The 288,358-nt window shown below is 42.1% G+C and overlaps 5 protein-coding genes, 1 non-coding gene and 3 pseudogenes across 7 annotated transcripts; 5 read left to right on the plus strand and 4 right to left on the minus strand.

The window, feature by feature from the left end:
- The first annotated feature begins 5,899 nt into the window (after positions 1-5,899).
- Positions 5,900-86,476, plus strand: TRPC3 (transient receptor potential cation channel subfamily C member 3). Its single transcript, XM_075544829.1, has 13 exons — positions 5,900-6,126; positions 24,037-24,808; positions 31,206-31,394; positions 51,001-51,165; positions 54,091-54,307; positions 56,186-56,419; positions 58,746-59,010; positions 63,730-63,925; positions 66,374-66,583; positions 67,802-67,849; positions 69,583-69,666; positions 81,347-81,422; positions 85,316-86,476. Exons 1-13 carry the CDS (start codon positions 5,912-5,914, stop codon positions 85,456-85,458), a joined length of 2,814 nt encoding a protein of 937 aa, XP_075400944.1. The 5' UTR covers positions 5,900-5,911; the 3' UTR covers positions 85,459-86,476.
- An 18,215-nt stretch (positions 86,477-104,691) lies between these two features.
- Positions 104,692-181,251, plus strand: BBS7 (Bardet-Biedl syndrome 7). Its single transcript, XM_075543856.1, has 19 exons — positions 104,692-104,887; positions 107,748-107,813; positions 126,024-126,086; positions 127,525-127,700; positions 129,526-129,712; positions 131,926-131,998; positions 132,350-132,466; positions 134,910-135,040; positions 143,566-143,650; positions 144,564-144,666; positions 149,182-149,374; positions 150,899-150,973; positions 156,133-156,198; positions 160,405-160,544; positions 166,495-166,659; positions 170,961-171,070; positions 171,159-171,262; positions 171,392-171,515; positions 178,038-181,251. The coding sequence occupies exons 1-19, from the start codon at positions 104,852-104,854 to the stop codon at positions 178,169-178,171; spliced, it is 2,148 nt and encodes a 715-aa protein (XP_075399971.1). The 5' UTR covers positions 104,692-104,851; the 3' UTR covers positions 178,172-181,251.
- LOC142443480 (diphthamide biosynthesis protein 3-like) lies at positions 122,067-122,307 on the minus strand (annotated as a pseudogene).
- A 541-nt stretch (positions 181,252-181,792) lies between the features above and the next one.
- On the plus strand, positions 181,793-187,699 carry CCNA2 (cyclin A2). The gene is made up of 8 exons (XM_075543859.1): positions 181,793-182,272; positions 182,783-183,026; positions 183,892-184,004; positions 184,169-184,392; positions 185,029-185,236; positions 185,808-185,921; positions 186,385-186,518; positions 186,747-187,699. Exons 1-8 carry the CDS (start codon positions 182,075-182,077, stop codon positions 186,793-186,795), a joined length of 1,284 nt encoding a protein of 427 aa, XP_075399974.1. The 5' UTR covers positions 181,793-182,074; the 3' UTR covers positions 186,796-187,699.
- On the minus strand, positions 187,416-208,988 carry EXOSC9 (exosome component 9). 2 transcript variants are annotated; one of them, XM_075543858.1, is made up of 12 exons: positions 208,834-208,988; positions 207,649-207,743; positions 206,210-206,329; positions 205,991-206,093; positions 204,330-204,467; positions 201,800-201,882; positions 194,788-194,920; positions 194,014-194,102; positions 191,551-191,697; positions 189,293-189,477; positions 187,900-187,973; positions 187,416-187,551 (listed from the first exon to the last, which is right to left on the minus strand). In XM_075543858.1, exons 1-12 carry the CDS (start codon positions 208,897-208,899, stop codon positions 187,510-187,512), a joined length of 1,275 nt encoding a protein of 424 aa, XP_075399973.1. In that variant the 5' UTR covers positions 208,900-208,988; the 3' UTR covers positions 187,416-187,509. The 2 variants fall into 2 exon arrangements, with proteins under 2 accessions (XP_075399973.1, XP_075399972.1); XM_075543857.1 differs by having other exon boundaries at positions 187,895-187,973.
- A 1,798-nt stretch (positions 208,989-210,786) lies between these two features.
- LOC142443481 (anaphase-promoting complex subunit 13 pseudogene) lies at positions 210,787-211,038 on the minus strand (annotated as a pseudogene).
- Positions 211,039-236,592: 25,554 nt separating this feature from the next.
- LOC142442311 (non-histone chromosomal protein HMG-17 pseudogene) lies at positions 236,593-238,335 on the minus strand (annotated as a pseudogene).
- Positions 238,336-259,592: 21,257 nt separating this feature from the next.
- Positions 259,593-259,756, plus strand: LOC142444200 (U1 spliceosomal RNA). Its single transcript, XR_012783854.1, has one exon. It is a non-coding gene; the product is annotated as a U1 spliceosomal RNA (small nuclear RNA).
- A 17,922-nt stretch (positions 259,757-277,678) lies between these two features.
- Positions 277,679-277,870, plus strand: SMIM43 (small integral membrane protein 43). Its single transcript, XM_075544830.1, has one exon. The coding sequence runs from the start codon at positions 277,679-277,681 to the stop codon at positions 277,868-277,870; it is 192 nt and encodes a 63-aa protein (XP_075400945.1).
- Positions 277,871-288,358: the final 10,488 nt, after the last annotated feature.

Below are 288,358 nucleotides of genomic sequence, written 5' to 3' on the forward strand. Positions count from 1 at the left end.
AGATTGCGTTCATACATCTCAGGTTTTACTTGGACTTGGCATTGTGCCAACTCATCGATCTCTTTAGCTCATGAATCTAGTGTCTGCAACTGCAGCTAATAGAAAAACAAATCTACCACCATTGAGTCAATACCAGCCCATAGAGGCCCTGGAGAGAGTTTCTGAAGGCGTGTGTGTTTGAAAGGCCAACCTGGAGTTAGCAGAGCACACTTACCAGCAGGGCTACCAGAGTTCCCATTTATTGAACACTTGTTGTTTCCAACTTCATGACTATACAGTCTGACAATACCAAATAAGACACTGTGTGTCCCCAAAAGGGATTACTATCTGAGGTAGTGAATTTATTGTGCCAATCTGGCCAAGAAATACATGTGGGATTCATTGAAGCAAGGAGAGATAAATGGCCTGGCGAGCCTCGCCTTTCTTGTCTCTTGCTCTTTGATCATCGGACCAGTGTGCGGCTGCCTTGCTGGTTCTTTGCCTCCATTTGCAAGCTGCACTACCTGTGGGACACCTAACCCATGGACTGTGTCACTGTAATTTGAGGTTCTTTCAAGACCTGCTTCGCCACACCATTGGAATTTGAATCTCTTGAGCTGCGACTGTCAGACCCTGTTATCTGGTTGACTGTTGGTGACCTGCCTTGCTGTTTGCTGCCTGTGCCCAGATAGCCTTAATTGCTCTGCAGAGGACTACCTGGTGGCCCTCAAGACATGAAGAACTGCCAGTGTCTCACAACTGTCTCATGGGAGTGAGTTTCACTGAGCCATTTGAGCTGCTTAATACTTTAATTAACTGTTTATTTCTTATGTTATATATCTATCTGTATAATTATATATAACATTATTAGCATTCTAGTTTTGTTTCTCTAGAGAACCCTGTCTAGCACACTATCCAATGACAGAGGTCCATGAGTAAGTTGGCAGTGAATGCTATGTTAGAAGGGCAGACCAGTTAGCACCTTCATTTTGGAGGAAGGCTTCATTCTGTTGCTAGTTCTGTCATTCACAGATGAGCCCTTGTGGTACTTTAGGTTGGATATTGAGCTGCTAACCACCAGGTCAGCAGTTCAAACCCAACAGTAGCTCCACTCTGCTCTGGTAAAGATCGAGTCCCTAAAGCCATATAAAGGATTGCTATGGGAGTCAGAATGGAGTGCGTGATAGTTCACAATAATGAATCCCTGCGTGATACCAAAAATACCCAAGTGCACTGCACTGTCATGGAGCCAATTCTGACTCAGAACCTGCTACAGCACAAAGTAGAACTGCTTCCCAAACCTGTAAATGCCTTCATGTTTCTCTAAAGATGTGGCTGGCAGATTCGAACCGCTGACTTTTCAATTCTCAGACCAGTGCTTAACTCACATAGCCCACGCTAATGGCTCCCTCGGTGATACAAATGATGAATGAGCATGGCTGCTAACAGGTTGGTGATTCAGATCCACGAGAGAAGCCTCAGAAGCAAGGCCCAAAGATCTAGTTGCAAACGACCAGCCATTTAAAGTCCAAGGGAACACAGGAGTCAGAATTCACTCTGAGGCAACAAGAAGATTCAGGCAGTGCCTGCTCTGTGGCCCTGGTATGGTGATATCATTTGAGCAGGAAACTAGGACTCCGAGAGGGTAAGTAGCTTGTCCAATTCCACAGAGCTGATGGGCTGAAATTTTATTCCAGCCTTTCTGGGCCAGATTCATATTCTTAGACATCTCCCTAGACTATCACTGAAAGGCATTTACGCAATGAGGCATTTGTGAACTGTCCGAGAAATCTAGCCATCACTTCTAATTTATTTCTAGGGTAAGTAAATTTTGAATTCCAAACTTCTGAGTCACAAAGAGAATTTAAATGTGCATGTTTTAATTCAGGAAAGCTGCACGTATTGGTGATATACCATTTAAGGACACTGTGAATTGTGTGTAAAAGGCACTAGAATATTAATCGCCCTATCCTACGTACTTGGGGCCTCGTGTTTGGGATTTAACTGTTTGGATATGTAGCATTCCACATGCTACTAGCAAAATAAATGACCAAAGGTTACTTTTAAAAGCAACTCCAAATCCATTCCATTTATAAGAGAATTATTCTTTAGAAATGGAGTCTGGTGGTACAGTGGTTACACATTTGGCTGCCAACGGACAGGTTGGCAGTTTGAACCCACCCCACTACTTTGTGGGAGCAAGACCTGGCAATCTGTTTCCATAAACATTAAAGCCACCCCCACCCCGCTGCACCCCCACCCAAAAATAAACACCCCACCCCAAAGCTATGGGGCAGTTTCTCTCTGTCACGTGGGATCACTGTGCCAGCACCTAACTACATTCTTTGGGAGAGAGAGAGAGAGAGAAAAAAAAAAAAGTTCATTGCTTAGAACGTTATCATTGTACCCTTATTGTTACTTACATGAAAAAATGGCCAAGGCTTAACCTTTATCCTGTGGGGCAAGAATTACTGCTCAAATAGACGCTAAACAGTATTTTTTCCTTAGGCCTGTTCTAGGCCCCTGTGGCAGGGGTGGCAGGCAGTGGAAACGCAAGAGAAGGAAAGGAAAAGGAGGAGGAGGCTGAAGGGGGAGTACAGAAGGGGACAGGGAAGAGGGAGTTGTGGAAGGAGGAGGTGGTGGAAGAGAAGACATGAAAACAGGAATCCCACAGGAGTGTTTGAACCATAATTTAAAGAAGACAAAGAATCTCAGAGATTCGGGAGAAAATGTAAAGACCATCTCCTGATACCAAGTTTGAAAATCACGTTTATTTTCTCTGGATTTATGAAAATCAGGTTTCATTCATGCCTCGCTTGAACATAGCCTACTTTGAGCAGTTGATTTTCCTTACTATTCACTAAGGAGCAACAGACTTGGGCTGTGTGTTAGATAAGCAGCCAATCATTCGTGAACTAAGCTGACAACACACGTATCTACTCACACAGCGACGGACCTGCGTTTAGAAAAGAAGCAAGCAGAAAGAATAAAGCTGTCGTGCCAAGAGGCTACCAATCTGTCTGCCCTCGCCTAAAAACTGACTTGGTTTTAGATTTTCTCTTTTCTGGATTGTTTCTGTCTTCTTCTTCTTCTTCTTCTTTAATCCCAGGGACCCAATTCTCATGAATAAAAATGTGAGCAAGTCCCTCAGACAAGGAGGCCTTGGTTTCTAAGAGCAAATCTAGTGACTCTGGTGTTCTTATAGCGCGTCTATCCAAGCCCCACGCGACTAGCTCCTGGACTTATTCATAAAGTCATAAGTCACACGGAGGCTTCCTAAGGAGCCCTCACGGTGATGTCTACTAAGAGTTGCTCAGCTAACCACAGGGGTCTGGTAAGACTTTACAGTCTTGGAAACGCTATTCCGAGTTGCTATGAATTGGAAGAGGCTCGGCTGTAGCAAGTTGGGTTTTTGTTTTGCTGGCTTGTTTGATTTTTTTGTGGGCATTGAATTCATTCAACAAGCATTTATGGAGCCTGTCCTGCCCCTGTGGGACAGGGCTAAGTGGGAGGTACGAAAAGATGCGGCCTTCATTAATAAGATCCCAAATCCACCTGAGGGTGTTCATAGACCCTTCAGTCTCTCCTCCCATAGCACCGCAAACACCAAACTCGATGCCATCGAGTCAATGCCGTCACTATGAGTGGGTTTCTGTGACTAACTGTTTACGAGTAGAAAGGCCAGTTTTCTTTCCGGCAGAAATGATGGCGGTTTTGAACTGCCTACCACACAGATCTCAGTTCAAAGCGCAACCACAACAGCATATTCTCTAAACGAAACCCAGCTACGTCAAAAGTTAATGTCAGTATCATGTGACTAGTGGCAAGGTCTCAACAGCACAGAGTGCCACGGGTGTGAGCCAAGGGCCGCAGGGACGTTGCTGTCCGATTGGAGGGCACAGCTACCCTAAGTCTTTAGGGGAAAGTAATTTTAGGGCAAGGGACATTTTAGTGACAGGAATAAAGGTGGGGAAATAGGAAACCCAAAAGAAACTTTCTGCCATCAAAAGTGAATTCTGACTCAGAGCCACTCTATACTGAATTTCTGAGTGTCCCCTCTTCACAGAAGCGGATGGCCTCTTCTTTCTCCCATGGAGCAGGTGTTGGGCTTGAACTGCCAACTTCGTGGTGTGAACTGTCCAACGCCTACCTGAAAGCACCATGGGGCTCCTAGGAGACAGGAAAGTGTCTAGGCTGTCAAATGATCCAGGAGATGTTCTGAGGGGCTGGAATCAGAATGCCTGTGTGGAGAAGGAGAAACTGAAGAATTGGGGTCAAATCGCAAAGTGCTGGAGATGCCATAATTGGAGTTTAACTTGAAAGCAGTGCAAAGCCACCCGAGAGTCTTACACAGAAGGAAGCCATGGCTTGCTTTGGCCTGATCTTCCGTAGCATGGAGCATGAAGTGGCACAGGGGAAACCCACCTCAGGTAGACAGGCTCAGGAGGAGGATGGGCGCCTGAACTGAGGCAGGCAGCCTTTAGGACCCTAGAGATAGTGCAGAGGTGAAATCAGCTGGGTCTGGTGACCTCACAATTAACATTTTAACACTTCTGTGTGTGCAAATTCCCATTGTCAAGCGCTAAACAATATTGCACCCCGCTCCCTGTCCCCGTAATATCACTACTTTTAAAATAAGCTACAAAACATTTTGTTTATGTTATAAGAATTACATTCCAAACAGCTCCATTTTCTTATTTGTGTTTTGCTTAAATTTAGAAAGAATTGACCCTCCAAAGAAAGCCAAAACAAAACAAACCCACAAAAGCCTCTAACACAATTGGCTACAGTTAAAATGATTCTTTTTTAACTTTATCTCCTCATAGCATGTCTGGTATTTTTATAATTCTTTCAAGTTGAGCTTGCTGGAAAGCTGCCTGTGTGAAGCTACAGAATATAGTGGGGAATGTACTTGCCTGTGTCTAATCTGACTGAGTTCAGCTACCTATCTCCCTAGGCCTCTGTTCCTATTTCTAAAACCAGGGACAGACTCCGTGGTTTCCTAAAACTCCTTTTGATGACAAGTCTGGGCCTCTCCTCTCAGAACAGTGGCTGCCCTCATTTAAAAAAAAACAAAACACTAATTTTATACTTTTAAAAGCAGACTTTCATTTCTCGAAAAGAATGAATGTGAGTATATATCTCTTTTTCCATGCTTTTGAGATTCGTGAAATGAACCTAAGCATCATGCAGGTTACAAAACGATACTGTTCTGGGGTACAAAGGCTCTCGTAAACCCTCGTAGGTTCAACTCAAGCTTCCACTCAGTTCACTCCAACAAGTAATGCTCGGTCGAAGAATCTGGGGAGAGTTGCCTGGGGTAAATATGTGGATTTCCTTTCTTTCATGGGAAATTTGTGTCTGTAAATGGAAACAAGCGCTGGAAGAGAAAGAGGAGATTGGGGAGGGCAAGTTTCTCGGATATTTTTATTCCCTACCTGCTGTTCTGTTTGATAGCTTCTCCTAATCTGATACAGAATTGATACCCCCCCATCCCCCGCCGCCGTTCCCTCCCCCCCCCCCACCCCCGCCCTCCCATCTCTTGGAGTAACGCCGCCGTCCTAACAAGTGATGCTGTCGGAGGCGGGAGACGGGCTCGCAGGAGGCACTGCCGCCGCCGCGGGGCCTGGGAGCCCTTTCCAGCCCCAGCGCGCGCCTCGGCCCCCGGCTGCTCGCCCGCCGCGCCAGCCCCGCCGCTCGCCCACTTCGCTGGGGAGCGGCCCGGGCCCCGGCGGCGGCGGCGGCAGCTCAGCTCGGGCTCCCTCCTGCAGCTGCTCGGTCGCGAGCCGCGTCGCCCTCGGCCGGTCCCCGCCCGCCGGGCTGTGCCCGAGGCTGCGGGAGCGGTGGGCGCGGGGCGCCTCTCCCCGTCTGCGCGGCGGCGGCGGGAGCGGCCGGCGGTCCCCAGCCCGGCTCTCTGACCGCTGCCGCCGCGATGTCCACCAAGGTCAGGAAGTGCAAGGAGCTGGCGAGGGTGACCTTCCCGGTGCCCGAGGAGGACGACGAGGAGGGCGAGGAGCGGGGCGCCGAGCAGCAGCGCCGCCGGCGGGGCTGGAGGGGCGTCAACGGGGGACTGGAGCCGCGCCCCGCCACCTCCCAGCGGGCGCCACCTGCCCACTGCCCGCCGCCCCTCTCCCCGGGACCCGACATGTGAGTACCCGCCAGATGCGCGACGTGCCCGGGGCAGGGCCCCCCACACCCTTGCCCGCCGGGCCGGGCGGGTCAACTCCAAGGGGGCGCGCCCCGGCAGCCGTGCCCCGTGAGAGGTTCTGGACGGGCGGGGTCTCGGCTCAAAGCACCCTGAAGTCTTCCAGACACCCACCCCACCCTCCCAGCAGTCACCCCTTCCCATACAGCGGGAGACACTAACGACCGCTGCGCGAGCGGGGTGCCCTCGGGAAACCCACCCCAGGGTCTCCAGGTCCACCTCCAGAGCCCCAGACGGAAAGGGGTGCAGAGACGTCGGCGTGCACCCGAGCCCTGAACTCCTCCCCTGCGTCCCTGCCAGGAGCCGTCCTGGGAACGAGTGGCCCACGGACTCCCCTACCCAACGGGGCGTTGGCAGGGGAGTGGGAGACGCACGGGCTCGGAGTACGCTGCGGGGTTGGAGATAGAGGTTTGCTCGGACGTCCGCTCTCCTTGGGACCCCTCTCCGTGCGCGCTCTTGAAAAGGGTCTGGACTGGAGGAGGGGGAGCCGCCTTTGTGATAACTTTGCCTGAGTTCCCCAGCGGCTCAGGGTGGGCAGCTGTGTCTTTTGTAAAGCGGGTTACAGGTCTGCTGTCTCGCGCGTGTTGGGAAAGGTCAAGAGCAACTTTTCTTGATGTCCAGATCTTGGAGACAGCCCTTCATCAGCTGCGAGAGGCCGAGAGGGTGAGAACGAGGATGATTCGTTAGTTAATCAAGGTGGCATTTTCTCTTGTCCCTCTCCCTGGGCGTGCCGCGGGGCTTGCTGTCTTTTTTAGGAAGAACGCACAGCCCTAGGTAGAGAACTTGGTAGAGACGGTGCTGGAGCGCCGGGAAGCAGCTTCTCAAGCGCCCTCTGCTGCTCACAGCCCAAGGGCGAGGCGGCAGGAGCGACCCTGGATGGTGGCGTGCTAGTTGCTCTGGTAGCTCAGTGTGGTTCCAGGCCGGGCCGGTTGTTCTTAGAGAAATGGAAACAGAAATCAGTGACAGGGAGTGGGTCGCCTAGAGAGGATTTCTGATCGAAAATGAGCGGCAGGATGCGGTTCAGTTATTGCTGAAGATTAGCCTGGAGTGGAAACTGCGCAGGAAATGGAAAGAAAGGATTAAGTGTTGCCAGCTCGCTTCCCCGCCCGCCTCCCGGAGGGTTTAAGACTGTCCATTTTTCCCTTGCCAGATTGTTTTTTTTTTTAAACCCAGCTCAGCTTCTTGATTAAATATATATCTTTTACTTTAAATTCAGACTAAACGATGTGCACTAAACCTACCATTGCCCGCCAGTGGAATTCTGACGAACAGTGACCCTTTAGGGCAGAGTAAAATTGCCTCACAGAGATCCCAAGGGTGGAAGTTTTTGTTGTTGTTGTTTTGTTTTAAACATTTTATTAGGGACTCATACAACTCTTATCACAATCCATACGTATACATACATCAATTGTATAAAGCACATCCGCACATTCCCCGCCCCAATCATTCTCAAAGCATTTGCTCTCCACTTAAGCCCTTTGCATCAGGTCCTCTTTTTTTTTTTCCCCTCCCTCCCCGCTCCCCTCTCCCTCATGTGCCCTTTGTCCAAGGGTGGAAGTTTTTATGTGAGCAGATTGTCACAGCCCTTTTCCTGTGTAATGGCTGTAATGTGGTGAATGGCTTACCTGTTGGTTAGGAGGCCAGTGCGTGGCCACTGGGCCAGCAAGGCTTCTTAAATGGTACACTAGCTCGATACTCTTATCTGAGAAAGTAGGGCGGAACAGAGATTACTTTGCTTCTGAAGTTTGAGGTCAAATAATTAAACAAAGCACTAGGGCAAGTTTTACTGTAGGTTTGCTGTCTAATTGTCAATAGAACACCCTTCCTGTCTACTTGATTATGGTGTACAAATTTAGGGAAGTGGTGAGGAAGACCCTATCACTTGAAGGGAGTGTGGCCTTAATAAACTTCTTCTGGAGGGAGGGCAGCCGGCTCTTTGGGTATGAGGCCTGTCCTTGGAAATGTCAAAGACTGGCTAGATATTTGCAGCAGAAATTAACTCATTATCCTGCCTCTGGATCCCATATTACCAAACCAGTTGCCTGGGAGCCCATAGCGAGCCTGTAGGGCAGAGAATAGCCATCCCTATTCAGAAGCTCCAACCACGGGGACCTTTCAGCCAGCAAGTGAACGCTTAGCCACTGCAGCCAGAGCTCGAGAGTGGGTAATGGCCACTGTCAGCTCAGAGAGTGTAGCCACAGCCCTAGACAAGAATCGGAGATGGATGCTGAGTCTATCACAGCCCCAGGGTTATATTCAGTAGGTAGAATTCAATATTTGGATTTAAAATTTAGCCGGGATGCTGAAGATAGAAGAACTCCACTGCTATCAGAAGAAGTTCCACAGGGCAATCCTGTTTGCTCCTTTGACTGCTCCGAATGCTAGTATTTCTTTTGCACATTTTAAGAAAACTGACTTAGAAATAATTGTGTCATCTGCTTTATCACTAACAACAATTTTTTTAAAAATCCTTGAATAGAACTTACCATTCAACCATTTATTCAAACCGGCATCCTTTTTTGCATTCCTAAGGTCCAGTAATATGTCATCAGGAACCCTATGTCACTCTTGAAAAATATTAAGTTATTAAGCATATCTGATGAACTTTGGGAAGGCATTTCAGAACTGTTTTTGTGAGTTTCAATCTAAAGACTTTTCTTGAGCACGTGCATGTGCAAAACGCAAGCTACATATGGAAAGCTTCAAAGATTAGCATGGCAGTTTTCCTGGATTGAAAAAGTGTACCATTTTGTGAATAGAAATTGGGGCTGAGACTGGGCATGGGTAATTATCCTATAAATAGGAGTAAAAATAAGTGCCATACATGACATGCAAAGATAGAAATATGGAGTTGTCGTTGTTAGTTGCTGTCGAGTTAGTGTAGACACATAGTGATGCTGTACGCAATATGACAAAACACTGGCAATCCTGCCCTGTTCTCACAATCACTGTTATGTTTGAGCCCATTGTTGCAGCCACTGTGTTAATCCCTCTCCTTGACACTCTTCCTCTTTTTCCCTGACCACCTACTTTACTTTACCAAGCACGGTGTGCTTTTCCAGAGACTTGTCCTCCTGACAACACGTCCGAAGTTCATGAGTTGAAGGATTTTTGCCCTGATTCTAAGGAGCATTCTGGCTGTTCTTCCAAGACAGTTTTGTTTGTTCTTCTTGCAACCCACAGTATTTCTAGTATTTTTCTCCACACCATAATTCAAATGGCTTGATTCTCCTTCAGTCTTGCTTTTCACTGCCCAACTCTTGCATGCATACCATAGATTGGGTCAAGCACACCTTGGCCTTAAAAGTAACATCCTAGCTGATCAACACTTCAAAGAGGACTGTGCAGCAGATTGCCCAGTGCAGTACATCGTGTGATCTCTTGAGTGTGGCTTCCAGGAGCATTGACTGTGGATCCAAGCAAAATGAAATCCTTGACAACTTCAGTTGTTTCTTGTTTGTCATGAGGTTGTCTGTTGGTCCAATTGTGAGGATTTAGGGTTTCTTTACACTGAGTAAAATCCATACTGAAGGCCGCAGTCCTTGATCTTCCACAAGTGATTTAAGTCCTCTGTGCTTTCAACCAGCAAAGATACTTTGTTATATGCAAATCAAAGATTGTTAATAAGTCTTCCTCTCATTTTGATGTCATGTGCAAAAAGAGAGAGGACAATATTGGATGGTGGAGAAATCAGTAAAATATCTATAGACTTTGAAGGATAGTTAAGTCAAACAATAGAGACAAGGTGGATAATTAATTCAAGCCCCTTCGCACCCTTTCTTCAAAAGCCTACGATGTTTGAAGAATAGTGATTGTGTTTGGTTGGAATAAAGAATTTGTGTAGGCATTCGGTGAGATTGTCTGGCTGTGTGTACTTGGAGCATTAATATGGAAGGTCTTGAATGCAATTGGCTATTATAAAGAAGTAATGATTTGACCAAAGCCACTCTGATAGATGGATAAATTGAAGTAACAATTGATAGAATCACATTAGCTGATTATTGTAGTTGTCCTGACTGAGATGAGGACCTGTAATTGTGAAATGCCAATGGGAGAGAAAGGGGAGAGGGACCAGAAGACAAAATGCACAGATAGAATCTCTCAGAAACCATGGAACAGTTCTAGTCCGTCCCCTGGTGTTGCTATGAGTTGAAATCAACTGGACCCTAGTGGGCACTCAAGAGGAGTTTAAAGAGAAAGCAGAATCCGGATGCCCTGGTGAGTTTCACGAGGAAAACTAATATTGGTCATCCCATTATTGAAAAGAGAGAGAACATAGGAGGATCCGATTTTCCTAAGAATTCTAATAGAAAAGCCAAGCAGGAGGAGGGTATCAAGCAGGATTAGAGCTTGGGAGAATGGTTACAGGAATCTTACTCACTGCCATCGAGCTGGTCCTGACTCATAGCAACCCACGAGGAGAGACTAGAACTGCCTCTGTGGGTTTCTGAGACTATAACTCTTTACAGGAGTAGAAAGCCTGGCCTTTCTCCCTCAGAGTGGCTGGTGGTTTAGAACTGCTGGCCTCAGTAGCCCAATGCATAACCACTACACCACCAGGGTTCCATTTCTTACGGATGCTTTCTTATGTACACGTTCACTTAATTCCCACTATGAATCTGGCAACCCATGCTTCAGCTTCTCTGTCTCTTCTTTCTCCAGGCATTCCACAACCTATGTCTCCTGGAGGGTATGGGACGTAGGGGTGTGTGAAGGTAGACATTTGACCATGCCAGTTAGGGGAAAGGGCTTAGGAAGAGGGTATCTACCTATTCCTTATCCTATTTCGGACTCCTGCCTCCTCTCTACTTTCTGGAGCTTTTTGGATTCCAACTTCTGGGCCTTTCCTGGCACTGAGCAGGGTAGCTAAGCCTGTTTCCAGCTCTCTAATTAGACCTTCCTTCACTCTACTAACTAATGTAATTTTCTCTCAACTCATGTCTTTTCCATCTTTATATATTGTGACCTGTGGTTAGGAATATCTCGCATATTCTATAGATGAAACTTGTGTTGTAGTTTTTGTTGTGTTATCTTTATTGATTAAGAAGGTAATTTTAGAGAGAGGAGTGAGAAAGGCCTAGTACTCCATTATCTTGAAAATAAAAATCTCTACCATTGCATTTTAAGCATCCATTTAAGCTTAATGAAGATAATATTACTTAACAGAGCCAAGTTTGCAGAAGAAAGAATATGATAATCATGACTGATTTTATGCAGAAACAGTAAATAATAACCTACATATTATGGTGCGAGGGCTTAGTAACACACTACCTAAATCTAACTACTGTGGAAGACGTTTAAGAATAATGGAATACTTTAATTGGAAAAGATTTCATCTAGTCCATTCTCAACACAGATTAAGAACCAGACTGAAAATTGACTTCTAATTCACAGCAGTCAAATTGAAATGATGACTTAATTGAATATCATCAATGAATTAATACTAATTAGGAGTTTCCTGTGTTTCTCCTCCTGAGTGTAAACACTTCAACATTTTTTTCTTTAAGAAAGAGAGAAATGCTTTTCCTGGCTGTGATGGATGTCTTTCTGTCTCTGTCTTTTTAAATCTATGTTAACCATTGACCGCAATACCTTATAAATCCTTTGTTTATGATAGGCAATCAAGTGCTACAGGAAATAGAATGAGAAGGAGAAACTGTTTTTCACCCAGCTTGTGTGTCATTGGTAGGAAGGAGTCTTTTGAACTCTCTGGCCAGGGGCTGAGATTTCTCCCTTCCTGAAGCTCGCTCGCTCGAGTGGACCGTGAATAACCCCTCTCTGGTCTGCCATGGAAGCAAGGGTCGTTTCTCTCTCTCTCAACAGTCTTCCTTCTCCTCCCTCCTCTTACTTTGCTCCTACTATATCACTGGGCTGGTCTGGAGGGGGATCCGGTTAATGCTCTGTATCAGCCCTTACCCACCGTACAGGAGCTGCAGTTAGGGATGACTGGAGGCCGACTTCAAACTTGTGCCTAAGGACCTCAGCAGTGACTTTATGAAAATAATTAGAATTTTTACAACCTTTTGTCTTTAATTTAGCACTTAGGCCAGGGGTATTTGGCTGCAATCATCTCATCAAAGGACTTCCCTATTTTAAAAAAAGCCCTATTTTCTTTGCACAATTCAAATAATAAGTGACACTGTAGATTTGGTCCTAGACCTTTTTTTAAGATGGAGATTTAAATATTCATGAATGTGTGACCAGTTAAGGAAAGAGCTTGACAGTGTGAATATTCTATATCCATTTTGCAATTCTAAATACATTTTGTCAAATCGACTGCTGCATCTGGCTTCTCCATTGAAAAGTAGGTCGAAGGGTGACTCTAGATATAGATGCTAATGATCGAACACTAGATCCCTTTGCTTCTCATAACATTCGAGGTTAAAAGCATATGTGTGATTAATATATTTAAAGAGTCAAGTATGAACTTTGCTTAGATCAGTAGGACTTTGTATTTCATGACTTTATTTTACTTGATCTTTACTTGTATTGAAATATAGATGGAATGTGTACTGGACTTTTAATTTCATATTTACCATTTATCCTTAAATAATAAAAATGCGTTTTCGTGGTCATTGTGAAAATACGTCGATTTTAAAAGATAATTTTAATTCTTATAAGCTGCTAATGCTAAGATTTATCCCTTGTGTGCCCCCAGAAATGTTGCTTTTATACTCACACTATGATTATTCTGAACCAATATGACTCTGTAAAATCAAAATCAAGAGATAGAATTCACCAAATACTTTCATGATATAACTAAGAATTAAATGTAATGAACAGAAATCTAGTTTGAAAAATAAAGAAAGCTTGCTTATAGTACCTCAGTTTCTAGTTATTTATGTCAACATAGCCATGACATTCTTTTGATGGAAGAATTATTCCAATTTTTCTGGAAGATTTCCTCCTCATCACTTCCATCCATGAGCATCTGATGACCAAACCCAGTGCCACCAGGTTGATTTGGACCCACAGTGACCCTACAGAACAGAGTAAAACTGCGCTTTGGGTTCCGACACTTTAAAGCTTCCCAGGAGAAGACAGCATGAATGTTCCCTGTGGAGCAGCTCGTGGGTTGGCACTGGCATCCTTAATTAGCAGCCCAGTGCTTAGCCCACAGTGCCAACAGGCAGGCCTCCTCTATGAGACCCAGGACACCCCTTAATCTGGAGGGGGGAATGTCAGCTCCCCAGGGCTCCAGGTTTAGGATTGAAGCCTGTGTTGTTCATCTGTGCATACTCCCTCCAGCAGATGCTCATCGGTCTTGTGCTCACAGCCAGGCACGTAGAGATTAAATGCACAGTCTCTGCTCCTACATCGCCAGTGAAGAGGCAGCCATGCAAACAGACAACTAGAAAGCAATGTGATTGGTTTAATGATATTGTACACAAATACAGTTCTCAAAAGCATAAACGCATATGTTCTAGCAGGCATTTTCCTGCGTGCTTTCATTGACATACACCTTTAAGAGTGAAATATTACCAAACAGACATGCAGGCAGTGGGGAGGGGTCCACACCTCTGCTCCCAGGGGACTTTGAAAGGGAACAAAACACTATAGAGCATCCTCTTGCTTTTCTGGCTTTAGCTGCTGAAGAATCTGGCAAAGGGCCGCTGTGCTTTCTTAAGAGGGCTGCCAGAGAAGGTGATGGATATAGGGACTAGCGCTTCCCTCCTTAAATGTACAACAGCTTTTTGTCTCTCACACAGTCACTGGGGAACATATCCAAATGAGCCTATATGTAATTGATTTACACAAATTTCACTTCGAGAATTCTGAGTGTGCACAGGCCAACAGAAACTCTCAGGGAATTAATTAATAGCCGGGGAGACCCAAATAGCTCTGTAGAATTGCAAGTACTGAAATCTGTATATTTTACTTTTGTGGGATAGAACTCGTTAGAAATAAAAGTTGTGCTTTCCACTTTCTTACACGGAATGTTTTATCCTGCTGGTCTGTTACCTGACAAATGTGTTAGTGAGCTGTGAATGACGAAGCTGGATGTAGGCTCAGCAGGAGGTAGTGTGCGCTCGGGGACTGCTGACAGCCCTGGATTCTCTGTCCTGGGTGCTCCACCAGGCAGGTGAGCTGATCGGTTTGTCTTTCTCTAGCCTTCCACAGTCATGCACATACAGGCCAACTGAGGGTCAGTGCTCCCCACTTCATTCGTTCTCTTCCACAAACACACAGAGTAAGACAAGTTCAAAGTATGTGTTTTTGATGACAGAATTGAAGCTGTTGTCAGATTCCCTCTCCTGCCGCCAGCACATGCGCAGACTCATCCCATGGAGCTGCCGGCTTCTCCGGAGGCAGCCATGGCGATTGACAGGTACCTGCTGACCAGGGAGACCGTGGAGCTATTCTGTTTTTTGACTTTTCAGTTCTAGCTGTCTTGTCCTTTTTCAGTGCGTGCTGTTTCCCCTCCTTATTGCCACGTCCAATTATCACCCGCCCCGGTCCTGTCACTACCCGGGCAGTTGTTCTCAACACTGTCCCCAGCGCCTCCCCTGTGCTTTCTCGTGTCTCATCCTCGGGGGCTCCCTCTGCCCTCCGTGGCCGTCACGCACGCTAGATGACTGCATGGTGGCCAGTGGGCGCTTTCTCTTTCTTCGTGCGGTGGCTGGATCAGTGCGAGCATTTTGAGTGTAATTGTCTTTGCGTTGGTTCCTACTGAGGGTCTAATTTTTGTTCGCTTGCTTGCGACATGGACTGAGGAGTTAGGCGAGTGAAGCCTTCACTTCAACTCAATGAAAGACTTGAGGGGACTTCTTGAATAGTGTCCGTTTGTTCTTTAAAGTTAAAGAGCGTGTGACCCAATCTAAAGGGACATTTTAAAAGCTATTCTTTGTAGAACCAAAGTGTACCAACACCGAAACGAGGCATGTGCTTTAACATTTTCATTTTGAGATCAGGGTTTTGGTCAACTAGGACAATGGTTCCCTGTGCCTTGAGCCAAAATGTAGGCACTTTTTCATCAGTCGGTGGGGTTTCTCTCAATCTCCACAAGGGAATCCCTTTATGGTCGGTGTGTGCTTTCCACCACCCATTCAGCATCCTCTGGGACGATGGTGCGGAGCTCGGTGGCACTGTGGAGAGGAGCTGGGCAAGGTTGGTGGTGCAAATCCGCCCACTCCTCTGTGAGAGAAAGAGATGTCTGCTCCCATCAAGCTGTACAGTCTTGGAAATGCTTCACAGGATCACTGTGAATTGCAGGAGGCTTGATGGCAGTGGGTTTTGGTTTAGAGAAATGCTGGAAGGCTGATGTCCGTCTGTTCATTCTAGTTTGGCAATATGGAGTAGTTCTTTTAAGAAATAGGCGGGTGAGTCAAAAAATATTGCTATAAAGCCATTGGGAAATTTTATTAAACAAAGATATAAAGCCGTGAAGCTGTTGTTTCTCAACGTATCCTCCACCTAAGTCTATACACTTCTGAAGGCTGGTTCCACCTCTCTAGCCTTTCCCGGAAGAATTCTGTGTGCATCAGTTTACACTACATTGAAAAGACACTTTTGACATCCTCAAGGGATGCAAAATGTGTTCCTTTTAAATGGTCTTTGAGTTTGGGGAAGTAAAAACAAGTCTGCAGGGGCAAGATCAGGGATTTCCCAACAGAATTCTCAAAGGACAGCCCTTGCTAGTCTAGAAAAATGAGGGAGGGCAGTGAGGGGAAATGGAAAGCAAGCCGTGAATGCAGGAGTGGACAGGAAGCATTAGACCGATGTATATACAGCTCTTTAAAAGTGAGTGATTTAACTATGGAAAAGTATGATAAGTGAATATTATATCAAGACAACTGCTGAAGCAGAAGCAGAAGCAGAAGAAAGTGAATTTTCATGATGGGGAAAAAATTCCTCCATGCAACCTTCCTGACGTTTTTCTTGTCACTGCAATTTTCTGAGAACTTCTTCATCATAAGCCTAATAATTACCCGGTGCTTTTGAGAAAATCTATCAAGACATTCCCTTTGGAGTCCCAGAAACCAGTGGCCATAATCTGTCTCTCTGCCTAGAATTGAACAGACCCACTGGATCCCCCAGGAGGCCCCTGTTTGGACTACACCTTCTCTCAGCAGCCCCCTGGCGGCTCCAGCCCTCCTCTGCTCTGAGGGGAAAGGTGAAGCTGTCTGCTTGCCTAAAGATGCATCCTCTCTGAAACCCGAGATGGCATCCCTGTAGTTCCAAATGGACTTGATGGCAGGGAGTAACCAGACGGAAATCAGTGTATTACCGAGAGAGCTTGTCTGCAGCCATCCACTGATTGTGGAGACAGGTTAAATTTATTTTTGTCTGAAACAAACCATTCTGGTTTTGTTTCTCTAGAGAACCCTGTCTAACTCATTTGGTACCAGGACTGGGGTTTGAACCCATACAGATATATGTCCATTGGATTGGAAGCTGGAGTGGCACCACTCACTATTACTCCTAGTGATCCACTTGCAGCATTTTTGCTTCCTGTCCCAGCAAGCCTGTGTTCCTCAGACCTGGAGGTCCTGGTCCCGAAGAAAGGAACTCTCCCACCTGGAAACACAGCACGGATTCCACTGAACTGGCAGCTGAGAATGCCCCCTGGCCACTTTGGGCTTCTCTTGCCTTTGGATCAACAGGTCAGGAAGGGTGTCACTGTACTAAGTGGTGTGATTGATCCTGATTATCAAGGAGAAATTGGACTGGCGTTACATAATGGAGGTAAAGAAGAATATGTCTGGAATCCAGGAGATCCCATAGGCCGACTCTTAGTGTTACCATGCCCTGTGATTAAAATAAATGGTAAGTTACAGCAACCCAACCCTTACAGGATATATAATGACCCACACCCATATATAACATAAGAAATAAACAGTTAATTAAATTAGAAAGCAGTACAAATGGCTCAGTGCAACTCACTCCCGTGAGACAGTTGTGAGACACTGGCAGTTCTTCATGTCTTGAGGGCCACCAGGTAGTCCTCTGTAGAGCAATTCAGGCTATCCGGGCACAGGCAGCAAACAGCAAGGCAGGTCACCAACAGTCAGCCAAATGACAGGGTCTGACAGTCCCCAGCTCAAGAGATGTAAAATCCAATGGTGTGACAAAACACTTCTTGAAGGAACCTCAAATTACAGCAACACAGTACACAGGTTAGGTGTCCCACAAGTAGTACAGCTTGCAAATTGAGGCACAGAACCAGCAAGGCAGCCGCACACTGGCCCGATGATCAAAGAGCAAGAGACAAGAAAGGCGAGGCTCGCCGAGCCATTTATCTCTCCACCCTTCAATTAATCTCACAGGTCTTTCTCGGCCAGGTTGGCACAATAAACTAACTACCTTAGTTGCCCTGTCTTTTTCCATCTGTGCTGGACAGCTGTTGTTTTAGTCTAGAGGTGGCTTGAGAAAGATCTGCACTGTGGTGCTAGCAGTGAGACTTGAAAGGAAGCCTTCAGTAGGAGAAATATTCCCAAAGACCTGCTTCAGAATGCTGTGCCATACCAGATCACGACAGAGGATTAATGAGGACCTTAACATTTCTGAACATGAATAATGAGACTGAGCTATAAAAGTAAGCAGAAAGAACAACTAGAAGGAACAGGAGAGCTGGACATTTTGGAGTGAGTAGGAGGCAGCAGACAGTTGGGCATGTAAGACCCGAGATAAGCTATGAAGACAGGGCCAGGGAAGAGATTTGAGAACTCAACTAAGCAGATAGTTAGTGAGCATCTACTTTCTATAGGGTACAAGGTTGTCTACTCTGCGGGTATCGAAATGATCGAGAAAACATGACCTCACCACCACATGAGCAAGTATTTAACAAGATGCTATTTTAGAAAGGATTTATAGACCTTACAATAAAGCAGGATTAAAATATACAGAATATAGGATAACTGATTTAAAACCTACATGAGTCAAAGGCTCAAGTAGAAAGAAAATGTTTTGAAAATGATGATAGCAACATATATACAAATGTGCGTGATAAAACTCATGTATGGATTATGATAAGAGCTCCAATCAAGTGATTTATAAAAAATAAATAAAATCTGAATGAGAAATCACTTAGGAGGAGGAGAAAGATTGTATCACAAGGCTGGAGTAAGATAGTGATGGTGATTGAACACTTTGGATCTAAGTTAAGTCTCTGGAAACTTCTACCGTCCCATCCCACCCCCACCAAAAAGAAAAGACAGGTTATATAGTTTATATTACTAAACCAAAGGAAGCAAACTTATCGAGAGAGGGAGGCGGGGTAGGGCTTCTTCATATACAATTCTAGGATGATTTTTACCACTTGAATCACATAAATGATGCAATGAACAATCTCATTAACTACAATTGTCAAGAAGATGCAGTAAATTTAAAAGATAATCAGTCTTAACAAAAGCAAAGTATTACATCGTAACATTTCTGAAGGCGGTTTTTTTATGGTGGTAGAGGATCAGCTAGATTGATGGGAATCGAGATTTAAATCGAGATAGAGTGTGGGGGATTTAGATGCATGTAGGGCTACTTGTCTCTTAGCCTTCGATGCTTCACATTACTATTCCAGCTTCTCACGTGGCAGAGCCAATGTGATAAGAACTTAAATATTTCACAGGCTGGTTCGTTGGCCCAGAACAGCTTCTTTTTGTTATTGTTGCTCTGCTTGTTTTATTCACAACTTTAGTCTGTACTTGAATACAAAGGATGATAATTTAACATACACATTTCAGTACTCCATTGCTGAAAGATTCTGATTTGGTCCATCAGGAATGGAGACCAGAACTCTGAATCTTAACAGGCAAGCCACGTGAGAGTAAGGTAAGGGATCCTTAGGTCATACTTAGAGGAAAACTATTACAGGCGAGATGATTGTAGAGCTACGAAAACAGTACTTTTGTTTGTGTTTTTGCGTCTTAAGAGAGTGGAGCAGAGAAGACCCAGAATATTCCTCAGAAAGAATGTTTCACTGGCTTAAGTGAGTGGACAAGTACTTACATGCTCAAGTTTACATCATAAAACATGCAAAAAGGGCCTTAAAATGTTGTAGTCATATGTTCCCAAGCATTTATGTCATCCATGAACGAACTTAAACTTGATCATTATAGAGCATGTGATTTTTAGATCAGTGCCATTACAATGCACGTACCAGAAAGAGGACCACGCAGAATGCAAGACGTGGCAACACTAGACAAATTCACTTACTGATGGATCTATAAAGTCAGAAGCACGTCTGCCAGGATCACGTTACACGAGTTAAGCATACTTTCCTCCCGCGGTGGGTCCTCCTTCTTCTCACTCACTCCTCAGGCGACTGGAACAGCTGGAGATGAGAGCCGGCTGAGACTGAGACCACATTTATATTTACAGTGAGCTGAATGCCATTCTGTCCATCCAGGTACCAGAAGTTCATATCGCCAGTGTAAAGAAAGTTTAAAAAAAAAGTTACTGCCCGTGGTGGATTTCCTGTGAATGGAAATAGCATCAAGCTGACTCTTTTATTTTGAAATAGCAGGGTAGTTTGTTCTAATTCAGAAATCTAACTTCACACTTAACTCAGTGTTAGAATCTTTTAGAGACTAAATCAAAGTGACTAATGTGACTTGTGTTGCAGTCACTAAAATCACGGGCTTCGGCTCAGATATGCAACTCCCAAAGAAGATAAACCTTAGGAAATAAGGTTAAAAATAGTAAGACTTCAAAGAAAAAATGGCTTGAGAAAGTCATTTCCTAGTATTCTGAAGTGGTCTCTTTTGAAGAGAAAAGGTGTGGCTTTGCGAAATTGTTTTCTTTATACCTAGAAATCATTAGATTAAAATGCCCTTTTCTTTGGATGTGACACTTTGATAATAACTGAATAACTAATGAAAGATGAATATAATATGTGAAAACTGAATAATTTATCCAAAGGTAAGACTCTTGAATTTAGATTGGAATTCTGTATATGCACGATATGTATGTGTACATGTGGGTTTGTGTCTTCTGTCTTACTGAAATAGTCAGTAGTCATGTATACTTTGTATAGTTTTCAACACAAAATTCACCTGTTACACAACATGGAATTTCTAGCCATTTGAAGAGTGCTGTCTTGTAGATTAATAGTAAAACCTTAAATAATTCAACAGTCAGTACCATTAATAGTAATAACGCATACATATTTATTACAATATTATAATAGTTCTTTAAATTCTTTTCATAGATTTTAGTCTTTAAAGTTCTCTTTGTTCACACAATATACACACGCAACCTATATGCCACACAATTCTCTACACACACATATACACCATAATGGGTAATGTGAAGACATACCATATGACACACCACACATGCACGACTTATTCATAATAGACCATCATATGGTATTTATTTAGCAAAGATTCTAATGTGATGGTTGCCAATAAACACCTATATCTTACTTTTTATGCTAAGCAAATAATCCAAGAAAATGGATTATAAAAATTGACACATTAATATAGGAATAAAAATGTTGCATCAGTATCGAAGGAAGACTCATTAACAACCTGCGATATGCAGATGATACAACTTGGCTTGTTGAAAGTAAAGAGGACCTGAAGTTATTACTTATGAAGGTCAAAGACTACTGCTTTCAGTATGGATTACAGGTCACTATAAAGAAAACAAAAATCCTCATAACAGAGCCAATAAGCAACCTCACAATAAATGGAGAAAAGATTGACGTTCTCAAAGATTTAATTTTACTAGTATCCACAATCAATGCCTATCAAAACTGCAGTCAGGAAATAATCTCACATTGGGAAATTGCTAAAGATCTCTTTGAAGGGTTAAAAAGTGAAGATGTCCTTTCAAGATTAGACTCCGCCTAACCGTGGCAATGGTGTGGTATTTTCAGTTGCCTCATATGCCTGTGAAAAGTGAATCCTGAGTAAGGATGGGTGAAGATTGATGCCTTTGCCTCGTGGTGGTGGCAAGGACGTTGGCTATGCCAGAGGCTCCAGATGAGAAACCAAATCTGTGTTCGAAGCACAGGCAGAATCCTCCTGAGCAGTGAGCATGGCGAGACTCGTCTCCAATACCTTGGACGTCTGATCAGGAGAACCCAGTCCTTGCAGAAGGACTCGCGCTTGGCAAATTGGAGGGTCAACTAGGAAGTGGAGGCCCTTCGATAAGATGGATTGACCCTGGCACAACAATGAGTTCAAACGCAGGACTATTGGAGGATGGCATGGGACCAGGAAGTGTTTTGTCCTGTTGTACACAGGCTCAGAACCGACTCCATGGCACCTAGCCACAGGAAGAGGTTAGAGGAAATAAAAATTTTAAACATGATTTTAATTTTCTTTTTTTTAATTCATCTTATTGGGAGGTTTTACAGCTCTTTTAACATTCCACACATCAATTGTTTCAAGTATCTTTGTACATATGTTGCCATCATTGTTTTCTAAACATTTACTTTCTATTTGAGCCTTCCATACCGGCTCCTCTTTTTCCCCTCCTTCCCCCGTCCCACCCTCGTGACCCCTTGATAACTTATTATTGTTTTCATGTCTTACACCGAACGCTGTCTCCCTCCACCCACCTTTCTGTTGTTCATACCGCTGGGGAGGGGGTCAGGCGTCCAACACTGCAATTGGTTCCCCCTTCCTCTCCCCCCACCCCGCCCCCCAACCCCTCCCACCCCCCGCCACCTTCTCCCGACCCTATGAATTTTACTGTCAATAAAAATATTGAAAACCATTGAAAATGTACAAGAGGATATACTTGAAAAGTAAACGTCCCCTCCCCCCATGATGGAGGGGCAGCGAAGAAGAGGAGGTCCTCCACGCGACGGACTCACCCAGTGGCTCGGTCACAGGAAGAACTGTGAGGATGGTGCGGGGCCCTGCAGTTTGCGTTCTTTTGCGCAGAAGGGACCCCACTCAATGGCACCTGACGACTACGACTCCTCAGTCCCATCCCACAGAACCCCAGATAGAACTCCAAGGAAAGGCTTGGCTTGCTTTCTAGACACCATAAATCGACAGACATGAGCTTAGGTGTTTTTTTAATTGATTACATGACACTAGTCAAGAAGTTAAAATGGGGTGCTAGTCAGCACTTTACATTTCTCTGAGCGCCCGCTAGGTTTGCTCACCCCTGAAATAAAAGGATTCCTCACGATTTTGTGGAGCTAGGTTTCTCTGGTTTCTATCTAGCAAATCTTCTGCCAGTGGCTTGCCTGACCTATTGTTTTGGAGGCCAGGAGCTGAGGACAAAGTGGGAAGCTGGCCACGCGGCTGACCCCTTTTGCTGAGAATCTCCCCCACTTAGTTGTCCACCTCCAGGCCACTAGGAAGGCTAATGGCCCCTTGGAGTTGCTTTTCAGCTTCTGACTCTATGAATACTATTTCTATTAATACAGGCGCGTGGTATTTCTGGAGTATATATTTCACCGGGAGGAAGACATTCTCTTTTCTATCCATTCACTTTGTAACTGGTCGCTGTTGGCCGCTTGGCAAGGCAGTAATGTGAACAGGTCGCTGTTGTACCTTGGGGTCTATCTTACATTTTAAAAACAAAGCATTGCTTTCAAAAGAGATGCTGTCTTGAGAGTTTCTGTCATCAAGAATGTCGAAACGGGGTAAAAAGAAAGATGTGAGTTTGTACTGGCCATTGTATTATTACAGATAAGCACAACGTTACAGTTACATTATTATTGTTTTTCAGATTCTCAGAACTTCTGAGAGAGCTTTTTGTTCACTAGCTTGTGAGAAAAAAACAGAGAAGTTTATGAATTCTCATTTTCCACATGGAGTAAGAGAGCACTGAGAATCGCAGAAATTAAGATGTAATTGGAATTGTCTCACAAATGCACTGAATGTTCTATAAGTTATCACCAATGACTGCCTAGTCATGCCAACCTCCTATATGTTAGAGTGGGACCATGCTGCACACAGAGTTGAATGACTGGTTTTCCTCGGTTTCCCTGTCTTTCTTCCAAAGTGCCTGTAGGTGGATTCAAACCTCTGTCTTTGGCATATTAATCATTTGTATCACCTAGGGACTCTGATAAGCTATTTAGCTAACTTTCATAATGTGGCAAATCTCAACCAACATAATTGATAATAGAATTTTGGGTCACATTGTTCTAAATATACAATTAATACCTAGTTGCTTTGTTTACAGAGATTTACTAATGTTTTTCAAACTAAATCAAACTATATACACGTAATGCAGAGAGTGATATGTAATTTTGATAATTAAATGAGTCTTATTACAAAGACAGTTAATTTCCATGAGAATCCAAGGTTGATGCTCTATTTTCATAACTGCGGAATCTTATCTAGATTATTATCTATATTATATATGTGTGTAAATTTTGTTATTATTTTGGGGGAGTAGAGTGGAGAGGAAGGCCCTAAAAGGGGGTTGGGGGGGAAACCACATATCCTGTAAATTAATACTGGGTCTAAATACTGGACCTTTTTTTTTTTTTTTTTTGGTAATCCAGTGATTCTTTTTTTAGTTTAAACTATAAAATGTCAAGAAAGGACTGCTCTGGCCTAATTCTTTAAAGATTAACTTATTTTAGCCTTAGAGCCTACTCTTTGATCCCGTGTATCTGCTAGCCCCTGTTTTCAAGGCTTTTAGGAGCAAGAATAGGTAATTGTCATAAAATACAGTGACTTACTTTACCAGGGCCTCGGGGGAGGTGTGGGTGTGTGGGGGGAAAAGGTTATTATGATTACATCTGAATGTTGTTTTCTGAAGGGTTGCCTGCCCCTCCCTTGGGTTCCATCAGCCTCAGTGTAGGTTTCCTGTGACTCCTTAGCATCTCACCGCAGGCACCGTGGGCCCCCGGTCAGGGTCAAGTCCCAGTGGCCTGTGTAATGGTCAGTGTTTGGGAGGTGCCGGGATTCGCACTGATTTTGCCCGCTCCCGCTTAGGTCGCTGGAGGGGAGCCCGTCCCTGCGGCGCCTGACGGTGATGAGGGAGAAGGGCCGGCGCCAGGCCGTCCGGGGCCCCGCGTTCATGTTCAACGACAGGGGCACCAGCCTCACTGCGGAGGAAGAGCGCTTCCTCGACGCCGCCGAGTACGGCAACATCCCCGTGGTGCGCAAGATGCTGGAGGAGTCCCGGACGCTGAACGTCAACTGCGTGGACTACATGGGCCAGAACGCGCTGCAGCTGGCCGTGGGCAACGAGCACCTGGAGGTCACCGAGCTGCTGCTCAAGAAGGAGAACCTGGCGCGCATCGGCGACGCGCTGCTGCTGGCCATCAGCAAGGGCTACGTGCGCATCGTGGAGGCCATCCTCAACCACCCGGGCTTCGCGGCCAGCAAGCGCCTGACGCTGAGCCCGTGCGAGCAGGAGCTGCAGGACGACGACTTCTACGCCTACGACGAGGACGGCACGCGCTTCTCGCCCGACATCACCCCCATCATCCTGGCAGCGCACTGCCAGAAGTACGAGGTGGTGCACATGCTGCTGCTGAAGGGCGCCCGCATCGAGCGCCCGCACGACTACTTCTGCAAGTGCGGCGAGTGCACCGAGAAGCAGCGGCACGACTCCTTCAGCCACTCCCGCTCCAGGATCAACGCCTACAAGGGGCTGGCCAGCCCGGCGTACCTGTCCTTGTCCAGCGAGGACCCCGTGCTCACGGCCCTGGAGCTCAGCAATGAGCTGGCCAAGCTGGCCAACATCGAGAAGGAGTTCAAGGTAAGCAAGCTCTGCTCGCTGTCGGAGCTCTTGACTCCCTGGTTGCTGCGGGACGCCTGGGTTCTTCTTGGAATTCTTTTTGTTTGTTTGTTTGCTTTTCTGGTGGGTTTAAAGGCCTAAGAGATTGGGGACTATCATTCAGAGTTGATCTGAGAACCACCCCCACCCCCCCATCCCCCACCCCCCACCCCGCGCCCCTCTCTACCAGGTCACTTGCTTTGGGACTGTTTACATTCTGGGTCCTAGCTAGAGCTATAAAGCGCTGCTCTGTGTTCTGGGCCAGTGCTAACTAAATCCCAGTAATTCCTTTTGTGAAAAGGAGGAGCTGAGTGTAATATTCTCCTTTCCAATTCTCTCCCCTCCTGTGTTTTCACTTGGTTGTACATGGTGCCCAGCTGGAAGTAGTGTTACATTTTGCATGGACGACTTTTGTATATCCCTTTACCATCGAAGATCAAGAGATCTGTATGTCTCTAAAAGACTATCAAGGTCATTCCAATAGTACAAAAATGCCTGTCCCCGAAAATTCACAAATGTATGCTCGGCGTGTCCTGTCGTGGATATCAGCGCAACCCAGGTATGCATAGGTAGTCTAAATCCGTAAAAGAGGTGAGCTTCAAGATATTGGGTTTTTAGAGAATGTGCTTTTTTCCCTAGACATGGTCTCCAGTCAAAGCAACCATATTTTTGTAAAACCACACAAAGATTTTAAAATACGTTACTCAGCAAGCATTTTTCTTTTAAAAATTTTCATCCCAATGCTACATTGCCGGTGTGTCTGGGAAGGTTCCATCTATGAAAATTGTGAAATCTGAATATTAATCAGAAGATGATTGCAGACACAGATTCTTTTAATTATTATCTGCATGCTGAGTTAATCTTCTCTGTAGTTTAAGTGTTGTGGTGACAGAAAACCAGAAAGGTACTCTCTCTTCCACATCTCAATATGGTTTTTCCTATTTAGGTGAGATCTACACAAATGCAGTTGGCAATATAATTCAAGTGAAAGAAAATCGACTTTTCTCTCAGAGGTTGCCAGAAAATGGCTGGCTTTTTTTTTTTTTTGCTATTTGTTTCGTTTTACTTACACACACACACACACACACACACACACACACACACACACACACACCTCAAACTCCCAAGGGAGTTTCCTGGTTCTCATCTTGTCCAGGTGGAAGATCTGAGCATAATTTTGTTACTCACTTTAAACAAAAAAAAGAAAATCTTTCCAATAAAAAGGAACACATTTATTGTAGAAACTTTGAAAAAATAGGAAGAGAAAAAGAGATATCACCTTATTTCTTCCCTGTTCAGAAAGGTTCATGAGGTGATATTTTAGAAGATTTATTTTCTTGGACTCTAAGTTTTTGGAGTATGGGGGAGGAATGAAATTCCAGTAAAGTACATTGAAAATGTAACAATTCTCTTTATCGAGCACAGAAAAATGTTCAGATTAAAGAAGTTATAAATAGTAACTTTTTTATTTATTATAAAATATTCAGACAGTAATACAAATCACACTCTAATTTTATTTGGTTGCTCCATTTCAAACCTTGTTTTATGCATTTTGCTCGATCCATATTAAAAACCTGCAAAAGAGGTTCTGTAAAAGGGAGTGTTTTCTAAGATTATGTTTTAATAACTTACTGGAAATGATGTTTGCAATTCCACCCAGAGAAATCATCTCCGAGAAGCAATGGTAAGAGAAATTGTAATTACTCTAGGCTTTTCACTGAAGCTGGCTAAATTTGTGTTCATAATATCTTACATTCCCTTTACCTGACTTAAAGAATCACCTCTAAAAACCTTTCAAAGCTGGGAAAACTATCAAAAGAGTTAAAAAGAGGAGTAAAGACAATTAAGGTTCAAGGGGATTCTTGTCCAGCTTCCAAATAGCTCAGGAATATGCAGAACAAAACTCAAGCCGAACTCCCTGCCATCGAGTGATGCCAACTCAGAGCGACCCTATAGGACCGGGCAGAACTGCTCCTAAGGGTTCCTGACACTGTAACTCTTTATGGGAGGAGAAAGGCTCAGCTAATTTAAATCCCCCAGTCCTTTTTCTGGAAAGCTTAGCACAGCACACCCCCCTCTGAGCCAAAAATAGGACCGCTCTTTAGAAGTTGCCATCTCTAAGGACTACTAGTCTCTCTCCCCCTACTAAAGGTCACTTTTTTTGGGTCTCCATGTTTCCCTGTCCTTACTATGCCTTTCTTATTGGCCCTTTTCACCTCTGTGCCCTCTCATTTCAAGTTCATCTCATTACTGTCAGAGCGTTAGACACAGAACAAAACAGTGCTCTCGCTGCACTGACCCAGGGACTCCGGCTCTCCCAGGGCAGTGGAAGTGAAGCTCATTTCTGAGGCAAGCCAGTAACCTAATTTGCCCTATTCCCTGATGTTTGCTATGTTCTCTCCACGCGGACTCTGGGCTCAAAGTCCTAGCCCTGAAATGAAAGTAGATAATGCGTTCCCTAGTGCAATGGGGCTGACTTTCCTTTTCTCTTTCAGACCTATTTTAAGGAGCCCGGTGGCACCGCGGCTAACCACGTGGCTGCTAACTGAAAGGTCAGCCGTGGGAGCCCACCGGCTGCCCCAAAGGAGTTAGACGTGGCCTTCTCCTCCTGTAAAGGTTACAGCCTTAAAAACCCTCTGTCCACGCTAACGCACAAGGGTGCCGAGAGCAGGAGGGCTATCTGCTTCGACCTTATACCAATTTCATGTTGTTCATGGCCTTTCCTAGCTACCTCTCCTCTCGGAAACCGCCCATCACTCAGAGAACGTTCTCGGCCATTGTGCCGTTGCCAGCGTGCCTTGGGGAATACAGAAGTCATGGTGCTGGAAACATGAGAGTCATTACCCCAAGAGGTTGATTACTCTGGAGAGAGATTTAGATACATGATTAGAGGAAAACCTGTGACAGGTTATTAAAGAGATATTTTGGATGTGCAAGCACTCGCTGAAGCTAGTCTGAGAAACAGAATCTGGGAGAGGGTGGACTCGAGGGCCAATCTTCCAAACGTCAGTGCCAAGGAAGCCAGTCATTCATAAAGCTGCAAGAGTACAGGTTGAGATGTCTAGTTCTGATGGAACCAATGACGCACTGCCTCTCTCTCTCTTATAAAATAATTTTATTAGGGGCTCATACAACTCTTGTCAGCACAGTCTCTCTTTTAGCAAGCCATTTTGCCAGCACCATGCCTCCGCTTGCCTATCTTTAAGAAAGAACAGCAGTCCAACATATATTACAGTAGAGTCACCAGAAAATAGAAGAGAAGAAATGTGTCTAATTTCAAAGCAAGTATGGGGTATTATGAAAAAAACAAACAAACAGACCTACTCTCAGAATCACCTGCTTATCTAGACCCTTCACTTTCGAAATGGAAAGAAAAGTCCTATCTGCCAAGCTGAGCCTTGGGTCCCGGTTCTAGCCATAGTCTCTGAAACATGATCCACCAGATGATACAGGGGGGAGTAGGAGACTTCAGAAAGATCATGGTAGAACTTCATTCAATTCCATTCTTCCGCGAACCTTTTGAAACCCTTTGGAGCGAAGCAAATACATAGCAGTTGGAGCAGCCATCTCTACACTCGCACCCATGGGACCACCATGAGTCAAATGGAATTCCCCAGCAGCCCCCACCCAAACGAGGCTCTTCTCAACATCGTGCATACATTGACTCCTTGAGCGTTGACAACAACATTAGGCTACAGCAACTCTCAGTGACAGAACTAAACAAGTGTCACACGTTCGCACAGCTAAGAAACCATAGAAGCGGCGTTTGGCTCACGGTGCAGTGCTTTCCGCAGCCACGACACCACTGTTGCTCTTTTATCACTAGGGTTGAATTTCAACATTCCTCTTAAGGATCCAAAGGGGTGAGAACAGTGAAAGTGTATCATGCCAGTAGACAGGCTGTGCAGAGACCTAACTGCCAACTTCCTCATTCTCGACCCTCGCTTCTTTTTGTGGAAGGAAGTGGTAAAGGACAAGTAATGCATTGAAATTCATTAAGCAAAACTAAATTAAGAGAAACCCCTTAGACACTGTGGAGCAACAAAACAACCGTGCGGTGTGAACAGCGAGAAGTAAGGGCTTGTGTTGGAGCCTTGTGGTGCGGCTCAGGCCTTGAAGAGCTGTGCCTGTCCATCCGAGAGAAGCCTTCCTTTTCACTAGCACCCGTGTCCCAGGCAGCCCGCATGCACGCATATCTGGAAAACAGTATCGCATGGTTGCAATCAAAGAGATCACCATTTTCTCCAGCTCTGGTTACTTTCCTTTGCCAAAGGAACTTCTTTCAGCGGGGATTATGTAAGTAGTTATGAAGACAGAGCTGTTCTTGTGAACTGCGTAGCTCTTGCAACTTGGATGATCACCAGTTCCTTGTGTTTTGACTTGTGTTTCGGTGAAAAAACAAGCAGAAACAAAGCACAGCCTTCTTGAAGACTAGAGAATTTACAGTTTATAATAATTAGGAAAAACCAATTGCTAAGACTTCTTTTCAGAATATGGAAGTATTCCCTTTTGTTTTGAACAAAGGAGAAATGCACCATTCTGTGTTACTCCAAATCTCCCAGGACAGTTTGATCTGAAGAGCAAGAGGAGGAGCGCTGGTGGTGTAGTGGTTATGTATTGGGCTGTGATCCAGATGGTTGGTGGTTTGAAACCAGCAGTAGCCCTTCAAGCAAAAGACAGGGTTTCTTACTCCTGTAAACAGCTACAGTCTCAGAAACCCACAGGGAGTCACTAGGAGTCAATGCTGACTCGATGGCAGTAAGATTTTAATTTTATTTTCATGTAGAAGCAGATTGGATTTAATACATCTTCTGTAGTTATAAAATCCTTTATAAGACTTTCAGGAATGGAAGGCAGATAGATATTTAACTACATAGAAATCAGAGACTGGATATTTTACTAATTTTATGAGGTGCACAGTACCAACCTGAATAGAAACCAAAGATTAAAGCTTTTATTCATTTTATCTATTCCCTTCTGAGAGGAAAAGGATTAGCTGTAACTGCTGGTTGGCTGACGGTCTGATCCATCTGAAAGGGAAACTATTGTAGTTTGTTTAACCTTTAAGCAGTTGCTCCTCTCGTTTATTTTCTGATTTATATTAGTTGGTGCCATGGTTTTTCCCATCAAATTAATTATTTAAGGAAAAAATAAAAATGACTTGCCTTTAAAAAAAGTTATAAAGTTTAGACGCTAGGAAAATGTGCTTTGCTAGATAGCGTTGTCCTTTATGTGCATACAGTGCGTATGTCTACTGCATTGGACCATATTGAAATGAGGACTTCTGGTCTCCAGTGTTTCCAATTAGATCTCTACCTACTTAACTTTCTTAATGGGCTTGAATTTCCGTGAATGTGAGAGAAGTGGAGCGGGGGTTTCTGGAAGTGAGACACTGCAATGACACCTTGTCTGGAACCAATGGGCTAGACTAGAGGTCCATTCAGAAGGTAGCAGGGAGTGCTGCCAGCTGACTTCTTGCTGCCAGTCCATAGCACTGTGCAAATATGCAAATGACATTGAAGATTCACAGATTATTTTTAGCAAGGTGTTAGTTCCAGTGGCCTGGAAATTTTTCTCTCGGGTATTGATATTCTGCAACCCTTGAGAATTCAATTACATACCTTCAGACATTTTCTCTCCTGCCAGTTCTTCCGGGAATGCTAATATGTCCTTCACACAAACAAGGGGAAAAACCCAAAACATTCTCCGCTGGTCCCTGTCCACGCTTGAAATCTATTATACACCAGCCATGCTTGTACATAGTGGTGTGTGGAAGAAACACCTGGTGGTCTGGCTAGCACACATATTCCTGGGCCCCATTTTCAGAGGCTGAGGGTTGCGGGGTCTGAGAATGTTCCTATCTAACGTCTCCGGAGTCTGTTGAGGCTGCTTACATTGAAGCCACTCCTGGGAAAGTAATGAAACCGGCAAAATAGGAGATGGAAACGAGATATATTATTTCCACAAAGAGTATTTTATGTCAAATTACCGTTTTCACTATAGAAACACTCTTCTTTGGGCTTTAAAGGGTTGTCTGTATAAAAGCAATAAAGCTCTTCCAGGTCCTGTGGGCTTTGATTTAGCATTAGCAATCAGCCAACATCTCCTACGACAAACTGGAGACTTCTGTGTATACCACTGTCAGTGTGGCTGCATGTGGTAGGTGTTTCCTAGAGCAGAGTTAGTTGCAGAAGAATTACCAGCTCAAGGGGGCAAGCAGGGCAAATCCAGCCTGGCTCCACCCTGCCACGCCTGCATCCAGGGAGGACTGAGCCTTCCCACTCAGAGCAAGGACCCCCCACGGAACCACTCGGACTCCCAGCACCTCTTATTGAACCGAAGCCCATTCTTTATAATATGTTCTAACATCTTGTTCTAGAATGACTACCGAAAGCTGTCCATGCAATGCAAGGACTTTGTGGTGGGCGTGCTGGACCTCTGCCGAGACTCGGAAGAGGTGGAGGCCATTCTGAATGGAGATCTGGAATCGGCAGAACCTCTGGAGGTGCACAGGCATCAAGCCTCCTTGAGTCGCGTCAAACTCGCCATTAAGTATGAAGTCAAAAAGGTGAGTGGGCACTCTCTCACCCAGCACCATATTCCTAGGCCTTTCTTAAATAACAAACTGTCACTGATTAAAGATTTTTTGTCCTTTTTCTCTTCATGAAAATATTAAGTGAAGGGTCACGGTAAAGTTGGGCGTCAGATGTCCTTGGTAGCTGGTCGCGGGACCTTGGCTAAGTCAGACATTGTCTTGGAATTTCAGTTCCAGGGTTGCTGCAACCCAAAAGGTTTGGAAGCAAGTTCAAACCACCAGCTGCTCCTCGGGGGAAAGACGAGGCTGGCTGTTCCCATCAAGATGTAGTCTCAGAAACCACATATAGGGCTGCTATGAGTTGGCGGTGGGTTTCATTTTATTTTGGTTTTAGAAGGAGGGAAGTGTGCAAAGCGTTAGGCTGCAAGCTGCAAGATTGTTCACACTGACCCACTACACCACGGAAGAAAGGCGAGGCTGCTGCTCCCCGAAAGGGCTTCAACCTCAGACACCCGGTGGGGCAGAGTTTGACTCTCTCTTGGAGCCCTGGTGGCACAGTGGTTTGGAGTTGCGCTGCGATCCACAAAGTCGGCAGCTCAAAACCACCAGCCTTTCTGCAGGAGAAAGCTGTGGCTTTCTACTCCTGTGGGCAGTTCAGGGTCTCAAACTCACAGGGGCAGTGCTCCTGTTCTACAGGATTACTACGGGTTGGTGCTGACTCCATGGCACTGAGTTTGGTTTGGGTTTGGGGATAGGGTCGCGATGAATCGGAGTTGGCTCCAGGGCAGTGAGTAAGATAGCAGGAAGGGGCAGTGTCGCTTCTCTGTCTCAGGGTTTTAGTGGCTTTAAAATGGATTAAAATATGCAATCGTGCTTTGTAAACTACGCATTGCAATGCAATTGATCATTATAAAACCTATTCTAGGGCAGGCCTCCTGTGGCCTTTCCCTTCTAGGGGACACAACAGGCACACAAAAAACCTTATTCTATATTTTTATAAGACTCTGTTACATACATGTTCATATTAATCCATGAGACAAGCCTATCTTGTTACCCATTTTACCCACAGTGTAAGACAAATGATGAGATTTTCACAGTACAAGGAAACTGAGGTCCACCGAGCTTAAATGACACGCTTATGTTCACACAACTATGCAGCTGCCAGGTAGTTGTTAGAAATAAAACGTATGGTGACAGTTAGCTCTTGCCTGGGTTACTATGAAGAAGCACGTCGTTGTGTGAATGTGACGACTTGCATGGGTTTTTAGATAATCCATGAGAAGAGTCATTTTTAAGTCCACATGGAAGAAGCACGCCAGTCTGTGTGGTCCGAAGATGGCAATAACAAAATCCAAACCTGGCAAAGGGGAAAACATCAGAGCTTTAGTTGTGAACACCCAACTTATAGAAGGCTGTGGAGGACAGTGGGGGCCCCAAATCCATCTACTGAGTGTTCAATCAGATGAAGCCTCTGGCAGAGCCCCTCAGGCCGCAGGCGAGGATGGAACCGCTTTCCTGTGGGACAGAGATGATTGTCAGCCTCATGATGGTCGATCAGACATGGATTGAACTCTTAGTCAGATGACCTCCCTCTTGGCCCAACCTGAATTTGTTCTCTAGGCTCAAGTATTCTTTGCTTGTTCCACGACAAAAATTTCTTCCCACCTTTTAAAAATATTGATGGTGGCCTTTTATCTGCTAGTCTTTATTGTATTTTTGTCATTATATTAGTATTGTTTTATTCTTGCCATTTTACTTTGTTTTTGTTTTCTGTTGGGTTTCCCAGTTTGTGCAGCACAAAAGGAGTAGATGCAAAGAGATAATAATTGATGCCAGGGTTTACCGAGGATGGGGTTGGGGGAGGAGGTAGGGAGGGAGAGGGGATTTGGGGAGCAAACAATGAATGCAGGAGGAAGCATGAGAACCGAGTATGTATACACAACTCATTTTAAAAGCAATATGACCATGGAAGTGTATGATATGTGAATCCCACATCAAGAAAACCAATAAAAAATAAATAAACGAAACCAAACTTGACTACTGGTTGCCATGGATGAAGGGGAAAGAGTTGTTGCTATGTCAACGGTGGTGGAATACTTTGAAGAGGTTCTCAAGAATGGCTGTACAACACGCAGAGTATAATCAATGGCACTGAATTATGCAAGCACAAGTTGTGGAATTGAAGAAGGTTTTGCTGTATATACTTTTGCCAAAATTAGAAAAAAAAATACATGACTAGCAATGAGTACAAGGAAGAAAATGTTCTAGGAATTGAATACGGCGACAGTTGTACAACTCTTCTTGATATTATTGAATTGGGTGACATGTGGATGAAGTGCCGATAAAACTGTTAAAAACAAAAGTCGTCTGTTGTGTGACGATTAAAAATAACTCAGCTTTGCCAGTACATGGAATTGTCTATGTTGTTGTGGTTGTGGTTGTTGGGTCATCCAGTCCATTCCAACCCACAGCGACCTTCTGCACATCAGAACTGACACACTGCCCCGCCCAATGCCAGCCTCAATGTGGTTGCTATGCGGGAGTCCATTGCTGCAGCCACCGTGTCAGTCCATCTCCTGGAGGGACCTCCTCGCTTTTGTCGTTTGTCTGCTTTACCAAACATGATGCCTTTCTCTGGGGTCTCTCCTGACAACACGTCCAAAGTACGTCAGACGAAGCAAGGAAACCTTGCCATGCTGACCTATAAGGAGCACGCTGACGTAACTTCTTCCAAGATTGATGGATTTGTCGTTTTAGCAATCCAGGCCACTTGCAATGTTCTTCTCCAGCACCACCATTCAAGTGCCCTAGATTCTTCTCGGTCTTCTTTCTCACTGTCCAGCTTTCCACGTGCACAAGAGGCCGTTGAAATACATGGCTTGTGTCAGGCACACATCAGTCCTCAAAGTAACAATGTTGCTTTTGAAAACTCTAAAAAGGTCTTGTGCGGCAGATTTGCCTAATCCAGTGCGTCTTGTGCTGTCTTGACTGCTGCTCCATGCCAGGATGGCATGAACTGTGGATGCCAGGAAGACAAGATCTTTGACAACTCCCCCCTCCACCCCGTCTCCATTTATCACGGTATCACAGGTCCAGTTGTGAGGATTTGGGTCTTTGTGACACTGAGTTGTAATTAATACTGAAGACTGAAATTTTTATCAACATCAGCCAGTGCTCCAGTCTTCCTTGCTTTTAGTTATCCTCTGCATATCCGAGGTTGTTCATAGAGAGCCTCCAAACCCAAAGCTGACACATACGCATGTGACCAGTGGAACCCAGATCTCTCTCTCTCTCACACACACACACACACACACACACACACACCCCAAGAGAGTATCCGCAAGATTTTGGCCATTCATTAATTATTGATCTCCCATCTACTTAGTAAAACAGTGAAATATGAAGATTCTCACTATAGTCTGAAGCAAAATAACTTTTTGAGAAAGTTACCATTTACAAAATAATTTAATCAACTAGAATGGCCCCTCCCACAGCATTCTTATTTTTCTTGTTAGAGATTTGGTTAACCTGAGATAAAAAGGGAATGTTGAAAAAGATTACTATCACGCTGTTCATAGAAACTTTATGGCCATTTATTCCCAGATCTTGCATTACCTGTCTCTTTGGCACTGAGGGGAGAGAGTTGACTTCAGCTGTCACTGATGTTTACTGTTGCTTTGAAAGTGGCCTATCAGCACAGGCAGCTCATCTGCACATGTGCTTCTGTTCACCAACCCTTCTGCAGAGTGAGTCTCTTTCTGCATGTCAATTTCAAATGTGTGCGTCAGCGTGCGTGAGGCGCCACTAATAATGAATTTGCTATCAGTCAATCGCCAAGAAACAACCAAATAAAAATTGTAAATGGAACTGGAAAAGGATTTAAGATGTTGCAAGCATGCTGCTTTGTGTGTGATATAAAAAGAATACTAGTTAAGAGCCTGTAGTTTGGAGTCTTCGCTCAATAAATGTGTCAAAGAATTCTCTTCTGGAATATTCCAAAAGTATCCAAGAGCTGCCCAGCTCTACTGTAGCGAGGAGGACAGCTATCAGCCTTACCCACGCCAGATTCTTCCCTCTTCTTCTCTCCCATTTCGAACCTCAATGAATCCTCCTCTTTGGTGCTGCCACTGGTTGGGTTTTGCTCAGGGTGGCACTTAGGATTTACTAGAGAAGTTAATAGGCAACATTTCAGGTGAGCTGCTTGGCATAGAACTGTTCCAGTCAGGACTGTTTCTTCTCTGCCAGATGGAGAGGCTGGCCTCTCTCTGACCCTCAGCCTCTAGTCCTGGCCATTGCTCCACTTGGATACTGTTTCAACGCTCTTTCAGTGCTGCTACTGAATGCCCAAGGGGCAAGCCGCTCCAGGAGAACCATCTCGAAGGCTCTCAGCACCAGCCCCATGGATCATACGCCCAGCTCTGATTGTCAAGGCCCCAGAAGTATCCCGCTCCACAAGCCAGTCCCTTGCTCCAAAGGTCTCAACTTTACTTGCTCTGTGGGCAGGGAAATCTACTGCTCTGTGTGATGTTTGGGCTCCTGGTTCAGCTGCTGCTGCTCTTCTGCTACGGCTCTCGTGTTACAGCTGTCTCCTGGATCCAGGAGGTTCAATGTGAAGGAATTTCAGGGTCCAAAGGACACACTCCATTCCTGGTGCTTCCCTCTTGCTGGTAGTGAAATCCGTCCATCCTGTTTCCGAGTTGCCTCATTTTATACCCAGCGGGATAGCAAGCACCACTAACCCTGTTATCCACGACTCACATATGAATCATATTCTATTTAATATCTTCCCCCACTTTCTTACCCAGAACCACCAGGCAAATGAAAGTCATTTGGTGAGCTATGGCTCAGACAAACTCACTACCACGGAACTGATTTGAACTCAGAGCGACCCTGTAGAACAAAGCAGAACTTCCCCTGTGTGTCCTGAGACGGCGACTCATTGTAGGAGTAGAAAGCCTCCTGTTTCTCCCGAGGGGCGGCCCCCCCAGGGGGTAGTTTTGAACTACTGATGTTGGGGTAAGCAACCCAACATATAACCCATTATCTCTCTCTCTCTCTCTCTCTCTCTCTCTCTCTCTCTCTCTCTCTCTCTCTCTCTCTCTCTCTCACACACACACACACACACACACACACACAATCACATCTAGGAATCAAACGACAAATTCAACACAGATCTTAAAAAGCTCAATGGCAGTTTATGGAGAAAATAAAAATATATACAAGACCAGAATAGGAGAAAGAAGAACATACATTAAACGCTTATGTGGGGTAGGACTTTATAATATAAAACAGAAGAAATCACAAAGCAAAAATAATTTGACCATATACAATGTAACATTTCTGTACACAGATCATAGACAAAAACACAGTGAACTGAAAAAAAAACCCTTTTCTCAATTAAAACTTACAAACAATTCATATTTTTACTATCCAAAGTATTCAAAAGTGTATAAGGAAAATAGTATTGTAGAAACATAAGCAAAGGGCTGTCATTAGTAGTTAAAAGAAGAAAATATTCCAGTGGCTATGAACCGTATTAAAAAATTTTGAACACTTTACTAATCAAAAAAATATACACTAATATACCTGTACCATCTCCCTTCTCTCAAGTTATCAAAGAATAAAAAGTATTAGTTGTCAGTGCTATTGATGAAACGAGAGCTCACGTGCTTCTGGAGGGGATAATAACACATAGTCCTGCATTATTTATGTCCGAATGAATTTGAAAGTATTTATTCTACGATCACTGGAACCCTGGTGGCATGGTGGTTTTGTGTTGGGCTGTGATCCCCATGGTGAGCAATTGGAAACAACCAGCAACTCCACCAGAGAAGGGCCGGGCTTTCTACTCCCATAAACAGGTACAGTCTCGGAAACGCACGGGGGAGGCATTACGAGTCAGCATTGACTCGATGGCAGTGAGTGCAGTTTGCTTTGAGGTCATTAATAGAACTGGAAACACTTGAAATACTATTACTGTTTGTAGAATTACCCACATTACTCTGCAAAAAGAATATAAAATCAACTAGAAGATAAACTTTGGATTATCTGAAAATGGGTGTGAGAAGATTAACCTTTAGGCAAAGACATTATCTTTTTCAATCAGAATAATGTGCTATTTGTTAGAAGGAAAAACCATTTCACTGTGATTGTACTTGTGTCCTGCTTTGTGATTTGATGCTAAACATCGGTCCCCTCCATCCATAGAAATAATACTCCTTCCTACCTACTTTTGCCCTTGACAAGGCTAAAAGGTACGGAAAGACCATGGAATATGGAAAAGTGGGATCTAGAGAAGAGGAAGAGATTTCCTGCATTCTTTCCTCTCAAACCAAAGGACCTGCCACCGAGTCCATTCCGACTCAGAGCAATCCTGCAGGACCGAGCAGAACTGCCCCACAGGATATCGAAGGGTTTCATTGTCTACACGTGGCGGGCACATCTTTCCTCTGCGGATTCGACCTTTGGATGAGCAGCTGTAACCATTGTGCCACCGGGGCTCTGGAGTCCCACCTCCCTGCTCTCAGATTTCCTCCATGGTGAACGTAGGTTTCACTGCAGAAAAATCTTCTGGAAAAAACAAAACAAAAAAAAAAACCAGGACCCCCAGCAATGTAAGTACACACAATTAGCCACTGCACGTACATCAAGTGTGCAGAGGAAGCCCGCCTTGGAGAAATAAAAAGCAAGTCCTACAGACAACGTGGAGACTCCAGGGTGGAGCGCCTGGGTGGAGCTCAGACACTGACACAGAACCGAGGGCGCTCACTGGCAAGTTTGCAAATCCCGGAAACCTCTACAGTCTACATGGAGGGCTTTCACCATGCAAAGAATGTTAACAAGAAATTCAGCTGTGTCCGTATTTACTCTTAAGACTGTTCTCCTTTAAACTGTATGAATCGTGGGCCCGACCATGTCATTAAAATGAAAAACCATGTTCCTATCATATCTGTACACGATAATATTTCCCCAAAGATAGTTCTGCGGGAGGCAACTCTTATGAATATTTATGGATTGTATTATATCTTCCCAAAATATGCGTTGAAATCTTAGCCGCTCTCCCTGTGGATCCATGTTGGACTGTTGACCCCAATGTCTGCAGTTCAAAACCACAGCAGTTACCCCAGGAGAAAGACAGGCTTTCTACTCCCATGAGGAGTTACACAGTCTCGGAACTCCCCAGGGGCAGTTCTACCCTGTCCTAGAAGTCACTATCAGCAAGAATCTACTCAGTGGCAGTGAGTAGAGAGACAATCCTATTCCACTGGGGAATAGGTTTTGCTTGCTCTATTAATAAAGGCATATCACAGTAGGGTGTGTTTTGAATGTGCTCATTTTTTAAAATGTAAAACAGCAGATAATCCCTGAGAAGAACGCACAGCAGGGGAGATACTTGCCAAGTGGAGATCACCAAAGAATCAAAGAATACATGTCGGGAAGCATACATGTGCCCTGCCATCCCCTCCAACCAGCACCCTGAATCCTCTTTCCTGCCTCCTGAACTGTGAGAAAAGAAATCTCTGCTCTACAGGACCGCCCACTTGGGCAGTTCTGTTGTAGCAACACGGCTAGACAACTGAGACAACAGCATAGCAGGAATCTTTGTTTAAATGTGCTCAATTGTTTCCTGTCATCTGTCATCATTAGTGTACAATCTATTCACCATTTGGCAAGGAAAAAAATTATTCTCAATGCTACAGTAATTTTTTCACCATGAAATACTGATACTTTCCTTATGTGTCAAGCATTCTTCCTTGAAGCCCAGACACCTCAAATAAGGGCATTCTTCGTATAAGGGCTTCAATTGCTGGTCCACTGAAGGCAGGGAGCAGCAACCGAACTTGACCCAGCTGACCGTGTCTGGTGTGGCAGCGCAGGCAGATTTTCAGGAGGTTGTGCAGTTTTAGGAGAGAAAGGTCACCGCTCTATTTTGAAGTCATTGAAAAGAGCAAATCCCATCTCCTGGAGGGATGAGCTTTCCTTTTTCCTCCCCTTGTGAGCCCTGACTTGATTTCCTGCCTTTATTTCCTTTTTGAATGCCCTTTGTGCACTGGCAGCGGGATTTTAAATCACTGGAATAAAATACATGTTTGTGTTTTCCTTCTCTGCATTTAATAGCGTCAACAAGTGTCCTGTGGTGGGGCCTTGGCGTCAGACAGTGTAACATATGACAAAATAATTATAATATATGAATGGTGAAGGGTTCATGAGGTAGGGGAAGTGCGGAGGGAGGGGGAGAATGAGCAGCAGATATTAAGGGCTCAAGTAGAAGGCAAATGTTTTGAGAATGATGATGGCAACAGATGTACATATGTGCTGGACACAATGGATGGTTGTATGGATTGTGATAAGAATTGTACGAGCCCCCAATAAAATGATTAAAAAATAAAGACTGCACACAGCTCAAAAAAAGAGAGAGAGAGAAGAATAGAATAGTTGGTGGGAGGTGTGTTTGCATCGATTCTGATTCACGGCGACCCATGTGTCAGAGCTGCCCCATAAACTCTTCCACTGGGACAAGGAAATATCGTGCGGCTGAAAATCAGGAAAGGTGTGCATCATGGTTGTACTATTTCAGCACACTTACTCAACCAGCAAATAACCCAAGAAAAATGTTTCATCTATAGAGGAACGTGGCATCAGGATTTGAGGAAGGCTCATTAACGACCTACAGTGTGCAGATGATACAACCTCGCTTCCTGAAAGCAAGGAGCACTTGAAGCACTTACTGATGAAGATAAAAGACGGCAGCCTTCATTTTGGATTGTGACTGAATTTAAAGGAAACACAAATCCTCACAAGTGGATATCATGATAAATGGAGAGATTGAAGTTGTCAAAAATTTAGTTTTACTTGAATCCACGGTCAGCACTCATGGAAGCAGCATTCGCGAGATCAAACAGGACATTGCTTTGGACAAATCTGTCGCACAAGATCATCTTTCAAGTGTTAAAGTGCACAGATGTCACTCGAGGATTATAGTGTGCCTGATCCAACCATGGCATTGTCAGTAGCCTCCTAGGCATGTAAAAGTTAGCCGGTTAGTAAGGAAAACTGCCCAAGAATCGATACATTGGAATTATGTGCTGGTGAAGAACATTGGAAGTACTGCCGAAAAGAACGAACACATCTGTCATGGACAAAGTACCACCAGAAAGCTCCTTAGAAGCAAGTATGAGGGAACTTTGTCACACGTACTTTGGACATACTCTCAGGGGAGACCAGTCCCTGTAAAAGGACATTTTGTTCGGTAAAGCAGAGGGCAGTGGAAACGCGGAAGCCCCTTGGGGAGATGGATCTGCACAGCGGGTGCAAACAGGAGGCTGGGCAGTGGGTCCTGCCGTGCAGAGGGTTGCTGTGGGTCGGCACTGACTTGACAGCACCCAGCAACAACAAATCAGCCCCCGTAAATGTTTATAACTGTGGGAGACTTATCTAGGGTGGCTGGCCGTGGGGATCCATTGGATGGCAGTGAGTTAGATTGTTGAGGGGCAGTTGATGCGAAGGAAGACTGCTGTGGGTTGGGGAATGGGTGGCTGTGGGTTGAGAATTGGGCTGCTAACCACAAGTTCAAGGTTAAAACTGACCAGCTGTCTGTTCTTGTAAGGATTTACAAGAAACTCAATATACGTTATCTGGGTTACTATAAATTGAACTAGCTTGGTGGCAGTGGGTTTGATTTGGCTTTGGGTAGGTTTTCGTGAATGACCAAGTAGGTATTTTCCCAAGCTCAGAACTTATAGGGGTCCTTCACAAATCATGTGTCATTGCCAACATATTTTATTTTTTAAAACGTTTTCTATAACAAAATATTTTAGATAAAATATGAATATTTCATTGGCATGGCAACATATTTTATTCAAAACAAGAGGTGTAAAAACACAAAAATCAAATTATCGCTGTCTTTGAAAAAGCAGAATCAACAATAACAATGAACCTGTTATGAAGTACCCGTGAAATGTTTTCGAGAACTCGGAGAGACCAAGAAAACAGCTGGTCGCTCCCATTTGGCAAAGGGTTCATTGCTGAGTTCTACTTAAGGATCTAATGATATGCAACAATCAGGCAATCCCTTAAGGTATTTGGCTATTTACTGATCATGCCAAACTATAAAACCAAACCTGCTGCTGTGGAATTGATTCTGACTCTTAACCTTGCGTGTTGCACTGTAGAATTAATCCGGAGTGTTTTCTTGGCTCTCACTTTTATGGAAGCAGATCACCAGGACTTTTCTCCACAGCACTGCTGACATTGCTAACTTCTTGATTAGCAGTCACGCGCAAACCATTTGCGCCACCTGGGAATATTTTTCAAAAACAGTTTTATTGGCATATAATCCATATGCAATTCAACAGCTTAAACCATATTAAAGAGCTGTACAGTCATCACCACAGTCAGTTTTAGAACATTTTCTTCTTTCTGGTACTTGGTATTAATAGCTCCCTGTTTCCTCCTGTAGCACATGGCCCCGATGCAAGGAAGTAAGCTAATTTCTAAATAATGATGTGCATTTCCCAGGTGCTCTTTCACTGACAAATAAACATCCCCCAGTGGAGGCCCCAATCCCACAAAATCCCAGATCTTGCTTTAAATGTGTACCTGCTCTCAGGGGCCCCCCGATGGCTCTTCTGGCACGACTGCTGCGTGACTAGGGCTGGAGAGAGTGACCTGTTGACCGAGAGGTGCTGAGAATGCCGTTATATATGTTAGACTAGTTAGACTTGAGCTACCGAATTCCTTATCATGATACTAGCAAAACGCGACAGCATGTCACAACGACCGGGCTTGGGGGTGACGGTATTGGAAAGAAGACACGCTCATGTCCTGCTTGATGGGTTCAGTGAAAAAACTACCTGTTCTCCTCTGATCAGTGCTCGGGGAGCAGCTGTCAGGGGTCCAGAAGCCGCGGGGCGTTGGGCCAGTGTGCGGCAGCAGACCTCGTCAGAGGCTTGAAAAGCCAGGCCGTCACTTTGAGGGTGAAGGCGCGCCTGACTCGGGTGCTTCATGGGCATGTGCAAGTGGGACGGTGAAAGAAGAAAGAAGAATCGATGCGTTTGAAGTGTGGTGCTGGAGAGGAATATTGGAGTACCGTGGGCTGCCCAAAGGACAGACAAATCTGCTTGGAAGAAGCATGGCCTGCGTGCTTCTGAGAGGCAAGGATGGCGAGCCTTCATCTTACGGACTGAGGACATGTGGTCAGGAGAGACCGGTCCCTGGAGAAGGACCATGATGCTTCGTAAAGTTAAGGGGCAGTGACCAAGAGGAGAGCCCTAGACCAAATGGATGGACACAGCGGCTGCAACAATGGCTCCAGCTCAAGCACAGGAACAAAGGTGAGGATGGAGCAGGACCGGGCCGTAAGGTCACTGGGCTGGAACCAACTCAGTGGCACCTAACAACAACAACTCTACATTTCTCTTAATTCAGTAGGAAAGATCCCAGATCCTGAAGCATTCTGGTCTTTGCTTGCTAAGTATCTGTTAGATCTTTATTCCCAAATTCAAGATTTTGTTATTTTCTGATTTCTGTCCTGATTTTTATAACAGCATTTCACAGAACAATATAGCCAGTTCTTAAACTCATAATAGATGTCTGGGTGAGATCAATATATGGGGCTTCTTGGAGTCTGGCAAGGTTCTAAAATTCTCTTTGAGAACATCTTCACATGCTCATTTCTATTCTAACTGCATTTGGGTCATTTCTATTTGTCCCCAGCTCCACCATATTAACAACCCTCACAAACAGCCAAGCCTGCCCAACTCACTGTCACCAAACTGATCTGAATCGTAGTTGATTCATAAATCTTCTTTTTTTAAAAAAAATCTGTGTTTCCTGGATGGGAGCTTGTTTGTTTGTTTGTTTGTTTTAAACAGTTTTATTTAATCCACATATCACCCAGATCCATAGTTCAATCATGACAAGAGTTATACAATCATTATGACAATCGGTTTTAGAATGCCTCCCCCCACATACACTCTCAACTATAAATCTTTATGGGAGCAAACAGCCTCATTTTTCTTTTTCAAAGGGCTTGGCGGGTTTGAACAGCAGACCTTGCAGTTAGCAGTCCAGCCCTTATCTCACAGTGCCACCAGGGCTCAAGCCACCTTCTTCTGTTTCCTTAATGCTGTAGTTCACGAGGGCTGCTATTATAGTAATGGCACAAGCGGATAGCTTTAAAAAACATTTATTTTCTCACCGTTTAGGAGACTAGAAGTCTGAATTCAGGACAGCAACTCAAGGGGAGGCGTGCGCTTTTGTCGGGTCAGACAGAAGCTTCTCTCGGACAATCTTCCGGAGCGTCTTCTCTTGGAAAAGTCTTCATGTGTGTGTCGTCTCTCCTTTTCCCTGTCTCTGCTTCCACACTGACTGCTTGTTTCATCTTTAGAGCCCCAAAGAGATAGATTTAAGGCACACCCTACGCTAATCCTGTCTCATGACCATAACAAAGACAACCTCTTCCCAAATGGCATAACCGTAGGTATAGAAATAAGGATTTATAATACATTTTGCAGGGATGGGGGCCCAATTTTATTTATAACATCCAGTCTTTGCCCCTCAAAAAATGTAAAACACATTCACCGTATCATTTCCTCTCAAAGGTCTAATGTCAGCTCCAAGTTCAGTAGCTCCTGCTCTGAAGCATCTAATGACGTGCGGGTGAAACTTTAGGTACATTCCATTGCTGACAATGTTGCCCTTCACCTGTGGACCTGTGGAATCTGGAATATAAATTATCTTCTTCCAAAGTACAATGGTGGAATAGGCATAAGGTAGACACTGTCATTATATGTGGGAGAAATTGGAAGGAAAGCAGGACAACAGGTATCAGACAAGTCTGCAACCCAGCTGATTATGTATTAGCTCTCACGTCTTGAAGACAATCTTTTCTGAGTCCATCTCTGCGGTGGCTCTGCTCTCTCGACTCGGGTTGGGCCATACTGTTCGAATTCAGCTCCACCTTCCAGGCCCCCTGGTCTGGTAATTCTGCTCCCTCGGCTCCAGGCAGCCCATTCTCCTAGGCCATCAGAGTGGCATTTCCATCCCCTCTGCTCTGGTAGGCCCTGCTCTCTGGTGTCTTGGCCAGGGAAGCCCTGCCTCCACAGCTTTGGATGGTGCCCCGATCCCCTTGGCACTCAGGAACGACAACTCCACACTCTAGAACCACGTGGGCACAGATCTGACTCGTTCAGGCCTAGGAGGCTGTGGCTCTACCCTTGGAGGTGCAGGACACCATGGTCCTACCCTTGTCAACTTAGAAGCCCTTGCTTCCCGTGTACTTCCCAACAGTTCTGCTTCTGTCTGACCAGTTTCAGGTTATGGTCGTTGTCTTTTATTGGAAGACAATGAGCTTTAGTTTTGCTGGGTTTTTCCATGTTACTTTTAGTCTAAGCTGAAGATCCCTGGTGGTACGTAGGGTTTGGTGTTGGTTTGGTAATGACAGTTTCTTTCTTTTATTTTTTTAAATCATTTTATTGGGGGTTCATACAACTTTTATCACAATCCATACATACCTCCATTGTGTCAAGCACATTTGTAAATTGATGCCATCATCATTCTGAGAACATTTGCTTTCTACTTGGGCCCTTGGTATCAGCTCCTCTTTTTCCCCATCCCTCCCTGCTACTCCCTCCCTCATGGACCCTTGATAATTTATAAATTATTATTATTATGTCACATCTTAAATTGTCTGACGTCTCGCTTCACCCACTTTTCTGTTATCCATCCCCCAGGAAGGAGGTTATATGTAGATCCTTGTAATCGGTTCCCCCTTTGCACCCCACCCTCCCCCTACCCTCCTGGTATTGCCACTCTCACCACTGGTCCTGAAGGAATCATCTGTCCTGGATTCCCTGTGTTTCCAGTTCCTATCTGTACCAGTGTACATCCTCTGGTCTAACCAGATTTGTAAGGTAAAATTGGGATCATGATAGTGGGGATGGAGAAAGCATGTAGGAACTAGAGGAAAGCTGTATGTTTCATTGTTGCTCCTCTGCACCCTGACTGGCTCATCTCCTCCCCGTGACCCTTCTGTAAGGGGATGTCCAGTTGCCTACAGATGGGTCCCAAGACTCATTTTACTCCAAGGGAGAAAAATGAGGCTGTTTGCTCTCATAGACATTTATAGGCTCCAAAACCCTACCTAAGGCCACATTGAGTCAGAACTGGCTTAATGGCAATGGATTTACTTTTTTTTTGGTTTTTCAGTCTAAGTCAGTGCATTTTTCTGCTGTGGTAGATTTCTCTATTCACTAGCCATGGGCTTAGTCATGCTTCATGAATATTCTAGAAAATGAGTCTTTAGCATGTACAACATAATTTTCCAAATCCTTAAGTTCTGTTCTCATTTTTAAGTCCAAAATGTAAGGATTTTGCCATAAGTGGTGAGGATAAATCATGTAGTACCTTTAAGAAGTTGCTTAGAAAGCTCATCAGCTAGATGTCCAAGTTCATCGCTTACAAATCCGACTTTTCTTCCACCAATCATTTGAACAGAATTCAAGCAGGTTCTTGGCCACAGCATCAGCCTTCCTACTCTGTCCTCACATCTTCATCATTTTAAAGTCTCATCAGAAGCACATGTATTGTCCACATTTTTAAAATATTTTTTAATCATCTTATTGGGGCTCATACAGCTCTTATCACAATCCATACATATATCCATTGCGCTATGCACATTTGTACATTTGTTGCCATCATCATTTTCTAAACATTTTCTTTCTACTTGAGTCCTTAGTATCAGCTCCTCACTTTTTCCCCCTCCGTCTCCTACCCTCCCTCCCTCATGAACCCTTGATAATTTATAAATTTATATTATTTTTGTCATGTCTTAGAATGACCAATATCTTCTTCACCCACTTTTCTCTTGTCTGTCCACCAGGGAGGGGATTATATGTCGATCATTGTGATTTGATTCCTCCATTTTCCCCCACCTTCCCCTTACCCTCCTGGTATCACTACTCCCATTATTGGTCCTGAGGGGTTTATCTCTTCTGGATTCTCTGTGTTTCCAGCTCTTATCTGTACCTGTGTACGTGCTCTGATCTAGCCAGATTTGTAAGGTAGAATTGGGGTCATGATGGAGGCTGGGGGGAGGAAGCATTAAAGAAGTAGAAGAAATTTGTATGTTTCCTTGGTGCTATACTGCACCCTGACTGGCTCATCTCTTTTCCTGGTGACCCTTCTGTAAGGGCGTGTCCAATTGTCTACAGATGAGCTTTGGGTCTCCACTGTGCACATCATTCACATCGATATGATTATTTCTTTGGAGTTTTCTGATGCCTGATACCTGATCCTGTTGACATCTCATGATCACATAAGCTGGTGTGCTTCTTCCATGTGGGTTTTGTTGCTTCTCAGCTAGATGGTTGCTTGATTCTCTTGAAGCCTTTAAGACCACAGATGCTATATCTTTTGATAGCCGGTCACCATCAACTTTCTTTACTATATTTGCTTATGCACCCATTTTGTCTTCAGCTACAGTGTCGGGAAGGTGAGCATCATGGAATGCCAGTTTAATAGAACAAAGTGTTCTTGCATTGAGGGAGTACCTGAGTAGAGGCCCAATGTCCATCTACTACCTTAATACAAATCCTATAAATATATGCACTTAGATCTATTTACCCATCATCATGTCTAAATATAGTTATATATGTACATGCCTGTATTTAGACCTCTTTAACTGCCCTTTGACTCCTAGCTCTTTCCTCTATTTCCTTTCACTTTCCTCTTCTCCCACTATCATGCTCAGCCTTAATTTAGGTTTCAGTAATTCCTCTTGGTTACCTTGCCCCTAACTAAGCCCTACCAGGCCTCCTGCAGTCTCCTCACCATCGCTTGTTGTTCCCTTGTCCCTGTGTTTGTTAACTCCCGCTTCCTTTTCCCTGCCTCCCCCTCTCCCGTGTCCCCCTGGATCTGTTGATCCCATTTTTTTCTCCTGCAGATTATTTATCCTGCCTACCTTAGCTACATGGACCTGCAGAGATAATAGTGTGCACAAAAAACAATCAAGAAAGAGCAAAACAAAACAACAACAAAACCAATGACAAAAAAAAAAAAAGAGAAAAGCCTGCAAATAGTTCAAGGTCTGTTTGTTGACATTTAGGAGTATTTTCCGGTCAAGTCTATTGGGGTGCCACACCTTAGCCCCAAAGTCTATTTTTGGTATTCCCTGGGGACTTAGTTGCTCTGTTCCCCTTGCTGTTCTGTTGTACACCCTTAGTGTTTCACCTCATTATGGTGGGGTCAGATCTGGCACAATCCTACACTGTGTCGCCAGTATTGTTCCTTGTAGCACTTTGGGTCAGTGAGGGATGTCGTATCTCCTGGTAGGACCGGCACTATGGCCTCTGTGCTTTGGCTGCTCTGAGCAGGAATATCGTTCTGAGGACTTGGTGGGCCAAGGTGTTCCACTCTCTCTTCCTCTCCCATCATTTGCTCCCTGTGTGCTCTGATCAGACAGGTCCCTCTCCCTGAGCTGTAGCTTCAGTGCTGTCCTCTGAAGTGAATTCTTCTGCCGGGAGTGGGACTGTCCACATAGTTGGGATTGGGACCAGCTCCTCAGACCTTTTTACTGGTCCCCTGCTTCATGCCAATATGTTGAATTCACATCTTGAAGCACTGGGTTGAAGCCTGCTCCCTCTCAAACATAGTATATTTTCTCATAGTTTAGAAAGCCAGAAATCCAAGTTCAGAGCAATGGCTCTGGAGGAAGGCTTTACTCTCTGTCAGCTCTCACGGAAACTCCTTTACTCTTCAGTTTCTGCTGCCTAGTCCCACCGAGATGTGTCTTGGCATCTGTTTTACCCCATCTCTCCTCCACTCACATGTTTAATCTCTTTTATATCTTAAAAGACATTGACTTCAGATATACCTTATACTAACTAATCTCTTCTTATTACCATAACAGACAACCACCGCAAGTATTCAAATGGAATTATAACCACAGATATAGAGACTAGGATTTGGTAAAGGTTCAACTCAATCCATAACACTGCCTGTCTTATTCATGCCTGTACTCATCAAACCTCTTAAGCCGTGTCCATGAGCCAGGCACTGTAGTAGACACTTGTTGTTAGGTTAGCTGCCATTGATTGGTTCTTACTCATAGCTACCCTGTGTACAACAAAACAAAACACTACTGGTCCTGCATCATCCTCACAACTGTTCTTGTGTTTTAATCCATGGTTGCAGACACTGTATCAATACGTCTTATTGAGGACCTCCCTCTCTTTCCTGCTCTTCTACTTTGCCAAGTGTGGTGTCCTTCTCCAGGGACTGGTCTCTCCTGACATGTCCAAAGTAGGTGGGGTAGTTACATAATCTGTTGTCCAATTGAGATTTAAGAGTGAAGGGATGGAGTTCAGCCTGTCAATCAGTCACAGTTTGATGACCTCATTTGGAGGTGCTAAGGAGATAAATACCTCACTGGAGGCAGGACACACAGCCACTCCCTGTGAGACATTCCTGTTGAGAAGACACATGGAGGTACACTAGAGTTCCGGAGGTGAAGGAGCCATGTGGAGACCCCTGCCAGAGCTAAGATGCTTCCACTGCCACTGGATCCACAAGACTTTCCACCCAATTGGCCTGTGATCTTCCTGCATTTGGCATCATTCCACGTGCTGAATGAGTTTGAAGAGAAATTTATAGATTGGTATCAGTCATATGGGCTATTGTCAGAATTATGGACTTGATCTGGACCTGGCTGGGATGTTTTCTCAGTATTCAATTGCTCTTGTATGTAAAGCTCTTTCTTATACACATATGAGTCTCCCTGGACTTGTTTCTGTAGTCCTCCCAGACTAACACATTATGCGAGATGAAGTCTCACCATCCTTGTCTAAGGAGCATCCATTCTGTATCAACCAAGAGAGAACGGTTTGCATTTTTGGCAGCCCCGTGGCACTTTCAGTGTTCTTCCTCGGTGCCACAAGCCAGATGTATTGATTCTTCCATCTTCTTCGTCACTATGCAACTCTCTTCTAATACCTGTTTGAAAAGGATGAAACAAGGTGCCTCCAGCTTTAGGAAGTGGCACGAGCCCCCATATTGCATTAAGTGGCAAGGGATTACGTGCTAAATTCCGGGACAGTGCTTCTCAGCCTTCCTAATGCTGCGGCTCTACAATGTGTGAGTAGCTATTAATTACGCACTTAATGTGGGAGCACACAGTTCCTCATGTGGCGGTGACCCCCAACCATAAAATTATGTTCTTTGCTACTTTATAACTGTAATTTTGCTACTGTTATGAATCGTAGTGTAAATATCTGATATGAATGATGTGTTTTCATTGTTACAAGTTGAGCATAATTAAAGCATAGTGATTAATCCCAAAGACAATAAGTAATTAGATATTGTAAAATATTTATTTCTAATGACAAATAAATGAAATGTTGTCTTGAAGCATGGTATAACATGGTAACAGTCTTCACTCCACGTACTCATATCTGCATGTGGGTGGGCCCGCCTGGAGACGGATAGAGGAGCGGTGTCTCAGTTCCTAAGACCATCGGAAATATGTATTTTCTGATGCTCTTAGACGACCTCTGTGAAAGGGTCATTCAACCCCACAGGGGTCGCGACCCACAGGTTTGAGAACCACTGTTCTAGGCACACTGTAACTACTCAGTTAATGTGTGAGCCATTAGAACAGCTACTTATACTTAAGATACAGAAAAAGAATTGGAACAGAATGCTGGTTCCGATATCTCTGTGTTTTCCTGATCTGCATTTGTGGGACGTATAGCTGTAAAAACACAAAGTTCTTCTACTGCCTCCAGCAGGCTGGGCTTAGACCAGGGAACAGTGCAAGCCTTTTGCAGGGAAAGTGGGTACCATTGGCATAGGGGCCTTTACATGGGTCTGCCTAGAAATACATTCTGCTACATGAATAAGGCATAGGCCTTAAAGAAACTGCAGTCATCCCAGATAGATACGCAGGCAGATCATTCAGCAAAATCAAGGGGCAGGCCTGCAATAAGTATTGTCTGCTAATTCTTCCTCCAACTGGAATTGGAATTATGGAAGACTTGCTGGAGATCGCTGTGAAGCACTGGGACTGAGCTCTGGAACTGGGAGGAAGCAGCAGCATTCGATGCCTACTTCTAGAAGCAGTTCAAGTATGGACCAGGCAAAATACCTGCAGATCACTGATTAGTTGCAGATTCCTTGTGCTAGTCCATACCTACAGCACACCACACATGTATGTTCATACACATAGCATCTTGGAGGTGATTCGTGAAAGTAAGTGACCCATTTCTGGGTTAGTTATGGTCTACAATGCACCAAACAACTTTTCTTTTTCAGTGAACTGAGCGCATGTCGACTGGCAAGACAGCAACATGCGACACACGTCCACAAAGGCAACCCGGTGCCAGCCATAGCTCAGCGAGGCATGTGTGCATGATGTCGTTTCTCTCAGGCAGCACTGTGATGAAGACCAACATGCATGCTACCCTTTCACCGCCACTCTAGCTTTCTCTTAGGTCTGCAGCACTCTTGAGAAATGGAAAACAACAAGGAGAACACTGACAGAGAACACCGGCTCTGCTCTGGGGAATGCACATTAATAGCTTTAGGATGCCAATGCTCTACGTGTTGATGGCCTGATAACCTACCTCTCTCTCTCTCCCCACAGTTTGTGGCTCACCCCAACTGCCAGCAGCAGCTGTTGACCATCTGGTATGAGAACCTGTCCGGCCTGCGGGAACAGACCGTAGCTATCAAGTGTCTGGTGGTGCTGGTTGTGGCCTTGGGCCTTCCTTTTCTGGCCATCGGCTACTGGATCGCACCTTGCAGCAGGGTATAAGGCCTTTCTACACCCACTTCCGATTTACCGTGCTCCTTTGAGATGAAAGCAAAAAGGGAAAGCTTCCCACTTGCCAGCCTTATCCTGAATGTTAATTGATTCGAGAACATGGATTGTGCCTCTTAATTATTGGATCAATTCAAATGAGGGATGAAAAGGGATTGGGTGTGAGCAGAGTAGATTCCATTTTCAGGCATATAATACTGGAGATTACAAGAAAAAGTCCCTGAGGTAAAGAGAGAGGGGAGAGCTGATTGAGTGCAGTAGTATGTGTGCTAATCCTACTGAGAGCTTATTGACGACAGCAATGACTGGCCTGGCCTGTGGAAGGAAAGGAAACCCTACTGAAACAGTACCTGGAAACCGGAAAAGGAACTTACCTGAATCCGTCAGAAGAAAGTTAAGGCTGGGTCTAGTAAGTAAGGTTGAAAAGACTGGTAATTGGTTCTGAGTCTTCAAGAAAGCACACGTCACGTGTCCCTGACCCCTTGTTCCTTTAGAGAGTTCTACAAAATTTAGACTTTGGGGTTGAGAGCTGTGGGTTTTCCGGATTATTATTTATTTGTACATCAATCATTTTGCTCATCATTTTCATTTCCTTCTCATTCAAGCCCCCAAGCAGGATGTAGAAAGGAATAGGGGTCATGCTAATCGAATTTGTATTAGGTTGATACAGGACATGGCCAAGGAAAAGAAGCTGTTCTGACAGCCTTTAGTCCTGTTTCATATTCCCCAATCTGGTTCTGGTTAAATCAGAGGCAGTTTCAGGCAGAATGAGTCAAGGCCACTTACAAATGACTCTGACATCCATCGTCCTCTCTTGCTCAGCAGGTGCTGGGCAGAGTCCTGCCCCACAGGCACCGTATACATGAGCGAATATCCATCCTTCTCACTCCATCTGTGAGGTGTCCATGGGCTTGGCATCTGTCATTTTGATCAATCCTGTTGACTCAACTAAGTTCTTTGGTTATGTTTTATGGAAAAGTACTCTTAAGATTCTTCAAATGCACAAACACTAGAGACTACGAACTATTAATAATAAGAAAGAGCATGCAAGAAAGGAACAATCATACACTCCGAATCAAATGATTTTCCTTTTCTGGGGGAAATGAATCGAAAACTCCTATTTGCAAGTGTGTGTCTTTTAAGGCAAAGCAACCCAGGAAAATCGTACAGCAGGGTCAAAGCAGATAGCTGTGAGTTCACTCATCTTTTCCTCTCCCCTCGCATCATCCAGCCAACAGCCAGGGGAGTTCTTTGTTGAGAAGAGAAGGGGAAGATGAGACCTGATGCACACCTGGAGCCCACACTACCAGGTGTAACACCTTAAGGTGAAAACACACGAGAGCAAGGCCTCTTCACATGGGTCCCCTGTGTAAGATAAGCACCTGGGTTCTCTCCCTGTGATTTCCAGGAGACAGTCACAGGATTGGTAATCACCTGGGGCATGGCAGGGAACGATGGGGGAAATGGGGAGCTAACGACCATGAGTACAAGAAAATGTTCTGAAATCCATTGTGGTGATGATTGCACAGATCTTCTGAATATAACCGAACAGTTGAGTTGTCTGATATGTGACATATGTCCCAATAAACATAGAAATGAACAAGGATTTTTTTTTGAGAAACAGACTTGGCAATTGCCAATAAAAAGCACAGTCGACTGCGGATAAACTACTCCGAATGTGCCCTTTTGGAATGCAAATTTGTTGTTGTTTATTTTCCTGTGTGGAACATAGAAAATAGGAAATATGTCTGTGTGTATCCACGCTCAATCGCAGAAATATTTCCCATTTGTTGGCATCAAATTAAGATTCGGAACACGCAGAACATTTGTTTGGAGCAGTCTTTTGAAAACGAGCTTCGGTCCTTCTTAAGGTCATAGACTGAATTCAAAAGCACGGCTGTGTATGCAGAACAGGACATGTGGTCAGTCTACCATACGGACCCAATTCCTGGAAGGTGCCAGCCTGTGGGAGAGGAGGGATTGTTCTTCATTTGTGAGAACATTGGGTATTTAAGGACATTATATCCATGGGATTTTAAAGGAGTCCCCTTAAAATAATTACAAACTTTAAATGTTCTTTTGTATTATTTATCTTTTGCCAAACTCAGAACTGACTTTTAATTAGGCAGACCTACATAGGAAGTCTAATTATTGGAGAAGTAGTTCTTGTTATTGAGGCAGCAGCTGTTAGAATATTTCTTTGATCCTACTATTTTCCATATCACATAAGTTACAACTTAATTTTGGTAAATTTCCATGTAAAGTAGGATCTAATTCTGTGATAACAGTATATTTTTATTTTCAAAGGTGTTTAAGGCGCTATATGGTTCTACAAAGAGCCTGGTGACATAGTGGGATATGCATGGGGCTGGTAATCACAAGGCCAGCGGTTTGAATTCACCAGCCACTCATAGGAGCAAGCTGAAGCTTTCTGCTCCCATAAAGATGGGCAGACTTAGAGACCTAAAAGGGCAGTTCCACTCCATGCTGTCGGGTTGCCATGAGTTGGAATGAGTTTGCATTTATATAAAACTACAACATGCCGAATTTCAATTATAAAGCAATAAAGAATTGCACATTAAGCTCCGGGGCTTCTTTTCCCGAGGACCCTAAAACCTGGTCTTCATAGTCTCCCACAATGATAAGCAGTATGTGACCTGTGATGTCCAGAAATGCATCCATGTACTCAAAAGTGGTTATTTATAAGCAATACAGTTTGAAGACTCCCTAAATTATTTTTTGGAGGAAACATTCACCTAAAAGGAACAATTTTCACAGTGTGTAGCTCCTTGGACACAAAAGCAGAATTTTGAAAATATCCTGTTGTCTTGTTTCTTTAACCCTACATAATAACTGCCCTAAGTGAAAGCCAGGCTGACGGAAGCAGACTTTCCTCTTTGTGTTCTGTTGCAGCTGGGGAAAATTCTGAGAAGCCCTTTCATGAAATTTGTGGCGCATGCTGCTTCCTTCATCATCTTCCTGGGCCTCCTTGTGTTCAATGCCTCAGACAGGTTCGAAGGCATCACCACGCTGCCAAATGTCACTGTCATTGACTATCCTAAACAGATCTTCAGGGTGAAGACCACGCAGTTCACGTGGACTGAAATGTTAATTATGGTTTGGGTTCTTGGTAAGTCACTTAGTCTCCGTTCCTTAATTTCTACCAAAAAGAATGCTGTGTATAGAATGATTAGCATCTTCATATATGGTGACAGGATCTCCATTGTCAAATGAACATGACAGTAAAATAAATAATAACCATTGTAAAGTAAACCAATCTAATCATTTGTCTTTCAGATTGTCCTAAAAAAATAGTCCCTTACATGTGACTAACAAGCCCAATCACAAATTTCTGAAATCAAGCTTCAATTACTGAGCACAATGTAGGTTTCTTAATATGACTCAATGGAAGGATAAATTATTTGAATACTTATGAATTAACCCAGTGACTCTGAACCACTTATACAAACAAGAACTTTTATAATGCTTTCATTTCAGGGAGTTCCCTTTTCAGAATGTTTACTTCACCTCAAAATTGCATACTTTAAACAGTTTGTGCTACTAACTGCAAGGTTGGTGTTTTGAACCCACGAGTAGCTCTAAGGGCGAAAGATGAGGCTGTCTGCTCCCATAAAGATTTATAGCCTCAGAGATCCGGTAGAGCAGTAGTTCTCAACCAGTGGGTCGAGACCCCTTTGGGGGCGGAACAACATTTTCACAGGGGTTGCCTATGACCATCGGAAAACACATAAATATTTCACAATATATAATTACAGATTGCTTTGTGGTTAATGTTTAATTTGTAACAATGAAAACATATCCTTCTTATCAGATGTTTACATTATGATTAATAACAGTAGCAAAATGACAGTGATGAAGTAGCAATGAAAATAATTTTATGGTTGGGGGTCACCACAGCATGAGGAACTTAGTAGGAGTAGGTAAGCCCAGTCCAGTGCAAGTCAGGCTTCTCTACCTGTGGAAGCTGATACACAGGAAGCAAGATGGGATTGGGGGGCAACAGGATGTTGGCTGCAGAGGTTAAAAAACGAAGAAGAATATTTTCCCTTTATGCAGTTGAGACGAATTGTTAAATTGGGATGTTTTGTTCTCTTCTCCCAGAATGGCATTTTCTGTCATTCCCCCTAATGTCATAGAGCCTCCTTCTAAGGGTTTCCGCATTTGCATATGATAGCCCTCCCCTGCCTGAAGCTGAGCTGGAGAGAGAGGGGACGGAAATGATCCAAGTGCTCCTGGATGGTTGGGAGTTGTTCTCCATGTTAAAAGTCTGCGTTAAAGTTTCCCATTTGGGGACCCATTCCCTACTATTTTGACTTTACTAGTAGATATTTTCTCCTGTCCTCCAAAAGTCTTACAGGGACAAAATAATTTGACGTGAAGAAGCTTCCTCGCTTACTCTTTCTCTCTTTCCTCCCCTCTGCTCTGCTGCCTCACTAGAGAAACTTATGGTGCCGCAGAGAGTACCAGCCTGTTTCTCCCAATCAGAGCTGGGTGGAGTGAGTCATCCTCCGCCGATGGAAGCCTGTCTTCCATTCAAACCTGCCCACGACCTCAATGGCCTAGTCAGTCATCCCATGGTTGGTACAGACGGACCTCAGTGGTACCGCAGGTGGCGTTCCCTACTGCCACCCAACATTGAATCTCACAAGCGCGTTTGGCTTCCTGGTGCATGTAAAAATTATATTTACATTGTTAAATGTATGATAGCATTATGAAAGAGTTGGAAATCTTGTGAGAATTACCAAAATGGAACACAGAGGCACGACGTGGACACACACTGCCCTTCTGCTAGGTGCAGAAGGGGCCGCAAACCTTCCATTTGGAAGACAAGTGCAATCTCGGCCAAGTGCAGTGGGGGGAGGTCTGCCTGCGCACTGCTGACGAGCCAGGGCACGGTTGTCGTCCACGGGGAGGATGGACAGAGGAATGGCGTCTCTGTGGAAAGCGCCAGATCTGACCGGTGCCTCCCGTGTGGTTGTCGTGACAGGAATGATGTGGTCGGAGTGTAAGGAGCTCTGGCTGGAAGGGCCGCGGGAGTACATGCTGCAGTTGTGGAATGTGCTGGACTTCGGGATGCTCTCCATCTTCATCGCTGCGTTCACAGCCCGCTTCCTAGCTTTCCTTCAGGCAACGAAAGCGCAACAATATGTGGACAGTTATATCCAAGAGAGCGACCTCAGTGAAGTGACGCTTCCTCCCGAGATACAGTATTTCACCTATGGTAAGTCTGAGCCCCGGGGCCTCTCGGATTCAGGAAGGAAGACTACCTGGAAGAAGCCGCCAGGAGAGAGTTCCATTTGTCTGGGAGCTGTGTTGAGCCTTTGTCCTGTGGAGCTTTGAACCTGGGTCATACCAAAGCTCCCTGCCTCTTCCTTCTGTGTGACCTTGTTCAAGTTCATTTACTTCTCCGGGCCCCTGTTTTCATCTCTAGAGAATGAAGAGGTGGAAGGGTGGGGGGCGATACCCTTAAGCCTAACCACATAATACTTTTCAGAGGGGAAGCCGTCTTTATCGGGGGAGGAACTGCTTGCTGTGGAAGGGGAGGACCTGGGAGCTCGAGTTAAAGAGATAATAGAATAAAAGATGTTAAACTTCTGGCATGCCTTTCCCGGAAGCTGGAAAATTGTCTTAAGTCTTTGGGTCTTACTGGGGTTATGCTGGTTTGTACCACAAGAGCATACCTACCAGTGGTGCCAGGGCAGCTCTGCTTTGTCCTTTGTGGTCACTTTGAGCCAGAATTCAACCAGATGGCAGTGAGTTTAGGGTTTTCTTTTAACTTTTAGTTTTTGACTACTTAGTCACACTGTAATAAAATACAAACAGGTACGGTCAATTTCCCAACTCTACCCCCTTCGTTACTACATGATCTGCCATCACTTCTAATGGCATGAACAGTTTGATGGGAAAGTAAGTTCATAGCAATTCCAATAATTACCTCAGCAATACCGTCTCAGACTACTTCATTTTATACATCAATAATTTTAGGATAGTTAGTCCATATTTTTCAGAATATTCTGACGTTTGTTGTATGCATTCCCTTTCTTTTTTACTTTATCACTTTTCTGAAAGTATTACCTTTTAAAGTCAGCATAATTGTATCTGTTTTATGACACTGGATCTTTCAGGGTTCTTGTTGTGTGCTCTTGTATCAATTCCAATTCATACTGACCTTGGGGGACACAGTAGAACTGTCCTGTAGGATTTCCTCTTAGGAATACACAATGAGGACGGGAGAAGGGGGGAGGGGTAGAGGGAGTCTGTATTACTTAAGACGGGAGAAGGGTGGAGGGGTAGAGGGAGTCTGAAGGTTTGCTGGCTAGCTGACTTTCCAAAGTCAGCTCAAAGTAAGCAGTCAGCAGAAGAAAGAAACAAGAAGAGTCTCCCTGTATCGTTGGTAGATGGCTCCCCATATGTTGAGCGCCCAGTACTTTGGCGTTCCTTCACACCCCAAGATAGAGTGGGTTATACGGTGGGCTCCTCACCGCAATGTCCGTGGTCCACACCCATCAGCTGCTGCTTGGGAGAGAGGTGAGGCTCTTTGCTCCCACACAGACCCACAGCCTCGGATGGGAAGCTGTTCTACTCTGCCCTCAGAGAATGAGTCAGAACCACCTCAATAGTCGGGGTGGTTTTTCACACGACCAACCTCTTTGTGAGCAGGCAAGCACGTCACACTTGGGCCACCACGATGGCCTTGGGATTGGTGAGTGAGAAATGTTCTGGCCCCCAATCAAGACTACTAGATTCCTGAATCGTCACAAAATAGAAACCCTAGAAGACAGAACATAAGGAATCGTGTATGCGTACGATTGGTCGAGTGGGTGTGGGTTCGGTGGTTGGGAAGCGTCAGTGGCTGGGAAGATGCTTTGGCCATGTTCCAAGGAGATTTCAAGGCAGCGCAGAGGAAAACAAAGTTGGCTCTGCCTGGTGTCAACCCCACGTGTGTCAGAGGAGAACCCGGCGCCGCAGGCCTTTCTTTTTCTTTTGTTTAAAAAAGAGCTTCATGTACAAGAGCAGTTATATGTTCAGAAAATATCCTGCCCAGTCAGATCAAGTTCCTAAGGCTGATATTAGCCCCTATGCCCGCTACTGGTCTATAAATTCCGTAGGGTTTCCAATGGCTGGTTTTACAGAGATGGAGAGCGCTAGGCCTTTTCTTCCCAGGTGCCTCTTTGCAGATCAAAACCACCAACTTTGCAGTTAGTGGCTGAGCACTTTACTGTTTGTGCCCCCCTGGATCTGGGGAAGAGGGAAAGGCCATCCTTTCCTTTGACGTGGCTGGTAGCGTGTGCTTTGGAAGGGACTGGGCCTTAAAGCCATGGGTACTGACTGTTTGCTCCCCATGAACCCTGGCGGCATGGTGGTTATGCGGTGGGCTGCGGTCTTCCAGGTCAGCAGTACGAACCCACCAACCCCTCTATGGGAGAAAGGTGGGGCCGTCTGCCCTCACAAGAACTTAGAAGGCAGCCTATTGGAGGCATCTCCATTGCATACTGAGAAATGATGAGCGCGCTCCCTGCTCTAATCTCTTCTCTCTTTTTTTCTAGCCAGAGATAAATGGCTGCCTTCTGACCCTCAGATCATATCAGAAGGTCTCTATGCCATAGCCGTGGTCCTCAGCTTCTCTCGGATTGCCTACATCCTCCCTGCGAATGAGAGCTTCGGCCCCTTACAGATCTCTCTGGGAAGGACTGTGAAGGACATATTCAAGTTCATGGTCCTCTTTATTATGGTCTTTCTTGCCTTTATGATTGGCATGTTTATACTTTATTCTTACTACTTGGGGGCTAAAGTGAATGCTGCTTTTACCACGTAAGTACAACATATTTAAAAGTCTTGATAAAGAGAAACCCTCGCACATCTACATGGAGTCAAGGGAAAATGTCTTAAAAACAGAAAAGAATCCATTGAAAACTGCAAGCACTTGCATGTGACTGCCTGGCCTGTGAAGGCCTGTGCCGTTGATCTTAGTGAACAGCGGACCGCAGAACGGATCCGAATTTGAAATAAAAATCCTAGATTTAAGAGAATCAGGTAACAGATGTCTCATACTGGATCTCTCTTGCATTATGTATAACATTAAATTTAGTTTCATCATTTGGTGGCCAGACAAAGCATTAAAAATAAAAGTATCAGCTTTCAGTTTAATGAATTCATTAATCAGCACAGGGAGCCGATAAAGAGGAAATTACAGCGTCAGGGTTTACAGTCCACTATAAAGATAATAAGAATCCCGGAATAATGCAGTTAACATGCTCACTGCTGACCCCGAACTTGGTAGTTGAAGTCCACTCGCTGCACCGCAGAGCAAAGACCTAGAGATCTGCTCTCAAAGGCTCCATCGCTGAAAGCCACACGGAGCACAGGTCTCCGAGGCTGAGTTAGGGTCCACTCGGTGACAGCTGGTCACCGGTCACACTGGAGACTCTACGCGGTTTCTCCTCTCAGAAGGTAGCACTTAGCGTCTTCCCAAAGGCTGCCGGCGGTCAGCTTTCTCAGTGGTTCTCCCTGAAGTTCCCTCAGCATGTGGCCGTGCAGATGGCGGGTGCGTTCTCACTCACTGGTCCCCGGGTGTGCTGAGGGCAGAGTCCGGCCTCTGTATGGGGCCTTTGCGGTGGGAAGAGTACCAGGCTTTCCTGTGCGCCTTGGCACCCCCTGATTCTGGGCCGAAAGCGAAACAAATGCTTGATAAGTCCCTCGTAGACTAGTATATCAAGTACTTTCATATAGCTAAATTGACTATTTTATTATAAATATAGAGCCGGTTGTCAAGGTGGAAGAGAATTAGACCTCACTTTATTGGAACGGAGGAGATGCTAGTTGACATAGATCTCTACCTAAAGCCACCCCTGCCTCCTTCTTGTTAAGTCTGTGATGCGCGGCCCATTTGGTCGCGGTTTCATTTGGAAAGGTGGTGACAGGGTGTGGTGGAAAGAACGCAGGCGTGACCATCAGCTCACTCGGATCTGAATGCCGTCTCTGCTGTGTTCTTACTGTGTGCGGTCATTGGTTTCTCAGCATCAGTTCCCTCGTTTGCCAAATGGGCACCGTTAAGTTTCAGTTGCAGGGCAGCCATTTAAGGTTAGAATCGCCCCCTTCCAGGAAGGAGACCACACCCCGTTCTCTGCCAATACTGCTCAGCGTAGCCGTCACCAGTCTGTCAGGGGAGGTTTGCACGTGGCTATCTGGCCAAACCGGAGCCCTTGTGGCACTAGGAGTTTGGCATTGAGCGGTTCAAACTCGCCAGCCGCTCAGAGAGAGAACCTTGAGCTGGCCTGCCCCTTTATGAGTGACGTCTAGAAAGCCCTGTACAGACTATTTGTGAGTTGAAAGGGACTCTGACAGTGGCTGATGCCCAGCAGGTGGAAGAGGCTCTTCCAGACTAAGACAGACGAGGAAGAAAGGTCTAGTGATCCACTTCTAAAAATCAGCTGCTAAAAACTCTGTTGTGTTGGACAGGGTTCTCTAGAGAGACAAACCAGATTGCTAGTAATTATATATAAATATATTTATAAAGATAGATATATAATACAAGAAATGAATCGTTAAATTATACACAGATAGATAATACAAGAAATTAACAGTTAAATTATAAAGCAGTGAGACACTAGCAGTCCTTTAAGGCTTGAGAGCCACCAGTTGCCAGTCCCCTTCTGTAGAGAGAGCTGGGCTATATATACCCAGGCAGCAAACAGCAAGGCAGGTCCCCAACTGTCATCAACTGTCGGTCCCCAGCTCCAGAGATGAACATTCCAATCGTGTGGAATTGGAGGGACCTCAACTTACAGCGATACAGTCCACAGGCTAGGCATCCCACAGGTAGTGTACCCCCTTTAAACTGAGGCACAGAACAACCAAGGCAAGGCTCACCGAGCCATTTATCCCTCTGCCCTTCAGTTACTCCTACTTGTGTTTATCGGCCAGGCTGGCACAATAAACTATCACACCTGTGAATCACGAGGTCCAATCCTTTTGTGCATTGGGGTTGCTGTGGGTTGGGACCAAGGGAATGGCAACTGACAAAAAGAAAATTTAAATAAGGCATTAGATGAAGTCGTTGTGAGAGTTGTCTGAGGAGATTTTTTTTTTTTAAGCTTCTGGCCAACAGTCAATTTTCAGAACCCCCCAGTGCTTTCTACTGTCCAACCTCCCTCCTCCCCCCACAGACTCTCCATGGAGACCCAAAGCAAAGAGAGGAGTATGTGTGGGGGGGTGTTCAAAGGATCAAGTGGAAGCAAGGGGGGAATCTGTGACCATATTAAATTTGTGACAGGAACACACGGTTCTAGGTTTCTGTCGTCTTCTTTTAGCTGGGTGCCTCGCCCTGACATGATCGAATGTTTTCCTCAGAGAGCGTCCAAGGGACACTTACTTACCTTTCCTTTGACCCTTCTGTCCCCAGGGTCTAGCACCATTTCTAGAACATGGGAGCCATTCAATGAATCTTTGTTGAATTAATTAGCTAATAATAAATAAATACTGAAACCTACTATGCCATCGTTTTGATTGTTGTTTGGAATATGTTCTGACTAATTTCAGAAAAAGTGCTGTTTCCCCTGTGCCTTGTACTCTGGGTGAATGATGTAGGATTCAGCCCTTCTTTATGGGCTTGTTTAATTTACAGATTAATTATTCAGCTCACAGATCAGTGATTAGGGCTTGATTTTATGACAAAATCAGCCAAACACACGTGGGCAAAAGCTCATTTGAGGGATGAAAGTGGATAATTAGTCTGGTGAGGCTCTAAGTGCCAATTACTATGATGGAAGGGCCAGGAGGCAGATCATATCAATTAAGGGGAAAGAACAGGGATATTTCATGCTCCTTCCTCCTTTTTTTCCCCTCTTCATTTTTTCCTTGTTATTTTTAGAGAGGTGACATATGCTTGTGGCAAATTTTTCAAATATAGATGTGTTTAAAGTGAATAGGCTGCTCCTTCCCCACCTCCAGTCTCCAGTCTCAGCCGACCTTCATTCCCAGAGACAGCCGGTTCTTTTAGATACGTTTCCAGACCACTTGTTGCACAAGCAAGAATAATGGATCTGCTGTTGTCGGCCATCGGGCCAACGCTGACTCCCAAGGACCTCAGAGGACTGAAGAGAACTGTCCCTCCCATCAGGTGTCCTCGGCTGTAATCTGTACAAGACCACATCAGAAAGTCTCTCTCTCTTAGAACCACCAGCCACTGTCACAGACATGCCAGCGAGCAGACGTGGGTGGACATTGTTCCACATGGCTCTCCATAAATATCTGTAGAGTCCGCTTTTCCATCGAAAGGACAGAATAACCTACACTTACTACAACTTCTTTTTCCACTTAGTTAGAGATCTTGGATATAATTTCATATCAACCCCACTGCCATGAAGTCACTTCAGGTTCATAGTGACTGGGGTTTTCTGAAGCTATAAATCTTCATAAAGCAGGTGGTCTCTACTTTCTCCCAAGCAGGCACCCCAGGGAGACAGATGGGATTGCTACTCCCATAAAGAGTTACTGTCTCTGAGGAGCTCAAGCAGAAAGCAGGTGTTTTGAAAAGGATGATGGCAACAAATGTACAAATGTGCATGACACCATGGATGGATGGATTGTGAGAAGAGCTGTATGAGCCCCAATAAAATGATTTTTTTAAATAAAATAAATTAACAAAATAAGAGTTACTGTCTCAGAAATTCACAGGGGCAGTTCTATCCCATCCTATTGGGTCACTAGGAGTTGGTATCGACTGGATAGTGTTGCAGTTTCTCCCATGGAGCAGGTGGTAGATTCGAACCACCGCCCTTGTGATTAGCAGTCAATGTTTAGCTAACAGCACCGCCAACACATAAAAATAAATGTCCCTGATTTTTGTTCTCTGCAGTTGCATAGCATTACCTTGTATGCATATCTCTGAATGTATTTATCCGGGACCCTATTGATGGAAATTTATGTGATGTTTATTCTTGCCCACTGCAATTAATAAAAAATGCAAATAGGGAGAGAGATGAGGTTTTCCACTCCTGTGAAGAGTTACCGTTTCAGTAACAGTGTTGACTTGCTGTGGTCAGAATTGACTTAATGACAGTGAAGGGTTATTTTTGTTTGGGGTTTTGGTTTTACTGCAATAAATAGTGCAAGAAACTTATTTTTTGTAGTGAATAGTTTTTAAAATGAGCATTTCATTTTTTGAAGTATTCAATTTTCAGGAATTTAATATTCCTATTCCTGTTCTACTCTGGAAAGCCTAACTTGAAGTTCTCAATCATCACCAAATAAGAACGCAACTTTTAAAAAATGAAGGTCACGGAGTTCAGAGAACTCTCCCTTGAGGACAACTGACAGAAAAGCCAGGTGTTCAGCACCAGTTAGTCACCACGACCTGAAAACTTGAGAGAATTTTGTTAGATATTTTAGCAAAATAATTCTGCCTATAGAACTCATTATGATGGAACTTGATATCTGTACAGTATCTAGACCCCAACATGATTGTCACTTTTGACTTTTTAATATTGAAAACTGTTCATCTGATCACTGTGTACTTTATTCTTTCAACAGCGTAGAAGAAAGTTTCAAGACTTTGTTTTGGTCAATATTTGGGTTATCTGAAGTGACTTCCGTTGTGCTCAAATATGATCACAAATTCATAGAGAATATTGGCTATGTTCTTTACGGAATATACAATGTAACGATGGTGGTCGTTTTGCTCAATATGCTAATTGCTATGATAAATAGCTCATATCAGGAAATTGAGGTAAGGCCACTTCCTGTCCATGGTTCTATCTTAGCCATGCCATTCCATTAATGCACTGCATCTGCTTAGAGGCCCTTCTGGTGAGGCTCAGGCTCAAGGAAGGTGGAGAGGGAGGCGGGCAACCAGAGAGAACCTGTTCTATGTGGAGAGGTGGCCTCCGCTTTGCCAAGGTTGGCTTCGAAGAGCACAGTGGGGGAGCCCTTGAATTGACTACATGCAATGAATTGTCTGCCTTTTTGCTTTGCCTTCAGAAGGGAATTGGAAAATTCTGGTTATATTTTAGTCGGTAGATACAGAGGCTTATGTAACAGAATAGTCAAGAAACGGATACTAAGTGATGAGGATCATGGAGAGTCTGTGCAGACAACTGTACATGTCATGTATATGTATTTCTAGAAGACCATTTAGTTCAGCCCAGAACCCTACTGGCATCAGTTACTATCTCATTGCTTTTTTCTTATTTAGCCTTTATTTATTTATGTTTGCTTTGCTAGACTTTTTAAAAAATAATTTTATTGCAGGCTCATACAACTCTTATCACAATCCACTGTGTCAAGCACATTTGTACATTTGTTATCATCATCATTTTCAAAACATTTTCTTTCTACTTGAGCCTTGGTATCAGCTTCTCATTTTGTTCCCTTCCATCCCTGACTCTCCCTCCTTCATGAACCCTCGATAATTTATAAGTTATTAGTTTTTTATGACTGACTGATGTCTCCCTTCACCCACTTTTCTGTTGTCTGTCCTCCAGGGAAGGAGTTATATGTAGATTATTGTAATCGGTTCCCCCCTTTTCCCCCTACCTTCCTCTTCCCCTCCTGGTATAGCTACTCCCAATATTGGTCCTGAGGGGTTTCTCTGTCCTGGATTCCCTGTGTTTCCAGCTCTTTTCTGTACCTGTGTACATGCTCTGGTCTAGCCAGATATGTAAGCCAGAATTGGGGTCATGATAGTGGTTGGGGGAGAAAGCATTAAAGAACTAGAGGAAAGTTGTATGTTTCATCGGTGCTATGCTGCACCCTGACTGGCTCATCTCTTCCCTGAGACCATTCTGTAAGGGAGACCATTCTGTAAGGGGATGTCCAATTGCCTACAATTGGGCTTTGGATCTCCACTCTCCCTCATCCACAATGATGTGATCTTTTGTTCTGGGTCTTTGATGCCATACCTGATCCCGTCGACCCCTCATGATCACACAGGCTGGTATGCTTCTTCCATGTGGGATTTGTTGCTTCTGAGCTAGATGGCTACTTGTTTATCTTCAAGTCTTTAAGACTCCAAATGGTATAACTTTTGATAACTGGGCACCATCAGCTGTCTTTACCACATTTGCTTATGCACCCATTTTGTCTTCGGTGATTGTGTCAGGAAGGTGAGCATCATGGAATGTCAAGTTATTAGAACAAAGTGTTCTTGCGTTGAGGGAGGATTTGAGTAAAGGCCCAATGTCCATCTGCTACCTTAATACTAAACCTATGAATATATGCACATAGATCTATTTCTCCATCATCATATATAAATACATTTACATAACTACATGCCTGTATTTAGACCTCTATAAATGCCCTTTGTCTCCTAGTTCTTTCCTCTATTTCCTTTTACTTTCCTCTTGTCCCACTATCATGTTCAGCCTTCATTTGGGTTTCAGTAATAATTCCTCAGTTGCATTACCCTTAATCAAGCCCTGCCAGTCCCCCAATACCCTCCTCACCATCAATTTTAGATCACTTGTTATTCCCTTGTCCCTGGGTTTGTTAACACCCACTTCCTTTTCCCACCTCCCCCTCTCCCGTGTCCCCCTGGAACTGTTGGTTTTCTCCTCCAGATTGTTTATCCCGCTTATCTTATCTAGATAGACATGCAGAGATAATAATATGCACAAAAACAAGGCAGAGCAAAACAAAGCAACAAAAGAAAAAACAGCAACAACAACAGAAACAATGACCAAAAAAAGAAAAGCCTGTAACTAGTTCAAGGTCTTGTTTGTTGACCTTTATGAGTGTTTTCCAGTCAAGTCTGATTGGTGTCATGCCCTGGCCCCACAGTCTATTTTTGAGGACAACACTGAAGCTACAGCTCAGGGTGAAGGACATGTCTGATCAGAGCACACAGGAGCAAATGAAGGGGGAGGGAGAGAGAGTGGAGCCCATCTTGGCCCACAAAGCCCTGAGGAAGATATTCTTGCTCAGAGCAGCCAATGCACGGATAGGACCTTAGGGCCGACCCCACCAGGAGACACGACGCCCCCTAACTGACCCATAGCACTATAGGGGACAACACTTGCAGGAATTGTGCCAGATCTGACCCCACCATACCGAGGTGAAACACTAAGGGCATGCAACAGAACAGGAAGGGGAGCAGAGCAACGAAGTCCCCGGGGAATACCAAAAAAATGGACTATCTCATTTTTAAGATCAATTGTTATTCTTTTGTTTTCTGACACAGGACGACAGTGACGTAGAATGGAAGTTTGCACGTTCAAAACTTTGGTTATCCTATTTCGATGATGGAAAAACATTACCTCCACCTTTCAGTCTAGTTCCTAGCCCCAAATCCTTTGTTTATTTCTTTATGCGGATCATCAACTTTTCCAAATGCAGAAGGAGAAGGTTCCAGAAGGATATAGAAATGGGAATGGGTAACTCAAAATCCAGGGTAGGTATTGAAAACTTTCTAAGACTTTAAAATGAATATTTTGTCTCTTTCTCCTTGTCTTTTGCTGTTTGTTTGGTACTTTTTCTATATGTGAATTCAGAAGACGGTGGCAGTACTGCCCCTCCCATGGTCTTGCATAGACTAGTACTTAAGGATCATGATGTTTCAATAAGTCACTTAGTCTATGACCTGTTTGTGGTCAGAATTCCCTGTAAACTACCAGACTAAAAGCAACAAAAGACCTCTTAACTTCTGAATAGTAAGCCAAAAAGCGACTGTTTAGAAAACACTTGTGTTTTTATGTGTTCTGTGCCTCTCAACTGTTCTGCAGACATCCAATCCTTGTAATCTCAGATTTTTCCTGTGGCTGTATGTATTGTTCATCATCATATCTGTCCTCTCAGTGGAAAATCTTGCTTGGACTCAAGAATATTTTTCCTTTAATAAAATTCATACAGGCCCCAAGCATCCTCAAATGATAACCACAAATATCTCTTTGTATATTAAGCAAAAATGGTGTTGTCCCCTTGGGTCCTACTTTAAGCAAAGAAAATTATTTTCATGACATAGAATTGAAAATATGAGACCAAAGAATATAGACAGAATCTCACATAATTGTGAGAAAAGGCAGGTAGGAGAAAATCTGTGGGGTTAAAATCTTATGTTTGCCTAGATGTGGAGGTACAAGATGCTGGGAATGGCCCCGAGCTGAGATTCCCCACAAGGACACAAAGTAGCAACGTTCTGGCCATACTTTCTTGAGCACAGGAAGCCATTTTTACTTCTTTGAAACTGAGAGCAAAGATAGGGTTAGTGCAATTTGATTTCTTGCTTCTTAAAACACATGATAAATTTTCAAGATCTGCCATGGGCTGGCATTTTAATCCCTAAGACGGTGACCTTTTTAACACATTTTTGTATTTGACCTTGATATGGGCTTTTACGGCAATTAGCTTGTTAGCCATTGATTGGCTATGACATCTTCTGGCGGATAGAGCAAGAAACTCTGTAATGTAAGGAAAGAGCTTGGGCAGTAGGCCTAAATTTTGAATTCTGTCTCTTACGGCTTATTAGCAAGTCACACAAATAAGCCCCTGAACCGCTCAGAGCCTCCGGTGCCTCATCTGAGAGTGGAAACCCTGGGGCGGTCATGCTAGAATGGTATGCGGTATATAAAGTACCAGCCTCAACAAATATCAGTGCCTTCCTCCTTCACAGTTTACAAAGTGCTTTGCTGCTCATTTGAACCTCATGCAGCGCTGGGAGGTAGGTATCCTTATTATTCCCATTTCATAGATAAGTCAGCTGAAGTAAATCACTGCTCAGGTAAATCCCTTCAGTAAGACCGCCCTGGCTGGTCAGCGCAGGCCTGGAACTCACGTGCGCTAACACCTGCCACTCTTTCTGCTCCTGCACCTGGCTGTCTCTGATGCTCAACACCTGGAGTCCTGGCCTGATGGCTGCTGCTTCCTCACCACACACAGGGTCTTGAAATGATCTCTTAAAGGGCCCAGGCTTTACTTGTCCTTTGGGGCGGCTCCTGCTATGATTGCTCAATTGCACTTGGCGGCGAAGGAGCCTTGTTCCCAGCAATGTGTTCAGACATTAATTTCAAAGGAAAGCCTCCCCAGTGTGGGCACTCACTGCGCTCGCGTTTTACACAGTACAGCTGTGGGCTGGATTCCAGGCATCTCTCCTGATCCTATTGCAGCTGGGAAGGGGGAATTCCCAAGAGCGAGGCTTAAGAGCACACAGCTGGCAGCACGCAGCCTGTGCCTTGTAGCTGGTGCGTGCCATGCATGGAAAGAAACAGCAGTGTGTACACGGAGTGTTAGGGAAACAGCCATGCTCTCGAACCGCAGACCCAAAGAAGAGCTTATCTCAGAGGCCTGGGAATGAAGGCTGGACCCTCACATCCCAGGACTCCATGCTTGCTGGCTTCTCACGTTACCCATTTCTGCTTAAAAACTGCTGATTTGACATAATTTTTTAAATTGTGCATGAATTTATTTAAGTCCCTTTAATCCTATTTCGGTTCATAGACACTTTGCAGCAAAAATTGTGAGAATTTATATTTGGTTGTGTGTTGGGGGGGTGGGTGGGGCAAGGGTGAGGCTGGTTAGGGAAGTGGAAGGAAGCTCATTAGGAGCTAGCCCCTGCAGCTAACCTCAGTTCATAGTGGGATACTGCCCTCCTGTGGCAGCTAGAAGAATTACCTTTGCTAGTCCCGGTTTTCCTTCCCCAGGACATTGTAAGAGAGCAGTCAGGATGGTCCTTTCCTACCAGTATCCCTTCCTTCCTTGCTAACATCCGAGCGGTAAAGGTGGGACGTCAAGAGGTGGGCTGAATGAATATAGGTTGGTTTTCAATAGAATCCCACCTTGTAGGTCTCCGCTTGCCCATCAGTCAGAAGCAGGAGCAGAACAGACAAGAGTGCATAAAGAGCAGACAGTAACGGAGTGGCCCTGCGTCTGGCTCCTCCCCACTCCAAAGTCAAACCTGAAAAAGAAAAAGGAAACCCACCAATTCCATCCACGTCTTTCCCAAAGCTGGCTCACTCTAAGGCCAAGATTCCTAGGAAGACAGGCTATTTGGGCGTACGCTTGGAGATGACAAAATTACCAAATGCTAACACCCAAACTTGCCGCGTGTTGTTAGAGGAACATGGGTTGAAGGCCAAATAGAACGATTTCTGTGAAATACAGATGATGCCATATACAAAAAAGACTCCAGGAAGAAAAAAAAAGTTTATTGTGAGCCAGTTTTTAAAATAGACATCTTTAATTAAGCAGTTCCACTATAGAACTTTTTACCAACATTTTGATAATTGTGGGTACGATACTCCATTAATTTTTAACCCTTTGAATTACACTGAACCATTTAAAAAGCTCAATTCTCATAAAATGTTCTTCCAAAATGTTATCAAGGAGAATACAACATTTTTTTCATTTCCAAACAAATGTATTCTAATTTACTAGGTTAATTGTATTTTTTCCTAGTTAAACCTCTTCACTCAATCTAACTCAAGAGTTTTTGAATCACACAGTTTTAACAGCATTCTCAACCAGCCAACACGCTATCAGGTAAGATTCATTAGACGTATCTCTTTGTCTGTAATTCCATATATGTCTGTGTGTGCGTGTGTGTGTTTGTGTTTCTGAGTAGTGAGTAGAATTATATTCTTCAGGTGTCTTGAATTGGGGAACTATTGTAATTGGCAAGGACTTTAGAAATCAGAGTACAAGCCTGCTGCTTATTAAATTAAGGAAGAAAGCTTCCTTTTGTAATATTGTCATATTTCCAAAGAACGCTTACAAATACCGGGAGCAGGAGGAGGCATGATATATTAGGATAAATAATCCATACACACTAGAAGACGTGAAAGCCTGACATATTTCTCCAGGTTTTTCATATTCCAAGTGAGTTGTCTCATTAGAATGACTTAAAGATATATTTTGCATTGTGATATTGACATGATATTTGAACACTAATCTACAACTCAGAAGAGGTGAGAGATATTTCTTTTCTATCTGGTTGGTCATTGTGATGAACAAATATTTAGACTCCAGAATCCTGGGGATTTCTTTCAATTCTTCTGTCTGTAATTTTGAAATTTTGTATTTTCCAAGGAGAATAATTTCTTATGCCTGTGATGTAGTCTAGAATAATGATAGTAGAAAAAGAGATGAAAATAAATTATTAATCAGCAATAAACATAGCAGTTAAAACCTCATATAAATGCCTCTCATAATTCAGAGAAAGCCTCTTTACTAGGAAATCTTTGGGTGCAAATATCAATTTTTAATCAAGGATTCTTATTTCATGAGGTGTGATTCCAGTATACAGGGCTTATATTTTAAAAAGAAGCAACTTTACAACTTAGGCTACTGAATGGAAATTTTTTTTAATTTGAGGGGAGGGAATGACTTTTATAATTAGTTTATAAGATACACGAAGTATTTTTTTTTTTTAAACAATTTATTGGGGCTGATACAATTCTTTACACAGTTCATACATATACATACATCAATTGTATAAAGCACATCTATACAGTCTTTGCCCTAATCATTTTTTTTTCTCTTTTCTTCTTTTACATTTTATTAGGGACTCCAACAACTCTTACCACAATCCATACATATACGTACATCAATTGTATAAAGCACATCCATACATTCCCTGCCCCAATCATTCTCAAGGCATTTGCTCTCCACTTAAGCCCCTTGCATCAGGTCCTCTTTTTTTCCCCTTCCTCCCCATTCCCCCCTCCCTCATATGCCCTTGGTAATTCATACCTCGTTATTTTGTCATATATTGCCCTATTCGGGGTCTCCCTTCCCCCCTTCTCTGCTGTCCCTCTCCCAGGGAAGAGGTCACATGTGGATCCTTGTAATCAGTTCCCCCTTTCCAACCCACTCACCCTCCACTCTCCCAGCATCGCCTCTCACACCCTTGGTCCTGAAGGTATCATCCACCCTGGATTCCCTGTACCTCCAACCCTCATATGTACCAGTGTACAGCCTCTGTCCTATCCAGCCCTGCAAGGTAGAATTCGGATCATGGTAGTTGGGGGGAGGAAGCATCCAGGATCTGGGGGAAAGCTGTGTTCTTCATCAATACTACCTCATACCCTAGTTAGCCCATCTCCTCTCCTAAGCCCCTCTATGAGGGGATCTCCATTGGCCGACAAAAATTATTTTGTAGGTGCTAAATTTAGCTCAGTCCCCATATTGCTAACAAAATTCAGTGTCAGCTGACTTTGCATTCTTTGAAAAATAGTCTTATCCACATAACCACGTGACCTTCCCCAACTGGGTCTCCAAGTGTATGCTTCTCCTTCAGATGAATTGCTTCAACGACACAGATTTAAATCTGCCTGGAGAAGCAACAGAGGAAGCATTTCAAAAATGCTTTGAAACAATGATGGCATTATTTATGTAAACATTAATTATTAGCAAAATACTGAGTATTACTTTTATGTGTGTAAGTATTCTTTTTAACTGAAGCTGATTTTCTCAAGAGAATGTCAGAACCTGGAAGGATGGCTCCAATTGGTTCCACATGTGTTAGCAATCTCCATTGACTATCTGTGCCAATTGGGTTGTTTCACGTTCAAAGCACACCAATAAGGTTAAGGTCGCCAGTAGTATACAAACAGCCACCAGGTTCCACTCATAACCTCAAGATCCAGTGATTCAACCCATCCAACACCACAGACCAGTTTGGCAATCAGATTCCATAAAGGTCACAGCCAAGCAAAGCCAGAGTACTTCCTACTCTGTAACAAATGGGATCAACGTGAGTTGGAATTGACTCAATGACAAGATAACATTAAGAAATAAGAATTTCTTTTCAGACCCTACGGAAGTTGTGCTTTCCAGTGTCTCTTGTGGCAGCTCTGCTTTAACAGTTTTATTTTATTTGAGAATGTCTTTGGCCTAGGCAATGCTAGGCTGTCTAGCAAAACCAAACGCAAACCCAAACCAAACTCACTGCCATCAAGTCAATGTCAACTCATAAGGACCATATAAGCCCGAGTAGGCTGCCTTTTGAGACGGTAACTCTTCATGGGAGTAGAAAGCCGTCTTGCTCCCACGGAGCAGTTGGTGGTTTGGAACTGTTGATCTTGCAGACGGAAGCCCGACACAGAACCATGGCACCACTAGTGCTCCTGCGTTCAACGACAGCTGTCTTTTATTCAATCTTAGAATAGATGGTGCGATTGTATTGGAAGAAATTTGTTCTCAAAAGGGAGCAATGTCATGTGGAGCTTGTGAACTTCCTGACACTCTGGAGGACTCTGTGATGCGTAGTCTTGGGTTATAAAGCTTCAAAGCTACAGCCTATGCTTCCAAGCATCTGTCCACAGAGTGGAAGGGCAATGTGGGGATGGGAAAGAATGGAAAGAGACAAGCATTCACCTTGCCCTATGATGTGTGAAAATTTATTCTTTGTTGCTCCAAAGAACAGACTGGACCCATGGTGATAAGATAGAGCGAAGCAGATGTTGGCTAAATACAAAGAAGTTGTTTTCTAACAGCTACCATTGTCCAGAAATAGATTGAACCAGCTGTCTGGAAAGAGTAACAAGCTCTGACTCAGATGTTTTTACAGAGACTGTGCAATGGTAATATGTCACGTAGTCTAAAAATCTGATGGACAGCCTCAAAACAATTGTCAGATACTATAAACCTCATAAACAGAACCAGAATATTGAATGATAACTGGGAGGATTCAATTCAGAATTTTTTTCATTCCAGAACTCATTCTGGTCCACCTTGATCTTTAAGTTGTTTTTTGGTTGTTGTTGTTTTTTTTTGGTAGTATTAATAGTAGAAATTCTAAATAATACTTTTCTGAAGGGTTCTGAATAAGACCCTTACTTTAAGCCCTGAGTTATTCCCACTTTCTGTACCAGCTAAAGCGTTTACAGCTTTATTCTGTTCAGTTTAGACTCCAAGTCTTTTTATTATGTTTGTAGTACGATTGCTGCAAGAAATTTGGACTAGGGAGCATTTTCAAATTGCTGTGTAGCATGAAAAGAAGCCTTGGGGCGGTGGGGGGGGGGGGAGGAAGAGAGGTACAAAGGCTGTGTATTTGGCTGCTAATGGAAAGTTCAGTAGTTCCAGCCTGCTCAGCAAGCCTGTGAGAGACAAACCTGGTGATCCAGTTCCAGGAAGAGGATACCCAAGAGAACAGCAGAGCAGCTCTCAAGAATCAGAATCGGGAGGGGGGGTGGGGAGGGAGGGGGGAAAAAGAGGACCTGATGCAACGGGCTTAAGTGGAGAGCAAATGCTTTGAAAATGATTAGGGCAAGAATGTATGGATGTGCTTTATACAATTGATGTATGTATATGTATGGATTGTGATAAGAGTTGTATGAGCCCCTAATAAAATGTTAAAAAAAGAAAGTAAATGTCTAGTAAAGAATGAGGGCAACATATGTACAAATAGGCCTGGTTCATTTGATGTGTGGATTGTGATAAGAGTTGTAGGAGCCCCCAATTAAATTATATATATATATATATATATATATATATATATATATATGAATCAGAATCAACTTGACAGTATCCAACTACCAACCCAACAGACAGCAGGACAATTCTATTGCACAGGGAGATTGCAACAGTTTAAATTTTTTATGATATTTAAAAATTTTACTTTTGAATTATATCAAAAGATCACGAACATTGACAAAATTTAATCATAAATGTTAAATTAGGTATCTATGCCACTGTCACTTGCTTGGATACAAGTTAACACCTTCACAATTGGTTTTGAATATTTTTATAAGAAATAAAGCATCATTGACACAACTAAAACACCCCTGCCTTGTCAATTAACCATTCTCCAGTCCTAGAGATTTCTACTATCTTAAAGTTCGCCTGTATTTACTTTGTACATTTGTCACATACAACATGCGTTTCAATGCATACTAGTTTGAGGTGTTTCTTGAAATGTATATTGTTGTATATGGTTGTTGTTGGATGTCTTCAAGTTGGACTCAACTCGTGGCAATTCTAGGTACAAAAGAATGACATCCTGCCTGGTCCTGTTCCATCTTTAGATTTATATATGTATATAACAAAGATGGAAGGAGAGTGAATGGAACACATCCTGGTCCACCAAGCCAGGAGGACGGTATTCCTGCTCAGAGCAGACAATGCACAGAGAACCATAGGGCCAGCCCCACCCCAAGACATGACATCCCTCACTGAACCATAGCACTATGGGTTACAACCCTGGAGACTCAGTGTGGAAATAGTGCCCAATCTGACCCCATCACATTGGGGCAAAACAGTAAGGGCATTCAACAGAGCAGCAAAGGAAGGAAAGCAATGAAGTCCCCGAGGAATACCAAAAATAGACTTTGGGGCCAGAATGAGGCACCCCATCAGACTCAACCGGAAAACACTCCTAAAGGTCAAAAAACAAACCTGGAACTATTTATAGGCTTTTCCTTTGTTGTGATTTGCTTTCTTTTTGTTGTCATTTTGTTGGGTTTTCTTGTTTTGTTTTTCTGTTGCTGTTGGTTTTGTCTTCCTATGTTGTTTTGTTTGCCTTGGCCTTGTTTTTGCACTTATGAATGTCTCTGCATGTCTGTCTAGATAAGATAGGTGGGATAAACAATTAGGAGAAGAAAAAACAGGACCAACAGTTCCAGGGGGACACGGGAGGAGAGGTGGGAGAAAGGAAAGGGGTGGTCAACAAACCCAGGGACAAGGAACAGCAAGTGAACTAAAATCAATGGAGAGAAGGGCATAGGATGCCTAGTGGGGCTTAATCAAGGGCAATTTAACAGCAAGGAAGGACTAAAACCGAATGAAGGCTGAACATGACAGTGGGAGAAGAGGAAAGTAAAAGGAAATAGAGGAAAGAACTACGAGGCAAAGGACACTTTTAGAGTTCTCAATACAGGCATGCACATATGTAAATATATTTATATATAATGATAGGGAAATAGATCTATGTACTTATATTTATATGTTAAGTATTCACGTAGGAGATGGGCATGGGGCCTTGACTCAAGTACTCCCTCAATGCAAGAACACTTTGTTCTAATAATCCGGCATTCTGTGATGTTTACACTAAGGTGATCGCTGAAGACAAAATGGATGCATAAGCAAATGTGGTGAAGAAAGCTGATGGTGCCTAGCTTTCAAAAGATATAGAGTCTGGGGTCTTAAAGGCTTGAAGATAAGTGGCCATCTAGCTGAGAAGCAACAAAGCCCACAGGAAGAAGCACATCAGTCAGTGTGATCACGAGGTCAATGGGATCAGGCATCAAAGACCTAGAACAAAAATCATAACAATGTGAAACGGGGACTGGGGCGGGGGGCGTGGAGTGGAGACACAAAACCCATCTGTAGATAATTGGACATCCCCTTACAGAAGGGTCACAAGGAAGAGATGAGCCAGTCTGGGCTCCATATAGCACCAATGAAACATATGACTTTCCTCTAGTTCTTTAATGCTTCCTCCCCCCACTCTCATGTTCTCAATTCTACCTTACAAATCTGACTAGACCAGAACATGTACACTACTGCAGATAAGAGCCCACAACACAGGGAATCTAGGACAGATAAACCCCTCAGGACTAATAATGAGAATAGGGATAGCAGGAGGGGAGGAGAAGTTGGGGGGAGAAAAGGGGAATTGATCACAAGGATAGACAGATAACCCCTACCCAGGGGAACGAACAATAGAAAAGTGGGTGAAGGGAGACAGCCTACCATATAAGATATGAAAATAATAATAATTTATAAATTATCAAGGGTTCATGAGGGAGGGAGGGGGAAAATGAGGAGCTGATGCCAAGGGCTCAAGTAGAAAGAAAATGCTTTGAAAATGATGATGGCAGCATATGTACAAATGTGCTTGACACAATGGATGTTTGCATAGATTGTGATAAGAGCTGTAAGAGCCCCCAATAAAAGTATGTAATAAAAAGTGAATTAAAAGAGTAAAACATAACATACAGAAGCTGGATTATATGAAGAATCAGAGGAGGGACAAAGACCTGAGGAAGGCTCATTATAACTGCATTACACAAATGACATACTTTCATTTACTGAAAGCCACGAGAACTTGAAGCGTTTCCTGGGGAAGATCAAAGATTACAACCTTCAGTATGGATTTTGGCTCAATGCAAATCCATGATGAAGGTTGTGATAAGGAACCCTGGTGGCATAGTTGCCCTGGTCTGCTAACCACAAGGTCAGTAGTTCAAATCCACCAGTCACTCCCAGGGTCAAAGGAAGTAGCTTTTTACTCCCATAGGCAGCCTCAGAAAACCCCGAGGCAGTTTTATTCTGCCCCATAGGGTAATCGTGAATCAGAATCAACTTCATACCTTGAGTTTGGTTTTCAGTTTTATAGTTTAACTGCCGAACAATATGCAGTTGTATGAATAAAGCATTTTTTGTTTATTCATTCCCCTCTTAATAAATATTTAGCTTTTTTCCATTTTCTACAATTCTCAATAGAATTCTAGTAAATGCCTCCTTTCATACATTTATAAGATTTTTTACCACACCCTCACCCCCCGGATTTTATATCTGGAAGTGGTTGTTCAATTTGTATTTTCAGCAACAGGTAAGCGTTTCCTAACCTGCTCAGAAGCACTTGGAATGATCAGATATAAAAATGTTTGCCGACGACAAAACAACTCTCCTGTCCGCTTTAAAGGTAGCAACAAAAGAAAAAAGTAGATGAACTGTTGCAGGTGAAAGGAGACTTTACACCCAGGATATAGAAATGAAATACATGATTCTTCCCTGAGAAAATGATAAAATATTGAAACTGTAGACATTTCCATATGGATATGCCTTCGGTATATTTGTTTGCTTTGGGTAGAAGTTTAGAGAGGAAAATTGGTTTTCTGTACAATGGTTCGTACACATTTTGTTTTATAGCGTGATTGCACTGCCCACAATGTCAATAGCACTCTTCCCAGTTCCACTCATCCTCATTTCCTGTCCCTTCCTACCTTCTGAGCACTCTCCCTGGGACAGTTCTGCCCTTTCCATCTCCCACAATTGATTGCTCTAAGGAATTGTATTATTGTTTCCCTTATAGGCTTATCTGCCATTTCAATCTACCGTTGAAAGTTGAGGCATGAGGGGTGAGTTCCGCTCCTGGCTTGGAGGGCATCTCCGGGCTGTAGTCTGAGCGGCTCCACCAGTCTCCATCAGACCAGTAAGCACGGTCTTTTGAATGATTTAGGGTGTTCTTTTACATTTTTCTTCTACTATGTCCAGGATGTCCTACTGTGATCCCTTTTCGAGTGGAACACACAGGGAGTCAGGCACCATCTAGTAGTCCTTCTGGTTGCGTGGTCATAGACTGGAGTTGACATCGCCCATAATCCCTTTGGACTAATTGCTTCCTGGTGTTTCTGACTTCATGCACTCTTCTTTGCTCTACATTGGGAGACACCAATAGTTTTCCCTTAAATTATATTCAATTTTTAATCCATGGTTAATTTTCCTAAATTTGTTCATGGTGCTATGGTTATATAAGAAAATAACCTTGTTATTGGGAGATCTCCGCAGAAGTATTTCGGGATTTTAAAAAATCATGTCGGGACACCATTTCAACCTGATATTGGTGGCCTCCCTCAATCAGGATGATGTATCTGTGTCTTTGTGTTGTCTTTGTCTCTTAAAATTATGTTGGGCCTACTCAATAATTGCAGAATTGTTGCCTTGTGTCCAACCCTTATTGCTTTCCTCGTGTTCTGTCACTTAAGTTTTGCTCTGTATAAAGTTTCCTGTATTTCCTGTCCAAAAGGTGTTCCCATATTTTTTTTTCATTTTTTACTAGTATTTTCAATTTTATACCATTGGCTCCATTAATGGTATTAATCAGAATTACTGAATGACTCATGGATTTTATTTATAGTATTTCTCAGGAGGCTGATAATGCTGCCTCTGTAGTACAACATAGCAATATAGAAACCTTAAATATTAATGAATTTTGAGCTCTTACTTAATCATAGCTCTAATCTAAGAGCAATTTGTTCTTGTGATGTGGCACTGCTCAATGCAAACCCTCATGAAGAGATCACTGAAGATATGGGTGTATAGCAAAGTAAGATGAAGAAATCAGATCATGCCCGCTATCAGAAAGGATGGTATCTGGAGCCATAAAGGTTTGTCTTTAAACAACTAGCCATCTAAGTGATGAAGAAACACACCAGCTTGTGTAATCAAAGGATTATTGTTAATATTAATAATTTTTTTATCAGAGGAGGAATTATATTAAAGCTTGAATTCAGATTATCTGCTTTGCAAAAAAGCTGTGGGTGGCAGTGACAGGCATTTAGAGTCCCCAGATAGATTGAGCCTCCATTGAATGCTTTCTGATCATTAACCAAAGGTGTAGATAATCTTGCCCTCAAGCAGAATGCCTTGAAGAGTAGATTGCCTCCACCCCTCTCTAACCAGCCCAGGGAGGGGCACGGCAGTCTCTCTCTTGGGTACTTACTAATTGTATCCTTGTTGGAAGCCACCATACTCGGGACAATACAGGGAGTTGCATAGTTATGAGTCATGCTTTATTAGTTTTACCCTAGTCAGAAGGTCTTGGACCAGTTTCATAAACCCTTGTATCTCACAATGTGAATGTCCCAACTGTGGTCTGGTTTCCTGACTCTATAGTCCCACCTATAACTGTGATGTATTGATCTGCCACTGTTTATGCTTTTGTGACATTTCCTTTGCCCTTCCCCATACCCTATTTATTTTGAATCTCAATTGTGAACCCCTGGACGACCTTTCAACCTCCTGTTGATCGATTCTCTTGTCCAGACGCTACCTTTGTGTCGGTGTCTTTGTCTTTTTTTTAAGACTTAATCAATATTCTCTTTAAATTATATTTTAAGAAATCATATTTACAAGTAACTGTTAAATGGTTCAATCTATTACTAATAGAAATAGAGAAAAAGAAAATGTGGAAATCTATTAAAATTGGTGAATCTAGATGATCTAGGAAAAAACAAGGCTCCAGGAATTGACACAATTTTAAAATATATCAATAAACTTATACAGTACTAAAGGTGATCACTCATTTATCCCAAGAATGTTAGAAGACAGCTACCTAGTCAACTGTCTGGAAGAGATCCATTTTTGTACCTATTCTGAAGAAAGGTGGTTTAACAGAATGCAGACATGTTTGACCAATATCATTAATAGAACACGCAAATAAAATTTGGGGGAAGATAATTAGAAAATTGTTGCAGCAGTATATCAATAGGGAACTGCCAGAAATGCAGGCCAGGTTCAGAAGAGGATGTGGCATGTGGATACCATTGCTGACATCAGATAGGTCTTGGCTGGAAGCAGAGACCATCAGAAAGGTGTTCCTTGTGTTTTATCAACTGTGCAAAGGCTTTAACTATGTAGATCATAGCAAACTCTAGATAACATTGTGAAGCATGGAAATTCCAGAACAGTCAATCATACTCAAGTGAAACTTTGGCACAGACCCAGAGGCAGTTGTTCAAACAGAACAAAGGAATACTCTGATTTAAAGCCAGAGGAGCTGTCCGTCAGAAATACAGCCTTTAATCATACTTACTCAACTTTGTATGCTGAGCAGATAATTCAAGAAGCTGGGCTCTAGAAAGATGAATGAGTCATCAGGCTTGGAGCAAGGCTGGTTAGCAACCTGTAACACGTAAAGAACACAACCCTGCTTGCTGAAAGCCAAGAGAACTTAAAGTGCTTAGTGGTGAAATCACTCTTGAGTATGAATAATAACTCAATGTAAACAAAATCAAAACACAACTGAACCAATAGATAACATCATGATAAACAGAAAGAATGAAGTTGTCAGAGATTTAATTTTGCGTGGATCCACAATCAATACTCCTGAAAGCCTCAATCGGCATATGCACCCGGCAAAGCTGCTGCACAAGACTGCTTGAAGGTGTTCGAGAGCAAAGCCGTCCCTTTGAGGGTAAGATGATAAGCCTGACTCAAGCTAGGGTATTTTCAGTCCTGTCATATAAGCTGGGCAATGACCAAGGAAGACCAAGGGGAAAATTGATCCATTTTATTTATGATGCTGGTTAAGAATATGGAAATTAGCACGGACTCCCTGAAGAACAAACAAATCTGTCTTGAAAGAAGTACAACCAGAGGGCTCCTTGGAGGCACAGATAACAAGCCTTTATCTCAAGCACTTTAGGCATGCTATCAGGCGGGAGGGACCAGCCCCTCTAACAGTACCTCTTGCTGGGTCAAGCAGAGGGTCAATGAAACCGAGGAAGCCCCTCCATGAGACGGCTTGACCCAGTGGCTGCCACAAGGGGCTTCAGCCCAACAGTCTTCGTGAGGAGGGCACAGGATCTGGCGGTGTCTTGTTCTGTTGTACTTAGTCACTCTGAGGTGGACCTGGTCCAGTGGCACCTAACAGTAACAACAGGTGACAAATCAATGGGAATTGACTTTTGTGGATCTTTCTATCAAAATGAAAATATGTCTTCCAAACCAATAGGGTGAATTGGTATTTGTTGTTGATGTACTCTTCCACGATTTCCAGTAAAATTAAACATCTGTTCATTTGTCGGAAAAGGAAAAGTCATCCCAGTTTTCTTTTCTGCGAATTTTGTTTTCCTTCCCTAATTCTATTGAGACTTTCATCTTTTTCTTAGTAAAATGTATTTTAAAGATCTATAATATTCTGGATATTGATTGTTTTTACATATTGTAACAAATTTATCTCAGCCTTGGGCTTGTCTTGTAACTTGTGTGATGGGTTCACTAATATGTACTCAGAATTTTTAAAAAACGATACTGAAAGAATATGCACCAAAATTACAACTGTGATTATCATTACATAGTGGAATTGTAGATGATTTTTGCCTCTTTCTTTTGTTTAATTTTAAAATTTTATTTTCCAAATTCTCTGCATTGATAGTAGAATTGGATATTTCCCAAAACATGAGATAAAATAGAAACGTGGTGCCTGTGAGTGATGAGACTGGGAGATAGCACCTTAAAGAGAAACCTTAAGTTGAACTTTTTTTTAAAGTTTAATTTTTTAAAAGTTTTTCTATTCCTGAAGTTTAAAAAAAACTTAAAGTTTATGTAGTAAGTCAAAAATGATTAAATTCTGAGACCTTCATAAGTAGTTAAATAAAATTTCTCTCTTCTAAGTTTTTTGCTTTACAGGTTTGTAAGGCTCTTTGGAGAACAGAACCCAGGTTACTTATATGTATCATTGGTGACATTTTTTTTCTTTTCTTTTGCCCAACAGCAAATAATGAAAAGACTGATAAAGCGCTATGTTCTGAAAGCACAAGTAGACAAAGAAAATGATGAAGTGAATGAAGGTAAGCATCTCAAGTTACAGAAATGTCCTTGTACAGCTAACTTAATGGACTGGAAAGCTTAATATTGAATCATACTTAAAAAAATCCTAATAAAATGTTACAAAAAACAATCCTGGTTTACAACTTGGGTTTCCTCAAGATTGTATTCCTAAAGTTCTTCTCCTCTTCTTCCACCTCTTCTTCTTCCTCCCCCTCCACCTTCTTCTTCCCCACCGCAGCCCTTCTTCCTCCTTTAAAAAGAAACATTTATCAAAAATGCCAATGAGTGGCAATTCACCTCTCCCTAGAATGCCTTGAGTCTGAAGTTGTGTAGAATATCATCTTTCGCGGGTATTTTACTGTCTGGTACAATAACGCTTCATCAGATATCTAGTACTAAGAGTTTGGTCTTACTTCAGATTCATGTTGACAATTTTCCAGTGATATGGGTAAAACAAAAGCTGACCCACCAGAATCCCGATTTCTTTAGCAAAGCCCTTCCTTTGCTATCCAGAATCAAAACCCCACTCTGTTTTTCTTCTCTGGAATTTTGTTTTATCTTTCACGTTTCTCTTTGTTGTCTTACGTAAGCATGCCTGTTTTTCTAGACCTATTCCGGGCAGGCTCTATCTGAACTAACAGGTTTTTCATCAAAGGCTGGAGGTACACCAAAACTCAGGTTCAGAATTGCAGATGGCAATCAACTTGGGAGAAATAAGTAGTCCCCCAAATTTAAACTGGAGTTTTTTAACATGGTATTCATTTCTCGGTCTTTCATAACAAATTAATGCAAACATGGTGGTTTAAATACACAGACGTTTATTGTCTCCCAATCGTAAGGCTGGAAGTCCCATGGTAAGGTGTGGGCAGGGCCATTCTTCCCATCTCCGCCTTCATCTTCACATGGCTTTCTTTTTGTGTCTTCTCCCCTCTATCATGAGGACACTTGCCCATCGATTTAGGGCTCACTCTATTCCAGAATGATCTCATCAGGAGGTCCCTAATCTATAAAGGCCCCCTTTGGCCAAATAAGGTCACACTCAAAGGCTTCGGGATCTTTCTGAAGATCACCATTCAATGTACTACAATGACCAATCATAAAAAAAGCACTAGATCTCTCTGCACTGGTAAGAAAAAGAAAGGGCTAAACTTAGTACAATTGTTCTTGGGCTTTCAAGTTTTTAACATGAGCTTCGAATAATATGTAAATGAGCCCACCCAATAGCCCTGTATTTCTCACAAATAATGTGCCCACCTAAATCAAGACCCACACATGCAGCTTGTTGAAATGATGAATTTCATAAAGTTGTTCTGGCATAGAATGCCCCGGCATGTACCATGCACAGCTCATGACATTTCCAGAAGTGAATATAAGTTCTAGACACCTGTCCTCCAATATTACAGGTATATCATATAAGCTGTTCAACTTCTTTTGTTATATTCATTCTGTTTGATCTTCTGCCTAGGTAGATGAAAATAGGCCAATTATATTAGTTTTTAATATAAATGTATAAAAAAGGTCATGCCTTATTATAAGGTCAGGGTTTTGCCCTGGTCAAGAAGTCATGAATTGAGTTTGGTAGTCCCCTAGTAATTAGAAAATAAAACAACTGCAACTGTGTGTCTGTTTCTAATAATTAAAAAATCCTGCCTTAAATGACATTTCCATATGATCAGAAATATAAATTGAAGTCAGCAAAATGTGAAAAAAAAATGGCATTGCCTCCTTTCAAAACTAACTGTGCGGGGCTGGGTAGGGGGGGAGTTGCACAGTTGACAAAACTATATATGTATGATTAGTATTAGTGTATAAATGGGCATATGTGTGTAAAAAGGACTTCTACACGTGTATGACTAAGGAGTTTGAGAATGAGCACAATTCCACTTAGAGAGACAGGGTTGAAATAAGGTAGTAGAAAACAGAAATCAGGTCTGCTGTAACATACTCACTAAGCCTGCTGCCACTGAGTGGATTCTGACTCTAAGCAACCACATCAGGACAGAGCAGAAAGGTTTCCAAGGCTGTAAATTCTTACCGCAGTCGAGTGGCACATTGTTCTCACACCAAGAGGCCAATGGGTCAAGCCACCAAGCTTTGGGTTAGCAGACAAGCACTTTAGCCATTGTGGCACCAGGTCTCTATAGTAGTACCATAATCACCCTGTTTTTAAAAAAAGGTTCTTGAGAGGAAATTAGATAGTCTTAACATCATTGCAAATGGTTTCTTTCAGGCCTTTACACAAATGAGGAAATGAACTAATGAAAATTTGAAGTTTTGAGCAAAGTTCTCGCTAAAAGAAAGGGTATCATGTAGCTTAACCTACATGATAAGACTAGTTTGTGTTTCCTGTTTTGGTAGAAAGTTAGTCTGTTGTCTCCCTTAACTTAAGCACAAGGAAGCAGGATGCAGTACTAGGAAGGTGAAGGGAGTCTAGCAGACTTATGGTCTGCAGATAGAACTGAATAAAGAAACAATTTCTTCCTCCAAACACCAGTTTTGTGATTTCAAGTTAGATCAGTTGAGTCCCTCTCCACACCATCTATACCCACCAAAGTCAGTTGGTCATACCATGGTGGCTTGCATCGGACGAAGATGCGCTGACTATTCTATTTGTAGTTCAAAAGAGTGTCCAGACTAGGATAGAGTCCGAAGAAAGTTCTGATGATTCAGTTCTGAAAATTAGCCAATGAATACGCCAAGGATCACAGAGGAATGATATCCAATATACTTCCAGTGCTGGAAGATGAGAGCCCACTAGATTGGAAGTCGTCACTCAAAATACAGAGTCGCCATAATGATGGGCTTAAAACCTAGCAACTGCGGGGAAGATGGCACAAGACTTGGCAACATTTGTTCTGCTGCTTGTGGGGTTGCCTTGAGTTGGAGCTGGTTGAACGGCAAATAGCACTTCCCCCGTATTGTTGTATATGGACCTCAAAAAATAACCAAACCCACTGCTATCAAATGTCTGCCAACTCAGAGGTGAACCTCTAGAGCAGGGTGGAACTATCTCTGTGAGCTTCCGAGGCTGTAATTCTTTAAGGGAGTAGAAAGCCCTGTCTTTTCCCCTCAGAGCAGGCTTCTGGTTTTGAACTTTGGACCTTGCAGTTAGGGGCCCAATGCATAACTATTTGTACCAACTGAGCTCCTGTCATATATGAAAGGAAGAAGAAAATTTTCTCTTTCTTTATTTGACCACAAAAGGAGCCCACAAATACTTTGTGTGCATTCTTGTATAAGAGTTAGGATTCATTAAAATAAAAAGTTAGATAAAACAGAACATTGAAAAGTCCTATAGAAAAAAATCCTACAAAACAGAACATAAGAGTATACTTCACGTGTCATAAAGATACCAGGAAATACCATAAAAGGTATGTTTTTCATGCTATTCTATTGTAAAGAGTTAAGCCAACCTGTCAATGACTTGGAGACTCATTGTTTGGATTCGAAGTAAATTTTGGCTCCAATGTTTACTTCTGAAGATCAATGCTTTACCTACATTTTAACCAGGTGCAGGCAAGACTTGCAATCTGGTCATCTAGTTCTAGCCCTAGTTGAGCATATGGATTGAGGTCTCTAGATCGGGGTAAAAATGCATATTCTCAGCAAAGGACTGATCCAGAATGAACAGGTTCTCAACCTTAGCCAGTTATTAGAGAAATCACCATTGCTAAAAGCTGAAAAGACCAATACTTTAACCCAATGTGTACTACTGAGACAGTATTCTTAGCTTTTTCCAAAGGGCGGTGTGTTTTCAAAGACAAGCATTTCTTAAAATATGTTAAAGGTCTAAATGTATACCTTAAAGATTTTGTGAGACATATGTTTGTATTGTGTGAATTTTGCTCCTGGTTCCTTTCTAAAGCCAGTGAGCACAGTACCTAATTGCATATTTTTCATACCAATACTCTAGGTGAATTAAAAGAAATCAAGCAAGATATTTCCAGTCTTCGTTATGAACTTTTGGAAGACAAGAGCCAAGCAACCGAGGAGCTAGCCATTCTAATTCACAAACTCAGTGAGAAGCTGGATCCCAGCATGCTGAGATGTGAATGAAGCAGTAACCTGGAATTTTGAGTTCAACTATAGCACAAATGTGGGCAATAATATTTCTAAGTATGAAATACTTGAAAACTGTGGTGTAAATTCTTAGTACTTTATCATGTGAGTCTTTAAAAGGTAGGTCTTCATTATTATTTTATTGTCTTATCCAACAAATGGTCTCCATTTTGTTCGCCTTGACATTACGAACAATGGCACACAGGTGTGTTTAAATGCTCTGTACTTACGACATTGCTGACATCTTTGTCCATTTGAGAATACACTTTAAGCATTTGCACTACCTTTCTGTCCCAAGGAGACGATGAGTTCCTTGGTGGCAGAAACCATGTCTTATTCATCTTTGTGTCCCCCAGCCTCTAGTACAGTGCCTGTTACATAGTAGGTGCTCAATAAATATTGTTGAAACCAATTGAATTGAACTGCCAACTAAAGCAAAAAGGACATCTCTATGTAGCCTATGCTCTCTTGTCCATGTACTCAAAGGTTTGTTTGCTTTTTAAGAAACTGAAGGGATTTTACAACCTGCTACGATTTGGTGAAACTTTCGGAGAATTCTTTGGCATCACTGGTAACCTGAAAACCAGAGTCCTGGGTGAAGAATTTAACAGTGAAATGAGTTAATAAAAGATTTTTAAAAACCAAACATATTTAAGTTTCATAGAATTGTTTGAAAGAGCACATTAAAGATTTTTCTAAAGTATCCTCTTTGGTTTCTGTCTTAGATATGCATTTGCTATTTTTCAGTAATATGAATTTAATCAGTGGAACAGCATTTTCTTTTTAGAGCATGCCTTCAACGCTGAGGGCTATGAAGAGGTGTCAATTTGTTACTGCGCCCTAATGTCTGCCTCGCTTGCTTTACAGTAGGTAAAGTATAACTGTATTTGATCTCTTTTCCATAATCTCTACTCTGAGTTTGAGAGGGTGTTCTGTAGAAAGAAACAGCAGCTCTAGACCTGGAAAACCATGCCCAAGCCCATAACTGCTGTATTTCATGTTCTTCCCAGTTACCCTTTGCCATCACTGCTCACAATATCTGGCATCCTTAACTTATTAACGTCACCTTATACACAAAAATATATTTTTGACATATCTGTGTTTGACTCATTATTTAACTAAGATGAATACTGGTAATATTCACAACACATCATGACTTTATTTTAAAAAGGGGGTGGGGGAAGATGAATCAATAAGTTCCCTCATCTTTTACAGAAATAAAACACTCAAGGTGTTTTTTAATCAGCTAAGTTTAACTTTCTCAAATCAGTTATATTTAGCATCCTGATTCTCTTCCGCTCATTCCTGCTGAGTTTTACTTAAAACAAAACAGCCCCTGCCAAGGGAGCTCTGGTGGCACAGTGGCTATGCAGTTAGCTGCTAACCACAAGGTCTAAAGTTTGAACTCACCACCTTCTCTGTGGGCAAAAGATGAAGTTGTCAGCTCCTGTAAAGATTAAAACAAACAAAAAACACCCTGCCACTGAGTCCATTCATATTCACAGATGTCTGTGTTAGTCTGGGTTGACTAGAAAAACAAATCCAGAGACACTCATATGTGTATTAGAAAGAGCTTGATATCAAAGAGTAATTGTATATTGAGAAAACAGCCCAGCCCAGTCCAGATCAAGTCCGATATTAGCCGATATATCCAATACCAGTCTATAAATCCCTCTTCAGATTCTCCCAACACATGCAACAATGCCAAATGCAGGAAGATCGCAGGCCATTGGGTGGAAAGTCTTGTGGATCCTCCAGCTCCAGGTCTCAGACTCCATCAGTGTGTCTCCATGTGGTTTGTCAACAGGAATGTGTAGCAGAGTAGTGTGTGTCCCACCTCCAGGGAGGAAGAAAGTAGTTCCCAGAATCCTCAGGAGAAGGCTTTGCCCACACAGAGGTCTCCTTGGCTATGAACTGATTGATAGGCTAGAGTCCAACTCTTCGCTCAAGTTGAGATTATGAAACTGCCACAATGTCCTATAGAGGGCTTCTGAGGCTGTAAATCAGGAGTCTACAGCTTCAAATGACCTTGCAATTAGCAGTCCAGTGGTTACCCACCAGTGGACCAGGCTCATTGAATCTTCCTATAGGAACAAATTATGATGATAGGTCAAATATTGCTTTATAGGTCCTAAAAACCAATTCAATGCATGGTAGTTTAAAATCATTACCATGAAGAAGGCTTTTCAGACATGAAGGCAAAACAGAACATTACATAGAACTATAGAAAGTTCCTTAAAAGTTAGCTTTATTCTTAACTTTTACTTTTTTGTGAGTTAAAATAATTAAATTAAACAAAAACATATATACAGTTTTTGCTATCATTGTAGAACATTTCATTAACGTTTATGCTAAGCTAATAGTATTTTATCATAAACTTCTTAAAACTATGCATTTGTGGTTAAATATTTTTTCTTATTTTTGGCTGTCAAGTTTATTCTGATTCTTTTTTTCTTAAACGTTTTATTAGGGGCTCATACAACTCTCATCACAATCCATACGTACATCAATTGTATAAAGCACATCTGTACATTCATTGCCCTTGGTAAAATATTTTATGTTGTGCCTTCGAACTTACTAAATTTTTATCCCCATCCCTTGTTATACAGTTATACAGTGCTACACATTCATATGAAGATAGCAGAGAGACGGAGTTTCCTTGATAGACAATTTCCAATATGATAGTATTGTCCAGGACCTGAGTTTGGGAAGTTTCCATTGTAACCATAGAACAGACTTTAGCAATTGTCCTCTTGTGGTGTGGAAAGTGCTGAGAAAAACAAAACAAAACAGTGCCATGACCTGGGAACATGTAGCCCCGAATCCTTAGTATGTGAAAATTGGACAAGGTTTGAAGATGAACTCAAGGCACTGAGCCTGTTTATGTGCACACGCCTTCCTTCTTTTCCCTGCCCTGCAACTGCAGAGCCGTCCGCACGGGTGCGTGTGCTCACTTGAAATGCCGGTAATCTAGAACGGCATGCCATAGTGGAGTGGGTGCTAGGTCACTCTCCCCAAGTCCTCTTTACCAGCCAGTGCATACGTGTCCCAGAGGCTGTGAGCGCTCACTTCCTTCACAACTCACAGCGAACTCCGCCGCCAGAGGATTGTCCTGATTAAAATGCTGCAGTCTTGCCAGAAAGCTTGGGCTTCCACCTCCTTGTAGCTAGTAATGATGACTGATTGGGGTGGGGATGTACAAAAAGCCTCTGTATCAAGGATGATCAATCTATTTTTAAGCTTTGTAGCCCCAATCCTAATTTCTGGTGTCTCCGTGAGCCCTGCCATAAGGCCACGATCTGTGCAGGGCCTGCCGGGCTTAGAACATCGTGGCTCCCCTGGATGCCCACAGAGGTCCCCAGGACATACTCTTCCCTCTAAAGACCACCCTCTGGAAACACCAGGAACCCTGAGAGGGTCTTGATAGAGGCTCTCTACATATAAGGACATGGATCTAACGACTTGAAGAAGGACAGAGTGGAAACTCTGTTCCCTTAGCTTCTTCTAGCCCCAATGGAATTCTCTGATCTGTGAGTCATGACTTTAGGATCCCTTCTGCTTGGCTTAGTGAGGGGGGACCAGCCTCCATAACCAAATAGGTCCTAAGAGGTAGTTGGGTAATTAAATGGTCAATTCAAGGAACATCAAACAAGAGATGCTAGGGCTGGCCTCTTCCATGGAGACCAGACCCAGAGAGTGAGTGAATATATTCTTTGAACAGGCTTATATAATCTTGAGCTAGCAAGTCATGCCATACACATACGTAACAGGAAGGGGATGTGTTACAGGCATACACATAACAAGAAGGTACATACATACTTAACAAGATGGGCAGCTTCTAGCATTAAGATGGCAGCTTAACCTTGGCCATCCCTGAGATAACTTGACCTCCAGGGGAACTATCTATGATCCTTATCAGAAGGGAGTGGGGTGATCTGATCCCTCTTGATGGCAGACAACCTTCAGGCAGACAGCTTCCAAGCAGATAACCTTCAAGGGTATAGGAGCCACCTTGTGCTTGCAAGCAGCCCCTTTAAGTGGGCATTATTACAAAGGGACATTGTGGGGAGGAACTTGCATCGCCAACTCATAAGTGGAGTCTTCCTCCTCCAGAATCTGCCTCCCAGGCTCCATAAATACTAGTGTGGAGAATTTGTCCGCATGCACTCTCTTCCCAGTCTCAGTTGCCCACAGCTCAGCATTTAAAACCTCTCCCTACCAGAAAGCCCTTCCTGCTGGCTGACCTGTATTTCTCACAGAGCCATGTGAGCCTTGGATCATCACCAAGAAGGCACATGAATGGCTAGAGCAGGGGTTCTCAACCTTCTTATGCCGCGACCCTTTAACACAGTTCCTCATGTTGTGGTGACGCCCCCACCATAAAATTATTCTCATTGCTCCTTCACAACTGTCATTTCGCTACTGTTAGGAATCACAATGTAAATATCTGATATGCAGGATATATATTCATTGTTACAAATTGAACATAATTAAAGCATAGTGATTAATCACAAAAACAATATGTAATTATACATTGTGAAATACTTATTTCTGGTGGTGAATAAATGAGATTTTGTCTTGAAGCATGATGAAGAATGGGTAATAGTCTTCACGCCAGGTACTCATATGTGGGTGTATCTGCACGTGGGTGTACCCACCTGGAGATGGATAGAGGAGTGGTGTCTTGGTTCCTAAGACCATTGGAAATACGTGTTTCCCAATGGTCTTAGGCTACCCGGTGAAAGGGTCGTTCAACTCCCCAAGGAGTCTCAACCCACAGGTTGAGAACCCAGAGTCTGGTTGGAAAGAGATGGTGACAAAATCACCCCACAGCCTCATCTCCCAATGGAATAATCCATGTCCTTTAGCTTCCAAGGGGACTGTGGAATGACTTGAAGGGACATGACATCTTAAAGAGTCCTATTTTATAACAACACACTTTAGGTGAGGGACTTACCCAAAACCCAAGCCAAATTGCTATTTTCTCCACGGAACTTATTCTCCTTTGTCATACCATGTTCTGGGAACATTTTTTAAAAATATATTGCTCTTCATGGGCATTGTTTTATTTACTTGTCACCACAATTCCATGAAGTAGAAAATGTTATTTTCTAATTTTACACACAGGAAAATCTTGAAGAAGGTAAGTCACTTTCTACAAGAAGGGCCATAACTGACCTCTGGCTTCCCTATTGAGATAAGACAGAGGTCAGACTTGCCTCCTGTGGTAGTTACACAATTTCATGTCAACTTAGGAAAGAATGAAGGGTGGAGTCTAGCCTGTCAGATCGCAGCCTGAAGGCAGCTCCTTATGGGCATGGCCTAATCATGAGGATTCTGGGAACTCCCTCTCTTCCTCCCTGGAGGCGGGACACACTATCTCTTTGCTTCACCTTCCTGTTGACAAGCCACCTGAAGCCATGGTGATGAAGATGCGGCCACTGTTATTGGATCCACAGGACTTTCCACCCACCGACCTGTTTTCTTCCTGCATTTGCCTTCATTGCAGGTGCTGCATGAGTCTAAAGAGGAATTCATGGGCTAATATTGGACTTAGGGGCTAATATCAAATGTATGGACTTGATTTGGACTGGGCTGGGATGTTTTATTGATGCTCAATTACTTCTTGATATAAAATACTCTCATATATATATGTGTGTGTGTGTGTGTGTGTGTGTGTGTGTGTGTGTGTGTGTGTCTCTGGATTTGTTTCTCTAGTCAACCTGGACTAACACACCTCTACTCTCCATACTTATTTACCTACTCTTACACCAGTCATTCCTCCCCTGACACTCTACTTCGACACTGGGTTTGATAACTCATTGCAATGGCCCCACAGAACTCGCAAACAATACTCACGACTAAGGGAGTTGATCAGGAAAGTTAACAGGTTACCATCAGTCAGAATAAGTAAATCGTTTCAAGGATACAGTCACTGGCCCACAGCAACACCTCTCCTCAGCCAGTGACTAAGTCTCTCTCCAGTCCTCAGTCTCTCAGCCACGTGCCTCCCTTGACCTCTGCCTCAATGGGTTATCAAGCTAGCCCTCTGTTCTGCCTCCCAGTCTCCCAGTTCCCATGCCGCTCCTTGCCTTGACCTCTGGTCTTGGCTTGTTTCCCCTACTGTGTCCTAAGACTGTGCCAGCCTCTGGTGCCTCTGCGCTTCTGGCACAGATCTGAAATGTACTCCATTAGTGGTACTTCTTCCTTTGTAGTCCTGTACTTCTCTTTATTTTTTTCCCCATCCTCATATATAAATATATTTGCATATGTATGTTTTTATCTAGACCTCTATAAATGCCCTTTGCCTCCCAGCTCTTTCCTCTATTTCCCTTGACTTTTCTCCTGTCCCACTATCATGCTCTCCCCACCTGGGTTTCAGCAATTCCTCTTGGTTACATTACCCTTGATCATGCCCTACCAGGCCTCCCACACCCACCTCACCACTGATTTGGATCAGTTGTTGTTCCCTTTCTGCTTCTGAGATGGCTCTTACAGACAGAGAAGTAGCTTTGATAAAGATGTGGGGGGTTTGTCTCTCAGCAGACCATACCCCAAACAAAGGGCGGGGACTTGATTCACACTCTCTCCTGAAATAGGGATTTAATTCTCCCTTAGTCCTTCCAGTTAGGTAGTGGAGAGCTCCCTCCAAAGTGGGATTCTAACCACAAGCATGTTCCTAGTTGACGTCAAATTGGTTCCTACCCATAGCATCCTTTTGCACAATGGAACAAAACACTGGTCAACCCTGTGCCGGGCAGTTTCTGGGCCTGAGCCCATTGTTACAGACACTGTGTCAGTCCATCTCGTCCAGGGCCTTCCTCTTTTTTGCCGTCCCTTCACTTTACCAAGTATGATGTCCTTCTCCAGGGACTGGTCTCTCCTACAACATGTCCAAAGCATGTAAGATCAAGTCTCAGGAGCCTTTCCTCTAAGGCAGCGGTTCTCAAGCTGTGGGTCACGACCCCTAAGACCATTGGAAAACACATACATATTTCACAATGTAGAATTACATATTGTTTTGTGATTAATCACTATGCTTTAATTATGTTTAATTATGTTCAATTTGTAATAATGAATATACATTCTATATATCAGATATTTACATTACAATTCATAACAGTAGCAGAATTAGTTATGAAGTATCAATGAAAATAATTTTTTGATCGGGGGGTCACAATAACAGGAGGAGCTGTATTAAAGGGTAGCGGCATCGGGAAGGTTGAGAATCACCGTTCTAAGGAGTATTCTGATCATACTACTTCCAAGACCGATCAATTGACCTTTTAGTAGTCTGTGGTACTTACAATATTCTTCTCCAGCACCACAGAGAAAATGAATATATTCTTCTTTGATCTTCCTTATTTAATGTCCAATTTTCACATGCATATGAGGCCACTGAAAATACTATGGCGTGGGTCAGGCGCACCTTAGTTTTCAAAGTAACATCCTTGCTTTTCAGTACTCTAAAAATGTCCTGTGCAGCATTTCATCTCTTGACTGCTGCTTCTGTTATCCATTATCAGTCCAGCCACTGTCTGTATAGACCTACCTATCTTGTATTTCACATACAGAAAATAATACAAAATACAATCAGGAAGCAAGCAAAACAACAACCACCACTAGATAAAACATAGGACAATCTCAGTCAAAAAGAAAACTGGCACATTGCTCACCTTCATGAGATGATCACTGAAGATAAGAATGCTACAGCAAAGTGTGGTGAAGAAAGCAGGTAGTACCCGGCTATCAATTGGAATAGTCTCTGTGGTCTTAAAGGCTTGTATTCAAACAAGCAGCCATCTAAGCAAGGAGTCAACTAAGTCCACACGGAAAAAGCACACCATCCAAAGATGACAATTACAAATCTCAAATATGGTGATGAGAAAAGCAGCAGAGCAAAAATTATGAACACCCAATTTGTGGAGGGCTATGGGGGACAGTGAGAGCCCCAAACCCATCTGCAGAGTATCTGATCAGACTCAGCCACTGGCAGATCCATTCTAGCCACCGACAAGAGTCACCACGAGGCTTACGGTCCGGCAGAGACCATTGCAATGTTGATGAGCTGAAGCCAACTGGACTCATGGTCTGTTGACCGCCCTATAGACATGACCTGAATTTGTTTGAGTGCAAGGATCTCTGACTGGTTCCATAACAGAAATTTCTTCACTAGCTTGTTGATTACTGTGGGGGCTCTTCTCCTTTTTACTCATTATTAGTATTTTTGTTTATATACTATTGTGTGTTTTACCCTTACCACCTTAGCACCATTTTGTTTCTATTGGTTCTCCCAACTATGAAGCACATGAGGAGTGGAGGAATAATGATTATAATGGATACATGGGGATTTAGGGGCTACAAGGGTGTGGGGGAGGGAAAAAGGGAAGGAAAGGGAATTTTAGGAGTAACTGATGAAGTGGGGAGGGAGCACTAGAATGGATTGTTAAATTGATGTAGGGATGATTGTATAATTCTCCATGATATGATTGAATGGTTGAACTATTGAATTATAGGTTATGTGAATTACTTGCAAATAACACTGCTGGGGGAAAAAGAAAGTAACTCAAGACATATAGTAAATGAGAGAATTAAAATGGCGAAAAAAGATAGCAGAAAATGTTTAAGGAACTGAAACAACTTTATAATGGGTTAGAAGGGAGATCAGATGATTAGGTATTGCCCAGAAGTCTAACTGCATTTGTCCTAATTGACTTTACACTGCTCCCTGCCTGCTAGCGAAGCTATCCACACCCCTCAACTACAGTGGCTCTTTCTTTCTTCTTCTTTTAATTAGTTTGACTTAATACACATATCCTATCACCCCATATTTTAATCACGTCAAATAGAATTGTACAATTGTTACCACAATCAGTTTCCAAACAATCTTTTCTACACGGGCTCCTTGACATCGTCTCCTTTTTAACTGACCACCACCACTGTACCGACCCCCCTTCCTATGGACCCCTTATTCTACTTGCTGTCCCTAAAAGGTTCATCAATCCTTGGTTTCATATACCAGAAGACGGAAAAGCATCTAAAGCAGGTTCAATAGGGTGAACTCCATCGATATGACACCTCTGCGATACACTGTAATATCAACAAAAATACCTGAACAAAACAATACCAACCGGTGATGCAGAAAATTTTGGAAACCAAATCAGGTCCAACCTGAATCAGGTCCAACCTGAATCAGGTCCAACGTTTTAACAGCTCATATCAGATTTATGTCTTTGCTGTTCCAGACTCCTCTCTCCCAAGCACTCTGCTTAGTGACCACTTCCTCCCAGCCCTCAAATTTAGATCGGGGAGTTCTCAGGAGGCTTATTTCCGATGTAGTTCCCACAGTGAGTCTTGGGCTCCCACCGTCATCCATTGCCTTCTGCACAGAGGATTCTCACAATGTAGGCTTTGATGCCCCTCCTTCGATTTCAGATTATATGGACTTCAGTCCTTTGGTGACCGAGGATAGTGTGCTTCTGCCATGTGGACTTAGTTAACATCTCACTCAGATGGTTGGTTGTTTGGAGACAATCCTTTAATATGCAGGTGCTATTTTGTCTGATAGGCAGGCATCATCTAAATTGTTCACCAGTTTGCTGTAGGACCCGTATCTTCTGTGTTCCCTTCCTGAGGGTGAGTATCGAGCAAGCCCATGATGTCAGAACTAATTGTTCATTCGTTGGGGCTAGGATTTAGTGAGAGTGTTGGCTCTTTCTTAACGGATATGCTCTCTTCCTTCTTCTGAAATGGCTCACTTAAATACTCAGTAGAAAGGCAAAGCTGACAATTTGGAGAATGGCAAGTCTCTCTAATAGTGTTTCACACACCCTCATCCAATCATTTAGGAACCCTGTTGGTATAGTGGTGAAGGGTTGAGCTACTAAACACAAGAAGAGCAGTTGGAAACTACCGGCTGCTCTATGGGAGAAAGATGTGGCTTTCTACTCCTCTAAAGAGTAGAAAGCTCACAGGGGTAGTGCTCCCCCGTCCTAAAAGGTGGCTATGATTTGGTAAAGGCTCAATAGCAGTGAGTTTTGTGGTTTTATCCAATCCTTCGGTAGGAGTTACAAAGATAGGGATGTAAGAGCCTTGTTGAAGCAATTCCACTTTGCTGCAGACCCCATCCTTACTTAGCAATCTCCTCTGCCTATTCTGCTTCGCTAGTTCATTTTCTCCTGACAGCACTCCCTTATTGTGATTTCTTCCCAAGGAGCATCTTCTAAAGCCTAAAATACTAGCTATGGTAGCATTTAAGATTAGGCTAGGGAATTACTGCCAGGGTTAGCAGACATTTCAGGCGGATGACAGATCTGTGCCAGCGATCTATTGAGCCTGTTACAGCAAAGTTGGAGAAAGTTTATGGGGCACTGGGAAGAGAGGAGAACTGCAACTTTATGAAAAATCATTAATCTAGAAACTTATGATTAGAGAAGTGCTCATACCTACGATTTTGCTTCTCTGTGACAGCCCTATTTTTTACCTTTTTGCTGTTCTTAGTTCTTTCCTTAAATATGAATATGATAAAGGAAAAGAACCACATTCAAATTGCTTGTTAGGTATAAAACCTTGGATATTTAATAAAGAACCTAATGTATATTTAGTGAAGATCCTTGGATTACAGTAAAGATCTTTGAATTTATGATAATTTGTAGTGTTCTGAGAAGTTTAGGTTTACAGACACTTTAAATAAAATAGGAAATGGTGCAAAGTGGTATCTAGTTCTGTGAACTATAAACACAGGAATAACATGGATATGTTGTGTGATTATTAAAAGCAAATTTAGTATAATTTAGGATAATTATATTACTAATTCATAGTCAATATATTTACATATCAAATGCTGAAGCCAAGTGAAAGCAGCTTTTATGACTGGAAAAGTAAATTGCTAAGGAGAACAGAAGCCACAGTAGTTGCTGTGTGGTCTGAGATACGTTGCTTCTCTCATCTTGATAAATTAGTCGAACAGGGTTTTGTTCACTCTAAGGTTCCTGGGAGTGATAAAATCAGGAGCCTTGGTGTTTAGTGGTTACACACTGGACTGCGATCTTCACTGTCCACAGTTCAAAACCACCAGCAGTTCTGTGGGAGAAAAGACTGGGATTTCTGCTCCGTTAAACAGTTAGTCTTGGAAACCCACAATGGGTCACTATGAGTCAGCATTGACTCGATAGCAGGGAGACAAAGGATTAAAGTATTGTTTCCAGGTGTTGATATATCATTAGCCAAGGTGGTAAACATGTATTGCTTTTAAAAAAATCAATCTCAAATGTTTATATTATACTTAAAAATAAGAATTTGGGAGTGTCCTGGATTAGGGCACAAAAGCATGCTAGTGGAGACCAAGGACTAGACTTATGACTCAGTCATTCAACAGACCACCACTCACTATGTTAATAGTTTTAACTTTAAAGCATTCTAAATTAGTTTTATTCTTAGTTTAAAAATATTATACTCATAATGGCTGCTTTAAAATCACAATATGAGGCTACAAGTTACAGAGGAGGGATAATTTTACAAATCTGTCTCAAGGAGATCTACATGACACATGAGATGTAACCGTCATTTCAGCTCACTGAGATGCCTCTAGTGTCTCAGAAGACAGTGACAATTTTCTCCAACTTGACATTCACTTATCATGAATAAAAATTCCCCTCTTCTGATAATGATTTAAGAAAGCCTTAAAATTACTAGTTTGAAACTTTATCGTTTAGAAATTTGTGCACTGTTTAAAATACATAATACATCACTTTTTAATATATATACAAAAGGAATTCCAAACATAATTGGCTTATATTTATTCATGGGGGTGTTAATTAGTTAATCAACATAAAGCTTATTATTTTAAACAATACATCTCTTCTATATTTTAATGTTCAATATTATTCTTTAAACATTAAATAATTTCTACATTTCAATATTAGATTCAGTGAATAGATTTTTCTAAACAATTTTCCCCAAAGTCTGTCTAGACCAGAGGATGCACACTGGTACAGATAGGAACTGGAAACACAGGGAATCCAGGGCGGATGATCCCTTCAGGACCAGTGGTGAGAGTGGCAATACTAGGAGGGTGGAGGGAGGGTGGGTTGCAAAGGGGGAACCGATTACAAGGATCTACATGTGACCTCCTCCCTGGGGGACGGACAACAGAAAAGTCGGTGAAGGGAGATGTCGGACAGGGCAAGATATGACAAAATAATAATTTATAAATTATCAAGGGCGCATGAAGGAGGGGGAGTGGGGAGGGAGGGAAAAATGAGGACCTGATGCAAAGGGCTTAAGTGGAGAGCAAATGTTCTGAGAATGATGAGGGCAATGAATGCACAGATGTGCTTTACACAATTGATGTATGTATGAATTGTGATAAGAGTTTTATGAGCCCTAATAAAATGACTAAAAAAAGAAGTAATTGTTTCAACTTTGACTATATTTGATATGTAAGTATGCTAACAACTTTGGATATAACAAAGCACACATACCAGTAAACTGTGGAGAGAGACTATTCAGTGACTCACGAGCCAGTAATCCTGACCAAACGGTGGTGCCTTCCCAGGACTCTGGACAAGGGCTTCCTTCTTATTTCACGTGCCCTAAACTTTTATCATCCGTTTCAGTTGTGGCATCTCTTTCATCTCCTTTGTAATGTGGCCTGCACTTTCCCAGTACATTTTCATGTGGAAATAGCACTTTCCCCCATCTAATATACGTCGATTTGTTCACATTTAGAGGAAAACACTTAAAAGACAAAACTACCCTATTAAGGTATCTGCTTCTTTGGGAATGTTCAAACACCAAAGGTCAGTTTTAATAACTTGAGCAGCGCAGAGGTTTTTCAGGGTCAGATTTGCCTCAGGAGGCTCCTCAGAGTCACATCTGCCCCTTTCTTGTTTGTGCATGTACCCTAGACACGTATAGACGCTGTAATGCTGAGAGCCGCTGCTAACAAGACAGCAATGTCATCTACTGCTTCCACCACAGGCAGCACCGAAAGCAGTGCGATCAGGAGCAGCGACACAAACTCTGGAAACTGAGGACATGCTGCTGGAATCTTGAGGTAAATGGATCTTGAGGCTGATGGTTCCAAAGAAATGGGGTGTATATATGTAATTCAACCTGATTTTAAATACTCCATTCATGAAGCTTCAGATGCAGAAGCTAAGAGGATCCACATGACGTTGTCTTCCAGGAGGCAGCCATTACAGGAAAGGCCTTTTTGTCCATTTTTGCTGCCGTGTTGTTATTACTAGGTACATCGAGTCAGCGCTGACCCATGGCAACCCTATGCACAACACAACACTGCACAATTCTGTGCCATCCTCACAATTGCTCCTATGCCCTACTCCCATGGACGCAGCCACTGTGGCAATCCATCTCGCCAAGGGTCTTCCTCTTTTTGCCGTCACTGCACTTTATGAAATATGGCATTGTTAGGCAGCTTAGCCTAGGAATTGGGAAGTCCATTTACGCATGCCCAGGAGAGCCAGCAAAGGACAAAGCTGGATTTTCCCGCCGGTGGGCGGAGATGGGCATTACACCTGCAGCAGCCCACATGGGCCAGGTGACTGCAATTCAGCCAATGGGATCGACCTGGGGTCGTTCACCATGCCTCCCCCGGGAACCCTTAAAAGAGGCAGGAACCGAGAGGGAGAGGGTCTTGCTTGGGCGGTCTGGTCGTCTTCGTGGGAGGGGAGAGATCCTTGCATCTCCCTGAGCAGTCTCTGCCAGGCCACATGGTCAAAGGAATCCTATGGGTGCCGGGTAAAACCTGATGCTTCTTTGAACTTTCATTAAATTCACTTGGATCAGGAGCCCGGCTTTGGCGTGAAATCTTTCTCGTGCAGAGCCAAAGACTGAGGCTGGAATCTAGTCCGGAGAGAGAGACCTTACAGCATCTTTCTCTAGGGACTTGTCTTTCCTGAAAATAGGTCCAAAGTATATAGGATGAAGTCTTGCCATTTTGCTTCTAAGGAGCACTATGGCCTTACTTCTTCCAAGACAGATCTGTTTGAACTTTTAGCAGTCCATGAATCTTTCGATATTCTTCTCCAGCACCACAATTCAAATGCACCTATGCTTCTATAACCTTCTGTATTCAATGTCCAACTTTCACATGCATATGATGCAATGAAGACTACCATGGTTTGGCTCAGGTGCATGTTAGTCCTCAAAGAAACATCCTTGTCATAAAAAAAGAAAGATCCTTGATGTTCAATACTCAAAAGAGGTCTTGTTGCAGTTGATTTCCCTAATGTACCACGTCTTTTGATCTCTTGACTGCTGCTTTCATGAACACTGATTGTGGATCCAAGCAAGACACAATCCTTGACAACCTGATCCTTTCCTCCATTTATCATGATGTTACCTATAGGTCCAGCTGTGAGGATGTTATATTGAGTAGTAATACATACTGAGGGCTACATCCTTGATCTTCATCAAAAAGTACTTCAAGTTCTCCTAACGTTCAGCAAGCAAGGTGTGTCATCTGCTTATTGAAGGTTACTGATAAGCCTTCTTCCGACGCTGATGCCACATTCTTTTACATATAAGGCAGCTTCTCTGGTGATGATTTGCTCAGCTTAAAGACTGAATAAGTATGATACTATCCCGATGCACAATGTTTCTGACTTTAAGTGATTGCAGTATTCCCTTGTTCTGTTCTCACAACTGCCTCTTGATCCATGTACAAGTTCCTCATGAGCACAATGTAGTTTGCTAGGATTCTCATTCTTTTAAAGGTTATCCATAGTTTTCCATGATCCATATAGTTGAATGACTTGACATGGCCAATAAAACACAAATAAACAGCTTTCTGATATTCTCCGTTTTCAGTCAAGATCCAGCTGACATCAACAACGATAGCCCTTGTTCCACATCCTCTTCTGAATGTGGCCTGAACCTCTGGTAGCTCCCTACTGATTTACTGCTGCCACCATTGTTAGGTAATCTTCAACAAAATTTTGCTTGGGTGTGATATCAATGACATTGTTCTAGCATTCAGTTGGGTCATCTTTCTTTGGAATGGGTGCAAATATGAATCTCTTCCAGTCAGTTGGCCAAGTAGCTATCTTCCAAATGTCCTGGCGTACATGAGTGATACTTCCAGTGCTTCTTCAGCTGTCTGAAACATTTCAATGGGTCTCCCTTCAATTCCTGGAGCCTTGATTTTGGTTAATGCATTCAGTGCAACTTGAATATCCACCGTCAGCACCGTTGGTTCCTGCTCATGTGCTACCTCTTCAAATAGCGGGATGTCCACAAATTCTTTTTGGCACTGTGACTTTGTGTATGCTTTCCATCTTTTCTTGATGCTTTCTGCACACTCAATATTTTGCCATACAAGCTTTCAGTATGTCAACTCAAGGCTTGGATTTTTTTCTTGAGTTCTTTCAGTTGAAAATAATCTGAGTGTATTCTTCTCTTTTGGTTTTCTGATTGTAGATCTTTGGGATTTTCTATAACACCGTTTGATTTCATGCTTAGTTTCATTTGCTTTAGCTACTATAAGATTAAGAGAAAGTTTGGGTATCTTTTGACATCCACTTTGACCTTTTCTAGCTTTCCTATTGACATTTTGCTTTCTTCATGAAGGATGGTTTTGATTTCTTCCCCCAGCTCCTCAGATCTTCTGTTATTAGTGCTCAATGCAGTGAATCTGTTTTTGAGACATTCTCAAAATTCAGTTGAGATAGAGTCAAGGTCATAATTTGGCTCTCATAGATTTGTTTTAATTTGTCTTCACTCTTATCCTGAACTTACATATGAGCAACCGATGGTCTGTTCCACAGTCAGCCCCTGGCCTGGTTTTAGTTGTTGATATTGAGTTTTTCTATCAGATCTTCCCACAAATGTAGCCACTTTTGACTTCTGGGGATATCCATGTGTATAGTCGCCTTTGTGACATGATACTGCTCAATGCTCTTCGGCGTGAAGGACTCACTGAAGATATGGATTCTATACCAAAATGTGGTGAAGAAACTAGATGTTGGAAAGAACAGCATGTGAAGTCATAAAGGCAAGCAACCGGCAACAACTATGTCCACATGGACAAAGCACACCATCCTGTGTGATCCAAGGACTGTAACTAATATAATCCAAATCTGACTGGTTTCAGAGCTTGGATTGTGAACACGGGTTTGTAGAAGGCTACGGCTGACAGTGGAAGTCCCATCCATTTTCAGAGTGTACAGAAGAATCAAGCCATTGGTGAATCCCCTATGACCATAATCGAGATATGTGAGTAACCTCTACATCAGACAGAGAGCATTGTCAATTATGCCAAAGGTAGTTGGGTTAAAATCTAATACCTTACTACTTCTTATACTTTTTTCTACTCATTTTAAAATAGTTTCAGTTTTTAATATTTTCTGCTTTATTTTCCATTGAAGTTTTCATATGTTTTATCTAGTCATTGTTGTTGGGGTTTATTTATTTATTTATTTATTGCTTCCTGTATGTGTTTTGTATGGTTTTCTGTATATGCAATTGAAGAGAGGTTAATCTATAGAGAAAGCAACTGGATTGATAGCAGTTGCCTAGTGGTATGTGAGGGGAGAATGGAGGGAAGCGAAGCTAAAAACAATGTATACAAGAAGAAAATGTTGTGAAATTGATTAGGGGTGATAACTGGACAAATAGTCTTCTGTTTTAATCATGTTATTGAGGGCACATACAGCTCTGTTCTTCGTCATTCAAAGTCAGGTGATTGAAAATATCATGGCTTGAATCAGGGAATAACTTAATTTATTTTAAATTTCTGTTTTGGATCTTCTGGTGCCTGTTACCTGATCCTGTGGACACCTCATGATTGCACAGGCTGGTGTACTTCTTCCATGTGGGCTTATTGCTTCTCTGATGGATGGCCACTTGTTTAACTTCAAGCCTTTATAACCCCACATGCTGTATCTTTTGATATCCAGGCACCATCAGCTTTCTTCATCACCTTTGCTTATGCACCTATTCGTGTCGGGAGAGTGAGCATCACAAAATGCCAGGTTGTTAGAACAAAGTGTTCTGTGTTGAGGGAGGGCTTGAGCAGAGGCACAAAGCCTGCCCACTTTCTCAATGTATAGCCAAATAAATATATGTACATAAGCCAAAACCTCTATTTTTATGAATTAATATATTTACATAAGTGCACATCTATGGTTATACTTCTATCCAGAGCTTCGCTTCCCAGATCTTTCCTCTGTTTCCTTTTACCTGCCTCCTGCTCCACCATCATGCTTACCCTTCTTCTGCCTCTTAGTAATTCCTCTCAGCTAAATTGCTGTTGCTCCAACACCCCAGGATCTCTGTATCCTCCTGTTGTTGCTTTTAATTCCCTTGTTGTTCTCCTATGGCATATTTTGCTCACCACTCCTTTCCCTTAACTCCTCCTGTCCCCAAGTCCCTCCAGAACTGTCAGACTCATTGCTAGGAACTCACCTTGCTTCCCAGGACTATCTTATATAAGTAGGCAAAACACCAATAACAGAGACAAGAAAAAAAGAAAACAAAGGATTGAATAAAAAAGAGGGAAAAAAACAAAGAAAAAACCCCCCAAAAAGCATACACAATACCAGGTCTGTCTGCTGACCATTATGGCCATCTCCCCTGTGGTCCTGGAGAATTCCTGGAACTGCCCTCCATAGCCTGAAGTCTTTTGTCACTTGGCTTTGCTCCCGTTGCTCATCTGTTATGTTCCCTTCTTGGTCCACCCAACTGCGGGGTGGTCAGACCAGACTCACTCCCCACTGTGTGTCCCCAGTATTGTCCTCTATTGCAGTCTGCTCCAGCGAGGGGACATCTGTCACTTATTCTTAATATGATTGAATGATTTGAGTGTATGATATATGTATGCCAATAAAACTATTTTTATTTGTGTTTTCAAGTACAAATTACAATTTTGGATAATTTTTTTCTATCAAATGAGTATGAAACTTTTCTCCTGGGCTTTCAAAAAATTTCCCAAGAAACTTGTGGTGATTTTAACAAATGTGATTTTCTTATATTCTAACTATCCTAACAAAACCTACTTTTGAGTTTGGGTCATATTGTCCCATATACTATATTGTTGTTATTAAGTTCTCTGAGGGCGCTCTGGCTCATACAGACAGACAGCAACCCCATTCTATGTACAATGGAAGGAAACACTGTTTATTCCTGGGTTAGCTTCACAATTGGTATTTTTGAGCCCATTGTTGCAGCCACTATGTTAATCTAGCTATATTTATTCACACAACAAATATATATATATATATCCAAATCCAAAAGTCAGTGCCATCTAGTGGATTCCAACTCATCATGATCCTATATAGATTGTCCTTGGCTGTAAATCTTTATAGTAGCCTCATCTTTCTCCTGCCATGGGGCTGGTGGATTTGAACCACATTGTGGTAAGTAGTCCAACTCTTACCTAACAGCGCCATAATGATATAAATAGAATGCAGATAACATATAGCAATAACATGTAACAATGGAGAGAATACAGAAGCAGATCTTAAGACTCCTGCTGTCTGCTATTAAAGTGAACAGTAAATAGGTTTGCAATCAATGCCATTCTTTGTAAACATTTTTATTTTTGAAACTGTTTTTCACTAAAATGTAATATATACAATGAGTTTATTTTTAAAAATTCAGTTCCAATTTCTAATACACTAAGAGTGACACACATAACTCAAATGAATAAAAACTTTGGTGTCTTCAACAATTTTAAGAGTTTTGAATACTGCTGTGGAGTCCAACTTACGGCGACCCTATGCGAGACTAGAAACGCTTCTGTGGGTTTTCCAGTCTGTAAATATTTCCAGGATGCTAGCCCCTCATCTTTCTCCCAAGAGCAGCTGATGGTTTAGAAATGCTGACTGGCAGCCCAACTGTAACCAACTACACTAGCCTTCAATGTTTATAAACAGTGGATCTAAGTTTTCCCTTTTCGAAGAGCCAGGAAAAAAATAGCTCAGAATCTATGGGGTATCACACCTGAGGTCCACTTTTAGGAGAAACACTCCGAATGAAAAAACCAAGAGAACTGGAGGTGGTGGCACGGCTGAGGCTGCGTCTCTTGTCTCCATGGTAACCAGCCATTCCAAGTCTCCAGGCCCTCGTCCGCTAGGAACTGTTCCTCTCCGTCTCTGATTGGACCCGGCTAAGGCAGAGGGCGGGACATCGGCCGCGGAGTCGGACGTAGTTGGTCCTGGAGTCGCTCGTATGAACGTGATGACGTCACGCTGGACGCCGCTCCTCCGACGCCCCGCCTCAGCATCCCTGTCCAAGCCGGTGGTGGCTTCGGTTTCCCCTCCGAGGGGCTCGCGGCCGCCTGCCTGTGGGAGCCCGACGCCCGACGGCCGGCGGCACCCCCTGCACCTCCCCTGGCCTGGCCACTGCCTGGCGTGGTAGTGCCGCCGTCATGGATCTGATTTTAAACCGAGCGGATTATTTACAGGTGAAGCCGAGGGAGGGGCGGGCCGCGCGCCGCGCGGGGTGAACCCCGCGTCCTGAGAGCGTTCGTTTTTCCCCAGACGTCGCCCGGGGTGTCGGATTGCGGGCCGGGCGCGGGGCCGAAGGAACTCGGCTGCTCAGCGCCCTCGAGTGGCCCTTCTCGCGGGGAGGGGCAGGTCCAGCTCCTGCGTGACAGTCCCCGGGGCTTGGGAAGAAGTGGAATTGGCCTGGGGGCCTGGGGTCCCGGGTGCTCCTCCGCCCCACCGCCAGGCCCACGTTTCTGTTTGAGCCAGACACCCCCAGCCCGGGCCAGACCTTCCTACAAACATGGCAACTCATGATGGAGTTTAGTAACGACCGTAATATTTCATCCTCTTGGACAATTCTGCAAAGTAGGTCATTTTACAGATGAGGGACCCTCGTTGTTAAGCAGTGGGCTTAAAAACAGACAACAAAAACCACTCCCTCTTCACAGTGACCCTGAAAGAGATTAGAATTGCCTCCTGGCTTTCCAGGTTGGAATTCCTTCAGGGGAGCAACTGCCTCATCTTTCTAGAAGTGGCTAGTGGGTGCCAACCGTCTTCCCTTAGGGAGCACTCTAACTACATGCCACCAGGGCTCCTATTATTTGCGCAATAGCTAAAAATTAATGGAGTCACCATCTGAAAAAGTCATTACACAGCTAACTTTTTTTCCTCTTGTACTACAGCAGGTCTCATAATTTTTTTCAGCCTTCTGAAATAAACAAATCTAGAATTGCTGTTTATATTTTTCCTTCTTCCAAGTCTTCTCCATTTCCAGTCATTCTAATTAGGTTCATAGTACAAATGTTTGCTAAGTCCATTTCCCTCAAACTAGAAATTCAGGGGTCATGCTAAGTACTCCGCCCTTAATATCTTCCACATCCAAATGACTGCTCTTGTTTCTTAAATATTTCTCCAATTTGTCACATTCCCTCCATGTCATTATAAGGCCACAGATTCTCCTCTTGCTTGGATAAGAAGTAGCCTGCCAAGTGGGCTCCTGACCTCCAGTTTCACATTCTCCAAGCCATTGTTCACAATGTGCTATGTTTATAATCCAAAAATAAAATCTAAGAAGATTTCTACTTTAAACCCAATGATTCATCATGAATTTTTATCACTGGCAAAGAAACCCTGATGGCATTGTGTGTTGGGTGTTGGTCCACTAAGTGCAAGGTCAGTGGCTCAAACCCTGCAGGCAGATCTGCTGGAGGAAGTTGAGCTTGCTCCCATAAAAATTTTCTGTCTATGAAGGTGGGAGGAAAAAAATAGCAGATAACCAGGGCCTCCAGTTGAAAGAAAATGTTGTGAACAGGATGATGGCAACAAATGTACAAAAGTGCTCGACACAATGTATATATGGATTATTAGAAGAGTTGTAAGACCCCCCCAATAAAATGATTTAAAAAAATTTACAGTCTTAGAAACCCTGTTGAGTTGGAATCAACTCAATGGCAGTGGGTTGTTTCTTTCATGATCATATACAGTATTTTTCCTACTTCTCTCCTTTTAGTCTCAGTCTCACCTAACCATATACCGCTAATGCCAGTGCCCTGCTAAACAAGCTAGACATTTGCAGGCACTTTTTTCATCCTTTCTCCCTTATGTAAAACAGTCTTTACCATTATTTAAATGCAATGGTACACTATCAGCATGTTTGATGTAAACTTTTGTTGCATTTTAATAAAATTATAATAAAATTTTGAAGAGTTTTAATTGCTTATAAAAATTCTTTAACAAAAAAAACCCACAAAAAACCCTTTAACAAGTAGAGTGGAATTGTAAAAGAATGCTTCTAGAAATTTTTTTTGTTTTTATGTTTTTTTAATATGAAGTACCCTAACAGTAATGTTACCAATATTACTGGTTTGACAGCATTATAGGATAAAATCTACTTTTTTTGGTTGTTTCCAATATTTGTACTTCTGTGATATACAGTGATACCTCAGTTGTCGAATGGTTACAAGCTCAAAATTTCCACCACTCCAATAGCAAGGTTCTAAAAAAAAATCTGGTGTTCATAATTTTGCTGGATAGTCGAACTGAAAATACAACTTGAAAAAAATTGTATAGCCTGAGACTGAAAGTTCGTTTTGGACACAAAGAGGTGGTGCTTCGGTGTAAGCACTGTTCTTGCTCAAACAACATACCGTGCTGTGTTAATGTGTGAACATTCATCATTGTGCTTTCCCCCTTTATTTGCATAAGATATGGTAACTATTGTTATAAAGAAAGTTAGTGGGACCAACAGTAAAGCTAAGAGGAAAACTAATCATAGAGTTAAAGAGAAAAATCATTTGAATCAGGTCGCTGCCCGATTTGGGGCTAAATACAACAGGCCTAAATCAAGAGGGTCAACATTTTTGAAGAAGAAAAAAACCATTGAAATGACTTATGTAGTGAAAGATGTGAAATTGTTAACCAGAAAACAACCCAGACTACTGAAGAGGTTGAAAAGTTACTGTTAATTTGGAAAAATCAGAAACAATTGTGGTAATGTATCCAAGACAGTGATTTTCAAGAAGGCAGAACAGCTCCATAGTGAATGTGTAAGTATACAGTTTGGGCCTCAAATCCAATGATTTGATTCACCTTTATTTCGTATATGAAAAATATGTTCAGTTCTCAAACATGAATTTGGAACGAATTGAGTTCAATAACCAAGGTATTACTGTATTTCATTAGGAAATAATATCATTGATGGTATTTATTGTATCAATAGTTAATTACACATAAAGTATGTCTCCTTATGATATGAAACTGCTGTTTTTCCTTTATCTGATGTAATAACTTCCAATTACAATTTGTTAGAAAACATTAAGTGCTGGTGTGATTTCTTAGGTTGGAGTGACCTCTCAGAAGACTATGAAGCTACTTCCTTCCTCAAAACATAGAGCTACACAAAAGGTACTGTACAGATACTGTGTACAGAGGTAGGTTTTTATGTCTTTCATAGTAGGTATATGTGTTAGCATGAGAAACAAATCTAGAAACACTCAGAGTGTAAGAGAGCAATTGCACATTAAGAAAACAGTCCAGAAAATTTTTTTTAAAAAAAACCAGTCCAGATCAAGTCCACAAATCCGATATTAGCCCATATATCCGTTACCAATCTATAAATTCCTCTTCAGACTTGGGAAAAACATGCAATGATGCCAGTGGGTGGAAAGTCTTGTGAATCCTGTGGCAGTGGAAGCATCTCAATGCTGGCAGAGATCTCTGAGTGGTTCCTCCAGCTCCAGGGTGCTAGCTTAGCTCCCCGTATCTTGTCAGCAAGAAGACAAAGCAGAGTGTCTTGTGTGTCCCACCTCCAGCGAACTATTTATCTCCATAGCACCTCCCAATAAGGTCATCAAGCTGCCACCTGATTGACAGGCTAGACTCCACCCCTTCACAAGTTGACACCAGATTATGTAACTGCCACTATATTATTCTTTTACAAATTATAATATTAAATGGAAAGTGAATTTATTTTTAGTTGAATAGAGCCTGGAATACCAAGGGACATTTACAGATACTTTTCTTGTACTTTATAATTATTGGTTAATTTTATATCATATAGTATTTTATATATTAATGTATTAACTAAGAAAACCATACTCTGTTTTGTGCAAATAATTAGCATAAATCCTGTGTGTACAAAATTGTATAGATGTAAAAGGAAACAAAACAATGGGTTATTGAAAAATGATTCATACGTCTTTAGTTTTAAGCAGTGGTTCTCAACCTTCCCAATGTCATAACCCTTTAACATAGTTCCTCATTTTGTGGTGACCTCCCACCATAAAATTATTTTTGATAGTATTTCATAACTGTAATTTTGCTACTGGTATGAATTGGGTGACCCCTGTGAAAGAGTCATTTGACCCTTAAAGGGTTTGTGATTCAGGTTGACAACCACTGTTTTTAAGAGTAATTGAAATTTTCGTTGAGCAAGTACATACTGTATATACTCAAGTATAAGCCGACCGAATATCATCCAAGGCACCTAATTTTACCACAAAAACTGCATTAAAATGCTGAAAAATTTGGCTTATACAAAAGTGTATACGGTACATTTGTATTTAACTAACAGTATTTGTTGATACCAAGGGCTCAAGTAGGAAGCAAATGTTTTGAGAATGATGTTGGCAACAAATGTACAAATGTGCTCGACATAATGTATGTATGTATTGTGATAAGAGCTGTATGAGCCCCTAATAAAATGATTTTTAAAAAAAAGAAAACCTTAAAAATTTTTATAATAGTAATCTCATATAGTATTTGTCCTTTTATGGTTGACTTACTTTATTCAGCATAATCTTTATGAAAACAACAAAAAACTGAAGGTATTTTCCAAAACAAAAAAATAATGTATAAAAGCATTGCTTTATGTTTTTGAAAATGTCTGGTATGTGCAAACCAAATCTGACTGCTTTGGAATTGATTCCATCTTATGGCAATCCTGTATAGGGTTTCTGAAGCTACAGATACTTACAGAAGCGAACAGCCTCGTCTTTCTCTAATGGGGCAGCTAGGGGATTTAAAACACTGACTTTGAAGTTAGCAGTCCATTATGTGACAGGGCCACCAAGGCACTTTGGTATAAGCAAAGACAGCTGAAGTCTCACATGTATTCAGCTGTTTGCTGTATTGAGTCTGTTCTCTGTTATTTTAATTGAAGGAGTTGAAGAAAATCTGATATAAGCAAATACTTAGTTGAAAAGGGAGCAGTACTTAAGTAACTTGTCCAGAGAATAATTATGGTTCTTCTTATTTGCTGCTACACCTAGATGTGACAGGCAGTATTTTCTTAAAATTTAGGTGTAATGTGTAATCTGAAATGATGTTGATAAACTTCATATCCCGTTAAATTAAAATCCACTCATCTTTCTTGTACTTTGAATGAATCCTTTATTCATGTATTATTACGTCTTTTAATGGTGATTTGAAATCTTCACTAAGTTATACAAATCTTGTAAATGTTGACACATTTAAAAATATATATATATAGATACATAGTAACTTTTTTCAGAAATTGATAATAGCATAGATTAAAAAAAAGGATGTGTATGTGTGTGTATAAAAACTCACCCCAAGTATTATAGTATCATTTTTCTTTCTTTTTTTCCCTTTTATTTATTTTTTATTCGGGACTCATACAACTCTTATCACAGTCCATACATACATCAATTGTGTAAAGCACATCTCTACATTCTTTGCCCTCATTGTTTTCAGAAGTTAGAGTTTTGTGCCAAGTTGGCTGACTGTGATTCTCAGTGGTTTAGCAGGCATTGAACTGACTGCTCTTTCATGATTCAGTATAATGTAATTCTTCATTTTTTTATGTTAGTTGAAAAGGTCATCAGTTAAGAAAGGCAGTCAGTTTCCACGAGGCTTGGCTCCATCCAAAGCTTAGGCTCTCTTATTCCTGTATCCTACTTATCCTCTGACCTCTGATACTTGGGTGAGTCAACAGCCTACTTTCTGACATGCAGATTTTGGGATTTGCCAGCTCCCGTAGCCTCATGAGCTAGCACCTGTCATTTGACGTGCTGATTTTGGGTGCATCGGCCTCTGCACCCATGTGAGTTAGAGCCTCCAGCGTGACACTAAACCCGCAGACTTGTTGGCCTCCACAACTCTGTCAGCCATTTCCTAAAAAGAAATTTCTCTATCTCTACCACTTATCTGTGAGTTTCTTGTACTGTGGTGACTTACATGTTGTTCTGATGCAGGACACTATCCACCAGTGTTTCAAATGCCAGCAGGGTCTCCCATAGTAGACAGGTTTCAGCAAGCTTCCATTCTATGACAGAATCAGAAGGAGGCTATGGTAGTCACCTAATCTGGTGTCACTTTAAGGATTAAGAATGTAGGAGCGGAGTCTGGGCTGTCAATCTGAAGCTAGCCAATGAGACTTCTGTGGGCATGGCTTTCTGAGAATTCTGGGAAATCTGGTACTTCCTTCTTGGAGGCGGGGAGAAACATCTCGCTCTCTGCTACTCCCTGGGAGACACTGCAGGAGACGAGCCACATGGACTCAACCAGACCTCTGAAGCTGGAGAAACCACAGAGAGACCCCTGCCAGCGCTGAGATGTTTCCGGTGACAATGGATCCAAAAACTTTCTACTCACTGGCTTGTGATCTTCTGAGTTTGGTATCATTGCATGTGTTATGTGAGTCTGAAGAGGACTTTCTAGATTGATATCGGAAATATGGGCTAATAGACTTGATCTGGACTGGGCTGGGATGTTTTCTCAATGTTCAGTTGCTCTTGTTAATAAATCTCTTCCTTATAGACACATGTGTGTCCATGGATTTGTTTCTCTAGTCTACCTGGACCAACATAGAAGCCCTGGCAATGTACTTCTGAAAAAAAAAGAAACAACTATTATGAATATCAGCAGAACATTGTCTAGTATAAGGCTAGAAGATGAACCCTCAGATTGAAAGTCCCTTAAAGTATGACTGGGTAGCAGTTGACAATGACATCAATGAATAAAGCTTTTGAGACCATCATATGGTGATGTGGCATGATTCAAAAATTAGCAGAAATAACTGCAGATATCCATTAACAGTCACATGAAGTATGAATTTAAGAAAAGTTAGGAGTCATCAGAAATGAAATAGAATGCATAAAGATCAGTATCCTAGGTTTTAATGAGACTAGGTTATTGATCTTTCAACAGCAGAAATGATAATATACACATGGACATCACCAGATGAAATACTCATACATACCAAACAAGTTGACCACATCAGTGGAAAAAGGCAATGGAGAAGTACACTATCAATCGCCACAAGGCCAGGGACCAACTGCAGAACAGACCATCAGCTACTCATGGGCAGTTCAAGTTGAAACTTAAGAAAATTCAAACAAGTCTGTGTGGCAGTTACATACTCTTCTGTCAACTTGTGCAAAGAGGTGGAGTTTAGCCAATGAGGCCTCTGTGTAGGTAGGACCCACTCCTGAGGATTCTGGGAACTCCTGCCTTCCTGGAGGCAGGACACACTCTCTGCGAAACATTCTGTTGACAAGCCACATAGAGCTATCTGATGGCTGCCAGAACCCTGTAGTTGGAGGAACCACATGGAGACCTATGCCAGCACTGAGGTGCGTCCACTGTCACTGGATCTGGCTTGTGATCTTCCTGCATTCAGTATCATTATAAGTGTTGTATGAGTCGGAGGAGGAATTTATAGACTGGTGTAAGACATAAGGGCTAATATCAGACTTAATAGACTTGATATGGACTGGGCTGGGATGTTTTCTTAATATACAATTACTTTTTGATATAAAGCTCTTTCTTATGCACATACGAGTGATCTGGATTTCTTATGCACATATGAGTGATCTGGATTTGTTTCTCTAGACAACCCAGACTAACATAGTCCATTAGAGACACAGTACAACCTTGAATATATCCCACATGAATTTAGAGATCTTCTCAGGAATACATTTGACACATTGAACACTAATCAGTGAAGACCAGATAAGTTTTGGGATGATATCAAGGACATCTTAACATGAGGAAAGCAATACGGTTCTTAAATTGAAAAGAAATAAAAAAAGACTCAATGGATGTCAGAAAGACTGAAATTTGCTCTCAGATGTAAAATAATGAAAGGGAAAGTAAGAAACGATGGAATAAAAGAGCATAACAGCAGATTTCAGAGGGCAGCTCGAGGAGCTCAGGTTAAGCATGATTGTGAAAGGTTCGAAGAATTGGAGTCAGAGGAACCAAAACGGAAGAACACACTTGGCATTTTTCAAGCTGTAAGAACTGAAGAAAAAAATTCAAGCCTTAAAAAAAAAATCAAGCCTTCAGATGTAATATTGAAAGATTCTCTGGGCAAAATATTCAGTGATGTCAGAAGAAGACAGAAGAAGGAATATTCAGAGTCACTGTCTCCTAAATAATTGATTGGTAACAATCATTTCAAGAAGTCTTGGTCGGTTCATGATCAAGAACTGATGGTATTGAAAGAAGCATTCCAGGGGCCATGTAAGTGAGGACGAAACTAAGTCCACATAGAAGAAGCACGCCAGCCTGCCAAAGGGAACATTATCACAACTTAAATTGCGAGCACCTAATTTAGTAGTGTTCTTACATTGAGGAAGTACTTGAGGTCCATCTGCTACCTTAACACTAAACCTATAAATATATGCACATAGATCTATTTCTCCATCATTATATATATATTTACATATGTACATGCCTGTATGTAGACCGCTATAGTTACCCTTTTCCCCCTAGCTCTTTCCTCTTTTTCCTTTTACTTTCCTCTTGTCCCACTATCATGCTCAGTCTTCATTTGGGTTTCAGTAATTTCTCTCAGTTACATTGCCCTTGATCAGTCCCTACCAGGCCTTTCACAGCCCCCTTGTCACTGATTTTGGATCACTTGTTGTTCCCTTGTCCCTGGGTTGGTCAACACCACCTCTTCTACCTCCCCCTCTCCCAAGTCCCCCCAGAACCATTGGTCCCGTTGTTTTCTTCTCTAGACGGTTTATCCCGCCTGTCTTATCTAGCTAGACCTGCAGAGATAATAATATGCACACACAAAAACAAGACATAGCAAAACAAAGTGACAAAAGAAAAAATGACAACAACATCAAAAAGCAATGGGAACATAAAAAAGAATAAATAGTTAAAGGTCTGTTTGTTCATGGCTTGAAGGTAAACCAAGTGGCCATCTAGCTCAGAAGCAACGAAGCCCACACGGAAGAAGCACACCAGCCTGTGTGACCTTGAGGCGTCAAAGGGATCAGGTATCAGGCGTCAAAGAACCAAAAATGATATTGTAAATGAAGGGGAGTGCAGAGTGGAGACCCAAAGCCCATCTGTAGGCAACTGGACATTGTTTTACAGAAGAGTTGCAGGGAGGAGATGAGCCAGTTGTGGCAGTGTAGCAACAATGAAACAAAACTTTCGTCTAGTTTTTAAATGCTTCTTCCCCACCCCTACCTCCCTATCATGATCTCAATTCTACCTTACAAATCCGACTAGACCAGAGGTTATACACTGGTACAGATAGGAACCTGGAACACAGGGAATCCAGGATGGATGATCCCAGTGATGAGAGTGGCGATACCAAAGGGTGGAGAGAGGGTGGGGTAGAAAGGGGGAACCATCCATAAGGATCTTCATATAACCTCTTCTGTGGGGGATGGACAACAGAAAAATGGGTGATGGGAGACATCGGACAGTGTAAGATATGGCAAAATAATTATAAATTATCAAGAGTTCATGAGAGGAGGGAGCAGGGAGAGAGGGAAGAAAATGAGGTGATATTAAGGGCTCAAGTAGCAAGCAATTGCTTTGAGAATGCTGAGGCAACAAATGTACAAATGTGATTGACATACAATGGATGGATGTATGGATTGTGATAAGAGTTGTACGAGCCCCCAATAAAATGATTAAAAAAATTGTGAACCCAAGTTTGCAGAAGTTTGTGGGGTACAGTGGGAGCCCAGAATCCATCGCAGAGTATCCCGTTAGATCAAGCCTCTTGCAGATCCCCTATAGCCACAGATGAAGGATTCAACAGCTTTACTATCAGACAGATTATGGTAAATGTGATTATGGTTATGGTAGATCGAACATGGTATAATTTGATACGTGGTCAGTTGACCTCCACCTTGACCTAACCTGAATTTGATGTAGGCTCGGGCATTTCTTGCTGTTTCCATAACAAAAATGTCTTCACTGCCTTTTTAAATATTGGTGGTGGTCTTTTCTTTATTACTTTATTTGTGTTTTTATTATTATTATTATTTTATTTTTGCCATTGTACCTTGTTACTGGGTTTCCCAGCTTGTGAAGCACAAAAGTAGATGCATAGAGATAGTAATTGAGACAATGGTTAATTGGGGTGTGGGTGTGGGTGTGTTAGGGTTCTCCAGAGAGACAAAACCAGATTGCTAGTAATTATATATTTATAAAGATAGATATATAACAAGAAATGAACCATTAAATTATATACAGATAGATAGATAATACAAGAAATTAACAGTTAAATTATAAAGCAGTGAGACACTAGCAGTCCTTTAAGTCTTGAGAGCTGCCAGTCCCCTTTCTATAGAGAGAGCTGGGCTATATATACCCAGGCAGCAAACAGCAAGGCAGGTCACCAACTGTAACCAACTGTCGGTCCCCAGCTCCAGAGATGAACATTCCAATAGTGTGGGCTTAAAGGGTCCTTAACTTACAGCGACACAGTCCACAGGCTAGGCATCCCACAAGTAGTGGACCCTTTAAATTGAGGCACAGAACTAGCAAGGCGAGGCTCACCAAGCCATTTATCTCTCCGCCCTTCAATTAATCCTACTTGTGTTTATCGGCCAGACTGGCACAATAAACTATCGCAGTCTACCCCTTGCCAACCTGGTACCTGTACACAATTCTTTAGCCATATATATTTATATAATTTCCAGACATTAATGAAATCACACACTTATCATCAATCATCTATCATACATATAAATGAAAACACACTGAGTCAAATTATATCTGATATATCATACCTGAACAAAGGAAATGTATGCACTCATCACATACAAAGAAAATACATTGACAATTACAAACCTCACTTTTGCAATTGATCACGTGGTTGTAACTGATAGGTAGAACTACCTTCTACTGCTACCCATTCTGTATTACCTTTTCCCTGAGCAAGCATCTCAGCTGGCTGTGGTTTTTGGCCTGGCAGGGTGACCCAGACCTTCATTCCTGAGGGGTCTGGGTCATTATAAGTCCTGTCAGGATTGGATTGCTGTAACTTATGATTTACTGTAATAACAGGCCATGGTAACACTAAGAGTCGGCCTATGGGATCTCCTGGATTCCAGACATATTCTTCTTTACCTCCATTATGTAACGCCAGTCCAATTTCTCCTTGGTAATCAGGATCAATCACACCACTTAGCACAGTGACACCCTTCCTGACCTGTTGATCCAAAGGCATGAGAAGCCCAAAGTGGCCAGCTGGCATTCTCAGCTTCCAGTTCAGTGGAATCTGTACTGTTTCCAGGTGGGAGAGTTCCTTCCTTTGGGACCAGAACCTCCAGGCCTGAGGAACACAGGGTCGCTGGGACAGGAAGCAAAAATGCTGCAAGTGGATCACTAGGAGTAATAGTGAGTGGTGCCACTCCAGCTTCCACCCCTTAGTTCCTGGACCCATGAATTCTGGCTATTGGAGACACAGCACCATATATTAGCTGCTGGTTTAGAGCGTATACAGCTTCCTGGAGAACATTGCCCAGCCCCGCAAGTTGTTGCCACCTAGTTGGCGCCGTAATTGTGTCTTTAGGAGCCCACTTCATCGTTCTATCAAGCCGGCAGCTTCAGGATGATGAGGAACATGATACGACCAGTGGATTCCATGGGAATGTGCCCATTGCCGCACTGTATTTGCTGTAAAGTGAGTTCCTTGATCTGAAGCAATGCTATGTGGGATGCCATACCGGTGGATGAGGCATTCTGTTAAGTCCACGAATAGTAGTTTTGGCAGAGCATCGCGTGCAGGAAAGGTAAATCCATATCCAGAGTAGGTATCTATTCCAGTAAGAACAAAACGCTGTCCCCTCCATGATGGAAGTAGTCCTATGTAATCAACCTGCCACCAAGTCCCTGGTTGATCTCTGCGAGGAATGGTCCCATATCTTGAACTTAATGTTGGTTTCTGCTGCTGGCAAATGGGACACTCAGCAGTGGCAGTGGCCAAGTCAGCCTTGGTGAGTGGAAGTCCATATTGCTGTGCCCATGCCTAACCTCCATCCCCGCCACCATGTCCAGTTTGTTCATGTGCCCATTGGGCGATAACAGGAGTGGCAGAGGAAAGAGGAGGACCAGTCTCCACAGCGCGTGTCATCTTATCCACTTGATTATTAAAGTCCTCCTCTTCAGAGGTAATCCTTTGGTGAGCTTTCACATGAGATACAATTACCTTTACTTTCTTGGCCCATTCAGAGGGGTCTATCTACATACTTATTCCCCACACCTCCTTGTCACCAATTTTCCAATCATGGTCCTTCCAATTCCCTGACCATCCAGCCAAGCCATTAGCCACAGCCCATGAATCAGTATATAGTCTCACATCTGGCCATTTTTCCTTATATGCAAACTGAACGGCCAGGTGCATAGAGATAGGGAGGGTTAAGGGATTTGGGGAGCAAATAAGAATCCTGGAGGCGGGAGAGAACACTGGAATTGATTATGATTATGTAACTAAAGCTTATTTTAAAAATGATTTCACCGTGGAGGTGTATGATTTGTGAATACTATATCAAGAAAATCACTAAAAAAGAATGTTGATATAATGTGAAAAATGTGGCCAATGTCACTGAAGAATACGTATAGAAATTGTTTAATAGGAACCTAATTTGCTATATAAACTCTCACCAAAACACAATAAAATATATTTTAAAAAGAGAGAAGCTTTCCAAGCTGCACTGAAACCATTAATGAAAAACAAGGCACCAGACTATAGTTAAGATGTTTCAACAAATTGATATAATATTGACAGCTATCTTCCAAATAATATCCATATTAGTATCCATCTCAAAGAAAGGCTATTCAGCAGGAGGTGAAATTATCAAACAGTACCATTATTTTTATTTATTTAAATATTTTATTGGGAGTTTCTTACAAAGCTTATGACAATTCATCATTCAATTGCATTAAGCACACTTGTACATATGTTGCCATCAACATTCCCCTCCCTCCCATCTCTTGAATTCTTTTTTGAATGTTTGAATGTTTTATTAGGGGCTCATACAACTCTTATCACAATCCATACGTACATCAGTTGTAAAGCACATCTGTACATTCATTGCCCTCATCATTTTCAAAGCATTTGCTCTCCATTTAAGCCCTTGGCATCAGGTCATCTTTTCACCCCCCTCTCTCCACACTCCCCCCTCCCTCCACACTCCCCCTCCCTCGTGAGCCCTTGATAATTTATAAATTATTATTTTGTCATCTCTTTCCCTGTCAGGCGTCTCCCTTCACCCCATTTTCTGTTGTCTGTCCGCCAGGGAGGAGGTCACATGTGGATCCTTGTAATCAGTTCCCTCTTTCCAACCCACTCTCCCTCTACCCTCCCAGTATCGTACTTATACCCCTGGTCCTGAAGGTATCATCTGCCCTGGATTCCCTGTGCCTCCAGCTCCTATCTGCACCAGTGTACATCCTCTGCTCTATCCAGACTTGCAAGGTAGAATTCGGATCATGATATTGGGGGCGGGGGGAGGGGGAGAGTGGGGGAGGAAGGAAGCATTTAGGAACTAGAGGAAAGCTGTATTCTTCATCGGTGCTACATCGCACCCTGACTGATTCATATCCTGCCTTAGACCCCTCTGCAAGGGGATTTCCAGTGGCCAACAAATGGGCTTTGGGTCTCCACTTTGCACTTCCCACTTCATTCACTATGGTAAGATTTTTTTGTTCTGATGATGCCTTATACCTGATCCCTTCGACACCTCGTGATCCCACAGGTTGGTGTGCTTCTTCCATGTGGGCTTTGTTGCTTCTGAGTTAGATGGCCGCTTGTTTATCTTCAAGCCTTTAAGACTCCAGATGCTATACCTTTTGATAGCCGGGCACCATCAGCTTCCTTCGCCACATTTGCTTATGAACCCGTTTGACCTCAGCGATCGTGTCATGGAAGTGGGCACTCAATGATAAGATTTTTTGTTCTTTGATGCCTGATAACTGATCCCTTTGGAACCTCGTGATCACACAGACTGGTGTGTTCTTCCACGTGGGGTTTGTTGTTTCTGAGCAAGATGGCTGCTTGTTTATCTTCAAGCCTTTCAGACCCCAGATACTATCTCTTTTGATAGCCGGGCACCATCAGCTTTCTTCACCACTTTTGCTTGTTCACCTGCTTTGTCTGCAGTGGTTGTGTCGGGTAGGTGAGGATCATAGAATGCCAATTTAATAGAAGGAAGTATTCTTGCATTGAAGGAGTACTTGCCATCTTGGGAATCCTTGATCAATTATTTATTACTGTTTTTATTTTGTGTCTTACACTATCCAATGTCTCCCCTCGCCCACATTTCTGTTATTCGTTTGGGGGTGGGGGTGTTGTGGGTTGGAAAAATATCCAACCTTGTGATGGGTTACACACAAGAACTTTTTGCTGAAGAAAATGAAACAGTTATTGCAGTACATTGACAGGGAACTTTTATTTGGCCGGGTGTTAATAATCTTTATTTAGCATGCCAATATACTTTTTTTCAGGTAATAAATTAGTATGTATAGTTAGACACCTAGGAGGACTTCTGGGTGTACAGAACCAGTTGACATTATAATTTTCAAGTTCTAAATATTAGAGTTAAATAAGAAAAGTGTTTTTCATGTAAAACACAAATTAAGATCATTTGAGTTTCAATTGCCATTTCAGTTTCTGCAAGTTGCCAACTACACATGACTCATGTCTTGGAAATCACCTGATTTCCTGAATCCACTAGCCTTGCCAAGCATCACAAAAGCTAGCAGGAGACAACTTGAATTACAAATCAGTTGAGGTACACCAAACACAGTTAAAGAAGGCACACAGACAGCAGTTCATATCTCAAAAGACCCATGTTTCATTTTCTGCTTAACAAAGGAATGAGGGAATCGTGATGGGTTATTTTTACAATTCACAAATTTGGTGACTTGATGCTTCGGAGATAGAAACCATTCCCATTGTTGCAGCTTATCACTGGACGTTGGTTTAGTGTTGTTTGGGCTTTTCTCCTGGAATATTTGGACTTGAGCAACTTTTCCTGTTTGAAGCTCAGAATAGATATATACTAAGCATGTTTCTTCTTGTCTGAAATTCAGCATCAGTAGAAAAAAATGTGTTATCTATGTTACAAAACCATTAGCATGTGAGTTCATTTTCTCTTCATGGCTTATTCTAGTCAGTCACCATTCATCTTGCTGTTCATTTGAGCAGTCTTTGGTTCCAACAGCTTCAGTAGAGCAGTTGAAGATTACTTCTGGGTGTCAGTGTCCCACGTAGTAATGAGATTTCCCATCAAGAATATACCAAAAGATGCTTATCATATTTCAAGCATTTTAGCATACAACTTCCAATGATTTATTGTATCAGCCTAATGACTAAATATAGCCATGCTGCTGGCAAGGCAACAAAAGGCCATACACTTGTTTGAATTGAAATCCTCAGAGTATAGGCCCTTCATTTATCCATCCATTACAGAAGGTTCGACATTCCGGCAAGCCATTTCCCTCTGTAGTTGCAGGAGTCATTTTCTAACAGTCATTTAGCATAAAAATATTTTTAAAACATACAAGAAAGCTATACATATAACATGAAGGTAATTTCCAGATGTGATTTAATTCCTCCTACTGTGGGCACTGTGGTTTAGGCAGGCTGGTGGCCTTTATGTATTCTTTAGTTTTTATCTGGTTTGCTTGCAAGTTATAGTTCCATTAGCTGTGCCCTCTGTGGTATATTTATTCAGAAAAAGATTGCTTGTTGTTAAGCTCATCTTACCATTACGTTATTATAGCTACTCCACCTCTTGGTAGAAGGAGTAACCCAATATTGCAATGATGCTGAAAGCGCTCACAGCAGATGTGAGAGACATTGACCTCCAGCTGGAATGTAGGTCAGTAGCTTTTTCTAGAAACATGTCAGGAGAAGTACAGACAAGGAAACGTTACTGGCCCTGCTCTGGAAGGAACACACAGCATTTCACTTACTGCGCCACCTGGCACGCTTTGTTCCTCTCATTCTTCTCTTGGGTATTTGACTTTTTACCTTGATTTTCAAAGAACAAACAACATTGACAAGATTCTTTGATCATTTCACTTGTTGACATTTCTTGCTTATTCAACTAACTTTTAGTTCTGGAGAAATGAGCTCCCTGTATTTTCTTTTAACTAGGATCTTTACTGGTGCAGCGGTCAGCTGCTAACAGAACTTGCAGGGGCTTGAATCCACCAGCTACATGTGGGAGAAAGATGTGGCTGTCTGCTTACAGCCTTAGAAGCCCTATAGGGCAGTTCTGCTCTGTCCTATAGGGTTGTTGTGAGTCATACTCAGTAGTGGGCTTGAGTAATATGTTCAGCCCTCTACACAGAAAATATAAAAGCCAAAGCATTCTAACGGCCACGAATATTATAATGAAGATAAGACCAAAGAGGCTAGGCATAGTGCAGGAACAGAAAAGTGCAAGAGGACATCCCCTTACAGAAGGGTCGCCTAGAGGAGACGAGCCAGTCAGGGTGCAGTGTAGCAACGATGAAACATGCAACTTTCCTCTAATTCTTTAATGCTTCCCCCACCCCCACCCCCACTATCATGATCCCATTTCTGCCTTACAAATCTGGCTAGACCAGAGGATGTACACTGGTACAAATAGGAACTGGGAACACAGGGAATCCAGGACAGATGATCCCTTCAGGACCATTGGTGAGAGTGGTGATACTGGGACAGTGGAGGGAAGGTTGGGTAGACAGGGGGAACAGATTACAAGGATCTATATATAACCCTTTCTCTGGGGGACAGACAGAAAAGTGGGTGAAGGGAGATGTCGGAAAGTGTAAGACATGACAAAATAATAATAATTTATAAATTATAAAGTGTTCATGAGGGAGAAGGGAGGAAGGGGAAAAATGAGCTGATACCAAATGGAAAGAAAATGCTTTGAGAATGATATGGCAGCAAATGTACAAATGTGCTTGACACAATGGATGTATGTATGGATTGTGATACGAGTTGTATGAACCCCCCAATAAAATAATTCCAAAAAAAAGAAAAAGTGCAAGAAAGTTTACTGCTAAGGAAACAAATATTCTTTAAGTTTAGAACTGGAAAGTGATGTAAATTTTCAAAGGAAGGGCTGAATTTAATAGTCTTAATTACTATGACAAAAGTACAATCCTTTTTGGTTGTTGTTGTTAAAGAACAAGGATGTCTTTGAGGTACATGATACTAAGAACATTTGCAATTCAAAGTTATGAACATAAAATTGAGTATATTATGTCATGTTATGGTTGGCTTCTTTAATTAAGATGAACATGCCCTTTGAGGGAATGAATTCACAGTTGATAACAATAGCAAACTACCAATCACTACCCCCAGGAAGAGGCTGGTAACTTCATTTGGCATTTGGTTTTTCCATCTCAGTTCAAGATTTAGATTTCCTAAGTCTTTCATCAGCATTTAACCAATTCTTTGTTGGTGGAAGGGGCTGGAATTGTTTCTTTACACATAAACTGATCTTTGTCATAAATCACTTTTATAATGAGAGAACAGCTTGGACATGTCACATCTTCCTTGTTCTCCAAATCCTTGGTGATACAGAAGTTATCACCACGTGGGCAGGAATAGAAATATGATTCTGAATCTGTCGTATTGGAAGTCCTTGATCTCCGCCTTGTCGTAGAACACTACCATTATCACTGGGGTCAACAAATGGGCTTTCACGCTTGTCTCATGCAGCCTTCGCCACTGTAAGCTTGCCCAGCTACCACCCCGCAGGGAGTTTTCAATTCATTCGGGGACTTTCAGAAATTCAAGCCAAATTCACAACAGGTCATGGAATAAAGGATATAATGAAGGATATAATTATTGATGTCAGATGGATCATGGCTGAAAATAGTTGGAGGGTTAATGTGATCCAAATCATGGTGTTTGCAATTGCCTTGTGCGTGTGAAAGCTGGTCAATGAGTAAGGAATGCTAAAGAAAAATTGGTTGATGAGGACCATTGAGTATACCATGGACTGCCACAAAAAGGAACAAATCTGTCTTGGAAGAAGTACATGAAGAATGCTCCCTGGAAGTGAGGATGGTAAAACTTCATCTCACACACTTTAGACGTGTTAGGAGGAGGAACCATTTCCTGGAGGAGAACATCTTACTTGGTAAAAAAGAGGATCACCAGAAAAGAGGAAAGGGAGGAAGGCAGGGCTTTCTACTCGTGTAGACACTTACAGTCATGGAAACTCAAAGGGAGCAGCTCTCCCCTGCCCTATCGGGTCAGCTTCCTGACGGTGAGTGTAGAAAGAGGAAGCCTCTTGATAAGATAGTTTGACCCATGGCTACAACAATAGACTCTAGCATAGCAATCATTATGGGAATATGCCAGGATCAGGCACAATTTGGTTTTGTTACACATAGAATTGCTATGAATCGCGATGATCTTGATGACCATTCCTAACAACAGTATATTTCTATTGGTAAGCTTTACTGGTTCTGCTCCTTTGAGCAACCAAACTTAAGACAGTACATAAAACAAGTCCATACATATATATGCAATTTTTTATTCTTTCTGGTGGGATTAGAAACTTGGGGTATTTGATGAATGCTGTAAGTTAGAATCAACACAATGAATTTGGGGTTTCTTATATTTATTTCAAAATAGTCTATTGGCCACATGTTAATTGTTATGTTGGGTGTTGACTATGTTGGGATTCATTTAACTTTTAAAAAAATGTTTAATTATAGGTCAGCCACACTTTATGTGATAGTCCGTTTTGAAAGTAATCTTAGGATGTTTTTATGTTCAGTGAAGAAAAGAAAAGTTCTTTAGTGTCATAGAGTCCGTTTGTCTTACAGCAAGACTATGTGCAACAGAATGAGGCACTCTCTGGCCCCATGCCATCCTCACGGTTAGTGTTATGTCGGAGCCCCCTCTTGCAGCCATTGTGCCAGTCCAGCTCAATGAGTACCTTCTTTTTTGCTGCCTCTGGACTTTACCAAGTGTAATGTCTTTTTTTTCAGGGACTGGTCTTTCCTGACAACATGTTCCAAAGTACATGAAATGTGCTTTTTTCTATCCACATGCCTAAGGAGCAGTCTGGGTATCTGTCTTCCAAGACAAATATTCTTCTGGTAGTCTATGCTAATTTCAGTGTGCTAATTTCAGTTATATAAACTGTTGTCAGTTTGAGATTTAAGAGTGCAGGGGTGGAGTTTAGTAGCCTGTCAATCAGGTTGCAGCAGAGATAAATAGCTCCCTAGAGGTGAGGTACACTCCCTTCCGGTAAGACATTCCAGTTGAGAAGACACATAGAGCTACGCTAGAGCCCTGGAGCTAAAGGAGCCACCTGGAGACCCCTGCCAGCCCTACCGTGCTTCCACTGCCACTGATCCACAAGACTTTCCACCTACTAGCCTGTGATTGTCCTGCACTCGGAGTCATTGCTTGTGTTGCAAGGGTCTGAGAGGAATTTATAGATTGGTATCGGGCATATGGGCTAATATTGGATTTATGGACTTGATCTGGACTGGACTGGACTGGGATGTTTTCTCAATGTACAATTGCTCTTTGATATAAAGTTCTCTCTTAGGCACATGAGTGTTTATGAATTTGCTTCTCTTGTCAACCCAAACTAGCAGATTTGTCAACACCGTAATTCAGATACATCAAAATATCTCTGATCTTCCTTATTCATGTCCAACTTTCACATGCATATAAAGCAACTGAAAATACTATGGCTTGAATCAGGCATACCTTAGTCTTTGATGTGACATCTTTCAACATCTTAAAGAGGTTTTAGTTTTTAAAATCATTGTATTGGGGGCTCATATAACTCTTATCACAATCCACACATACATCAATTGTATAAATCACATTTGTACATTTGTTACCCTCATAATTTTCAAAACATTTGCTCTCCACGACAATGCTTCTTTTAAAAAGAATCTATTCTGCCACTCTGTGGCTTTTTTAAAAAAGAGAGGTTTTATGCAGCAGATTTGTCCAATGTAACATGTCATTTGAGTTCTTGACTGCTATTTCCATAAACATTGATTGTAGATGAATGAAAATCTTTTATTTTAGTCTTTTCTCGATTTATCACATCAGTTAGTCAAATTGTGAGGAATTTTGTTTTATTAACATTAATTTACAATCCATACTGAAGGCTACAATCTTTGATTTTTATCAGCAAGTACTTCAAGCCCTCTTTACTTTTAGGTAGTAAGATTGTGTCACCTGCATATTGCAGGTGATTAGGAAGCCTTCCTCCAGTCCTGATGCCTCATTCTTCTTCGTATAGTCAGATTAGTTGCTCATTATACAGACTGAATTAAATTTGAGGGAAGGATACAACCATGACACATACTTTGTTCTGTTCCATTGACCGGCGTTTGGTTAGTGCAAAGGTCTGTTTATAGGTTCTATGTGAGCACAATGAAGTGTTCTGAAATTCCCGTTCTTCTCTATGTTATATATAGTGTATTATGATCCACAGTCAAATGCCTTTACTGAACCGATAGGACATAAATATCTCCCTGGTACTCTCTGCTTTTAGTCAAGATCCATTGTGTGTCAACAATGATATCTCTCATTCTATGTCCTTTTGTGAATCCAGCTTAAATTTCTGGCAGCTACTTATCAACGTACTGCTGCAACTATTTTTGAGATATTTTCTGCAAATTTCTACTTGCACATGATGTTAATGGTACTGTCCAACAATTTCTGCATTCTGTTAGGTCAGTCTTTCTTTTGAATGGACACATATATGCATCTTTTCCTGTTGGTTGCCAACTGGCTGACTTCACATTTCTTGGCATAGCTGGGTCTGTTTCCAGTGCGTCATCAGCTTGTTGCAATGTTTCAGTTGGGATTCCATTAATTCTTGAACCTTTCTTTTTCACTAATTATTTCAATACAGCTTGAACTTCTTCAGAAACAATAGTTCTCATTCATATATTACATCTTGACATAGTTGAATGTCAACTAAATCGTTTTGGTACAGTGACTGTATATTCCATCTTCTTTTGATGTTTCCTATAGCAGTCAATATTTTCCCATAGAATCCTACAGCATGGACATTTGAGACTTGGGTTTCTTAAATCAATTCTTCCAGTTTCAGAGATGCTGAATGTACTCTTTCCCTTTGGCTTCTTCCACCCTGTGATTTATGTTCATATTTCTTCTTTCAGTCTTGTAGTAGAATCAGAATATATGGTCAGCAACATCTCTTTTATTCTTTGGAGGATTTTTTTGTGGGGGGAAGGTGGGAGTGAGTAGTAAAATATTTCATGGATACCTTATCTCTGCTTTTTAAGTTATGTAGTTTATGTATTTACAATCTTATTTTCTCCATATACAATTAATAGGGTAAAATAATAATAATTTAAAATCTCTTCAATCTATTACAGGTGGTTATTGGTGATCAGGATGGGGTTGTTATGTGTTTTGGAGTCAAGAAAGGGGAAGCAGTGGTAAGTATATTCTTCAGAGAGAGAAATCTTTTTTTTTGAAGGAATTCTATACTACTTATTAAATAATCTTAGGCTAAAAACTTCCTGAAATATATACAATTGGATTATGAGGGAAGTTATTTGAAGCAGCATATAATGCAAAAATCATGTTTAACTAGTTGGAAACTTTGGCAGTTTGTGGTGACATATTTGTTTTCTATGCTCTGTAACAATTGACCTCACAGTTATGGCTTTAAAGTAAAACATATCTACAAGTTTTATCTAAAAAATGCTGTGGGTTATGGGTCTAGGCACGGATTAGTGTGCATGTACGTCCCCCGCTCACATTCCACCATGTAGATGTTGGCTTCTGGAGCTTGAGAACCTGTTCCAAGCTTCTGTGGTTTGGTGTTATTCCCTTCCATGCCATTGTGAGATGAGAGATCTTTTTTCTTGCTGTCTGTCAGACGGGGCTGCTCTTAGCTCCTTAAACCCTGTGTGCTTCCTTCCCATAAAGTCTTTTCACAGACCTTCTTTCTGCCTATTTCTTCAAAGACAGCAGTAAAATCTTTCTCTTCAGTCTTTTAACACTGGTCTCATGTAACGTAATCGTGGACATGCCTGTCCCATCACATTCACAGATCCTAACACACAAATACCGTATATACTTGAGGATAAGCCGACACAAATATCAGTCATGGCACCTAATTTTACTACAAAAACTGCATAAAAAATGTACTGAAAAACTCAGCTTGTACAAGAGTATATACAGTAGGTTCTAGTTGTGAATGCTGGTGATAATTACCATATTACATACTATGATATTTAGAAAAAGAAGAGACTGAAAGCTACATGAAACTCAATGTTTTCAATTTTAACATAAATCCATTTAACCTTCCAAGTATATAGTCATTTGTGTAGGAAGAAAAAGAAAACTGATGTAAAATTTATAAACGTTGTAATAGCCAAGAGAGATTAGTTTTAAGATATATATATATGTTGTATGTAAAATAGGATGGTGAACCTAATTAATGAATTAGTTCATTGAACTTTCTTGTAGGTAGGACTATTACTTAAAAAAAATTGCCTCTCAAACTTTAATGTGGATTGAAACCACCTGAGGAATCTTGTTAAAATGCAGCTACTCATTCAGTAGATTTGCAGTTGGTTCTGAATTGTACTGTTAGCAAGTGTGATGATTTAGCAAAAATGATGTCAGTGCATCATAAGGGAGCTCTACTTTGAGTTACAAGAGTTTAGAATGTAGTGATACCATTGAAATATGTATAAGAATAAATATTCCAAACATTACTTAAATAAATTTTATCTAAAATATTTGCATACAATGTATACAGCACATTTTGTAAGTTTAAAATCAGAGTGTTTTAATGATAAAAGGAAATGCTTACAATAAAGCAATTTGTATACCTAATAATTGATCCCCTAATTATTTTTGCAGGCAGTCTTTAAGACTCTACCTGGACAGAGGATTGCAAGGCTGGAACTAGGAGGGGTTCTTAACACACCTCAGGAAAAAATTTTTATTGCTGCAGGATCTGAGATTAGAGGCTTCACAAAGAGAGGGAAACAGTTCCTGTCCTTTGAAACAAACCTCACAGAAAGCATCAAAGCTATGTATGTTTATTGTTTTCCTTTTCATCTGTGGGACAGTTATAAAGGAGCCCTGGTAACATAGTGTCAAACGTGCTTGGCTACTAACTGAGCTATCTGCTCCATGGGAGCGCAGTGTGGAAGTCCTTTTCCACAAACTTACACACGCGCACACACACACACACGCACGGTGCCACTGAGTCCATTCCAACTCTTAGCAACCTTATATAGAATTTCTGAGGCTATAGATCTTTATTGGGCAGATAGCTATATTTTCCTCCCAAGGAGCAGCTTGGGCGTTTGAACTGTCAGCTTGCAGTTAGCAGTCCAAGACATACCCAACAGCACCACCAGACCTTAAAAACTACAGCCTTGGAAACCCTCTGGGACCACATTACTCTACTCTGTCTTACAGGGGGCCTATCAGTTGAAATTAACTTGACAGTAAGGGGTTGGGGTAGATGTAGAAAATCTGGTGAAGTCTCTTAAAAAGTTTTCTGGGATAAACACTGAATAGAAGTACTTGGGGAGCCCTTGTGGCACAGTGTTTACAGCTCTCAGATGGTTGAATCCCAGCTGCTCTGTGGGAGAAAGATGTGGCAGATTGCTTCTCTGAACATTGTACCACCTTGGAAAACTAAGGGATGGTTGGCTATGTTATATAGGGTTACTGAGTTGGAATTGACTCAACAGCAGTGGGTTTAAAGGTACTTTATGGGTCAAATTTTATTTGAAATCAACCCAAACTTAATTGATTGTTGAAATATGATTTTCTTTGTAAGACCTTTATAATATTTATACATTCATTTTTGACTTCTTGGTTCAGTTTATGATTCAGGATCAAGGCAGAAAGTAACCAATGAAATCTCAGTTTAATTTGTCATTCTTAGCAGCTTCTGGTAGTTCTGGTTTTATGGTAGTTACAATTTGGCAGGCCATCAATGTTTGTGACAACTTACAAGATATAATCTATGTGAAATATGCTTCCCATCTAGGCATCCTGATGGTTGAAATACTTTTAGCATAAAATTTTTTTAAGAGTTCATGGAGATAGAGAAATGAATGAAGCTTTCAAGTAAAATGGCTATCTTTGTGACCATATGATGAAAGATTTATTACACATGTATTTAATTTTTAATCTGTTTCTTCCACATGAAAAGTTGCTTCAATTCAAGAATTGGAACATAGTTGTAATTTTTGTTTAAATGTTAGATTTCATATCATTTTACTTTCATTTAATTTTTATCAAGTAATGAAGTCTTTTCCCCACTGTTAACTGTTTAAAGTAAACTTACTGCAAATCAAATTTTCTAGGCAATTTAATGTGGCAGTAAGAAAGGTAGCTTTAGAAATAAACTATTCTTGAGTCTCAGTTTGCCACCTTTGTGTTATTAAGCTATTAGGTTTCTTAACATTTTATTATTCAACTGTAAAAAGGCATTATAATGGTCCCTGTTTATAAGGTGGTGCTTGTTGATAATCTGATGGTTAAATGGGCCAATATCTGTAAATGGCTTAAAACAGTGTTTGCACATTGTACACATTCAAATTGTCTTCACAAAGTTAAATCATCATCTGTATTTTCGTTTCCAGCTTTTCTAAAATTCATTGTTTATTGAGCGGCCTGAGACCTTAACATGCCTCATTTTTACCTTTCAAAATCAAAACAGCTGAAAAGGCTAGAAATTTAGTGGGGGCAGCAGTTGCTTTTAAATTCCTTTTTCTAAGCTTATGATAAAATAATGGTATACTTTGTAAACTTCTGTTTCATCTCTGAAAAAAATTCAGGAGGGTATCTGCTTATTTTAGAAGTTTGGTGCTCTTAAATTTCTATTTTAATTTTTTTCAGGCACATATCTGGCTCAGACCTCTTTCTCAGTGCAAATTACATTTATAACCATTATTGTGACTGCAAAGACCAACATTATTACCTTTCGGGGGACAAGATCAACGACATCATCTGCCTTCCAGTGGAAAGAGTGCCTCAGATTACACCGATACTGGCCTGCCAGGATAGAGTACTCAGAGTTTTACAGGTTACTTCTTACTTGCATTTTCATAATTTTGGTAAATGAACATTAATGAATAATTTATTGCAATGGTTAGTACTAGTTCAGCTGCCTCACAGGAAATAATATGGGAAGATTTAGAAAATATTTTAATTGATAAACTGACTTGCTTTTGTTGTTGAGGCTGCAGTCTTTTTGCTGCTGGGTGTGGCCAGTTTTCAGAGGCGCTCCATGTGGGAGAAAAGGGTGCTCTTCCCCTCACCACCTGCGATTTCTGAACTAGTAACTACCAGAATGGAGTGTATCGCTTTTCTCCAAAGCTCCTCCCCACCCCAGGTTTTCATTGTTCGTCTGCTTCCTCCATCATACCCCTCCCCCAATCAAATGAAAAGAGAGCATTAACTTAGAGAGAGGGTGTTAGGTTTTAACAAGGAACAGTTGAGGTCAGGATGATAAAATTTGAATTTATCTAGTATTCCTGGGAAAGTAGGTAGTTCACAAATTTTTATTGGATAAATAAGTAATTGGGAGAAGAGAACAATTATTTTAGTGTCCCTACAGTTAGGTTAAAAGCAATTATTGGCTAAAGTAAGTGCGTAAGGTCTTTTTTTATTAGTAGTAATGATTATGGTAATTACTACCACTCCTATTGGACAGTGACATTTAATGTAAGATACATACGATAGGGAAACAGATCTATGTGAATATGTTTATATGTTAAGTATTAAGGTAGCAGATAGACGTTGGGCCTCCACTCAAGTACTCCCTCAACACAACTTTGTTTTAATAATTGGCTTTCTGTGATTCTTGCCTTCCTGACACAATCTCTGAAGACAAATGGGTACATAAGCAAATGTGGTGAAGATAGCTGATGGTGCCCGGCTATCAAAAGATATAGCGTCTGGGGTCTTGAAGTTTGAAGTTAAACAAGGGACCATCAAACAGGGAAGCAACAAAGCCTACATGGAAGAAGCACACCAGCCTGTGTGATCTTCATGAAGTACTGATGGGATCAGGTATTAGCCTTCAAAGACCCACAGCAGAAATTCATATCAATGTGAATAAGGGAGAGTGCAGAGTGGAGACCCAAAGCCCATCTGTAGACATTTGGAAGGGTCACAAAGAAGAGACCAACCAGTCAGGGTACAGTATAGCACTTACAAAATATACAACTTTCCTCTAGTTATTTAATGCTTCCTCCCCCCAACTATTATGACCCCAATTACAAATCCGGCTAGACCAGAGCATGTACACTAGTACAGATAAGAGCTGGAAACAGGGAATTGAGGACAGGTAAATCCTTCAGGACAAATAATGAGAGTAGTGAGACCAGGAGGTTAAGGGGAAGGGGGGACAGGGAAGAGGGAACCAAGCACAGTGATCTATATATAGCCCTCTCCCAGGGGGACAGACAATAGAAAAGTGGATGAAGGGAGACATCAGTCAGTGTAAGACATAAACAAATAAAAATAATATATAAATCATCAAGGGTTCATGAGGGGAGGGAGGGGGAAATGAGCTATTACCAAGGGCTCAAGTAGAAAGAAAATGTTTTGAAAATGATGATGGCAACGTATATACAAATGTGATTGACACAGTGGATGTATGTGTGGATTGTGATAAGAGCTGTACGAGCCCCCAATAAAATGATTTAAAAAATACACACACACACACACACTATAGGACTATTAAAATAACATTTAAATGTAAATAACATGGGTAATTGAACCAGAAATTTAGGCAGTTGTACCTAACAACAATAATGTATGTTAATATTTCACAATATAATTTGGAAAGTTTATATTAGATAATATAATTTATTTGAATATAGATATTACCAATGTTTTCAGACACAAAGCTGACTTAGACTTCTTCCCCAGTGTAAGTTAAACCTATAATGATTTCAGTTGGCCCTCCATGCTTGTGGTTCTAGTCATCCATTTGATTGCTGGTCAAAAATACTGTGGGGTGGGGTTGGAGCATGAGGATGGGAGAATAGGAGGAAGAAATTAAATGAGAAAGCAATTCCCCAAAGGCTAAGAGGAGTACCCAGTGCTATTTACATAACCTGTGCATTATGTTAGGCATTGCAAGTGATGCAGTGCTAACTTAAAGTCTTGACAAGATGTGTATTGGTTACATGCAAGTACTGTACCTCTCCCTCTCTCAAACTGAGGGACTGTTGTATTGTGATGGTTATAAAATGGTACTCTTTCAGTTTTAAAATACTTCTCCTTCAGGGATCTGATCTCAGATATGAAGTTGAAGTTCCTGGACCACCTACTGTTTTAGCACTGCACAACGGAAATGGCGGTAATGCTATTTAAGTCTGAGTATGTTAGATTGGTAAAAACCTGCGTTTATGAAAAACATAAAGTTGGAAAATTGCAGAAAGAAAATGAAATTAGAGACAATTATTTTCTTGTATTTTGCCAGTAACTCATAGTGATAAGTTGTTGAACTTTAAATTTCCGTTTATCTTAAAATTAGATGACGCAGAGATTTGTCTCTTATGGCTATAAAATCCAGCGTATATAAGCCATCCCCCCAGATTTTGTTTACCAGTTTTTTTACCTTAGGAAATTTTTATATGAAAATACTTAAATTTTAAAAGGTATTGTGAGTGTGTGGAATAAAGAAATGTTGAATTTAATTATAACTTAGGTGATTCTGGAGAAGACCTTTTGTTTGGAACATCAGATGGAAGACTTGGGCTTATTCAGATCACTACGTCTAATCCAATACATAAGTGGGAAATTCGAAATGAAAAAAAGAGGGGAGGTATGTTTATGGTGCAGTTCACATGATGAGATTTCAGTAACTATTAAGTAAAACATTCAGACTGTGTCTTACATTTTAATTTATACTGTACAGATAACATGTTGACCACTCATAGAGCCTCTTTATATTTGCCTACTATTAATTGGTTTATCATACTATTACCAAAACTGTTTTGTTTGAGATAGGCTTTTATGGGCCAATGTCTATCTATGACATCATTCTATGCCACAATCCATTTTTAAATTGCTGGAATAGGGAATTGACTATAATCTGGGAGTTTTTGTATTAAGGAAGGAAGAAGTGTTGTCAGTGAGAGCATATTCCTATTTTTAAGGAATATGTTTCTAGAAGAAACTTATACTTGATATGGTAATAATTTATTTTTGAAGAATTAAGATCAGACTAGTCCTAAAGAGCCAGAGATTAAAGATGTCCCAAATGTCCAACTCTTCCAATGGGCTATCCTGCTTCATTCCCTTCCCACCCTCTCCACTCCTTCCTTTACTATATCCCCTTTAATCTCTTGGTTCACTGCAATGTTTCACAGACACTCACTAAACTTTGAGAAAATGGCTCACATGGTGGTGGATGCCGTTCAGTCCCATATCCTAGGGTCAGGAAGAGGCGACTTAAATGCAGGGTCCAGAGCCAGAAGCCCAAAATGTTTAGTACAGTAGAGAATACCCTCTAATGGGACTATAGCCACAGACCTATAGCGTCCAGAATTGTGGCATGCCACATAAGGAATTATGGCCAGGAGGGCCATCTTAACTGACTATAACGTGGTGGGTGATGAGATGGCTATATATATGTTCATGCTCTTTATTCATTAATTGTTCTTTTTCAACAAATGTGTTAGATGGAGGATAGAAATATGTGGCTCATCTTCTGTCACTATCTCTGACAATGTTCAGCTTCTATCTATGAGGTTTTCAGTATTTGAAAATGTTTAGATGCTATCTTAAGGTCTTCAGCAGCAGTTTCTCAGAAGCAGACAGCCCATTCCTTCTTCTTGGTCTGTTCTTAGTCTGGAAGCTCTGCTGAAACCTGTTCACTTGGAGTGACCCTGCTGATATTTAGCATACCAGTGACATGCTTCCCGCATCAGAACAGCATACACGCCACTGTAGTACAGCAAGCTGACAGACAAGTGCTATACATCATAGTAACTTTCGCAATACAAAAATGTCAAATGTGAAGATGCTGTTTCTTGACCTGTCCTCCATTTAAGTCTCTACACTTTTGAATATTATATTTCCGCCCCTCTAATCCTTCCCCTGCTTTGGAGCCCTGTTGGTGTAGTGGTTATGAATGGGTTGCTAAACCTCAAGAACAGCAGTTCAAAACCACCAGCTGTTCCTCAGGAGAAAGGGGAGGCTTTCTATTACTGTAAACAGTTATGGTCTTAGAAACCCACAGGGACAGTTTTGCCCTGTCCTGTAAGGTTGCTTTAAGGTTCAGAATCGATTCAGTTGAGTGAGTGAGTGAGTGAGTGAGTGAGTGAGTGAGTGAGTGAGTGAGTACCCTTTTCCCCAAGACTCTGTACTCTTCTATTTTTACTGTATTAAACTGGTGGCAGTTCTTGGCATCTTTGAGGGACTCAAATCATGTTTCTTGTAAATGTTCTTCGAGTTTGGGAAAGAAACATCTGAAGGGATAAAATCAGATGGGTGAGTTCAGGTTTCCCAGTGAAATTCTCTTAGGCCAGCCCTTGCTACCCTACAAAAATGAGCAATGCAATTGATTTTCTTATTTTTTTAGCAATTGATTCTCTTAAAACTTAAACCTGATAAACCCTCCTGATTTCCCTGTGTCCTTTGACAAAATCTATCAAGACTACCTACCTTTTTGTAATTCCTCAAAATAGTCACCAGAACCTTTGTGAGCTGACCTTCATGCCTTGTTATTTTGAAGTTTTCCAGCCTTTCTTAAAAACACTTAATCTATTTAAAAAATCATTTTATATGGAGCATACTTTCCATAAGCTTGTTGGAATATTTCATTGATTTAGGAAGATGTTTACGTGACATTTATTAAGAACTGTATGTAAGTCCTGACTTCAGAGTCATTTTTCTTGGGCTCCAAGTGAGACTGAGGGGAGTGTAGCCATCCACTGACTTCAGTGCTATGCTTCCACATGTGTTGTTGAGAGGAAACCTCTTGGTGCATAAACTGGAACTCTGGTAGAAATATTTTTTGACTTACCTGCATATGACTCTGGAGCTCTGGAGCAATGCCAGAGCTAGAGATTTAAATTTAGGGACCATGGACCATATAGATTATATTTAAAGTCTTTGAAATAGGTAAAGGTGGATGGAAATGCGGCTCAAAAGCGGTTTTTTTTCTATCTGCTGTTATTTGCTATATACATTTTTTCATTTTTACTTGGTAGACTTCATGTTTTTATTTGTTTTCCTAATAATAATACTTTTGTTTTTTTAAGGTGTTCTATGTGTTGATAGCTTTGACATCGTGGGAGATGGGGTTAAAGATTTACTTGTTGGGAGAGATGATGGAACAGTGGAAGTGTATAGTTTTGATAATGCAAGTGAACCCTTTCTGCGATTTGATCAGGTACATTCCATTTTAAAAGACTGCATATACTTCAGATGAGCTTACTAATCACTAATTAATTACGACGATAAGTATAGTTTAGATTTTGTTACATGAAAAAGAATGAAAATATTGTGTCTGGTTTAACATATTGCTATCATGTTATCAAATTCTTCTCTGTGTGTCATAGATTATGCTTGTATGTGAATAGTAGACTATTACCTTGAAACGGATTAATGTATTTAAAATACAGATCTTTCTAAAGTATTCAATATTTTTATTTTAGTTTTAAAATATGTAATAGCACATAAAGAGTAATATTCCTATAAATGAGACTGTTGTTCTAAAGCAATATGACTTTAGGAATAACATCCATCCTGGCAAATACTATAAAGCATCTTGTGGGGAAAGGCAGCAGTTTCAATTCTAGCTCCTTAGGTTCCAGCTTACAGGAAGTATGAAATAACAAATACTATATCATATATAAGCAACTTTTGTTTCACAAATTGTCTTTGTAGTTGTGATGACTTACCCTAAGTTAGCTAGAGAAGCATTCTGGTAAAACTTGACTCTTTCTTTTCTTTTCTTTTCTTAAATCATTTTATTGGGAGCCCATACAACTCTTATCATGATCCATACATACCTCAATTGTGTAAAGCACGTTTGCACATTAGTTACCCTCATCATTCTCAAAACATTTGCTCTCCATGTAAGCTCCTGGCATCAGCTTCTCGTTCCCCCCCCCCCCGCTCCCCACTCCCTCATGACAACTCATAAATTATTATTTTGTCATATCTTACACAGACCAACGTCTCCCTTCACCCACCTTTCTGTTGTCTATACCCCAGGGAGGAGGTTATATGTAAATCCTTATAATCGGGTTCCCCCGTTCCATCCCACTCTCCCTCCACCCTCCCAGTATTGCCACTTTCACCACTGGTCCTGAAGGGATCATCCGCCCTGGATTCCCTGTGTTTGAATAAATTCTTTACTATCATCGAGGCTACTTTTTTTTTTTAAGTCACATCTCAGTTCCAACATTTTTTCTTTTTAAATTTTTCCAATAACAGTACTTCTCTTTCATAACTTTAACTTCATATCAGCAGATGCAATTTTGTAAGCTGCAGGTCTAGTGCTCAGAAATACTACCTTTCCTTCTGTCCTCGATAGAGCTCCTTCTAACAGGTTACGTTAGAGACTGTGAATGCTGTAGTTCATCTTGGATCCCAATGTTAACCTCTGTTGTTTTCCTCATCTGGAGAAGACCACACAGTGTGGATGGATGGATGGATGGACTTTAATAAAAAAGTTAAAGGGAAAGTTATAAAAAGAGAGTATACTAGAGAATAAGTGAAAAAGTATTATTACTGGGGTTCCAGTTTGTACATGCACAGATTTTATTCCAGACAGACATGTCTGTGTGATCAGTGGATAGCTGTAGACAATTTTACTTTGTTTATCATGATGTTGTCTATTGGTACATTTGTGAGGATTTTTGTTTTCTTTATATTGAATTGTAATTTATACTGAAGGTGATCATTAATGTTCATCAGCAAGTGCTCCAAGTCCTCCTTGCGTTCAGCAAGTATGTACACGGTAAAGCTTTTCTTCAGTCGTGGGGCCGTATTCTTCATCTAGTTTAGCTTCAAGATTGAATAAGTATAATGAATAGATATGACCCTGAAGCATACCTGTCCTGATTTTAAACCATGTAGTGTTCCCTTGTTTTGTTGTGAACAACTCCCTCATGGTCCATGTGTGGGTTCTGTGGGAGCACAATGAAGTGTAATGGAATTCCCATTCTCCTCAATGTCATGGCCTTGTTAAGTCCAATGCCTTCGCATAGTCAGTAAAACATAAGCATCTTTTGATTTTCTCTGTTTTCAGCCAAGATCCATCAGGCATCAGCAGTGATATCTTTGTGCTAAGTCCTCTTCCGAATCCAGCTTAAATTACTGGCAGTTCTCTATCGATGTCCTGCTGTAGCTGTTATTGAATGAGCTTCAGCAAGAATTTCCCACCTGTGATATTGCTGTTCTCATTTTCACTGCCATTGAGTTGATATCAACTCATAGTTACATTATGGGATAGGGTACAACTGCCTCTGAGTTCCGAGACTGTAATTCTTTACGGGAGAAGAAAACCCCATCTTTGTCCTTGGGAGGGCTGGTGGTTCCAAACTACCCAACCTTGTGAATCCCAGCCCAATGATTAAACTCTATACCACCAGGGTGTTCAATAATTTCCAAATTCTGTTGGGTAATTTTTTATATTTTATGTATAAAAGAAGAGAGCGCTTTATATCCAGCCCAGTCCAACTCAAGTCCTTAAGACCAATACTAGTCCATCAGTCTCTCTTCAGAATCATGCAATCATATACAATGATGCAGAATTCAGGAATATCACAGGCTGGTGGGTGCAAAGTCATGTGGATCCAATGTCGGTGGAAACATGGCTGGGCCCTGGCAGCTTTCAGGGTATCCAGCAAATAGGAAAATGAAGGCAGAGGAAGAGGGAGGTTCTCTGAGCCCTCCATACGAGAAGGCTATACCCACAGGAAGGTACCAGCAGACTGTGACATGATTGACAGGTTGAATTCCACCCCTACACATTTAGATTTCTTCAAGTTGACAAAAAATGATGTAACTACCACACCACTTGTATATGAAAATAACACAACCTTGCAAGCTGAAATCAAAAAGGACTTGAAATAATGTTATAAGAGCTATAAGAGCCCCCAATAAAATAATTAAAAATTGAAAGTCAAAGACTCCAGCCTTCAGTATGGTTATAACTGTAGCTATTTATGTTGATGTTGATACTGATATAGATGCAGATGTAAATCCTCCCAACTGGGCCAATAGACTTCATGATAAATGGAGAAAAGATTGAAGTTGCTAAGGAGCTCGTTTTATTTAGGCCCACAATCAATGGCCGTGAAAGCAATAAAAAAAAAAAAACATCAAACTACTGTGTATACTAGTGTATAAGCCGAGTTCTTCAGCACATTTTTAATGCCATTTTTGTGGCAAAATTAGGTTTCTCAGCTGATCATTGTGTCGGCTTATATTTGAGTATATACAGTATTTATTGTTCTGGGCCTCCTTAAGTATTAAAAATCAAATATGTTGCTTTGAGGAATAAAGCGTGCTTTATCAAGCCTTGCATTTTCAATTGTCTCATGCATGTGAAAGCTGGACAATGAAGAAGGAAGAATTACCATGTAAGCAAAGAATATAAAATGAACTACCCAACAAATTACAGATTTTTAAGGAGCCAGAATGCTCCTTAAAGGCAAGGGTAGTAAACATTTGGCTTCACTTCTTTCAATGTGTTATCAAGAGGGACCATTCTGTTGGGTCATCTTTCTTTGGAATGGGCACAAGTATGGATATCTTCTAGTAGCCTGGCCATCTTTGACATTTCTTAGTATAACTCAGTAAATGTTTACAGTGCTTCATAAGTTTGTTGAAATATTTCAGTTAGAATTCTGTCAATTTTTAGAGCCTTTTTTTTTGCTAATGTACTTAGACATCTTCCTTTATAACTTTTGGTTCTTCTTTTTAAAATCGTTTTATTGGCATATACTTTATATATCATACACTTTATTTTAATTCAAATCACTTTATTGGGGGCTCCTACAGATACTATAAAAATCCAGAAATCAATATATCAAGCAAACTTGTATATATGTTGCCATCATTTTCAAAATATTATCTTTCTACTTGAGTCCTTGTTATTATTAGCTCCTCTTTTTTCCTCCTTTCCCCACCATTCCACCCCCATGAACCCTTGATAAATTATGTATTATTTTTTCATGGTTTTTTTTGGTTGTTGTTAGGGTTAGGGTTAGCCCTAGGGTTAGGGTTAGCCCTAGGGTTAGGGTTCTGTTTTTTCTTGTTTTACACTCTGCTGTATCCCTTCACCCAGGTTTCTGTTGTTCGTCTCTCTAAGGGGTGGGGAAAGGGTTATACATCCGCCATTGCTATCAGTTCCCTCTTTCCCTCCCCACCCACCTTCCCCCGACCCTTGTGTTTCCGAGGGGTTTGTGTATCCCGGCTTCTGCGGGTCAAAAGCTCTTCCCGGTACCAGTGCACATGCTCCAGTCTAGCAGGATTTTCTCGAGGCACTGGGGTCATCATAGTGCGGGGCAGGAAGCATTAAAGAACCAGAGGAAGGTTGTGTGTTTTGTTGGTGCTAAACTGCACCCTGGATGAATCACCCCTTCAATGTGACCCTTTTGTGAGGGGATGTCCAATTGTCTAAAGATGGGCTTTGGGTTTCTACTATGACCCCTCTCCTTCACATCAATATAATTGTTTATGGTCTTTTGATACTTGCTCCCATTGACACGTCATGATCACACAGGCTTGTGTGGTTCTTCCGTGTGGGTTTGTTGTTTCCCTGCTCGATGGCCACTTGCTTATCTTCAAGCCTTTAAGACCCCAGCCGCTATATTTTTAATAGCATGGCACCATCAGCTCTTTCCACCACATTTGCTTTTTCACCCATTTTGGCTTCAGCGATCATGCCAGGAAGGTGAGTGTCACACAGTGCCAGATTATTAGAACAAAGTGTACTTGCGTTGAGGGAAGACTTAAGTAGAGGCCCACAGTCCATCCATGTATCATACATACACTTTAATCACTCAGCCATATTAAGATTTGTTCAATTAGCATCACAATCAACTTTAGCATATTTTCTTCTTGTTCATTTTGTTAGCTCCTCACTTCCCCCCATGCAACCCTGCCATCACAAATGCAGAATCATGCCTACCCGACTAATCCATGTCATAAGAAAGCAAGGAGGGCATTAAATCGTGAATATGTGGTCGTCATGGGCCACCATTCACTGAGCACCCTCAAAGCAAGAGATCAGACCCAAAGTCAGTGACTGCCAATTCCATAACCGTGGGAGAGGATAGCAGTCATCTCCTTACAGAGGGCAGGTCAGCCTTGAGTACAAGGGAGAATGTCAGTTCCCTAAATCTGCTACAAGGGCGCATGAGGTAAAGCCCATTCTCTCAGTGAGTTCACCACATTGACTCCCTGTAGGGGAACCTGTAGCAGTGAAGGGTGTTGTGCTTCTTGAAAGGACACAGTCTAAAAGTCCAAGTAATCTATAGCGCATAGCCTTGCTCATCAAGGGCTGGATAGAAAGTAGGTCACAAGTGTCTAATTATGAACATAGTAGTGGGTGTATTCTCCTCTTGTGTTCTATATAAGTATTGTTAAATGCTTCTTCCCAGTGGGAGGTTGCTCCAGTTGTTTACCCACCAACAGAAATATATGTCCCCCTCCCACTTCAGGATTTGAATTTCTAGTATGGTTCACTTACTGTTCTTGTGGGAGTGTCTGTTGATTTAGCACCAGGTTGTATGGCAGCAACTGAATGGTATTCTTGCAGTAACAAGGTAGAGAGCCTGTCTAATGCCCAAGAACCATGTATCACCCCCCTAAAACCACTCTGACAGAGGAGCTCTCACCTCAAACGACTGCAGTCGCTTTTTCAAGATGAAGGGAGGAGATGATCATTCCGACACCATTGGTTCTTGAACATATGGTACCTCTTGAAATGGTTGAGTTTTGGCCACTTTTTTTAGTATAGTGTGTATTGCCTCTGTGTTCTTTTGATACTAACTGCATCTTTCAATATTTTTCCCCTAGAATTTTTCAATATTATAGCTTGAGGTTTGAATTTCTTCTTCATGCTTTCAGCTTGAAATATGCTGAGTATATTCTTCCTTTTTAGGTATCTAACTCCAGGTCTTTGAAAATTTGATTATAATACTCTACTTTATCTTCTCAAGCGGTCCTTTAAAACGTTCTGTAAAACTCTTTTAGTTCATCACTTCTTTCATTTGCTCTAGCAAATGTATGATCAAGAGAAAGTTTCCAAGTGTTTTGATGTGCATTATGTTAGGGTTCTCTAGAGAAACAAAACCAGGACATTTATGATTTTATAAGTGTGTATATATATCTACACAGATATATATACACACACACATATATAATTAACAGTTAATCTATAGAGCAGTACAAATGGCTCAGTGCAACTTCTGTGAGCAAGCTAATACACTAGTAGTCCTTCAAGTCTTGAGACCATCGGGTGCAAGTCAAGGTAGCAAACAGCAAGGCAGGTCGCCAACAGTCAGCCAGATGACAGGGTCCAACAGTCCCCAGCTCAAGCGATGTATACTCCAGTAGCGTGGCAAAGCAGGTCTTGAAGGAACCTCAAACTACAGTGACACAGTACATGGGTTAGGTGTCCCACAGGTAGTGTAGCTTACAAGTTGAGGCAGAGAACAAGCTAAGGCAGCCGCACACTGGTCCATCATCAAAGAGCAAGACACAAGAAAGGTGAGGCTTGCCAAGCCACTTATCTCTCTGCTTTTCAATTAATCTCACATGTGTTCATTGGCCAGGTTGGCACAATAAATGTACCTATCACATGCATATTGATCTTTTCTTTCTTTGTGTGTTGTTCTTAAAGTCATTTGATAGCTCATTGGTCTTCTGTCATTAGTGTTCAATGATTCAAAGTTTTCTTGAGATATTTTCACATTTCAGGTGGTATACCCTGTTTCCCCAAAACAAGACAGTGTCTTATATTAATTTTTGCTCCTAAAGATGTGCTAGGTCTTATTTTCTGGGGATGTCTTATTTTTCCATGAAGAAGAATGCGGTACACATTGTTGAAGAACAAAAAAGGAAATTTATTACCTGTATATGGTACGGTAGTAGTTGTGGATGGTCTTAAAGACAGTTTACTTTGCTGAAGGAAATGATCCAGCCAGTGTTGTGATGCTTTGAATTCTTCGGGGGCTGTGTCAAACTGTTGTGCCATTGCACGGGCAAATTCTTGAATCTGAGCCCTCTTCACAACCAAAGCCTTTGCTTTCCTGTCAACAACCCATTCACAGATCAGGTCTTCCAGCTCGGAAAATAATGGTTGCCGACCCGATCCACACTTGCGCTTTTTAGCATTTCCCTGACCACTTGTTCAATGAGGTTACCATACTCTGCTCGCCATTATCAGACCAATCAGACTCAACATCTTCTCTTTGCAGAAAGCAGTCAGATTTTGGCCCCAAGAGTCTTCCATGACTCCTTTCATGTCCTCCATAGAGTAGCTTTTTCTTTTTGCATTCATGTCTAGGAGTTAAAAAAAAAATTACACTGGAGTATCAGCGTGGGGTGAGGGGGATCACTTAAAATGATGCAGGAGGATCAGAGGGGGGAATCAAAATGACACAAGAGAATCAGAAGGAGGACTTGCCATTTTGTAACACCTTCTGATCCTCCTGTGTCACTTTAAGTGATACCCCAGTGCTATTTTAAGTGATCCCCCTCCCCCCCACCCCTGTGCCAGTGGACACCTTCATCAGACATCCTCCCCACCCCTTTATCAGACATTTCCCCCCTGACCTCAGTCACCACTGTGTGTCCACACAATGTGCCTGACTCCTGCCCTGCACGACTCACTGTCTAATGGTGAGTCAGCCAGACTCCATCAGGTCAGAGTGAGCAACAAAGATACCTCGCACTTCCTGTCTGCTCCGACTGTGCTATGGCCAACAGTGAGCTGTGCAGTGGCGCCCGCCAGTACGGTCTAGAATCAAGAGTTATAGTAGCTTCTGGGGGCCTTATTATCAGGGAGGTCTTATTTTCAGGGGGATGCCTTATATTTCAGCGAGAAGCAAAACTGTAAGTAGGTCTTATTTTCAGGGGATGTTTTACTTTCGGGGAAACACGGTATACTCAAGGTTATATATTGGGTTCTAGGAACTTGCATTAATTTTTTTTCCATTACAACTTGAACTTAGATATGAACAATTGATGATTTGTTCCACAGTCAGCCACTGGTCTCATTTCGGCTGATGATATTGTCAGCTTCTCCGTTGTCTCTTCCCACAGATGTAGTCAATTAGATTTCTGTGTGTTCTATCAAGTGAGGTCTACCTGTATTGTTACTGTTAATGTTGTTAATGAAGTCATTGGTCTTTTCAAAATTTTATTGTACAATCACCAGAGATTTTTCTGTTTCCAAGCCTGTATTTCTCAACTATTGTCCCATCCAACTTTTATATTCACCAGGAAACTTTGGAGAAAAGCTGGGATGTGTTCTATGAAATTCAGAATACAGACTACACTTTCAGAGTTATACTTATGTCATTCTTATACAGTTTCTTTATATAAAACATTATTTCTGCTCTTTGACGATGCTGCTCTTAGCTCACTTGTACACATAAATGTGATAGTTATTATGAATGAACTTTTCCCAAATTTAAAGACATAATCTTTTGAAGTTTAAGTAAAACTTATATATAATTTCTATGTAGACACACAGTAAACATATAATAAGTATATGTTTTGTGTATATATATGTATGAACTGTGATAAGAATTGTATGAGCCCCAATAAATTGTTAAAATAAAAAAAATAAGTATATGTTTTGACTATCTGGAGAAAATAAGTTTTGTGACATAACTTTTTCATGTGAAATTTGCCATTACAAATGAGGTACATAATTTTACATTGTTTCAGACCTTGTCTGAAAGTGTGACGTCTGTTCAAGGTGGCTGTGTAGGGAAAGACGGCTATGATGAGATAGTGGTATCCACATACTCAGGTACGGTAAATGGGAACAGAAGTTGTGGGGAACATTGATAATAAAAAATGTTGACTTTTATACATTTTTTGGTAACTTATGATTTTAAAAGTATTACTAATAAATCACTTTTACATATAGCATTAAAATAGTTATAGAATAAAAAGTGAGGGGGAAGTGGGCAGGCTGATTTATCAGGTAGTTCATATGTGAACAATACTTTTTAAAGCATGTTTCTCATACATGTCCTGAAAATGAAATGAATTTTTTTCATTTATGAGGAATACTTCCTAACGTTTAGCTTATATGTTATACTGTATGTAATTCTTTTAAAAATCATGCTAGCTTTAAGTGTGATTTTTTTTCATTTTCCCAGTAGTCCTATGAGAGTTGACATTTTCATGAAAATAGCCCTTGAAAGGCAATTCTCTTTTACCATTTGTTTTCAATTTGCTAAAGTTTGTTGACTCATGCCACACTTGAAATTAAAAACTCTTAAATTAATAAATGAAAAACTTTTTCAGTCATTGTTTTATGGTATTTAAGGCCCCCCCCCAAAATTGGTAAATCCTGCAAAAGCAGGTGCCTGTGTATGGTGGAAACTTATCAGAGAAGAAAAACCCAACTATTTTCCACTAACAGACTGCATGCAAACTATCAAGGCAGAAAAATTATGAGAAACAAGACGGTCTATGGATTTTGACTCCTTAAGAGTTTATCTATATCACAAAATGCTTACTACTTGATTTCTTTATGATTTGAATATTGTCCATCATGATTTTTTTGAAGAATGGTATAAATCCCCAGGATGAGTGAGATTAATATAGGTGGATAAGGTAGTATACATAGTGGATTGCAGCTACACAATATATACTACAGCTCTTGATAATAATGTCAACATTAAATGGCGATTGATTGTAATTCATCTCTATAGGCTGGGTGACAGGTCTGACAACTGAACCTGTTCATAAGGAAAGTGGACCAGGAGAAGAATTGAAAATTAATCAGGAGATGCAGAATAAAATTTCTTCTTTAAGGTAAGTAGTTTTTTCTCCCATTCCCACTCCCCTTTTCATAAAATACGAGATTCTTACTTATTTGTAACATAGATGCAGAATCAACTGGATAGCAATAGATGGATATATGTAGTCTTGTATTTGAAGAAATGGTATAGTTCATTAGCACGAGTTAGAATTGACCGATTACAGAGAGTTAATTTTAAAATGAATGTGTATAGTTTAAAGAAAATTAACATTAAGCTCTGTTTAGTATTTTGGAGTGAGACATTCTGTGAGACAGATTGACACAGTAACTGCTAATAATGGGCTCACATATTACACCAATTGAGTGGAATGGCACAGGACCAAGCAGTTTCCTTCTGTTGTGCATTAGAACTGATTCAATAGTATCGCACAACCACACATTTTGGAAATAGACATTTTGTGTGCTTTATTCTCTAATGACTTTTTCTTAGATCAAGGATTATATTTTTAAACTTTTTAGTCATCGTTTTTTTCCCCATCGACATTAGAAAGAAACCAACAGAGAAGATTCTGTTTTAACTGCTCCTATGCATTCTTGAAATTTGTAACTAGCTTAGAAATTTTCTTACTGGTATTCCCTTTGAATCCCTTTGATACAGGTTGCTTGAGAGACCTGCCTAGTTTCATAGGCTCTGTGATAAGGAACTCTAGGCTCATGTGAAGCTGCTTCAGACAGGAAAGATGAATAGGTTGTTGAAACTTGTCATGCTTGCTTTTTCTACTTTGGTCCTTCCTAATGTTTGGATGGGCTAGGAGATCTTGATATTTTCTGCAAGTAGTGGAGACTAGAAGTTTTCAAGTCAGCAAAATAGCAGATGTACTATTGTTGTTAGGTGATCATCAAGTCAGTTGTCACTCATAGCTGACCCTGTGTAAAACAGACGGAAACACTGTGCAGTCTACACCATCCTCACTGTTGTTATGCTTGAGCGCATTGTTGCAGCCACCCTGTCGTTCCTCTAATTGAGGGTCTTTTTCATGCTTGACCAAGCACGATATCCTCCATGGACTAGTCTCTCTTCTTAACATTTTCAAAATTATGTGAGATGAAATCTTGCTTGGAAGGACCATGCGAGCTGTACTTTCTCCGGGACAGATTTGCTGTTCTGATAGTCCATGGTACTTTCAGTACTCTTCACCAATACTATAATTCAAATGCATCAGTTGTTCTCAAGTCTTCCTTATCCTTGCCCAGCTTTCACATGCATAGGAGAACATTAAAAAATACCACCAAGTGCACCTAGTCCTCAAAGTCACATCTTTGCTTTTGAATACTTTAAAGAGATCTTGTGCAATAGATTTGTCCCTTGGAGTACATTGTATAATTTCTTGACCGCTGTTTCCATCAATACTGATTATGGATCGAACTGAAATGAGAAATGAAATCCTTGACATCTTTTCTTCATTTATCATGCTGTTGTATATTAAATTAGTTCAGTTATGAAGAATTTTGTTTTTTTCTATTGATTTGTCTTTATATTGAAAGTTGTATTCTTTCATCTTTATCAGTAAGCACTTCAAGTCTTCTTGGCTTTCAGCAATTGAGATTGTGTCGTCTATGTATTGCAGGCGCTTAGTGAGCCTTCAGTCCTGATGCTGAGTTCTTCTTTATTTCATCTTCCTGCATTATTTACTCAGCAGATGATTTACTGATTGAATAAATATAGTGAAAGGATACAACCTTGGCACCCCCTTTCTTACTTCTAATGCAGCATTCTCTTGTTCTTTGGTAACTGCTTCCTGGTCTATATACAGGTTCCACATGAGCACAATGGAGGGTCCTGGGATTTATATTCGTCACTATGCTACCCATAGTGCTTTATGATCCACGCAGTAGGATTCCCGTGCATAGTTAAGAAAACACAAGGAAACAGCTTTTTGGAATTCTCTGCCTTCAGTGCAGGTCTAGCGGATATCAGTTATGATACCCCTTGTGTTAGTCTGGGTACATTAGAGAAACAAATCCACAGAAACTCAAAAGAGATTTTTATATAAACGGCAAGTGTACATTAAGAAAGCATTCCAACACAGTGCTGCCCAAGCCCACAAGTCCAACATTAGCCCATATGAACGACACCAGTCCACAAAGTCCTCCTCCATCTCACAAAGCACACATAATGATGCCGACTGCAGGAGGAAAGCCGAATCAGTGAACGTGTAAGCATCTCAGTACTGACAGGGGTCTCTCTCCACACGACTGCTCTAACACCCAGGGCTGCATCAGGGTAGGTCCGTGTGGTTTCTCCTCAGGGATGTCTTGCAGGAAGTGAGCCTTCCCAGCTGAAGCAGGGAACTGGTTAAGGCAGCTGTTGCACCCTGGTCCAGCCATCAGAAAGCAAGAGACCTAAGAATTAGAAAGGCGAGGCTCACTGAGCCATTTATCTCTCTGCCCTTCAATTAACCCCGCATGTGTGTATGGGCCAGGTTGGTGCAATAAACTTTAACTATCTCACCCCTCACTCCATGGCCTCTTAGAAATCCAGATAGAATTTGTGATAGTTCCCTATAGATGTACTGCTGCAACCATTGTGAATTATTTTCAGCAAATTTTACTTAGATGTGATTACTAATTATCGTGTTTGATAATTTCTACTTTCACCTTTCTTTTGAATGGGCACAAATAAAGGTATATTTAGTCAGCTGGCCAGTCTTCCGCATCTCTGGTGAGCGTTCCCTGTGCTGCTTGGGGTTTTGTTGTTGTTGTTTTAACATTTCACTTGTGTTCTATCAATTTTGGGATCCTTATTTTTTGCTGATGCCTTCGGTGGAACTTGAACTTTTTTCTTCAGTAACCATTGGACCTTGATCATATGATACTAGTTGAAATGACTGAATGTCAACCAGTTATTTTTTTGTACACTGACTATGTATATTCCTCTCATCTTCTTATGATGCTTCCTAAATTATGTAATATTTGCCTATAGATTCCTTCAAGAATACAACTCAAAGTTTGAGTTTTTCTTCACTTCTTTCAGTTTGAGATATGCTTAACACTTTCCCCTTTAAATTTTATAATGAAAAATCAATTATAATTCTTTGTTTTCTTGAACTGCCTTTAAATTTGTTCTGTTCAGTTATTTTATTTCATCTCTTCTATTTGCTTTATCTATTCTATGTTCAAGAATTTTGTCTGATACCCACTTTGGTCTTTTTTTCTTTTTTGTCTTTTTAACAGTGTTTTGCTTTCTTCGTGCATGATATTCTTGAGGCTAGCGGCCCAACACGTAACCACTATGTCACCAGGGCTTCTGATGTATGGTATTCTGGATGTCATCGTACAACTTAGCTGCTCTATGCTTATTAACAGTTAGTGTGTCTTGTAGTGTTTTGTATTTTTTAAGAATATGCTCAAGGTCGTATTTTGGCTTTTGTGGACTTGTTTTTATTTCCTTCCATTTCCACATGAAGTTGAATATGAGCAATTGGTGGTTTGTTCCACAGTTGTCCCTGATCTTATTTTGGCCAATGGCATTGAGCTTTTCCATCCTCTCTTTCTTTAGAAATATGGTTTAGCCCAAGACAGTTCACCAAAGCCACCAGGGAACAAATGCCAATATACTGCTTATGGAACAGAGATACCAGATTCATGGAGGGTTATCTAGTTCTTGCAATATGGAATACAAAGAGTTTTACTATCGTCCCATATCCTCAAAACAGTACCTCCTATTTTCCAATTATACATCTCCTCACTCCTGTCTTTCTCACTCAAGATCTGGAACATTGCTAGGTGTTTCAGTATTCGGTAAATATTTCCTAGATAAATGAATGTTATCCTTTATTGACTGCACAGATCTCTTCTAAGCTCCTCCCTAGATTTTTTTCCTCCCCATAATAGGGATGTGTATGCCATGCGTTGTTCTACCTCAATTATTCTTTAAATTTTTTGACTGCCTCTTGTTAGGAAGGAACTTCTTAACAAGAGCTACTGCAAGCTAGCCCTGTATAGTTCAATGTCAAGAGAATCTCCTCTAACATTTGGTGGAACTTCAGCTGTGCCACTGATTCGTATTACCCTTGAGTTCAAACTGGTTCATATTGTCTTTGTACTAAAAAGAATGCTCTTCACTTGCATGCCATTATTTGCATGCTGTTACTTGTCTCCTTTTAAGTTTTACTGAAAGATCCTGGCTTCACCTTTTGTTTCTTCTCATTAAATTGAATATATTTCTCTGCCCCACTGATACCATTTTCCATTATAAGTAGTACTCTGTGTAACTATGAGCAGTAACTACATTCCTTCATTTGATTTTTTTGCAACCTACTTTGTTACTTAAAATTTCTTATTAATATTGCTAATATGGGACTGAATAGATGTTTTAATTTCTATATTTGGGATAAATAGTATAGAGTTGTTTGATCATTGATAGAAAAAAAACAATTTTGTTCCTATTGATGCTACAGTTTTAGCTCAAATTATAAAAACAGAAGTTAATGGCTCCAGTTTGGAAACATTTTCAGGACGTCATCTATTTATAGTATAGGTGACAAAGTTGTGTATATTCCCCCTAGGAGTGAGTTGGAACATTTGCAATATAAAGTACTACAGGAAAGAGAGAAATATCAACAGTCTTCTCAGTCAAGCAAAGCAAAATCAGCAGTACCTTCATTTAGTGTAAATGACAAATTCATATTAAATAAAGATGATGCCAGCTATAGCCTTATCTTAGAGGTGCAAACAGCAATAGATAATGTCTTAATACAGGTAAGCAAAATTTTAATTTCTCAGGTAAAGGAATAACTTAATGGACTTTAATATATATCTTCTGAATGGCTCTTTTTGCAAACTAATCTATGCATTAATTATTGAACACTGGTTAGATAGTAATTTTAAATGTTATATTTTGCTAATTTGTGTAAAATAACTTTGCTCATAGCTTATTTAGATTATACCTTTAGTTTTTATTTAGCCTAGGCTTATTAAATAAACAAACAAAAAGATGGTGTTAAGTTTTGGGAAACGTCAGCAAGAAGAAACCAATAAGGACTTCATCTTTGGGTACCCTTGGGGAGAGTTTTAGTAAAATTGTGACTTAGAGAATGCCACTGTTTAATCACCTTATTAGGACTTTTTCTTAAAACCTCCAATTCTAAAATTTTAGCTTGTTTATTAACCCAATAATTTCTAGGTGGATCACTAGCAAAGGAGGTAATCCTAAGTAAAATTTAGGAATCATTAATCAGTATGCTTACTTATTTTTTTTTAATTGGAAAATATTTAGGAAAAAGAAAAAGGAATGGAAAATAAGCAAAAGTTGGAAAATCAATTAGAAAATTATTAAAGAAATAGGGGAAGAGGGAGACAACATTTTAAAGATGAAATCATTGTTTAAAACTGAAAGGCAGCAACCTGTTAAGGAATGCCAGCTGAGGACCTCTGTATGTCGGAATTCACTTGGGGACAGTGAGTTTTTATTTGATCTGAGGGGCTCCTTCCTGCACTGAGCAACCCAGAGTGTAATTCATGTGGAACACAAAACAACAGCTTGGCCCTAGCAACGAGCTCCCCAGAAAAAAACAAAACAAAACGATCTCCTTTATGTTACAGATTAAATTAAAATTGATAAAATTAAACCGATATAATAAAAATGACCACACAATTATTCACAGCCCAAAGTAACACTGTTAGCAATGAAAGAAGTAGGTAAGATTATTCAAAGTACCATATATACTCGAGTGTAAGCCAACCCGAATATCAGCGAAGGCACTTAATTTTACCACAAAAACGGCATAAAAAATGTGCTGAAAAACTCGACTTATACATGCGTATATATGGTATCTGCAAAACAGTTTGAGAAAATTCCATTATCTTTCAGTTCCAATATGCATGAACTTTGTGAAGCCCCCTCATACTTTTTTTTGTATATGAAAGAGTTCTATATAAAGAGTAATTGTATATAAAGAAAATATCCTAGCCCAGTCCAGATCAAGTTCGTAAGTCCGATATTAACCCACCTCATACTTTTAAGTGGGTGTTGAGAGATGAAGTTCTATGATCTCATATTGTCCAAATTAGAAAAAATAAATAATTATAAAATAGCATTTTTCTTTATTATGTTTGCTTTTAGGAGCACATACTATTAACAATAAATTAAGGGAACATATATTTTTACATTTAAAAATGAACATAGAGTTAAGAATAACCTTGAAATAAAGTATATTTTGTTAAAATATTCAAGTATTCCATCTCAATATTTTAATTTTTTTCCTGTTTTAATATTGACTGTAGAGCGATGTCCCAATCGATTTACTTGATGTGGATAAAAATTCTGCTGTTGTCAGCTTTAGCAGCTGTGATTCTGAGGTGAGTCAAATAATCACATGAAGAGTCATCCTTTAATTTAATGAAGATATAGCCTTTCATTTTGATTATGCTGTTTCCTAAGGCCTGTGACTGCTAGTAGACTTTGATATTTTTTCTTCAGTCTTTCTTTTCATAATCTTTCCATCAAAACCTGCTTCTCCTTTCATTTTCCCTTTCCTTAGCTTATCTAGAAGCCTGGTTGTTGTAGATTCTTTCTCTGTCGTCTTCTTTGTCCAGTGAGTTACTAGGTTTTGCCAGCTTGGTGTCCTTGGCTCTCATAATTCCAGTGTGTCTCAGTCCCACTTCTGTTAACTTAATCAGATCCTTACCTTGAAGTTACTGCTCTAACTAGTTTCTGTCTTTTTAAAATCATTCTTTTAGGAGCTCAGATAACTCTTATCACCATACATACATACATCCATCTGTCAAGCATATTTGTTGCCTTCATCCTTATCAAAACATTTTCTTTCTATCTTGAGCCCTTGGGAGCACCCCTTTTTTTCCTCCCTCCCCGCCACTGCTCCCTCACGAACCCTTGATAATTTATGAATTATTATTTTGTCATGTTTTACACTGTCCAACTGTCCCTTTCACCCACTTTTCTGTTATCTTTCCCCCATGGAGGGGGTTATATGTAGATCCTTTCTCTAACCCCTCCTAGTAGTGCTACTCTCATGATTGGTCCTGAGGGTTTATCTGTCCTGGATTCCCTGTGTTTCCAGTTCTTATCTGTACCAGTGTCCTGTCCTCTGTCTTGCCAGATTTGTAAGGCAGAATTGGGATCATTACAGTGGGCGGGGAGGCAGCATTGAAGAATTAGAGGAAAGTTGTATAAACACAACTATGCCATTGAATCGATTCTACCTCATAGGGACTCCTTAGAGGAGGTAGAACTGTCCCTGTGGGTTTCCAAGACTCTTTTATTATAGGAGCAGAAAGCCCCATGTTTCTCCCACAGAGTGACTAGTGGCTGCGAACTGCGGATCTTTCAAATCACAGCCTACTGCGTGACCTCTAGGCTACCATGAATCTTGGAGCCTCTTAACTAGTTTCTTTGCTTGCAATCTTGAGTCCTACCTCCAGGCTTGCTGTGCACTGACACAGAGTTGTTCCTAAACTGTAAACATCTCTTGTCATTTCTTTTCTCAAAACCGTGTTTTCTGAAGTATGTAAATCTTGATTCCTCATTGTTGCATAGAAAATTCACATCATTTAGCTCTTGATCTCTTACCAGGTCTTTTATCCTTTCTTGATTCTGCCAAACTGAAGTTGTACGATTTCTTGGAAATACATATGCCTACATTTGAACATGGTCTATTCCTCCAGCCTGTTCTCCCTGGCAGACTCTTTCTCTGAACTTGCTGAATGTCTGCTTAATGCCTTTATTCGGCAGATACTTGTTGGGCATTCACTGTATGTAAAGCACCTGTGACGGAATCATACCTGTGCTGTGGACTACATTCACTTGTTTATGCTTAGTAGTAGAAGTCTTGCAAACTCAGAGCTAGATGTGGCTGCTAAAGAGAATTTGGGTTAAGAAGGTTCTTGATGAGAGCTTAGAAGACAATTATCAGATTACATGTGAAAAAAGGATGGAATGTGAAGAGTGGACAAGAAAAAAGTTGATAATTATATGAAGGGGCTTCAAAAAGTTTGTAGTAAAATGAAATTGAAGGATAATATAATTTTCTATGAACTCTTGGAAGCTAGCTCATATTGAGAAGAAATTTCAACATAATTTTCTAGTAAAAATTTTCTTCTTGATAAGCAATTATATAATAGTTTTATTATAGTTTATTTTCCCTGTTGGTGAACAAAGCATAAGAGATTAGGATCTATATTTTTGTACCTTTAAAATACCAAGTTAACATAAACTATCACTAATCGCCACTTGCTAAAAAATTGACCTGTTTTACTTACACGGTTTCAAGATTCTTTGAAATGAGCATTTTATACTACTTTAAAGTCTATTCTCTTTGCTGATGGTTTAAAAAACAAAAACGTAGAAATTTTCTAGTGTACGAACGAGGAGAAGGAATATTATGATAGCCTCCATAGACTTAAAAGTATGGCCAGTCTTGCTTTCTTCTCCGGACTCTCCTTCCTTTTCCCCAAAGCTATATTATTGTAAAACTAGTCCCTGACATTTTATCTCTTTTAATCTGTATCATATCTTCCCTAACTATGTCATTACACAGCACTTGTTTTAAATAGCTTAAGAATACATTTATTTATCATCAGTGTTACTATTATTTTTAAAATCATTTTTTGAGGGCTCTTACAGCTCTTCTAACGATCTATGCATCAATTGTATCTAGTATATTTGTACATTTGTTGCCATCATTATTTTCTAAACATTTACTTTCTATTTGAACCCTTGGTATCAGTTCCTCTTTTTTCCCTTCCCACCTCCAACTCTTATGACTCCCTTGATAAATTATTATTATTTTCCTATCTAGAATACATTTATTTTTAACTTAACTGATGCTCTGGGCTTACTGAATGTAATTTGGAATTGCTTTTTGATTTTAGCATCTTTTTTCTTCAGCCATTTATAAAATATGGAAATAGCAATATATTTTATAATTCATGCCTCCATTCCTTTTTAGTTTTATATTCAATTTTGAGAAGTTACAATATTTGAAATAACATCTTCTAACATACATTAAGTACTTAGTGCAGTGGTTCTCAACCTTCCTAGTGCCGCGACCCTTTAATTCAGTCCCTCATGTTGTGGTGTCCCCCAACCAGAAAATTATTTTCATTGCTATATCATAACTGTAATTTTGTTACTGTTAAGAAATGTAATGTAAATATATGATATGCAGTATGTATTAGGCGACCCCTGAGAAAGGGTCGTTCGATCCCCAAAGGGGTTGCGACCCAGACAGGTTGAGAACTGCTGACTTAGTGCATACGAGGTACCGTGATATTTGCTGCGGGTAAGAGAAGATATTTCTTAGTCCCTGATGAATATACATATGTAAAAATCAAAGACATTCAACATCCGTTTCTTTATTATATAGATATTAGGAGTTTGAATCATCAGTAAAATATTTAGAACTCTTCATGTTTAAAATTATTATAGAAAACCAATGTGGCTCCTAAGGGCCAGCAAACGATCCCTGAACTAACTACAAGCTTTTCTCTTGGGAACTGTTTTGTTCTGTTCTTTGTCAGTGGTTTGTTTTTGTTGTTTTGTTGTCTGGTTGTATACTGTTGCTTTGTTTTCCTCTGTCTAGTTTTCGTGCATGTTAGTGACTCCACAGGTCTGTCTGAATAGGACAGGCTTGATGAACTATCTGGAGGAAAAACAACGGGACTGACAGTTCCGGGGGGACTTGGGGTGGGGGGGTAGGGGGGGTAAGGAAGTGGTGTTAACAAACCCAGGGACAAGGGAAAAACATGGGACCCCAAATGGTAGAGAAGGGGGAGTGGCAGGCCTGGTGGGAAATGATCAAGGGTAAGGTTGCTTAGAGAAGAGGTATACTCTAGCCCAGGTGGCGATGAAGCATGGTAGTAGGGCAGGAGGAAAGTCAAGGGAGATGGAGGAAAGAGCTAGGAGTCAAAGGGCATTCATGGAGGTCTAGACAAAGACATGTACATGCAAATATATATAGGAGGATGGGGAAATAGATCTATGTGTCTATATTTATAGGTCAAGTATTAAGGTGGCAGAAGGACCTTGGGCCTCTACTCAAACACTCCCTCAATGCATGAATACCTTCTTTTATTAAATTGGAACTCTACAATGCTCACTCTCCCGACACAACGGCTGGAGCCACAGTGGGTGAACAAGTAAATGTGGTGAAGAAAGCTGATGGTGCCCGGCTATCAAAAGAGATAGTGTCTGGGGTCTTAAAGGCTTGAAGGTGAACAAGCGGCTATCTAGCTCAGAAGCAAAAAAGCCCACATGGAAGAAGCACACCGGCCAGTGCGATCACGAGGTGCCCAAGGGACCAGGTATAAGGCATCATGCAAAAAAAAAAAAGATATATGTGTGTGTATGTATGTGTATATGTATATATGTATGTGTATATATGTATATATATATATCATATTAAATGAAGGGGGAAGTGCAGAGTGGAGACCCAAGGCCCAAGTGTCGGCCAATGGAGATCCCCTCATAGAGGGGTTTAGGAGAGGAGATGGGTTAATTAGGGTGTGAGGTAGTATCGATGAAGAACACAGCTTTCCCCCAGATCCTGGATGCTTCCTCCCCCCAACTACCATGATCCGAATTCTACCTTGCAGGGCTGGATAGGACAGAGGCTGTACACTGGTACATATGAGGGTTGGAGGTAAAGGGAATCCAGGGTGGATGATACCTTCAGGACCAAGGGTGTGAGGGACGATGCTGGGAGAGTGGAGGGTGAGTGGGTTGGAAAGGGGGAACTGATTACAAGGATCCACATGTGACCTCTTCCCTGGGAGAGGGACAGCAGAGAAGGGGGGAAGGGAGACTCCGGATAGGGCAAGATATGACAAAATAACGATGTATAAATTACCAAGGGCATATGAGGGAGGGGGAATGGGGAGGGAGGGGGGGGAAAGAGGACCTGATGCAAGGGGCTTAAGTGGAGAGCAAATGCCTTGAGAATGATTGGGGCAGGGAATGTATGGATGTGCTTTATACAATTGATGTATGTATATGTATGGATTGTGGTAAGAGTTGTATGAGTCCCTAATAAAATGTAAAAGAAGAAAAGAGAAAAAAAATGATTAGGGCAAAGACTGTACAGATGTGCTTTATACAATTGATGTATGTATATGTGTGAACTGTGAAAAGAATTGTATCAGCCCCAATAAATTGTTAAAATAAATAAATAAATAAATTGGAAAAAAAAAAAGAAAACCAATGTGGAGTTTTTTGTTGTTGGTATTTTTGGAGTTTTTTTAAGCTCTTAAAATCTTAAAGGTCCAGATTTAAATTCCACAAGTAGCAATGGAAAAGTTATCTAACTTATCATAGCCTGTTTCTTTATGAATTAAAACTTGTTAATACTTACTGCATAACATTAAATAGGAATGCTTGAACCCACTTAGCACAGCGCCGCTCATGTTATAAATTCTTAGTAAATGGTAACCATAATTAGTATGAGGCTGTTTTCTTCAAAAACGTGCATTCATCCTCTTCCCTTATTTTGATTTCTCCTCAGTCAAATGACAACTTTCTTCTGGCTACTTATCGGTGCCAAGCAAATACTACAAGGCTGGAACTCAAGGTAAAAACGTTAGAAATTATCTTTACTCGAACACTTGAGCTCTTTCTCTCGTAACTACATCTTAGAACATCTGCTGTAGTTTCTTTGGTTGAAATTTATCTCTGAAATGAGTCCTATTGGAGTAGTGACTTCTGAATTACTTGTTAGATTTTCATTTATCCCAGACCACTAGCTAATGTTAGTATTCAACCACTCACCTGTAAAATGACAGATAATAAAATTTCACATAACTAGAAATGAAAAAAAAATTTCTATTATGGAAAGTTTCAAACATATATAGAAATAGTGAATCTCCATATGCTGGTCACTCCGCTGCAGCAATAATCAAGTAATGGCTTGTTTACGCTAGCACTCTTAAAATTATTTTGAACCAAATGTAAGATGATTTATAATTCCATTTATAAATATTTCAGTCTATATCTGCAAGAGATAAGTACTTTTAGAAAATATAACCATAATCTGGTTATCACAATTAGAAAAAATAACATTAATTCTGTAATATCAAATATTCAAATTCCACTATTTTTTGTTTTTGTGGTTTGTTATGCCCAAATAATGTGTCAATTAGTTATTGACATCTTTAGCCAATTTGTCCTATCACTTCCTACAGTCTGTATTTGGTTGACTGAATTCTAGTGATGTTATCATCTATTTTAAAGAAAATCTTGTAAAGTTTAGTAATGCAATCAACTTTTAAATTAAGTATTGAGCCTAGCATATACACCTATCTTATGTAGTTTGTTGTGTTTTTAAAGTGCTTTTATTTTTAATATACCTGTTATGTAAAAATGAAGAAGTATAACTTTTTTCCTAGTGTTCATGTTCTTTGGTACTCAGAGTCTAGATTTTTTAAGAGAAATGCTGTTACACAATGAATTTTTTCATATCTACCGAAATTCGGTTCAATTTAATTTTTCATTGACAATTTATTTTAGTGTACAGAAGTTTAATCTACTGATACGTTGAAGGAAAATGGAAAACTAGGATAAATTTATTTCTTATGGAATATACCTAAGATGTATGTATATTGTTTTAGAAATAAGAGTATAAGTTAGTGGCCTAATTAAATATTTTAAATTGTATATTAGTATGTAGGGTTGTGACAATAAATTAGGCCTAATAATTTTGGGAAAAACAAAAATGCAAAATTTTTAAATTAAAAAATGGATAAAATAATTTAAGAATTCAAAGAGAAAATAAATGTCCCAAAGTAAATTATGCAAAATTAAAAGAAAAAGTAAAAATTACCTTGCCACACAGCAGGCCATGTTATAAAACATTTTAATAAAAATATTGTAGGGTGTTTCCAAAGCTTAAACAAATGGGTCAGGCAATAGGAGGGAATATAGAACTAGCATCTGACACATATTTATGGGAATTTAATGCAGGACATTTCTATTATGGAAAACATTCTATTTCTACTTAAAACTTGGCATGTCACAACTGGCATCCCTCTAGAAGAAAATTAAGTGGTTCATATGTTATGCCATATGTAAAAAATAAGTTCAGTTGCATTAAGTAGGTATATTAACAGAAGAAAATTTAGTTGTCTTTCAGACAATGGGTGAATATTAGTAACATATGAAGCTTATCATAAGCTGTTATTTTAAAAGATCATCCATTAAGTAAAATTGGCAAAAAATATGGATAAGCAGTTCAAAAAAGAAAATTAAAATGGCTAGTAAATGAATTTTTTAAAAGTTATATGTCATTATTACTCAGAAAAAGTAAAATGAAACACAAAGCTCTGATTTCTTATCTAATAGATTTTGCCAAAAGTTTTTAAGAGCAGTGTCACCAGGTGGCAAGGATTGGGGAAAAGAAAATTTTAACCACAGCTGGTGAAAATGTGAATTTCTGCAACCCTTTGGAAAATCAGGATTAGCCCCACTTTAGAGAGTATTTTTTAGCAATTAAATCATAGTAAGGATGGGGATTTTAAAGAGGGAGAAAAGAAATTAGAAATTAGGTGATGGGGATGAGGGTGCTGGTGAGTGATTTTAGCTGTTGAATAATATAGACTTCACCTAATGGCCTCCACCTAATTCACAACTAAAAATTCATTTTAAAAAGAACAAACAAAAACCTCACAGAAATATATACACAAAGGAACCTTGGTCACACAATGGTTAAGCATTCAGCTGCTAGCCACAAAGAGGTGACTCCCATTCGCCCAACAGCTATGTGGGACCAAGACTTGTTTACATGCTCTATCCCTTTGGATATGTTTTGTTTTTCCATCAATTTTATTGGCACATAATTTACATATCAGAAACAATCACCACCACATCCATCCTTGGGCATTCCCTCCCCCCATGGTTGGTTGATTCACTCCCAAAGTGAGCTGTGCACTCAGGAACAGCTCCCTCTAGTGCTCCCTCCTTCTCCCACCTTCATTCTTTACTCCCAAACTACCCTTCCCCTCCCTAATGCCCATCCCTCTCCTTTGCATTCCCTATAATACCTTGTATCATTTATCATTGTACATCCACTTCTCCTGTACTGACATGAAAATCCCCACAGAAAACAATGAAAAACAAATTGCACTTAGGTGGCAAGGATAAAATCACATTAGTATAAAGGCAAAAATACAAATAATGCATTACAGGAAGAACCAGTCTCTGAATAAAGGACATTGTGCTGCGTAGATAGTCAGCAAAAAAGCAGAAGACCTTCAACAAGATGGGTTTAAACTGTTGTGGCTGTAATGGGCTCAAACACAACAATTGTGAAGATGGCATAGACCTGGCATAGATGTGTTCTGTTATATGTAAGATCTCGTCAGAACCAACTTGAAGGCACTTCAGGACAACAGAGAATGAGTTAGAGCTATACCCATGAACATGGGTGGAATTCCATGAATTAAAAAGACACAACATACAGGAAGAAGAAATCCCTATATATGTGTGTTTATACATCATGATATAAATATGGAGATAGGCATGCAAAGAAGTATAGGGCTTTGTTGAGTTAGATTATATGATAGAGCAAAGGCTTTAATACCTTGCTGATGGTAATAGGAGAGGCAGAGATTATGGAAATAAGATTGTTAGAAATAAAAGTGAGAGTTCTTTAAGGTTTTTGAGTACATCTATGATTTAAGAGTTAAGTACTGTAATTTTTTACCAGGTGTTGCTGTTGTTCTGAGACTCAAAGTATTAGTTAAGTAGATTTATTCATGTTACTATTGCACGTTGGTGTTTGTGCATGTGCATACAGCGATGAACAGCAAAATAGCAATATGGACCTCTACATGTGATGTATTGAGAGGGTGGGGCGCACCAGGCAATGTCCGTTTTAATCTTCCTGGCCCATACGTGATCTGATTTCATTCGGCTGTGCCTCTTCTAAGCAGATGTGTCTGTTTCCATGCCATGCATATACATTATTTTGTCAGCACCTTCATTTAAGGCATCAGTTTTTCTGTAGGCGTCTTTATTTGTTGTCCAACTTGCATTTTAAATTACAGTCTCTGGAAAGAGGAGGTATTCCACATAAGTTTTGGTTATTTGCAAAACTCATGTATCTCCTTAACAAAAATGTCTACATTATAGTTAGTTTATATAACTGAATAGACTGCAGTACAGTTGACCCGTGAACAGTACGGGTTTGAGCTCTGTGTTCCATTCAGATGTCCTAGGAAATTTTTTTCCTGTTGGTATTGTGATGAACCCAAGTGTAGTTAAAGTACCTGCTTGAAATGCCGTGGGGCACTAATCATCTCCACTGTACAGCCGTCTCTAATATACAGAGGTGAAGTGCGAATGCAGTTGGTTAGCATCACGGAGCATTCAGTGGATGAATATTAAGAGGATACTTGCAATACTTCCTGCTATAGCATCAGGAAAAAAAATCTTTAATTGGATCTCTGCAGTTGAAACCCATGTTTAAGGTCCACTTCTGTTTGGGGATGTGACAGAGTAGTGTGAGCATATGTAGAATGGAGCAATATTGGTAAATATGGATGAATCAACTGAGAATATGCAATGGGGATAGATAATTTTTCATTAGATTGTTGAATATTGCTTTTCTTGCCAGCACATTAAAAAATTTCCTTTAGTGATAAAAATTAGTTCCATGGAATATTATTTTCTCCCAAAATTTACAAAGGAGATTAAGGCTTAAGTACTTGTATTAGACATTTTAAAGCTATATTTATGTTCCTAGGTTATTCTGATTTTTTGTTCTTCTTTTGTGTTTAATCAGATTCGTTCAATTGAAGGCCAGTATGGCACACTTCAAGCATATGTGACCCCAAGGATTCAACCCAAAACCTGTCAGGTCTGCCAGTACCAGATCAAGCCCCTTTCACTTCATCAAAGAACTCACTTTATTGATCATGACAGGTAGGACAAAGGAGATAGCAGTTTATTTTCAGGGTATCACACAATTAAGATAAATCCTTTTTTATTTTTAAAATGTAAATTCTGGTAGCTCCTTGTACATTTTTTAAAGTAAATATTTTAAATACTATAGATTATTATTCTTTTAAAAAATTAATAATTGAAGTCTTTATTAAATAGCTGGATCAAGAGTGGGCTAGCACCTGGAACCCTCTCGACCCAGAGCAAGTTCCAGGATTTTCCTAGTTAAAAGCAGTGGGCTGGCTCAAGGGAAGGGTGGGTTTCGGAGGGAACAGCATAGCTGCAGGTACTAGGCCAAGGTCTTAGTGGTTCTCAACCTGTGGGTCGCAACCCCTTGGTGGTCGAACGCCCTTTTCACAGGGGTCGCCTAATACGTCCTGCATTTCAGATATTTACATGATGATTCATAACAGTAGCAACGTACAGTGATGAAGTAGCAACGAGAATAATTGTATGGTGGGGGGTCACCACAACATGTAGAACTCTATTAAAGGGTCGCGGCATTAGGAAGGTTCAGAACCACTCTTGGAAGATAGTGACCATTTCTTGCTAATTGAGCAGGTAGGGTTTAGATCCGTCTCAGAAGAGTCAAGGTCTTGTTTGGAGAGCCTGCAGAGGGAGGAGCAGAAGGGGGGCTAATTGCTAGCGGGGGGTTAAAGGCAGTTTGAATCAAAACGGAGTTTCTCATGTTAAGGTGGGTGACACAGCGGAACAGCAAACAATGGACTCTCTTAATTCGCCAGAGGTTTTCTTTCATGTGAGGGGCATTTAAACAAGATTACTTGCTATCCTTAATCGTCCATGTGGAGATGTAATCAGCGCCGTCCTCACCAAGAAGTGCGCAAAGTGAAAGGGACAGCACGGTGAGGTGCGGGGAGGAAGTGACATCTACAAACAGTTTTTTTAAAATTCTTTTCTTGTTTATAAAGAGCCTTGGTGGTTAAAAAATTCAACTGCGGATGACATGGCTGGCAGTTCACACCCAAGGCGCCCTGTGAGAGAGCGGTGTGGCAGTTTGCTTTTGTCGTGAACCATGTTGCTGCTGTCAGGTGCCACTGAGTCGGGTCCAGCCCATAGCAGCCCATAAGCACACACAACAGAACAAAACTCCCCCCAGTCCGGTGCCACGGTCCCGATTGTCTCCGTGTGTGAGCCCATCTTGACGTCATCACATCTTCCATTTGCTTTAGCTGCTTCGTGCATGAAGCGCACATTCCGTAGTCTCTTCTAACATCCACTTGGCTCTCGTCTCCCTTTCCTTTTTTTAAAAGCATTTTATTGGGGGCTCCTACTACTCATCACAAGTCACCATCCATCCATCCATCCATCCATCCATCCATCCATCCATCCATCCATCCATCCATCCATCCATGTGTCAAACACATTTGTACATTTGTTGCCGTCATCATTCTCAAAACATTTTCTTTCGACTTGAGCTCTTGGTATCAGCTCATTTTTTCCTCCTTTCCTCCACCATCCTCCCTCCCTCCCGAACTGTTGCTAATTTATAAATTATTATTATTTTTTCATGTCTTACACTGTCCGATGTCTCCCATCACCCACTTTTCTGTGGTCCGCCCCCAGGGAGGGGGTTCTAGGTAGATCATTGGGATTGATTCCTCTTTCCTATCTTTTTAATGCCCTGTTTGCTTTTGTGAGGAAGACAGCATAGGAAATCCCCTGGGCCTTCCTCCCCTGTTCTGTAGGGTCCTTATGAGTCGGCATCGACTCCATGGCAGCAGGGTTGGATTGTTTCTCGGTTGGGGTAATTTGAAAAGCGGGATCTGAAGAAAGACCCGAGCATTCTTGTCTCCGGAATATCCATGATTTCAGCAGCCAGGTCCATGCAGAGAGTGGGAGGAAGGGCGATTTAATATTCTTTTTAAAAAAAATCATTTTATTGGGAGCTCATACAACTCTTATCACAATCCATACATACATCAATTGTATAAAGCAAATTTGTACATTTGTTACCTTCATCATTCTCAAAACACTGCCTCTCCACGTAAGCCCCTGGCATCAGCTCATTTTCCCCCTCCCTACCTGCTCCCCCTCCCTCATGAACCTATGATTATAAAAATTATTTTGTCATCTCTTACACTGTCCGACATCTCCCTTCACCCATTTTTCTGTTGTTCGTGTCCCAGGGAGGAGGGTCCATAATCCTTATAATCGCTTCCCCCTCTCTACCGATTTAATATTAATAGACATACGATTCTTTGTCTTATTTTAGAAAGTGTGTTTGAGTTGGACTTTCATGTCTTTCTTGGTGCAAATGGTTAAATAAGTACCCAACTACTAGCCATAAGAGTGACAGTTGGTTCAATCCGGTGCACCAAGGCATGAATGCAACATACCAGATGAAGAAGCAGGGAACCAAGAGAGAGGTCTGAGGGACTGGCCCCCAATACCAAATACGTGGATAGCTTCCCCCACCCCCTGAAGAATTCACTTCAGAGGACAACGCTGAAGCTACAGCTCAGGGAGAGGGACACATCTGATCAAAGCACACAGGGACAATTGAAGGGGGAGGGAGAAATGGCTCACCAAGCCCCAAGGACGATATTCCTGCTCAGAGCAGCCAATGCACAGAGAAGACCATAGGGCCGGCCCCACCATGAGACACGACGTCCCTCACTGTCCCATAGTGCTACAGGGGACAACACTGGAGACACAGTGTGGGAATTGTGCCCAATCAGACCCAACCATAGCGGGCAAAACACTTAGAGGGTGTGCAACAGAACAGCAAGGAGACCAAAGCAATGAAGTGCCTGGGGAATACTAAAAATAGACTGTAGGGCCAGGGAGTGGCACCCCATCAGACTCGACCAGAAAAAATACTCTTAAAGGTCAACAAACAGACCTTGAACTATTTCAAGGACTTGTCTTTTTTGATGTTGTTTTGTTGCTTTGTTTTACTCTGTCTTCTTTTTGTGCTTATTACTGTCTCTGCGTGTCTATCTAGATAAGAAAGGTGGGATAAACAATCCAGAGGAGAAAACAAAAGGACTGACGGTTCTGGAGGGGACACGGCAGCGGGGGATACAGGGTAAAGGAAATGGGTGTTAACAAACCCAGGGACAAGGAAACAACAAGTGATCTAAAATTGATGACGAGGAGGGTGTAGAATGCCTGGTCGGGCTTGATCAAGGGCAATGTAACTGAGAGGAAATACCAAAACCAGTGAGGGCCGAACATGATAGTGGGACAAGAGGAAAGAAAAAGGAAATAGAGGAAAGAAATAGAGGCAAAGGGCATTTATAGAGGTCTAAATATAGGCATGTGCATTTGTAAATATATTGATATATGACCATGGGGAAATAGATCTATGTACATATATTTATAGGTTTAGTATTAAGGTAGCAGATGGACATTTGGCCTCTACTCAAGTACTCCCTCAATGAAAGAACACTTTTTTGTAATAACTTGGTATTCCTAGATGCTCACCTTCCTGACAGTTGCTGCAGACAATATGGGTACATAAGCAAATGTGGTGAAGAAGGCTGGTCGTGCCGGTCTATCAAAAGATACAGTCTCTGGGGTCTTAAAGGCTTGAAGATGACAAGGGGCCATCTAGCTGAGAAGCAACAAAGTCCACATGGAAAAACACACCGGGCTGAAATGGGTGCATAAGCAAATGTGGTGAAGAAAGCTGATGGTGCCCGTCTATCAAAAGACATAGCATCTGTGGTCTTAAAGGCTTGAAGATAACAAGGGGCCATCTAACTGAGAAGCAACAAAGTCCACATGGAAGAAGCACACCAGCCTGTGTGATCACGAGGTGTCGATGGGATCAGGTATCAGGCATCAAAAACCCAGAACAAATAATCATGTCTTTGTGAATGAGGGGGATGGTGGAGACTCAAAGCCCATCTGTTGACAATTGGACATCCATTTACAGAAGGGTCACAAGGAAGAGACGAGCCAGTCAGGGTGCAGTATAGCACCACTGAAACATACAACTTTTCTCTAGTTCTTTAATGCTTCTTCCCCCCAAACTATCATGATCCCAATTCTACCTTACAGATCTGGCTAGACCAGAGCATGCACACGGGTACAGATTAGAGCTGGAAACACAGGGAAACCAGGACAGATAAATCCCTCAGGACAGATACTGAGAATTAGGGGAAGGAGGGGAGAGAAAGGGTGAACTGATCACATATAACGCCCTCCCAAGGAGATGACCAACAGAAAAGTGGGTGAAGGGAGACATCAGTCAGTGTAAGACATGAAAAAATAATAATAACTTATAAATTATCAAGGGTTCATTAGGGAGGAAGGGAGGGAGGGAGGGAGAAAAAAATGAGAAGCTGCTACCAAGGGCTCAAATAGAAAGAAAATGTTTTGAATAATGGTGGCAACATATGTGCAAATGTGCTTGACACCATGGATGGATATAAGGATTGTGATAACAGTTGTATGAGCTCCCAATAAAATGATTTAAAAAAAAGAAATGTTAGAAAAATTGCACTGAGGATTCTTTTTTTTCCTGCCATAACAATACAGCTACTCATTCTTCAAGGTAGCAAGGGCTGTCTATAAAACTTTGTTGGGAAACCTTACCCTGCTCACCATACAGCCTTGACCTTGCCCTTCTTTTTGTTCCCCAAACTCAAAGAACATATAAAGGAACATGATTTGAGTCCTTTGAGGGTGCCAGAATTGCTGTCTGACATGGTGCTGTCTGACATTTGTTCAATACAATTTTCTGTGATTTTGTAGCCATGCTACAAAACCTATGTTTTCTTTTATTATTTAATTCACTTATCACTAAATGATGCAAATCGTTTATAATGAAAATGATGGGCAGTCAGCTGTAAGGAGAGATCTTCCTAAGGAAAATTTCTGGAAAACATTAAAGAGAAAATAGTTTCATTCTTTTTAGTTTATCTTCCTCTTTAAGGTTTAAAAGTTAAAATTCAGTTAATTAGAGGTAAACTGGTGTGCTGGAAAAAAGAGCAAGCTGGGATGGAAGAGATTTGGATTATAATCTTGTAATATCTGTTTTTTTGTGACTTTGGGGAAATAATTCAATCTATGGACTTTATCTTTCTTATCTGCAAATGAGAGTGTTGGTCTGGATAATTTCAGGTATCCCACCTGTCAGTTTCCTTAATTCTAGTCTAAGTTCCTTCTGAATCTTTAATTTTATAGAATTTGTATTTTGTTAATGCTGCATAATTATCTATATGATTTATTTTAAATATATGTAGGAAAAATGGTTTTTCTATCATTTTATTATTTGATTTTACAAGAAAGTCTTCATCATGTCCTGCGAGATAAGAAAATATCTTAACTTGTCCGGTGGCTCCATGTAGTAACTAGTGGAGCCAGGTGTGACATCCCTGTTTCCCTGACTTCCAGGACTCACCCTTTGCCTTCCAATGAGGTCGACACTTTTCTTAAGGGGACTTTTGTATAAATGTGTCTTATAGTTTATATATCACCAGTAAGTGAACTTTTCAACAAGTATATCTACTATACAACTTTTTTTATATTTAAAAAATAATGAGGGATAAAAAGTATTTATGCCACTTAACTAAATAGTAAATCACCTCCTAGCACAAGCATCAGATTCTTTTTTTAATGTCTTTTTTCCATTAAATTGAAATGTTTGCTTGGTGTATAAGATTAATCTGTGAAAAATTAAATGAGTGCTTGCTTTTATAGTTATTTAGGTAATTTGTTCATGAGTGGTATACAGGAGGATCCAAAAAGTTTGTGGAAAATGGAATTAAAAAGATCTTGACTTTTAAAATAAATTTTTGACATGCCTTATATATTCATCTGTCAGGTTCCTTAATTCTATAGTCTACTAAGTTCCTTCTGAATCTTTAATTCTATAAAATATATGAATTTATACATGTATATTTATATATTCTACCACCATATATTTCCACATACAAATGTGTGCTCTATTTTTAAATTACAGACCAATGAATATACTGACTCTAACTGGCCAGTTCAGTTTTGCTGAAGTTCACTCCTGGGTGGTATTTTGCCTTCCTGAAGTTCCCGACAAACCTCCCGCAGGAGAATGTGTGACATTCTACTTCCAGAACACCTTTCTGGATACACAGCTTGAAAGTACCTACAAGTAAGCTGGCTTATTGGTTGTTGTAAACAGGACTTCCAAGTTTTTATTTGATATGACAGGTATAATTTGAAATTGAAAACTTGACCCTTCAAATAATCTATTAAAAAACAAAAAGAATGAGCTTAGAAATTGACTGAATAAAGATGACTGTGTAAAGAGCCACACTTAAAAAATTTTCTAAGTAGTAATCAATTATAAAATATATTAGTTTGGAAAATCTATTTCAGAGTAATAAAAATAATTAGAAAGAAGCTTTATTAAGAATTTCTGAATTATAAAATAATTTTAAAATTATTATTTATAAGATATATGATATAAAGAGTGTTTGAAGAAAGCTACATATTTGATTGACCTGAGTGACTTGATTAAAAGAAATAGTAGTATATTGTCATCAATATGAAAATACTGGAAAAGTAGAAGTCCTCAAATTTATCTGAATATTTATCTTAATTTTTTTACTCTTAATTTTAACTGAAGGACTTGAACTTCAGAAGCTGGCAGGCTTTTTGAGGCTATTGAGTTATAATCTGGAGGACAGCGCATTTTTCTGTACTCCTAAGAACCCAATCGAGCATCTTCCCACTTGCTACTCAACAACAATCTCCCATGAGCGCAGGTTTAAGCATTTTCACATCCATGTGAGGCAACTAAATATACTGTGGCTTGGGTCAGGCACACCTTAGTCCTCAAAGCAACACCTTGGTTTTCAAACTTTATAGTCTTGTGCAGCAGATTTACACAGTGAAGTGCATCCTTTTATCTCCCAACCGCTGCTTCCTTGAGCATTGATTATGGATCCAAGCAAGACAAAATACTGGAAACTTACATTTTTCTCCATTTATCAAATGGATCTTTATTGATCCATTTGTGAGGATTTTGATTTTCTTTACTTGGAGTCTTAATTCATACTAAAAGCTACAATCCTTGATCTTCACCATCAAGTGCTTCAGTTTCTCCTTACTTTCAGCAAGCAGAGTTGTGTCATTGGCTTACCACAGGTTTTCCATAAACCTCCCTTCGATCCCAGCTTCTCTGCTTGTTTGCTCAGCATATATAGTCAACAGTAATGGCCCGAGGATATGACCCTGATGCACAGCTTCACTGATTTTAAGCCATGCAGTATTACCTTGTTCGGTGTGCACACCTACTTCTTGATCCGTTTACTAGTTGTGGATGAGCACAGTGAAGTATTCCAGAGTTCCCATTCTTCTCAGAGTTAACCACAGTTTACTACGGTCCATGCAGACTAATGCCTTTGCACAGTCAATGAAACACAAGTAAACCTCTTTCTGGTATTCTCTGCTTTCAACCAAGATCCATCTGACATCAACAGTGATATCCCTTGCCCCTCGTTCTCTACTGAATCCAGCCTGAACTTCTGGCAGTTCCCTGTCAATGTGCTGCTGAAACCATTGATTATCTTAATGAAAATTTGACTTGTGTATGATATCGATCTTTAGTTTGAGCATTCATTTGGGTCACCTTTCTTGGAATGGGCTCAAATGCGGTTCTTTTCCGGTCAGTTGACCAGGTAGCTGTTCTGAATTGTCTCAGTATCGATTCCCGGAACTTTGTCTTTAGTTAATGCAAACTGTTTTCCTTCAGCACCCTTAGTTCTTGCTTGTATATTACCTCCTGAAATGGTGCACTGTCGACTAGCTCTTTTTGTACAGTGACTGTTTCCATCTTCCCTTGGTGCTTCCTGTATCATTCAGTATTTTCCTCTAGAATCTTTCAAAATTGTGATTCAAAGCTTGAATTTTTCTGTATCATTCAATATTTTTCCTCTAGAATCTTTCTTTTTTCTTTTTTAAAAATCATTTTATTAGGGGCTCATACAACTCTTATCACAATCCATACATGCATCAATTGTGTAAAGCACATTTGTACATTCATTCCCACTAAATCTTTCAAAATTGCAATTCAAGGCTTGGATTTTTTCTCGAGTTCTTCCAGTTTCAGATATGTTGAGCATGTTCTTTCCTTTGTGTTTTCTAATTTTAGTTCCGTACACATTTCATTATAGTATTTGGCCCTTCTCGAGTGGCCCTTTGAAAATTTCTCTTCAGCTCCTGGACCCATAGAATTTCCGTATTACAACATTTTGCCTCTAGAATCTTTCAGAATTGTAACTCGAGGCTTGCGTTTTTTCTTGCGTTCTTTCAGTTTATGGCATAGTAAGCCCGTTCTTCCCTTTCGCTTTTCTAACTCGACGTCTTTGCACATTTCATTATAAGGTTTGACTTTGTTTTCTTGTGCTGTCCTGTGACAAGTTCTTTTCCAGCTAACTCTTTGACTTTATTTTTTCCTTGTGCCTTAGCTACTCTACTATAGTTAAGAGCAAGTCTCAGAGTCTCTTCTGACATCCACTTTGATCTTGTCTTTCTTTATTGTCTTTTTAATGACCTTTTGCTCTCTTCATGAATGATCTTCTTGATGTCCTCCACAGTGCATTGGGTCTTCTGTCATTAGTATTCCGTGCAGCACATCTCTTCTTGAGATGTAAAATTCAGCCCTTGGACTGCTGATATTGAACTTCCCCACCATCTCTTCCTATGTGTGTTTTCCATTTGATTTCTCTGTATTCCATCTTGAGAAGTCCATGTGCGTAGTTGCCACGGGTGATGTTTAGAAAAGGTATTTGCTATGAACCAGTTGTCGGTCTTGTAAAATTCTGTCATGCGATCTTCAGCGTTTTTTTTTTAATCACCAAGACCCTGTTTTCCAACTACTCTTCCTTCCTCTTTGTAATCTCTTTTTTCCCCCTTTGTAATCTCTTTTAACAAAAACCAAAACACTACCATGGAGTCAATGCCAACTCAATACCAACCCTGAAAGACAAGGTAGAACTGCCCCTGGGGTTTCCAAGACTGTAGTGCTTTACGGGAGTAGAAAACCCACCTTTCTCTCATGGAGAACCTGGTGGTGTTGAACTCGTGACCTTGCAGGTAGCTAGTTTCCCAGTGTGTAACCACTGTGATATCAGGGCTCCCCTTAGGCTGAATTAAAAAAAAAAGTCCAATCATAACAGTGGACTCGGTTGGGCCAGTTAACTTAAATTCAGAGGTCACCTCAGAACACTGGCAACTGTCTGGGGGATTACAAAGAGGAGAGCTTGTAGCATTTCTTGAAGTACACAGATCATCACACGGTCTTATGATGAAGCAGTTTGAAGAAAACTGAAAACTAAATTGGTTAGAAAAAGATCAAGAAAGTTGTACCAATTCGCTTTTTACCGTGATAAGAAAGTGCTTTCTTATCCTTCTAGCATAGCAAAGCTATTTTTTAAGAATTTTGTTGGGAAATTTTATCTCACTCACTTTCCACCCCAATCTTGCTCATTTAGACTTCCTTTTGTCCCCCAAACTCAAAGATCATTGAAAGGGAACATGATTTGAGTTTCTTGAGCATGTAAAAACTGCTTTTTTTGATAGTACAAAATTCTTCAAGGGATGACCTACAGAGATGGAAATGGAAGAAAGATATTTTAAGAAACAATAAGTTTACATTTGATATATTTATTTAATAAAGATTTCTATGATTTTATAGCAATACTCTTATACTAACCTCATATTAGTAGTGAAAATAAAGAAAATGTAATGTTCTAAATGAAGAATAAAGGGCAGTGGTTCTCCACCTTCCTAATGCTGTGACTCTTTAATACAGTTCCTCATGGTGTGGTGACCCCAAACATAAAATTATTTTTGTTGCTTCTTCATAACTGTAATTTTACTACTGTTATGAATCAGGTGACCCCTGTGAAAGGCTGTTCGACCCCCAAAGGGGTCACAGACCCACAGGTTGAGAACCTCTGATAGAGGGGAAGAACCTGTGGGGGAAGGGAGACAGCAGTTAGTGTAAGATATGAAATTAATAATTTATAATTTATTGGGAGTCATGAGGGTGGGAGGGAAAGTAAAAAGATAAGATACCAAGGGCTCAAAATAGAATGTAAATGTTTAGAAAATAATAAGGGCAACATATGTACAAATATGCTTGATAAAATTGATGTATGGATTATTATAAGAGTTGTAAGAGCCCCATTAAAATGATCGTTAAAAAAAAGGAAAGAAAAGAATATAAAAATTATTCTGTCTTTACTCGGTATATAGATATTATCTTTTGTTTAGTTTTATAAGTAGTTTCAGAACCAGAACAATTAGTAAAATTATTACTATTTAAATAAGCTTTACATGAACAATTACAGAGAAATGTGAAACCAGAACACTAGCTTCTACTCACAAAATTCATATATACCTGGGTACTTTTTTCTAAAGCTCATTTACTTATTTATTTCATAGAAAAGGAGAAGGAGTTTTTAAGTCTGACAACATTTCTACTATATCCATCCTAAAAGATGTTCTCTCCAAAGAAGCTACAAAGAAGAAAATTAACCTCAATATATCATACGGTAAAAGAAATACAAATAATTCTTTGTTTTTGTTACTAAAAGAAAGCTTCTGTGACTAACTTAATTGTTCTGACTCGCCACCTTCTAGAGATCAATGAAGTATCAGTCAAACACACTTTAAAGCTAATCCATCCAAAGCTAGAGTACCAATTGCTTTTGGCTAAGAAAGTACAGTTAATTGATGCTCTAAAAGTAAGTAAATATGATATGGATTCATGATCATTATTTGGTTATCATCGAGTTTCTAAAATTGTAAATACTATTATACTTAGATTTGGTTTTAAACATTAAGGTGCTTTTGTTTTCTCATTTTCAAACAAGGAATTGCAAGTTCATGAGGGAAATACAGACTTTCTGATACCGGAATACCGCTGTATATTAGAAGAGGCCGATCACCTACAAGAAGAATACAAAAAGCAACCTGCACATCTTGAAAGACTCTATGGTTAGTTAGCGATTTTATTTTGAAATGTGTGTGTTTGTATATGTATATGTGTATACACATGCACACATATATATTTCTTTACAACTAGCTAATTGTGGAACTGGGGAAAAAGAGACAAAGACTATAGCCGTTGTGATCAGCAAAAACCAGTGTATAGTTCTATTTATGGCAATATGCTATCAAGTTTTCATATGTAATATTTTTACTTAATAAAATATAAATAAAAATTAAGACATGAAATAAATATATTATGATGAATTAATTTATATATAATAAGATGTATTCTATGTGTATATCCTGTAAAACAGAATTTAGGCCATATTTCACTAAATATTTTCCATGTTTTGTGAGTGTTATGAAAAATCAAAATGCAACATTTAATATTTTTAAGGCAAAATTTAACAAGGGGCTTCAAAATGTTCATAGGAGAATCCCATTATCCTAGATCATACAAACATTAGTCTCCATAGCCCTGAGGTCAGAAGAACTACTGTTAAAGGAATCATATTAGAAGTTCCTAAAAAAGAGAGAAAAATTATGGAACAAAGCTCAAATTCATAAGGAAGTTTACTGTTCAGATAGAAAAAGACTAATAGAGTCCCCAGTATTATGGTCTTTAGTCACCCTTCAGGTCTGGAAATAATTTCAACCCAATAGCTCAAGTTTCTAACAAACAGTAGACCGATTTCTGTGTGGAGCAATAACATTATGGAGGTATGTGCCCTTTAGAATAATCAACCATTGAGATCAAGAGGGCAGCCTTCACCTAAGGACAGAGTTGAGAAGAGTTAGGTTAAAAAGGAGGAATGGAAACAAACACAAGGTGGAAATGGGATAAATGTACTACAATTGAGGGCATGAGACAAAATGTATATGAATTGTTGGGAGGAAAACTCATCTAATCTGTAAATCTCCCAATTCACAAAAGTTCAAAACAAAAAAGGGATAATGGAAAATTCCCATTTTTGCTGCAAACTTGTTGAAGCCCCCCTATATCTTATTATTCTCACTTATGTGTATATCAAATATTCATAATAGGCATCTGCATAGAGGCCATAATTTAGTAGTGATGAGCAGAAAGGGGAAGGATAGGGAAAGGGACAGAGGCGTCGTTAAGGAAGCTGTAGGTTTCTGTATTGCAATGGGAAATTTGGCAACGATTATGGGTGGTTGGCAATACAACATGATTCAGGTAAATGATATCACTAACTGACATATTTGAAAACTGTTCAGTTGAAAAATGTTGTATTATATTTATTTTACAATAGATAAAAGGGAAAAAACTCAAATGTCACTTCTAGGAGGGCTTCCCTAGACTGCTTACCTCAGTTAGTCCCCCTACACTGCTGTCCTGTGAACAGTGTTATTTCCTCTGTGACGTTTCATCTTCCAGACATGGTTTTGTTTCTTTAATGGCGGCTACCTCTCTGACAGTTTGTAGGCTTCATGAAGACAGCAACGCTCAAAACAGCAAAAAAATAAAAAGGAGAAAAACGTGATTATTTTTCAGTTTTTTTCCCCATGAACTCTTTGAAGGTCCCTGATATGTTCCATGTATAGTCTGTCAGTTTTCAGCTGGAAACTCATCTTGTTGTGGCGGTGAGCAGGAGTGTTCACAAATGGCACTGGAAGAGAGAGAAGGGGTGAGAAGGCTGGTGAGGTAGGCTGGAGTAGGGTAGGAAGGAACAACTTAGGAAAGCTGGTGGAGTTAATGCTGTCTACATAAAACCCAGGATGCACGTTGTTTTCGTCAGGTGCCCTGGAAGCGGTGTGGACTCTGTAATCTTTATAGAGTGTAGTCAGATCTTTGTGCTGTGGGTTTGAACTCCCAGGCTCCATTACTGTCCAGGCTGTTATGTGCCCTCAAGTCCGTTCTTTCTCATCGTGACCCAATTTGCTAGCCTCGAAGAGCACCACTATGTCACCTAGGCTGTAAGCTTTATGGGAGCACACTTCCCCTCTTCTCTCTGGAGGAGCCACGGGTAAGCTCAAAACACCACCTTTTAGTGAACGTCTGAGTGCATAGCCACTGTACCCCAGTGCTGCTTTATTGTGTATGGGGCTCCTCTTTAGCCTGTGTTTATAGCCCATTGGAGTACTTAATCCGCACAAGAGCTCTGCACATGGTATTATCTCCCAATGTTCAACTTCTTTGACATTTGACATTTTAAGATGTATTGTCGCATCAAGTGGCAGAGCTGCATTAGAAGTGCGAGGCTCTGAAACGCATGATTTTTGTACTGTACCCAGTCTTGCATCGTCACTGTGGAATCAGTTTAGTATCATCCACATTGATCTTTAAGCCTGCTTATTCCTATCTTATTTCTTACTCAGATTCTTGTTCACAAACTATTAATATACACTACCTTAATGTTTATTATTTTGTCCTATGGCAAGCGTACCATCTGTTTTATCCTATAACAGCTGATAAAGTCAGTGGTACAGATCTATCATCTCTTATTAATTCAAAATCCAGAAAGCCTTGAACACCAGAACTTTTTACATGAATAATTTGACAGCAAATCTGACATGATCTGAATTTATTTAATGACAAAACCCGATTCACACTGACATGAGGCTAACTTGTGTTGTTGTGTAATAGGGCCCCCGCTCACGGGGACCCTGTGTCTAGGAGAACAAGACACTCTTCATTGCTGTGCCATCCTCACAATCACTGCTGTGTCTGAACCCATTGTCGCCACTACGTTTATTTCATGCTGCGAATGATAGTCTTTGTATATTTCACTTTCTTTTACTCAGCGCTGCTATAACAAATGCCACACGGGGACAGCATTAAAGAACAGAATTTTATTTAAATTTGTTTTAAAGTTTAACTTTCCGTTCTGGAGGCTGAAAGTCCAAACAAGGGCCTCAGTAAGCCGTTCGACTCCTTCCTTGTAGGCACTCCCTGGCCTGCGTTGCTTCCTGGTTTACAAATGACCCTCGCATGGTGTCTTTGTGTCCCAGGCTCCACCAGTGTACTCGTGGTCTATCCTTTCCAGAACTCAGCAGTGATTAGATTTAGGATATACTTAATTGATGTGGTCTCATGCACATACAAAGAAACCCTACTTTCAAACAAGATTACATCCATAAAAAAAATTAAATTAAAAAAAAAGATTACATCCATAGATATAAAGGGTTAGGATAACAACATATTTTTTGATAAAAGGAACATGAAAAAGATGGTTTCTTTGACAGCGCCCAAGTGGCACATAAGAACATGGCTTCGAAAGCGGCAACACCGAGACGCGGATAGGCAAAAAAAGCCACTAACATTTCAAAATTTACAAGGTTAAAAAAAAAGAAAGAAAAGACAAAACAAAAAGATAGCCAAAAAATGCTAGTAGTTTAGGGTCTGTTTGTTGGCCTTTAGGAGTGTTTTCCAGATGAATCTTGTGGGGTGCTACATCCTGGCCCCAAAGTCCATCCTTTATACTCCCTCGGGATCTCTTTGCTCTGCTTCTCCCGCTGCTCCATTGCACGCCCCCAGTGTTTTGCCTCAGTGTGGTGGGGTCAGCTCAGTCGCACATCCCTCACTGTGTCTCAAGTGCTGTCCTGTATAGGACCATGGTCGGTGCAGGATGTCGCATCTCGCAGTGTGGCCGGCTGTATGATCCTCTCTGTACATTGGACCCTTCGAGCCGGGCTATCGTCCTCTGAGCTTGGTGGGCCCAGGAGTGCTCTACTCTGTTCTTCCTCCTTCCTTTGCTTCAGCTTCCTTCTGGGTGTGGTGTGGCATGTCAGTTCCTTTCCCACACCACACGATCTATTTTCATTTTCTGTGGTACTCCCTTTGATGGTAGGGGTCTGGCTAATTCTGATTAGGGCTGGCGTATGGTCCAGTTTCTTTGTGGATTCCTCTGTGTTTTACGTTGCCCTCCTGGTTTGGTGTGTCATGGTGGGGTCCGTATGCATGTTCCAGTTTGTATGCACATATTACTATATCAGCAGGTCCACCTAGACAAGGTAGGCTGGACAAACAATGAGAGAAGAAAATAATGGGACCAACGGTCCCGGAGGGACATGAGAGCATGGGAGGTAGGGGAAGGGAGGAGGTGTTGGCCAACCCAGGGACAAGGGAACAACGAGTGGTTCAAAACCAGTGGAGGGAGGGGATGGGAGGACTGGTAGGGAGTGACCAAGGGCAAGGTAACTGAGAGGAATTACTGAAACCAGAATGAAGGCTGAACATGGTAGTGGGACGAAAGGAAAGCGTAAGGAAATAGAGGAAAGGAGTAGGAGGCAAAGGGCATACAGAGAAGCCTAAATACAGACATGTGCATATGTAAATATATTTATGATTATGGAAGAAATAGACCTATGTGCATATATCTATAGGTTCAGTAGTAGGGTAGCAGGTGGACATTGGGCCTCCTCATGCACACACTTCCTCAATACAGTAGCACCTTGCCCAGCTAAACGGTCATTCCATGATACCCACCTTCCCGACATGATCACTGAAGACAGACGTGTGTGTAAGCAAACGTGAAGAAAGCTGATGGTGCCCGGCTATCATAAAGATACAGTGTCTGGGGTCTTAAAGGCTTGAAGGCAAACAAGCAGCCATCTAGCCCAGAAGCAACAAATCCCACAGAGAAGAAGCACACAGACTAAGCGAATACAAGGTGTTGAGTGGACTAGGTAGCAGACACCAAGGAACAAAAACAATCATTTCACCTTCCTCACGTAAACGCTGAAGACAAATGTGTGCATAAGAAAGTGTGGTGAAGAAGGCTGGTGGTGCCCGGCTATTGAGAGATATAGCATCTGGGGACTTAAAGGATTGAAGGTAAACAAGCGGCCATTAGCCCAGAAGCAACAAAGCCCACACGGAAGCAGCACACTAACATGTGCAATCGTGAAGGGCAGAGGAGACCAGGTCTCAAACAACAAATGCAGGGGGTAGGGGGAAGAATCACATCACAGTGAATGAGGGGGGGGAGTGTGTGATGGGGACCCAATGCCCATCTGTAGACAGCTGGACATCCCTTGCAGAGGGGTAGTGGGAAGGAGATGAGTCACACAGGCTTCAGTGTAGCAACAATGAAACTCACAACCTTCCTCTAGTTCTTGAACGCTTCCTCTCTTCCCAGTTATCATGATCCCAATTCTACCTTGCAGACCTGGTTAGACCAGAGGATGCACAGCGGTGCAGTAGGGATCTGGAAACACAGGGAATCTAGGACGGATGAACCCCTCAGGACTAGCAGTGGGAGTGGCGACACCGGGAGGGAAGGGGGTGTAGAAAGGGAGAACCGATCTTGGAGATCTATATGTAACCTCCTCTCTGGGAGATGGGAAATGGGAAGGTGGGTGAGGGCAGACGCCGGGCAGTGTAAGATAAGATAAAATAATTATTTATAAACTATTAAGGGAGAAGGGGGGAGCAGGGAGGGAGGGGGAAGGACAAAAAGGAAATGAGTTGATTACAGGAACCCAAGTGGAAGGCAAATTTTGAGAATGATGAGGGCAACTAATGTATAAGGGTGCTTTACTCAATTGATGTGTGTATGGATTGTGATAAGAGTTGTATGAGCCCCAATAAAAAGATTTATAAAAAAAAGAAGAAAAAGATAGTGTCACTTGATGCAAAGTAGAAATTAACTTAAGTCTAGCACTGAGAACAAGACAAGGCTTTTCAGTCCCCTAAAGAGTTACAGTCTCAGAAAAGCATGGGACAGTTTTCCCTGCTGTATAGGCTCACTTTGTGTCGGATTTTATCAGTGGGCAGTGAGTGTGTTTCTTTGGGATTTTTTTGAGCACTGGGAAAACTGTAAAACAGTTTGAGAAACAATATTATTTTAAGGAGACACAACCCTGCCTTTAACACACTTAGTGAAACATCCATATGTTTGGTTGCGGAAATATTACTGTTTTACTATTAGATTATTAGATGCTGCTATTTACTCTGTACTTTGGAACATTAATATATGATATATGCCTTTATCCTAACATACGAAAAATCCGGAAACATCTCGTATTAAGGGCTTTGGATATATAATCATCAACTTGAATTATTCCCATTTGACATATGAAAAAACTCAAACGTGAGATAATTCCCCAGATCTTTGAACCGAGGACTGTTTGCCTCCAAGTCAAATCCCAAGAGTAGTCAACATAGAGATGGAATATTAAGAACAGAATATGGCCCTTTTCTCAATGGTCTGCTTAATGGGGAAACAAACCACTTTTGTGATGTTAATAGACACAATTATCAGTTCAAATTTTGATTTGAATAATGCTTAACACATTTTTAAAGAAGTGAATTTATATCCTGAAACTTGCCTTAAAGTCCCCTCAAACAGGAGCCCAGTGGTGCTACCAGGTAAACGTGAACTACTGGAATCCCCTCAATAAACATATTTTTATAAGCATCAATCCTTCGAAAAAAGTTTGTGTACATTTAATAGCGGAATTCTGTGGGCTTAGCAATGGATTCTCAAGCAATCACGATTTTCATGAAGTTGTTTCACTGAAAGGAACTAATCAATGGGAGTAATCTATTATTGTTCTTTCCAGGCATGATCACCGATCTTTTCATCGATAAGTTCAAGTTTAAAGGCACCAATGTAAAAACCAAAGTACCTCTGCTCCTGGAGATTCTGGACAGTTATGACCAAAATGCACTGGTTGCTTTCTTTGATGCCGCATGAAATCCAATCAAGGTAAAATCCCAAAGAAGTGACTGTTTACAAGGGAAAAAAACCAATTATAAACTGACCATATGAGGGGACTTCAACATTTGGGAAAAACTCCATTATCTTTTCATTTCATTTCTCACCAACCTTTTGAAGCCCGCTCGTATATACTTTTATTTCAAGTGCTTTTTAGTATCTTTTTTTTCCCCCAGATACAACTTTAAGTAACACTTCTATTTACATTGACAATGTAACTTTTTAATATTTAAAATAAAAATGGATGGCCATTTAGACTGACGTTACAGTAGATGACCCTGGATACAATGGGAGAAAAACATTGGACAGAATTTACATTCTTATTTAAAAGAAAGAAAGCAAATCAAACAAACTAGACTAGTAGTGGACAGAGGACTTCCTGAGACTACTGCCTTTAGATTCTTTAAACGTAGACACAAACCTATTCTGAGGAAATCACCCTTTAGCCAAATAGCAGAATGACAGGCAAGGTAAGAGACATTCTCCTTAAAGATTGGTCTTCAACTTAAAAACCTTAAGTATGAGACCAAAAGGGCAATATTTACTCACAAACAAAGATGAACTGAATAGCGACACCAGAATTACTAGAAAAGGAACAAGTAGAGCACAAAGAGAATGTGGACACATGGTGATAGATATAATTAATGTTACCAAGCCATTTGTGGGAAAATGTCCTATGAGAACCTCCTTTGTAAACTTTCACGAAGGACTCAGTAAATTATTACTTAAAAAGAAAAAAAACCAAGTGTAATAAGATTAATGGATTTAAAAAGTTTGGCAAATTAGATGCTTTAATTTTTAAATGGAGAAGTATTTGGAAAATCAAAATATAATCATGCTTCACAAGCTATATACACACATAATACCTATGAAATGGCTCAAAAAGTTCCTGGAAAGTTAAGAGTGTGGAATTTTTCCATAAACTTAAAAAGAACCATTTTATTGGGAATTAACACAGATAACATATTATTCCAAAGTTCAATCACATCAAGCAGTATTGTAGAATTGCTACCACATCAGTTTCAAACATTTTTTTCCTTCTTGAACTCCTTGACATCAGCTCCCTTTTACCGCTCCCACCCCCACTGTACTACCCAGAAACCCTTACTCTACTTGCTGTCCCTATAGGTTCATCAATCCTGGGTTTCATATACTGAAAAACATGTAACAAAAATTCAAGAGGGCCACCCCCATTTACAAAACACATCTGAGATAAACCCCAATATGAACAAACAAAAAAAAATACAGAAATGTTGAAAACTAGATCAGGCCTAATGTGCATCAGAGGAGGGATCAGCTGACAAGAGTTTTAACCATTCAAATCGGCTTGATCATGTTGCTGTTCTATAGTCATCTCTCTAGTGCACCCTGTTTGGTAACCGGTTTCTTCCCATCCCTCTATTGTGGAGAGAGGGAACTCATAACCTTCTGCAAATCAGATTCTCACGATTTAGACTCTTACACTATTCCCTCCTTGGGCTTCAGATCGGATGATTTACAATCCTTTGGTCACTGATGTTGGCGTGCTTCTTCCATGTGGACTTAGTTGACATCTCACTTAGATGGCCACTTGTATGGAAATAAGTCTTTAAGACTCCAGATGCGATTTTATTTGATAGCGGGGTACCACCTAATTTCTTCACCACACTTTGCTATCATACCTATATCTTCTGTGTTCCATAAACTTTTTGGAGTCCCCCTCTTATGTGTAAAATGGCTTTATAATTTTCAAAGTGTGTTTGCATAAATTAATTGCCTCATTTGATCTTCACAAGCAAAAACCAAAACTGTAAACTGCCATTGAGTCAATACTGACACAGAGTGATCCTGTACGACTGGGAAGAACTGCCCCTGTGGGTTTCTGAGACACTAATTCTCTATGGGAATAGAAAGCCTCATCTTTCTCCCTCAGAGCAACTGGTGGTTTTGAACTGCTAACCTTGTCCTGTAAATTTGTCAAAGCATATAAAAAAAACAATTGTCAGTAAAGTTAAGTAACATGAGCTTAAAAAGCCATGCAATGTATGTAAAAAGCTGACACCTGGTTTGTATCCCAGTTATTATTCACATAGTCAATAGTGGAAATGACCTACTAACTATTATTATTATTTTGTAGGAGCAGAGATTGGATTGTAATGATTTCTCTCTGTGTGCTACAGCTTATGAAATGCCTTAGTTGTCCCAGTGCTGTAAATTGTGGTCAGGGAACAGGGCAGAGCTGACACAGATGGAAGGGACCCTACCTACACTAACTGTAAGCACTGTGGCAATACAAGGTGCTGCAAGCTGGAATGCGAAAACTGTGACGTGTGGTTCTGTGTTGGGCTGCCAACTGCACGGAAATAGTGATGCTTCTTAGATTTTCCTGTACTCATTACTTTCTTTTTAATATCAATTTATTACTTCAGGGGAATATTGTTGCTGAGTCTCAGTCGACTCTGACCATGTTTTCGTTTGGGTTTATTGTATTAATAACGGTTTGCTTTAAAATGACAAAAGTTATCATGGTTTTTTAAAAAGCTGGTTTTTTGTAATGTTTTCATGAAAGGCAGACTCATGAATTGGTCAGAAATAAGGCTTATGGATGATAATGCTATTAAATTTATTGTATGACAATCTTGTTCTATATATTCTTAGTATATTTCAGCAGCCTTCACTCCTAAACAGAGCATCTCTATATAGGTAGTCTATAGATCCCTAGAATTTATTGTGAGGAGTCCTAGTGGCCTCATGGATTTACTCCTTGGGCTGCAAACGATAAAAGTCAGGAGATCCAGTTGGAATCACCTGGATGGCAGGGAGTGAGAGTTTCATGGGGTTTTGTTGTTGGAATATATATCTACATATAGATATACATATATCTACACAGGGGTATGTATATATCCTATATATAAAGTCTGTTTGGTGAATAAAAATTAATGACTACTTCTTGAAATGCATTACTGTTGTATGTATCAGTTCAAGATGGCACCTTAAAGTGTATTTTCATTGGAAACAAAAACCATAAGATAAATATCTGCGTATAGTGAATAAACACCTACATAATGACATTATTGTCTGACACTTGAGTAATGTGTGAAGAGGGGTAAATGATTCATGCACAGTATTTCATTTAATAATAAAGACAATCTTATGTGGAACAGTGATATTACTTTCAGGTAACATATAAGAAAACTAAGACTAATTTTAATAACGTGACAATGACGACCAGCCGGTAATTATAAGAGTCAACTTTTTAATAGTTGAAGGGTGTGGGGCAGTTGGCCAACTAAACCAGAATTGCCCTAGCCAAACAAAAGGCTTAACGTTTAATTTAGTTCCTTTTGAAATGAATGCATAGCGGCGGTCCGTAGCTCGGAGGGCGGGGCCCACCTAGTCCCTAGTAATTCCTTCCACTTAAGCCAGAGGCCCTAGAAATTCAGGCCCCCCTCCTACCGCCTCCCCGCGCAGGCGTTTCCCCTCCCGCCGCCTTTCGCTACTGCGCCGTGGCTCCTTAGCCTTCCCGGCTGCTGACGCACGCGTGCGACTACGTCGCCGAGAGTAACGTCACAGCGCCCCGCGCTTCCCATTGGCCCGTTTCAATAGTCGCGGGATACTTGAACTGCAACAAGAGCCGCTGCTCCGGCGCGCTGGTCGCTTTATCCCGGGACTCCTAGGTCTTGGCTTCTGCACGCCTCGCAGGGCCTGCCGGCGCCTCCCAGAGCCTCCTCCAGCCACCCCAGCTGCTGCCGAGGGAGCGGCCCGGTGGGCAGGCAGGCCTGGCTGCGACCGGCAGCCCCGGCTAGAGCGTCCCTCGGCCGAGTTTGCGCGGCCAGTCGGCGGGCGGAGCGCACGCTGCTTGGCGCCGCGGGCTAGTGCCGCCGCCTGCCCCCGGGAGCAGTGATGTTGGGCAACTCCGCGCCGGGGCCTGCGGCCCACGAGGCGGGCTCGGCGCTGCTTGCGCTCCAAGAAGACCAGGAGAACATCAACCCGGAGGAAGCGGCGCCCTCCCAGCAGCCCCGGACTCGGGCCGCGCTGGCGGTCCTGAAGGCAGGCAGCTCACGGGGCCCAGCGCCGCAGCACAAGCCCAAGACCCGACGGGTAAGAAAGGCACGCTCGATATCTCTAGGAGCGGGGCCAGGCAAGCAAAGAATGGCATTTATGGGGAGGGGCAGCGGTGCAGGCCCCTCTGGCCTTAGATTTTCCGGTTTGTGGCCGCCACGGTGGTAGCTTCTCATCTCATTTAGTGTCAGGGCTCCAGCCAACATTGTGCGGGTGCTGCCTGCCGAGTGGCTCACTGCTTTAAGGGAAGTAACCAGGCCCCCCTCCCCCACCCCCATGTGAACCAGAGAATGCCTCTGCTTTAGAACAGAAAACACTGGGCAAATTCGGCCATTTTAGCCGGATTTACACGGCTGTGCCACCCCTTGTTAGCAACTCCCTGCATGTGACAAGGTTTTGCATCCTTTTTCCCTTTGACTGCTCATGCTGTTCTTGCTTAGGCTTTGGCCTTCCTTAATTTTTCTGATAGACAGATGGGGGTTAAACGCAAAGGATGAGATCCTCAGGGGAAGAAGGCAGAGCCGCCTTTAACAGGCGATTTCCTCCTAGGTTGCACCTCTTAAGGATATTTCTGTAAATGAGGAGCTAGTCACTGTTCCTCCGTGGAAAGCAAACAGTAAACAGCCTGCATTCACCATTCACGTGGATGAAGCAGAAGAGAAGACACAAGAGAGACCAGCTGAATCTGAAAAAAGAGAGCGTGAAGATGCCTTGGCGTTTAATTCAGCTATCAATCTACCTGCCCCACGAAAACCACTGGTATCTCTTGATTATCCAATGGATGGCAGTTTTGGTAAGTTTTAAAGATTCTGCATGAATCAAGGTATAATACGATTATTAAATAGACTCGGTTTTATACTTTGAGGGATTTGCTTACCTGATCATTACTACTTGTAAGGAGTTAGGTCTAATGCAACAGGCTTAGACTTATCCCAAACCATGCGGGACCTAGAAAAAGATGCCGCTTGTAATCAGCTGTTCCTTGTACAGTACTAATCAAATCATCTTAACTCGATATCAGTCATACATTTTGACCTGACCCTGGAGATATTTGCTTGGTTGGAGGAATTCAGTTGTGTCCTAAATCAGTGGTTCAGTGTACCACTTGAGAGAACGTTATGTTTGAGTGCAGATTTAAAAGTTGTGTTTCTGTAACATCAGTCTGAGTGATCTTTAAATACCAGAACGTGACATTGTCTTCTGCCATGCAGTGGGTTGTACTATTGATTTTGGTGCTTAGCAAGTGGAGAAGCTGGAATGGCACTGCCTGTGTTGGTAATGTTTCTTTATAAGCTTATTGAGTACTGGATAGCTCAATGCAATCTCATTTTAGCTAGTGTTCTCTTGATTAGGGAAAGGAATCCTTAGGAAATAGTTTGTTGTTTTATTTGTTAACAACGTTTTGTTTTAAAATGAAGAGAGTAATGGATGATATTCTTTTCCCTCAGATACAAAATTTGTTTTTTATTACTGCGCTTGTTAAAGGAAAACCATGTAGGCCTGCGTCTAGTTGACTATATTCGATTCTGGTGTTGACAGTCTGTTTTGTAGCATGCAGCATTTTGTCATGAGGGTTTTTAATTGGATGGCATTGCTGTTCTGATAACAGTATTCTTATAGGCATTCGTTTTTAGCTATTATCGTTTGAATTCCTCCAGAATCACCACATATTATGGACATGTCCATTGTTTTAGAAGATGAAAAACCAGTGAATGTTAATGAAGTGCCAGACTACCTTGAAGACATTCATACTTACCTTAGGGAAATGGAGGTAAAAGCCGAGTCCAGTTTTCTATGTTGTCTTTTAAACGTGGCTAAATGAATTTGAGATAACATAATGGCTGGTGAAAGGTTGGCTTCTTTTGGCATATGTAAGCATCTTTGCTAACTGTGACCTAACTGTAATTTTAACACCACACTAACTTTTCTTAAAAGGTTAAATGTAAGCCTAAAGCGGGTTACATGAAGAAACAACCAGACATTACCAATAGCATGAGGGCTATCCTTGTGGACTGGTTAGTTGAAGTCGGAGAAGAATACAAACTACAGAATGAGACCTTGTACTTGGCTGTGAACTACATTGATAGGTTCCTTTCATCGATGTCTGTACTGAGAGGGAAACTTCAGCTTGTGGGCACTGCTGCGATGCTTTTAGCCTCGTAAGTCCAATTTACCTCTCTGGGTGGGAAAGCTGGTTCTTAACCTGTGGCATTCTAACAAATACTCAGGGCAGAGCACCGGTGACAATCATGACCAGAAGGGGTGGAAGTGCAACGTCCAGCCTTGATTTTCTTCATGTTTGTATTTTGGGTACCTTTTTAAGGTGGAGAATGGTACACTTTTGTGCACTAGTACTAGATTGCTGTGTGTTAAGTTGACTCATAGTCACCTCCCTAATAATAGGCCACTTTCTGGCATATAAAACTAAAATCAAACCTGTTGCTATTGAATGGATTCCTACTCAAAGCAACTCTACAGGGTTTAAGACTTGTAGCTCCCAAATTCGTAGCCACGTAAACACTGGCATTTTCTTCACTGTGGGAAATCTCATGCCTGTGATTTCCATTTCCTATACTTCTCATGTCTCAGAGTCATTAATTAGGAGACTTGGGCCTCATACTTAGTAATTGCCTGCCTCAGTCTCTGTCATAAAATGAAGGGCATGTATCAGTGGAGACAGACCAGGTATCGCATGTGGGCTTCAGATCTATTCCATGTGCTTTGCAGTTTCGGAATTGGAGTTAGCATGCTTACCCTCTTGAGAACTAATTACTGAAAAGTGTTTTTCATCATAGAAAGTTTGAAGAAATATATCCTCCGGAAGTAGCAGAATTTGTGTACATTACAGATGACACCTATACCAAGAAACAAGTTCTGAGAATGGAGCATCTAGTTTTAAAAGTCCTTGCTTTTGACTTAGCGGCACCAACAGTAAATCAGTTTCTTACTCAGTACTTTCTGCATCAGCAGCCTGTAAACTGCAAAGTTGAAAGTCTAGCTATGGTAAGTTCCTTTTATGGTTGCTGGAGAGAGACTTAGGTCACAATTAAGGACAAGCCCTAATTTGGTTATCTAGTATTCTAGGTCCTGATTAATGCCCCAGTGCTAAGAAAGCCTCCCAATAAAAGCAGTGGTTCTCAACCTTCCTAAGGTCGTGACCCTTTATGTTGTGGTGTGGCGCTCCCCCCTCCCACCCCTCGCAACCATAAAATTATTTTCATTGCTGCTTCATACTGCAATTCTGTTTTGAACCAAAGGGGTCGTGACCCACAGGTTGAGAACCAAACCACTGCCCTAAAGAACAGTAGTGCTATCTTTGAGGTGTTAGAAGGGTTGTGAGAAGAGCTGTCTCAATGTTATTAAATACAGTCAAATAAAGGATAACCAAGAGTAGGCATAAATAAGGGTTATGTGGTTGTTATAAAGCCGGTCTCAAGAGATGAGAAAAAATTGGGTTTGAGGGTATGTGTTAAAAGATTGGGTTTTAGTTGTGGTCATTAGGGCATGTACTTTTTTTAAACTTTGTGAATTTATGAACTTTTCGTTTCTGAAGGGCATTTTTTTTTCGTTCCAGTTTTTGGGAGAGTTGAGTTTGATAGATGCTGACCCCTACCTCAAGTATTTGCCATCCGTTATTGCAGGAGCAGCCTTCCATATCGCACTCTACACAGTCACAGGACAGAGCTGGGTACGTAACTGCTTTCACACATTCTGTGTGTGAACTCCCTGCCTAGTTGGGGCACCCTGGCAAAGCTCTGGGGATGCGCTTCCAAAAATTTAGCCACTGAAAACTGAAGCATTGCAGTTCTGACACACGTTGTCATGACAAGTTTAGTAGCAGATAAGTTGTTGGCCAAACCTGATGGTTGTCTACATATGCTGACCTGAAATAACATCAGCTTGACTAAAGCATCTTACATGTTGAATATTACATCTTTCACTTGTTGAGTACAAAGTCATAACTTGGATTAGAAAAGTGTCCTTGTCAGAGTAAGAAAAATAGATCAAAGTCAGCGTCAAAAGAATGGCATAATGGTATGAGAAATAAAGATTAGTACTGATATTTAACCCAAGTATTTGAAGCAACCCGACTCATTCTTTTGTCTATTAAAACAAAACTCCTGGCTCTCGGCCCCTTCCTTTTTCTGTAGCCTGAGTCATTAGCACAAAAGACTGGATATACCCTGGAAAGTCTCAAGCCCTGTCTCACGGACCTGCACCAGACCTACCTCCGAGCACCAGAGCACGCACAACAGTCAATAAGAGAAAAGTATAAAGGTTCCAAGTAAGAACTGAGGCGCTACTAAGGGAACTTGTCTATCTTCTTACAACATTTAAAAACCGTAAAGGATAAGGTCTAGCTTGGCTGAGATGTTCTCTAATGGGCCCTCTTTTGAGACGTTGCTTTGTGTCCTGTAGAGTGGGAGGAATTTGAGCACATGCTTTGGAAACTCATAATCAGCTAGTTAATCTTGAGCTACACATTTATGATCTGTACTTTTTTCTCTTACAGGTATCATGGTGTTTCTCTCCTCAATCCACCAGAGACACTAAATGTGTAAAAGTGCAAACTACCTTTGCTTTCTACAATGTAAATCCTTCGAAGTATATGGTGTACAGTTTTTATCATAGGTTTTAAATTCATAATCATTTCTGAATACAGACATTATGGTCAGTTACAAATTATGTTATCTTATTTTTAAATGGTTTTAATCTGTATCTTTTGTATATGTAACTGTCTTGGTTGTTTGGCTGATTTTTAATGGTATTAAAGTATTAACAATACCACCTATCAGGATAAGAATAAATTGATTTGGAAAATGATGATCGATTTGTAAGTCAAATTCAATTGGAGATTTTAAAAAATCTGTCACGATTTATCTACTGTAAAACGGGAATTAGTGAAGCACCTTCAAGTTCTGGCATTTTTTTATGCAGCTAGAATTGTTTGACGAGGGCTGCTCGCTCGCCTAAGTACGTCAGTTACTTAAAAGTCAAGTTAGGGAGAGAAACATGGTGAATGATACAAACTCCATGTGACGGATGAAGTGAGGGGTAGAAAGTATCTGTGCTTGTTATGAATACGTTGTCCAGATGGCTTATTTCAAAATACAACGCAAAATTATGTATTTTTTAAACATGTGGATTTTCTTTTATAGATGCGAGTAAAGAATAGCCAAGGTTGTTAGCACGGAATAAATATCCTTTTAATAGTATATATACAAGTAGGTTGGCTTTAATTAACAGCTCTCTTCTTCCTCTTTTTTGTTGGCTTTTTACTTGGCGCTGCTGCTTGTTTTGTGCTGATGGTTTGTGTTCTGTGAAGAAGCGAAATAAATTAAGTTGACTAACAGTATATGCAAAAAACTGATTTTTCAGGCCTGCGTACATGAAATACCAGCATCAGACCATTTTGCTGTTAAAATTTGATTATATAAAAATAAAAGCAATGTAGTAATTTTATAAGGCATCCAAATAATTTTATTATACAATTTAGACCCTAATGCTTATAAATCTGACTTAGGAACAGCTGTGTTTCTAATGATACTTTTACAGATGAGTATGTACATCTACATTATTAGTAAACTCTAAAAGCTTACATAAAATGATTAAGAAATTAAAGCTTATATACATTTGAAAAATAAGGCCAAAATGTGTTACCTTACTTTCTTCATATACTTGTCTGGATCTAAAATGATCATTTCTTCCTCTTCACTATCTGAGAGTACTATAGGAGCATCTGAAAAAGTGAAAGTGATTTTGAAAAATAATAGTCTCCCCCCTTTTTTTTCTCCCCCAAAATACTTGATAAATATGTGACCTGACACCTCATAATAGAAAAGATAGGAGGGAAATATGTGGGGTCTTCTGTAGAACCAACCTGTGACAGTTAAACTGCTAGTGCGAACAGATAGACCTAAGACCGATCACTGCCATTTTCTATATCAATCAGTTTCCTATTTTTGCTTTGTTCACTTCCATTCTTTAAAAAAGACCCGATACTATTCCCTTAGATCCACTTTCCTTATTCACTTATAATGCTACTGTTCAAAACAGCCAATAGCAGGTCTAACTTGAGTATGTCTCAAGAATGAATCTATATAAACTGAGATAGAGCAACTTCTCAGATTCAGTGTGCTTTATCAAGTACACGTAGAAAAGTCTAGCATAATGATATTAGAAGTGACCACCAGAAATAAGGAAATTGAGGATCCTTCTGTAGATAACCCTTAAAAGCAGGCAGGTATATGCATTATGTGTCTGACTATCACCATTGTTTGCTCAACAAGCGCATCCTTTAGTCTGCCAGGCTAGTTCTTAAATTCTTGCGTGACTTGTTTTTGCCATAATAACCAAAGCCATGGATACAAGTCACAGAATATACCTACACCAGAGGAGCAGGCCGCCACACTGCTCCTACAAAACAGCTAGTCCGCTCAAATTGTCAACAGATTAGCAGCCTATGCTCAGGCCACTGTGCCAGCCACCAGGACACATCCTTCCAGTTTCACAGTTGTCAAATACAAAAAATGCCTAGAATTAGCAAAATCTCAGCTATTCTTTAATAATGCACACAGTCTAATATGGTAGTTACATGCGACTATTTAAAGAGTAAATTTAGAATTCAGCCCCTTGGTTAATTAATAAAGCCCTTCTAGCCAATAATCCCTTATATAATGTATTACCAATTCTAGCATCTATACCTGTTGCTAATCCCATTTTGGAAGGCTCTCTAGAGTGTGAATGAAATCACCCACCCTCATGTCAGTGTGGTCTGCTGAAAGAACCCTCTACTTCTATCAAAGCCGTGTAAGGGCATCTCAGAAATAAGTTCTCAATGAAACCGGTTCCCTTAACACTGGCCCTTTTAAAGGTATGAAACAAAAACAATAGAAAATAGCACTACCAAAAGAAGCATCGTTCTAGAAAAGAATGGAGTTAATGCTGCAGTAAGCCTTGCTGAAGTAAGTTTTGCTGAAATTGAAATCACATCACAAAACATTTACCTTCCCCCAAAAGATCCATCGATTTATGGAAGATTCATAAAATATTACCAACCTTGGTTCCCATGATTGGAGATTTCTATTCCAGTGTCCATTTTCAGACTATCAAGAGCGATAGCGTCATCACTGTCACCCTCATCCTCCGCTTCCTTCTCAGAGTCTTCAAGATCACCCCAGGAGTTTTCTATGCCCTCTCCAACTTGGGCAGTTCCCGGAGTTCGTAACACTGGATTAGAAACACTTAGCAAGTTAAGAAAACAACACAAATCCAGCAATTTGATGCACTGTTGAAAGTTAAAAACAGAAGACATAAGATTGATTCACGTGTGCTCGACTGCCTAGAATACGTTCTTACTAAGAGTTATACTATGAATGCAGGCAGTTTTGTTGGGCTACTGGCTGCAAGGCTGATGGTTTAAACCAGCTAACCACACTGCTCCTGTGAAGATCTTAAGTCTCAGAAACCCTGCAGTGGTTCCCAACCTTCTTAATACCATGACCCTTTTAATACAGTTCCTCAGTTGTAGTGACCCCCAACCACAAATTTATTTTCATTGCACTTCATAACTAATTTTGCTACTGCTAGGAATCTGTAAATATCTGATATGCAGGATGTATTAGGTGACCCCTATGAATGTGTCGTTCAGCCCACCGGAGGGGTTGCAACCCACAGGTTGAGAACCACATTATGGGACTTCTATAAATCAGAATTGACTTGATGGCAATGGGTATATATGATAGAACTGTAAAAGTAAGACCTGTAACTCAGGCAAGTTTACAAACACAATGGTAAGTATCAATAGAACAGTTCAATACTTTAGTTTGTCAATCCGGTGAACGGATGAATAAAAGCAGAACAATGCCTAACTGTATAAAGTGTCCATGCCATCAATATTACACATTTTTCCAAAGGACAATGAAATGCTTGTGATAGTTTTCTGATCTAGCTGGATATACGAGGGCATACTAAAGTCCCGTAATTTTATCCCTTTCAAAGCTATGTATTCCAATTTTTAAACAAAACCACCTTATCAACTTCAAAGTACTCTCCATTACACTTTAATACATTTGTAAAATTGGTGATTCCATTCCTGGAAACATTTTCAAACTCATCTGTCTGGAAGGCTGACAGCACCTCCCTTGTTTTTTTCTACGTCAACAAATCACAGTCCTTGCATGTTCCTCTTAATTTGTGGAAACAAAAGTTGCACGGAGCAAGGTCAGGTGAGTAAAGTATGTGGGGCAAGAGAGACATGCTGTTATTTGCCAAAAACGGGCACTGAGATGGCTGCATGAGCAGGTGCATTGTTGTTCCCCATCTGCTGCAAATCAGGTCTGTTTTGTCACACTGTTACGCAATCTTTTCAGAACCTCTAAATAGAAAGCTTGATTAACAGTCTGACCTGGTAGAACAAACTCCAAATGCACTATCCCCCTCACATTAAAAACAAAAAGCATCGTCTTGATCTTGGATTTCACTTGAGGAGCTTTTTTTAGGCAAGGTGACGATGGTGTCTTCCACATCTTGACTCATGTTTGCTTCAGGGCCTTCACAGCAGCATGTCACCCGGGGGAAAGCCTGGGCGCTTCGGAGCTGTTCTTTCAAAGCACAGCAGGTTTCCACTCCAGGCTCTTTCCTGCTCAGTCAGAACCCGGGGCACAAATTTTGCAGCACCCCTTCTCATTCCCAAACCTCCCGTTAAACTTCACTGAACCGAGCCCCAACATAGTCCAGATAACTCCCCCCCTCTTCAACGGTCCACTGTCAGAATCTGAGCACAAGGTGCATGAATTTTGTTGACATTTTAGTCTGGGAAGTTGACGGAAGTCCAGAGGTATGTCATCCACGACATTTCAACTTTTTTGAAGTGAGAAAATTTCTCGTACACTTGGGCTTCCCCATAGTGCTGTCCTTGTAAGCTGTGTTCAACATCACAACCGTTTCTGCAGCATATTTACTGAGCAGGAAACAGAATTTCACAGCCACACCATTTTTAAAATCAGCCATCACAAAAAAACAAGGTTCAAGCGAAATTGCTCTTACAAAACATTCAACGTGACCAAAGAGAACTATCCCACGTGAGTGAATGAATCAATGCTCGCCTAGTGGGAAAGATGTATACGAAAACCCTGCCCTATCACGATCTCGTCCTACATCTTTACTATTCTTAATTACCTAACGAAGTAAGACGGTCTTTGAAAAAACAAATTTCAGTGTGCACAACCTAAGTGCATTCAATCTTAAGCCTAAGGACTGAAAGGATTCTTTTAACGTCTTTGTTTCTTTTGCCAAAACCACCCAAATAAAGATACACTTCTGAAGGAGGTTCAGCCTCAGCGATGATTTCTTCTGCTTTCTCCCCGACATCAGATGTGTCGATGGGGGCCTTTTCCATTTTAAATGCTGTGATTCTCTGATTTGCTATAGACTCTGCAAAACCACACTTTCCACCTTCTTTCCTGTGTGGATTGTTTGGGGAAGCAGGGGATGGGGAGGGATGAAGGAGACAGGTAAGAGAAGACAAAAAGAAAAAAGTTATTATTTTATCCTTTGATGAATGAGAACTATAATTTGTTGACCCTGGCTGATGAAGGGCAATTAACCTCCTTTCTTAAAGGATACTGACATGTTGGGCTGTGGTGACATGGTGGTTATCCACTCAACAGCTAACAGCAAGGTGAGCAACTCCTGTAGATAGTCTCAGAAACTTCAAGGGCTGTCTACCCTGTCCTAAAGGGTCGCTATGAGTCAGCATCAACTCAGTGGTAATAATAGCGTTAAGGTTACAAAGTAACAAGTAAGGTGAGCATCAACATGAATTGCTTTCTATTTTCATTAACTTGAGTCACTGATTCTTTGAAGAAAAATGTCAATTTTGAAAGAAAACTGACGTTTCAATAGAGGTCATGTTTAAATGGAAGTAAAACACAAAGAACAGTCTTCAATCAACCTTCATAACAAGCACGAATTACAGCAACATATTCACCTGAGATTCAAAATAAAAAAAAGCTCGAGTGTAAAAAATTAGGTCCCACCACATCTGGCCCACCAAGCCGAGGATGACATTCCTGCTCAGCGAAGTCAAGGAACAGAGCCGCAGGGCCGGGCCCCACCATGAGACATGACACCCCGCACTGACCCACAGCGCTGCAGGGACTGCACTGGAGACACAGTGTGGGAATTGTGCCCGGCCTGACCCCTCCATCCCCCACCAGGGTGAAACATGAAGGAAGTTCAACAGAGCAGCAAGGAGAGCAAAGCAGCGAAGCCATTGAGGATCCCCGAAAATAGACTTCAGACTTGAGGGCAGGGCTTGGCACCTCATCAGACTCAATCAGAAACCATGTAAGGGTCAACAGACCTGGAACTGTTTACAGGTCTCCTGACTTTTCTTCTTTTTTTCATGTCTATATAAGATAGGCAAGATAAACCCAAAGAGAAAACAATGGTACCAAGAGTTCCAGGGAACAAGGGGGGAAGGGGGGCGGGAGATAGGGGAAAGGAAGTGGGGAGCCAACAAAACCAGGAACAAGAGCTCAAACTGATGGCAAGGAGGGTGTAGAACACCTGGGAGGGTTTGGATAAGTGCAATTCAGCCAAGAGGAATTACTGCAAGCTGAATGAAGGTCAAACATAATAGTGGGGCAGGAGGAACGTAAAAGGAAACAGAACTAGGAGGCAAAGGACATTTATAGAGGCATAAATATAGGCATGTATGTATGTATGCAAATATATTAATATATACCAATAGGGATATAGGTCTATATATATATTTATATGTTAAGTATCAAGGTAGCAGACAGACATAGGGCCTTTACTCAAGTCTGCTCAACGCAAAGGACACTTTGTTCTAATAACCTGGCATTCGGTGATGCTCACCTTCCCAACACAATTACTGAAGTCAAAATGGGTGCACAAGGAAATGTGAAGAACGCTGATGATGCCCGCCCATTAGAAGACAGTGTCTGGGGTCTTCAAGGTTTCAAGGTAAACAGGCAGATATCTAGCAGGGAAGCAACAAAGTCCACATGGAACAAGCATACCAGCCTGTGTGATCATGAGTTGTTGAAAGGAGCAGGTTATCAGGCACCAGAAGATCCCAAACAAAAAAACCCTGTTGTGAACAAGAGTGGGGGAGGGATAGTGATGCAAAGCTCATCTGTAGATAGCTAATTGAACATCTCCTCACAGAAAGGTCACAAGGAAGGAATGGAGCCAGCCAGGGGGCAGCAGAGCACCGATTAAACACATAATATTCCTCTAGCTCTTTAATGCTTCCTTCCCCCCACCCCCCCCTCCGTTTCATAACTACTACTACCTTACAAATCCAGCTAGACTGGATCTTGTACACTGGTACAGAGAAGAGCTCTTGACACATGGACTCCAGGATACATAAACCCCTAAGGAACAATAATGGGAGTCGCAATACCATGAGGGTAGGGGGGGAAGGGGGAGATCAATGTATTAAACTCCCCATGCCAACCCGAGGGGAACAAACATCAGAAATGGTACAGGGAGACAGCGGACAGCGTAAGATATGAAAATAATTTATATTTTATCAAGGGGTCACAAGGGTGGGAGGGCGGGGAAAAAAGAGCTGATCAAAGAAAATGTTTGGAAATGATGGAAACACATGTACAAATGTACTTGATACAATTATCTATGGATTGTTATAGGAGCTGTAAGAGCCCCCAATAAAATGATTAAAAAAATTTTTTTTGGTCCCCTTTGTGAAAGAAACACCCTTCACAGAAAATAAAAAACAAAACACATACCTCACTTTCCGGTCATTCTCCAACGCTTTCTGTATTAGTTCTGTGACTTCTGCTACTTTCACACCAGCTATTTTAGTACATCTTAAAACCTATTTATAAAAGTATTATTTTAATACAATCAAATAGCTTCCTATGAACACAAAAATTAAGACTTTCTGATCTATGAGTTTCATTTCTCTAACTTTATATTTAAACTTGACTCTTAGCCGGTATGAAAACAATATAAAGTCAACACCCACTAAGGCAAGATGTGAGGCGTTTTATAAAACCAAATGATCACCAGGCCTTGAGGACCCACCACAACAATCTCTGGATGTAGCGACTTGGGCATTCTAACAAGCATAAGTGAAGACAATAGCATCCTTATTTTACAGATAAAGGAATTGAGGCTCAACGATACTGAAGCATCAGCCCATGTTTGGCTGCTGCACGGCAGACCCGATATGCTTGTGATATGGCAAACTATTACTCTGAAAGACTCCATGTGAATCTGATAGGTAGCTGGCTTTGAGAATGACTGTTTGTTAGACCCAAATTCTAGAAACTATCCAATTTCTATTTTGACTTTATTTGTTGGGAGGAACATGAATCTCTCGATTTGGATAAAAAGGCGCATCCTCTGAAGGTCAGATAGGAGCGGCACGGAGACCGAAGGCGCCCTTCTCCAAATCTCCAGACAGGAAGCACAGCACCAAAACCAGACTCTAACTCACTGCAAGCATCCCTTAGGAATTTTGCCCAAAAGATAAGTAAAAGGTTTTAAAGAGCGCTTACTTGATCTTTTAGTAGCATGATGCCACCGCTGGACTGGATGGTACAAATCTCTCGATGCTTGTTCATGGCGATCACCAACAGCCCATCCATTACACGTTCTTCACGTTCATTGGGATCCACCAGTAAATATGTTCTGAAATGAACAGATGCGCTTGAGCAAACCTGGAAGACTAAATGGTTGTCACTTTCAAGAAAATGGATGTTTAATAAAATATGGCACATGTAGTTAACACAGTTAAGGGATTTAACTAGGAATGTACTTCTTTAATATATAATAAGAAAATTACTGTTTCTACCAACACAAAATGAATGCCAAGTGATTTTCTTCAGCTATTACAGAGAAATCACAATGAGTCCATGTGATTTTGTTAATATTTTCATATTGCCCAATACATTAACCATTAGCATCTTTTGCTTACTGAGATCTTGAAATTGCTTAGTTCATATTGAGAAATACTATCAGGCAGATGCTGAATTTAAAAAAGGCTTGGTTGTGGGAAACTGAGGACCTAGCAGTGAATGTATGCTGCCTAATCTACTCTCGCTACCACTGAGCATAGAAGACTGGCTCTAGGTAGAGAGCTCAACAGTGATTGATCTCATTAGAGGTAATGTCATATATACATTTTCCAGACAAAAAGATGTCCCCACAGAATCCCTCCATAAATGGCTACTTTCAAGGTGCCTCTTACAAGTGCCTGGCTGCTCACTATGTGGCCAGCGGTAACTGAGAGCAAACAAGTTCCACTGTTCAAAATGCAGTTGACTTCCTTCTGCCACTGTTTCTGCTGCTGATCATGGGCGGTCTATGTATCCGATGGAAGCCTACTAGCCTAACTGTATAGACGTGTTTAAAAATACATTCACTTTCTTTCTCTTGATCCTACCATCGGGAAAGGTGAGCTCCTGTCCCCGCTCTTTATTTCCCCCTATCGCACTGCAGCTCCTCAGGACCTTTTTGCTTATGGGGCCGGAGCACACATTTGGTGAAAATAAATGTAAAATATCTCATGGTAAATATATATTTAACATTAACATGATTAATATTTTAGACCCATTCAAATGCAAACACATTGCCATCAAGTCAATTTAAAGTCATGGCGAACCACGAGGAGAGGGTGGAGGGACCCGGGTGGGGTTCCTAGACTCCAAATTTTAATGGGGGTAGAAAGCCTCATCTTTCGCCTGTGCAATGGCTAGTGGGCTTTGCACAAAGAACCTTGTGGCTAAAAGTCCAACTACACATGGTTAATAAATCAGAATTACTTTCACCCTTTTCCTTTTCTAATGTGGCTACAGAAAATTCCAACACTTGTCTGTCCGTCTGTCACACTGTGGTGGCTTGTGTGCTGCTGAAAGTTCCCGCCGCAAATGACAGGTTTCAGCGGAGCGCTGACTGAGACCAAGGAAGGACTCAGCCCCCTGCTTTGGAGGAAAATGAGGCTGATAAACCATATGCATCGTTTTGAAGCACTGTCAGATACTGAAAGCCTAAACAAAGGAACCAGAAGAGAAATACGGCCAGATGATGGGCGCTCAAGTCCAAGGGCATTGGAAGTGGCACTGAAGAGGAGCTGATTTCATGGAGGGGAGTCGAGTGTGTGATGTGAGCTGGTTAGAACCTGTGGGAGTGGAGCCTTCTCGATCTTAATTTATTAATGGGGCACGACACAAAGTGAGGCAAAATGTGTTAAAAAAGTGACTGAGGGCAATACAGGGGACAGCACCGGAGACACAGTATGGGAAATGCACCTGACCTGATCCCACCACACCGAGGCAAATCACTGGGGGAGTGCAGTGGAACAGCAAGGGAATGGAATGGCAAGGTCCCCAGGGAATGCTGAAAGTGGACTTTGGGGCCAGGGCGTGGTGTCCAAACAGACTGGACTGGAAAACGCTCCTAAGGGCCAGCAAACGATCCCTGAACTAACTACAAGCTTTTCTCTTGTGAACTGTCTTGTTTTGTTCTTTGTCAGTGGTTTGTTTTTGTTGTTTTGTTGTCTGGTTATATACTGTTGCTTTGTTTTCCTCTGTCTTGTTTTTGTGCATGTTAGTGTCTCCACAGGTCTGTCTGAATAGGACAGGCTGGATGAACTAGCTGGAGGACAAACGGGACCAACAGTTCCAGGGGGATTTGGGGTGGGGGGTCAGGGGGATAAGGAAGTGGTGTTAACAAACACAGGGACAAGGGAACAACATGGGACCCCAAATGGTAGAGAGGGGGGAGTGGCAGGCCTGGTGGGAAATGATCAAGGGTAAGGTTGCGTAGAGAAGAGGTATAGCTGTAGCCCAGGTGGCGACGAAGCATGGTAGTAGGGCAGGAGGAAAGTCAAGGGAGATGGAAGAAGGAGCTGGGAGTCAAGAGGCATTCATGGAGGTCTAGACAAAGACATGTGCATACAAATATATATAGGAGGATGGGGAAATAGATCTAAGTGTCTACATTTATAGGTTTAGTATTAAGGTGGCGGAAGGACCTTGGGCCTCTACTCAAACACTTCCTCAAGGCATGAATACTTTCTTTTATTAAATTGGAACTCTATGGTGCTCACTCTCCCGACACAACGGCTAGAGCCAAAGTGGGTGAACAAGTAAATGTGGTGAAGAAAGCTGATGGTGCCCGGCTATCAAAAGAGATAGTGTCTGGGGTCTTAAAGGCTTGAAGGTGAACATGCGGCCATCTAGCTCAGAAGCAACAAAGCCCACATGGAAGAAGCACACCGGCCAGTGCGATCACGAGGTGCCAAGGTACCAGGTATAAGGCATCATGAAAAAAAAATGTGTGTATATGTATATATGTGTGTGTGTATGTATGTGTATATATGCATATATAAACATATATATATATACCATATTGAATGAAGGGGGAAGTGCAGAGTGGAGACCCAAGGCCCAAGTGTCGGCCAATGGAGATCTCCTCATAGAGGGGTTTAGGAAAGGAGATGGGTTAATTAGGGTGCGAGGTAGTACCGATGATGAACACAGCTTTCCCCCAGATCCTGGATGCTTCCTCCCCCCAACTACCATGATCCGAATTCTACCTAGCAGGGCTGGATAGGGCAGAGGCTGTACACTGGTACATATGAGGGCTGGAGGCACAGGGAATCCAGGGTGGATGATACCTTCAGGACCAAGGGTGTGAGGGGCGATGCTGGGAGAGTGGAGGGTGAGTGGGTTGCAAAGGGGGAACTGATTACAAGGATCCACATGTGACCTCTTCCCTGGGAGAGGGACAGCAGAGAAGGGGGGAAGGGAGACTCCGTATAGGGCAAGATATGACAAAATAACGATGTATAAATTACCAATGGCACATGAGGGAGGGGGGAGGGAGGGGAAAAAAAAAGGACCTGATGCAAAGTGCTTAAGTAGAGAGCAAATGCTTTGGGAATGATTGGGGCAGGGAATGTATGGATGTGCTTTATACAACTGATGTAAGTATATGTATGGATTGTGATAAGAGTTGTATGAGTCCCTAATAAAATGTAAAAAAAGAAAATGATTAGGGCAAAGAATGTACAGATGTTCTTTATACAACTGATGTATGTATATGTATGGACTGTGATAAGAGTTGTATGAGCCGCTAATAAATTGTTTTAAAAAACTAAAATAAAATAAAATACCTAAAAAAAATACGTTAATGATCAGAGCTTGGAATGTGTGAAGTATGAATTTAGGAAAATTGGAAGTGGTCCTAAATGAAATAGATTGACGTGAAGATCAAAAATTAGACACTGGTGAGCTGAATTGGATGGCTATTAGCCATTTTGAATCAGAAAATCTTATGATTTACTTTACCCAGAAGAACACAACCAAGAGGAATGACTCAGCACTCACTGCCAGAAAGGCTCTTGCTAAATCCACCATTAAAAGCAATGGTGCTTGTGATAGGTTACCGTATATACTTGAGTATAAGCCAAGTTTTTCAGCACATTTTTTATGTAGTTTCTGTGGTAAAATTAGGTGCCTCGGTGGATAGTCGGGTCGGCTTCCACTTGAGAATATATGGCATCATATGTGCCTTCTAGGAAATCCAATCAATACAACTATTACTCAACTTTCTGCACAAACAAATAAGCTAGTGACGAAGAACCTGAAGAATCCTACCAATGACTTCTGGCAGAAATCAATCAAGCATGCCATCCAGATGCAGTGGCAGTTGGTGACTGGAATGCCAACATCGGAAACAGGAAGGAACAGTAGTGGGAAAGCATGGACTCGGTGATAGAAATGAAGCCGGAGAGCACATGACAGAATTCTGCAAAACTGACAACTTGTTCACAGCAAATACCTTTTCAACAACCTATGAGGTGACGCTACACATGGACTTCCCCAGATGGAGAAGCTCATACCAGCAGGTAAAACCACATCAGTAACCGGCTGGTCAAATGCTCACGTTAGTTCAGGAAGAAGCTGAAAAAAATTAAAACAAGTCCACAAAAGCCAAAATACTACCTTGAATGTATCCCACCTGAATTTTGAGAACATCTCAGACAGATGTGAAATACTGAACACTAATGACAGGACACGTGGTGAGCTAGGGGAAGACATCAAGACCATCATTCATGAAGAGAGCAAAAGGTCATTAAAAAGGCAAGAAAGAAAAGATGACAGTGCATGTCAGAATAGACGATTCCTTTCATGAGTTTTAACATCAACCACGAATTACCGCAGTGGGGCCGTGGTTACTGTAAACACCCATCCTGACCGATGAAGCATGGCGGTGATGGTTTTACTCTGGTTTCAGCGTCATGCACTGGGTGTATTTCATTATTTCCAGGAATTATAGGCATTTAGTGCCCACGCCCACTCATCTTGCAAAATAAGTCCAACAAAGTAATTTGATATCGTAAAAAAAAATTCTGAGCTTGCTTGTAATTGTGGAGCAGCTAAAGCAAACTGAAGAAAGCATGAAGTCAAGGAACAGAACAGAAAATTTCAAACAGCTCAAGATAAAGCCAAATCTTATAATAAAATGTGCAAGGACCCAGAATTAGAAAACCAAAAGGGGAAACCACACTCAGTATACCAGAAAGTAAAAGGACTCAAGAAAGATGTCAAGCCTCGAATTGCAATTTTGAAAGATTCCAGGGAGAAAATATTGAATGATGCAGGAAACATCAAGAGAAGATGGAGACAATACAGTCACTGTACCCAAAAGCACTAGTCAACATTCCAACAGAAAGATGCTTACTTGTATTTTGCTGACTATGCAGAGGCATTTGACTGTGTGGACCATCCATCGTAAACTGGATAACCTTAAGATGGGAATCCCAGAACAGTTCATTGTGCTAAATTGGAACTTGTACGTGGATCGAGAGGCAGTTGTGTAACAGAACAAGGGACTGCTGCGTGGTTTACAGTCAGGAAAGGTGTGCGTCAGGGCTGCATCCTCGCACCACAGCAATGCAAGCTGAATGCTGGGCATGTTGGAGAAGCGGATTCTCTAAAGAGCGTGGCATCAGGACTGGAGGATGGCTTAGCAGCAACCTGTGATGTGCAGATGGTACTAGTTCGCTTGCTGTCAGGGAGGGGGATTGAAGCGCTCGGATTAAGATGAATGCATGCATTACATCACAATGTAAGAAAGACCCACACCACACACAGGTCCAATAGGGAACATAAAGGTAAATGGAAAAAAGAAAAGCATGAACTTGTCAAGGATTCTGTCTTGCTTGGATCTGTAGTCAACGCTCATGCAAGCAGCAGTCAAGAGATCAAAAGACGCATTGCACTGGGTAAATCCGCGCACAAGGCCGCTCGAGTATAGAAAAGCAAGGGCGTTAACTTAAGGACTGAGGTGCTGGGCCTGACACAGCCATGGCATTCTCCATCGCATCACATGCGTGTGCAAGCTGGGCCCTGAAGAAGCAAGACTGATGCACTTGGACTGTGATGCTGGGAACACTACTGAAAGTACCCTGGACTGCTAACAGGACAAACAGATCTGTGTCGGAAGAAAAAAGGCCAGTGCGCTCCTGACAGGCAAAAACTGGTGAGACATTATCTCACAGCCTTTGGACATATTGTCAGGCGAGAGCAGCCCCTGGAGGACGTCATGCTTGGTGAGGGGGAAGGCATCAAAAAGAGGAAGGCCGTCCCTCCAGGAGAGGGACTGACATCGTGGCTACGCCATGGGACCAGGCACAGGAACAACTGTGAGGACGGCACAGGACTGTGCAGTGTTTTGTTCTGCTGTGCACAGGGTTGCTATGGGCCACAGCCGACTCGATGACATCTAACAAGAGGAAATTTAAATTGCACATATGCATCCCATTCTATATGTCTGGCAGTGCTGACCCATCTCTTTCTAACGAAATTCTACATTACAATGAGTGAAAATGGAAGGCTTTTCTCCAGTACTTATTTATATATTGTTAAAATGCCACTCCTTGTTTCAAGTCAAATCTGACTAGACAGTAATGGGCTTTGTTTCGAGATTAAAGGCCCAGGCTTCTATTTAGAGGCACTCTTACTTGTTCTAAGGGACTCCAGGATTTCTGCTGTCTGGGAAATTAGCGGTGAATTGTGAAGAAAGCACGAGACAGCTGAGTCCAAGGCCACTGTCAGTGAGATGCCTCCGACTAACAGCCATGCTACAGGGATAGAAATATAGAAATATTCCCGGGGACTTCTAAGACTGTATTTTGTGGAAGCCGGCTGCATCACACTTCTCCTGCAGAGCACTTTGTGGGTTCCGATCACCCATCTTTTTGGTGGTGGCCCTGTGCTTACCAACTGAGACACCAGGGCCCAATCGAACGAGAGGAAAAGTAATTTTCTTTGTCCCTGTTTGTACCCCAATTTCCCTCGCGACTTGCTCCTAGAGCTCCTACATTTAACAATCTATAAAAGAGTTTGTCGCTTTTATTGAGAATGCTCTTTACTAATGCTCTGCTAAAGAAATGGAACCACAAAGTTCTTCACTATTAAGAGTGGGGTGGTGGTGGTATTCACTGTCTCTGGAACATGTGGGTCAAGCAGCTCCAGCCGCCCACAATAAGGCCATACTCACCCTTGCTGGAAGAAGGCAAAACTGACGCAGATGGGCATGTGGTGGATGCTCAAGGGTACGGGGTCCCGCTCCTCAGGTGTGTACTGCTCTCAAAGAAAAGTTCAAGGATGGCAAGTGACAAGTTATGAGCAAACAAGTCATCAAATATTAAGGTAAATAGAATTTCTTTACTCTTCAATGCATATATAAGTTCACTTTCTGTTTACATGACTTGGTTATTTGACTTTGCCAGTCTACTCTTCGAATCTCTGGGGCATCTTCTCAACCTTGATGGAGCATTGTTTACTTACCATAAAACCTACTTTCAGAATAAAATTTACTTTTAGTAAATTTAAAAATGTTGCCGATCATCACAACTGTTTTTGAACATTTTACCAGACTCCAGAAAACCCTCTTGCGCCTATTTGCGGTCCATCTTCCTTTTCACCTTGTGGCCCACCAAGGATCTGCTTTATGTCCTCAGAAAAATGTATCTTTTCTGGGCACTTTATATAGCGACGCTTCGATCATCGATCAGCTGCTCCTAGCTCAAACTTTGCACTATTTGAACAGCACAGTGTGAAAAAAAAATCTGCTCAGTGTTCGTACCTGTGCTTGACAGAACAGAAAATGGTACGGGCCAAGTGAGGCACGCGTCACAGTCCTGCATGGGCATGAAAGGGTGACGCTTCAAGCCCAAGCGCCGCTCTTGCTCAAACACACAACATTAGCACCACTTGTGTTCGTGTGCTAAGCATGCATCACTGTGTTTTTTGCATTCTATTTGCGTAAAATATCATAACCATGGCCCCAAAGAAAGTTAGTGATACTAGCAGCAATGTTAAGAGGAAAACTGGGAGAAACACTGTTAATAGAGTTGAAGAAATTGCACAATTTGAATCGGGTCGCTACTTTTCTGATTTAGTGGCGGAGTACAACACAGCAAGGTCAACATTTTGAACATTTGGGGGAGGGGGGAGTGACAAACGCAGCTAATGTAGAGAGAGTTGTGAAATCGTTAACCAGGAAACGAAGAACCCAGACCATCACAGAGGTTGAAAAGTTACTCCTCATCTGGAAAAATCAGAAGGCAACGGCAAGTTTATGGGACCAAGACAGTGACGTGAGAGAAGGTAAAGCCTCCACAGTGAAGTCCCGGATGAATACATTCTAAGTGACATTTTGGGACCTCAGAACCAATTATGTTTCTCCATGATTTCTTATGGGGAAAAAATACATTCTCGAACTTTTCAGTGTTTGAACACAAATTTGGAATGAAGTGAGTTTGACAACTGAGGGTCACACTGTAACTAGAACGAAGCAATGCACTCTTCCATTTGGCTTCTTCATGCAGCACGTCTCATCGATCTTGTGCTGTAGAGGAAGGAGCCGAGGCGGCCCAGTGGTTAAGTGGCCCCTCCGGTGAAAGGTCGGAAGTTTGAACCCACCAGCCACTCCACAGGAGGGAGACGTGGCAGTCTGCTTCTGGAAAGGTTGGTCTTGTGCCACGGGACAGTGCACTCCAGCCTAGCGTTGTGATGAGTCAGAATCAACGCAGTGACATATGTTCATAATTGGATCCTTTTAATTGCTAGATAGTATTCCATTGTATGGATATGCCACATGTGTGTATCTGTTTGTCAGCTGGACATTGGATTATCGCCAGTTTGGGGCTAGTATGTCCTATACATGCATGAATATGAATTTCTTAGGCTAGGAAGTACGCTAAGTTTACATTTAACTTTTTAAGAAACTGCTACACATTTCCAATACAAATGAGCCACTTTGGATTCTTAACAGCAGTGACTGTCCACTTTTCTAGCTGCTCGTATGTTTCCTAATTGTCCTCCTTTTGCTTTCTCAGACCAACTCCTCCTCTAAAAGAACACATCTCTAATATTAATATGCTTTCCCCCAAGTCTTGAAAGTTTGCTCCACTTTAATGCCTAGAGGTAGTATTATTTAAAATGACGCTTTAGACTTTAGAGAATCCAGGCACCTGGTGTTTCTTTTTAAAATGTTCAGACTCAAACTACCACTATGGGGCATTCTCATGCTAGACTGTAACTTAGGTATATTTGAATACAAACAAACCAAACTCACTGCTGTCACATCGATGCTAACTTACAGCAACCCTAAAGGACAAGGCGGAACTACCCCTGTGAGTTCCTGTAACTCTTTAGAGAAGCTGGTGGCTCAACTGCTGACCTCAGCCAGCAGACCAATGAGCAACCACTATGTCAGCAGGGCCCCTATAAGTTATATAAAGGTGGTGGCTTTTAAAATGTCATCTCTGGACCAGCAGGATCACAGAGACCTAGAGCTCTGTCACTGGCCGATGCTGGGGATGACTTCTATGAACAGATCACTCCCAATACACGAGTTTTAAGAAATTAGAAGGGCAATTTTGGGCAGAAGCAGTTTTCTCCCATGAACAAATTCTGGAACCTAATTGCTATCTCGGGCGTGACTTCATTGATATCAGCTGCCTGCACACCCCGCACACTCATCTACTCCTATCCAAGAGCCTGCTCCCATCACAGAAACTCACCAGTGTCACTTCACTTCCTTGGACTGACACATCGGGTCTTCTGAAGTGACATAAGGCCACAATTGCAGCAATACTGGCAGCATCAATAATATTTCCATCATGATTTAATAAATGTAGGTCGACACGAATTTGCCAAACCTAAAAGTAAATTTCAAACAAAATGTGCATTTTAAAAAACCTTAAAGACAGTTAAACATATAAAGCACTATACCTCAACTTTCTAAGGGAGTCAGTCAACACTAAAATATATACTCTAAAGGTAAGAAAATCACTCTAATTGTCAGCTAAGTTTCTAAAGGTCATGCCAAATTATCTTTTTAAAATAGCCATATATGTTGACTTTTTAATTTTTTAAGTTATTTTATTGGGACTCATACAACTCTTATCACATACATACATCCACTGTGTCAAGCACATTTGTACATTTGTTGCCATCATCATTCTCAAAACATGTGCTTTCTACTTGAGCCGTTGGTATTAGCTCATTTTCCCCCTCCCTCATGAATCCTTGATAATTCATAAATTATTATTTTGTCACGTCTTACACTGTCTGACATCTCCCTTCGCCCACTTTTCTATTGTCCGGCCCTCAGGGAGGGGGTTATATGTAGATCCTTGTGAACAGTTCCCCCTTTCTACCCGCCCCCCTTAGGATGTCAGGGCAATCTGGCTATGACATCTGTCACCCCATTCATCACCGGGGTTGATTCGGCTGATCTGGCTGGCTAGGCGGGTGTCCCCTTCTTCCCTCACCACTCCTTGTGTGCCCCCACCCACTGAAGCTTCGCGATCGGCTGAAGAGGACGACCTTCCCTGAGAGAGAGGACCGTCCTCCGGTCAAGGGTATCTGAGGAACTACACTGCCCTGCTAGAACCTCCAAACAGGTCTCAAGGCAAAATTATCTTTTCATAAGTGTCGGTAAGTTAGAAATCTCTAATTCTTAGATTTTATTTGATACTGTTTTAATAACCTTATAAATAATAGAAACAGTGGTAACACCTTATCTAAGTATGGAGTATGAGGAGAGAAAAGCTAAGGCACTTCGTAGGAGTCAAAAATCTGGCTGGTCAAATTAACCGTAATTAAGAATTAAGTTTTAAAGCAGGGGTTCTCAAAATTCCTAATGCCGTGACCCTTTAATCCATTTTCTCATGTTGTGGTAACCCCACTTGCTACTTCATAACTGTAATTTTGCTACTGTTATGAATCAGGCGACCCCTATGAAAGGGTCGTTCGACCCCCAAAGGGGTCATGACCCAGGTTGAGAACTGCTGTTCTAACACAACACAGCAGTTTATTGAGTGCAGGATTTTTACTACCGACTCATTATACAGTTCAGTGTACATCAATAAATAAATCCAAATGACAATTTTATCAGCTCTTCATTCATAAAAAGGGGGGAAAAGTGTGTTTTTATTATCACACATGAACTGTTATATAAAAGAAACACATTCTCTGGATGAAACAATTCCCTTTTGAAGACTTAATTTTGTCCCTTCAGAAAGAAACAGCAAGCTCTCTAGAGAACACTTAGGAACATTTGTAGCAATGTGACCCAGTACAAAACTGAACTAACTATAGCTCTGAAAAGGAAGGTGGAGCTACAGAGTCCCATGGATCAACCACATTCATCCTTAAAGTTAGGAATGCTCGTCCCCACCTTTTCACCAGCGACAACACAGAGAGATTCAGTGTCTATACACTTGGAATTTCTTAGACATCTTTCCAAGAGTCGGTTCAGCTTCACCAAGAGATCTGACTGCCTGTGAGGACAGAAATGAATTTACATCAAGAAATGTAACACCAGCCTTTAAAACAAGAACCCACTGCTGTCAGGTTCTCCACAAGAGAAATCATTTTAAGAAAAAATTTTAAATACCTGCTAGGTTCAAAAGCTGGGGCAGCCATCTGAGATAGCTCAAGGTTAAAAAAAAGGATACCTTCCGTTGCTCTATTAAGTTTTGGAGAAACAAGTTCACATGACACTTGTCCAAGAACTCTGTAAAGTAAAATAACACAAAAGTGTTAAATAAGCAAATTTTGTTTCCAATTAAAATAAGGAATGAAATCTAAAACACATTATCAATTGCATCCCAGTCTCACCTGAGTATTAATATGCTTGCTTTGGTAGGTCACAAAAGGTGAGAATTACTTACCAATAAAATATATGTAAGAACAAAGTACATACTGGTAATACCCAAGAGCTAGCAGCAAGAATCCGTCCTCCCAAACCAACTTCTTACAAGAGATTTGCCTCCTAAAATTTTAAAACAGGTTTCACCTATCCCCTTTTAGTTTATTGGACCAAGATTGCAAACAAATTTCTTTCTGACTGGCATAGTTTGCTACCATTACCTGACCAAAGATAATCCCTTCATAAAACCCAATTCTCATGTCAGGCAAGAAAGAGGCCTATTGCTCAGACTCTGCGTTCCTCACATTACAATGTAAGAAGTGGCCACAGCCACAGCAGTGCTGGAAGAACACAGCCAGTTACTGCTGACTGTCTATAGAATTCACACAGGCCAGAAAGAGCATGGGAAAATCAACATGGCAGAAAAACATTTTTATTAAAAAATTAAAAATGGCATTAAAACCGTAAAATCTTGTGTTAAAAGGAAATAGCTTGTATTGGACAGGGTTCTCTAGAGAGACAAACCAGATTTCTAGTAATTATATATAAATATATTTATAAAGATAGATATATAATTCAAGAAATAAACCGTTAAATAATATACAGATAAATACAATCAATTAACAGTTAAATTTTAAAGCAGTGAGACACTAGCAGTCCTTCAAGTTTTGAGAGCTGCCAGGTACCAGTCTTCTTCTGTAGAGAGAGCTGAGCTATATATACCCAGGCAGCAAACAGCAAGGCAGGTCCTCAACTGTCATCAACTGTCAGTCCCCAGCTCCAGAGATGAGCATTCCAATTGTGTGGGCTTAAAGGGACCTCAACTTACAGCAACACAGTCCACAGGCTAGGCATCCCACAGGTAGTGTACCCCTTTAAACTGAGGCACAGAACAACTAAGGTGAGGCTCACCGAGCCATTTATCCCTCTGCCCTTCAGTTAATCCTACTTGTGTTTATCGGCCAGGCTGGCACAATAAACTATAGCATAGCTGTTCTTGATACAATGGATGTATGGAATGTTATATGGGCTAGAAGAGTCCCCAGTAAAATGATTTATATTAAAAAGTTACTTTTGGCATCTAATAATGTACTGTTCTAGATGTCTCAGCTCTTCTCTAAACAACTGAGTCAAGCGTCTTTATGACCTGCTTTCATTGAGCTTACACCCAGAGTGAATTATACCTTGTTTTTCCAAGCTCCACAATACAACAGCCATAATCTGTTCCAAATGAGATTCGGATGCTCCTGTAGTCATAGGTTTGTCTGCCATCCAGCCGCTGTAAACACAACATTCATTTATTCTTTCAAAACAATGTTCTGGATAACTGCTTTGTGCCAGGGGCTGGGATGGTGGTGGTTTGCTACCATCGCTCTGGGCTGCTAAATGCAAGGTCAACAGTGGGAATCCACCAACCCTCCTCTGGAGAAAGGGGAGGCTTTCTAGTCCCTCACGGAGTTACAATCCCAGAACCTCACAGGGCAGTGCTGCCCCTCCTATGGGATCGCAATGAGTAGGAACTGACTGGATGCTACTCATTCGCCTCCCCTCCCCTCCCCGCCCCCAACAGTTTTATTGGCAAGTAACTCACACATCAAGCAATTCAATAATTCAATCACATAAAGAAGAGCTGTAAAATCACCCCCACAGTTTTAGACCTTTTCCTTCGTTAGCTCCCCATCTCCCCCCAACCCCCCCTGTCACACACCCACGGAACCATCACTCTAGTTATGTCTCTGTATTTGCCTATCCTGGATTTCACACACAGGAAAACAACGAGCAACAAGCAAACAAATGTGAACGCCCCAGGGAACATGCACTCGAGAGTGAACTGTTGCTGAGACAATTGGGCTAACATTTCGTTCGCTGTCATTTGATCTCGCTTGGGATCCATTTAAATTTGTCCCAGTTTTTAAATACGTTCTGCCTTCTTTTTGATTGAGGTGTTTATCCAAGCTTGCTTTTTGGTTTGCGGCTCGGCTTGAGAAGCCCAAGAGACACAAGTGGGTTATCAGAATCGGACCGCTATCCGCGAGGTCGGCAGTTCAAATTCACTAGCCGTTCTCTGGGCGAAAAAACGAGGTTGTCTCGCTTTTGGTTTCAAGTCCCCAAACCCTAGTGAGCTGGAATCGATAGAGGGGTTTGCATTTGGACGAAAATAGATTGCAGACATCCCCACCTCTGCGGGAGAGTGGAAAGCAGGCGCCAAGGCAAAGGCAGCGTGGGGTGGCACGCGTCTAGCCCCACACGGAACTGGACTGGGGGCTGGAGGATGCCCCACCGCAGGGGGCTCCGGGGCCGGGGCCCGCCGGGGGTGGGCGTGCGGGCAGGAGGCCCGGGCCGCAGCTGCGCGGGCGGCGGGGCTTTACCTTCTTCTCCTCGATGGCGCGGAGCAGGAAGCGGCGCTCGCAGTTGGAGAGCGGCGTCTCCTTCATGGCGGCAGCTCGCGGGCCAGCCGGCGTGCGAACCCGGGAGAAGTGGGAAGCGGCGCCCGGTCCCACGCGCCCCCACGCGCCGCGCACGCCCGGCCGCGCGGAGAGTCTGCGTCATCAGGGCGCGACGCCACCCGGAAACGGCCGCCGGAGCCGGCGCTGTGCGCACGCTCCACAGGAGGGCGCCGTGGGCTCGCGGCGTGGACGCACGTGGGGACGCAGGTGTTTCGGAGCCAGCTGCCTCTTTTGCCGCTTGTTAGCAAGGAGGTCACCAACAACAAGCAGCGGCAGTTAGGTGCCTGGAGAAGGCTCTGACTCAGGGCGAACCCGTGCACAAATCTTGACCGGTCCTGCGGCATCCTCCCAATAGCCAAGTTTGAGCCCATTGTGGCGGCCACTGTGTCGGTCCGTCTCCTGGAAGGCCTTCCTCTTTATGACTGATGTCTCCGGATAACGTGGCTAACGTATGCGACAGAAGCCTTACCATCCTTGCTTTCACTCTGTCTTCCGAGACAGCTTTGCCCACTGGCAGTCCATGGCAGTTTGGCTATTTTTCACCAATACCACAAGTCAAATGCAACAATTCTGCAGGCTTCCTTAGGCATTGCCTGGTTCCACAAATCATATGAAGAGATTAAAAAGACTAGTGCTTGGGCAGGCCCACTTGAGTCTTCAATGTGACATCCTTGCTCTTTCTTATGCAGCAGATTTGCTGCATGCAATACGATTAATTTGACTGCAGCTGCTGCTATGAACTGTGGATCCGAGTCAAAGGAAATTATTGACAGCTTCAATATTTTACTTCTCATGATGTTGTCTATCCAGTTCAAAGGATTTTTCGTTTCTTTAAATTGAGATGCAATCCATACTGCATAGTAAGTGCTTCAGATCGCCTGCTGCTATTAAATACTGTTCGAATAGTGCTTTCACAATTTGCCCTTTCTTCAACTCCAGCGGGATAGGCTAGACCACCAGAATTTTACAGGTGAGGAAGATGTGATTTGCCTACTTCAAAGCAGCTGAGGCAGAGTTTACATCCCGATCCAAGGAGAATTTATCAAGGAGTCACAAGGGCGGGAGGGGAAAAAAAAGAGGAACTAATACCAAGGGCTCAAGTAGAAATAAATTGTTTTGAAAATGATGGCAACATATATACAAATATGCTTTATACAATGGATGTACGAATTGTTATAAGACCTGAAAGAGCCTTGAATGAAATAAACAAATTTCCATGTCAAAAAAGAGAAGGAAACACAAACAAGAGAACATGGGTTTAGAATAATGTACTGTATTTATTTATCTATCTATCTATCTATTTATTTGACAGGAACAGATGATTTTTTAATCTGAGAACTTATCCATAGCTTGAAACCACATGGGGAACCTTAGGGGCTACAGGAATCAGTGAGTGGGCTCTCTCTAGATCTGTAACACAGGCCCACAACGATACCTGTCCATGCGCGAAAGCTAGTTAGTGCACACCCACCCCATCCACCTAGGCTGCTTCTCTAGAGGCGTCCAGGAGCAGGTAATCACTGTTGTCTGGCTTCTTTTGCCTTGCTCACTGCATCCTCAATCCTCTCGTAGCACAGGGTGCATGAAAGTAACGAGAAGTGTCCATGTGCAAGAAGACAGAATCAGTTAAGGGCAAAGGTTTTAACAATCATGTTCAAACATCCACCACTGGAGGCGCAAAGAGCCAAATATTCCACATTCTTGGGAAATCTCACTTAGCTTGCGTTCCTGGTGAATATTTCCACATTTTACTTTGTTGCCACAATCGATGAGGGGTTATATATTTTAGGTGTTGGTTTCTTGCTAAGAGATTTTAGTTAGAAAGATTTTAGAAAGACACGCAAGTGTGTGCACACACTCACTCGCGCACACACACATACTGCCCAAGTAAGGCGCCAGCTGTCAGTTCCCGATGGGGGGCATGTTCTCATGCAGGTACTGTAAGGCCAAGTCTGTCCACTTCATTTCTTGTTCTTTAACAGACTCTGTGGTGCCACCATTGTCTTGCTCAGGCTCAGGAAGCTCGTTCAGAGGGATTGCAACATCTTCATATGGCAGCTTGTCTTCATGCCAAGCGTCATCGATCAAGTCCAAGATCCTTCTATCTCCCTGCACCTCACTGTCCATGCTATCAGATCAGCTCCGGCCCCACGCTCCCGCGGAGCCACACCCTCTGCGGTCCGAGCCCGCCTGCCCCGCTCCGTGATCCCGGATGTGGTGAGTCCATTGGCGTGCAGGGCGGGGATGTACTGTATTTAAATACCATCATCCAGCATGAACCTAAACTTAGTGCTTGTTGGGAGTTAGCCTAATTCTCCATGTTTGCCTTGTTCCTGGCCCCAGCCTCTATGGAATATTTATAACTCTTTGTATTAATCAAAAACATCTGTGGTGTGGAATTGTCTGGGTAATTTGGTCAAGAGGGCCACCTGGACAGCTCTCCTGGAAGATCATTAAGGCATGAAGATTTCATGTATACCACAAGAAATTATTATTGTTTTACTTGATTGTTGTGGTCTGCATCCAATCCATGTTTGGTGAATATCTTCTGATTTGAGTAACAAAAAAATACTTGGAAGAGTACATAAGTCCCCCATGTGCGCATTCCAGTACAAAAGTGTACAAATTCTACGTATTCTGATCACAAGTAACGCTCCATCTGTGATGTTGTATTCCCTGCTGGTCTTACCTTCTAATAAAACTTCTTGTTTCTCTCTAACTTAGAGTTAGTGAATTTGGCTGCACAAATTCATGGCCATTGATTATGGATCCAAGTACCAGGGTGCAAACCCTTACTAGGGATATCAGAATCAGCACCTAATGTGGGCCTCAAGAGACTAGCCTTGGTTTCATCAGCCCAGAAGTGGCCTCCAAATGGCGGATCTACTGTAGCCACAGGCAAGAATCTCCAACAGCCTTACTCTCAGGCAGAGCCCTTTGTAATCTTGATTATGTGAGATTGAACTCCCCACATGGCCAGTGGACCTCCCTATGAAAGCGACATGATTTGTTCTGGATGCAAGTATCTCTTGTTCCATGACAGAAATTTCTTCCCTGGCTTTTTGAATCAACATGGGGGTCTTTTCCTTCTTATGCCCTATTTGTATTTTTGTCTTTATACTATTATGATTTTATCCTTAGTATGATGTTTTATTGTTTTCTGTTGGGTCTCCCAGCTGTAAGACACAAGAAGAGTGACTGCATAATGATAATAACTGATACAAGGAGCTAGAGGGAACATGGGGTGGGGGGGTCAGGGGTGGGAGGAGGAATTAGGGGAGGGGAAGGTGGTAGTCACATAATCTGTTGTCAATTTGTGTATTAAGAATCAAGGGTTGGAGTTTAGCCTATCTGAGTTAGTTAGTTTATTGTGCCAACCTGGCTGATAAACACATGTGGGGTTTATTGAAGGGCAGAGGGATAAATGGCTTGGTGAGCCTCGCCTTTCTAGTTCTCAGGTCTCTTGCTTTGTGACGGTCGCACCAGGGTGCAGCTGTCTTAGCAGTTCTCTGCTTCAGCTGGAAAGGCTGACTTCCCTGCAAGACATCACCAAGGAGAAGCCACATGGACCTACCATGATGCAGCCTTGGGTGCTGGAGCACCTGTGTGGAGACCCCTGCCTGCGCTGAAATGCTTACACATTCACTGACTTGGCTTTCCTCCTACAGTCAGCATCGTTGTGTCTGTTTTGTGAGATGAAGGAGGACTTTGTGGATTGATGTCGGACATATGAGTTCATAGGTCAATGTTGGACTTGTGGGCTTGGGCAGCACTGTGTTGGGATCTTTTCTTGATGCGCACTTAACCAGGACAGGCAGTGGCGGCAAAAACACCAGGCGGGCTGGATAAATGTCCTTGGTGCATGGGCTGTAGTTTAAGGACCTCTGCTCTAAAGTCCCCAGACTAACATTCTATCAGTCAGGTCCCAGCTTGATGGCCTCATTTGGAGGTGCTAAGGGGATTAAGAGCTCTCCGGAGGCGGGACACATGCTCATTCCCAGTGAGACATATCTGTGGACAAGACACATGGAGCCACACTAGAGTCCTGAAGCTGAAGGAGCCATGTGGAGATCCCTGCCAGTGCTTAGATGCTATACCACCACTGGATCCACAAGACTTTCCACCCACAGGTCTGTGATATTACTGCATTCAGCATCGTTGCATGTGTTGTGGGAGTCTGAAGAGGAATTTATAGCTTAGTAACAGACTTATGGATGTGATCTGGACTGGGCTGGGATGTTTTCTCAATATTTAATTGCTTTTGTATCAAAGCTCTTCCTTAAAAACATGAGTGTCTATGAATTTGTTTCTCTAGTCAACCCAGATGAACACAACGAGTAAATATTGAAGACAGGAGTGGGGAGGGGGCACTAGAACAGATTGTTATGGCACAATTCATTTTGAAGGTGATTTCACCATGGGGTGGGGGTGCTCTAAAATTGATGTTGGGGTGATTGTACAATTCTCCTTGATATGATTCAACGATTGAACTATTGAATTGTATGATATGTAAATTACGTGCCAATAAACCGATTGGGAAAATATATATATATATATATATATATAAAAGAACTAGGCTCCAGGAGAGACCTGGCATGAGAGATGGTGCACCTGTCACCTGTTATTGAGGGTCTCTCTATGGTGACGAGGAGATTCAGCAACAGGTGGGGACTCCATGTGGCAAATTCTAGAGGAAAAAAGAGAACTTAAACAACTATACAGCACTGGTAAAGGATAAGTATATTACCAAGGGAACAGTACCCCTCCTGGAAAAACTAAATGAGTGTCAGATCTACTAGACCAGTGGTTCTCACCTGTGGGTTGTGACCCCTTTGGCGGGTCGAATGACCCTTTCACAGGGTTGCCCGATTCATAACAGTAGCAACGAACATAATTTTATGGTTGAGGGGGTCACCACAACATGAGAAACTGTATTAAAGGGTCATGGCATTAGGAAGGTTGAGAACCACTGCTCTAGACCCCTAAATCTAAAGAAATCAGACAAGGGACCAGTGGGTTAACACACTCTGGAAGGAAAACAGGAAATGGAAAAGTGTGCTGGCAAAGAGTCAGTAGGACTAGTCTTTAAAAAATCTGCACCTATTTTGGGGAGGACCTTCTGATTAGAGAACGAAGGTTCTTTGTAATCGGGGGTGGCTGCAGTACTTCTGGCTGGATGCTGTGCACTGGCCTGGTAGTTAGGTTTTGTGTCAACTTGGTTGGGCCAGGATTTTGCCGTGATGTGATCTATCTTAGTTTGGTCAACTCCATGGTGGGACCTTCCATGGAATCGCCAAGTAGTTGTGGGAAGAACAGGGTGGATTACCACATTCTTCCTCTGGTCACAGCCTTGATACAATCAAAGGGAAGTTTCTCTCAGGGTGTGGACAGACCTGTGGGGAAGCTAGCTCACTTCTGCTGGTCTGCATCCTACATCTAGTTTGCTGACCTCCCGTCATACTGCCTGATCCCAGGAGTCGCTAATGACTGCCAACCTGGGATTCATTGATTCACTTCTGCACCACCTGTGGCCTTCCTGTTTCATCTTCCTGCTTTCTGGTTCCGTGGCCCTTGTAGGTACATGGTCAGGAAAGACCCCCAGTTTACCATTTGACCGACAGACTTGAACCAGCCTGTACTTAACCTATTTCTACAACTGTGCGAACCATTTTAAAAATATATAAAGCTCTTTCTATATACTTACACATATAAGCCTGCTGGTTTTGCTTCTCTAGAGAACCCAGCTTAACACATACAGAAAATAAATCTGGTGACTATAGGACCATTTTACAATTGAATTTGTGTTGTAGCAGAGGGAACAAGTAGGATGGGGAAAGTATGTGAATGGTTAGGGTATGGCAAACAAAAGAATTGAGATTTTCTTTTTAGCTTTAAAAATTCTTTCTAAAGATGATTAATCCCTTGAAATGTGATTAATTCCTAGCAAGGTTAGGAGAGAGGTGCCTTGTTGGTGGAGTGGTTAAGTGTTGGGCTAAGTGCAGGGTCAGCAGTTCAAAACCACCAGTTGCTCTAAGGAAAGAAGATGGGGGTTTCTACTCCCATAAAGAGCTAGTCTCAGAAACTCACAAGGGCAGTTCTACCCTGACTTTGTCACTATGAGGCAGCATCAACTCAATGGCAGTGGATTTGGCTCAGAATTTCAAGATTAAGAGAGAGCTGTCAGTCTCCCCTGACCCTTTGCCAATCTTCCCAGAAGACCAAAGAGACAGATTGAACAAGGGGCAGTTGGAGCTAGGAGTAAGTATGGTCTAGCCCTCCCACACTTGCAATGGGACGCAATTTAGTTCCAGTTTCCCCCTGGGGGTAGACCCTTCAGGGAGCTGTTGGTCCCAGCAGCTGAAGGGCTGCCACACAAGACATGGGCACACCCACCTTTTTGTGCCCTATCTAACCAACTGGAAATGAAACCGGGAGCCTTCTTAGTTGATCCTGTTGCTATCCCTGAGTTCTTTCAATCATGTATTTGTTACCCCCCACCCGACGCGGGCTGAGTGCTAGGTTTTGCTAGGTGCTCTCTTTGTGAATGAGGGAAGGTGGAAAACTCTGTCCCAGGCCAGAGAGAGGGTAGAAGGAAAATACAATGAGGATGAAGTAACTGATGAAACCATTGTGGGGAAAGTGTACTAGCCAAAGTCAGTTGAAACCACCTGTATCAGAACTGAAATTCTGAGCATTAGGTTTGTGGAAGGCTACAGTTTATAGTGAGAGGCCTCGTCAATGGTTGAGTCTCCACATAGATTTGACTTCCATTGAGTAATTTCTGGCAGTATGAAAAGTTTTACTCTCAGGAGGAGTGTGTTTGAAAATGAAACACTCCCACTTTCCTAGCCATATCAATGAGGGGCATCCTTGCCTTTAGGGACAACTGGGTGTGCCCTGAATACAATTGGGGTACTAGTCAGGACACATACCCTTACTAGCTTGGTTGGAGGGAAGTGGGCTAATCTCGTCCACGTTGCCCATCTGCAGCAGTATATGGGCCCCAGTCACTGTCCATTTTCTGATTCTGCAGTTCTGCCTGCAGCTGTGATGAATTCATCTGTCACTCATCATGCTTTGGTGACAATTGCCCTCGTTCTCTATGTCCATCTGTGGCCATTTCTGTGGGTCCTGGGATACGATTCTGGCTCTTGTGGATCATCTCCTACATCCAGATCACCATTTGTCTCTTTAAGCTTTAACAAATGGATCTCTATAAATTATGCAACAACTTGGGATCTATTTTCTCTCTGTAATAGACCCCAACATCAAGGTAGAAGGATAGGATTTAGATGATTGCTGGGAATTTATTCTTTGTGGGCTAAAGCATGAAGCATCTTTCCAAATAAGCCATAGTAAATTAAAACTAAAAAAACGTATGGCTTTTATTGGACAGAGTGGCTTCAACATTCAGTGCAAGTTACGGAATGTAGAGGGATGTAGAGATGCTGTCAGCTTTACAACTGGTTGAGACAGATTATAGCATTGACACTAATGGAGAACAGGTTAGGGAGGTAGGCAGGGAAAAGGACAGGGATCAAGACACGAAAAACGGTGATTTTCAACAAGATGGTTTCCGAGTAACACACATCGGAGGGACTCCACAGAAACCAGCGCAGAAGAGCACTGAGAGGGAAACTCCACTCTTCCAGGTCACAGGAGGAGCTTCATAAATATAAGTAGATACAAATCCACTAGGTTTTAAAGAGCTATGGGCTTTGGCTTAACAACGCAGAGGCCAGCTGGGCTTAGCTTTAGCCCTGACACAGTTTTTCTCTCTCTCTCTCTCTCTCTCTCTCTCTCTCTCTCTCTCTCTCTCTCTCTCTCTCTCTCTCTCTCTCTCTCTCTCTCTTTTTTTAAACAATTTATTAGGGACTCATACAACTCTTATCACAATCCATTCATATACATACATCAATTGTATAAAACACATCCATACATTCCCTGCCCCAATCATTCTCAAAGCAATTGCTCTCTACTTAAGCCCTTTGCATCAGGTCCTCTTTTTTTTCCCTCCCTCCCCTCTCCCCCCTCCCTCATGTGCCCTTGGTAATTTATTTATACATCGTTATTTTGTCATGTCTTGCCCTATCCGGAGTCTCCCTTCCCCCCCTTCTCTGACGTCCCTCTCCCAGGGAAGAGGTCACATGTGGATCCTTGTAATCAGTTCCCCCTTTGCAACCCACTCACCCTCCACTCTCCCAGCATCGCCCATCACAACCTTGGTCCTGAAGGTATCATCCACCCTGGATTCCCTGTGCCTCCAGCCCTCATATGTACCAGTGTACAGCCTCTGCCCTATCCAGCCCTGCAAGGTAAAATTCGGATCATGGTAGTTGGGGAAGCATCCAGGATCTGGGGGAAAGCTGTGTTCTTCATCGGTACTACCTCACACCCTAATTAACCCATCTCCTCTCCTGAACCCCTCTGTGAGGGGATCTCCATTGGCCGACACTTGGGCCTTGGGTCTCCACTCTGCACTTCCCCCTTCATTCAATATGGTATATATATATACATATACATACACACACACACATATATATATATATACATGCATACACACACATATATCTTTTTTTTTTTTGCATGATGCCTTATACCTGGTCCCTTGGCACCTCATGATCGCACTGGCTGGTGTGCTTCTTCCATGTGGGCTTTGTTGCTTCTGAGCTAGATGGCCTCTTGTTTATCTTCAAGCCTTTAAGACCCCAGTCACTATCTCTTTTGATAGCCCGGCACCATCAGCTTTCTTCACCACATTTACTTGTTCACCCACTTTGGCTCTAGCAGTTGTGGCCCTGACACAGTTTTATCTGACAGTGAGCTACTTTGACCAGTCTAAGGGCTTTGCTTCAACCCAACCCCAGCTGCTACCGCCTTTGGACAGGGTTTAAACCCCTCCAGCCCCACAGGCAGGCAGTTAGGGCTCATCTATTTCTTCCCTTATTTTTCTCTCTCTTCTCTCTTTCCTGCCACAAATATGGAGGGATGTTTTTGTTTGTTTTGATTTTTTCCCCTCTCTTTCCTTTCACATGCCACTGCTGGCCTCCAGGACACTCCCCCTCTGCCTAGGGCAACTCTGCCTTCCATCCACTCAACTGGGAAAGTTCTTGACTGCCCTCTGCATCCTTACACTTGGCTGGGGAAATCCCACCCACCTTCCATCACCTAATGTGGCAAGCAGAACTTGCCCTCCAAGCAGCTGGGGGAACTCCCACCTAACCTCCAAGACCCACTAGTGGCTGGAGGAACTCCTTAGTGGTACTCCACTCAGCTGGGAGAACCTCTGTCTACCTTCTGCGGTGCTCCATGTGGTTGGGCGATACCCTGCCCACCCTCTGTGGCCATACACATGGCTGAAAGAACTTCCTCCAACTTTCTGCAGTGCTTTACATGGCCTAAGGCAGCTCTGCAGACCCTCCCAGGGCTCCATGCTGCTGCAGGAACCCCTGCCTGACCACAGTAATCTGACTGACTAACGCAATTCTGCCCACCATCTGTGGTGCTCTACACCAAAACAGACAACCCACCTGCCTTCCACAGCACTCCTGTTGCAGTGGGCGCACCCCACACCCTCTGGGGCACTCCAAGCTGCTGTGGGTCACAGCTTCCTGTGAGACCATCCATTGCAGGACAATCCTTGCGGGCCCACAACCACACAACCAGTATCCTCTGAGAGGGCCATCCTTGTGCTTGACACAATATAGGTATTTATGGATTATGATAAGAGATGTGAGTCCCCAATAAAATTATTTTTAAAAAAGAACATGCTCTAAGCAACAAAGCCCACATGGAGGAAGCACATCAGCCTGTGCGATCACAAGTTGTCAAAGGGATCAGGTATAAGGCATCATCAAAAGACAAACAAACAAACAAATCTTACCATAGTGAATGAAGGGGGAAGTGCAGAGTGGAGACCCAAAGCCCATTTGTCGGCCACTGGAGATCCCCTCACAGAGGGGTCTAGGAGAGGAGATGAGTCAGTCAGGGTGCGATGTAGCACCGATGAAAAATACAGCTTTCCCCCAGTTCCTAAATGCTTCCTGCCCACAACTACCATGATCCAAATCCTACCTTGCAAGTCTGGATAGAGCAGAGGTTGTACACTGGTGCAGATAGGAGCTGGAGGCACAGGGAATCCAGGGTGGATGATACCTTCAGGACCAGGGGTGTGAGGGGTGATACTGGGAGACTAGAGGGTGAGTGGGTTGGAAAGGGGGAACCGATTACAAGGATCTACATGTGACCTCCTCCCTGGGGGACGGACAACAGAAAAGGGGGTGAAGGGAGATGCCGGATAGGGCAAGATATGACAAAATAATAATTTATAAATTATCAACGGTGCATAAGGGAGGGGGGAGTGGGGAGGGAGGGGAAAAAGAGGACTTGATGCAAAGGGCTTAAGTGGAGAGCAAATGCTTTGAAAATGATGAGGGCAAAGAATGTACAAATGTGCTTTATACAATTGATGTATGTATGGATTGTGATAAGAGTTGTATGAGTTCCTAATAAACTGTTTTAAAAAAAAAAAGTCAGTGCCTTGTCTTGTATGTCAGTGCCCAAATGTTTTTGCCAGGCTGTGGACCCTTTTTACTCTTTTGATGAAGCCATTTGCTGCTCATAACAAAAAACAAAGCAAAATCCACTGCCATTGAGCCAATTCTGACTCAGAACAAAGGTAGGGTTTTAAGGCTGGAAATCTTTATGGGAATAGGATGACCCCCACGTTTCTTCTGGGGAGCAGTTGGTGAGTTTGAACCATTGACCTTGCTTGTCTGACCAACACTTACCTGGCAGTGTCCCCAGGTTAATAGAACTGCCCTATCAGGGTTCCAAAGCTGGAGAGTAGCTATGAATCAGAGCCAACTTGGTGACTAAGAGTTTGGTTTGAGGTTTTAAATCTTTGCGGAAATAGTCTGCCACGAGTCCTTTCATAGAGAAGCTGAGTTGAAACCACCAACCTTTAGGTCAACAGCTGAGTGCTCAATCACTTTGCTACGAGGGCTCCTCAAGAATACATAGTTGAAAATATCCAGAAACAGTGACCTTTCTTTTCTGCAGTAATAACTGGTTCTCTGGCACCAAGTCCTTATCTTCGTGTGATTTTAAAGCTGTATGAGATCCAGGAGGCCATTTAGTACAGGACTTGCGAAATTAAAGGACTTCAGGTTCAGACAGGTTATAAATGAACGCAAGTCGTCAGTTAGAGAATGATATAGGGAACAGTAGAGATCGTAGAGCCCCAGGCATGCCCTGCCCAACGGACCTGGGACAGTGCCAGAATTCTGTGAGAATAAAACGACACACAGGCTATGAGTTTGGTTAACCCCCTTTCACAATCTCTTTCGCTCCAAATCATTCTAAAAAACATGTCCATTCTGAGTAAACACAGTTTGCTGGCCCAATCCGTGCAACCTCCCATGAAGATCTTTAGTTCCACCCATTGCTGATCAGACACTCCTGCCAGCGCTTCTACTCAGCAAAATTCACCCAGTGAAATCACCCACACTCTTGGTACTCTTCATGGGTTGTGCAGGCCAGAAGATCAGATCATGCTCCCTGATAAAAATGCAGTTTCTCAGGCCTCACCTCACCCAGACCAACGAAGAAACTTGGGGGGTGGGCCCAGCAATCTGGTTTTGAATAACCTCTCCAAGGGATTCTTCTTCATTGAGCGGCTCCATCTACATTTTAGAGAGAACGAGATTTACCCAGGCTTGCCTCTGACTTTTCAGATTTGCAATCAGTTTTGTGCAAACAGGTTTGCAGGTATCATTCATTGCCCTTCTCCATAAATCCTTGTTAACTTCAGGCTTGCAGATATTCAGAGGGGGGGAGGGGTAGGAGTAGTGAGGGATGTGGAGCACCTACTAGGAGCCCTGGTGGTGTAATGGTTATGAGTTGGGATGCTAATTACAAGGTGGGCAGTTTGAAACCACCAACGGAGCTTTGGGAGAAAGAGAAGGGTTTCTACTCCTGGTAAGAGATACAATCTCAACTGGATGAATGAATCCTTAGGGGTATGGTAGGGGAAGTTGGGGGAAATGAGGCACTATCAATAATGAGTACAAGAATGAAGAAAATGTGCTAAACCTGATGGTGGTGATGACTGTATAACCCTTCTTGAGGTGATTGAACTATTGAATTGTATGATATGTGAATTAAATGCCAATAAAACTGTTGGGGAAAAACCCTAAGTTACAGTCTCAGAATCCCATAGAGGCAGTTCTATTCTGTCCTATAGAGTTGCTGTTTTTTGAGTTCTATGTGCTAGACTGGTAGGCAGTGAGATTGGGGCCAGCGATGTAAATTTAAATAATGCACACTTCCTTTCTGATAATGCTTTCTGACTTCCTCTTGACTCATTTTTCAGAAGGAGAGATTTCAATCACAATGTAAGCACAAGGAGTTCTTCAGCAGAGAAGCGTGAGAGTTTTACATAGACGGTGTTGTTTAAATAATACTATTTGCTGGGCTGCTAACTGCAAGCAGCAGTTTGAACCCACCAGTTGCTGCTCAGGGGAAAGAGGAGTCTGCCTGCCCCAGACAGATGCCATCAGGAAAAACAGAATGATGCTTATGTAGAATCCGAGGGGAGAATATTACCCGGTACTATGTTCCTAACTGAGCACTTTTGACTAGTTTCTATCCAGCTCTTGGTACCCAGACCATGTGGTATAGACTACTAGGACTTTAGGCTATCCTTCTGAGTGCACAGCATCCTTCATAGAACACACCAGAAGGATTCAAAGTGGAAACCCCACTAAGTGAACTGGGTTTATCTCAAACTCACCTATAGTAGATTCATGGAACTTACATACTTCCTTGGACTTAAGGCTGAAACCCCTTAGGGGGAGATGAACAGATGACTGCTATCCCCAGGTTATGGAATTGTTGGTCATTGGATCCTGGTTCAGAGCCCATGCTTTGATAGTGCCCAGAGAATGGTGGCCTGGGACTACCATATGTTTACTATTTTAAGGCCCTCCTTGCTTTCTTATGACATGTATTAGTCTTCTAGGCATGGTTTTGCCTTTGTGAATGAGTGTTATTGAAAATTTTGCCCTATCACCAATCCCCATTGTTTGTGTAAATAATTTCCGGTCTCTTAAGAGTTTAATCTGTATAAATCAACAATTTATGTATTGTGTAACAATTTATGTTACACTTGTGTGGTTTCTTTTGCTCAATAGAGTTTTGAATTCTAGAGCAGTGACTAAATTAATGACACTATCAGCAGAATGGCCTCATAACCCAGGGGGAGGGGGGAAATGATTTATAATGCTATATGAATGGATTTGGGGCTCCCGCTTAATTCTAGCCCCAATCTATGGACACCTGGTTTACAGAAAACTGCAGATGACAGTGGAAGCCCAAAATCTATATGCAGGGTCCCCACATGGATTAAGGTTCTGGCGAATCCTCTCTAACCAGAGTAGAGATGTGAACAGCTCTGCTCTCAGAGAGCATTGTAAAGTTGATTATAGCAGATGCAATCCGGTTAAAATGTAACCTAATCATTTGATCTCCCTTTGGACTCATTTTAACATTGTTTTAGTTTTTAATATTTTCTGCTTTCCATTTAATTGAGGTTTTTTATGTTTTATCTGGTTATTGTTGCTGGGTTTTGTTGTTTGATTTGGAGGATTGTGTTTTGTTTTGTATGATTTCTTGTATAAAATATCTGGGATCCAAAAGCCAAACAAAAAATCCTAGAAAGCAATCTCAGTAGATCTATAGGGACAGTTACTGTATGGGAGCATGACAGGGGAGGAGGGGTGGGCATGGGGAGGTAACAACTGAATATGAGAAGAAAATGTTCTGAAATTGATTGTAGCGATGATTGCACAAACATTCTCAATATGACTGAACAATTAAATTGCATGAAAACCTATCATGAGCTATCACTTCATAACGACTAATAAAGAACACAGGCAATAGCACATGTTGACAAAAATGCAGAGAAATTGGGACGCTTTTCCACTGATGTTGTGTACGTAAGTTTATGTAAATTGTTTCTTGGAAACAGTTGACAGCTCTTCAGAAAATTGGATATACATACTTTTTTTTAAAGATCATTTTATTGGGGGCTCTTACAGTTCTTATAACAATCCATACATCAGTTATATCAAACATATTTGTACATATGTTGCCATCATTCTTTTCGAGACATGTACTTTCTATTGATTCCAAGGTTTCAGCTCCTCTTTTTTCCCTCCCTCTCTCCACTCCCCCCTCTCTATATATGTAAATACTTTAAATTGAGGTTTGTCTACATGTTTTTATTTTGTTATTGTTATTGAGGTTTTTTTTGCTTTTTGTTATTGTATGTTTTTCTTTCTGTGAAATTCAGGATAAGAAAATGTATGGAGACAATAACTGGATTAATAGCTTCTTGGGGCTAGGGGAAATTACAGCGAGTACAAAAAAAGAAGAATATGTTCTAAAATTGATTATAGTGATGATTGCACAGGCTTTTTCAATGTGTTTAAACTACAGTATGATATGTGAACTATATGTCAATGTCAACAAAGCTGTTAAAATTAAAACAACAACACTATGTGCCAGGCTCTGACTTAAGCACGTTTAAATACTAATCTTCTTAACTACCCAATGTGGTTGTTAACATAATTTTCTTTCCCGTTTTATAAATGGGGAAATCCATGGTCAGAGACATTGAGTAATTTGTCCAAGGTCATACTCCCTGCCACTGAGTCACTTCTGACTCACAGCAACACTCTAGCACAGAGCAGAACTGCCCCTGTGGGTTTTTCAGACTAAATTTCCACAGGAGTAGAAAGCCTCATCTTTCTCTGGAGGAGCCCACCCCACCCCCAGGGCTCCCTCCCAAGGTTGCACAGCGAGTACCTAATCTGAGAGCTAAAATCATGCTCAGGCAGTCTCTCTAAAGACCACATTGATGACTGTGTAGCCTTTCATACATGGGACTCCATTGTGTGTCAATATATGATAATGACCCTCAGCACCAAAACAAGTCGGTTATTTCTTTTCTTTGTACAGACCTTAGCCTTCCTCACTCGATGATTTTGCATCTGCCATCAACATAGAGAATAGAGTGCTATTATTAGATGACCCAGACTCAGTTTCTTATGCTTAGTCTCATTAGGCAATACGAATTACACGTACGGCATAGGGCTCCTTAATGTGAACTGATAAGACCAGGTCCCACTGCAGCCCAAAGCGGCATATAGTCAAGAGAGGTTGGTACGAAGCTTTGATTACAGTCAATATGAAAAGTTGTAAAGATGTGAAAGTGGTTTGGTTTCTGATTGGGAGATTCTTGTAGAATACATGTGTGTTAGACAGGGTTCTCGAGAGAGATAAAACCAGATTGCTGATAATTTTATATTATATATCTATATGTTTATAATTTAACTGTTCATTTCTTATATTATATATCTAATTATCTGTGTATAATTTAACAGTTAATTTTTCTTGTGTAATATATCTAACAATCTCTCTAGAGAGAACCCTGTCTAACACATTTTGGTACCAGGAGTGGTTCTAGAGAAATAAAATCATAAATATGGGTTTCTTAAATTGACTCTCCAGCCTGACTAGTCTTAACACTAGTGAGGCTACTTCAACATCCCAAAGTATGGATAAGCCTGATACCCTTCCTAATCCATGGTGTGAAATAGCAAAGATACTACCTAAAGTAATACCACCGACAGATGAGGTGCTGGTTAAAGGAGAGGCCCTGAGTGATTGTATGTTTGATATTTTCCAGGAGTTTTGTAAGGATGACAAGTATAGGGAAGCTGGTTGGCTGGTCCTTTGTACAATGGAAAGTGTGATTAAGGAGAGGGATGATCTCAGAGCATCAAAAGCACGCCTCAGGTGCAGACTGACAGATTTGAAAACTTCCATCTGTGCTACAAAGGAGAGCCTTCTCTTCTCTAGTAAAAGAGCTGATATTGCTGAGAACCAGATCCAGAGTCTCATTATACGAGTGGCTGAATTACAACGGCAGCTGAATTGCAGATCTAGAGTAGTGTCTGAAATCAAAGTAAGGGCATTAAATTGGTAAAAGTTGGGACCCTGAAACATGGGATGGGAACATACAGAACAAACATGGGATGGGCTCATGATACAGAAGAGGAGGATATTGAGCCCTTACAAACAATCAACTCACCCCAGTCAATAGATCCACCCCTCCTAGCTGAAAGTATTAATTCAAAATCCACACCTGAGCAGATTAGCCAAACTATTCAACTTGATATGCCAGGAGGGGCTGCATCAGTAGCATAGCCTTACAAGATATTGCTGAGGGAGATGCCTTACAAGATATTGGTGAGATCACCCAGGAAACACCCTCATCACCCATTATTTCCATTAGACCTGTCACTAAAATGAAGTCTCAGAAAGCTCCTGAAGGTAAGGTTGAGATGATTACCCAAGAAGAAGCACACTATACTCATAAAGATATGCTCCAGTTTTCCAACATGTACAAGCAGAAGCCTGGGGACTATCCCTGGGAATGGTTACTAAGGGTGTGGGATACTGGTACACGAAATGTAATATTAGACCAGTCTGAGTTTCCGGATATGGGACCCCTAAGCACAGACTCTTCTTTCAATGTCTCTGCAAGAGAGGCTAAAAGAGGATCTAATGCTTTATTTGGTTGGTTCAATGAAGCATGGACTGCCAGATGGCCTCGATTAGACCAACTTGAAGTGCATGAACTACCTTGGTACACTGTAGAGGAAGGCACCCAAAAGCTTAGAGAAATCAGTATGTTGGAATAGATCTATCAGGATATTCCCATAGACCCAAAAGGGGGTGTAAGGAACAAGTCTGTGAAGTGGGCCCCAGCATCTCTTAAGGCTCCTGTAATTGCTATTTTATGTGCCCCAGGATTAACAGTGGGCACTGCCCTAAGTGAACTCCGACATTTGCCCACAATGGGGCTGATTGGTCCCCGTGATGGTAGAGGGTAGGTGTCAGCACTGAATCAACAGAGACAGGGTGGGTGTGGTTATAATAGACAACAAGTTTTCAATAATAATCAAAGCAACCTGTCTCATGTGGAATTATGGCATTGTCTACTTAGCCACAGTGTCCCTAGAAATGAAATAGATGGGAAGCCTACTAAATATTTATGCGATCTGTACAGGCAAAAGAAATGGTAGATCAGGTGAACAGCAGAATAGACAGTCACGGTCGCTCAATCAATTCCCAGACCTGAGCCAGTTTACAGACCCACACTCCTTGAATGATGGGGAGGTTGGGTCCCTTTGAAGGAGGACCCTGCTACATCACTGAAGGTTTATACTGTTAGTCTTTCTTCTAACCTTCCCCAAAGGGACCTGCGGCCTTTCACAAGAGTGACTGTTCATTGGGGGAAAGGAAATAATCAAACTTTTCGCGGATTACTGGACACTGGCTCAGAATTGACAATAGTTCCAGGAGACACAAAGTGTTCCAAAGGCCCGCCAGTCAGAGTGGGGGCTTATGAAGGTCAAGTTATCAATGGAGTTTTAGCTCAGGTACATCTCACTATGGGTCCAGTGGGCCCCCGGACCCATCCTGCGGTTATTTCTCCAGTTCCAGAATGCATCATTGGAATAGACATACTTAGTAACTGGCAGCACCCCATATTGGATCCCTAAAATGTGGAATAAGGGCTATAATGGTAGGAAAGGCCAAGTGGATACCATTAGAACTGCCTTTACCTAGGAAAAGAGTAAACCAAGAGCAATACCACATTCCTGGAGGGATTGCAGAGATCAGTGCCACCATCAAAGACTTGAAAGATGCAGGGGTGGTGATTTCTACTACATACCCATTTAACTCACCTATTTGGCCTGTAAAGAAGACAGATGGATCCTGGAGAATGACAGTGGATTATCATAAACTTAACCAGGTGGTAACTACAATTGCAGCTGCAGTTCCAGATGTGATTTCATTGCTTGAGCAAATTAATACTTCTCCTGGTACTTGGTATGCAGCTATTGATCTGGCTAATGCCGTCTTCTCAATACCAGTCTCAAAGGACCACCAGAAGCAGTTTGCCTTCATCTGGCACGGGTAACAATATACTTTCACAACTCTCCTTCAGGGGTACATCAGCTCTTCTGCCCTGTGCCATAATTTAGTCAGAAGGAATCTTGATCACCTGTCTATTCCACAAAATGTCACACTGGTCCATTATATTGATGACATTATGCTGATTGGACCCACTAAGAAGAATGTATCAAAGACCCTAGAGTCATAGGGGCAATATCTGTGTAGAAGGGGTTGGGAAATTAACCCAACAAACATTCAGGTACCCTCCACATCAGTAAAATTTCTCGGTGTTCAGTGGTGTGGGGCATGTTGACATATTCTTACTAAAGTGAAGGATAAGCTATTGCATTTAGCGCCCCCAATGACTAAAAAAGAGGCACAATGCCTAGTGTACCTTTTTGGATTTTGGAGGCAACATATCCCTCACTTGGGTGTTCTACTTCAACCTATTTATCAAGTGAAACAAAAAGCCTCCATTTTTTAGTGGGGCCCAGAACAAGAAAAGGCTCTTCAACAGGTTCAGGCTGCTGTACAAGCTGCTTTGTCACTGGGACCATATGATCCAGCTGACCCAATGGTGCTAGAGGTGTCAGTTGTAGATAAAGATGCAGTGTGGAGTCTTTGGCAGACCCCTATTGGTGAATCACAGCGTAGACCATTGGGATTTTGGAGTAAAATCCTGCCATCCTCTGCAGACAACTACTCCCCCTTTGAAAAACAGCTGTTGGCTTGTTACTGGGCCTTGGTGGAGACTGAATGCCTCACCATGGGCCACCAAGTCACCATGAGGCCTGAACTGGGTATTGTCTGACCCATAGAATTATAAAGTTGGATATACACAGCAACACTCCATTATTAAATGGAAGTGGTATATACAAGATCGGGCCAAAGCAGGACCTGAAGGGACAAGTAAGCTACATGAAGAAGTTGCCTAAATGCCCACAATCTCCACTCCTGTCACATTACCTTCTTTCTCCCAGTCAGCACCTACAGCCTCCTGGGGAGTTCCTTACCGTACTTTAACTGAAGACCAAAAAAGTCATGCTTGGTTTACGGATGGCTCTGCACGATATGCAGGTGCCACTCATAAGTGGACAGCAGCAGCACTACAGCCCCTTTCTGGGATCTCCCTACAGGACAGTGGTGAAGGGAAATCTTCCCAATGGGCAGAACTTTGAGCATTGCACCTGGCTGTTCAGTTTGCACGTTAGGAAAAATGGCCAGATGTGAGACTCTATACTGATTCATGGGCTGTGGCTAATGGCTTGGCTGGATGGTCAGGGAATTGGAAGGACCATGATTGGAAAATTGGTGACAAGGAGGTGTGGAGAAGAGGTATGTAGATAAACCTCTCTGAATGGGTCAAGAAAGTAAAGATAATTGTATCTCACGTGACCGCTCACCAAAGGATTACCTCTGAAGAGGAGGACTTTAATAATCAAGTGGATAAGATGACATGCGCCGTGGAGACTGGTCCTCCTCTTTCCTCTGCCACCCCTGTTATAGCCCAATGGGCACATGAACAAAGTGGACACGGTGGCAGGGATGGAGGTTATGTGTGGGCACAGCAACACGGACTTCCACTCACCAAGGCTGACTTGGCCACTGCCACTGCTGAGTGCCCCACTTGCCAGCAGCAGAAACCAACATTAAGTCCAAGATATGGGACCATTCCTCGTGGAGATCAACCAGCAACGTGGTGGCAGGTTGATTACATAGGACTACTTCCTTCATGGAGGGGACAGCGTTTTGTTCTTACTGGAATAGACACCTACTCTGGATATGGATTTGCCTTCCCTGCACGTGATGCTTCTGCCAAAACTACTATTTGTGGACTTACAGAATGCCTCATCCATCAGCATGGCATCCCACATAGCATTGCTTCAGATCAAGGAACTCACTTTACAGCAAATGCAGTGCGGCAATGGGCACATTCCCATGGAATCCACTGGTCGTATCATGTTCCTCATCATCCTGAAGCTGCCGGCTTGATAGAACGATGGAATGGGCTCCTAAAGACACAATTACGGCGCCAACTAGGTGGCAACAGTTTGCAGGACTGGGGCAATGTTCTCCAGGAAGCTGTATACGCTCTAAACCAGCAGCCAATATATGGTGCTGTGTCTCCAATAGCCAGAATTCATGGGTCCAGGAACCAAGGGGTGGAAGCTGGAGTGGCACCACTCACTATTACTTCTAGTGATCCACATCCAGTATTTTGCTTCCTGTCCCAACAACCCTGTGTTCCTCAGGCCTGGAGGTCCTGGTTTGGAAGGAAGGAACTCTCGCACATGGAAACACAGCATGGATTCCCCTGAACTGGCAGCTGAGAATTCCCCCTGGACCACTTTGGGCGTCTGATGCCTTTGGATCAACAGGTCAGGAAGGGTGTCACTGTACTAAGTGGTGTGATTGATCCTGATTACCAAGGAGAAATTCGACTGGGGTTACATAATGGAGGTAAGGAAGAATATTCCTGGAATCCAGGAGATCCCATAGGCTGTCTCTGAATCCTACTATGCCTTGTGATTAAAGTAAATGGTAAATTACAGTAACCCAATCCTGAAAAGGCTTATAATGACCCAGACCCCTCAGGAATGAAGGTCTGGTTCGCCCCACCAGGCAAAAAACCACAGCCAGCCAAGGCGCTTGCTGAGGGCAAATGTAATACAGAATGGGAAGTAGTAGAAGGTAGTTCTACCTATCAGTTACAACCACATGATCAATTGCAAAAGCAAGGTTTCTAATTGTCAATGTATTTTCTTTTTATGTGGTTATTGCATATCTGTCCTTTGTTCAGGTATGCTATATCAGATACAATTGGACTCAGTGTGTCGTCATTTAAATGTATGATTGATGATAAATGTGATTTCATCACATGTCCGGAAATTATATAAGTATATATGGCTAAAGAATTGTGTATAGGTGCCAGGTTGGCAAGGGGTGGATTGTGATAGTTTATTTTGCCAGCCTGACCGATAAACACAAGTGGGATTAATTGAAGGGCAGAGAGATAAATGGCTTGGTGAGCCTCGCCTTTCTTGTCTCTTGCTCTTTAATCATTGGACCAGTGTGCAGCTGCCTTGCTTGTTCTGTGCCTCACTTTAAAGGGTACACTACCTGTGGGACGCCTAGCTTGTGGACAGTGTCGCTGTAAGTTGAGGTCTCTTTAAGACCACAGGATTGAAATTTGCATCTCTGGAGCTGAGGACTGACAGTTGGGGACCTGGCTTGCTGTTTGCTGCCTGTCCTGGGATAGCCTAGCTCTCTCTCTCTCTCTCTCTCTCTCTCTCTCTCTCTCTCTCTCTCTCCAGAGGACTACCTACTGGCTCTCAAGACTTGAAGGACTGCTAGTGTCCTATTATTATTAACTAAAACAGCAGAATGCATATTAGAATGCCTGTTATGAGTACAAATCTTTTAAAAATATTTAATGTCTGCTTTTAAACCAAGAGTACAAAAGTAGTTTGAGAACAATGTAAGCTTGATGGCAAGATCTTAAGTCCCACCCATTCACAATGTAATGTCACACACACTAAATACTCAAAGGTTCAATCCTTCACAGCACATAACTACGTTATCAGGAAGAATAGATGACCAGGACCCCAGGTGTGACAGAAGGTACATAGTTCTGACAAGAAAGTCATGATGGCTGAATGGGTTTTAGACACAATTCTATTAAAAACAAAGCAATACACAGAAACAAAATTTTAAATGTTCAAGTCATACAAGTTCATGACAGTGACTCCAAATTGCCATTAAGTATGTTCTGTATTAGGGATACAAACCCTGCACCCCCCTCTCCCCACCCCCTCCCTCCCCGGCCGAATCCCTCCATCCCAGGGAATGCTATGTTGACACTTAAGACAGTCAGTCAAATCTTCCCACAATTCAGCATCCTACAATTTTTTTTGTTGTACCAAAAAAAAAACAAACCACCTGTATATGATTTCATGTTTCTTTAAAAAAGCATTTACACTTAAAAAATACCAGGATCAAGTGGGATTTCCTCCTCCTTAAAAATGGTTCTAGAGCTACTAAACAACTTTCGTTTACAAAATAGTTGATAAAAATAGATGTATTATATGGCCGACCCCACTACAAAACATGACATTCCTCACTGACCATCAACGTTACAGCGCTCTCTGTCTGATAACAATGGCTATTCACTTCCTTCAACTATGGTTGTAGGAAATTCACCCAAGGCTTAATCCATGAGTGGAACCTACAAATGGAGTTTGGGCCTTGGCTGTCCTCCATGTTGTTGTTAGGTGCCATCAACTCAGCTCCGACCCCTACAGGACAGAATAAAACACTTCCCGATCCTACGCCGACCTCGCAGTGATTCCTCTGGCTGAACGCATCGCCACCCCCATGGTGTCCGTCCATCCTCTGGAGGGCTTTCCTCTGTTTTGCTGCCCCTCTACTTTAGCCAGCACCATACCCTTCTCCAGGGCCTGTTCTCTCCTGACAATAAGTCCAAAGTATGGAACAGGAAGCCTGGCCGTCCTTGTGTCTAAGGAGCTTTCTATCCATGCTTCTTCCAAGACAGATTGAGTGGTGCTTCCAATCTTATTCTCCAGTACCACAATTCAAATGCATTGCTTCTTCTATGCGCTTCTTTCTGCAATGTCCAACTTTCACATGCATGAGAGGCAATTGAGAGTACCATGCATGGCCTGGGGCAGGCACATCTTAGTCCTCAAAGTAACATCCCTGATTTTCAGTGCCCTAAACATAAAGAGATCTTGTGCAGCAGATTAACCAAATGCAACACATCTGTTCATCTATTGACAGCTGCTTCCCTGAGCATTAATTGTGGATCCAAACAAGAAAAAAAATCCTTGACAATTTCAACCTTTTCTCCATTTATTGATGTTACTTAGTGGTCCAATTGTAAGGATTTTGGTCTTCTTTACATGGAGTCTGAAAGACTCACTCCTTGATCCTCATCAGCAAATGCCTCAGTCCTTCACTCTCAGCAAGCAAGGTTGGGTCATTTGCATATTGGAGGTTGTTAATAAGCCTTCCTCCAATCCTGATGCCACATTCTTTTTATAGAAGCCAGCTTGTCTGGTGATGATTTGTTCAGCATTGAGAGTGAAAAAGTATAGAGACAGGATATAACCCTGACTCACACCTTTCCTGATTGTACCTTATTGTGGTCCGTCCTTGCTCTGTTCTCACAACTGCCTCTCGATCCATATGTAACTTCCACATGAGCACAATATAGTGTTCTGGATTTCTCATTCTTCTCAAGGTAATACAGTTTGTCATGATCCATACAGTTGACTATGTCTTGGCATAGTCAATAAAACACAAGTCAACATCTTTCTGATCCTCTCTGCTTTCAGCCAAGATCCAGCTGACATCAGCAATGATATCCCTTGTTCCATGTCCTCTTCTGAATGTGGCCTGAACCTCTGGCAGCTCTCTGATGATGTAATGCTGCAACCATTGTTGGATGATCTTTAGCAAAATTTTACTTATAGTGATATCAGTGATATTGTTCTATACTTAGAGCATTCATTTGGGTCCCCTTTCTTTGGAATGGTTACGGATATGGATCTCTTTCAGTCAGTTGACCATGTAGTTGTCTTCCACATTTCTTGGTACAGTTGTTGCAGCATTTCCATTAGTAGTTCATCAAGTCCTGAGCCTTGTTTTTGACACATGCTTTCAACGCAACTTGAACTTCTTCCTTCAGCACTTTCGCTTCTGGCTCATATGCTGCCTCCTGAAGTGGTGGAATGTTGACTAGTTCTTTTTGGTACGCTTTATTTTCTTTCCACCTTCTTTGGACGCTTCCTGCATCATTCAATATTTTGTCCAGAGAATATTTCAAATTTATGCACCAAACACTAAAGCTATTGGCGAAGAAAATGAACAATTCTAACAACATCTTCAGTCAGAAATGGATCAAACATGTAATGAGGAAGCATAAATTTGAGTAATAGTTGCATTGATTTGATTTCTCTGAAAGCAGATAGCCCTATCACATCCAGCATTGTACTGCATGACTGATTTTGCATGTCCTTTTTGACAATGAAGGCCATGCCATTGCTCTTGATTGTGTTATTTACAGCAGAGTAAATCATAAAATGTTGACATCAGTCCATTTCAGCTCACTAATGCCTATAATATTGATCTTTATGTGTTCTCTCTCATTTTTGACCACTTCTAATTGTCCCGGAGTCATAGTCTAACATTCCCATTTCTGAGCATTAGCAGATTATGCCACATCTTCTTCTTACCTTGTGTTGTGCCCTATCAGAAAATGACAATCCCCAAGGCTCTATTCCCCCGGGCTTTACTCCATTCCTGCCCCATGGTCAACTCCACACTGAAAATGTAGTTGTTCCTCAGTCACATTTCAAGTGCCCTCTGACTGGAGAGGCCCATCATCCAGCACTGTCTCCAATATTCTGCTTGCATTCATTAGTTTTTCAGTGTCTGACAATGTTGAAAATCTATGCATAAGGTTTCAGCGGCTGCTTCCTCTGAAAATGGGCAGCCGAATCCTTCTTTGCTGTCTGTTCTTATTCTGGAAGCTCTGTTAAAACCTGTCCACATTGAATGACCATGCTGGCATTTGAAATACCAGTGACATCGCTTCCAGAGTCACAGTATCCCACAAACCACCACAGTATGACAAACTGACAGACAAGTGGTGTCATCTATAGCCTTTTGAAAACCAGATGTTCACTATTAAAGCTCTGATACTATTCCATCCTTCAGATATAGATTTTATTATTTATAATCCTTGGATCACATCCTTAATTTTTATTTCTGGTATTATTGGTAAATTTTAGATTGTGCAATAAGTCAAACATTCACAAGAAATCAGCCAACCTTTATTATAGGCACTGGGCAAAGGTAGTAAACAGATAGACCAAGTCCTCAGGGGCTTACATTTTCGAGAGGCAAATGGACAATAACAAATTAACAAACAAGCAAATGAATAATTTTAGGCAATGGCAAGTGACCCAAGGAAAAGTGGAGCTGGACACTGGTGATGAGAGAGGGCCTGGGAGGTCCTCTCAGTGAGATGAGGAAGGCAGCCTCTCTGATGGGGCGGCCTTTCAGGAAAGGTGAGCACTTGGGGAATGAAGGATTAAGTAGGCTGTCCTTTTCAAAACAAACAGTCTTCAGTATGCAGATGGCACAACCTGACTTGTAGAGAGCAAAGAGGACTTGAAGCACTTACTGACGGGATCATTGGCTACAGCCTTCATGATGTAGTTACAATTCACTGTAAAGAAATCAAAAGTCTCATAATTGGACCAATAGACAAACCTCTTCATAAACCGAGAAGACTGATGTTGTCAAGATGAGTTTTTGCTTGGGTCTACATTCAATACTCATGGAATAGCAGTCAAAATGTCAATGGACATAATACATTGGGAAAATTGGTTGCACAAGGGCCTCTTTAAAGGGGAACAAAGCAAGGATGTCACTTTGAGGACTGACGGCTCCTGGTCAAAGCCACAGTGCTCTCAATTGCCTCATAGTCCTGTGAAAATCAGGAAACAAAGAAGATTGCGGAAGAATTTTCTCAGATTGCACTCGGGAAGCTGGGATGAGGAGACTTCGTCTCTCATATTTTGAACACATTATCAGAAGGACTTCATGCTTGGTAAAGTAGAGCATCGGAGAAGAGCAAGTCTGTCCATGGGAGGGCTTGCCACCGTCCCTGCAACAATAGGCTCAAACACAGCACTAAATGTGAGAATGGCATCACATGAGGTGCTATTACACACCATTGATCATAGGGTTACCCATCTGAGCCAACGCTACGACATCTAGCACAACGATAGTACTCAAAATGGTCAAGTTTGCGGCAAATAAGCTTTCTGGAAGTGCGTGCTTTACAGAATTTTGAAGAACAAACTTGTTCCCATTGAGTTGATTCTGACCAATGGTGATCCCATGTGCTTCAGTGTAGAATTGTCCCATTGGGTTTTCTTGGCTTTATTTTTTAATGAGCTTTTTAATGATTTTTTTAAATAGCCATTTCTTGGGCTAAGTGGTTTTAAGCTGTCACCTCTTAGGTTAGTAGTACACAATTTGTGCCCTTAGGGGTCTAATTTTGAAAAGGTCAATGACTTTTTTTGTTCTCAGATTCTCTGGCCAGCCTGCAAGGAGTCCGGGTGGCTTTAGGCGAACTGCAAGGTGGGTGGCACAAACTCATCCGCTGCTGTTCAGGAGAAAGGTGGGTTTGCCTGCCGCTCTAGACATTGACAGTCTCAGACACACGATGGTGTGGTGAGGTGGAAGACTCTTGATGGCAGTGGGTTTAGTTTGGTTTCGGTATGGCAAATATTTAGCACAACTGAACGGAACCACGGCGGCCCTGTGTGTTAAACCCTGGCTGCTCCACAGGAGGAAAAGTAGGCGATCTGCTCTGGTAAAGATTGAGAGTCTTGGAAACCCTGAGCAGCTCTCCTGCTCTGACCTACAGTCTCTGAGAATGGAATCTGATTGCAGAGTAGCGGGCTGGATAGCACACATGAATGTAGCTGGAGAGCCACGGCTAGAGAGCCACGGCTCTGCAGCCATATTGCTTGGCTCAGATCCCACTTCTGCAGTTTACTAACTGTGTGATTTCTGGCAAGTTGTGAGACCTTTAGAAAACAATGATCTCCAGGGATGTGAATAGTCTCCTTAACATGCAGAATATACTGGGAAATGGATTGTTGCAGATGCAGTTAGCTTAAAATTTAGTATCCTATCATTTGATCTCCCTTAAGATCCACTTAAATTTGTTCTAGTTTTTAAATATTTTCTGCTTTCTTTTTTTTAATGAAAGTTTTTATCTACTTTGTCATTACTTTTAGTTTTTTTTTTCAAATTGTATCCAGCTTTATTAAAGATACTTTTCATAAACAATCATAGTATTCAGGCAGGGCATGGGCAGATGATTGTTAATAGCATATAACAACTTTCAAATTCCCCTCTTCAATGGACTACCAAAATCAGAAAGCCACTGTAAATCCCACTGAAGCCTTCAGCTGATGCTCTGAATGGCGAAAGTTTAGAGTGAGGGTGGACATTTCACATTTAGCATGTTGTTCTAACAACTTTTCATGAGCCGACCCTGACTTTCAGAGAATGAAACGAACAGGGCAGAATTGCCAATCTGAAGATGCACAATCTGAACAGAGGTAGCACTGCTCTTTTGAGGGATGCCATGAGGATGGCGTGTCACTGGAAAGTCCAGATCGCCCAATAGTCTAACAATCAATGTTTCGAAGTCAGGTCCCAACAGGTGTCTGGGTTTGTGGGAGTCAAGTCTATGCTGAAGGCAGAGGGGAGAAGAAGTTATGGAGGATGCAAAATGAAGCTGTACTTTTGCCTTCTCACAGGTGTGTGTGCTAATGTCAGGGAATCCCTCCTCCTGGGAACCCAGAGGGAGTCTCTCAACGCTGTCAGGGCAAGGTGTTGTCTTTCACTCCATCCAGCTTTGGAGACAGCCTATTAGTGACATTTGCCCCTCTCCCCAAAAGACAACAATGAAGTGTTCTGTGTGCTAACAACATAGCTTTAAAAAAAAAGTAAAACAAAATTCCGCATTTTTATAAAACTTGATAAAAATAGTATTTCAAACTGTACAGTCACCAGAAGTACACAGTTATCAAAAATGCACACACGTCACTTGGCATCTCCAGCACCTTCAGCTCTCTGGGCCTGGTCGGCATTGGCATCTCCATTATCCGCAGGGCCGTTCCCGTCCTTGCCAGCATCAGCTGTCCCCTTTTCCCTTTTGGGCACCTTCTCTCCTTTCTTGGCAGGGCCTTTTGGGCTTAGGCTCTGGTTTTGGAGGAGCGGGTTTAGCAGATAACCTTGCTGATCTCCTCTGAGGCTCATCCATCCTTCACCTTGGCTTTATTTCCCTTAGCATCCCTTTCAGCCTTTCTCTTGGGCAAGGTGGAGATGGTGGCGGGGCGCAGGCGCTGCACGAGAGGATGCGGTGGCGCGCAGGCTCTAGTGGATTCGGGGTCGTTCTTGCCTCTTCTTCGCACTGCTCCTACTGTTAGATTTTAAAAAAATTCAGTATATGAAATCCAGACAACCTAAATCTATAGAGACAGTTACTGGATTAATGGTGTCTTGGGGATGTTGGAGGCAGGGGAGGTTGGGGGGAAATGGGGAGCTATTAATGATGAGCACAAGAATGAAAATATGTTCTAAAACTGATTGTGGTGATGATTGTCCAACACTTCTTGATGCAATTGAAGTATTGAATTGTATGACATTTTAATTATGTCCATACCACTAAAACTGTTGGAAAAAAGCCCCACTAATGGTCTCACAAGGTGGTCATAAGGATCCAATACATTAATACGTGAAAAGCACCGAGAGCCTTAGATAATATTGTTCTTTGATTGTAATATTTGTTTTTTTTAATTAAATGAGCTGGATACATGCTGTTCTCCAGAAATATAATGATATGCTTTTAGCAATGGTCGAAATGCTTCAAATTTGCAAACACAGTTATCTGAGTCATGGCCTTTAGGAATATTTCAACAAGGCACAAAAACATTTTTCCAGACACATTGAAGAAGATTAGGTATAGCAAGCACTGTCCCAACAAGCATATGCACAAATGGGTGTTAAGACTCTTTGAGGAGCCTAGAGTGTCACAGACGTGAAAATTACGTCTCTTTTCTAGTGGTTCAGGGTCTGGGCTTCGGCATCAGCCAGTCTTGGGTTGAGATTCCAGCTAGAAAAAGCCCAGACTTTAAGTGTCTTGTCGGCTTCATCACTGATGAAACATTAAATCACAGAGAAAATGTTGATTTTCTGTTATTTCTAAGTGCCCACAGACCCCCGACATGGGAAGCTGGTTGAGAGTTTTATCTAAAATTAGCGTCAAACTCATTATGCTGTGTAATCTACAATATTTGCTTTCTTTGGAGCCCTGTGCAATTCTGGTTCTCTTTCTGACAAAAATTTGGCTTACAGGAAAAAGTATAGTGAGTGATGCAGACAATTAAAATCTTCTACATGATTTAATGCTTCATTAGTGGCAAAGCCCATAGACATTTTCCACATAATTTCAGTTTTTCATGAAAGTAGTGGATGGCTACATGGTACTTGAAGAGCATTTGAGTCATATCCCTAGCAACCGATGCCTATTTCAAACCGTAGCTCTATCAAATTGTGGGACAGATCCAACATAAAATAAGATTACCCATCTGCTAGAGGAAAAATTCCAGCAGGAAAATTTAGGTAGGATGTAAGCTAGCGAGTGTGATATTCTTTTGCTGCGTAAATAAGTCTTATATCTTACAAGTAAGTCATGTGTTTCAAAGAAAGAATAAAATAAAAATCTGAAAATTGTTTATGTATTGAACCCCCTGACCACAACATACCTTGCCATCCAAAATGCATTTCACAAGCGGCTTCAGTACATGAAAAATATTCCTCCAAGTATTAGTCAATATTTTGGTAATCAGGCCTTGGGAAGACTATGAAATTCTCCTTTTCACAGAGAGCGGGATCAATGGGTATCTGTTGATGGATTGGTTTGCAATGGCAACCCGTTTGAGATTTATATCCTGAAGAAAAGATAAAACAACTGATTCACACAGTATAAATACGAACATTTATATCAATAAGTACAGGGGAAAAGATATTCAATGTGAACAGGGAATGTACTGGAGTGGCGGGATTCCTCTCCTTTAACTTTGGGGATATGTATGTACAATAGGTAAAAATTCAAGATCTGCTTGTGCAAGTTGTGCTGGAAGCAGCCTCCCATCTCCCGGGACTCTGCTACAGCAGCTGTACATTGCAAGGACATGATCTCTCCCTGTGGCCTTCGTGAGTGTGAGGGCTCGGTGCTTTGGCACCAGCTAACGAGACCTCATTCTGTCCCAAAGCAAGCTGTAATTGGGCAGCCCCAACCGTCAGAGAAGCCCTGCCTCTGTACCGCACAGTCATGGACACACATGCAGCTGTGCCTGCTGAAGACTGCATGTGGAGGTCAGGGCAGCCAGCAGGGATGGGCTCATGACACTGAGTGTCCCCCAGCCCCTCTCTGTGGACGTGGCGCTGCTCAGGGAGAAATAGAGGGAACAGTTGGCGTGGGGCAGGGCTGCTGGCAGGAAAGCGTGGTGGTGTTAGAACCCGAATTGGCAGAGCGGATCCCCCGTTGGTAGTTATATCCGGAATGCCAGGTCTTTTTTCACACTGCCAAGAAAACCAACCATAGGTGGGTGGGTAGAACAAAAAGGGAAGGGAACAAAGCAAACCCATTTCCAAATAGTGTTGGAGAATAAGCAATGGAGAAGATGCCCTCAGAGATATGACTCATGAGTGGCAGTTCTGGGTGGAGGCTCACATTCTGTGTGAACTGAATTCTCGAGAAGGTAAGGTTGCCCAGGCTGGACCGTGTGGGGAGCTAAGTGCGCTGCATACAGGACTCCCAGTGGTGCATTTTCAAGGAGGTGGAGATAGGCTGTGCAGGGGGTGTTGCTATCATTGCATGCAGGGGCCCAGAGGTGGATGTAGGGCTCCTGGCAACTCTGCACAGGACAGACTAGATCCAGGGAGAGATCCTTTAGAGCTGCAAGGTTCTCCGTTACTTCCTCTGCTGGTGAGACCCAAGAAAGTCATCAGGCTTTCTAAAGCAGACTGAAATACGACCAAATGTTGGTATGCTGATGGTTGTGCAAGTTTGAAAATACACTAAGGACCAATGAATTTCATGCTGTGAGTGTAAATCATGTCTCAACACAAACTGTTTTAAACGAGCAAAGAAACAAACCCACGTTGCTATGACCATAGGAGCGAGTTGCTCTGGCATTGGTTCGGACTCATGGCATTAGGGTAGAGCTTTGCTTCGTAGGCTTTCCAGGGCGATGGTCTTTCATAAATAAATGACCAGGGCTTTCTTCTGAGGTGCCTCTGAGATTAGAGCCTCCCACCTTCACTGGGCACTCAACCAACTGTAAGATGCAATCTCTGTTTTTAGCAGAACAGGGAGTGAGACCTTGTGGTCAAGCTCTAAGATACATTTCTTTGTGAGAGATCGTTTTTGTCTTGTCTCGCCTCTTAATTTTAGGTCTCCCAAGAGCTCTAGGGACAGTAGTCACAGTGCTTGCTTGCCAAGCTAAAAGCTGTGGTTTCGGTCGGATCGCTCTCTCTGCCCGAGAAGGACTCGGTACTCTACTCCCAGGAGGATTGATTACAAGCTTGAACTCCTGGGCACCTGTACATTGCCTGCAGGTTCGCTGTGAGTCGCCCGAGTCCACATCATAGCAGCGGGTTGTTTAGCGTAGCTCTGGGACTTTAAAATATATCAGTGTCTCTAGCATCTTGCCATAAAAAAGTTATTTATGAGGGGACTTTTAAAAGTTCGTGGAAAAATTCCATTATCTTTCAATTCCATTTTTCCATGAAGTTTTGAAGCCTCTTTATATATGTGTTGTTGTGAGCTGAAATCAACAGCGATGAGTTTGTTCTTCTTTTGTTTTGTGTGTGTGTGTGTGTGTGCGTGTGTGTGTGTGTGTAATGGTTACCTATGTAATGGTGTATATGTAATGGTTCACAGACTAGAGAGGACTCAACTCATTAACTTATTTGTTCGTTCATTCAACAAAACATGAGGGGGATTCAAAAAGTGTGCATAAAAATTGAGTAAAAAGATAATGGAATTTTTCCATGAATGTAGACAAATTATAATGTAATAATCATTTTTATAACTTTGAGATAGAATTCACTTATACAATTCACACATTTAAAGTATCCAATTTAATAGTGTCTGATATATGCACAGAATTACACCATCATTACCATCGCCAACTCTAAAACATTTTCATTGCCCCACAAAGTAGCTCCATGTCTATGAGCAGTCGCACCCCATTTGTCCCCACCCTTCAATCCTGAGCAGTCACTGTTCTTGGCTCACTCTCTACCGAGTTGCCTACTGTGGATTCTTCACATCATTGAAATCATACAATATGAGGTCTTCATGATTTCTTCTTTTACCTAATATAATTTAGAAGGCTCCTCCATGTTGTAGCATGTGTCCTATTTATTTTTATTGTCAAATAGTATTCCATTGTGCAATTAAATCATATTTGGTTTATTCACTTATTAGGTGATGGTAGTTGAGTGGTTTTCGCCTTGGGGCTATTACACATATGCTGTTGTTTCTGAACAAGTTGTTATATGGATATCACATAGTTGAATATTCTTGGGCTATATACCTAGGAACAGAATTGCTAGGTTGTATGATATGCCTAGATTTAAACTTTTGGAAGATTGCCAGACTGTTTTCTAAAATAGCTATGTGATTATTTCCTTACATTCCTATCTGAAGTATACGAGCACTCTGCTTTTCTACATCTTCACCAACACTTGTTATTTCCTGTCTTTTTGAGGTGGCCATCTTTGTTGGTATGACATGGTATCTCACTGTGGGTTTATTTTGCATTTCCTAGGTGGTTAATTATATCGAGGATCTTTTTAATGTGATTGCTGCTGATTTGTGTATCTTTTTTGAGACATGACTGTTCAGGTCTTTTGCCCATTGTTTAAATTGAGCTGTTTACACTAAATACAATATTTGCTGTAGGTTTTTCATAGTTTTTTTTTTAAAGTTATTTCTTCTATTTATTTATTAAATACTTTGTTTTGGTTTTGTATTTATTTATTATTTTAAAAATCATTTTATTTGGGGCTCATACAACTCTTATCACAATCCATACATCCATCCATTGTGTCAAGTACATTTGTACATTTATTGCCATCATCATTCTCAAAACATTTTCTTTCCAGTTGAGCCCTTGCTATCAGCTCATTTCCCCCGTCCTTTTCCGCCCCTCCCCTCATGAACCCTTGATAATTTATAAATTATTATTAATTTGTCATGTCTTACACTGCCATAGGTCATTTTTATGAGATTGAGAATTTTAGAAAGTTCCCTTCTGGTTTGAGCAATACCAAATCAAACCAAATGACATCTAGTATGCTCTGAGTCATGTATTTTAGAGTAGAACTGGGCTAAATAGTGTTCAATGACAGTGATTTTCCAGAAATAGGTCACCATCCCATGAGCTTTTTGAAGCCACCTTGTGGTTACTGTTTTCTTTGTGTCAGGCACTGAAAATATGGCAGGCAAACGTCATCTCATCATCATGGGATTTATAGTTAGCAGAGAAAATATGTAATGGGCTCATGAAAGGAAGTTCAAGGGAATGTATAATAAAGGGATCACAAAATATCCTTCCAAGAAAATATTACTTTAGCCAACCAAAATATTATTTTAGCTGCCCTGGGAAGGTGTGATAAGAAGGGATTTAAACACATTCCACTCCCCCCCCCTTTTATATCCTTCTAAACTCAAGCAGAACATTTAGATACTTGTTAAAATGTGAAACTGCTGTTTATATATTTTAGTACCAAATAATTTAAATAAAGACCTTCTTCATCAACATCCATTTTAACTCTTAACTTCTGTTGCTGACCTGGTTTCAAGCTTCACTCTACTCCCATGTTTCACCTGACTGGAGAGGTCAATTGGTATGAAAAATTCAATTTCGCATATAATTGACCAAGCACTTGTTTTACACATCCCAACACAGTGTCCTTTCGCAAAATGGGCCATGACAAAATGCCCTATATCCTGCTCACATAGCTTGAAGTTCTTTCCTAAATAAGTCAAGGAATAACTACCACAGTGCAGTCTCATCAATCAGCCAGTTACTGGCAGTCCTTCTGATTAGAAATGACAGGCTGTCACACAAGGACTGATAGAAGCAAGAACCTGTGATTTTCTACTCAGTGAAGATACCATAGCTTCTGAGCACAGTATGGTATCTTTACTTTTGCAGGGTGAGATAGGGGTTGGCTCTTTAAAAAAAACTTTTATTGGCATATAATTCATAGAACATACAATTTAATTATTCAAGCATATCAGAAGAATTGTGTAATCACCACCACAATCAATCAGAACATTTTCTTCTCCCACTTAGTGTTTTTAGTTCCCTGTTTCCTCCAACTTCTTTTGACAAGCCCCTAGGTCATTATTAGTCTAGTTACGGTCTCTATAGATTTACCTATCTTAGACTTCATATGCAGAAAATCATACAACACACACACACACAAACAAAAAACACCCACAACAATGATAAAGTAAAACAGAAAAGACAATTGAGAAGAAAGCAGAAAATATTCAAGCTGAAACAACTTTAAAATGAGTCAAAAGGGAGATCAGATTAACCTAATTGTATCTACCACAGTTGCTTGGGCAGCGCTCTCTGTCTGGTAGCAGGCCTATTTGCATCTCTGGACTGTGGCCAGAAGGGACTCACCAAGTGCTTAATCCAGGCGAGAAACCTGCAAATGGATTTGGACTTCCACTGTCACCCATAGCCTTCTGCAAACCCACTCTTCACAATTTAAGCTTTGATGCTATTCCCTCCTTCAGATATGGACTTTATTATTTACAATCACTGATCACATAGGCTGGTGTGCTCCTTCCATGTGGACTTAGTTGATGCCTCCCTTAGATCGCGGCTTGTTTGAACATAAGCCTTTAAGACCCCCAGATGCTATATTTTCTGATAACTAGCAACCCTTTGTTTTTTTCCACCACACCTTGCTTTGGTATGGGCGGGATCTTGATGAGCATTCTCTTATTAAGCATGAAGTATCATAATGATATAGTGAAATGTGGTACTTTCCTTTTGAACAAAGACTTAAAAGTTTCCACATTCCAGTTTGTGTTCTGTTATCACTGTAAACAAGTTATGTGATCTCTCTCAACATAATTTTACTAACATCCTACAAGGGCAGAAAATTTTACAATAATAACATCAACCCTCTTACCCTGAAAGCACCTAAAAGAAATAATAAAATTAGCGTGTATCTTTTTCTGAATCATCTCGAGCCTGACAGCAGCATGCATCTGAACAAACAGTACTGACGTTCCTCCATTTGGCAATTTTGGATCCGGAGTTGGCTCTCAGGAAGCTCTTCCAGCGTCTCTTCCCATTGTTGCAATTGAATCTGTGCACTTTGGAGAAGCACTTTGTTATAAGTGGAAAACTGTAGTTGGTATCAAATGAGCTAATGCACTCTCAGAGTGCCTTGCTAAAGTGTTCTACAAATATATATATGTAATTATTATTAATGATGATGGTAGTCATGGACCACTCAAGAATACATTGAGTTATGAGGAGACAGAATCTTGCTGGGTGTAACTGTTGTCCATGAGATAACGGTTCTGTGAAGCCCACTGCCAACTGGTAGATTCTGCCTTACAGTGACCCTGTAGACAGGGCAGAGTTGTGCCCCCCACTAAGGTTTCCGGGGGGGGCGCTGTAAACCTTCACAGAGGCAGACAGTCTCAACTCTCGCCTGCAGAGGCTGGTGGAGCTAGACTATGGAACATGCAGTTAGCACGTCAACTCGACGCCTCAGGGGTTCCAAGCAGACAACACAGTGCTGCCCGTCCAGTCCTTGTCAAAGGTCAATGTGCATAGGAACCACCTGGACATGTCGTGAGGATTTCGTTTTTGATTCAAAAGCCGGGCAGTCAGGCCCGAGTGTCTCCATTTCTAACAAGCTCCCAGGTGATGTCAACACTGCAGACTTACAGAAATTACGTTTAATAGAAGGTTGTGAGTCTTCACGCGAATTGCTGATGAAGGAAAAAAAGAAAGTGAACAGGACAAAAGCCAAGACTGATGCTCTTGGGGTTCCTGTGGTACAATTGTCTTGTTTTGTTTTTAATAGAAAAAATAAGGAATCAATTAAAAGTATCTTATTAAGAGAAGGAAAATTTGGAAAATGCACTTATGAAAAGTTACTCTCAATTGCAGACAGATTTTCAGGACACAGTAGGTGGAATTTGCGGACCTGGACATAACCACCAGACTAACCATGTTTGTCTGTCCTTTAGAAAGCCCTTGTATACGGCCAGGTGTAACTTGTCCATAGTTCAGTTTGAAGGCCTCGGGTCTAAGGTTAGTGGGAAAGTAAATAGGTGAAAGCAATGTAGTAGGAACGTAGGATGCCTCACGGACTTAAAGGGAAACCAAGGGAGGCATATGAAAAAAAGAAAAAAAAACAAGGCTAAATCTCCACTTCACATGTCAAATCAAATATGAAGTTCTGGATAGACAAACATTTAACAAAAAATATGAAATAAAAAAAAATGAAAAGAAACACGAATGACTTTCTTATTACAATTTCAGAAAAAGTCTTTCTAAATAGGAATAAAACTCAGAAGACTGGAAAGTATCTTCATTATGAAAACAAACAAGCAAAAGCAAACCCAAAACACCCCCAAACACTGCTATCAAGATGCATTGATAATCACTGGCGATTGAAATGCAAAATTTGGATTTTGCATTCCCATGAGAAAGGAGGGTAGTTAGAAACAAAGCAGGAGATCTTGTGATATAATTTTGTGAAATCAATGACTTCATCACAAATAACATTTTTTCCACAATACAAATGGCGAACTTCACGCAAACTTCTCTAGATACAATACACAGAAATAGAATGGATTCTCTGCGTGAAGAGATGGAGACCTTAATAGCAGCTACAACCAGATCAGGGGTTGACTGTAGAACAAACCATCAATTGCTCATATGTAAATTCAGATTGAAGATGAGGAAAATTCAAACAAGTCCATTACAGCCTAAATACAACCATGGGCGTATCTCTCCAGAATTTCGAGAACATATTTGATGCATTGAACGCTAATAACAGAGAAACTGATGAGCTGTGGGAGGACATCAGGAGCACCATGATGAAAGCGAAGGGTTGTTTAAGAGACAGGAAAGAAAGACAATATCAAGGTGGATGTTAGGAGACTCTGATACTTGCTCTTTCGTGTAGAGTAACTAAAGGCAAATAGAAGAAATGATGATGTGAAAAAGCTGAACAAAGAGTTCAAATTGCAGCTCGAGAACATACAGTAAACGATTTTAAGGAAATATGCAAAGAACTAGAGTTAGAAAACCAAAAATAAAGAAAATGATCAGCATGTTTTCAATGGAAAGAATTCAAGAAAATATTGAAACCTTGACTTGCAATTGTGAAAGAGTCTGTGGGCAAAATATTGAATGATTCAGGAAACATCAGAAGTTGGAAAGAGTACAAATAGTCTCTGTACAAAAAAACCCAATGAGTTGACATGCCTGACACCCTTTCCAGAGCTAATGGTACAAATGAGCAAGGACAAATAGTGCTGAAGGAAGCTCAAAATGTACTGAAATCATTAGCCAAAGACAAGTCTCAGAGTTTGATGGAATACCAACTGAAATGTTTCCACAAGTTGATGAAACAATGGAAGCACTCGCTGGTCTGTACGAGGAAATTTGGAAGACAGCTACTTGGCCAACTGACTGGACGAGGTCCATATTTGTACCCATTCCAAAGAAAGGTGACCTAAAAGTACGCACAAATTACACTATCATTAATTATGTATTAAATTACAATATCATTAATACCATATGCAATTAAAAATCTGCTGAAGATTATCTAACAATTGTTGCGTAGTGTATTGACAAGGAGCCACCAGAAGTCCAAGTCTGATTCAGAAGATGTGAAACAAGGGATATATCATTGCTGATGTCAGATGGATCTTGGTTGAAAGCAGAGAATATCAGAAAGATGTTTACTTGTGTTTTATTGACTATGCCAAGGCGTCTAACTATGTGAATCATAACAAGTATGGTTAGCCTTGAGAAAACTGGAAATCCAGAACACTTTATGTTGCTCATGTGGAATTTGTACACGGATCAAGAGGCAGTTGTGTGAACAGGACAAAGGAAAAGCCGTGGTTTGAAATCAGGAAAAGTGGGTATCAGGGTTATATCCTCTGACCATACTTATTTCAATCTGTGCACTGAGAAAACCATCAGAGAAGTTGAATTATATGAAGAATATGGCATCAGGCTCCAAGGAAGGCTGTTTAAGAACTTATTATATGCAGATGACACAACCTTGCTTATTGAAATTGAAAAGCACTTGCTGATGAAGATCAAGGATTGGAGCCTTCAGTATGAATTACAACTCAATGTAAACAAAACAAAAATTTTCACAACAGGAGCAGTAGGCAACATCATGATAAATGGAGAAAAGATCGAAATTCTCATGGATACATCTTGTTTGGATTCATAATCAAGGCTCACGGAAGCAGCAGTTGAAAGATGATTGTGTAAGTCTGCAGCACAAGACCTCTTGAAAGTGCTGAAAGCAAGGATGTTATTTTGAGGCCTAAGGTGCACCTGACTCAAGCATGGTATCATCAGTTGTCTCACATGCATGTGGATGTTGGATAGAGAATAAGGAAGACGGAAGAAGAATCAATCTCGAAAATACCAAGGATTGCCAAAAGAATAAACAAATCTGTCTTGGAAGGTGCAGTGAGGATGCTCCTTAGTGGCAAGCATGGCGAGATGTTGTCTCACATACTTCGGACATGTTATCAGGAGAGGCCAGATAGTGCGGTGCGAGACGGTGTTTTGTTCTATTGTACATAAGGTCACCATAATTCAGAACGAACTTGGCAGCCCCTAACGACAGTTGCCTTTTCAACTTACTGCTGTGGAGTCCATCCAGACTCATTGTGACCCTCTAAGACCGTGTAGAGCTGCCCCAGTGGGTTTTTGAAACTGTGACCCTTTCTGGTAGCTGTTTCCCCTTCAGAGTGGCGTGGTTCAAATTGCTGACCTTGCTTGGGGTTAGCAGCTTAATGTGCAGCCCCTGTGCACCAAAGCTTCTCTCTAGACCTTAAAGTGCCTTAGTGAAAGGAAAGAAGGAACAGAAATCCAACGGACCCAGTGGCCTCCTGAGGATCAACTGGGCCAATTCAATTGAAGGTAGAGAGTTCGTCTTAAAAAGTTATGGCCATGGCCTTTAGAGATTCCAAAGGGGGTGATCTCAATAGACTTAGTCAAAGGGCATTGGATGAGCTTCTCTCTAGACCTTAAAGTGCCTTAGTGAAAGGAAAGAAGGAACAGAAATCCAACGGACCCAGTGGCCTCCTGAGGATCAACTGGGCCAATTCAATTGAAGGTAGACAGTTCATCTTAGAAAGTTATGGCCATGGCCTTTAGAGATTCCATAGGGGGTCATCTCAATAGACTTTGTCGAAGGACATGGGATGAGCATGTGGGTTATTTGAGGAAATTTTAAGAAATCTGAAAACTGCACTGATGAGAAAGGCCAGGAAAGTTGCACCGAGGTGCTCCCCCATCCCAGCAATGCCCGTTCTCATTCTTCAAGGGGGCAAGGGCTGTTCCATGAGAATTGTATTTAGAAATATTACTCCATTCACCCTCCAGCCCTGATCTTGCTCCTTCAGACCTCTTTGTGTTTCCCAATATGAAAAAATAAATTCAAAAGAAACTTAATTTGAGTCCCTCAAGTTTGCATGAATGACCCTTCTGTGGTGTAGAGCACAGAATCATTCAGGGGCGGGTGTGGGGGATGAAATCACTGCCCTCAGAAGTATATAGATCAGAACAGGGGGCTATGTTGGGAAGCAATTTTTTCACATTTTGAAACTTGTTTAATGAAAATTTTTATGATTTTAGAGGGTTTTTTTAACTTATTCTTACATATTTTCATCGTTCTGCTTCTTTGATTGAATCGTAGTGGGTGTATTGAGGAGTCTTGTAAAAAGTTTGTAGAGAATGTAATTGAAGTGGTGGGAAATGGAAAGAAAAAATAAAGGAATTCTTTTGAAGCCGCTCTCCCCCACCCCGTGTGTGTGTGTGAATGCAGATGGCATTGACAACCATGGGCTCAAACATAACAGACATGTTGTTTTGAAGATAGTGCATGACTGGGCAGTATTTTATTCTGTTGTACATAGGGTCACTATGAGTTGGAACCAACTTAGGGGCAGCTAGAAAGAGCAACAACATATATAAAGAGCGCTTGTGTTGCTCTGGACTAGGTATTCGACTGCTAACTACTAGGTTAGCGGTTCAAACCCACTAGTCACGCTGTGGAACAAGATGTTTGCTTCTGTAAAGAATCACAGTCTCAGAAACTCTATATAGGGCCATTATGAGTCAGAATGGGCTCCATGGCGTGGAGTGAAGCTTTTAAATACAGCTCTTCTACCTAAGCCTCTGTAACTCCTTCTAAAGCATTGGGTGGGACCATGCAAATAGGGCGTGTATAACCCTAATGGAGTGGATTGGTCCATTTTTGTTAGCACTCCCCTCGCTTGAAGGATGAGCCATTTTTGAAGCAGCAGTAAAGGAGGGAGAAACCCTGAGGATCTCGGAAGAGCAGTTCCTGATATGTGTATGAAGTGGCAGAGGCCACCAAGACCAGGTGCATTTCAGACTGTGTGGCCCGAAGACTCAGAGGAGTAGCCCCAAGGCTGTGGAGTGCCTTCTTCTTATCTGGCCTGGGACTATGGAATATTAGGACAACAGGGACAAGTGGGCTGGCTTCCTGGACCATAGAGGCAAAGGCCAAGGGACCATGTAGCTGAGAAACTAAGAACCAGAGAGACACAGCTGCTGGCTGAGAAGACCAATGACGGTATCCTTAAAGTTTGCTGCTCCTGTTATCAGTTGGGGAGCCTATTGCCTTCCCTAAATCACTCCTTTAGTTGTGAGCATTGTCTGTGAGTTCTGTGTGGTCATCGCAATGAACTATGGACTCCGGCATTGATGCAGAGTGGCATGGGAGGAAAAGTTAGTGTCAGAGTAGGTAAAGAAGCATGGATCATGGAGTCATGTTTGACTTGTACAATAGGGAACCCAGAAGAAGTCAGATATATCTACCTTCATGCTGTTGATTGGAGGCACTTGGAGGGAGGATACACACACACACACACACACACACACACACAACCTGGTGGCATTTCTGGAAAAATACATGAGAAACTATAACATCGATCAGTTGCCTCCAGAAGTGGAACAAGATTCTAGATACTGAAAGATAGGGATAAGAAGGAGACTTTTCACAGTATATACTTGCTTGTTTTTAAAAATCTTTAAAAATTTTTAGCCATGCAAATGCCTATTAAAAATAATGATAAAAGCATACAGCAGATTTTCAGTTGGAAATGGAAAAGTTTAAATTAATGAATTAGTGTTAATTTTTTCATGTTCTTTTCTTTCTTTAAAAAAAAATGTCCCCAAATGGGAATTTATGTAAGTTACAAGAAATGTTAAGAGTGCTATTTATACAGTGTAGGTGATTCATACAAGTATCCAAATTAGAATATTTGGACTTTTTTTTCAATACCAGATTCCTTCTGAGTTCATTTTGAAAATTTCCTGCACACACGGTACTTCTTGTGGAAGTACCTGCACACACGGTACTATAAGTGTGGAATAACTTAAGCCAAATATTTCAGTTAGCATATTAAATTTAATTGAGAATAGGTTTTTTTTCTTAAAGTTTACATTAATAGACATTACCTTGTTAAGGTGTAGTTAACAAGGTCTCTAAAATAGTAATCTCTGTATGATAATGTTGTTAACAATACTATATTTTAAAATAAGTATTAAAAAGCAATAGATAAGGTCAAATAGATAATTCAATACATTTATTTGATCTTATTATTGCCCTAGAAACTTAACTAATTCACCCCAAAGTATTTCAGTTTTCCCTTACTTGTGAAAGATAGTCATTCATTTACTCATTAAGTCTGATTTTGTTTTTTAATATCACCACTTGTGTTAGGCCAGGTTCTCTAGAGAAGCAAAACCAGTGATGCTCATAAATATATATGTGTGTATCTGAAGGAACTAAGAAAGAAATGTATATTGAGGAAGGGCTCACACAGTTGTAAATGTGGGTACATTTAGAGTCTGGTTCAAGTCTGTGGGTCGGAGGTTAAACTGGAGGCTTTTCTTGGCCCACATAGCTGCTAGGCCTGACACATCAGGAAGCAGGAAGATCACAGGGTGATGGGGTCAGAACCCCAGGAATGCAGGCATGATGGCAGGCCAATGATAGCTCCTAGGGTTGGTCAGCAATATGATGGGCTCTCACCTCAAGTCCTAAGAATCAGAGGTCAGTGAGACAAATTCAGGATCCAGCCTAGCAAAAGGAGACCAGCCTTCCCACAGAGTTTGCTTACATAGGAATAGGCCACACCCTTAAGAAGGTTGAGCTCCTCCTTAAATCTCTTACAATTGCTTTGCTGCTCATAGCTCATCCCATCATGGAGATGATTACACTGTGAGGTCCCATCATGGCGATTGCAGTTAGGTACCAATGAGTTGGCTCGGACTCACAGTGATCTTATCTACAACAGAACAAAACACTGCCCAGCCCTGTGCCAGCCTCACCATGCTTGTCATGTTGGAGCACAAAGTTGCAGCCACTGTGTCAGCCCATCTTGTTGAGGGTCTTCTTTTCCACTGGTCTTCCACGTGACCAAGGTTGATGTCTTTTCCAAGGAAGGCATTTGCCTGTGCTTTCAGTGCTTCTTGTACTTCTTCCGTCAGCCCCATTGGTTCTTGCTCAGATTCTGCCTCCTGACGTGGGTGAATAGTGACTAGCTCTTTTCGGTACAATGACTTCGTGCTCACGAACTTTATATTCTAGTTGAAGGTGACGGGCAATAAACAGAAATGTCCTGCCTCCTCTGTAAAACAAATAAAGAGCATGAAGGGCAGGTGGTTTTCATATTTAAATGAAAAGATGTGTTGTTAGGGCAGGTCTCACTGTGAAGGTGAGATCTGAGAACGACTTGGCGAGTGTGTTGTGTGAGTCTGGAGAGGACTTTCTAGATTGGTATCGAGCATATGGGCTAATATTGGACTGATGCACTTGATCTGGACCGGGCTGGGATGATTTTTCAATATTTAACTGCTCTTGAGTATAACGCTTTTTTTAATACACATATGAGTCTCCCTGGATTTGTTCTCTAATCTACTCAGACTAACACAGTGAGGGAGGATGGGCTAGGAGATACATATGTGAGGAAGGATGTTGTGCATAGAAGGACCAGTCAATCCAATGGCACAAAAGGGTAAGTGAGCCTAGACTGCTCCGAGAATAGCAAGAAGGTTGATGGAATGAACCAGTGTAAGAAGAGTAGCATGTAAGGTCCAAGTGATAATGAAGGTGGTGGAGGGTCATGCTGGGCATGGTAGGTCCTTGTAAGTGTGTGGGCCGGGTCCGGACCATGCAACCACTTCCTCCAGCTCTCCCGAAAGATAGCCTGCTGAACTGTGTGGCCCCTTCCTCCTACCTCTCAGGGTTGGAGCTTGACTGGGTAGTCCCTTTCTCCATCATTCAAAGGAGCTTATCTCTCCGGCCCGGGTCTGTACAGCCCTTTCCCTCAGTGTTCTGGTATGATTTACTCACAAACCATATTCCGACTAAAACCTTGCAATTGCATCACCAGAAGGCCCTCCTTCCCCTTATCAGTACATACGTCCTTGGCTCAAGCCCTATATATGTCCCACTGCCTCACAACCAGGCATGATTTCCCTGACCTAACTTGTTGGGTCTCAGAACCCGCCCAGGGGCTCAAGATGCCCCCGTCCTTCTCTGCTCTCCCTTCCCTCCTGGGAGTTCTTTCCCTACCTCAATAGAATTTTTCTCAACTTCACATTCCTGGCTAAATTCTATCTGTTCTGCATCTCCGTCTCCAGCCTCTGAGTAAGGACTTTGAATTTTGCTATTAGAGAAATGAGTTGCCTTTGGAGCATTTTTCCAGAGCCCTAGTGGCATAGTGGGTATGCACTGAGAGATCTGCAAGGTCAGCAGTTCACAGCCCCCAGCCAATGTGAGGGAGAGGATGAGGCTTTCTACTCCTGTTAAGAGTTACAGTCTTGGAAAACCACAGGGACAGTTCTACTCTGCCTATAGTGTCTCCATGACCTAGAATTGACGTTGATGGCAGTGAGCTTGGTTTAGGTTTTGAGTTGGAGGGTTTTGAGTAGAGAGATGAAGTGGTCTAATTTATGCCCTCTCAGGGTCACTGTAATTGCTGTATTGCTCATAGACTGTACAGTGTCAAAGATATAAGCTGACAATAGACGGCAGTGCTGCTAGACCATTAGCGAGGCAGGGTTGAAAGGAGAAAGCTAGTTCATGAAAGACAATACTGGCTTGGACAAGAGCAGAGTTACTGATAAGTGGTCAGATTCTAGACATATTCTGAGAGAAACTTTCTACATTATTTTTTCGTGCCTTTCTCCAAGTTTTTACACCATCCTCTCATGTGTAAGAACTCTGTTAACAATTGCTTTGCTGGTTTAGTATGCAGCCATCTATTGCTTCCATTTTGTTCACGCAATACCTCCAATTGCATATGAATTAGTGGAAGTTCAAGCTAGGCAAATCCTTCTATTCCACACTCATAGAATCAATAATTAGTTCAAGGATGAACATATGATCCCACCCAGATGGCTGTGTTGGGACAAAGAGGCTTTCTTTCTTCTGGATACAAATGAGGAATCATGTAGTTCTGGGAGCCAGAGAAAGCTTCTTATAACAAGCAAAAGGGCAATCACCTAAGCAAAAACAAAACAAACCCTTATTTCTAGGAGAGCGGAGAGAGAAAGAGGTCATGGTAATATCATTTAACTCCTGGGCTTTATATTAAAAAAAACCCTGAATCAATGAATAAAACAAGCAGATTGAGTTGGGTGTTGGAGCTGAAGAAATCCACATAATCAGCTCTTGCAGGATCATGCGAAGATATCTTAGGGTGGACCAAGAGATAGCATGGTCCATGAAATTACCAAATGGATCTCATCAACATCAAACCTTTTCATTTAAAAAGATGTCATTAAAGGAAAGAAAAGACAAGCAACAGACTGCAAGAAAATATTTGTAAAACATATATGTGGGACATCCCCTTACAGGGGATGAGCCAGTCAGGGTGCAGTGTGGCACTGATGAAACATACAACTTTCCTCTAGTTATTTAATGCCCCCCACCCTATTATCATGATCCCAATTCTACCTTACAAATCCGGCTTGACTGGAGGATGTTCACTGGTACAGATAAGAACAGGAAACACAGGGAATCCAAGACAGATGAACCCCTCAGGACCAGTGGTGAGAGTGGTGATACTGGGAGGGTGACGGGAAGGTGGAGTAGAAAGGGGGAGCTGATCACAAGGTTCGATATATAACCCCTTTCCTGGGGGACAGACAACAGAAAAGTGGGTGAAGAGAGATGTCAGACAATGTAAGACATAACAAAATAATAATAATTTATAAATTATCAAGTATTCATGAGGGAGGTGGAATTGGGAAGGAGGGAAAAATTGAGGAGCTGATACCAAGGGCTCAAGTAGAAAGAAAATGTTTTGAGAACAATGATGGCAACAAATGTACAAATGTGCTTGACACAATGGATGTATGTGTGGATTGTGATAGAGTTGTATGAGCCCCCAATGAAATGATTTAAACAAACAAACAAACAAACATGTATCTGTTAAGGGATCTATATCCAGAACATTCCAACAACTCTTGTTATTATTATTATACTTGAATAATAAGACAAAGAACCCAATCAGAAAATGGGATACAATTTGAGCAGACATTTTACCAAAGGCTTATAAATGAAAGGTCAGTTCAAGAAAAGATGCTTAGTCATTGTTGTTGTTGTTTTGTGCTTTTGAGCTGATTTTCAGTTCCCAGCGACCTCATGAGGTAGAGTAGAACTGTCCCACAGGATCTTCTTGGCTGTAATGATCACAGAAGCAGCTTGCCAGTCTTTCTCCAGCGGAGTCATTCTGGAAATTCATTAGGAGAATGCAAATGAACACCACAATGGAACATTATCTCACACACACCAGGTCACATAATTAAAAAACAAAAACAGAAACCTAACAACTGTTGGATGCATTGCTGGTGGGAATACAGAATGGTGAAGTCCTTTGGGGGGAGGGGGAGAAAGGCATATTCCTAGGAATTCTTTTTGTAGGGACCTATTCAAGAGAAATGAAAATTATATTATTACACCAAGACTTCACATTCATATTCCTAGAAGCATTATTGATGATAACCCCAAATGAGAAGCAACCAATTCAATTAATAAGAATTGACACCCTGTGATATTGATATACAAGAGACTATTATTCAGCAATAATTGAAAAGAGCTACAACATGGATGAACCTCAAAAACATGATGCTGAGTGATGGAAACAGACACAAGAGACCACAGCTTATGTGGTTTTTTAGAATATGAGAAGTCAAGAGAAGGTAAAACCATTGAGATAAAAATACTTTAGTGATTCGCTAAAAGGGAAGGCAGAGCTAACGGTTAAAAGTGAATGAACATGGGACATCCTATTGAGGGGGTGGAAATCTTCCAAAATTTATTTACCTTGATAAATTTACTAAACAAATATATTTACTTAATAAATTTAGTGCAAATCATAGAGCCAAACACCTGAAATGGGTATGAATATAAAATGTTTTCTCAAAGTTATATTTAGAAATAGAATGGAGGAAATATATTGGGTGAAGGGCACCCAGGATCTCACTGCATTATTTCTTCCAATTGCCTGGGAATCTGCTATTAGGTCAAAACAAAAGAGTTTAACTAAAAAAATATATCAGTAAAACTGAGAAAGCCCTGGTACAGGATTTTACATCGAAGGTCTCTCAGGATATTAGAGGTTATTGTTGGTTTTGGTTTCATGATATCCAGATGATTCTGACTCATGGCTACTCCATAGGACAGAGCAGCAGAGCTCCTTAGGGCTTTTAAGGCTATTATTTTGACAGTAGCCAGTTGGCAGAGAGTCATTGGTGGGTTCAAACCCCTGACCTTGAATCAGAATCGACTGGACAGCACATAAACAGCAGTGTCTTAGAGGAGTAAGACAATGCGGTTAACTTTCTTGACTGGCAACTAAATCGGTTGTAACAAATGATTTTTCAAATCTTGTGGCAATGAAATGACTATTCCAAAAGTCAATAGCAGTGCTTATATTATCTTTGCAAATCCTTGCTCCCTGCCTTCAGGAAATTGTTGTCTAATGCTGCGCTGTCTGCATGAATTGAGCTAAGGGTGTGTTTCCAGAGAAGGCTCGAGTTGCTCTTCTTTGACATGAGCCTGAAGAATCCCAAACCATCATACTCCAATTCATGCACTGTAGATATTAAACACGCATACCATGAGGTTGACATTTTTTACAAAAGAAAATTAGGTATCTAGTTGGGACAGAGTAGCACTAGCTAAAGAAACTACATTTTGTTGACTGCTAGATGACCTGCCCGCTCCGCATTCTTTCTCTTCTCGGAAGTCCCATGAGTAGTTGATTTTAGAATGTACTCTTATGTTCCCAAGTCAGGACATTGTAATTAATCTTGTTATTCTTCAATATTGGTCCTTCCGATGTTGTAATCCTAATGTTGTGATTAATTTTGTTATTCCTTAATATTGTTCCTTTTTGATGTCATAATCAATCCTTTACCCTTCAATGCTCATTTACTCTAAAGAATGATAACATTAATTTTGTTTTCTGTTTGTGTCATACCTGGCTTGCTCTATAGGAAAGTTCCTGATAAATGGGTTTTTTGCCTATATAAGCTTAAGATTGTCTCCACTTGGGACCGCGAGCTATAGAATCGCTTTAGATCCTTGTCGTCCGGTGAACCGAATAAAGGCTCTTATAAATGTCATGGCATATACAGTGCCTGTCATTTATTTGAACCCTCAACATAGTCAAGAGAAGCGCTGGGAGGGCTGTTTTACTCATGTGCAGCCGGAGGTACCTGTTACTCTTGAGCTGACTTAGAGCCACAGCAACCCTCTGGGCCAACTAGAGTTGCCCCATCAGACTTCCGAGGTTGGGCATCTTTACCTAAGCACACTGCCACATCTTTCTCCCAGTCAGCAGTCAAGCACTTGACCACTGAGATTTCCAACACTAGAATCACCAAAATAAAGCTTTGAGCTTTTACCCAAAACAAAAGTGTAGGAACCAGCACCATCAGCTCTTCTATCCAGTCTGAACAGGCTAGCTCCATTCACTATGGGCATGTGTGACTGTCAATAGGCAGCCTGTTCAGAAGAACGATTTCAGTTCCTTTAGGGCAGTGGTTCTTACCCTTCCTAATGCCATGACCCTTTCATACAGTTCCTCATGTTGTGGTGACCACCAACCATAAAATTATTTTCATTGCTACTTCATAACTTTAATTTTGCTACTGTTATGAATTGTCACATAAGTATCTGATATGCAGGATGCATTTTCATCGTTAGAAAATTGAATATAATTAAAGCATAGTGACGAATCACAAAACAATATGTAATTAATTAAATTTTTATAACAATGTGTAGTTATATATTGTGAAATATTTATTTCTAATGACAACTAAATGAAATTTTATCTTGAAACATGGTGGAGCATGGGTAACAGTCTTCACAAAGGGTACTGTATAGGCATGTGGGTGGACCCGCCTGGAGATGGATAGAAGAGTGGTGTCTCGGTTCCTAAGACCGTTGGAAATATGTTTTCTGATGGCCTTAAGCGACCCCTGTAAAAGGGTGGCTCGATCCCCAAAGGGGTCACGACCCACAGGTTGAGAACCACTGCTTTAGATGTCCTGCTTCATTAAGACCGAAGATGGCCTGACTGTGAAAGGAAAATCCAGAAGGACTTACTTGGAATGGCTGAGAAACCCACCCTTAAAATGATGCTTGGATATGTGTAACTTTCAAAGAAGTTTACAGGTTTACTTGGTGGAGGAATAACATGACAGATCTAAGCCTTCAAGTAAGGCCTAAATAGCAATTTAAAGCAACAGGTTACCCTGGGCTCTATCTGTTCAAGACAGTCACCTGAGGCGAGAGGCCATACGAGGGGAAATAGAGAATGGTGTGATTTCAAGGTAGGCGATGCAACACAGAAATGGTTTATTTCACCACAAGAGTGCTCATGGATTGGCACTGTCATGGGTGTGTTCACATCCTGGGTTGTGAAATAATATGTAAGGCTAGAATAATCAGTCTTTGTGTTGTTTTTAGTTGCCATAGACTCTGCTTTGACTTCGGACCATGCCCAATGCTGCACCATCCCGGTATGTTAAGTCTATTCGTGTGATCACAGGGTTGTTGGGTCTGCTCTTGCGATCACTGAATTCTGAGTGCCTTCTAACCTAGAGGGCTCATCTTACAGCATTATATCTGTGGTAGTTATATCATCTCATGCCAACTTGAGGGTATCAAGAGTGAAGGGGTAGCATTTCTCCTGTCAATCAGGTTGAGGCTTGATTGGAGGGCCACTGAGATAAATGGCTTTTCAAGCCTCTTCTTTCTCCACAGAGGTGGGCCACACACTACTCTATCTGCTTCACCTTCCTCTTGAGGAGCCACTTGGAGAGTTGGAAGAGCCATGTGGAGACTGGAGCCAGCACTATCATACTTCTACCACCCTTGGATCCATTAGACTTTACAACCGCTGGCCTGTGATCTTCCTGCACTCTGCATCGTTACGTGTGGCTGCATGAGTCTGACAATCTAGGACTTATGGACTAATATTGGACTTATGGACTTGATTTGGACGGGGCTGGGATATTTTCTTGTTCTCTAATTACTCCTTGAATATAAAGCTCTCTTTCACTGAATGTCACTGGATTTGTTTCTCTAGTCAACTAAGTCAAACACATCATCAGACGGCAGTTTCCATTGAGTCATTTTAAGAAATCAGGCTCTTCTTTCTCTGTGTCTTAGTCTGGAAGTTCTACTGAAACTTGTCTTCCATGGGTGACACTACCAGTACTTATAATTCTGGTATCATTGCTTCCAGCATCATAGTTAACCTTTAACTATTACTAGAAGCCCAGATGGCACTGTGTGTTAGGTGTTGGGCTGCTAACTGCAGGGTCTGCAGTTCAATCCCATCAGCTGCTGCATGGAAAATGTGAAACTGCTCTCATAAATAATTAGCCTTGAAAACCTGGTATAGGACCACTAAGAGTTGCAACTGATTTGATGACAGCGGATTTGACTTTTTTCTTTTTGAACTCTTATTTACTAGGAAAAATGCTAAGTACTTACATGTAGTCATTTATTTTATTTTCACATATCCCAATGATGGGGGGATTATTATTTATATAGTTGAGACAATTAAGTTGAGATAGTTTTCTAAGTTAGGAGTGAAACCAAGATTTACCCATTTAAGCATCTGGCTCTAGAGCCTAATGATTTTTTTAAAACATTTTATTAGGGGCTCATACAACTCTTATCACAATCCATACATATACATACATCAATTGTATAAAGCACATCTGTACATTCTTTGCCCTAATCATTTCAAAGCATTTGCTCTCCATTTAAGCCCTTTGCATCAGGTCCTTTTTTTTTTTTACCCTCCCTCCCTGCTCCCCTGAGCCTAAGGGTTTAATAATGAAATAGCATTTAATTCTATATCCTGAAAAAGTGCTAGATCTATAGATTAATAAACATTAAATATTGACAATGTTATATCTCCAGAAATATGTTTAAATAATTTGTTCATTCACTTTCTTTTAGAAAAGTTAGGAGACTAGAGTAAGATAGTCTTTTTCTTTAACAGCATACTAACAAACAACAGTATTATTTTATTCCTTATATTTTTCCCTGGTGGGAAAGTGTAATTTTGACATCATTGAAAAGTGTATTTAACAATTTACTTTTGTACTACTTTAAAAAAGATGTCACAGCTTAGAGAATAGTTTTAGAAATACTCTGCCATACTTACCTGGCAGGGGAGAGGCCATGATCACGAAGGTTGTTTTCCCAGGGCGAGGCTCACCCATTGCACTCCGGATGTGCTGACCCCTGCGATTTCCCCAAATGTGGGAAACTCGACTGCATAATTTGTGGTAGTGGGGGGCTGCGTTCGCGCTCTGCCCTGGAAAAAGAAATACTCTGCCATTATGCTCAAGTGAGTTCACAAACATGATCATCAATAGTTTATCAAAGAGCAGTGGGCAGTTTTCTTTTAAGTTAATATTCTGTGTGTGTTGAAGCTTGGAGCAAATGGTATCACACTATTTTCTGGGTAGAGAAAACCTAAAAGCTACATTAGAAATAACAGAATACCAAATATGCTAGTTTTAGAAAACTGTTCCGATGTGATTATGGTAATGTTAAAGAAGATATAAAGTCATACATTGTCAACTGCTTGATAACAAAAATGCTCCATGCATAATCCTTAGAAACTTGGAAAAGAAGCCATAAGATGAGAAAAATTTTTGTTGAAAATCAGATGAAAACTCTACCTGAGATCTTTGTTCTCAGTGTGGTAAGAATGTAGAAAGCTCCTCTTTAAAGTAAGAGCAATACATTTTTATTGACACTTTTCTCAAGGGACTACAACAGTGCAGGCAGTATGCAAGATGTCCTATTCTCAGCAGCCCTGCCTTAACACAGGCTTTTTCTTTCACATGCTTTCCTCCTTGGAAAAGATTTGAGCATGATCAGATCAGATGGCAGCGGCCTGGTGGTGTAGTGGTTATGCATTGGGCTGCTAACCCTAAGGTCAGCAGTTTGAAACCACCAGCCAGCTCCAAGACAGAAGAATGAGGCTTTCTATTCCTGTAAAGAATTGTAGGTACAGGTGTGAGAAGAGGTATCAGAAGTTCAAAAACAAGAAAACAAATCGATGTGAAGGGGCCTGGATGTAGTGGAGACTCAAAACCCACCTGTAAGATAATTGGACAGTCCCTCTCAGAAGGGTCACCCAGGAGAGATGATAAATCCTATCCTCTAGCTCTTCAATATTCTCTCCCCCTTAGTGTTATGGGTTTTTTGTTACCTCATTAATCATGTTAGATTTATGTATATTCATTTGTATATTTAAGATTGTTTTGAACATGAAAGTCAAGATAGATAACCCTGCAGAGATAGTAACAGGAGTAAAGGTTCCTTGAGGGTACAGGAAGAGAGGTGGTGGGGAGAGGGGGGATGGGGAACTGAGAGCCTTGAAGAGTGTATAACCCTACTCAATGAGATTGGACAACAGAAGTGTATGTGAATGAATATGTTGAATTGTGTAAGATATGGCAAACACCAAAAACTATTATAGAAAAAAAAAGAAATAAGGGTTCCTGGAGGTTATGGTGGGGGAGGGAGGGGATAAAGGGGAACTGATATTAAGGCGTTCAGCAAGAAAGAAAATGTTTTGAAACCAATTGTGGTAGCAATTGTACAACACTGCTTGATGTGATTGAACTATGAAATGTTTTAATATTTGTAAGAGCTCCCAATAAAATGATTTTTTTAAAAAGAGAGAGAGTTGCAGGCACAGAACCTCACAGGGTACTTACTTCTACACTGCCATAGGGTCACTACGAGTCAGCATCTAGTCAATGGCAGTGTTCTTTTGTGTTATTTTTTAGTGGCATTTGGTAGCGCGCCCTGTGTGTTTCGGAGTAGAACTGCGCCATGGGGTTTTCAAGGATGTGACTTGAATAGGCAGAAGCAGATCGCAGGTCTGCACCCATTGCTCTGGAGTCATTGCCAAGTTGGTCACTTCCATCCGGTTTCCAGGGTTGTGCATCTTGGGCGGCTAACCACAGGTCAGGGTTCGCACTCACCAGCCCCCCATCCCCCACCTCCGGTGAATGAGAAGATGTACAGTCTAGCAACCTCAAAGAGGCGGTCCTGCTCTGTCCTACAAGGCTGCTGGGAATTAAATAGTCTCGACGGCAATAAGTTTGTTTTTGGAGTTTAAATCCTTAGGGAAGCAACTGCAACATCTTTCTCGCCCAGAGCAGCTTCTGGGTTTGGCGCAGCAAGTGGCGGTGCTTAACCGCTGCGCCACCAGGGCTCCTGGAAGCCCCTCTCTGTGGGTGTGAATGACCCACCCTTTCAGTAGCAGTCCGGCACTCCACTGGCCTTTGCTCCTCCTAGGGGCTAATAAGTGTAAGTGTGGAGGGGAGAGATGTTCTCTGAAGTCACTAGAAAAATGCCTCTGTGGGAAAAATGCCTTTATTTTTAAAGAGAATTTGCTAATCCTAGGGTGAGACGTTGAGAGAAAGACGAGGCTTTCTTCTCCCATAATGAGTTACATTCTTGGGAACCAGCGGGGCAGTTCTGCTCTGTCCTATAGGGTCGCTGTGAGTCCGAAATGACTTGATAGCAGCGAGCTTTTTTGAGGGGGACAATCTAGCTCATGTTGATGCGCACTCCGTGGGAGGCTTCCTGCATCACGAAGACGGAAGAGAGGAAGAAACGGCTCACAGGAGGCCGGGCCTTCGTGGGATCAGCAGGGATGTTTGTGGACTGCTTGATTGCCCACACTCACGCTGGGCCCCCAGCGCACACTCACGCTGGGGGCCCCTGTAGGTCCATGCTACAGCGCTCAGCCATGCTCTCGGGAGTGGCGCTCTCTTTTGGAGGAACTCAATGTTCTTCCTGGATCGTGGTTTGCACATGGGGACAGAATGGCTGCTGTTGTGGCCAATAGCTATGTAGGCGACAGGGGAATTCGTTTAGTGAAAGGAAAAGGCAGGATTCTGCGGCTGGGTCTGAGCTAGGGCTAGTTGCTCTCCTGAAGAGAGCCGCTTGGGGTGCTGGGTCAGCTATTTCATCTCAGCGGCTGGGAGCAACTCGGGAAACCACTCCGGAAATCTTTTCTTCCACCCCCCCCCCCCAGTTTTTGCAGTGAAATCATAGGCCGTTGATTTTTGGAACTGGAGAGGCCTGTGGAGATGGTTATGTCCAATCCCCTAATTTTAACTGTAAAGCACGGGAGGCATAGAGAAGTAAAGACGGGTCCAGAGCTACATGAGCGAGGCTCATGAGAGCTTGAACCCCCAGCCCTCTTAGCCCCCGACCAGTGTTTCTTTCCACAATAGAGAAAACCTGAAGACATTTGGAGAAAGGGGAGCGAACGTACTGGGAAATGTAGCTAAGGCATCAGCAAAACAATAAAAGTGATCTATGGCTATTTTCAACTTTTCATTTTCTTTGCAAGCTAGAAGGAAGCACAAAGAACTTGAACTATATAAGAAGCAGGTGCTGCAGCTACATAATGAGGTGTGCCTTCCTGTCTTCTTATAGGTGAGAAATGGTGCAGCCACCAGCTGGGGTGGGTGGAAGACATAATTCTTGGTGTGTATAATGAAAATCACAGCTCCCCAGCTCAGCCATACAGCACATGAAAAGATCATGATTATGAAGGGCCATGCACAAGCACCAGGTGCGCATTAGCCAACGAGGAATATGAATTTCTTCAGATGTCACAAAGCTGTGCTTTCGTTTTTGAGTTAGTGCGACCACAGCATTGCATAGTTCAAGCAACAGTATCCAAGACAGGGCAAAAGAAAACCTAAAGACAATAATATTCTAATGCCCCAAGTTTCACAAGCAGCCTGAACACCACATCATGGTTGGTTGAAAAAGAGAATCAGTAGCCAAAAAGATGGTTCTCAGTCCAATGGCTTGTCATGGTGGCTGCAACAATGGGTCAAGCACACCAACAACTGCGAGAATGGCTTGCGGCCAAAGAAGATTTGGTTCTGTTGTATATGGCATTATTAAAAGTTGGCACTGGCTGAATGGCACCTAACCACAACCACCACCACCACCATCACCACCCATACACACACACGCGCAAACATTGAAAACAAATCCGCCTATCACTGGTCTTGCCATTATAAAGATCAGAGTTATCTCATTTGATTCTTGAAACAAGCCTGCAAGATTTTATGGTTCCAATTGTCATGTGATGGAATTTGCTGTGAAAGGAGTATAATGATTTTTCTGAAGACTCTCAGTGAATGCAAGCACCCTGGTTGTCTGCCTGTCTAAAGCAGGTGGGAGATATCTGGTGAAGGATGACCCAGGGGACTGGCAGAACACAGAGGCGCACTCAAAACAAATGGCCCGAGATGTCCATCAAAGGTTAATTTACCAAGCTGTGTGCAAGAGTCCGAGTTTGGGAGCCTTTGGTGCTGTCGGCAGCTGTTGGAGACTGTGGCCTCCAACAAAGGAACACAGATACTGCCAACGTGCAGCCTGGCAGGAAAGAGCGCGGGATAAATACCACAAGCTCTCTCCTTTCCCACCCTCCAATGCGGTCTCCCATTGGCCAAATCCCACAAGAAGGAATAGGACAAGGGATGCTTGAGGTTGTCCTTACATGTGATCCACGGGGGCACAAAGGCACATGAAGAGTAGCTAAGAGAAGTTAGCTCTGTGTTTAGAGATTTTTAAGGTGGATCATTCATTTGTAAAATGTCTACCCTTTCTTCTATATGATATACGATTCTTGTTACTAGGAAACCCTAAGGACCGGTTACTGAACATTGTATTTAATGAGAAAACTTGGACTCCGGTAAGTAAGATGCATTGTTTTCATTTTTGAATAATTCCTTTCTTGGGTAAAACATTGTAACTTACATTTTGTCAGGCAATGATACACATACACACATATCTTAGTGTTGTGTAGAGTTCAACTAATCTTAACTCAGAGACAAAGTTACTGCTTTGAACAGAATTGTAACTGTTGTTTAAAAGGAAAAAGATGGGAATGCTCAATGTTGTGTGGTAGAGAGAACACTGGACTACCCAACCCCAAATGCTCTGTGGTCCGGTCCATTTTGATTCACGGCAACCCTACATTGTGTTTGGCAAGCTATCAATCTATATAAGAGCAGGTCTTTCTTAGCTTTCCTCTAGACGTGACTGGTGGGTTTGAACCATCGAAGTTCTGGTTAACAGCCCAGTGCTTATATCCCGCAACACCATCAGGACTTCTTGAACAAGCCAATGATTTCCTTAAATGGACTCAGGCTCGCTGCAATTTGCCATATGTCAAATTGGATCCGTGTCACGGCTACTTCTCCTCATGGACGTGCAAGACTGGGGCTGACCAGTGTACCTTTCTCTATCTGGCCTGAATGAGCAAGAATCCTCTCCCTGACGTGAGGAGCATGAGTGCTTTCTGTGCCGGGTGGCGCCCATTGCCTTTCCGCTCTTTTCGTGCCCTTTCCTCTCTGTCTACCACCTTGCTGGGAACCTAGACTCCCCTGCCACCTGCTATGTGCAAACTTGCCTGTGAGGCACATTGGCAGGAGGTTGGAATGTAGGGGAAAGGGAGAAGCTGTCTGTGTTCCCTGGTTGGCGACGGTGTCTTAGGAAGGGGCTAAGGAGCGCAGTTCCCTGTGACCTGCTTGGAAGGCTTCACTCTTTCAGGGGCGGCCACAGGAGTGGGTGCCTCAGAGGTCTTTGAAGCACACGGATCATGGACACTGGGTGACAGCAATTGTGGGTGGTTTGGGGTGACAGCGATCATGGTTCCTAGGTGTTAGCAACTGTGGGCTCTGAATGACAGATCGTGCATACCAGAAGATAGGAACTGTGGGTGACTCTGGGTGACAGTGCTCATGGGTCCTGGGTGACATGGGTCAGGGGCCCTGGGTGACAGTGATCTGGCACTAGGTGATAGCAATCGTGGTGGTTTGGGATGATCATGGGTGACAGAAACTGTGAGCCCGGGCGATCGTGATCATAGACGTGATATTGATCATGGTCCCCAGGGGCAGTAATCACGGTCCAGCATCATGGTAATCATGGTAACAGCAATTGTGATACCTGAACAATATTCTTTCCCCAACTGGTGCTCTAGTCTAGGATTCAGATCTGCCGTTACCTTTGTTTGAGGTGACCGCAAGTCAGCTTGGGCTCATCGGGACCCTACTGACAGCAGAATCTAACCGCGCCCGCTTCTGCGCCGTCTCCATAATCACTGATATCCGTGAGCCCATAGCACAATGACCCTATCCGTCCATCTTGTTGACGGTTTTCCTTATTTATTTTTGTTGACCTTCTACTTTGCCAATCATGATGCCCTTCTCCAGTCACTGGTTCATCCTCATAACCTGCCCAAAGTAAGCGGGACAGTTTTGCCATCCTTTAGGGAACATCCTGGTCGTACTCCTTTTAACGCAAAGTTGTTTGTTCTCTGGAAGTCCATGGTATAACTAATGTTCTTCACCAATACCTTTATTAAAGGCACCACTTTCTGATTCAACATACTTTCACATACATGAAGTGAGCAAAAGTACCACGGCTTGAGTAAGACACACCTTAGTCCTAAAGGGGCCACCCTTGCTATCTAACACTTTAAATCGGTCCTTTGCAACAGTTTTCTGAGATGTCGTACATAGTTTGATTTTTTTGGACTGCTGCTTCCATGGGGATTGATTGTGGATCAGAATTAAATGAATTTCTGGAAAGCGTCAGTCTTTTCTCTCTTTAACATGATGCGGTCTACTCGTCCAATTGTGAGAATTTTTTGTTGTCTTCACCTTGGCTTGTAATCCATCCTGAAGGTCTTTGATCTTCATCAGTAAGAGCTCAGGTCACATTCACGTTCAACAAGCAAGGTTGTGTTATTTGTATGTTGCGGGTTGTCTTCCTCCAAATCTGAGGTTGCACCATTCTTCAGCTAGCCCAGTTTCCTGGGCTGTTTTCCCAGCACACAAGCGGAGCAGTATGCTGAAAGGATACACGCCTGGCGCGCACCTTCCCTGATCTGAAATGATGCAATTCCCTTGTTTTGTTTGAAGGGCTGCCTTTGAGTCTGCGTACATGTCCTGCTTGAGCATAAGTGAGAATTCTGAAATTCCCATTCTTCACAATGTTTTCTATAATTTTTTATGATCCACCTGGTTGCATGCCTTTGCATATAAAATTAAGCAGAAAATAATTTTCTGGATATTCTCTGCTTTTAACCAACATTCAATTAACATCAATTATAATATCCCACATTCCACGTCCTTTTCTGAATCCACTTGAATTTCTGGTAGCACCTGGGAAATGTACTCCTGCAACTTTGTCTTTCACCCTTTTCTCCTTTTATTTATGGAATAGCCTTAAACCATATCTTAGTATTACATTTCTGTCATTTTAGAAATTCTACAATGGCTTTGTTTTCCTGTTTGGACACTGACTGATGACATTCTTTTTATAAATTGGATTAAGTCAGTTTAATCATATGTCCCCTCTTTGATAAAAATCTGCCAGAATTCCTCAATGATTTTTCTACCAACAAGGCCCCACTTCTTGGGAATACTTTCCTCTAACTCACATGGATCCATTAACAAGTAATACATATCAGAATAAGGTCAGTATTGAATTACGAATGAAGAAAGATTAGATGCTGAATAGCCACCTGGGTTCTCTAGAGGAACAATACCAGTGACTCACAAGATTGTAAAAGTGGACAAGCTCCGCGTCCGTGGGTCAGATGTTAGGCTGGAGGCTTCTCCTGACTCGTGCAGCTGTGGAGGCTGATGAATCCTTATTGGCAGAAAGATCACAAGCTGGTGGCTTCAGAAGTGAATGGAATCAAGCTTGGCAGGTCCAATGACAGACTATTAATGCTTCTCATGATTTTCAGGCAATATGGCAGGTTGTTGGCTGAACCCAGGATAAAACAAACTTTTTCCACAGCACCCATTTATATGGGAAGCAGACTACACCTCTGAGGAGGAAACTTTGCTCAACTGATTGCATCAGAGCTGTGATGAGTGTAGGGGTGTTGCATCCCACCCTGGTCTTCTTACAGTTGATTGTTTATAGCAGATCCCATTTTTGAGGCAATTGCATTGTGTCAGGTTCCATCATGGGGAGTTGAACTACTGAGAGCCCTAGCTCAGCCAAGTTGACATAAAACCTAACTATCACAGCAACCAGAGGTGTCCAAAGCCACTCAGCTGAGCGAGACAGAGGGTTACGATGGGAGCGCTAAAAAGAACGTCTAAATAGTTACGTAAATTCCATTATCATTCAATTCCATTTTTGAAGATCTCTTGTATGTCTTAAAACTCCAAACACCGTTTGGTAACTCACAGATCTACACAGAATAGTGCGTAGAGCTCATTGCTGTCTTTATCACAATATCGACCCACAGATGTCTGAAGGGCAGTTAGAGCCTGGATCTAAGCCTGCAGTCCCCAATTGCTGGTGGGACCAAACCTTTCAAGGTGATGTTTCCCTAATAAAATAATGATTTAAGACAATTATGTGTTTTCCCAACCCCCCTCCTCCTTGGGGCAATCTATGTGCATGTGTGTGTTTATGTAATTATTATCACAGCTCCTAATCATTATCAACTAATAAAGAAGTTTGCAGGATTTGTATTAAGGTGACCTTTTCACCACTGCCATTACTCGAGTTGTGCTAAATAAAGGGTCTATAAGTTTATACTGCTCAGATTATTTTACTTTGCTACAGGACAGTAGTGAGCAAGTCTGGAGTCAGACACTGTCACACACACATTTTTCCTGATAACTTATCAGCATCTACCTGAAAGAGTGGCTGGCTTTTTATCACTCTCTATCGTTTCATATTTTTCTCTTTCAAGCTTGAGACAACTTCCTTTGTGCTTTGAGACATTTAAACTGAGGACTGAGTCTGGAAGTATCTTTTGTTTGTTTAAAATAGAACTATTAAAATGGTGGGTGCAACAAAGAGCTCAGACACACGAACAATTGTGAGACTAGAGGGAGCCGGGCCAGAAAGTGTTTCAGTCTGCTGTGCACAGGCGCACTCAGCGTTGGAACTCACAACAATGACTATGATTTTAAAAACAGAATGACTCTTAGTGGTGCATTTGGCCTCTCAAAGTCTGTCCATGTGGAATGGTCTCCATAGATTTTGCTACCTCTCTCCCTCCATATCCCATTCCTTTGATATTCGCCGCCCTCCCTCCTTCTCTCCTCTGCCTCCTCCCATCACTCTGGGACTCCTCAAGAGTTACTTATTTCCTGAAGCAGGTCCCACCTTCAAAGCATTATTTAACTGTTGATGTCATTCTTTTGGCCCTGGAGTAGGGGTCATGGGATGGAAACTCGAATCATGTTATTAAGGACATTACAATAACTGTTGATTAGCGTTCCAGGAATCCTGCTAAACCCAAACCCAAACGTTCCAAGGAAGAAAGATGAGGTTCTTAGGCTGGGTTCCCTAGAGGAACAATACCAGTCAAATATATATATATATATATCTCCTTCCAAAGGCAGAAAGATTCGTCTTTCCCCAGAGGAGCAGCTGGTTGGTTTAACCCTCTGACCTTGCAGGGAACAACCCTCTGTGTAACTCACCATCCTTGATAGAGCTGATTATTTTTTCACTCTCCCACAGAAGTGAGCATTTTTATAGCGTTTCTAATTTTGATTTAGAAGACATGGGGGTGTGTGTGATAAGGAATTGTAAATAAGGGGCAATTCCAAGGAAACCTAGTCTGTGTGCCCTACAAATGAACACGGTGGATGTTGGTGTGATGTACAGGAGCAGGGTGGTGGGCTCGCAGAGGGACATGGGGAGTGAGACTGAGCTATCTCCGGCCCATTCAGAATCACTGGGACCCTTGGGGTTGGTTCAGGCCTGGTCTAGCTAGGACAGAGCGTCCTGGGTGTTGAAGCTTCTATAATGTACGGAAAGGTAGTAAAGGTGATGCTCTATCTATGGAAGCTTCCGTACATTATAGAAGCTTCCATAGAGAGAGCATCACCTTTACTACCTGCATCACCCACTCATTTGAGTATTATTAAGGACCTCTAATTTAAGGAGAAACAATTTCTGATCTATATGCAATATAAACTTTATGGTTCGTACAATTTGGAACACAATTGAATTGTGTCTCCTCAAAATATGTATTGGGATCCTGACCCTATGCCTGTGGAGGGAATCCCCTTTGTCTCATTAATGAGGCCAAATTAGCATTGTGGGTATCTTCACCCTGTTATTCTTTGTGTGTGTGTGTGTGTGTCTTAAACCTGTTCTCCTTCTCTGTACAAAAAGAGATGATTTGGCACAGAGAAGAAAGAACAAATGGAAAAGATCGACGCCAGGTGGAGTTTACCAAGTGTGCCTAGAAGCAGCAATAGAAACCGAGACCGAGATTCCCCTCATAAGAGCACACAGAGAACGTCTTTCCCCAGAGCTGGGCCCCTTAATGCAGATTTCTAGCATCCCAAACTGTAAGGAAATAAATTTATGTTCATTAAAGCCACCCACTTGTAGTATTTCTGGTATGGCAATGCTTAAACAACAACAATAACGAGGGCAGAGGTGTTCAGTAAAATAAGAATCTTATTAATTGCTGGCCAGCAGCAGGATTTTGAATCCAGAGCATGTTACAAAACCTTTGTTCTGTTTCTTTGGGATTCATTTTAGGTCAAATTGAGTCTGCCTTAGAAAAACCAACCTCCTGGCACCCCCCAAAAAACAAAAAAGCAACCCCCAAAATCAACAGCTATGGAGTCAACGCTGACTCATAGCGACCCCCTGTAGGTTTCTGAGGCAGTGACTGTTTACAGGTGGAGAAATTCCAGTCCTTCTGTGTAGCTGCGGGCACAGTTCTACTCTGTCCGACAGGGTCACAGCGTCGGAATGGACCCAATGGCAATGAGTTTACTCTGTGTGTTTTATCGTTATGACACAATACCTCTTTTTATCAGTGGACAAGGTGGGTAAAACCAGGCAGGTGAAGCATGGAGCCCCTACGCTGACACAGGTCCCAGAGCTCTGTAGAGAAACAGCTAGTTGGCTTTGAACTTGGGAAGGCTGAACCGGGGGTGAAGGATGTATGAAGTCTGAGGAGGCATAGCATAGGCCGTGGGGCACCTGTGCGGTCCCCTGGGTGGCCCGCAGTTTGGTTTTGTAATGACCTAGCTCTGACCTTAATCATTTCAGAGGAAGGAGACTGGTCTTGTTCAGCTGCTAGCACCGCCAAGCGCCTATCTCTAGCGAGTTCCATTTGTGTCTTAAACCCTGGACCTTCTATTCTTTGGATTTATTTTTCTTTTTAAAAATCATTTTAATGGGGGCTCTTACAACTCTTGTTACAATCCATATATCAATGGCACCTGACATGGTAGTACAAATATTGCCATCATTCTCTCTATACCTTTAGCTTCCATTGAGCCCTTGATCAGCTCTCCCTGCCCTTCCCCCCACCCCCCACCCCCCATGGCTTTCTCTTAGTGTGCCTATTCAGGCAGAGAGAAGCTGGGCCTTATGTCCATGGCGTCATCTGTATGATACAAACGGAAATTGAGACGGTTTTATGAAGTGTTTAAATAACAACCAGAAGCCAAAAAATAAAAAAAAACCGTTGGCAGCACCTAATAAATAAAGTAAGTTAGTTTTTGTCTGGCAGCAATTTAGTTTTAAATACAAATCCCATGGAGACCGGATAGGAGGATTTGTTATTTAATATTTAGAAATCGATTTAAGCTGAATGTATAAATGGATAATCTAAAGCGCTGTGGGCAGGCAGACTGAAATGGTCTCAAGCTTGGCACCATGATATCTTCTTTCCTTGTCCTCTTCCCCCAGAATTTTGCCAACACCGGCTTTGAGATTTCCAAGGTAATAGCATCCAATTGGTTTCTAAGCCCAGGGTACCTCTTGAAGTTTATTTTTAGTTTGACACTCAAAAGGATTAAAAAAATTAAAAGAACGAGAATCATTAATTTTATGGCTACGTATGTGAACAGGGCCCTTTTCCTGTGGGCACTATATCCTGGGGCTGAGAATGCACATTCAGGAGTCTAACTCCCTTTGGGATGCGCGTCCTGTATCTGCCATTACCTCATCTTATGGCTTTGAGCAGCCACTTCATCTCTGAGCCTCAATTTTCTCATTTCTACAATCGGATTAAAATTCGTCTTTTCCTCATAGGTCTGTTGTGAGGGTGGAAGGGGTTAATGGTGCTCGAGCATCCAGAGCAGCTTGGTCCTATAATAGCTTTGTCAGCTATAATTACTGCAAAATTCAACGGCTCCCCAGCGACTTTTGCTTTGGATTCCGCTCTTGTGAGAGCAGCTTGCCATTTAATTGACTAGTGATTGAAGTGGGAAACGTGTAAAGACAAATTTTAGAGCATCGTTGTCTGCATGGACATGTCAAATCCTTAGGCTTCACTTCTGTTCAATTCTGACACTAGCTGCGTGGGCAGCCCTCTTGTTTTCTGTTTCCATGAGAGCTCACCAGTTCAGAGGATGCCATCCTTCACACTGCCAACTGACACCGCAGATCCCAGCTACAAACTTGCAACCCCAAGTCCTTCCTTATTCTGACCTGCTGGCTGCACATTTGAGGGGTTCCCTCTGCTCCCGCAAGCCATGGTGTGTCAGTCTGGGTACTTTAGAGAAACAAATCCACCGAAACTCATATGTAGAAGAGAGAGTTGTATATAAAGGGTAAGTGCACATCAAGAAAACATCCCAACCCAGTGCTGCTCAAACCCACAAGTCCAACATTAACCCATATGTCCGACACCAATCTACAAATTCCTCCTCCATCCCACAAAACACATGCAATGATGCTGATTGCAGGAGGAAAGCTGAATCAGTGAATGTGTAAACATCTCATTGCTGGCAGGGGTCTCCACACGGCTGCTCCAGCACCCAGGGCTGCATCGGGGTAGGTCCATGTGGCTTCTCCTTGGGGATGCCTTACAGGAAGGAGGAGACATTTTCTCTCTATTCATTTCCTTGGAGACACTTTACTGACAAGACACAAAGCTGACTTCTGGACTTACGGGCTTGGACTGGACTGGGTTGGGTTACTTTCTTAATGTACAATTATCCTTTATATAAAACTCTCTTTTATACACATATGAGTTTTTATGGATTTGTTTCTATAATCTACCCAGACTAACACAGTAACATATATATATGATAATAATATATAATGATATATATTACACATGTTTTCCTCTGTCTTATAGAGTCCCTGTGAGTTGGAATTGGAATTGATTCAATGGCACCAACAACAGCATGGCAGTGCAGAGGAAGGTGTGAGCAAGAGTTCTTAGCAAATTAAGTGCCCTAATATGCTTCCCCCCTCCCCTATCTTTCCACCTTCCCACAGATGTCTGATGTCCTCTTACCTCTGATAGGTCCCTCACACCAACCAGTTTTACAGTAAAAAAGGATGTCCATGTCCACCATTATTTATTAATTATTGAACACATTGGAAATTCTCATAGTCTGTAGCAGGAGTCCTCTGAAATAAGCTGTAGGTTCTTTTAGGAGCCTTACTGGTGTAGTGGATTACCAGTTGGGCTGCACGTGGTAAGGTTAGAAGTTCAAACCTACCAGCCAGTCCTAGGGAGAACGATGAAGGTTTTTGCTCCCGTAAACACTTACAGCCTCGGAAACCCAAAGGAAGAGCTCTGCTCTGTCCTGTGGGGTAGCCAGGAGTTGGAATCAAATAGCTTCCAGTGGGTTGTTTTGTTTTTTACTTCTTTTTAACTACTTACACAAACGTATCCAGCGTATGTACTAGAAGGGTTGATTCGAATAACACATGGGAATGTAATTTCTTGCTTTTTTTACAATGTCGTGCAGCTCTGCTACGGTTGGCATTTGTTTTATGGGACTGATCCTGTCTTGAGTTTATAAATGTACGAGGGCACGAGGCCCCACCTTCCCTTCCTAAACCACAGACATCTGGCTGCGATTGCAATCTACCGGCAAGGTGGAAACACTGACTACTAAGGTCAAAGCCTATGTGCTAGGGATTCTTTAATCAAAGCCAGAGCTTTATTCATGTTTGATTGTAATATGATGGCTATTTATGAATCAGAATATGCAAATGATAATTGTAGTGATCGCTTGTTTCTGAAGCAAGGCTTCCAAGATACAACTCCGAGTCAGGGCAGTTTTCCTTTATTATGATAAATTCTCACCACTGGCTTTGTTTTTCAAATCCACCCTTTGATGGCATGGGTGTCTTGATGGCACCACGCCACACAGCATGTTTCCTTTGCACCAACACTCTGTTGACCACTAGCACTCCACTGGGCAAGCAGGATGTCCATGGCGGCTCCAGCGCCCTCCTCTGCAAGCTAATGCTATTCCCTCTAGCTCGCAATCAGAAGGAGACCCTTTTTGGCAAACCAACAGGAATCCCAAGAATGGATAGGTGACAAGAAGGGCAGTTTGGGGAAAGGGTAACACCCAAGGGCACTCTGTGGGCAAAGGAGCAGCAGCCACACCCAGCAGCCCTGGGGCTGATCTGACTTGTGTGAGTATCCCTCCCACAGAGATGCATCTGACTTTCAAATATTCCTTCCTAATTTTCACCCAAGTTCCCACATCAAATCCAACCCAACCCGACCCACTACATCGGAGCCAGTGCCAACTTAGAGCCACCCCACACAGGGTCTCCCAGGCTGTGAATGTTTGGGGTAGACAGCCTCACCTGGTCGTTTGAACCGTCTCCCTTTAAGTTCCCTCCTGGGAATTAAGGACAGTTGACTGAAGGTATGTCATGCTCTCCTCCCCACACAGAATCAGAATTGGATCATCCCGATCCGGCATCTTCGGTTTCTATAATAGGATATGGCAATGGCAAGGCAGCGGTGAATTTGCTTCAGTGCCAAGATTCCATGAAATGGAGATTGGCATCAATAGGAACAAGTGGTCCCAACAGTGGAGGTGTATGGATTTAGAGCAGTATAATCCCCACACATCATTGTTCTGGTTATGTAAGGCGTCAGCTTTTCCTCAACTGCCCTGTGAGCATCAGTGTGCTGGTAGATGTTTAACAACTGGCTCTTTGGGAGGTGGTGGGAGGAGAACCCTGATTTGTAGCATCTGTCCGTTTCTATGGTGCAAATCCTCCCACCAATGGTCAATTTTAAGCTACCTACATGCTGTGACTGAACACAGAATTGGGGGTGGGGGTGGGGGAATGTGTGGCAGCATAACAAGAGGTAGTAGTTCCACCGTTCTGATCAAATAGTGGTAAATAACTTCAAGTGCATAAACAAGACAGCACAGTAGCATAAGAACCAAGAGCCCTTCTTGTTAACAAGTAAATTTTGATACATCCCTGGACTGACACAAATGGTTGGCAGGTCACACGCACCTAGAAGGCCTTGGCAGTCGGGGGTGATTTGCTTCTGAAAGGTCACAGCCCTGAAAGCCCTGTGGGGCAGTTCTGCTCTGCACACACAGGGTCACTGTGAGCCAGAATCCGCTGATGGCAACTAACGACAGCACCATGTTTATGTAATTCACATGCTTGTTAACACCTAGCCTGTGAATTTCTGAAAATTACAAGCCAATTCTGCTATGAAGTGGATCAATATAATTTTAGAGTGAGCGAGCGAGTGAGTGAGAGAGGGGGGTGATAGTTACATAATCTGGTGTCAATTTGGGACTAGAGAGGATTAAGAGTGAAGGGGTGGATAGTATGTCAATGGAGTCATAGCCAATGAGGCCTCTCTGTGGGCATGGACTTCTGAGAATCCTGGGAAATCCTGTATTCCTTCTTGGAGGTAGGAGACACTATCTCTCTCTCTCTGCTCACTCCCTTGGAGATGCTCTACTGACAAGACACATGGTGCTACGCCCTGGGAGCCGGAGAAACCACAGAGACATCTGCCAGTGCTGAGATGCTTACGTTGCCACTGGATCCATAAGACTTTCAACCCACTGACCTGTGATCCTCCGACATGAGGCATCGTTGCATGTATTACATGAGTCTGAAGAGGACCTTATCAATTGGTATCAGACAAATAGGCTAATATTGGACTTATGGACTTGATCAGGACTGGGCTGGGATGTTTTTTCAATATTCAGTTGCTCTTGTATATAAACCTCTTTTTTATGTACACATGAGTTTCTATGGATTTTTTTCTCTAGTCTACCTGGACTCACACACACACACACACACACACACACACACAGAATTTCCCATATACAGTGTGATCTCAGTGGCGAGATCGATGACTTGGGGAAGTTCTGTTCAATAACCTGTCACATCACGCGGCCCGTCAGTGATAGAATAATAGTATCTGAAGTTTATATAGCAAAACAGATTCTCACTCCATTTCCCACTCTCCCCTCCCCCCCCCCCACACACAAACCCAAGGGAAAGTAAGCAAGGCATATCCCAGGTGAGGAGCTGTGGTGACTCCTGGCAGGAGACTAGAATTGGCTCCTCGACTCCTCCAGTTCACAGGCTTGTCCATTCTTTCCTGTCTCTTTCAATCCTCTACTACCCCCTGGCTGGAACAACCCCTTACAGGATGAGTAAAGAATCGGGGCGGGGTGGGGGGGGGTATGCTTGTCAGGCCTTGTCCCCTGGATTTAGTCCCGTGAGCTTCACCATTAAAGACTGAAGTCAAGTTGGAGACAGGGCCTCAGAAAGTGGTAGGAAGTTGGGGGCGGGGAGAGCATGTGGAATCTTTATCTGTTCCAATTTTCCATAAAACGAATGGGCCATGGTACCCTACTGTTTTCACAGTTCTGATAGCCAGATGGCTGCCAGGGATCCCTAACCCCTGGTGTTCACGTCCTCATTGAACGGGGCTGACCCGCATAACCAACAGGGAGTCGCAGAAGTAAGTGATGGCAGGGCCTTCTGCGGCTAGCTGGGAAGAGCACTGCCATTTCTGCTGTTCTCTCTTGTCTCATGGGCTGTGAGGGAAGCCACAGCTGAGCGGTGAGCACCCCTAAGCAGCGCTGCGGAGAAGCCCACATTGGAGAGGAGCTGAGTCCTCGCCTCGACCAACTCGGCGTGGCAGTCGCCTGAGGGAGCCACCTTGGAAGCAGATTCTACTTGGGTGAGCATGCCTTCAAATAACTTAGTCTTGGCTTGCAATTACCTGTAACTTCAGGAGAAACCCCAAGCCAGGATCCCCTAGTGTTCTCTTGACCCACAGAATTTGTGAAAGAGAACGGATCAGTATGGTTACCACTGCAGGATGATTTGTTATGCGGCAAGGTTCTGGTTGCAGTTGATAGGTTCCCACCCACAACGACCCCATCCATGCACACCAGAATGAGTGAGCCCTGCCCGGCCCTGCACCACCCTCTCACTGTCCCTATGCACCAGCCACGTGTCCGCCCATCTCCCTGACAGTTTTCCTCTTGATTTGCTGCCTCTGCACATGATCAAGCACGGTGTCCTCTTCCAGGCACCGGGCCCTCCTGACAACGTGTCCAAAGCACATGAGAAGAAGTCTCATCATCCTTGCCTCTAAGGAGCACTCTGACCATACTTTCTGCAAGGCAGTACGAGATAGGGCGACTTTTTCTGGTGAGTTGTATGTACCCTCAGGTCTGTAGGTGATTGCAATCTGATACGGACGTGTTAGGGTCTGACTGGGGCACTTGAACTACATTGTTTTACTGCGTTGCACCGAAGAAGATGAATTGCAAGCGAACACGTGAGCGTAGGTTCGCACACCGTTTGAAGTGAGTTTTGTTCTTAATGCTTTCTGAATGGCCTGTGGTCCATGGGAAACTACGTGGGGGTACTGAGCGCCCTGCATCACGGAAGAGCCAGGCAGCTTGAACTGCAATCAGTCAGACTCCACGAAGTCATCTACCAGCTCCGTGGCCTCTCACGGCCCTTCAGGGTCACGCTGAATTCCTTTGGGGACCTTCCTTCTCTGGCCCTCCTGCCCCGGGAGGAAATCCCATACAAACGAAGAAACAGAAGAAATTAATTAGTACGGGAAAGGGTTCGCATGTTGGACACGGAAACCTCAACAGTGTGTGTGAAACTCGGGCATCGAGCGCCTCGGGGCAGCTGAGCCTAGATCGCTTCTCCCGGGAGTCCCCACCCGCTGAACTTGGCTCCCACAAGGATCCGCTCGCGCCCGGGCGCAGCGGGAGCGTCCTGGCCGGCGGGGAGATCCGGCACGCGGCTCCCCCCAGCCCCTGGGAGCGGAGCCTCGGAGCGAGGGGAGGCCGAGCGCGGCGCCGGGGTGCGGGGTGCGAGCGAGCAGGCGGCGCCCGCGGCGCCCGGGGCGCGGCCGGAGGAGCCGGCAGGCGGGAGCGCGGGCGCCTGGAGCATGGAGTGGGAGCTCAACCTGCTGCTCTACCTGGCGCTCTTCTTCTTCCTGCTCTTCCTACTTTTCCTCCTGCTCTACGCGGTCATCAAGCAGCTGAAGAACTCCGTGGCCAGCACGGCCGGGGCGCTGCAACCCGGCCGCCTCTCGCTGCACCGGGAGCCGTGGGGCTTCTCGCGCGAGCAAGCCGTGTGACGCCCCCCGCGCGGGCGCCCGGCCCGACCCTGGCCGCAGCTCCCCGGCGCCCCGAGGCCCGGGCGGGCGCGGGGCTCAGCAGCGCGGGGCCAGGGGCCGGCGGTGCCTGCAGGTTCGTATGGACGCGAAGGGACCGCAGAAGGACGACTCATGTCTCTGCTCTTTCCGGGCAGCTGGGGGCTTGGGGCATGCTGGGGTCTGGGGACCGGGGTCCTGGGGTTTGACCTGGCTACCTACTGTATAGGAGCGGCGTGGGAGCTTTTGTGGGTACGGGAACGTGAAAAAGAAAAATATAGGGGTAGGGGATGGGGCGGAGAAGTTCCAACTTTGTCGGCATAATGACTTTGGGCATCTACCTGGACACTGTCTTTTCCAACATAGTTGCAATGTTGGATTGCACCCAATGTAAGATTGCACCCAGCAGGTACAATTCAGATTATGCAGGGCGACCACTTTGAACGGAATCAAATAGCAACCACACTGCCCAAATTGTTGAGAAAAATGGTGTGTGGTGGGATGGGAGGTTGCGAGGTGCACTTGAAATACCGGTATTTTCAATGTTGCTTACAATATCCTTGCATTCCGGAAGACCGCCTTAAAAAAGTTAACGGAGTGCCATTGGTATAGCCAGTGGAACCCCATTAACCGGGAGAAATATGGAATCACCGTCTCTAAAGCTCACACAGCACCTCGGGGCAGCTCTACCCTGCTTTACAGGGTTGTTATGGGTCAGTGTGGACTCGATGGTAGTGAGGTGCTGGGCTTGTTTTTTGGGCTGTACCCAGGAGTGTGATTATAATGACGTGTTTTCTCTGGGGTCCCCTTTCCTTCCCTTGACCTATAGGAGACATCACCTGGGTCACCGAGTGGCTTTAGAATATGGAGTAGCAAGAGAGTAAGCATTAGAGCCAAAGTCCTTGGGCCACTTGTGACTTTTTGGGTGGTAGCAGGGAGAGGAGGCAAAACCCTCAGAGCGTAGAGACCAGGAAGAAAGAGAAAGGAAGGAGAGAGTCTGGGCTTCCTGATAAATGATTAGAGCCTTTGGGGGCTGAGTGACAGTTTGGAGGAAGGTTTCTCACCAGGGTGCCCTAAGCACACTCTGGACAATGTGAGTTTGGGAAATAACTGTCTTCCAGCTGCTTCTTCCTAGGTTAAAGTCATCCTCGTTGCTTGGCATTCTGGAACAGAGCAGCTGCCCCTGGCTGGTGTGCAGGGGACCGCAGCTGCAGAGACAACCTTGAAAGGAGAGGGGGAGAGGCCAGAGCACCCTGAGATGGATGAAGCGTTCTGCTCATGGTAAGCTGGGACCATGCCTGGCTTTGCTGCTTCTGTGAAGATCCAGGGTCTGAAAAGGCGAAGCATTAGCATGGGGGCAGGAGTAACAAAGGAAGGGTGACTTCCTATGGGCACTGAGAAGCTGATGCCTAACTCAGCGCCAGAATCAGGGTGGAGGGTCAGGGAAAGCAGAATGAGAAGTAGAGCATGCTTACCATTTTAGTGATCATAGTGCTATTTTGGAAACAGCGCAAGGTTCTTGTAGTGGAATATACAATGCATGTACATTTTACCACCAACTGGTTGCTTTATAAGGTTGTCATGCTAGAAGGATGCCTGGTGGCACAGCGGCTAAAGTGCTTGACTGCCAAGCAAAAGGTTGTTGATTCCAATGAAGAGTAAGGGCCCTATGCAGTCACTGTGAATCAGAAGAGACTTATTAGCTGTAGCTTTGGTTTGTTGGTGGGTGGGATAAATTGTACTTGTCATGACAGTTATATTGAAAATATTGACTAATTTTAGACACAAAGAAAGACTCAGGCTAAAAATAAATATCAACTTTTGCCTGGGTTGATATTACAAGAATGAAGTGGAAGACTATTATGTTGATAATTCAAGAGAAAGAAAATTAGTCTTGCTGAGGTGAATACTTCTGGGGAAACATCTCAGCCAGATTGATTCAGATAATTTCCCACATTTTCTGTTTCTTTTGCCAGGACAGACCTGTTCTTAATGAAATATGTGGGGTATCTTAAGACACAACAAGTGTTGTGAGCAAATTCAGATCAGTATCTACCTCTTTAGCAGAACTGTACTGTAAGATTTGAATTCGAATAGATTGATTCGGATCTCGGAATCAGCCGAAATGATTCTGTATTGTACTCTGAACAATAGTTTTCTAATTGGTTGACAGCTCCACAGTGGTTTTTAGTTATACGGTGTGTGGTTAATATGGACATTGAAGATGAGTGTGGGTGTAATTAGTTAGCAGCTCTAATTGTTTAGAACGATGGAAAACAATCATTTCATACTCCATAAATATCCAGAATGCAAAAGATGTTACCCACCTGCCTGGATCCTTGTTTTTATAATTCTGTAATCATCTTAGCAGCGCCTCTGGCATCCAGAGGTTTGAAATACCCGGCTCTCCCTGGGCAGGTGAGCAGAGAGAACCCAGGATGAGTAGTTTGCCGATCTCAGTATTAACTTGTCTTCTTGCTTAATTCTACTGACTTGGGCACCTCAGAAAGGAGTGGTTTCCTTTCTAACCAGTATTCATTTGCCATTTTATAATCTTGAAACGACTGTGTTGGTTAACAGGCACATTGGGAACCAAAAGATTGGTGGTTCAAGTCTACCCAGGACACCCTGGAAGAAAGACCTGGTCATCCGTTTTTCCAAGCTCAGCCATGAAGAACCTCATGGAGCACAGTTCTGCTTGGACACACCCGGTTGCCAGAACTGTGTCCGACTGTGTCCTTGGTTGCTGAGCACCTCATGCATCCATTAACAACAAGGACGAATAACAGGAGCCACCACGCCCACCACCATTGCGATCAAAGTGACCCCGACTCACAGTTACCCTCCATGTGTCAGAGTAGGATTGTTCTGCCAGGAATTTCCAATGGCTGATTTTGGGGGTGGGGGGGAGAGCATTGGTTACCAGGTCTTTTTTCCCAAGGTGCCTCTGGGCAGACTCACCGGCCCCTGGGTGAGGCAAACAGTTGAACAAGCTGTGAGTGGAAGAAGTCAGCAGTTTGAGGTCCTCTAGAGCAGCGGTTCTCAACGTGTGGGCCGCAACCCCTTTGGGGGTTGAACGACCCTTTCACAGGAGTCTCCCGATTCATCACAGTAGCAAAATGACAGTGATGAAGTAGCAACGAAAATAATTTCATGGTTGGGGGGGGGTCACCACAACATGAGGAACTGTATGAAAGGGTCGTGGCATTAGGAAGGTTGAGAACCACTACTCTAGAGGACTCCCAGGCAACTGGTTTTCCAGGCAGCAACAAGCATTTCTTCCTATGAGCCACCCCCTGCCAGGGACCTGTGCTCAAGTTAGATCCCTCACGTCTCCAGTACACGCTGCTGTTGGCCCCCTGCCTTGTCCTGGCTTTGTTAGAGACACCTGCATGGGAACTGGATTCTTTTCTGTCCATTAGTTTGACCATCATTTTTTTTCTGGGCCTGCATAGACTGATCTCCAAAATTAGAACTACCTTTGAACTCACTTTTTTGGCTACCTGTGTGAGTTCTTGGCCTGGATCGAGTGTTCCGATGCTCACAATGGGTCAACCACTGTCTAGGTTTTTCTGTGTGGCTGCGAACCTCCGCTGACCACACCCTGGTTCTGACAGTTAGAATGCCACTTCTATTTTTTGAAGACTGTATAAACATAAGCTAGACATTAACGCATTTGAAAATCACACCTGGAATCAGAAACATTTCCCAGAACTGCTCATTACATAAATGTTATCTGAGTATAGAGGATTTCTGAGTTGGTTTTCTTTCTCTCCATTTTTTTTTTACACGAAGGATTTTGAGGGACTTTTCAGCTATAGGAAAAGCTGGGTTGAATGTCTTACATTATAGGGAAATGAGCCATCATTAACTATTAGTGTTTCACTTCAAATGATGCCTTTCATAGCCCTTTCTAAATTTCAGCGACTTCACTTGACCTCGGATCTTATTAGGAAGGCCTTGGCTGTTTCCCTTATTTCTAAACTTGGAAGCACAGTGAAGCTGCAGTTCTGCTCAGAAAGATAGAACTACTTTAAGTTGAATGAGAATGACGTCACACTCACACCTGCAATGTTGAAAATGTCTAATAAAGTGGGTTCCTATGTCTGAACTTCAATTTGAGAGCACAGCTGTAGCTTCAGGACCGGTGCCATCTGGTGTGATTCCACAGAGTACGAACGTGGAGGGAGAAATTTACCCAGAGTGTGCTGCGCAGTGGCTTTTCTTGGAATGAGCCGGTGCCAGCATGTGTCTTTGGTTCAGTCCCAGGGCCAGAAAATTGGAAGTTGGCAAGCCGAGTGTAGACAGTACACTTGCTTGGTTCCGTGTTTGACAGTGTGGTTCCAATCTTGTCTATGGTTGCACAATAAGGGCAGTCGATTAAAAAATTCTTTTAAATAATCAAAGATTTAGGATAGTGTTTCTCTTTTCTAAGCTAGGAAGGATTCAAAAGTGCCACTATGATCTAGGCTTGGGGAATACAGGGATTAAGCCCTCCAATGCTAACTGAAAGGTGGCCAGTTCGAACACACCAGCTGCTCCTCTGGAGAAAGGTGTGGCGGTCTGCTTCCATAAAACGTGAAGTCTTGGAACCCTTCAGGGTTTGGGTTTAGTGTACTAGCCTAAAGCCTGTGCCAGTGAGTTCATTGTGACTCATGTTGGTCCCGTGGGACAGAGAGCCCCTCCGGAAGGTTCCTGAGGCTGTAACTCTTTATGGGAGTAGACAGTCTCATCTTGCACTCTAGTATACTAAGCAAAAATCAAACGCACTGTCATCAGTCAATTCTGACTCATAGCGACCCTTTAGGGGAAGTGGCCCTGTGGGTTTCCAAGACTGTAACTCATTATGAGGGTAGAAGCTAGGTGTGTCTTCTGCAGAGTGGCTGGTGGTTTTGAATGCAGATCTTGTGGTTAGCTGCCCAATAAGTAACCACTACGTGACCAAGTACTATCAAAATAGTATATACTGAAGACTATTAAGAGTGTCTTCTGCAGTGTTCCTTTAAAAATAATTTTATAGTTAATCTGAAGTAGTTGTACTTATTTAAGCTAAGACTACAACAAAAAGTCTAGCATCATTTGGCAATTAGGTGTCTGTGTCACATACATTTCTATTGAATTTTAGATCTTTGTTTTTTTTGTTGTTTGCTTGTTTGAATCAGTGAACTACATTTCTCAATTCTCTATTTAAAGTCATAGACTAAATAGGGCTATGACTTATATCCGGTCATAAGTGTTTCTGTAAGAACTGGTAGGGGAGGAGGACCCGGTACACATGGCTCTCCTTGTGAAGTCAGTGGCTTGAAATGTCCAGTCACTGATGGGTATAGTGGGGGTGCTGTGGGGCGGGCAGCAGATGGGATGAACTGCTTCCATAAAGATTGCAGCATTGGAATCTCCCCAGGGGGCAGCTCAACTGTGCCCTACAGGGCCACTGTGTGCCAGGATGGGCTCGACGCTGTGGGTTTGGCTTGAGGTTACGTTCAGGAAAACATTGGGACGCTTTTCACTGCTGTGAAAGCTTTCGCAGCAAGTGAAGGTGACTGTGGTGAAGGACTTGTCAGTAGGGGTTGGTTCAATCTTTCAAAGTGAGGACAAATTTACATAGCATTAAGGGGCAAGTAGAGGCTCTCCCGGGGATTGCCTGTAGTTAGCATCTTGCCACACCAGAATTCGGAGAATCAGCAGGGCAGACTGGTGTTTGGCGGAGTAATCAGAACGTAATAAACACTTAGAAGAAAAAAACCCTTCCAGATTGAAACAACAACAGCACACAACCCCATCTTATTTTTCTAAGTAGCAGCTATTTTACATAATGAGTCTGATAGCTTCCTCTGTTCTCGACTTGGCCTGTGGACAGACCCTGTAGACGTGGGCAGGCTCAAGCTAGCCTCTTTATGTTGTGTTAGAGCTTATATTCCGAGCACCCTGGTTTGCACATGGCAGAAATAGCCCCCAAATCCATTTGCAGGGGCCCCACATAGATTAAGTGCCCAATGAGTGCTTTCTGATCCTTAACCAAGGATGTAGATAATCTTGATTTCAAGCAGAGTGCCTTGGAGAGAGGATTGCCTCCAGCCCTCTCTGGCCAGCCCAGGGAGGGGCATCCTCTGTCTTAGGAGCTTGCCCAGATGTGCCCTTGATGGAGGTCAGCAGACTGGGGATGGTACAGGGAGTCACATAGTCGTGAGTCGTGCCCTATCAGTCTTGCCCCGACTGGACTGTCTTGGTTGGAAGGCCCTGGACCCATCTCGTCAGCCTTTCTATCTAACAATGTTCCATTCCTGCTTCTGTCGGCCCACTTCCAAGTGTGATGTAGTCATCTGCCACCAGTCATGCTTTAGTTTCCTTTGCCCACCCACCTCCCTTTTAAAGCTTGATATCTCAATGAACATATGGATGCCATTTTAATGACCTCCCTCCTCCAGCTGATGTGTTTGTTTTTTTGTATCATGTTTGTGTCTTTCAAGCCTTAATATTGTCCTTAAATAATATTTGCGATGGGGTCTCTAATGCACCCTAAACCAATATCCAGGCTCCACTTGCGTGAACTTTGTGAATACCTGTGTCAAGATAGTCTTTACTTTTAGCTGGACGTCTTACTTTCCTGTTGGGAATTAGCGTTCATTGCTATTGGTAATAGAACAAGAAGTGACCGGACTGACCGGGGCTCACACACAGTAGAGTGTGGCAGCTTTGTTTTTGTCCATGCATCGAGGAAGTCACTAGCACTGGCTTAGCAGCTCCTAGATCTGTGGGGCTGACTGGTGGCGCTCAGGTTCTCTTGGCTTTTTCCTCCAGGTTCCCGGATGGCGTCTGCACCTCCAGACAAGGAGGAGCTCAGCGAGAGAAGAAGGGCACACCGGCTGAGGCTGCTTCGTCCTTAAGAACTTTTCCAGTGATCCAACAATCTTTCACAACTCATCGGTCAGTGTCATTTCACTGACTACTGCTATCTACAAAGTTTCCTGAGAAATGTAGTGTTTTTTGTTGTTTTTTTTAAACTGGGCCTTTAACTGCCATCAAGAGAAATTGGCGCCTTGTTGGTAAGGGCGGTGACGGGAATGGACATGGCATGGACAGTCAGTAGTTCCTGCCATGGTTACAACATTCCATCCAACACTCCAGCTCCTTCAAGCTGCTCCGACTCCCAGCACCGCTGACCAGCCCTGAGAGAACAGCTGGATCAGGGCCCAGGAGGTTTTCTCACAAAACATCTGGCAGGACCGATGACGTCCTCGCTCATCTGTTGTACTTGTCCCCTATCAGGAGCTTTAGAGGGAAGCCTTCAGCCTGCACACTTCTTGGTCACTCGAGATGGCGGAGCTGTGGCTCAGGCTAAAGAATGCCCCACCTTGTTGCTTTCCCACTTGCCTCATTTATCTCCTCCCTAATTTGCCACAAGCAGGTAGATTTTGGGTGGGACCCATGTTTGTGTATTGTGTGCCCATAAAAGGATCCTTCCCTTTCACGCCCAGGGGTGATCATCTATGCAGAGGAAGGTCCCCCTGCTCCCTGGCAGGATGCCAACACTGGTCCAGGAAGAAATGCCTTGGGGAGGAGCGAGGCCTTTCAGGGCTGCTTCCATAAGCAGCCTCCATCCTGGCTAAGCAAAGGGAGAAGAAACCCTTCCCACATCCAGGGCTGTCCAAAAGAACTTCCTGTGATGAGAAAATGTTCCCTATCGGTACTGTTTAATCTGCTGGCTAGTGCATACTTGAATGGTGGTGGTTAATGTGACTGGGAAAATCAACTTCTCGTTTTTCATAAGTACTTTGAATTCATAGGCACGGTAGTTAATAGCACCTGTATTGAATAACACAGTCCCCACCCTCCTCGTTCGTGTGTTTTAGAACTAGCTGGGGGAGGTTGGTCCAGTCGTGCTTGGCATCCCATGGTCTTCCCCATTGCACACACATGTCACCCAGATATATGGATGGACACACGGCATTTTGGAGCTAATACCATTATAGATTGGACAGAATGATCTCTAGGGAATAGTTAGGTCTTCTGATAATTAGCGATGGAAACATGCGGATGCTGGCCCACTTAACCTTCCTAGCGAACACAGCCTCTTCCCAGTCCTGGGTTCAGTAGGATTGTGCTCTTCTGCTGTGCAAACCACTATGACTTTATTTTTGTACCGTTGTGGCTGCTAAATGATTATTTTGTGTATTTTTAAAAAACACTTAGTGATTTTCCCAAAGGCTGTGAAATAAAAAAGAAAGTATGTAACTCAAGTCTTTTGCTTTTTTGTTTGTTGGTTGGTTGGTTTAAAATATTACGGCTCAGACTTCATTAATGGTTAATTACACCAAGAGGAATGGATAGAAGGACATATCAGTTTCATTGTCTGATTTCCTTGACATTGGACAAGTCTATTGCCAATCATCATCTTTTGAAAATATGAAGTGATTCTTTATTCAGATTTTAAGTGGGGTGTGGGGGTTGGGATGGTCCTGGGTCATTTTTCTTTACCAGGGTCCAGCCCGTTTATCTTCCAAAGCACTGCTTGCACTTTGTTTCTCTACAGCTGGTCTCTATGGGTTGCCTTATCTTTTGTTATTGAGTTGTAGAAATCCTTGATAGATCCTAGATACCATTACCTTATTAGAGAGATACTTGGTTACTGTTTTTTCCCTCAGGTTTTATCTTTAAAGGAGCAGTTTTAGTTTTGAAGTCTTATTTATTTTTTTCCCCTTTTTGTGTTTATGGATTTTTGTGTTCTGAGAGCCTTTTGCCTATTGGGTTGTATGATAGGCTGCTAAGCCATCAGATCAGTAGTTCAAACCCCCAGCTGCTCTGTAGGAGAAAGATGAGACTTTCTGCTTCTGTAAAGATTTACAGCCTCAGCAACCCAAAGGGCAGTTCTACCCTGTCCCATAGGGGCACCATGAGTCAGAATTGACTCAGTGGCAGTGAAGAGGTTACCAAGAATATTTTCTCATGCTTTCTCAGAGACTACAAGCTCTATGACTTTAACTTCTACTCCGTCACTTACCCATCTAAATGTCTCTGTGTGACACAAGCAGTTTGTGATCTACTGCTCATCAAACCTTCAAGCCTTCCCAGGAGTTCCCAGCAATCAAATCCTGGCCATGTGCTTCTGTAAAGAATATAGCCACGAGAACTCTACGGGGCGCTTCTACCTTGCAATACACAGGGGCCCCGTGAGTCGGAATCACCACAATGGATTATGTTTTGTGTTTGGATTATCCATCTTGATGTTTGTGTATGATGTAAAGTAAGGAGTAAAGAACACTTGGCATTCACTAAAGTGTTGTCCATCTCAACTTTTTAAATAAACTGCTAATCAGAGGCTGAGACAACACCCGAAAAAGGGTCTTGAGTCATTTCTTTTGAACATGATTAAATTTAATCAGAAAACCTCACTCTGGTTCTTTCATTTGTACTCCTGGTTCCACCCACAATCTGTGTCCAGATCTGGGGTAGCATGTACTCAAACAGGGCTGCCCTGATGTCTTACTCACCCTGTCACGTGGAGAAGATGGTCTTTTCTCTTATTATAGCGGAGACAGAAGGTACTTTTGAAAAAGAACTCTGCTCCAGATCCCGTTTCAACTAAATGATTGACCGATAAAGTGAACAATCACACCCATGGAAATGAGTTTCTCAGAACAAGCATGCATACATACCCAAAGGTCAGCGCTTCCCCAAAATGAAGCTCCGGAAGCAAGATGGGGCAGGACCACAGGGCAAATGGAAGCCCAGCAGGGAAGTTGAAGGAGCACTGTTGCTTAGTGGGGGCTGCAACCAATGTCACAAATCGAAATGTGTATACATTGTGGAGCGGAAAACGAATTTGCTCTCTCTATTTCTTTTTTAAAACCTGAGCCACAATAAAATGTTCAAACATGTGGATAAAAAAAAGTTAAGTACTGACAATCTCTGCCCTAAATGTCTATGCCCAATTCTATCTCCTTCCCCATACACATTAGCCCTAATGGGCCTTTTTAAGACGTTTGCCAATTTAGTGAACAGAAACACAAAAAACCCTGATTTGATTTTCATTCATATGTGGATCGTAGTTTCACATTTTCTTTTCTGTCTTACTTTTTCATTTCTTGAAACAATGCACACCATTTAATTATCAGAACTCTGTGCTTTGCTGGGCAATTCCCTCCTTCATTTGTCTTCGCTTTCACCAGTGTGCAGATGTTTCTATATGTGTCATCTTGTGTGCATTGTGCATGTGCTTGTGCGTCACATGAGGCATGAGGCATCATTTGAGCCATTTATGTAAACAAAACTTTTGGATTGCTTTAAAATTATAAATTAATTTGGAGGAAGAACTGAATTTGGGGGTGCATCCTTTAGTGATGGGTTAGACTGCCTAACTCTATGGACAGTCTTGAGTATTTTCTAGTACAGTTTGTACTTAAATACTCCATAGTTTTGATTGATGATATAGAGTTGTTTAGTGATTATTGATTATGTTATATTGGAAAACAT

Source organism: Tenrec ecaudatus, chromosome 3 (assembly GCF_050624435.1).
Source record: "Tenrec ecaudatus isolate mTenEca1 chromosome 3, mTenEca1.hap1, whole genome shotgun sequence".
Taxonomy (NCBI): Eukaryota; Metazoa; Chordata; class Mammalia; order Afrosoricida; family Tenrecidae; genus Tenrec; species Tenrec ecaudatus.

Bases quoted from the DNA above. Each gene is read 5' to 3' on its own strand.
- TRPC3 (XM_075544829.1), top strand. From the start codon at position 5,912: ATGTCCACCAAGGTCAGGAAGTGCAAGGAGCTGGCGAGGGTGACCTTC. The intron at 6,127-24,036 runs GTGAGTACCCGC...GCTCCCGCTTAG, and splicing joins CTCTCCCCGGGACCCGACAT to GTCGCTGGAGGGGAGCCCGT. The intron at 81,423-85,315 runs GTAAGCATCTCA...CCAATACTCTAG, and splicing joins AAATGATGAAGTGAATGAAG to GTGAATTAAAAGAAATCAAG.
- BBS7 (XM_075543856.1), top strand. From the start codon at position 104,852: ATGGATCTGATTTTAAACCGAGCGGATTATTTACAG. The intron at 127,701-129,525 runs GTATGTTTATTG...AATTTTTTTCAG, and splicing joins ACAGAAAGCATCAAAGCTAT to GCACATATCTGGCTCAGACC. The intron at 144,667-149,181 runs GTAAGTAGTTTT...TATTCCCCCTAG, and splicing joins AATAAAATTTCTTCTTTAAG to GAGTGAGTTGGAACATTTGC.
- CCNA2 (XM_075543859.1), top strand. From the start codon at position 182,075: ATGTTGGGCAACTCCGCGCCGGGGCCTGCGGCCCACGAGGCGGGCTCG. The intron at 183,027-183,891 runs GTAAGTTTTAAA...GAATTCCTCCAG, and splicing joins TCCAATGGATGGCAGTTTTG to AATCACCACATATTATGGAC. The intron at 184,393-185,028 runs GTAAGTCCAATT...TTTTCATCATAG, and splicing joins GCTGCGATGCTTTTAGCCTC to AAAGTTTGAAGAAATATATC.
- EXOSC9 (XM_075543857.1), bottom strand. From the start codon at position 208,899: ATGAAGGAGACGCCGCTCTCCAACTGCGAGCGCCGCTTCCTGCTCCGC. The intron at 207,744-208,833 runs GTAAAGCCCCGC...TTGTGTTTACAG, and splicing joins GCGCCATCGAGGAGAAGAAG to CGGCTGGATGGCAGACAAAC. The intron at 206,330-207,648 runs GTATAATTCACT...TTTACTTTACAG, and splicing joins GTGGAGCTTGGAAAAACAAG to AGTTCTTGGACAAGTGTCAT.
- SMIM43 (XM_075544830.1), top strand. From the start codon at position 277,679: ATGGAGTGGGAGCTCAACCTGCTGCTCTACCTGGCGCTCTTCTTCTTC.